We start from the raw sequence: 288,358 nt of genomic DNA, 5'->3' as shown, positions 1-288,358 counted from the left end.
TTTCTTCACTCAAACTGGGTTTTGAAGTTAAATCGAATTAAGCAATTGATTAACAAATAAATAAACTTGAATAATTATCTATATAAATAAACCTGGCAGCTCTGTTATGTTAACCACACTAAGAAAATCGAGATAAATTTTGAATTAATTCTTAAGAATGAAGAATATTTCTAGTCCAATATCCATTTATCTAGCAGATTGCCGTGTTGAAATGCCAAATTTTGGTAAATTTCTTCACTCAAACAGGGTTTTGAAGAAACATTGACACTAGCAATTGATTATCAAATCAATAAACTTGAATAATTATTGATATAAATAAGCCTGGCAGCTTTGTTTTGTTAACCACACTAAGAAAATCGAGATAAATTTTAAATTAATTCTTAAGAATGAAGAATATTTCCAGTTCCAAAATCCATTTATCTGTCAGATTGCCGTGTTGAAATGCCAAATTTTGATAAATTGCGTTAGTCAAACAGGGTTTTGAAGTAAAATCGACACTAGCAATTGATTAACAAAACAATAAACTTAAATAATTATTGATATAAATAAGCCTGGCAGCTATGTTATATTAGTCACACTCCATAATTATCTTAACTTTTTCAGTTTTATAACCAGTTGATCTGCCTAAGAAGACAGATTTTGGCGGATTTCCAAAAGCAAAAAAACTTACGGAATTCATAGAGCAAATTAACATTTTTAGTTAGTCGCCTCGGTCAATTACGGCTTAAAACTAAGAACGACACTAATATTTTGATAACGAAAAAAATTAAACTAAGTGATTAAAGATTTAATTAAACTGGCAACACTTTTATGTTAACTACACTAAGAAAATCGAGATAAATTTTGAATTAATTCTTAAGAATGAAGAATATTTCCAGTTCCAAAATCCATTTATCCGGCAGATTGCCGTGTTGAAATGCCAAATTTTGGTAAATTTCTTCACTCAAACAGGGTTTTGAAGTTAAATCGACACAAGCAATTGATTAACAAATCAATAAACTTGAATAATTATTGTTATAAATAGGCCTGGCAGCTCTGTTATGTTAACCACACTAAGAAAATCGAGATAAATTTTGAATTAATTCTTAAGAATGAATAATATTTCCAGTTCCAAAATCCATTTATCCGGCAGATTGCCGTGTTGAAATGCCAAATTTTGGTAAATTGCTTCTGTCAAACAGGGTTTTGAATAAAAATCGACACTAGCAATTGATTAACAAAACAATAAACTTGAATAATTATGGATATAAATAAGCCTGGCAGCTTTGTTTTGTTAACCACACTAAGAAAATCGATATAAATTTTGAATTAATTCTTAAGAATGAAGAATATTTTCAGTTCCAAAATCCATTTATCCGGCAGATTGCCGTGTTGAAAACCAAATTTTTGTAAATTTCTTCACTCAAACTGGGTTTTGAAGTTAAATCGAATTAAGCAATTGATTAACAAATAAATAAACTTGAATAATTATCTATATAAATAAACCTGGCAGCTCTGTTATGTTAACCACACTAAGAAAATCGAGATAAATTTTGAATTAATTCTTAAGAATGAAGAATATTACTAGTCCAATATCCATTTATCTGGCAGATTGCCGTGTTGAAATGCCAAATTTTGGTAAATTTCTTCACTCAAACAGGGTTTTGAAGTTAAATCGACACAAGCAATTGATTAACAAATCAATAAACTTGAATAATTATTGTTATAAATAGGCCTGGCAGCTCTGTTATGTTAACCACACTAAGAAAATCGAGATAAATTTTGAATTAATTCTTAAGAATGAATAATATTTCCAGTTCCAAAATCCATTTATCTGTCAGATTGCCGTGTTGAAATGCCAAATTTTGATAAATTGCGTTAGTCAAACAGGGTTTTGAAGTAAAATCGACACTAGCAATTGATTAACAAAACAATAAACTTAAATAATTATTGATATAAATAAGCCTGGCAGCTATGTTATATTAGTCACACTCCATAATTATCTTAACCCTTTCAGTTTTATAACCAGTTGATCTGCCTAAGAAGACAGATTTTGGCGGATTTCCAAAAGCAAAAAAACTTACTGAATTCATAGAGCAAATTAACATTTTTAGTTAGTCGCCTCGGTCAATTACGGCTTAAAACTAAGAACGACACTAATATTTTGATAACGCAAAAAATTAAACTAAGTGATTAAAGATTTAATTAAACTGGCAACACTTTTATGTTAACTACACTAAGAAAATCGAGATAAATTTTGAATTAATTCTTAAGAATGAAGAATATTTCCAGTTCCAAAATCCATTTATCCGGCAGATTGCCGTGTTGAAATGCCAAATTTTTGTAAATTTCTTCACTCAAACTGGGTTTTGAAGTTAAATCGAAATAAGCAATTGATTAACAAATAAATAAACTTGAATAATTATCTATATAAATAAACCTGGCAGCTCTGTTATGTTAACCACACTAAGAAAATCGAGATAAATTTTGAATTAATTCTTAAGAATGAAGAATATTTCTAGTCCAATATCCATTTATCCGGCAGATTGCCGTGTTGAAATGCCAAATTTTGGTAAATTTCTTCACTCAAACAGGGTTTTGAAGAAACATTGACACTAGCAATTGATTATCAAATCAATAAACTTGAATAATTATTGATATAAATAAGCCTGGCAGCTTTGTTTTGTTAACCACACTAAGAAAATCGAGATAAATTTTGAATTAATTCTTAAGAATGAAGAATATTTCCAGTTCCAAAATCCATTTATCTGTCAGATTGCCGTGTTGAAATGCCAAATTTTGATAAATTGCGTTAGTCAAACAGGGTTTTGAAGTAAAATCGACACTAGCAATTGATTAACAAAACAATAAACTTAAATAATTATTGATATAAATAAGCCTGGCAGCTATGTTATATTAGTCACACTCCATAATTATCTTAACTTTTTCAGTTTTATAACCAGTTGATCTGCCTAAGAAGACAGATTTTGGCGGATTTCCAAAAGCAAAAAAACTTACGGAATTCATAGAGCAAATTAACATTTTTAGTTAGTCGCCTCGGTCAATTACGGCTTAAAACTAAGAACGACACTAATATTTTGATAACGAAAAAAATTAAACTAAGTGATTAAAGATTTAATTAAACTGGCAACACTTTTATGTTAACTACACTAAGAAAATCGAGATAAATTTTGAATTAATTCTTAAGAATGAAGAATATTTCCAGTTCCAAAATCCATTTATCCGGCAGATTGCCGTGTTGAAATGCCAAATTTTGGTAAATTTCTTCACTCAAACAGGGTTTTGAAGTTAAATCGACACAAGCAATTGATTAACAAAACAATAAACTTGAATAATTATTGTTATAAATAGGCCTGGCAGCTCTGTTATGTTAACCACACTAAGAAAATCGAGATAAATTTTGAATTAATTCTTAAGAATGAATAATATTTTCAGTTCCAAAATCCATTTATCCGGCAGATTGCCGTGTTGAAATGCCAAATTTTATTAAATTTCTTCACTCAAACAGGGTTTTGAAGAAACATTGACACTAGCAATTGATTATCAAATCAATAAACTTGAATAATTATTGATATAAATAAGCCTGGCAGCTTTGTTTTGTTAACCACACTAAGAAAATCGATATAAATTTTGAATTAATTCTTAAGAACGAAGAATATTTCCAGTTCCAAAGACCATTAATCCGGCAGATTGCCGTGTTGAAATGCCAAATTTTGGTAAATTTCTTCACTCAAACAGGGTTTTGAAGAAACATTGACACTAGCAATTGATTATCAAATCAATAAACTTGAATAATTATTGATATAAATAAGCCTGGCAGCTTTGTTTTGTTAACCACACTAAGAAAATCGATATAAATTTTGAATTAATTCTTAAGAATGAAGAATATTTCCAGTTCCAAAATCCATTTATCCGGCAGATTGCCGTGTTGAAATGCCAAATTTTTGTAAATTTCTTCACTCAAACTGGGTTTTGAAGTTAAATCGAATTAAGCAATTGATTAACAAATAAATACACTTGAATAATTATCTATATAAATAAACCTGGCAGCTCTGTTATGTTAACCACACTAAGAAAATCGAGATAAATTTTGATTTAATTCTTAAGAATGAAGAATATTTCTAGTCCAATATCCATTTATCTGGCAGATTGCCGTGTTGAAATGCCAAATTTTGGTAAATTGCGTTAGTCAAACAGGGTTTTGAAGTAAAATCGACACTAGCAATTGATTAACAAAACAATAAACTTGAATAATTATGGATATAAATAAGCCTGGCAGCTTTGTTTTGTTAACCACACTAAGAAAATCGATATAAATTTTGAATTAATTCTTAAGAACGAAGAATATTTCTAGTTCCAAAATCCATTTATCCGGCAGATTGCCGTGTTGAAATGCCAAATTTTGGTAAATTTCTTCACTCAAACAGGGTTTTGAAGAAACATTGACACTAGCAATTGATTATCAAATCAATAAACTTGAATAAGTATTGATATAAATAAGCCTGGCAGCTTTGTTTTGTTAACCACACTAAGAAAATCGATATAAATTTTGAATTAATTCTTAAGAATGAAGAATATTTCCAGTTCCAAAATCCATTTATCTGGCAGATTGCCGTGTTGAAATGCCAAATTTTGGTAAATTTCTTCACTCAAACAGGGTTTTGAAGTTAAATCGACACAAGCAATTGATTAACAAATCAATAAACTTGAATAATTATTGTTATAAATAGGGCTGGCAGCTCTGTTATGTTAACCACATTAAGAAAATCGAGATAAATTTTGAATTAATTCTTAAGAATTAAGAATATTTCCAGTTCCAAAATCCATTTATCTGGCAGATTGCCGTGTTGAAATGCCAAATTTTGATAAATTGCGTTAGATAAACAGGGATTTGAAGTAAAATCGACACTAGCAATTGATAAACAAAACAATAAACTTAAATAATTATTGTTATAAATAGGGCTGGCAGCTCTGTTATGTTAACCACACTAAGAAAATCGAGATAAATTTTGAATTAATTCTTAAGAATTAAGAATATTTCCAGTTCCAAAATCCATTTATCTGTCAGATTGCCGTGTTGAAATGCCAAATTTTGATAAATTGCGTTAGTCAAACAGGGTTTTGAAGTAAAATCGACACTAGCAATTGATTAACAAAACAATAAACTTAAATAATTATTGATATAAATAAGCCTGGCAGCTTTGTTTTGTTAACCACACTAAGAAAATCGAGATAAATTTTGAATTAATTCTTAAGAATGAAGAATATTTCCAGTTCCAAAATCCATTTATCTGTCAGATTGCCGTGTTGAAATGCCAAATTTTGATAAATTGCGTTAGTCAAACAGGGTTTTGAAGTAAAATCGACACTAGCAATTGATTAACAAAACAATAAACTTAAATAATTATTGACATAAATAAGCCTGGCAGCTATGTTATATTAGTCACACTCCATAATTATCTTAACTTTTTCAGTTTTATAACCAGTTGATCTGCCTAAGAAGACAGATTTTGGCGGATTTCCAAAAGCAAAAAAACTTACAGAATTCATAGAGCAAATTAACATTTTTAGTTAGTCGCCTCGGTCAATTACGGCTTAAAACTAAGAACGACACTAATATTTTGATAACGAAAAAAATTAAACTAAGTGATTAAAGATTTAATTAAACTGGCAACACTTTTATGTTAACTACACTAAGAAAATCGAGATAAATTTTGAATTAATTCTTAAGAATGAAGAATATTTCCAGTTCCAAAATCCATTTATCCGGCAGATTGCCGTGTTGAAATGCCAAATTTTGGTAAATTGCTTCTGTCAAACAGGGTTTTGAATAAAAATCGACACTAGCAATTGATTAACAAAACAATAAACTTAAATAATTATTGACATAAATAAGCCTGGCAGCTATGTTATATTAGTCACACTCCATAATTATCTTAACTTTTTCAGTTTTATAACCAGTTGATCTGCCTAAGAAGACAGATTTTGGCGGATTTCCAAAAGCAAAAAAACTTACGGAATTCATAGAGCAAATTAACATTTTTAGTTAGTCGCCTCGGTCAATTACGGCTTATTTATTATGGAGTGTGACTAATATAACAGAGCTGCCAGGCTTATTTATATCAATAATTATTCACGTTTATTGTTTTGTTAATCAATTGCTAGTGTCGATTTTTCTTCAAAACCTTGTTGACTGAAGCAATTTACTAAAATTTGGCATTTGGCATTACGTTTTTTTTTTCTATATCAAAATATTAGTGTCGTTCTTACTTTTAAGACGTAATTGACCGAGGCGACTAACTAAAAAAGTTAATTTCCTCTACGAATTCCGTAAGTTTTTTTTGCTGTTGGAAATCCGCCAAAATCTTCCTTCTTAGGCAGATCATCTGGTTATAAAACTGAAAAAGTTAAGATAATTATGGAGTGTGACTAATATAACAGAGCTGCCAGGCTTATTTATATCAATAATTATTCACGTTTATTGTTTTGTTAATCAATTGCTAGTGTCGATTTTTCTTCAAAACCTTGTTGACTGAAGCAATTTACCAAAATTTGGCATTTCAACACGGCAATCTGCCAGATAATTGGATATTGGAACTGGAAATATTCTTCATTCTTCAGAATTTATTCAAAATTTATATCGATTTTCTTAGTGTGGTTAACATAAAAGTGTTGCCAGTTTAATTAAATCTTTAATAACTTACTAATATTTTGATAACGAAAAAAATTAACGTGTCGTTCTTACTTTTAAGCCGTAATTGACCGAGGCGACTTACTAAAAATGTTAATTTCCTCTATGAATTCCGTAAGTTTTTTTGCTGTTGGAAATCCGCGAAAGTCATCCTTCTTAGGCAGATCAACTGGTTATAAAACAGAAAAAGTTAAGATAATTATGGAGTGTGACTAATAGAACAGAGCTGCCAGGCTTATTTATATCAATAATTATTCAAGTTTATTGATTTGATAATCAATTGGTAGTGTCAATGTTACTTCAAATCCCTGTTTGAGTGAAGCAATTTACCAAAATTTGGCATTTCAACACGGCAATCTGCCAGATAAATGAATTTTTTGGAACTGGAAATATTCTTCATTCTTAAGAATTAATTCAAAATTTATAACGATTTTCTTAGTGTTGTTAACATAACAGAGCTGCCAGGCTTATTTATATCAATAATTATTCAAGTTTATTGTTTTGTTAATCAATTGCTAGTGTCGATTTTTCTTCAAAACCTTGTTGGACTGAAGCAATTTACCAAAATTTGGCATTTCAACGCGGCAATCTGCCAGATAAATGGATTTTGGTACTGAAAATATTCATCATTCTTAAGAATAAATTCAAAATTTATATAGATTTTCTTAGTGGGGTTAACATAACAGAGCTGCCAGGCTTATTTATATCAATAATTATTCATGTTTATTGATTTGATAAACAATTGCTAGTGTCAATGTTTCTTCAAAACCCTGTTTGACTTCAGGAATTTATCAAAATTTGGCATTTCAACACTGCAATCTGCCAGATAAATGGATTTTGGAACTGGAAATATTCTTCATTCTTAAGAATTATTTCAAAATTTATATCGATTTTCTTAGTGTGGTTAACATAACAGAGCTGCCTGGCTTATTCATATAGATATTTATTCAAGTTTATTTATTTGTTAATCAATTGCTTGTGTCGATTTTACCCTCAAAACCCTGTTTGACTGAAGCAATTTATTAAAATTCGGCATTTCAACACGGCAATCTGCGAGATAAATGGATTTTGGAACTGGAAATATTCTTCATTCTTAAGAATTAATTCAAAATTTATATCGATTTTCTTAGTGTAGTTAACATAAAAGTGTTGCCAGTTTAATTAAATCTTTAATCACTTAGGTTAATTTTCTTCGTTATCAAAATATTAGTGTCGTTCTTACTTTTAAGCCGTAATTGACCGAGGCGACTAACTAAAAATGTTAATTTCCTTTATGAATTCCGTAAGTTTTTTTTGCTTTTGGAAATCTGCCAAAATCTGTCTTCTTAGTCAGATCAACTGGTTATAAAACTGAAAAAGTTAAGATAATTATGGAGTGTGACTAATATAACATAGCTGCTAGGCTTATTTATATCAATAATTATTTAAGTTTATTGTTTTGTTAATCAATTGCTAGTGTCGATTTTACTTCAAAAACCCTGTTTATCAAAATTTCGCATTTCAACACGGCAATCTGACAGATAAATGGATTTTGGAACTGGAAATATTCTTCATTCTAAAGAATTATTTCAAAATTTATATCGATTTTCTTAGTGTGGTTAACATAACAGAGCTGCCAGGCTTATTTATATCAATAATTATTCAAGTTTATTGATTTGATAATCAATTGCAAGTGTCGATGTTTCTTCAAAACCATGTTAGAGTTAAGCAATTTACTAAAATTTGGCTTTTCAACACGGCAATCTGCCTGATAAATGAATATTGGACTGGAAATACTCTTCATTCTTAAGAATTAATTCAAAATTTATCTCGATTTTCTTAGTGTGGTTAACATAACAGATCTGCCTGGTTTATTTATATAGATTCAAATTCAAATTCAAATTCAAATTTATTAATTTTTTAGTAATACCTAAGTTGTTGGAGGGCCAAGTCTTCAAGCGACTTATAGCCCTGCCACTTGCTATTAACAAATTTAATTAAGTAAAAATTTTTTTTAACATATCTAATTATCAACCGGAAAAAAAACAACATTAAAAAAAAAACACTATAAAAAAAAACATAATATTCAAACACTATCTCACAGTTTCATACAAAAGTTAGAAGTTATTCATTATTATATTTTTAAACGCATTAAAGACGGCACCCACTGTTTTTATTCCCTCAATACTGATGTGATACATATTATATAATATTACGCCTTGATAAAAAATAGAGTTTAGTTTTTTTGTAGTGCGACATAGTGGCGGTTTTAACAAAATTTTTAACTTAGACGGTTTTTAATATTATAAGTAAATAAAGGGATTGACACGGTAGTAATATTTTTATAGATAAATTTTAAACATGATATTTTATACATTTGCTCATTATTTAAAAGTTTATTTTTAACAAAGAGAGGTTCCGATGGTGCCTGCCAATTTAAATTGTAAATTCCTCGTAAGGCCCTTTTTTGCAAAGTTTTTATTCTGACAAGATAATTATCCGCGGCATTACCCCACAACACAATACCATAATTCACATGGGAATAAAAGAAACTGTAATATAAATTAAAAAGTGCACTTCTTGGGAAAAAATCCCTACATTTTCTAATTATATATGTTGCGGCAGCCAATTTTGTACATAAATAATCGATATGACTGCTCCATGTTAATTTGTCATCTAGCCATAACCCCAGATATTTAAATTTGTGAACTCTTATTATTTCAACTCCTTTAACCATTATTTTGCAGTCCGACTCGTTTACTTTTTTATTAACATTAGCAAAGATCTTATACTCTGTTTTAAGTTTATTTAATTTTAGACCGTTATTTTCTATCCAATTATTTACAATATTTAATAGCTCATTCCCTTTGTTTATTAGTGCTTTTAACTTCGTCCCTACAATCATTAGTACTGTGTCGTCTGCATAAAGTTTTAGATATTCCGAAGATAATAGTTTTGTTATATCGTTGATATACAAGTTAAATAAAATAGGGGATAAAATTGAGCCCTGTGGAACGCCTATTAAGATTTTTTTTGGACTAGATATATATTTATTTACTTTGGTTACACAAACTCTATTCGTAAGGTAGCTCTTTATCCAATCTAATGCTAAACCTCTTACACCCAGACGATATAATTTTTTAATAAGGCGATCATACGGAACGCTATCAAAGGCCTTCTCGAGATCTAAGAAAATGCCCAAAAGATATTTTGATTCGTCTAATGCGTCTAATATTTTTTTATATACTGATGCCAAAGCCTGATCTGTTCCCCCTCCTTTCCTAAATCCAAATTGGTTGTCTGATATTAATTTAAATTTGTCACAGAAATTTGTAAGACGTAGCATGTAGCATTTATCAAATATCTTAGCGAAGATAAACAATACGGAGATTGGCCTATAATTATTTGGACACTTAGGGTCACCCTTTTTAAAAATTGGAGTAATTGTTGCTATTTTTAGACGATCTGGATATGTTCCTTTAGCAAAAGTCATGTTTATAAGGAAGAGTAATGGAGTTATTATTTGATTTAGAATAAATTTGATAGGTCGGGGATTAAATTCGTCACATCCTGGGGAACTATTTGGTGCGAGCCCTTCAACTATAGTTTTAAGTTCTGTTTCGTTAATATCAAATAAAGCAAAGGTTTCGGGGTTCATATTTATATCAATAGGGGAATCAAACTTTCTATTAGCGTCAATAACAGTTGTAAAGTGGGTGTTCATTATATCTGGGGTGAGAGAACTAGGTATCGGTTTGTTAGTTTTAGTTTTGCCAGTAACTTGATTAATTATCTTCCACTTTTCTTTACTAGACTTAGCGTTCTGAATTTTATTGTAAATAAAAGAGCTCCTGGCATTTCTAATTCTGTTATTGCAGTAGTTGCGCCATTTAATATAGTTATCTCTGTTCACAGCCGTCGGACTACGTTTACTAATTTTGTATAATTTACGTTTCTTTTTTATCAGAGCTTTGATACTCTCCGTGATCCATGATTGTTTTGATAATTTTACATTTTTAAATGGAAAACTTTTTGTATAAGCCAACCTCAGATTGTCACTAAAAAAATTAAAAGCTATATTTACATCATCTATTTCGTATAACTTATCCCAGTTAATATCGTTTACGGTACAAGAAAATTTTTTAATATTTTTTAGTGACATATCTCTAATTTTAATACATTGAATTATCTTGCTTTCATAAAAAAACCTAATTGGAGAGTGATCAGATATATCGGCGTTCTGTATAACATCAGCTACACCATCGATATTAGTAAACAGATTGTCTATGCATTTTCCCGATCTGGGTCTTGTACTTTGAAATATAGTTTTTTTTAAGCCGTAGCTAGAATATAAATCACTGATCGCTAAAGGGCATGGAGTATTTGAATTGAAGTCAAAGTTATAGTCACCCATTGTAATTTGTCTAGATGAGATGTTGTTAGAGTTTAGTAGGATTTCCTCACATTTTTCAATAAAGTAATCAAATTTCGCTGAATGCGGTCTATATATGACAGTGATTATCTCACCGGAAGCAGTTAATTTAATACAAAAACTTTCAATATTTTCGTTAAAAAAACAGTTGTCATTTATTACTGAAAATCCTAATCCTTCCTTTATATAAAAACCTATACCACCACCTATTCTTCCGCCTAGACCGACGAAAATATAGTTGGGAAAATAAGTCACAAAATCATTCATAAACCAGGTCTCAGTGATAGCAAATAAATCCATGTTTTCACCCGCACACTGGGCTTCTAATTTAGGCAAATTGCAGTTCGCACTACAAATATTTATATAGGTTATTTTCATTATCAGGGTTAAGGAGAAAATTCGAGATCTTTTGCTTGTTTTAGTTTTAAAATTTTTAATTGAACACCATTATCTTTTTCATTATAATAATAAATTTTAACATCCATCTCCACTGTGTACTGCGAATTGAATTTTGCCCCGTTATTGATATTTTTTCTGACAAATTGTCTCAGATGATATCTCGTGGTTTCTTGCCTTACGGTGTAATCATGAGAGATGAAAATGTCAGAATGTTTTAATTTATATACCTGTTTCATTACTTCCGCTTTAAGAGCGGGATTATCGAGTTTGACAATTATTCTTTTTTTTTCACCTCTCCTAAATACTTGATGCTGGGTCAAATTGCATTCTATGTTTAATAACTCCTTAAGAATTGTTTTTACTTCTTTAGCTAATTGAGATTTATCTTCCCCTGGTTTTTCTGGTAGTCCTGTTATGATAATGTATTTTTAAAAAATTAATAAATTTGAATTTGAATTTGAATTTGACATTGACACTAGCAATGTATTATCAAATCAATAAACTTGAATAATTATTGATATAAATAAGCCTGGCAGCTCTGTTTTGTTAACCACACTAAGAAAATCGATATAAATTTTGAATTAATTCTTAAGAATGAAGAATATTTCCAGTTCCAAAATCCATTTATCCGGCAGATTGCCGTGTTGAAATGCCAAATTTTGGTAAATTTCTTCACTCAAACAGGGTTTTGAAGTTAAATCGACACAAGCAATTGATTAACAAATCAATAAACTTGAATAATTATTGTTATAAATAGGCCTGGCAGCTCATTTAGGTTAACCACACTAAGAAAATCGAGATAAATTTTTAATTAATTCTTAAGAAGAAAGAATATTTCCAGTCCAATATCCACAACAGAGACTAATTATATCATATTTTATAGGTAATTCCATTTAATTTTATTTTTCTTTTACCTTTTGTCTGTCCATAATACAATTTTTCACTGGCGCTCTTTAAAATCGATAAGCCTATTTATAAATATGTCTGAATTACAAACTATAATGAAGGAACTTCAGGCAATGCGATCAGAGAACAAGTCCGAGTTCCTTAAAATTAGAGCGGAAGCCAAAACTGATAATGCATCTATAATTAAGAAATTTGAGACCCTCACTGAGTCATTAAAAAAAACTAACTCTAAAATCGACTCAATGTGCAAAAAAATCAATGATCACGAAACTAGAATTGATGCCCTAGAATCGCAGTCCGATAAAATTAACTCACTTGAATTTGAAACCGATAATTTCTTCAAAACCGCGGAAACGAAATTCGACGAAAAAGATAAGGAAGTATCGTTACTCAAACACCAAATTGAATCTTTAGAAATAGAGAAACGCCGAAATAACGTTGTAATCTCAGGTCTACCAGAAATAGCTGGAGAAGATAGAAACAAACTAGCGAAAGACGCGTACAATATCCTAAAAGAAATTCTAGGCCTTGATATTAGCATATATCCCCACCAAATATTCCGTAGAGGTGAAAACCGTAGGGTTGTCTTAAAATTATCTACCTCCCAAGCCAAGTCCGACATAATGCGTAATGCCTATAAGCTCAAAGGTTCAAAGATATTCATTTCCCACGATTTCACTATCCGTCAAGATAACGCCAGATTTCACCTTAGAAACTTTATTAAAGAGAAAGGCCAAGGCCAGGCTACCTTTAAATCTAATTTCCTAATCCAATTCCAAGATAACACTTACTACTTCAATGACATCACAGGTTCTGTTGAAATAAAAAGCTAAAAAATATATTTATATTACACTTAACTGATTATATCGAGTTGTTTATTTTCACCCTAACATCCATGAAAGTTGTTTACTCGAACATTCAAAGCGCAAATTGCAATCTGTTAAAACTAATATCGCACCCAAACTTAGAAAACGCGGATATATATGCCTTATCAGAAACATGGTTTCAGAATGATTACTCTTTGTATTTACCCAACTACATATTCACTGGCATAGGAAATAGAAAAGGTGGGGGTGTAGGGTTTTACGTCAACTATAAAATTAAATTTATGGTCTTACAAGAATTATGTATATTCAACAGTAACATTGAAAGCTATGTTATAACGCAACTTTTGTAATATTATACAGACCTCATACAGCTATCTTTACCTCTTTCATAAATCACTTAGAATTTATCACAAGTAAATTAGGGAATTGCAATGTTACCAAAATTATAGGGGGAGATTTCAATTATGACTTTAATACATTGACGTCACACCCAGCGGCCATCGAAGACTTATTTTCAACTTTTGGTTTAAATAAAAAAGTACACGCCTCTACACGTGTGACTAGTTCCTCTACTAAGTGCATTGATAATATCTTCTCTAATATTGATCTAAATGTAAACATTCTTGAAACTCATGACGTGTCAGATCACTACCCACTCATGTTAAAATATGAATCTACTCCCTTTAGTGAATATGCTATTGAAATTCGAGACTTTAGTCTTAAAAACCTAGGAACGTTTAAAACATACATTTCGGAAATTAGCTGGGATAATCTATATAAGTTAGACGATGTAAATGTGGCCTATGGATATTTTGAAAAAACGATAACAGACCTGTACAATAGAACTTTTCAGTATAAACTAATACGTAAATCAGCTGACTCGTGGGTTGATAAAAAACTTAAAATCATTATAAAAAATAAACATAATCTTTTGAAAATATCTAAAAAATGGCCTACTGAGGAAAACATAGCAAACTACCACTCATACCGAAACTATTGTAACAACCAAGTTAGAAACGCCAGAAGTGCTTACATTTCTAGAAAATTCTCATTGGCAAAGAACCCAAAAGAAAAATGGAAAGTAATTAATCAGGCAACTGCTAGAAGAGAAAGTCACGACAGCCCTACTACTATCTTGCCTAATGAATTTAATATCCATTTCACTTCTATAATATCACAAGACAAAATTCTAGATTCTCCGGTCGAATGTATAAAAAACGACCATACCTTCGCCCTTTATGATGTAACTCCATCGGAAATTGAAGAGACCATTAAATCTTTACAAGTAAACTCTGCCCCAGGTTCCGATGGGATTCACCCTAAGCCGTTACAGTTTGTCTCTCAATATTTAATATTGCCATTGATATTTCTCATAAACCTATCGTTCTCAACCGGAACATACCCGGATCGTTTGAAAAATGCACATATAACCCCAATTTACAAAAAAGGCGACCCTAATGTACCTAGTAATTATCGCCCAATTTCAGTGCTCTCTATAATCGCGAAAATTTTCGATAAGTGTTTCCTCAAGCGAATTAGCTCTTTTTGCGACAAGCACTCTCTTTTATCTAAACACCAATTTGGCTTTAGAACCGGAATGGGTACCGACTCAGCCATCGCAAAAGTATACAAAAAAATACTTGATGCCCTGGACGGCGGAATTTATTGCATAGGTCTGTTTTTAGACTTAGAAAAGGCCTTTGATAGCGTCCCGCACGATCGTCTGCTAAAAAAACTTGAAACACTTGGTTTCAGAGGCCTAGGGTTAAAATGGATAAAAAACTACCTGTCTAATCGAAAATGTCAAACTAAAATTAACAAAAATATATCTGATTTTAACAATATTACTATTGGGCTTCCACAAGGCTCTATTTTATCACCGCTCCTTTTTAATATTTATATAAATGATTTAACCGATAAAATACGTAAAGGTCTTTACTTATATGCCGATGACGCGATTTTAATTCTCAACCATTTTAACTTAAAAACACTTATTGAAAATACAAATAACACTCTCAGTATTATTAAAACATGGTTAGAAAATAACGGTCTAAAATTAAACGTTTTAAAAACGGAATATATAATTTTTAAAAATGTTAATAAACAAATTGATGATAGCATATGTAAATTAACTATAGGCGAAAAAACTATTAAAAGAGTACTCCAATACAAGTACTTGGGCGTATGGTTCGACTACAAATTATCCTTCGATTGTCAGACTAATGAAGTAGTTAAAAAAATTAAATCAGCCTGTTATAAAATATACCAATGCAAGCTAATATTCCCGAGAAAAACACTTATTGAAATCTATAACGCTTTATTGTACCCCTATCTAATCTATGGTATTCAGGCCTGGGGCAATACGAGCTTAAATAACTTGAATAGAATTCAAGGTATACAAAAGCGTGCAATTCGTAACATATTTAATGTACCATGGTTAACCCCAACAAAGCCTTTGTTTAGTAAATGTTCTTTATTAAACGTAACACAAATAATTGAATATTACTATTTAAAATTTATACATGAAAATATCAATGGCAATAATAAAAACCAATTATTTAAATTAATTAATAAAAATCACTCCAGACGTACTATAAATACAGTAGACGAACCTTTTTGTAGAACCACTAAAAAACTAAATTCGATATTTTATAAGGGTTGTAAGAGTTACAATAAAATTAGTCAACACCTAAATGGTTGCAAAACTAAAATTGCCTTAAAAAAAACACTCAAAGCCCTAATATTAAACTATGATACTTGCCCCTAGATATCTCACAATTTTTTTAATCAGAAAATAATTTAAATTTTAATTATTATATATTTTTTTTTTCTTTTTTTTGTTGTATTATTGTTTTGTATAAACCTCGGCTTTGATTTTTTTTGTGTTTCCTTATGTAATATACTCAAATTGTTGTTTATATCTACTTTGTATACAAATAGTTAAGTAATAATGTACCTGTTTTTATATACAGGGCCAATAAGTCGCAAGATGACTTTGGCCCTTTTCTAAAATGTTGTCTCAACCTGAAAATACTAATAAACTTGATTTAAAAAAAAAAAAATTATCTGGCAGATTGCCGTGTTGAAATGAGAAATTTTTGTAAATTGCTTCCCTCAAACAGGGTTTTGAATAAAAATCGACACTAGCAATTGATTAACAAAACAATAAACTTGAATAATTATGGATATAAATAAGCCTGGCGGCTTTGTTTTGTTAACCACACTAAGAAAATCGATATAAATTTTGAATTAATTCTTAAGAATGAAGAATATTTCCAGTTCCAAAATTCATTTATCTGGCAGATTGAAGTGTTAAAATGCCAAATTTTGATAAATTGCTTCTGTCAAACAGGGTTTTGAATAAAAATCGACACTAGCAATTGATTAACAAAACAATAAACTTGAATCATTATGGATATAAATAAGCCTGGCAGCTTTGTTTTGTTAACCACAATAAGAAAATCGATATAAATTTTGAATTAATTCTTAAGAACGAAGAATATTTCCAGTTCCAAAATCCATTTATCCGGCAGATTGCCGTGTTGAAATGCCAAATTTTGGTAAATTTCTTCACTCAAAAAGGGTTTTGAAGTTAAATCGAATTAAGCAATTGATTAACAAATAAATAAACTTGAATAATTATCTATATAAATAAAACTGGCAGCTCTGTTATGTTAACCACATTAAGAAAATCGAGATAAATTTTGAATTAATTCTTAAGAATTAAGAATATTTCCAGTTCCAAAATCCATTTATCTGGCAGATTGCCGTGTTGAAATGCCAAATTTTGATAAATTGCGTTAGATAAACAGGGATTTGAAGTAAAATCGACACTAGCAATTGATAAACAAAACAATAAACTTAAATAATTATTGATATAAATTAGCCTGGCAGCTATGTTATATTAGTCACACTCCATAATTATCTTAACTTTTTTAGTTTTATAACCAGTTGATCTGCCTAAGAAGGAAGATTTTGGCGGAATTCCAACAACAATAAAACTTACGGAATTCATAGAGGAAATTAACATTTTTAGTTAGTCGCCTCGGACAATTACGGCTTAAAAGTAAGAACGACACTAATATTTTGATAACGAAAAAAATCAACCTAAGAGATTAAAGATTTAATTAAACTGGCAACACTTTTATGTGAACCCCACTAAGAAAATCGAGATAAATTTTGAATTATTTCTTAAGAATAAAGAATATTTCCAGTCCAATATCCATTTATCTGGCAGATTGCCGTGTTGAAATGCCAAATTTTGGTAAATTGCTTCACTCAAACAGGCTTTTGAAGAAACATTGACACTAGCAATTGATTATCAAATCAATAAACTTGAATAATTATTGATATAAATAAGCCTGGCAGCTTTGTTTTGTTAACCACACTAAGAAAATCGATATAAATTTTGAATTAATTCTTAAGAATGAAGAATATTTCCAGTTCCAAAATCCATTTATCTGGCAGATTGCCGTGTTGAAATGCCAAATTTTGATAAATTGCGTTAGATAAACAGGGATTTGAAGTAAAATCGACACTAGCAATAGATAAACAAAACAATAAACTTAAATAATTATTGATATAAATAAGCCTGGCAGCTATGTTATATTAGTCACACTCCATAATTATCTTAACTTTTTCAGTTTTATAACCAGTTGATCTGCCTAAGAAGGAAGATTTTGGCGGATTTCCAACAACAATAAAACTTACGGAATTCATAGAGGAAATTAACATATTTAGTTAGTCGCCTCGGACAATTAAGGCTTAAAAGTAAGAACGACACTAATATTTTGATAACGAAAAAAATCAACCTAAGAGATTAAAGATTTAATTAAACTGGCAACACTTTTATGTTAACCCCACCAAGAAAATCGAGATAAATTTTGAATTATTTCTTAAGAATAAAGAATATTTCCAGTCCAATATCCATTAATCTGGCAGATTGCCGTGTTGAAATGCCAAATTTTGGTAAATTGCTTCACTCAAACAGGCTTTTGAAGAAACATTGACACTAGCAATTGATTATCAAATCAATAAACTTGAATAATTATTGATATAAATAAGCCTGGCAGCTTTGTTATGTTAACCACACTAAGAAAATCGATATAAATTTTGAATTAATTCTTAAGAATGAAGAATATTTCCAGTTCCAAAATCCATTTATCCGGCAGATTGCCGTGTTGAAATGCCAAATTTTTGTAAATTTCTTCACTCTAACAGGGTTTTGAAGTTAAATCGAATTAAGCAATTGATTAACAAATAAATAAACTTGAATAATTATCTATATTAATAAACCTGGCAGCTCTGTTATGTTAACCACACTAAGAAAATCGAGATAAATTTTGAATTAATTCTTAAGAATGAAGAATATTTCCAGTCCAATATCCATTTATCTGGTAGATTGCCGTGTTGAAATGCCAAATTTTGGTAAATTTCTTCACTCAAACAGGGTTTTGAAGTTAAATCGAATTAAGCAATTGATTAACAAATAAATAAACTTGAATAATTATCTATATAAATAAAACTGGCAGCTCTGTTATGTTAACCACACTAAGAAAATCGAGATAAATTTTGAATTAATTCTTAAGAATGAAGAGTATTTCCAGTCCAATATCCATTTATCAGGCAGATTGCCGTGTTGAAAACCCAAATTTTAGTAAATTGCTTCACTCTAACATGGTTTTGAAGAAACATCGACACTTGCAATTGATTATCAAATCAATAAACTTGAATAATTATTGATATAAATAAGCCTGGCAGCTCTGTTATGTTAACCACACTAAGAAAATCGATATAAATTTTGAATTAATTCTTAAGAATGAAGAATATTTCCAGTTCCAAAATCCATTTATCTGGCAGATTGCCGTGTTGAAATGCCAAATTTTGGTAAATTTCTTCACTAAAACAGGGTTTTGAAGTTAAATCGACACAAGCAATTGATTAACAAATCAATAAACTTAAATAATTATTGTTATAAATAAGCCTGGCAGCTCTGTTATGTTAACCACACTAAGAAAATCGAGATAAATTTTGAATTAATTCTCAAGAATTAAGAATATTTCCAGTTCCAAAATCCATTTATCTGGCAGATTGCCGTGTTGAAATGCCAAATTTTGATAAATGCGTTAGTCAAACTGGGATTTGAAGTAAAATCGACACTAGCAATTGATAAACAAAACAATAAACTTAAATAATTATTGATATAAATAAGCCTGGCAGCTATGTTATATTAGTCACACTCCATAATTATCTTAACTTTTTCAGTTTTATAACCAGTTGATCTGCCTAAGAAGGAAGATTTTGGCGGATTTCCAACAACAATAAAACTTACGGAATTCATAGAGGAAATTAACATTTTTAGTTAGTCGCCTCGGACAATTACGGCTTAAAAGTAAGAACGACACTAATATTTTGATAACGAAAAAAATCAACCTAAGAGATTAAAGATTTAATTAAACTGGCAACACTTTTATGTTAACCCCACTAAGAAAATCGAGATAAATTTTGAATTATTTCTTAAGAATAAAGAATATTACCAGTCCAATATCCATTTATCTGGCAGATTGCCGTGTTGAAATGCCAAATTTTGGTAAATTGCTTCACTCAAACAGGCTTTTGAAGAAACATTGACACTAGCAATTGATTATCAAATCAATAAACTTGAATAATTATTGATATAAATAAGCCTGGCAGCTTTGTTTTGTTAACCACACTAAGAAAATCGATATAAATTTTGAATTAATTCTTAAGAACGAAGAATATTTCCAGTTCCAAAATCCATTTATCCAGCAGATTGCCGTGTTGAAATGCCAAATTTTGGTAAATTTCTTCACTCAAACAGGGTTTTGAAGAAACATTGACACTAGCAATTGATTATCAAATCAATAAACTTGAATAATTATTGATATAAATAAGCCTGGCAGCTTTGTTTTGTTAACCACACTAAGAAAATCGATATAAATTTTGAATTAATTCTTAAGAATGAAGAATATTTCCAGTCCAATATCCATTTATCTGGCAGATTGAAGTGTTGAAATGCCAAATTTTGGTAAATTTCTTCACTCAAAAAGGGTTTTGAAGTTAAATCGAATTAAGCAATTGATTAACAAATAAATAAACTTGAATAATTATCTATATAAATAAAACTGGCAGCTCTGTTATGTTAACCACACTAAGAAAATCGAGATAAATTTTGAATTAATTCTTAAGAATGAAGAGTATTTCCAGTCCAATATCCATTTATCAGGCAGATTGCCGTGTTGAAATGCCAAATTTTGATAAATTGCGTTAGTCAAACTGGGATTTGAAGTAAAATCGACACTAGCAATTGATTATCAAATCAATAAACTTAAATAATTATTGATATAAATAAGCCTGGCAGCTTTGTTTTGTTAACCACACTAAGAAAATCGATATAAATTTTGAATTAATTCTTAAGAATGAAGAATATTTCCAGTTCCAAAATCCATTTATCTGGCAGATTGCCGTGTTGAAATGCCAAATTTTTGTAAATTTCTTCACTCTAACAGGGTTTTGAAGTTAAATCGAATTAAGCAATTGATTAACAAATAAATAAACTTGAATAATTATCTATATTAATAAACCTGGCAGCTCTGTTATGTTAACCACACTAAGAAAATCGAGATAAATTTTGAATTAATTCTTAAGAATGAAGAATATTTCCAGTCCAATATCCATTTATCTGGTAGATTGCCGTGTTGAAATGCCAAATTTTGGTAAATTTCTTCACTCAAACAGGGTTTTGAAGTTAAATCGACAGAAGCAATTGATTAACAAATCAATAAACTTGAATAATTATCTATATAAATAAAACTGGCAGCTCTGTTATGTTAACCACACTAAGAAAATCGAGATAAATTTTGAATTAATTCTTAAGAATGAAGAGTAGTTCCAGTCCATTATCCATTTATCAGGCAAATTGCCGTGTTGAAAACCCAAATTTTAGTAAATTGCTTCACTCTAACATGGTTTTGAAGAAACATCGACACTTGCAATTGATTATCAAATCAATAAACTTGAATAATTATTGATATAAATAAGCCTGGCAGCTCTGTTATGTTAACCACACTAAGAAAATCGATATAAATTTGGAATTAATTCTTAAGAATGAAGAATATTTCCAGTTCCAAAATTCATTTATCTGGCAGATTGCCGTGTTGAAATGCCAAATTTTGGTAAATTTCTTCACTAAAACAGGGTTTTGAAGTTAAATCGACACAAGCAATTGATTAACAAATCAATAAACTTGAATAATTATTGTTATAAATAGGGCTGGCAGCTCTGTTATGTTAACCACACTAAGAAAATCGATATAAATTTTGAATTAATTCTTAAGAATGAAGAATATTTCAATTCAATTCAATTATTTTATTAAATATTTCTTTAAGGTTACATGAGTTGTAGGGCTAAGTCATAATTGACTTGTAAGCCCTTGCGTGTTGTTCTCTTATTTTTAGAATTTTAGCAATATTAAAAAACATATATAAAAAATAACAAACAAAAAAAAAATATTACATAAAAAAGTAATGATTATTGAAACTTTCTTAATTTAAATATACTCAATAAAAGTAAAATTAGGGATAAGAAATAACAAATAAGTAACGGGATCAGGGCGATTGGAAGATTTATATTTGATTTGGGGTATATTTAAATGTCATTCAATAGCAAGAGGGACTTTAAGCTACGTTTAAAATGGTGGTATTTTTCAGTAATGTTTAGTTTTTCAATTATGGAGTTAAAGAGTTTAACTCCGCTATAAAATATCGATGTAAATTTTTTTGAAGTCGTACAGAGAGGTAATTTAAACAATTTAGTTGATCTAGTTATTTTTGGGAATGTGTTTGATTGCAATAATTTCCTTTTTCCGTGATAGTCTTTATATAGAAATAATATTGATGAATAGTCTCGTAGCTGGAAGATATTTAATATCGAGTCTTTAATAAATAATTCTTTGGTGTGGGTTAAAAAGGGTTCCAAAATCCATTTATCTGGCAGATTGCCGTGTTGAAATGCCAAATTTTGGTATATTTCTTCACTCAAACAGGCTTTTGAAGAAACATTGACACTAGCAATTGATTATCAAATCAATAAACTTGAATAAGTATTGATATAAATAAGCCTGGCAGCTTTGTTTTGTTAACCACACTAAGAAAATCGATATAAATTTTGAATTAATTCTTAAGAATGAAGAATATTTCCAGTTCCAAAATCCATTTATCTGGCAGATTGCCGTGTTGAAATGCCAAATTTTGATAAATGCGTTAGTCAAACAGGGTTTTGAAGAAACATTGACACTAGCAATTGATTATCAAATCAATAAACTTGAATAATTATTGATATAAATAAGCCTGGCAGCTTTGTTTTGTTAACCACTATAAGAAAATCGATATAAATTTTGAATTAATTCTTAAGAATGAAGAATATTTCCAGTCCAATATCCATTTATCCGGCAGATTGCCGTGTTGAAATGCCAAATTTTGGTATATTTCATCACTCAAACAGGCTTTTGAAGAAACATTGACACTAGCAATTGATTATCAAATCAATAAACTTGAATAAGTATTGATATAAATAAGCCTGGCAGCTTTGTTTTGTTAACCACACTAAGAAAATCGATATAAATTTTGAATTAATTCTTAAGAATGAAGAATATTTCCAGTTCCAAAATCCATTTATCTGGCAGATTGCCGTGTTGAAATGCCAAATTTTGGTAAATTTCTTCACTCAAACAGGGTTTTGAAGTTAAATCGACACAAGCAATTGATTAACAAATCAATAAACTTGAATAATTATTGTTATAAATAGGGCTGGCAGCTCTGTTATGTTAACCACATTAAGAAAATCGAGATAAATTTTGAATTAATTCTTAAGAATTAAGAATATTTCCAGTTCCAAAATCCATTAATCTGGCAGATTGCCGTGTTGAAATGCCAAATTTTGGTAAATTGCTTCACTCAAACAGGCTTTTGAAGAAACATTGACACTAGCAATTGATTATCAAATCAATAAACTTGAATAATTATTGATATAAATAAGCCTGGCAGCTTTGTTTTGTTAACCACACTAAGAAAATCGATATAAATTTTGAATTAATTCTTAAGAATGAAGAATATTTAAAGTTCTAAAATCCATTTATCCGGAAGATTGCTGTGTTAAAATGCCAAATTTTGGTAAATTTCTTCACTCAAACAGGGTTTTGAAGTTAAATCGAATTAAGCAATTGATTAACAAATAAATAAACTTGAATAATTATCTATATAAATAAACCTGGCAGCTCTGTTATGTTAACCACACTAAGAAAATCGATATAAATTTGGAATTAATTCTTAAGAATGAAGAATATTTCCAGTTCCAAAATCCATTTATCCGGCAGATTGCCGTGTTGAAATGCCAAATTTTTGTAAATTTCTTCACTCAAACAGGCTTTTGAAGAAACATTGACACTAGCAATTGATTATCAAATCAATAAACTTGAATAAGTATTGATATAAATAAGCCTGGCAGCTTTGTTTTGTTAACCACACTAAGAAAATCGATATAAATTTTGAATTAATTCTTAAGAATGAAGAATATTTCCAGTTCCAAAATCCATTTATCTGGCAGATTGCCGTGTGGAAATGCCAAATTTTGGTAAATTTCTTCACTCAAACAGGGTTTTGAAGTTAAATCGACACAAGCAATTGATTAACAAATCAATAAACTTGAATAATTATTGTTATAAATAGGGCTGGCAGCTCTGTTATGTTAACCACATTAAGAAAATCGAGATAAATTTTGAATTAATTCTTAAGAATTAAGAATATTTAAAGTTCCAAAATCCATTTATCTGGCAGATTGCCGTGTTGAAATGCCAAATTTTGATAAATTGCGTTAGATAAACAGGGATTTGAAGTAAAATCGACACTAGCAATTGATAAACAAAACAATAAACTTAAATAATTATTGTTATAAATAGGGCTGGCAGCTCTGTTATGTTAACCACACTAAGAAAATCGAGATAAATTTTGAATTAATTCTTAAGAATTAAGAATATTTCCAGTTCCAAAATCCATTTATCTGGCAGATTGCCGTGTTGAAATGCCAAATTTTGATAAATTGCGTTAGATAAACAGGGATTTGAAGTAAAATCGACACTAGCAATTGATAAACAAAACAATAAACTTAAATAATTATTGATATAAATAAGCCTGGCAGCTATGTTATATTAGTCACACTCCATAATTATCTTAACTTTTTCAGTTTTATAACCAGTTGATCTGCCTAAGAAGGAAGATTTTGGCGGATTTCCAACAACAATAAAACTTACGGAATTCATAGAGGAAATTAACATTTTTATTTAGTCGCCTCGGACAATTACGGCTTAAAAGTAAGAACGACACTAATATTTTGATAACGAAAAAAATCAACCTAAGAGATTAAAGATTTAATTAAACTGGCAACACTTTTTTGTTAACCCCACTAAGAAAATCGAGATAAATTTTGAATTATTTCTTAAGAATAAAGAATATTACCAGTCCAATATCCATTTATCTGGCAGATTGCCGTGTTGAAATGCCAAATTTTGGTAAATTGCTTCACTCAAACAGGCTTTTGAAGAAACATTGACACTAGCAATTGATTATCAAATCAATAAACTTGAATAATTATTGATATAAATAACCTGGCAGCTTTGTTTTGTTAACCACACTAAGAAAATCGATATAAATTTTGAATTAATTCTTAAGAATGAAGAATATTTCCAGTTCCAAAATCCATTTATCCGGCAGATTGCCGTGTTGAAATGCCAAATTTTTGTAAATTTCTTCACTCAAACAGGGTTTTGAAGTTAAATCGAATTAAGCAATTGATTAACAAATAAATAAACTTGAATAATTATCTATATAAATAAACCTGGCAGCTCTGTTATGTTAACCACACTAAGAAAATCGAGATAAATTTTGAATTAATTCTTAAGAATGAAGAATATTTCCAGTCCAATATCCATTTATCTGGCAGATTGCCGTGTTGAAATGCCAAATTTTGGTAAATTGCGTTAGTCAAACAGGGTTTTGAAGTAAAATCGACACTAGCAATTGATTAACAAAACAATAAACTTAAATAATTATTGATATAAATAAGCCTGGCAGCTTTGTTATATTAGTCACACTCTATAATTATCTTAACTTTTTAAGTTTTATAACCAGTTGATCTGCCTAAGAAGACAGATTTTGGCTGATTTCCAAAAGCAAAAAAAACTTACGGAATTCATAGAGGAAATTAACATTTTTAGTTAGTCGCCTCTGTCAATTACGGCTTAAAAGTAAGAACGACACTAATATTTTGATAACGAAAAAAATCAACCTAAGAGATTAAAGATTTAATTAAACTGGCAACACTTTTATGTTAACCCCACTAAGAAAATCGAGATAAATTTTGAATTATTTCTTAAGAATAAAGAATATTACCAGTCCAATATCCATTTATCTGGCAGATTGCCGTGTTGAAATGCCAAATTTTGGTAAATTGCTTCACTCAAACAGGCTTTTGAAGAAACATTGACACTAGCAATTGATTATCAAATCAATAAACTTGAATAATTATTGATATAAATAAGCCTGGCAGCTTTGTTTTGTTAACCACACTAAGAAAATCGATATAAATTTTTAATTAATTCTTAAGAACGAAGAATATTTCCAGTTCCAAAATCCATTTATCCGGCAGATTGCCGTGTTGAAATGCCAAATTTTGGTAAATTTCTTCACTCAAACAGGGTTTTGAAGAAACATTGACATTAGCAATTGATTATCAAATCAATAAACTTGAATAATTATTGATATAAATAAGCCTGGCAGCTTTGTTTTGTTAACCACACTAAGAAAATCGATATAAATTTTGAATTAATTCTTAAGAATGAAGAATATTTCCAGTCCAATATCCATTTATCTGGCAGATTGAAGTGTTGAAATGCCAAATTTTGGTAAATTGCTTCACTCAAACAGGGTTTTGAAGTTAAATCGAATTAAGCAATTGATTAACAAATAAATAAACTTGAATAATTATCTATATAAATAAATCTGGCAGCTCTGTTATGTTAACCACACTAAGAAAATCGAGATAAATTTTGAATTAATTCTTAAGAATAAAGAATATTTCCAGTCCAATATCCATTTATCTGGCAGATTGCCGTGTTGAAATGCCAAATTTTGGTAAATTGCTTCACTCAAACAGGCTTTTGAAGAAACATTGACACTAGCAATTGATTATCAAATCAATAAACTTGAATAATTATTGATATAAATAAGCCTGGCAGCTTTGTTTTGTTAACCACACTAAGAAAATCGATATAAATTTTGAATTAATTCTTAAGAACGAAGAATATTTCCAGTTCCAAAATCCATTTATCCGGCAGATTGCCGTGTTGAAATGCCAAATTTTGGTAAATTTCTTCACTCAAACAGGGTTTTGAAGAAACATTGACACTAGCAATTGATTATCAAATCAATAAACTTGAATAATTATTGATATAAATAAGCCTGGCAGCTTTGTTTTGTTAACCACACTAAGAAAATCGATATTAATTTTGAATTAATTCTTAAGAATGAAGAATAATTCCAGTTCCAAAATCCATTTATCGGGCAGATTGCCGTGTTATAATGCCAAATTTTAATAAATTGCTTTACTCAAACAGGGTTTTGAAGTAAAATCGACACAAGCAATTGCTTAACAAATAAATAAACATGAATAAATATCTATATAAATAAGCCTGGCAGCTCTGTTATGTTAACAACACTAAGAAAATCGATATAAATTTTGAATTAATTCTTAAGAATGAAGAATATTTCCAGTCCAATATCCATTTATCTGGCAGATTGAAGTGTTGAAATGCCAAATTTTGGTAAATTGCTTCACTCAAACAGGGTTTTGAAGTTAAATCGACACAAGCAATTGATTAACAAATCAATAAACTTGAATAATTATTGTTATAAATAGGCCTGGCAGCTCTGTTATGTTAACCACACTAAGTAAATCGAGATAAATTTTGAATTAATTCTTAAGAATGAAGAATATTTCCAGTTCCAAAATCCATTTATCCGGAAGATTGCTGTGTTAAAATGCCAAATTTTGGTAAATTTCTTCACTCAAACAGGGTTTTGAAGTTAAATCGAATTAAGCAATTGATTAACAAATAAATAAACTTGAATAATTATCTATATAAATAAACCTGGCAGCTCTGTTATGTTAACCACAATCCATAATTATCTTAACTTTTTAAGTTTTATAACCAGTTGATCTGCCTAAGAAGACAGATTTTGGCTGATTTCCAAAAGCAAAAAAAACTTACGGAATTCATAGAGGAAATTAACATTTTTAGTTAGTCGCCTCTGTCAATTACGGCTTAAAAGTAAGAACGACACTAATATTTTGATAACGAAAAAAATCAACCAAAGAGATTAAAGATTTAATTAAACTGGCAACACTTTTATGTTAACCCCACTAAGAAAATCGAGATAAATTTTGAATTATTTCTAAAGAATGAAGAATATTACCAGTCCAATATCCATTTATCTGGCAGATTGCCGTGTTTAAATGCCAAATTTTGGTAAATTGCTTCACTCAAACAGGCTTTTGAAGAAACATTGACACTAGCAATTGATTATCAAATCAATAAACTTGAATAATTATTGTTATAAATAGGCCTGGCAGCTCTGTTATGTTAACCACACTAAGAAAATCGAGATAAATTTTGAATTAATTCTTAAGAATGAAGAATATTTCCAGTTCCAAAATCCATTTATCCGGCAGATTGCCGTTTGAAATGCCAAATTTTGGTAAATTTCTTCACTCAAACAGGGTTTTGAAGTTAAATCGAATTAAGCAATTGATTAACAAATAAATAAACTTGAATAATTATCTATATAAATAAACCTGGCAGCTCTGTTATGTTAACCACACTAAGAAAATCGACATAAATTTTGAATTAATTCTTAAGAATGAAGAATATTTCCAGTCCAATATCCATTTATCTGGCAGATTGAAGTGTTGAAATGCCAAATTTTGATAAATTGCTTCTGTCAAACAGGGTTTTGAATAAAAATCGACACTAGCAATGGATTAACAAAACAATAAACTTGAATAATTATGGATATAAATAAGCCTGGCAGCTTTGTTTTGTTAACCACACTAAGAAAATCGATATAAATTTTGAATTAATTCTTAAGAACGAAGAATATTTCCAGTTCCAAAATCCATTTATCCGGCAGATTGCCGTGTTGAAATGCCAAATTTTGGTAAATTTCTTCACTCAAACAGGGTTTTGAAGTTAAATCGAATTAAGCAATTGATTAACAAATAAATAAACTTGAATAATTATCTATATAAATAAACCTGGCAGCTCTGTTATGTTAACCACACTAAGAAAATCGATATAAATTTTGAATTAATTCTTAAGAATGAAGAATATTTCCAGTTCCAAAATCCATTTATCTCTCAGATTGCCGTGTTGAAATGCCAAATTTTGGTAAATTTCTTCACTCAAACAGGGTTTTGAAGTTAAATCGACACAAGCAATTGATTAACAAATCAATAAACTTGAATAATTATTGTTATAAATAGGCCTGGCAGCTCTGTTCTGTTAACCACACTAAGTAAATCGAGATAAATTTTGAATTAATTCTTAAGAATGAAGAATATTTCCAGTTCCAAAATCCATTTATCTGTCAGATTGCCGTGTTGAAATGCGAAATTTTGATAAATTGCGTTAGTCAAACAGGGTTTGAAGTAAAATCGACACTAGCAATTGATTAACAAAACAATAAACTTAAATAATTATTGATATAAATAAGCCTGGCAGCTATGTTATATTAGTCACACTCCATAATTATCTTAACTTTTTAAGTTTTATAACCAGTTGATCTGCCTAAGAAGACAGATTTTGGCTGATTTCCAAAAGCAAAAAAAACTTACGGAATTCATAGAGGAAATTAACATTTTTAGTTAGTCGCCTCTGTCAATTACGGCTTAAAAGTAAGAACGACACTAATATTTTGATAACGAAAAAAATCAACCTAAGAGATTAAAGATTTAATTAAACTGGCAACACTTTTATGTTAACCCCACTAAGAAAATCGAGATAAATTTTGAATTATTTCTTAAGAATAAAGAATATTTCCAGTCCAATATCCATTTATCTGGCAGATTGCCGTGTTGAAATGCCAAATTTTGAAAAATTGCTTTACTCAAACAGGCTTTTGAAGAAACATTGACACTAGCAATTGATTATCAAATCAATAAACTTGAATAATTATTGATATAAATAAGCCTGGCAGCTTTGTTTTGTTAACCACACTAAGAAAATCGATATAACTTTTGAATTAATTCTTAAGAATGAAGAATATTTCCAGTTCCAAAATCAATTTATTTGTCAGATTGCCGAATTGATATGCGAAATTTTGATAAATTGCGTTAGTCAAACAGGGTTTTGAATAAAAATCGACACTAGCAATTGATTAACAAAACAATAAACTTGAATGAATATCTATCTGAATAAGCCTGGCAGCACTGTTATGTTAACCACACTAAGAAAATCGATAAAACTTTTGAATTAATTCTTAAGAATGAAGAATATTTCCAGTTCCAATATCCATTTATCTGGCAGATTGAAGTGTTGAAATGCCAAATTTTGATAAATTGCTTCTGTCAAACAGGGTTTTGAATAAAAATCGACACTAGCAATTGATTAACAAAACAATAAACATGAATAATTATGGATATAAATAAGCCTGGCAGCTTTGTTTTGTTAACCACACTAAGAAAATCGATATAAATTTTGAATTAATTCTTAAGAATGAAGAATATTTCCAGTTCCAAAATCCATTTATCTGGCAGATTGAAGTGTTGAAATGCCAAATTTTAATAAATTGCTTCTGTCAAACAGGGTTTTGAATAAAAATCGACACTAGCAATTGATTAACAAAACAATAAACTTGAATAATTATGGATATAAATAAGCCTGGCAGCTTTGTTTTGTTAACCACACTAAGAAAATCGATATAAATTTTGAATTAATTCTTAAGAACGAAGAATATTTCCAGTTCCAAAATCCATTTATCCGGCAGATTGCCGTGTTGAAATGCGAAATTTTTATAAATTGCGTTAGTCAAACAGGGTTTTGAAGTAAAATCGACACTAGCAATTGATTAACAAATCAATAAACTTGAATGAATATCTATCTGAATAAGCCTGGCAGCTCTGTTATGTTAACCACACTAAGAAAATCGATATAAATTTTGAATTAATTCTTAAGAATAAAGAATAATTCCAGTTCCAAAATCCATTTATCTGGCAGATTCCCGTGTTGAAATGCCATATTTTGGTATATTTCTTCACTCAAACAGGGTTTTGAAGTTAAATCGACACAAGCAATTGATTAACAAAACAATAAACTTAAATAATTATTGATATAAATAAGCCTGGCAGCTATGTTATATTAGTCAAACTCCATAATTATCTTAATTTTTCAGTTTTATAACCAGTTGATCTGCCTAAGAAGGAAGATTTTTGCGGTTTTCCAACATCAAAAAAACTTACGGAATTCATAGAGGAAATTAAAATTTTTAGTTAGTCGCCTCGGACAATTACGGCTTAAAAGTAAGAACGACACTAATATTTTGATAACGAAAAAAATCAACCTAAGAGATTAAAGATTTAATTAAACTGGCAACACTTTTATGTTAACCCCACTAAGAAAATCGAGATAAATTTTGAATTATTTCTTAAGAATAAAGAATATTTCCAGTCCAATATCCATTTATCTGGCAGATTGCCGTGTTGAAATGCCAAATTTTGGTAAATTGCTTCACTCAAACAGGCTTTTGAAGAAACATTGACACTAGCAATGTATTATCAAATCAATAAACTTGAATAATTATTGATATAAATAAGCCTGGCAGCTCTGTTTTGTTAACCACACTAAGAAAATCGATATAAATTTTGAATTAATTCTTAAGAACGAAGAATATTTCCAGTTCCAAAATCCATTTATCCGGCAGATTGCCGTGTTGAAATGCCAAATTTTGGTAAATTTCTTCACTCAAACAGGGTTTTGAAGTTAAATCGACACAAGCAATTGATTAACAAATCAATAAACTTGAATAATTATTGTTATAAATAGGCCTGGCAGCTCTGTTATGTTAACCACACTAAGAAAATCGAGATAAATTTTGAATTAATTCTTAAGAATAAAGAATATTTCCAGTTCCAAAATCCATTTATCTGGCAGATTGCCGTGTTGAAATGCCAAATTTTGGTAAATTTCTTCACTCAAACAGGCTTTTGAAGAAACATTGACACTAGCAATTGATTATCAAATCAATAAACTTGAATAATTATCTATATAAATAAACCTGGCAGCTCTGTTATGTTAACCACACTAAGAAAATCGAGATAAATTTTGAATTATTTCTTAAGAATAAAGAATATTTCCAGTCCAATATCCATTTATCTGGCAGATTGCCGTGTTGAAATGCCAAATGTTGGTAAATTGCTTCACTCAAACAGGGTTTTGAAGTTAAATCGACACAAGCAATTGATTAACAAATCAATAAACTTGAATAATTATTGTTATAAATAGGCCTGGCAGCTCTGTTATGTTAACCACACTAAGAAAATCGAGATAAATTTTGAATTAATTCTTAAGAACGAAGAAAATTTCCAGTTCCAAAATACATTTATCTGGCAGATTGCCGTGTTGAAATGCCAAATTTTGATAAATTGCTTCTGTCAAACAGGGTTTTGAATAAAAATCGACACTAGCAATTGATTAACAAAACAATAAACTTGAATAATTATGGATATAAATAAGCCTGGCAGCTTTGTTTTGTTAACCACACTAAGAAAATCGATATAAATTTTGAATTAATTCTTAAGAATGAAGAATATTTCAAGTTCCAAAATCCATTTATTTGTCAGATTGCCGAATTGAAATGCGAAATTTTGATAAATTGCGTTAGTCAAACAGGGTTTTGAATAAAAATCGACACTAGCAATTGATTAACAAAACAATAAACTTGAATGAATATCTATCTGAATAAGCCTGGCAGCTCTGTTATGTTAACCACACTAAGAAAATCGATATAACTTTTGAATTAATTCTTAAGAATGAAGAATATTTCCAGTTCCAATATCCATTTATCTGGCAGATTGAAGTGTTGAAATGCCAAATTTTGATAAATTGCTTCTGTCAAACAGGGTTTTGAATAAAAATCGACACTAGCAATTGATTAACAAAACAATAAACTTGAATAATTATGGATATAAATAAGCCTGGCAGCTTTGTTTTGTTAACCACACTAAGAAAATCGATATAAATTTTGAATTAATTCTTAAGAATGAAGAATATTTCCAGTTCCAAAATCCATTTATCTGGCAGATTGAAGTGTTGAAATGCCAAATTTTAATAAATTGCTTCTGTCAAACAGGGTTTTGAATAAAAATCGACACTAGCAATTGATTAACAAAACAATAAACTTGAATAATTATGGATATAAATAAGCCTGGCAGCTTTGTTTTGTTAACCACACTAAGAAAATCGATATAAATTTTGAATTAATTCTTAAGAACGAAGAATATTTCCAGTTCCAAAATCCATTTATCCGGCAGATTGCCGTGTTGAAATGCGAAATTTTTATAAATTGCGTTAGTCAAACAGGGTTTTGAAGTAAAATCGACACTAGCAATTGATTAACAAATCAATAAACTTGAATGAATATCTATCTGAATAAGCCTGGCAGCTCTGTTATGTTAACCACACTAAGAAAATCGATATAACTTTTGAATTAATTCTTAAGAATGAAGAATATTTCCAGTTCCAAAATCCATTTATCTGGCAGATTGAAGTGTTGAAATGCCAAATTTTGATAAATTGCTTCTGTCAAACAGGGTTTTGAATAAAAATCGACACTAGCAATTGATTAACAAAACAATAAACTTGAATAATTATGGATATAAATAAGCCTGGCAGCTTTGTTTTGTTAACCACACTAAGAAAATCGATATAAATTTTGAATTAATTCTTAAGAATGAAGAATATTTCCATCTCCAAAATCCATTTATCTGGCAGATTGAAGTGTTGAAATGCCAAATTTTGATAAATTGCTTCTGTCAAACAGGGTTTTGAATAAAAATCGACACTAGCAATTGATTAACAAAACAATAAACTTGAATAATTATGGATATAAATAAGCCTGGCAGCTTTGTTTTGTTAACCACACTAAGAAAATCGATATAAATTTTGAATTAATTCTTAAGAATGAAGAATATTTCCAGTTCCAAAATCCATTTATCTGGCAGATTGAAGTGTTGAAATGCCAAATTTTAATATATTGCTTCTGTCAAACAGGGTTTTGAATAAAAATCGACACTAGCAATTGATTAACAAAACAATAAACTTGAATAATTATGGATATAAATAAGCCTGGCAGCTTTGTTTTGTTAACCACACTAAGAAAATCGATATAAATTTTGAATTAATTCTTAAGAATGAAGAATATTTCCAGTTCCAAAATCCATTTATCTGGCAGATTGAAGTGTTGAAATGCCAAATTTTAATAAATTGCTTCTGTCAAACAGGGTTTTGAATAAAAATCGACACTAGCAATTGATTAACAAAACAATAAACTTGAATAATTATGGATATAAATAAGCCTGGCAGCTTTGTTTTGTTAACCACACTAAGAAAATCGATATAAATTTTGAATTAATTCTTAAGAACGAAGAATATTTCCAGTTCCAAAATCCATTTATCCGGCAGATTGCCGTGTTGAAATGCGAAATTTTTATAAATTGCGTTAGTCAAACAGGGTTTTGAAGTAAAATCGACACTAGCAATTGATTAACAAATCAATAAACTTGAATGAATATCTATCTGAATAAGCCTGGCAGCTCTGTTATGTTAACCACACTAAGAAAATCGATATAACTTTTGAATTAATTCTTAAGAATGAAGAATATTTCCAGTTTTAAAATCCATTTATCCGGCAGATTGAAGTGTTGAAATGCCAAATTTTGATAAATTGCTTCTGTCAAACAGGGTTTTGAATAAAAATCGACACTAGCAATTGATTAACAAAACAATAAACTTGAATAATTATGGATATAAATAAGCCTGGCAGCTTTGTTTTGTTAACCACACTAAGAAAATCGATATAAATTTTGAATTAATTCTTAAGAATGAAGAATATTTCCAGTTCCAAAATCCATTTATCTGGCAGATTGCCGTGTTGAAATGCCAAATTTTGATAAATTGCGTTAGTCAAACAGGGATTTGAAGTAAAATCGACACTAGCAATTGATAAACAAAACAATAAACTTAAATAATTATTGATATAAATAAGCCTGGCAGCTATGTTATATTAGTCACACTCCATAATTATCTTAACTTTTTCAGTTTTATAACCAGTTGATCTGCCTAAGAAGGAAGATTTTGGCGGATTTCCAACATCAAAAAACTTACGGAATTCATAGAGGAAATTAACATTTTTAGTTAGTCGCCTCGGACAATTACGGCTTAAAAGTAAGAACGACACTAATATTTTGATAACGAAAAAAATCAACCTAAGAGATTAAAGATTTAATTAAACTGGCAACACTTTTATGTTAACGCCACTAAGAAAATCAATATAAATTTTGAATTAATTCTTAAGAATGAAGAATATTTCCAGTTCCAAAATCCATTTATCCGGCAGATTGCCGTGTTGAAATCACAAATTTTTGTAAATTGCTTCACTCAAACAGTCTTTTGAAGAAACATTGACACTAGCAATGTATTATCAAATCAATAAACTTGAATAATTATTGATATAAATAAGCCTGGCAGCTCTGTTTTGTTAACCACACTAAGAAAATCAATATAAATTTTGAATTAATTCTTAAGAACGAAGAATATTTCCAGTTCCAAAATCCATTTATCCGGCAGATTGCCGTGTTGAAATGCGAAATTTTTATAAATTGCGTTAGTCAAACAGGGTTTTGAAGTAAAATCGACACTAGCAATTGATTAACAAATCAATAAACTTGAATGAATATCTATCTGAATAAGCCTGGCAGCTCTGTTATGTTAACCACACTAAGAAAATCGATATAACTTTTGAATTAATTCTTAAGAATGAAGAATATTTCCAGTTCCAAAATCCATTTATCTGGCAGATTGAAGTGTTGAAATGCCAAATTTTGATAAATTGCTTCTGTCAAACAGGGTTTTGAATAAAAATCGACACTAGCAATTGATTAACAAAACAATAAACTTGAATAATTATGGATATAAATAAGCCTGGCAGCTTTGTTTTGTTAACCACACTAAGAAAATCGATATAAATTTTGAATTAATTCTTAAGAATGAAGAATATTTCCAGTTCCAAAATCCATTTATTTGTCAGATTGCCGAATTGAAATGCGAAATTTTGATAAATTGCGTTAGTCAAACAAGGTTTTGAATAAAAATCGACACTAGCAATTGATTAACAAAACAATAAACTTGAATGAATATCTATCTGAATAAGCCTGGCAGCTCTGTTATGTTAACCACACTAAGAAAATCGATATAACTTTTGAATTAATTCTTAAGAATGAAGAATATTTCCAGTTCCAATATCCATTTATCTGGCAGATTGAAGTGTTGAAATGCCAAATTTTGATAAATTGCTTCTGTCAAACAGGGTTTTGAATAAAAATCGACACTAGCAATTGATTAACAAAACAATAAACTTGAATAATTATGGATATAAATAAGCCTGGCAGCTTTGTTTTGTTAACCACACTAAGAAAATCGATATAAATTTTGAATTAATTCTTAAGAATGAAGAATATTTCCAGTTCCAAAATCCATTTATCTGGCAGATTGAAGTGTTGAAATGCCAAATTTTAATAAATTGCTTCTGTCAAACAGGGTTTTGAATAAAAATCGACACTAGCAATTGATTAACAAAACAATAAACTTGAATAATTATGGATATAAATAAGCCTGGCAGCTTTGTTTTGTTAACCACACTAAGAAAATCGATATAAATTTTGAATTAATTCTTAAGAACGAAGAATATTTCCAGTTCCAAAATCCATTTATCCGGCAGATTGCCGTGTTGAAATGCGAAATTTTTATAAATTGCGTTAGTCAAACAGGGTTTTGAAGTAAAATCGACACTAGCAATTGATTAACAAATCAATAAACTTGAATGAATATCTATCTGAATAAGCCTGGCAGCTCTGTTATGTTAACCACACTAAGAAAATCGATATAACTTTTGAATTAATTCTTAAGAATGAAGAATATTTCCAGTTCCAAAATCCATTTATCTGGCAGATTGAAGTGTTGAAATGCCAAATTTTGATAAATTGCTTCTGTCAAACAGGGTTTTGAATAAAAATCGACACTAGCAATTGATTAACAAAACAATAAACTTGAATAATTATGGATATAAATAAGCCTGGCAGCTTTGTTTTGTTAACCACACTAAGAAAATCGATATAAATTTTGAATTAATTCTTAAGAATGAAGAATATTTCCAGTTCCAAAATCCATTTATCTGGCAGATTGAAGTGTTGAAATGCCAAATTTTAATAAATTGCTTCTGTCAAACAGGGTTTTGAATAAAAATCGACACTAGCAATTGATTAACAAAACAATAAACTTGAATAATTATGGATATAAATAAGCCTGGCAGCTTTGTTTTGTTAACCACACTAAGAAAATCGATATAAATTTTGAATTAATTCTTAAGAATGAAGAATATTTCCAGTTCCAAAATCCATTTATCTGGCAGATTGAAGTGTTGAAATGCCAAATTTTAATATATTGCTTCTGTCAAACAGGGTTTTGAATAAAAATCGACACTAGCAATTGATTAACAAAACAATAAACTTGAATAATTATGGATATAAATAAGCCTGGCAGCTTTGTTTTGTTAACCACACTAAGAAAATCGATATAAATTTTGAATTAATTCTTAAGAATGAAGAATATTTCCAGTTCCAAAATCCATTTATCTGGCAGATTGAAGTGTTGAAATGCCAAATTTTAATAAATTGCTTCTGTCAAACAGGGTTTTGAATAAAAATCGACACTAGCAATTGATTAACAAAACAATAAACTTGAATAATTATGGATATAAATAAGCCTGGCAGCTTTGTTTTGTTAACCACACTAAGAAAATCGATATAAATTTTGAATTAATTCTTAAGAACGAAGAATATTTCCAGTTCCAAAATCCATTTATCAGGCAGATTGCCGTGTTGAAATGCGAAATTTTTATAAATTGCGTTAGTCAAACAGGGTTTTGAAGTAAAATCGACACTAGCAATTGATTAACAAATCAATAAACTTGAATGAATATCTATCTGAATAAGCCTGGCAGCTCTGTTATGTTAACCACACTAAGAAAATCGATATAACTTTTGAATTAATTCTTAAGAATGAAGAATATTTCCAGTTCCAAAATCCATTTATCCGGCAGATTGAAGTGTTGAAATGCCAAATTTTGATAAATTGCTTCTGTCAAACAGGGTTTTGAATAAAAATCGACACTAGCAATTGATTAACAAAACAATAAACTTGAATAATTATGGATATAAATAAGCCTGGCAGCTTTGTTTTGTTAACCACACTAAGAAAATCGATATAAATTTTGAATTAATTCTTAAGAATGAAGAATATTTCCAGTTCCAAAATCCATTTATCTGGCAGATTGCCGTGTTAAAATGCCAAATTTTGATAAATTGCGTTAGTCAAACAGGGATTTGAAGTAAAATCGACACTAGCAATTGATAAACAAAACAATAAACTTAAATAATTATTGATATAAATAAGCCTGGCAGCTATGTTATATTAGTCACACTCCATAATTATCTTAACTTTTTCAGTTTTATAACCAGTTGATCTGCCTAAGAAGGAAGATTTTGGCGGATTTCCAACATCAAAAAAACTTACGGAATTCATAGAGGAAATTAAAATTTTTAGTTAGTCGCCTCGGACAATTACGGCTTAAAAGTAAGAACGACACTAATATTTTGATAACGAATAAAATCAACCTAAGAGATTAAAGATTTAATTAAACTGGCAACACTTTTATGTTAACGCCACTAAGAAAATCAATATAAATTTTGAATTAATTCTTAAGAATGAAGAATATTTCCAGTTCCAAAATCCATTTATCCGGCAGATTGCCGTGTTGAAATGCCAAATTTTTGTAAATTGCTTCACTCAAACAGTCTTTTGAAGAAACATTGACACTAGCAATGTATTATCAAATCAATAAACTTGAATAATTATTGATATAAATAAGCCTGGCAGCTCTGTTTTGTTAACCACACTAAGAAAATCAATATAAATTTTGAATTAATTCTTAAGAACGAAGAATATTTCCAGTTCCAAAATCCATTTATCCGGCAGATTGCCGTGTTGAAATGCGAAATTTTTATAAATTGCGTTAGTCAAACAGGGTTTTGAAGTAAAATCGACACTAGCAATTGATTAACAAATCAATAAACTTGAATGAATATCTATCTGAATAAGCCTGGCAGCTCTGTTATGTTAACCACACTAAGAAAATCGATATAACTTTTGAATTAATTCTTAAGAATGAAGAATATTTCTAGTTCCAAAATCCATTTATCTGGCAGATTGAAGTGTTGAAATGCCAAATTTTGATAAATTGCTTCTGTCAAACAGGGTTTTGAATAAAAATCGACACTAGCAATTGATTAACAAAACAATAAACTTGAATAATTATGGATATAAATAAGCCTGGCAGCTTTGTTTTGTTAACCACACTAAGAAAATCGATATAAATTTTGAATTAATTCTTAAGAATGAAGAATATTTCCAGTTCCAAAATCCATTTATCTGGCAGATTGAAGTGTTGAAATGCCAAATTTTAATAAATTGCTTCTGTCAAACAGGGTTTTGAATAAAAATCGACACTAGCAATTGATTAACAAAACAATAAACTTGAATAATTATGGATATAAATAAGCCTGGCAGCTTTGTTTTGTTAACCACACTAAGAAAATCGATATAAATTTTGAATTAATTCTTAAGAACGAAGAATATTTCCAGTTCCAAAATCCATTTATCCGGCAGATTGCCGTGTTGAAATGCGAAATTTTTATAAATTGCGTTAGTCAAACAGGGTTTTGAAGTAAAATCGACACTAGCAATTGATTAACAAATCAATAAACTTGAATGAATATCTATCTGAATAAGCCTGGCAGCTCTGTTATGTTAACCACACTAAGAAAATCGATATAACTTTTGAATTAATTCTTAAGAATGAAGAATATTTCCAGTTCCAAAATCCATTTATCCGGCAGATTGAAGTGTTGAAATGCCAAATTTTGATAAATTGCTTCTGTCAAACAGGGTTTTGAATAAAAATCGACACTAGCAATTGATAAACAAAACAATAAACTTAAATAATTATTGATATAAATAAGCCTGGCAGCTATGTTATATTAGTCACACTCCATAATTATCTTAACTTTTTCAGTTTTATAACCAGTTGATCTGCCTAAGAAGGAAGATTTTGGCGGATTTCCAACATCAAAAAAACTTACGGAATTCATAGAGGAAATTAACATTTTTAGTTAGTCGCCTCGGACAATTACGGCTTAAAAGTAAGAACGACACTAATATTTTGATAACGAAAAAAATCAACCTAAGAGATTAAAGATTTAATTAAACTGGCAACACTTTTATGTTAACGCCACTAAGAAAATCAATATAAATTTTGAATTAATTCTTAAGAATGAAGAATATTTCCAGTTCCAAAATCCATTTATCCGGCAGATTGCCGTGTTGAAATGCCAAATTTTTGTAAATTGCTTCACTCAAACAGTCTTTTGAAGAAACATTGACACTAGCAATGTATTATCAAATCAATAAACTTGAATAATTATTGATATAAATAAGCCTGGCAGCTCTGTTTTGTTAACCACACTAAGAAAATCAATATAAATTTTGAATTAATTCTTAAGAATGAAGAATATTTCCAGTTCCAAAATCCATTTATCCGGCAGATTGCCGTGTTGAAATGCCAAATTTTGGTAAATTTATTCACTCAAACAGGGTTTTGAAGTTAAATCGAATTAAGCAATTGATTAACAAATAAATAAACTTGAATAATTATGGATATAAATAAGCCTGGCAGCTTTGTTTTGTTAACCACACTAAGAAAATCGAGATAAATTTTGAATTAATTCTTAAGAATGAAGAATATTTCGGGTCCAATATCCATTTATCTGGCAGATTGCCGTGTTGAAATGAGAAATTTTTGTAAATTGCTTCACTCAAACAGGCTATTGAAGAAACATTGACACTAGCAATTGATTATCAAATCAATAAACTTGATATAAATAAGCCTGGCAGCTCTGTTTTGTTAACCACACTAAGAAAATCGATATAAATTTTGAATTAGTTCTTAAGAACGAAGAATATTTCCAGTTCCAAAATCCATTTATCCGGCAGATTGCCGTGTTGAAATGCCAAATTTTGATAAATTGCGTTAGTCAAACAGGGATTTGAAGTAAAATCGACACTAGTAATTGATAAGAAAACAATAAACTTAAATAATTATTGATATAAATAAGCCTGGCAGCTATGTTATATTAGTCACACTCCATAATTATCTTAACTTTTTCAGTTTTATAACCAGTTGATCTGCCTAAGAAGGAAGATTTTGGCAGATTTCCAACAACAAAAAAACTTACGGAATTCATAGAGGAAATTAACATTTTTAGTTAGTCGCCTCGGACAATTACGGCTTAAAAGTAAGAACGACACTAATATTTTGATAACGAAAAAATCAACCTGAGATTAAAGATTTAATTTAACTGGCAACACTTTTATGTTAACCCCAGTAAGAAAATCGAGATAAATTTTGAATTATTTCTTAAGAATAAAGAATATTTCCAGTCCAATATCCATTTATCTGGCAGATTGCCGTGTTGAAATGCCAAATTTTGAAAAATTGCTTTACTCAAACAGGCTTTTGAAGAAACATTGACACTAGCAATTGATTATCAAATCAATAAACTTGAATAATTATTGATATAAATAAGCCTGGCAGCTTTGTTTTGTTAACCACACTAAGAAAATCGATATAAATTTTGAATCAATTCTTAAGAACGAAGATTATTTCCAGTTCCAAAATCCTTTTATCCGGCAGATTGCCGTGTTGAAATGCGAAATTTTTATAAATTGCGTTAGTCAAACAGGGTTTTGAAGTAAAATCGACACTAGCAATTGATTAACAAATCAATAAACTTGAATGAATATCTATCTGAATAAGCCTGGCAGCTCTGTTATGTTAACCACACTAAGAAAATCGATATAAATTTTGAATTAATTCTTAAGAATGAAGAATATTTCCAGTTCCAAAATCCATTTATCCGGCAGATTGCCGTGTTGAAATGCCAAATTTTGGTAAATTTATTCACTCAAACAGGGTTTTGAAGTTAAATCGAATTAAGCAATTGATTAACAAATAAATAAACTTGAATAATTATGGATATAAATAAGCCTGGCAGCTTTGTTTTGTTAACCACACTAAGAAAATCGAGATAAATTTTGAATTAATTCTTAAGAATGAAGAATATTTCCGGTCCAATATCCATTTATCTGGCAGATTGCCGTGTTGAAATGAGAAATTTTTGTAAATTGCTTCACTTAAACAGGCTTTTGAAGAAACATTGATTATCAAATCAATAAACTTGAATAATTATTGATATAAATAAGCCTGGCAGCTCTGTTTTGTTAACCACACTAAGAAAATCGATATAAATTTTGAATTAATTCTTAAGAATGAAGAATATTTCCGGTCCAATATCCATTTATCTGGCAGATTGCCGTGTTGAAATGAGAAATTTTTGTAAATTGCTTCACTCAAACAGGCTATTGAAGAAACATTGACACTAGCAATTGATTATCAAATCAATAAACTTGAATAATTATTGATATAAATAAGCCTGGCAGCTCTGTTTTGTTAACCACACTAAGAAAATCGATATAAATTTTGAATTAGTTCTTAAGAACGAAGAATATTTCCAGTTCCAAAATCCATTTATCCGGCAGATTGCCGTGTTGAAATGCCAAATTTTGATAAATTGCGTTAGTCAAACAGGGATTTGAAGTAAAATCGACACTAGTAATTGATAAGAAAACAATAAACTTAAATAATTATTGATATAAATAAGCCTGGCAGCTATGTTATATTAGTCACACTCCATAATTATCTTAACTTTTTCAGTTTTATAACCAGTTGATCTGCCTTAGAAGGAAGATTTTGGCAGATTTCCAACAACAAAAAAACTTACGGAATTCATAGAGGAAATTAACATTTTTAGTTAGTCGCCTCGGACAATTACGGCTTAAAAGTAAGAACGACACTAATATTTTGATAACGAAAAAATCAACCTGAGATTAAAGATTTAATTTAACTGGCAACACTTTTATGTTAACCCCAGTAAGAAAATCGAGATAAATTTTGAATTATTTCTTAAGAATAAAGAATATTTCCAGTCCAATATCCATTTATCTGGCAGATTGCCGTGTTGAAATGCCAAATTTTGAAAAATTGCTTTACTCAAACAGGCTTTTGAAGAAACATTGACACTAGCAATTGATTATCAAATCAATAAACTTGAATAATTATTGATATAAATAAGCCTGGCAGCTTTGTTTTGTTAACCACACTAAGAAAATCGATATAAATTTTGAATCAATTCTTAAGAACGAAGATTATTTCCAGTTCCAAAATCCTTTTATCCGGCAGATTGCCGTGTTGAAATGCGAAATTTTTATAAATTGCGTTAGTCAAACAGGGTTTTGAAGTAAAATCGACACTAGCAATTGATTAACAAAACAATAAACTTGAATAATTATGGATATAAATAAGCCTGGCAGCTTTGTTTTGTTAACCACACTAAGAAAATCGATATAAATTTTGAATTAATTCTTAAGAATGAAGAATATTTCCAGTTCCAAAATCCATTTATCTGGCAGATTGAAGTGTTGAAATGCCAAATTTTAATATATTGCTTCTGTCAAACAGGGTTTTGAATAAAAATCGACACTAGCAATTGATTAACAAAACAATAAACTTGAATAATTATGGATATAAATAAGCCTGGCAGCTTTGTTTTGTTAACCACACTAAGAAAATCGATATAAATTTTGAATTAATTCTTAAGAATGAAGAATATTTCCAGTTCCAAAATCCATTTATCTGGCAGATTGAAGTGTTGAAATGCCAAATTTTAATAAATTGCTTCTGTCAAACAGGGTTTTGAATAAAAATCGACACTAGCAATTGATTAACAAAACAATAAACTTGAATAATTATGGATATAAATAAGCCTGGCAGCTTTGTTTTGTTAACCACACTAAGAAAATCGATATAAATTTTGAATTAATTCTTAAGAACGAAGAATATTTCCAGTTCCAAAATCCATTTATCCGGCAGATTGCCGTGTTGAAATGCGAAATTTTTATAAATTGCGTTAGTCAAACAGGGTTTTGAAGTAAAATCGACACTAGCAATTGATTAACAAATCAATAAACTTGAATGAATATCTATCTGAATAAGCCTGGCAGCTCTGTTATGTTAACCACACTAAGAAAATCGATATAACTTTTGAATTAATTCTTAAGAATGAAGAATATTTCCAGTTTTAAAATCCATTTATCCGGCAGATTGAAGTGTTGAAATGCCAAATTTTGATAAATTGCTTCTGTCAAACAGGGTTTTGAATAAAAATCGACACTAGCAATTGATTAACAAAACAATAAACTTGAATAATTATGGATATAAATAAGCCTGGCAGCTTTGTTTTGTTAACCACACTAAGAAAATCGATATAAATTTTGAATTAATTCTTAAGAATGAAGAATATTTCCAGTTCCAAAATCCATTTATCTGGCAGATTGCCGTGTTGAAATGCCAAATTTTGATAAATTGCGTTAGTCAAACAGGGATTTGAAGTAAAATCGACACTAGCAATTGATAAACAAAACAATAAACTTAAATAATTATTGATATAAATAAGCCTGGCAGCTATGTTATATTAGTCACACTCCATAATTATCTTAACTTTTTCAGTTTTATAACCAGTTGATCTGCCTAAGAAGGAAGATTTTGGCGGATTTCCAACATCAAAAAACTTACGGAATTCATAGAGGAAATTAACATTTTTAGTTAGTCGCCTCGGACAATTACGGCTTAAAAGTAAGAACGACACTAATATTTTGATAACGAAAAAAATCAACCTAAGAGATTAAAGATTTAATTAAACTGGCAACACTTTTATGTTAACGCCACTAAGAAAATCAATATAAATTTTGAATTAATTCTTAAGAATGAAGAATATTTCCAGTTCCAAAATCCATTTATCCGGCAGATTGCCGTGTTGAAATCACAAATTTTTGTAAATTGCTTCACTCAAACAGTCTTTTGAAGAAACATTGACACTAGCAATGTATTATCAAATCAATAAACTTGAATAATTATTGATATAAATAAGCCTGGCAGCTCTGTTTTGTTAACCACACTAAGAAAATCAATATAAATTTTGAATTAATTCTTAAGAACGAAGAATATTTCCAGTTCCAAAATCCATTTATCCGGCAGATTGCCGTGTTGAAATGCGAAATTTTTATAAATTGCGTTAGTCAAACAGGGTTTTGAAGTAAAATCGACACTAGCAATTGATTAACAAATCAATAAACTTGAATGAATATCTATCTGAATAAGCCTGGCAGCTCTGTTATGTTAACCACACTAAGAAAATCGATATAACTTTTGAATTAATTCTTAAGAATGAAGAATATTTCCAGTTCCAAAATCCATTTATCTGGCAGATTGAAGTGTTGAAATGCCAAATTTTGATAAATTGCTTCTGTCAAACAGGGTTTTGAATAAAAATCGACACTAGCAATTGATTAACAAAACAATAAACTTGAATAATTATGGATATAAATAAGCCTGGCAGCTTTGTTTTGTTAACCACACTAAGAAAATCGATATAAATTTTGAATTAATTCTTAAGAATGAAGAATATTTCCAGTTCCAAAATCCATTTATTTGTCAGATTGCCGAATTGAAATGCGAAATTTTGATAAATTGCGTTAGTCAAACAAGGTTTTGAATAAAAATCGACACTAGCAATTGATTAACAAAACAATAAACTTGAATGAATATCTATCTGAATAAGCCTGGCAGCTCTGTTATGTTAACCACACTAAGAAAATCGATATAACTTTTGAATTAATTCTTAAGAATGAAGAATATTTCCAGTTCCAATATCCATTTATCTGGCAGATTGAAGTGTTGAAATGCCAAATTTTGATAAATTGCTTCTGTCAAACAGGGTTTTGAATAAAAATCGACACTAGCAATTGATTAACAAAACAATAAACTTGAATAATTATGGATATAAATAAGCCTGGCAGCTTTGTTTTGTTAACCACACTAAGAAAATCGATATAAATTTTGAATTAATTCTTAAGAATGAAGAATATTTCCAGTTCCAAAATCCATTTATCTGGCAGATTGAAGTGTTGAAATGCCAAATTTTAATAAATTGCTTCTGTCAAACAGGGTTTTGAATAAAAATCGACACTAGCAATTGATTAACAAAACAATAAACTTGAATAATTATGGATATAAATAAGCCTGGCAGCTTTGTTTTGTTAACCACACTAAGAAAATCGATATAAATTTTGAATTAATTCTTAAGAACGAAGAATATTTCCAGTTCCAAAATCCATTTATCCGGCAGATTGCCGTGTTGAAATGCGAAATTTTTATAAATTGCGTTAGTCAAACAGGGTTTTGAAGTAAAATCGACACTAGCAATTGATTAACAAATCAATAAACTTGAATGAATATCTATCTGAATAAGCCTGGCAGCTCTGTTATGTTAACCACACTAAGAAAATCGATATAACTTTTGAATTAATTCTTAAGAATGAAGAATATTTCCAGTTCCAAAATCCATTTATCTGGCAGATTGAAGTGTTGAAATGCCAAATTTTGATAAATTGCTTCTGTCAAACAGGGTTTTGAATAAAAATCGACACTAGCAATTGATTAACAAAACAATAAACTTGAATAATTATGGATATAAATAAGCCTGGCAGCTTTGTTTTGTTAACCACACTAAGAAAATCGATATAAATTTTGAATTAATTCTTAAGAATGAAGAATATTTCCAGTTCCAAAATCCATTTATCTGGCAGATTGAAGTGTTGAAATGCCAAATTTTAATAAATTGCTTCTGTCAAACAGGGTTTTGAATAAAAATCGACACTAGCAATTGATTAACAAAACAATAAACTTGAATAATTATGGATATAAATAAGCCTGGCAGCTTTGTTTTGTTAACCACACTAAGAAAATCGATATAAATTTTGAATTAATTCTTAAGAATGAAGAATATTTCCAGTTCCAAAATCCATTTATCTGGCAGATTGAAGTGTTGAAATGCCAAATTTTAATATATTGCTTCTGTCAAACAGGGTTTTGAATAAAAATCGACACTAGCAATTGATTAACAAAACAATAAACTTGAATAATTATGGATATAAATAAGCCTGGCAGCTTTGTTTTGTTAACCACACTAAGAAAATCGATATAAATTTTGAATTAATTCTTAAGAATGAAGAATATTTCCAGTTCCAAAATCCATTTATCTGGCAGATTGAAGTGTTGAAATGCCAAATTTTAATAAATTGCTTCTGTCAAACAGGGTTTTGAATAAAAATCGACACTAGCAATTGATTAACAAAACAATAAACTTGAATAATTATGGATATAAATAAGCCTGGCAGCTTTGTTTTGTTAACCACACTAAGAAAATCGATATAAATTTTGAATTAATTCTTAAGAACGAAGAATATTTCCAGTTCCAAAATCCATTTATCAGGCAGATTGCCGTGTTGAAATGCGAAATTTTTATAAATTGCGTTAGTCAAACAGGGTTTTGAAGTAAAATCGACACTAGCAATTGATTAACAAATCAATAAACTTGAATGAATATCTATCTGAATAAGCCTGGCAGCTCTGTTATGTTAACCACACTAAGAAAATCGATATAACTTTTGAATTAATTCTTAAGAATGAAGAATATTTCCAGTTCCAAAATCCATTTATCCGGCAGATTGAAGTGTTGAAATGCCAAATTTTGATAAATTGCTTCTGTCAAACAGGGTTTTGAATAAAAATCGACACTAGCAATTGATTAACAAAACAATAAACTTGAATAATTATGGATATAAATAAGCCTGGCAGCTTTGTTTTGTTAACCACACTAAGAAAATCGATATAAATTTTGAATTAATTCTTAAGAATGAAGAATATTTCCAGTTCCAAAATCCATTTATCTGGCAGATTGCCGTGTTAAAATGCCAAATTTTGATAAATTGCGTTAGTCAAACAGGGATTTGAAGTAAAATCGACACTAGCAATTGATAAACAAAACAATAAACTTAAATAATTATTGATATAAATAAGCCTGGCAGCTATGTTATATTAGTCACACTCCATAATTATCTTAACTTTTTCAGTTTTATAACCAGTTGATCTGCCTAAGAAGGAAGATTTTGGCGGATTTCCAACATCAAAAAAACTTACGGAATTCATAGAGGAAATTAAAATTTTTAGTTAGTCGCCTCGGACAATTACGGCTTAAAAGTAAGAACGACACTAATATTTTGATAACGAATAAAATCAACCTAAGAGATTAAAGATTTAATTAAACTGGCAACACTTTTATGTTAACGCCACTAAGAAAATCAATATAAATTTTGAATTAATTCTTAAGAATGAAGAATATTTCCAGTTCCAAAATCCATTTATCCGGCAGATTGCCGTGTTGAAATGCCAAATTTTTGTAAATTGCTTCACTCAAACAGTCTTTTGAAGAAACATTGACACTAGCAATGTATTATCAAATCAATAAACTTGAATAATTATTGATATAAATAAGCCTGGCAGCTCTGTTTTGTTAACCACACTAAGAAAATCAATATAAATTTTGAATTAATTCTTAAGAACGAAGAATATTTCCAGTTCCAAAATCCATTTATCCGGCAGATTGCCGTGTTGAAATGCGAAATTTTTATAAATTGCGTTAGTCAAACAGGGTTTTGAAGTAAAATCGACACTAGCAATTGATTAACAAATCAATAAACTTGAATGAATATCTATCTGAATAAGCCTGGCAGCTCTGTTATGTTAACCACACTAAGAAAATCGATATAACTTTTGAATTAATTCTTAAGAATGAAGAATATTTCTAGTTCCAAAATCCATTTATCTGGCAGATTGAAGTGTTGAAATGCCAAATTTTGATAAATTGCTTCTGTCAAACAGGGTTTTGAATAAAAATCGACACTAGCAATTGATTAACAAAACAATAAACTTGAATAATTATGGATATAAATAAGCCTGGCAGCTTTGTTTTGTTAACCACACTAAGAAAATCGATATAAATTTTGAATTAATTCTTAAGAATGAAGAATATTTCCAGTTCCAAAATCCATTTATCTGGCAGATTGAAGTGTTGAAATGCCAAATTTTAATAAATTGCTTCTGTCAAACAGGGTTTTGAATAAAAATCGACACTAGCAATTGATTAACAAAACAATAAACTTGAATAATTATGGATATAAATAAGCCTGGCAGCTTTGTTTTGTTAACCACACTAAGAAAATCGATATAAATTTTGAATTAATTCTTAAGAACGAAGAATATTTCCAGTTCCAAAATCCATTTATCCGGCAGATTGCCGTGTTGAAATGCGAAATTTTTATAAATTGCGTTAGTCAAACAGGGTTTTGAAGTAAAATCGACACTAGCAATTGATTAACAAATCAATAAACTTGAATGAATATCTATCTGAATAAGCCTGGCAGCTCTGTTATGTTAACCACACTAAGAAAATCGATATAACTTTTGAATTAATTCTTAAGAATGAAGAATATTTCCAGTTCCAAAATCCATTTATCCGGCAGATTGAAGTGTTGAAATGCCAAATTTTGATAAATTGCTTCTGTCAAACAGGGTTTTGAATAAAAATCGACACTAGCAATTGATAAACAAAACAATAAACTTAAATAATTATTGATATAAATAAGCCTGGCAGCTATGTTATATTAGTCACACTCCATAATTATCTTAACTTTTTCAGTTTTATAACCAGTTGATCTGCCTAAGAAGGAAGATTTTGGCGGATTTCCAACATCAAAAAAACTTACGGAATTCATAGAGGAAATTAACATTTTTAGTTAGTCGCCTCGGACAATTACGGCTTAAAAGTAAGAACGACACTAATATTTTGATAACGAAAAAAATCAACCTAAGAGATTAAAGATTTAATTAAACTGGCAACACTTTTATGTTAACGCCACTAAGAAAATCAATATAAATTTTGAATTAATTCTTAAGAATGAAGAATATTTCCAGTTCCAAAATCCATTTATCCGGCAGATTGCCGTGTTGAAATGCCAAATTTTTGTAAATTGCTTCACTCAAACAGTCTTTTGAAGAAACATTGACACTAGCAATGTATTATCAAATCAATAAACTTGAATAATTATTGATATAAATAAGCCTGGCAGCTCTGTTTTGTTAACCACACTAAGAAAATCAATATAAATTTTGAATTAATTCTTAAGAATGAAGAATATTTCCAGTTCCAAAATCCATTTATCCGGCAGATTGCCGTGTTGAAATGCCAAATTTTGGTAAATTTATTCACTCAAACAGGGTTTTGAAGTTAAATCGAATTAAGCAATTGATTAACAAATAAATAAACTTGAATAATTATGGATATAAATAAGCCTGGCAGCTTTGTTTTGTTAACCACACTAAGAAAATCGAGATAAATTTTGAATTAATTCTTAAGAATGAAGAATATTTCGGGTCCAATATCCATTTATCTGGCAGATTGCCGTGTTGAAATGAGAAATTTTTGTAAATTGCTTCACTCAAACAGGCTATTGAAGAAACATTGACACTAGCAATTGATTATCAAATCAATAAACTTGATATAAATAAGCCTGGCAGCTCTGTTTTGTTAACCACACTAAGAAAATCGATATAAATTTTGAATTAGTTCTTAAGAACGAAGAATATTTCCAGTTCCAAAATCCATTTATCCGGCAGATTGCCGTGTTGAAATGCCAAATTTTGATAAATTGCGTTAGTCAAACAGGGATTTGAAGTAAAATCGACACTAGTAATTGATAAGAAAACAATAAACTTAAATAATTATTGATATAAATAAGCCTGGCAGCTATGTTATATTAGTCACACTCCATAATTATCTTAACTTTTTCAGTTTTATAACCAGTTGATCTGCCTAAGAAGGAAGATTTTGGCAGATTTCCAACAACAAAAAAACTTACGGAATTCATAGAGGAAATTAACATTTTTAGTTAGTCGCCTCGGACAATTACGGCTTAAAAGTAAGAACGACACTAATATTTTGATAACGAAAAAATCAACCTGAGATTAAAGATTTAATTTAACTGGCAACACTTTTATGTTAACCCCAGTAAGAAAATCGAGATAAATTTTGAATTATTTCTTAAGAATAAAGAATATTTCCAGTCCAATATCCATTTATCTGGCAGATTGCCGTGTTGAAATGCCAAATTTTGAAAAATTGCTTTACTCAAACAGGCTTTTGAAGAAACATTGACACTAGCAATTGATTATCAAATCAATAAACTTGAATAATTATTGATATAAATAAGCCTGGCAGCTTTGTTTTGTTAACCACACTAAGAAAATCGATATAAATTTTGAATCAATTCTTAAGAACGAAGATTATTTCCAGTTCCAAAATCCTTTTATCCGGCAGATTGCCGTGTTGAAATGCGAAATTTTTATAAATTGCGTTAGTCAAACAGGGTTTTGAAGTAAAATCGACACTAGCAATTGATTAACAAATCAATAAACTTGAATGAATATCTATCTGAATAAGCCTGGCAGCTCTGTTATGTTAACCACACTAAGAAAATCGATATAAATTTTGAATTAATTCTTAAGAATGAAGAATATTTCCAGTTCCAAAATCCATTTATCCGGCAGATTGCCGTGTTGAAATGCCAAATTTTGGTAAATTTATTCACTCAAACAGGGTTTTGAAGTTAAATCGAATTAAGCAATTGATTAACAAATAAATAAACTTGAATAATTATGGATATAAATAAGCCTGGCAGCTTTGTTTTGTTAACCACACTAAGAAAATCGAGATAAATTTTGAATTAATTCTTAAGAATGAAGAATATTTCCGGTCCAATATCCATTTATCTGGCAGATTGCCGTGTTGAAATGAGAAATTTTTGTAAATTGCTTCACTTAAACAGGCTTTTGAAGAAACATTGATTATCAAATCAATAAACTTGAATAATTATTGATATAAATAAGCCTGGCAGCTCTGTTTTGTTAACCACACTAAGAAAATCGATATAAATTTTGAATTAATTCTTAAGAATGAAGAATATTTCCGGTCCAATATCCATTTATCTGGCAGATTGCCGTGTTGAAATGAGAAATTTTTGTAAATTGCTTCACTCAAACAGGCTATTGAAGAAACATTGACACTAGCAATTGATTATCAAATCAATAAACTTGAATAATTATTGATATAAATAAGCCTGGCAGCTCTGTTTTGTTAACCACACTAAGAAAATCGATATAAATTTTGAATTAGTTCTTAAGAACGAAGAATATTTCCAGTTCCAAAATCCATTTATCCGGCAGATTGCCGTGTTGAAATGCCAAATTTTGATAAATTGCGTTAGTCAAACAGGGATTTGAAGTAAAATCGACACTAGTAATTGATAAGAAAACAATAAACTTAAATAATTATTGATATAAATAAGCCTGGCAGCTATGTTATATTAGTCACACTCCATAATTATCTTAACTTTTTCAGTTTTATAACCAGTTGATCTGCCTTAGAAGGAAGATTTTGGCAGATTTCCAACAACAAAAAAACTTACGGAATTCATAGAGGAAATTAACATTTTTAGTTAGTCGCCTCGGACAATTACGGCTTAAAAGTAAGAACGACACTAATATTTTGATAACGAAAAAATCAACCTGAGATTAAAGATTTAATTTAACTGGCAACACTTTTATGTTAACCCCAGTAAGAAAATCGAGATAAATTTTGAATTATTTCTTAAGAATAAAGAATATTTCCAGTCCAATATCCATTTATCTGGCAGATTGCCGTGTTGAAATGCCAAATTTTGAAAAATTGCTTTACTCAAACAGGCTTTTGAAGAAACATTGACACTAGCAATTGATTATCAAATCAATAAACTTGAATAATTATTGATATAAATAAGCCTGGCAGCTTTGTTTTGTTAACCACACTAAGAAAATCGATATAAATTTTGAATCAATTCTTAAGAACGAAGATTATTTCCAGTTCCAAAATCCTTTTATCCGGCAGATTGCCGTGTTGAAATGCGAAATTTTTATAAATTGCGTTAGTCAAACAGGGTTTTGAAGTAAAATCGACACTAGCAATTGATTAACAAATCAATAAACTTGAATGAATATCTATCTGAATAAGCCTGGCAGCTCTGTTATGTTAACCACACTAAGAAAATCGATATAAATTTTGAATTAATTCTTAAGAACGAAGAATATTTCCAGTTCCAAAACCCATTACCCGGCAGATTGCCGTGTTGAAGTTAAATCGACACTAGCAATGTATTATCAAATCAATAAACTTGAATAATTATTGATATAAATAAGCCTGGCAGCTCTGTTTTGTTAACCACACTAAGAAAATCGATATAAATTTTGAATTAATTCTTAAGAACGAAGAATATTTCCAGTTCCAAAATCCATTTATCCGGCAGATTGCCGTGTTGAAATGCCAAATTTTTGTAAATTTCTTCACTCAAACAGGCTTTTGAAGAAACATTGAAATGCCAAATTTTGATAAATTGCGTTAGTCAAACAGGGATTTGAAGTAAAATCGACACTAGCAATTGATAAGCAAAACAATAAACTTAAATAATTATTGATATAAATAAGCCTGGCAGCTATGTTATATTAGTCACACTCCATAATTATCTTAACTTTTTCAGTTTTATAACCAGTTGATCTGCCTAAGAAGGAAGATTTTGGCGGATTTCCAACATCAAAAAAACTTACGGAATTCATAGCGGAAATTAACATTTTTAGTTAGTCGCCTCGGACAATTACGGCTTAAAAGTAAGAACGACACTAATATTTTGATAACGAAAAAAATCAACCTAAGAGATTAAAGATTTAATTAAACTGGCAACACTTTTATGTTAACGCCACTAAGAAAATCGAGATAAATTTTGAATTATTTCTTAAGTATAAAGAATATTTCCAGTCCAATATCCATTTATCTGGCAGATTGCCGTGTTAAAATGCCAAATTTTGGTAAATTCCTTCACTCAAACAGGCTTTTGAAGAAACATTGACACTAGCAATTGATTATCAAATCAATAAACTTGAATAATTATTGATATAAATAAGCCTGGCAGCTCTGTTATGTTAACCACACTAAGAAAATCGAGATAAATTTTGTATTAATTCTTAAGAATGAAGAATATTTCCGGTCCAATATCCATTTATCTGGCAGATTGCCGTGTTGAAATGAGAAATTTTTGTAAATTGCTTCACTCAAACAGGCTTTTGAAGAAACATTGACACTAGCAATTGATTATCAAATCAATAAACTTGAATAATTATTGATATAAATAAGCCTGGCAGCTCTGTTTTGTTAACCACACTAAGAAAATCGATATAAATTTTGAATTAGTTCTTAAGAACGAAGAATATTTCCAGTTCCAAAATCCATTTATCTGGCAGATTGAAGTGTTGAAATGCCAAATTTTAATAAATTGCTTCTGTCAAACAGGGTTTTGAATAAAAATCGACACTAGCAATTGATTAACAAAACAATAAACTTGAATAATTATGGATATAAATAAGCCTGGCAGCTTTGTTTTGTTAACCACACTAAGAAAATCGATATAAATTTTGAATTAATTCTTAAGAACGAAGAATATTTCCAGTTCCAAAATCCATTTATCTGGCAGATTGAAGTGTTGAAATGCCAAATTTTGATAAATTGCGTTAGTCAAACAGGGTTTTGAAGTAAAATCGACACTAGCAATTGATTAACAAAACAATAAACTTGAATGAATATCTATCTGAATAAGCCTGGCAGCTCTGTTATGTTAACCACACAAAGAAAATCGATATAACTTTTGAATTAATTCTTAAGAATGAAGAATATTTCCAGTTCCAAAATCCATTTATCTGGCAGATTGAAGTGTTGAAATGCCAAATTTTAATAAATTGCTTCTGTCAAACAGGGTTTTGAATAAAAATCGACACTAGCAATTGATTAACAAAACAATAAACTTGAATAATTATGGATATAAATAAGCCTGGCAGCTTTGTTTTTTTAACCACACTAAGAAAATCGATATAAATTTTGAATTAATTCTTAAGAATGAAGAATATTTCCAGTTCCAAAATCCATTTATCTGGCAGATTGAAGTGTTGAAATGCCAAATTTTAATAAATTGCTTCTGTCAAACAGGGTTTTGAATAAAAATCGACACTAGCAATTGATTGACAAAACAACAAACTTGAATAATTATGGATATAAATCAGCCTGGCAGCTTTGTTTTGTTAACCACACTAAGAAAATCGATATAAATTTTGAATTAATTCTTAAGAACGAAGAATATTTCCAGTTCCAAAATCCATTTATCCGGCAGATTGCCGTGTTGAAATGCGAAATTTTTATAAATTGCGTTAGTCAAACAGGGTTTTGAAGTAAAATCGACACTAGCAATTGATTAACAAATCAATAAACTTGAATGAATATCGATCTGAATAAGCCTGGCAGCTCTGTTATGTTAACCACACTCCATAATTATCTTAACTTTTTCAGTTTTATAACCAGTTGATCTGCCTAAGAAGGAAGATTTTGGCGGATTTCCAACATCAAAAAAACTTACGGAATTCATAGAGGAAATTAACATTTTTAGTTAGTCGCCTCGGACAATTACGGCTTAAAAGTAAGAACGACACTAATATTTTGATAACGAAAAAAATCAACCTAAGAGATTAAAGATTTAATGAAACTGGCAACACTTTTATGTTAACGCCACTAAGAAAATCGAGATAAATTTTGAATTATTTCTTAAGAATGATGAATATTTCCAGTACAATATCAATTTAACTGGCAGATTGCCGTGTTGAAATGCCAAATTTTGGTAAATTGCTTCACTCAAACAGGGATTTGAAGTAACATTGACACTACCAATTGATTATCAAATCAATAAACTTGAATAATTATTGATATAAATAAGCCTGGCAGCTCTGATATATTAGTCACACTCCATAATTATCTTAACTTTAAGAAGGAAGATTTTGGCGGATTTCCAACAGCAAAAAAAACTTACGGAATTCATAGAGGAAATTAACATTTTTAGTTAGTCGCCTCGGTCAATTACGGCTTAAAAGTAAGAACGACACTAATATTTTGATAACGAAAAAAAATTAACATAAGTGATTAAAGATTTAATTAAACTGGCAACACTTTTATGTTAACCACACTAAGAAAATCGAGATAAATTTTGAATTGATTCTTAAGAATGAAGAATATTTCCAGTCCAAAATCCATTTATCTGCCAGATTGCCGTGTTGAAATGCCAAATTTTGGTAAATTGCTTCACTCAAACAGGGATTTGAAGTAACATTGACACTAGCAATTGATTATCAAATCAATAAACTTGAATTATTATTGATATAAATAAGCTTGGCAGCTCTGTTATGTTAACCACACTAAGAAAATCGATATAAATTTTGAATTAATTCTTAAGAATGAAGAATATTTCCAGTACAAAAATCCATTTATCTGGCAGATTGCCGTGTTGAAATGCCAAATTTTGGTAAATAGCTTAAGTCAAACAGAGTTTTGTCGAAAAATCGACACAAGCAATTGATTAACAAATCAATGAACTTGAATAATTATTGATATATATGCCTGGCAGCTTTGTTATATTAGTCACACTCCATAATTATCTTAACTTTTTCAGTTTTATAACCAGTTGATCTGCCTAAGAAGGAAGATTTTGGCGGATTTCCAACAGCAAAAAAACTTACGGAATTCATATAGGAAATTAACATTTTTAGTTAGTCGCCTCGGTCAATTACGGCTGAAAAGTAAGAACGACACTAATATTTTGATAACGAAAAAAATTAACATAAGTGATTAAAGATTTAATTAAACTGGCACAACTTTTATGTTAACCACACTATAAAAATCGAGATAAATTGTGATTTAAATCTTAAGAATGATGAATATTTCCAGTCCAATATCCATTTATCTGGCAGATTGCAGTGTTGAAATGCCAAATTTTGGTAAATAGCTTCAGTCAAACAGGGTTTTGAAGAAACATTGACTCTAGCAATTGATTAACAAAACAATAAACGTGAATAATTATTGATATAAATAAGCCTGGCAGCTCTGTTATATTAGTCACACTCCATAATTATCTTAACTTTTTCAGTTTTATAACCAGATGATCTGCCTAAGAAGGAAGATTTTGGCGGATTTCCAACAGCAAAAAAAACTTACGGAATTCGTAGAGGAAATTAACTTTTTTAGTTAGTCGCCTCGGTCAATTACGGCTTAAAAGTAAGAACGACACTAATATTTTGATAACGAAAAAAAATTAACGTAAGTGATTAAAGATTTAATTAAACTGGCAACACTTTTATGTTAACCACACTAAGAAAATCGAGATAAATTTTGAATTGATTCTTAAGAATGAAGAATATTTCCAGTCCAAAATCCATTTATCTGGCAGATTGCCGTGTTGAAATGCCAAATTTTGGTAAATTGCTACAGTCAAACAGGGTTTTGAAGAAACATTGACTCTAGCAATTGATTAACAAATCAATAAACTTGAATAATTATTGATATAAATAAGCCTGGCAGCTCTCTTTTGTTAACTAGATTAAGAAAATAAATATAAATTTTGAATTAATTCCCAAGAATGATGAATATTTCCAGTACAAAAATCCATTTATCTGGCAGATTGCCGTGTTGAAATGCCAAATTTTGGTAAATTGCTTCAGTCAAACAGGGTTTTGAAGAAAAATCGACACTAGCAATTGATAAACAAAACAATAAACGTGAATAATTATTGATATAAATAAGCCTGGCAGCTCTGTTATATTATTCACACTCCATAATTATCTTAGCTTTTTCAGTTTTATAACCAGTTGATCTGCCTAAGAAGGAAGATTTTGGCGGATTTCCAACAGCAAAATAACTTACGGAATTCATAGAGGAAATTAACATTTTTAGTTAGTCACCTCAATCAATTACGGCTTAAAAGTAAGAACGACACTAATATTTTGATAACGAAAAAAATTAACCTAAGTGATTAAAGATTTAATTAAACTGGCAACACTTTTATGTTAACCACACTAAGAAAATCGAGATAAATTTGATTTAAATCTTAAGAATGATGAATATTTCCAGTCCAATATCCATTTATCTGGCTGATTGCCGTGTTGAAATGCCAAATTTTGGTAAATAGCTTCAGTCAAACAGGGTTTTGAAGAAACATTGACTCTAGCAATTGATTAACAAATCAATAAACTTGAATAATTATTGATATAAATAAGCTTGGCAGCTCTGTTATGTTAACCACACTAAGAAAATCGATATAAATTTTGAATTAATTCTTAAGAATGAAGAATATTTCCAGTTCCAATATCCATTTATCTTGCAGTTTGTCGTGTTGAAATGCCAAATTTTGGTAAATTGCTTCAGTCAAACAGGGTTTTGAAGAAAAATCGACACTAGCAATTGATAAACAAAACAATAAACGTGAATAATTATTGATATAAATAAGCCTGGCAGCTCTGTTATATTAGTCACATTCCATAATTATCTTAACTTTTTCAGTTTTATAACCAGATGATCTGCCTAAGAAGGAAGATTTTGGCGGATTTCCAACAGCAAAAAAAACTTACGGAATTCGTAGAGGAAATTAACATTTTTAGATAGTCGCCTCGGTCAATTACGGCTTAAAAATAAGAACGACACTAATATTTTGATAAAGAAAAAAAATTAACGTAAGTGATTAAAGATTTAATTAAACTGGCAACAATTTTATGTTAACCACACTAAGAAAATCGAGATAAATTGTGATTTAAATCTTAAGAATGATGAATATTTCCAGTCCAATATCCATTTATCTGGCAGATTGCAGTGTTGAAATGCCAAATTTTGGTAAATAGCTTCAGTCAAACAGGGTTTTGAAGAAACATTGACTCTAGCAATTGATTAACAAATCAATAAACTTGAATAATTATTGATATAAATAAGCCTGGCAGCTCTCTTTTGTTAACTAGATTAAGAAAATAAATATAAATTTTGAATTAATTCTTAAGAATGATGAATATTTCCAGTACAAAAATCCTATTATCTGGCAGATTGCCGTGTTGAAATGCCAAATTTTGGTAAATAGCTTAAGTCAAACAGGGTTTTGTCGAAAAATCGACACAAGCAATTGATTAACAAATCAATGAACTTGAATAATTATTGATATATATATGCCTGGCAGCTTTGTTATATTAGTCACACTCCATAATTATCTTAACTTTTTCAGTTTTATAACCATTTGATCTGCTAAGAAAGAAGATTTTGGCGGATTTCCAACAGCAAAAAAAACTTACGCAATTCATAGAGGAAATTAACATTTTTAGTTAGTCGCCTCGGTCAATTACGGCTTAAAAGTAAGAACGACACTAATATTTTGATAACGAAAAAAATTAACGTAAGTGATTAAAGATTTAATTAAACTGGCAACACTTTTATGTTAACCACACTAAGAAAATCGAGATAAATTTTGAATTGATTCTTAAGAATGAAGAATATTTTCAGTCCAATATCCATTTATCTGGCAGATTGCCGTGTTGAAATGCCAAATTTTGGTAAATAGCTTAAGTCAAAAAGGGTTTTGAAGAAAAATCGACACAAGCAATTGATTAACAAATCAATGAACTTGAATAATTATTGATATAAATAAGCCTGTCAGCTATGTTATATTAGTCACACTCCATAATTATCTTAACTTTTTCAGTTTTATAACCATTTGATCTGCTAAGAAAGAAGATTTTGGCGGATTTCCAACAGCAAAAAAAACTTATGGAATTCAAAGAGGAAATTAACATTTTTAGATAGTCGCCTCGGTCAATTACGGCTTAAAAGTAAGAACGACACTAATATTTTGATAACGAAAAAAATTAACCTAAATGATTAAAGATTTAATTAAACTGGCAACACTTTTAAGTTAACCACACTAAGAAAATCGAGATAAATTTTGAATTAAATCTTAAGAATGAAGAATATTTCCAGTCCAATATCCATTTATCTGGCAGATTGCCGTGTTGAAATGCCAAATTTTGGTAAATTCATTCACTCAAACAGGGATTAGAAGTATAATTGACACTAGCAATTGATTATCAAATCAATAAACTTGAATAATTATTGATATAAATAAGCTTGGCAGCTCTGTTATGTTAACCACACTAAGAAAATCGATATAAATTTTGAATTAATTCTTAAGAATTAAGAATATTTCCAGTTCCAATATCCATTTATCTTGCAGATTGCCGTGTTGAAATGCCAAATTTTGGTAATTGCTTCAGTCAAACAGGGTTTTGAAGAAAAATCGACACTAGCAATTGATTAACAAAACAATAAACGTGAATAATTATTGATATAAATAAGCCTGGCAGCTCTGTTATATTAGTCACACTCCATAATTATCTTAGCTTTTTCAGTTTTATAACCAGTTGATCTGCCTAAGAAGGAAGATTTTGGCGGATTTCCAACAGCAAAAAACTTAAGGAATTCATAGAGGAAATTAACATTTTTAGTTAGTCGCCTCGGTCAATTACGGCTTAAAAGTAAGAACGACACTAATATTTTGATAACGAAAAAAATTAACCTAAGTGATTAAAGATTTAATTAAACTGGCAACACTTTTATGTTAACGACACTAAGAAAATCGAGATAAATTTTGAGTTAATTCTTAAGAATGATGAATATTTCCAGTCCATTATCAATTTATCTGGCAAATTGCCGTGTTGAAATGACAAATTTTGGTAAATTGCTTCAGTCAAACAGGGTTTTGAAGAAAAATCGACACTAGCAATTGATTAACAAAACAATAAACGTGAATAATTATTGATATAAATAAGCCTGGCAGCTCTGTTATATTAGTCACACTCCATAATTATCTTAACTTTATCAGTTTTATAACCAGATGATCTGCCTAAGAAGGAAGATTTTGGCGGATTTCCAACAGCAAAAAAACTTACGGAATTCATAGAGGAAATTAACATTTTTAGTTAGTCGCCTGGGTCAATTACGGCTTAAAAGTAAGAACGACACTAACATTTTGATATTGAAAAAATTAACTTAAGTGATTAAAGATTTAATTAAACTGGCAGCTCTGTTATGTTAACCACCATAAGAAAATCGAGATAAATTTTGAATTAAATCTTAAGAATGAAGAATATCCAGTCCAATATCCATTTATCTGGCAGATTGCAGTTTTGAAATGCCAAATTTTGGTAAATTGCTTCAGTCAAACAGGGTTTTGCAGAAACATTGACTCTAGCAATTGATTAACAAATCAATAAACTTGAATAATTATTGATATAAATAAGCCTGGCAGCTATCTTTTGTTAACTACACTAAGAAAATAAATATAAATTTTGAGTTAATTCTTAAGAATGAAGAATATTTCCAGTCCAATATCAATTTATCTGGCAGATTGCCGTGTTGAAATTCCAAGTTTTGGTAAATTGCTTTAGTCAAACAGGGTTTTGAATAAAAATCGTCACAAGCAATTGTTTAACAAATCAAAAAACTTGAATAATTATTGATATAAATATGCCTGGCAGATCTGTTTTGTTAACCACACTAGGAAAATAAATATAAATTTTGAGTTAATTCTTAAGAATGAAGAATATGTCCCGTCCAATATTTATTTATCTGGCAGATTGCCGTGTTGAAATGCCAAATTTTGGTAAATAGCTTCAGTCAAAAAGGTTTTTGAAGAAAAATCGAAACAAGCAATTGATTATCAAATCAATAAACTTGAATAATTATTGATATAAATATGCCTGGCAGCTCTGTTTTGTTAAGCACACTAGGAAAATAAATATACATTTTGAATTATTTCTTAAGAATGATGAATATTTCCAGTTCCAAAATCCATTTATCTGGCAGATTGCCGTGTTGAAATACCAAATTTTGGTAAATAGCTTCAGTCAAAAAGGGTTTTGAAGAAAAATCGACAAAAGCTATTGATTATCAAATCAATAAACTTGAATAATTATTGATATAAATAAGCCTGGCAGTTCTGTTATGTTAACCACACTAAGAAAATCGAGATAAATTTTGAATTAATTCTTAAGAATGAAGAATATTTCCAGTCCAATATCCATTTATCCGGCAGATTGCCGTGTTGAAATGCCAAATTTTGGTAAATTTCTTCTATCAAAAAGGGTTTTGAAGAAAAATCGTCACAAGCAATTGATTATCAAATCAATAAACTTGAATAATTATTGATATAAATAAGGCTGGCAGCAGTGTTATGTTAACCACACTAAGAAAATCGATATAAATTTTGAATTAATTGTAAAGAATGAAGAATATTTCCAGTTCCAAAATCCATTTATCTGGCAGATTGCCGTGTTATAATGCTAAATTTTGATAAATTGCTTTACTCAAACAGGGTTTTGAAGTAAAATCGACACAAGCAGTTGCTTAACAAATAAATAAACATGAATTAATATCTATATGAATAAGCCTGGCAGCTCTGTTATGTTAACAACGCTAAGAAAATCGATATAAATTTTGAATTAATTCTTAAGAATGAAGAATATTTCCAGTTGCAATGTCCATTTATCTTGCAGATTGCCGTGTTGAAATACCAAATTTTGGTAAATAGCTTCAGTCAAAAGGGGTTTTGAAGAAAAATCGACAAAAGCTATTGATTATCAAATCAATAAACTTGAATAATTATTGATATAAATAAGCCTGGCAGTTCTGTTATGTTAACCACACTAAGCAAATCGAGATAAATTTTGAATGAATTCTTAAGAATGAAGAATATTTCCAGTCCAATATCCATTTATCTGGCAGATTGCCGTGTTGAAATACCAAATTTTGGTAAATAGCTTCTGTCAAAAAGGGTTTTGAAGAAAAATCGTCCCAAGCAATTGATTATCAAATCAATAAACTTGAATAATTATTGATATAAATAAGCCTGGCAGCTCTTTTATGTTAACCACACTAAGATAATCAATATAAATTTTAAATTTATTCTTATGAATGAAGAATATTTCCAGTTTTATATCCATTTATGTGGAAGATTGCCGCGTTGAAATACCAAATTTCCGTAAATTGCTTTAGTCAAACAGGGTTTTGAAGTTAAATCGACACAAGCAATTGATTAACAAATCAATGAACTTGAATAATTATTGATATAAATATGCCTGGCAGCTCTGTTTTGTTAACCACACTAGGAAAATCGATATAAATTTTGAATTAATTCTTAAGAATGAAGAATAATTCCAGTTCCAAAATCCATTTATCGGGCAGATTGCCGTGTTGAAATGCCAAATTTTGGTAAATAGCTTCAGTCAAAAAGAGTTTTGAAGAAAAATCGACACAAGCAATTGATTATCAAATCAATAAACTTGAATAATTATTGATATAAATAAGCCTGGCAGCTCTGTTATGTTAACCACACTAAGAAAATCGATATAAATTTTGAATTAATTCTTAAGAATGAAGAATAATTCCAGTTCCAAAATCCATTTATCGGGCAGATTGCCGTGTTATAATGCCAAATTTTAATAAATTGCTTTACTCAAACAGGGTTTTGAAGTAAAATCGACACAAGCAATTGCTTAACAAATAAATAAACATGAATAAATATCTATATAAATAAGCCTGGCAGCTCTGTTATGTTAACAACACTAAGAAAATCGATATAAATTTTGAATTAATTCTTAAGAATGAAGAATATTTCCAGTTCCAATGTCCATTTATCTTGCAGATTGCCGTGTTGAAATGCCAAATTTTGATAAATTGCTTCAGTCAAACTGGGTTTTGAAGAAAAATCGACACTAGCAATTGATTAACAAAACAATAAACATGAATAATTATTGATATAAATAAGCCTGGCAGCTCTTTTATGTTAACCACACTAAGATAATCAATATAAATTTTAAATTTATTCTTATGAATGAAGAATATTTCCAGTTTTATATCCATTTATGTGGAAGATTGCCGCGTTGAAATACCAAATTTCCGTAAATTGCTTTAGTCAAACAGGGTTTTGAAGTTAAATCGACACAAGCAATTGATTAACAAATCAATGAACTTGAATAATTATTGATATAAATATGCCTGGCAGCTCTGTTTTGTTAACCACACTAGGGAAATAAATATTAATTTTGAATTAATTCTTAAGAATGAAGAATATTTCCAGTCCAATATTTATTTATCTGGCAGATTGCCGTGTTGAAATACCAAATTTTGGTAAATAGCTTCAGTCAAAAAGGGTTTTGAAGAAAAATCGTCACAAGCAATTGATTATCAAATCAATAATGTTGAATAATTATTGATATAAATAAGCCTGGCAGCTCTGTTATGTTAACCACACTAAGAAAATCGATATAAATTTTGAATTAATTGTAAAGAATGAAGAATATTTCCAGTTCCAAAATCAATTTATCTGACAGATTGCCGTGTTATAATGCTAAATTTTGATAAATTGCTTTACTCAAACAGGGTTTTGAAGTAAAATCGACACAAGCAATTGCTTAACAAATAAATAAACATGAATTAATATCTATATGAATAAGCCTGGCAGCTCTGTTATGTTAACAACGCTAAGAAAATCGATATAAATTTTGAATTAATTCTTAAGAATGAAGAATATTTCCAGTTGCCATGTCCATTTATCTTGCAGATTGCCGTGTTGAAATGCCAAATTTTGATAAATTCCTTCAGTAAACAGGGTTTTTTGAAGAAAAATCGACACTAGCAATTGATTAACAAATTAATAAACGTGAATAATTATTGATATAAATAAGCCTGGCAGCTCTTTTATGTTAACCACACTAAGATAATCAATATAAATTTTAAATTTATTCTTATGAATGAAGAATATTTCCAGTTTTATATCCATTTATGTGGAAGATTGCCGCGTTGAAATACCAAATTTCCGTAAATTGCTTTAGTCAAACAGGGTTTTGAAGTTAAATCGACACAAGCAATTGATTAACAAATCAATGAACTTGAATAATTATTGATATAAATATGCCTGGCAGCTCTGTTTTGTTAACCACACTAGGAAAATCGATATAAATTTTGAATTAATTCTTAAGAATGAAGAATAATTCCAGTTCCAAAATCCATTTATCGGGCAGATTGCCGTGTTGAAATGCCAAATTTTGGTAAATAGCTTCAGTCAAAAAGAGTTTTGAAGAAAAATCGACACAAGCAATTGATTATCAAATCAATAAACTTGAATAATTATTGATATAAATAAGCCTGGCAGCTCTGTTATGTTAACCACACTAAGAAAATCGATATAAATTTTGAATTAATTCTTAAGAATGAAGAATAATTCCAGTTCCAAAATCCATTTATCGGGCAGATTGCCGTGTTATAATGCCAAATTTTAATAAATTGCTTTACTCAAACAGGGTTTTGAAGTAAAATCGACACAAGCAATTGCTTAACAAATAAATAAACATGAATAAATATCTATATAAATAAGCCTGGCAGCTCTGTTATGTTAACAACACTAAGAAAATCGATATAAATTTTGAATTAATTCTTAAGAATGAAGAATATTTCCAGTTCCAATGTCCATTTATCTTGCAGATTGCCGTGTTGAAATGCCAAATTTTGATAAATTGCTTCAGTCAAACTGGGTTTTGAAGAAAAATCGACACTAGCAATTGATTAACAAAACAATAAACATGAATAATTATTGATATAAATAAGCCTGGCAGCTCTTTTATGTTAACCACACTAAGATAATCAATATAAATTTTAAATTTATTCTTATGAATGAAGAATATTTCCAGTTTTATATCCATTTATGTGGAAGATTGCCGCGTTGAAATACCAAATTTCCGTAAATTGCTTTAGTCAAACAGGGTTTTGAAGTTAAATCGACACAAGCAATTGATTAACAAATCAATGAACTTGAATAATTATTGATATAAATATGCCTGGCAGCTCTGTTTTGTTAACCACACTAGGGAAATAAATATTAATTTTGAATTAATTCTTAAGAATGAAGAATATTTCCAGTCCAATATTTATTTATCTGGCAGATTGCCGTGTTGAAATACCAAATTTTGGTAAATAGCTTCAGTCAAAAAGGGTTTTGAAGAAAAATCGTCACAAGCAATTGATTATCAAATCAATAATGTTGAATAATTATTGATATAAATAAGCCTGGCAGCTCTGTTATGTTAACCACACTAAGAAAATCGATATAAATTTTGAATTAATTGTAAAGAATGAAGAATATTTCCAGTTCCAAAATCAATTTATCTGACAGATTGCCGTGTTATAATGCTAAATTTTGATAAATTGCTTTACTCAAACAGGGTTTTGAAGTAAAATCGACACAAGCAATTGCTTAACAAATAAATAAACATGAATTAATATCTATATGAATAAGCCTGGCAGCTCTGTTATGTTAACAACGCTAAGAAAATCGATATAAATTTTGAATTAATTCTTAAGAATGAAGAATATTTCCAGTTGCCATGTCCATTTATCTTGCAGATTGCCGTGTTGAAATGCCAAATTTTGATAAATTCCTTCAGTAAACAGGGTTTTTTGAAGAAAAATCGACACTAGCAATTGATTAACAAATTAATAAACGTGAATAATTATTGATATAAATAAGCCTAGCAGCTCTGTTATATTAGTCACACTCCATAATTATCTTAACTTTTTCAGTTTTATAACCAGTTGATCTGCCTAAGAAAGAAGATTTTGGCGGATTTCCAACAGCAAAAAAAACTTACGGAATTCATAGAGGAAATTAACATTTTTAATTAGTCGCCTCGGTCAATTACGGCTTAAAAGTAAGAACGACACTAACATTTTGATAGTGAAAAAAATTAACTTAAGTGATTAAAGATTTAATTAAACTGGCAACACTTTTATGTTAACCACACTAAGAAAATCGAGATAAATTTTGAATTGATTCTCTAGAATGAAGAATATTTCCAGGCCAATATCAAATTATCTGGCAGATTGCCGTGTTGAAATTCCAAATTTGGTAAATTGCTTTAGTCAAACAGGGTTTTGAAGAAAAATCATCACAAGCAATTGTTTAACAAATCAATAATCTTGAATAATTATTGATATAAATATGCCTGGCAGCTCTGTTTTGTTAACCACACTAGGAAAATAAATATTAATTTTGAATTAATTCTTAAGAATGAAGAATATTTCCAGTCCAATATTTATTTATCTGGCAGATTGCCGTGTTGAAATGCCAAATTTTGGTAAATAGCTTCAGTCAAAAAGAGTTTTGAAGAAAAATCGACACAAGCAATTGATTATCAAATCAATAAACTTGAATAATTATTGATATAAATAAGCCTGGCAGCTGTGTTATGTTAACCACACTAAGAAAATCGATATAAATTTTGAATTAATTCTTAAGAATGAAGAATAATTCCAGTTCCAAAATCCATTTATCGGGCAGATTGCCGTGTTATAATGCCAAATTTTAATAAATTGCTTTACTCAAACAGGGTTTTGAAGTAAAATCGACACAAGCAATTGCTTAACAAATAAATAAACATGAATAAATATCTATATAAATAAGCCTGGCAGCTCTGTTATGTTAACAACACTAAGAAAATCGATATAAATTTTGAATTAATTCTTAAGAATGAAGAATATTTCCAGTTCCAATGTCCATTTATCTTGCAGATTGCCGTGTTGAAATGCCAAATTTTGATAAATTGCTTCAGTCAAACTGGGTTTTGAAGAAAAATCGACACTAGCAATTGATTAACAAAACAATAAACATGAATAATTATTGATATAAATAAGCCTGGCAGCTCTTTTATGTTAACCACACTAAGATAATCAATATAAATTTTAAATTTATTCTTATGAATGAAGAATAATTCCAGTTCCAAAATCCATTTATCGGGCAGATTGCCGTGTTATAATGCCAAATTTTAATAAATTGCTTTACTCAAACAGGGTTTTTTGAAGAAAAATCGACACTAGCAATTGATTAACAAATTAATAAACGTGAATAATTATTGATATAAATAAGCCTAGCAGCTCTGTTATATTAGTCACACTCCATAATTATCTTAACTTTTTCAGTTTTATAACCAGTTGATCTGCCTAAGAAAGAAGATTTTGGCGGATTTCCAACAGCAAAAAAAACTTACGGAATTCATAGAGGAAATTAACATTTTTAATTAGTCGCCTCGGTCAATTACGGCTTAAAAGTAAGAACGACACTAACATTTTGATAGTGAAAAAAATTAACTTAAGTGATTAAAGATTTAATTAAACTGGCAACACTTTTATGTTAACCACACTAAGAAAATCGAGATAAATTTTGTAATAATTCTTAAGAATGAAGAATATCCAGTCCAATATCCATTTATCTGGCAGATTGCAGTTTTGGAATGCCAAATTTTGGTAAATTCCTTCAGTAAACAGGGTTTTTTGAAGAAACATTGACTCTAGCAATTGATTATCAAATCAATAAACTTGAATAATTATTGATATAAATAAGCCTGGCAGCTCTGTTATGTTAACCACACTAAGAAAATCGAGATAAATTTTGAATTAATTCTTAAGAATGAAAAATATCCAGTCCAATATCCATTTATCTGGCAGATTGCAGTTTTGAAATGCCAAATTTTGATAAATTCCTTCATTAAACAGGGTTTTTTGAAGAAAAATCGACACTAGCAATTGATTAACAAAACAATAAACGTGAATAATTATTGATATAAATAAGCCTAGCAGCTCTGTTATATTAGTCACACTCCATAATTATCTTAACTTTTTCAGTTTTATAACCAGTTGATCTTCCCAAGAAAGAAGATTTTGGCGGATTTCCAACAGCAAAAAAAACTTACGGAATTCATAGAGGAAATTAACATTTTTAGTTAGTCGCCTCGGTCAATTACGGCTTAAAAGTAAGAACGACACTAATATTTTGATAACGAAAAAAATTTATTCTAAGTGATTAAATATTTAATTAAACTGGCAACACTTTTATGTTAACCACACTAAGAAAATCGAGATAAATTTTGAATTGATTCTTTAGAATGAAGAATATTTCCAGGCCAATATCAAATTATCTGGCAGATTGCCGTGTTGAAATTCCAAATTTGGTAAATTGCTTTAGTCAAACAGGGTTTTGAAGAAAAATCATCACAAGCAATTGTTTAACAAATCAATAATCTTGAATAATTATTGATATAAATATGCCTGGCAGCTCTGTTTTGTTAACCACACTAGGAAAATAAATATTAATTTTGAATTAATTCTTAAGAATGATGAATATTTCCAGTTCCAAAATCCATTTATCTGGCAGATTGCCGTGTTGAAATACCAAATTTTGGTAAATAGCTTCAGTCAAAAAGGGTTTTGAAGAAAAATCGACAAAAGCTATTGATTATCAAATCAATAAACTTGAATAATTATTGATATAAATAAGCCTGGCAGTTCTGTTATGTTAACCACACTAAGAAAATCGAGATAAATTTTGAATTAATTCTTAAGAATGAAGAATATTTCCAGTCCAATATCCATTTATCCGGCAGATTGCCGTGTTGAAATGCCAAATTTTGGTAAATTTCTTCTATCAAAAAGGGTTTTGAAGAAAAATCGTCACAAGCAATTGATTATCAAATCAATAAACTTGAATAATTATTGATATAAATAAGGCTGGCAGCAGTGTTATGTTAACCACACTAAGAAAATCGATATAAATTTTGAATTAATTGTAAAGAATGAAGAATATTTCCAGTTCCAAAATCCATTTATCTGGCAGATTGCCGTGTTATAATGCTAAATTTTGATAAATTGCTTTACTCAAACAGGGTTTTGAAGTAAAATCGACACAAGCAGTTGCTTAACAAATAAATAAACATGAATTAATATCTATATGAATAAGCCTGGCAGCTCTGTTATGTTAACAACGCTAAGAAAATCGATATAAATTTTGAATTAATTCTTAAGAATGAAGAATATTTCCAGTTGCAATGTCCATTTATCTTGCAGATTGCCGTGTTGAAATACCAAATTTTGGTAAATAGCTTCAGTCAAAAGGGGTTTTGAAGAAAAATCGACAAAAGCTATTGATTATCAAATCAATAAACTTGAATAATTATTGATATAAATAAGCCTGGCAGTTCTGTTATGTTAACCACACTAAGCAAATCGAGATAAATTTTGAATGAATTCTTAAGAATGAAGAATATTTCCAGTCCAATATCCATTTATCTGGCAGATTGCCGTGTTGAAATACCAAATTTTGGTAAATAGCTTCTGTCAAAAAGGGTTTTGAAGAAAAATCGTCCCAAGCAATTGATTATCAAATCAATAAACTTGAATAATTATTGATATAAATAAGCCTGGCAGCTCTTTTATGTTAACCACACTAAGATAATCAATATAAATTTTAAATTTATTCTTATGAATGAAGAATATTTCCAGTTTTATATCCATTTATGTGGAAGATTGCCGCGTTGAAATACCAAATTTCCGTAAATTGCTTTAGTCAAACAGGGTTTTGAAGTTAAATCGACACAAGCAATTGATTAACAAATCAATGAACTTGAATAATTATTGATATAAATATGCCTGGCAGCTCTGTTTTGTTAACCACACTAGGAAAATCGATATAAATTTTGAATTAATTCTTAAGAATGAAGAATAATTCCAGTTCCAAAATCCATTTATCGGGCAGATTGCCGTGTTGAAATGCCAAATTTTGGTAAATAGCTTCAGTCAAAAAGAGTTTTGAAGAAAAATCGACACAAGCAATTGATTATCAAATCAATAAACTTGAATAATTATTGATATAAATAAGCCTGGCAGCTCTGTTATGTTAACCACACTAAGAAAATCGATATAAATTTTGAATTAATTCTTAAGAATGAAGAATAATTCCAGTTCCAAAATCCATTTATCGGGCAGATTGCCGTGTTATAATGCCAAATTTTAATAAATTGCTTTACTCAAACAGGGTTTTGAAGTAAAATCGACACAAGCAATTGCTTAACAAATAAATAAACATGAATAAATATCTATATAAATAAGCCTGGCAGCTCTGTTATGTTAACAACACTAAGAAAATCGATATAAATTTTGAATTAATTCTTAAGAATGAAGAATATTTCCAGTTCCAATGTCCATTTATCTTGCAGATTGCCGTGTTGAAATGCCAAATTTTGATAAATTGCTTCAGTCAAACTGGGTTTTGAAGAAAAATCGACACTAGCAATTGATTAACAAAACAATAAACATGAATAATTATTGATATAAATAAGCCTGGCAGCTCTTTTATGTTAACCACACTAAGATAATCAATATAAATTTTAAATTTATTCTTATGAATGAAGAATATTTCCAGTTTTATATCCATTTATGTGGAAGATTGCCGCGTTGAAATACCAAATTTCCGTAAATTGCTTTAGTCAAACAGGGTTTTGAAGTTAAATCGACACAAGCAATTGATTAACAAATCAATGAACTTGAATAATTATTGATATAAATATGCCTGGCAGCTCTGTTTTGTTAACCACACTAGGGAAATAAATATTAATTTTGAATTAATTCTTAAGAATGAAGAATATTTCCAGTCCAATATTTATTTATCTGGCAGATTGCCGTGTTGAAATACCAAATTTTGGTAAATAGCTTCAGTCAAAAAGGGTTTTGAAGAAAAATCGTCACAAGCAATTGATTATCAAATCAATAATGTTGAATAATTATTGATATAAATAAGCCTGGCAGCTCTGTTATGTTAACCACACTAAGAAAATCGATATAAATTTTGAATTAATTGTAAAGAATGAAGAATATTTCCAGTTCCAAAATCAATTTATCTGACAGATTGCCGTGTTATAATGCTAAATTTTGATAAATTGCTTTACTCAAACAGGGTTTTGAAGTAAAATCGACACAAGCAATTGCTTAACAAATAAATAAACATGAATTAATATCTATATGAATAAGCCTGGCAGCTCTGTTATGTTAACAACGCTAAGAAAATCGATATAAATTTTGAATTAATTCTTAAGAATGAAGAATATTTCCAGTTGCCATGTCCATTTATCTTGCAGATTGCCGTGTTGAAATGCCAAATTTTGATAAATTCCTTCAGTAAACAGGGTTTTTTGAAGAAAAATCGACACTAGCAATTGATTAACAAATTAATAAACGTGAATAATTATTGATATAAATAAGCCTGGCAGCTCTTTTATGTTAACCACACTAAGATAATCAATATAAATTTTAAATTTATTCTTATGAATGAAGAATATTTCCAGTTTTATATCCATTTATGTGGAAGATTGCCGCGTTGAAATACCAAATTTCCGTAAATTGCTTTAGTCAAACAGGGTTTTGAAGTTAAATCGACACAAGCAATTGATTAACAAATCAATGAACTTGAATAATTATTGATATAAATATGCCTGGCAGCTCTGTTTTGTTAACCACACTAGGAAAATCGATATAAATTTTGAATTAATTCTTAAGAATGAAGAATAATTCCAGTTCCAAAATCCATTTATCGGGCAGATTGCCGTGTTGAAATGCCAAATTTTGGTAAATAGCTTCAGTCAAAAAGAGTTTTGAAGAAAAATCGACACAAGCAATTGATTATCAAATCAATAAACTTGAATAATTATTGATATAAATAAGCCTGGCAGCTCTGTTATGTTAACCACACTAAGAAAATCGATATAAATTTTGAATTAATTCTTAAGAATGAAGAATAATTCCAGTTCCAAAATCCATTTATCGGGCAGATTGCCGTGTTATAATGCCAAATTTTAATAAATTGCTTTACTCAAACAGGGTTTTGAAGTAAAATCGACACAAGCAATTGCTTAACAAATAAATAAACATGAATAAATATCTATATAAATAAGCCTGGCAGCTCTGTTATGTTAACAACACTAAGAAAATCGATATAAATTTTGAATTAATTCTTAAGAATGAAGAATATTTCCAGTTCCAATGTCCATTTATCTTGCAGATTGCCGTGTTGAAATGCCAAATTTTGATAAATTGCTTCAGTCAAACTGGGTTTTGAAGAAAAATCGACACTAGCAATTGATTAACAAAACAATAAACATGAATAATTATTGATATAAATAAGCCTGGCAGCTCTTTTATGTTAACCACACTAAGATAATCAATATAAATTTTAAATTTATTCTTATGAATGAAGAATATTTCCAGTTTTATATCCATTTATGTGGAAGATTGCCGCGTTGAAATACCAAATTTCCGTAAATTGCTTTAGTCAAACAGGGTTTTGAAGTTAAATCGACACAAGCAATTGATTAACAAATCAATGAACTTGAATAATTATTGATATAAATATGCCTGGCAGCTCTGTTTTGTTAACCACACTAGGGAAATAAATATTAATTTTGAATTAATTCTTAAGAATGAAGAATATTTCCAGTCCAATATTTATTTATCTGGCAGATTGCCGTGTTGAAATACCAAATTTTGGTAAATAGCTTCAGTCAAAAAGGGTTTTGAAGAAAAATCGTCACAAGCAATTGATTATCAAATCAATAATGTTGAATAATTATTGATATAAATAAGCCTGGCAGCTCTGTTATGTTAACCACACTAAGAAAATCGATATAAATTTTGAATTAATTGTAAAGAATGAAGAATATTTCCAGTTCCAAAATCAATTTATCTGACAGATTGCCGTGTTATAATGCTAAATTTTGATAAATTGCTTTACTCAAACAGGGTTTTGAAGTAAAATCGACACAAGCAATTGCTTAACAAATAAATAAACATGAATTAATATCTATATGAATAAGCCTGGCAGCTCTGTTATGTTAACAACGCTAAGAAAATCGATATAAATTTTGAATTAATTCTTAAGAATGAAGAATATTTCCAGTTGCCATGTCCATTTATCTTGCAGATTGCCGTGTTGAAATGCCAAATTTTGATAAATTCCTTCAGTAAACAGGGTTTTTTGAAGAAAAATCGACACTAGCAATTGATTAACAAATTAATAAACGTGAATAATTATTGATATAAATAAGCCTAGCAGCTCTGTTATATTAGTCACACTCCATAATTATCTTAACTTTTTCAGTTTTATAACCAGTTGATCTGCCTAAGAAAGAAGATTTTGGCGGATTTCCAACAGCAAAAAAAACTTACGGAATTCATAGAGGAAATTAACATTTTTAATTAGTCGCCTCGGTCAATTACGGCTTAAAAGTAAGAACGACACTAACATTTTGATAGTGAAAAAAATTAACTTAAGTGATTAAAGATTTAATTAAACTGGCAACACTTTTATGTTAACCACACTAAGAAAATCGAGATAAATTTTGAATTGATTCTCTAGAATGAAGAATATTTCCAGGCCAATATCAAATTATCTGGCAGATTGCCGTGTTGAAATTCCAAATTTGGTAAATTGCTTTAGTCAAACAGGGTTTTGAAGAAAAATCATCACAAGCAATTGTTTAACAAATCAATAATCTTGAATAATTATTGATATAAATATGCCTGGCAGCTCTGTTTTGTTAACCACACTAGGAAAATAAATATTAATTTTGAATTAATTCTTAAGAATGAAGAATATTTCCAGTCCAATATTTATTTATCTGGCAGATTGCCGTGTTGAAATGCCAAATTTTGGTAAATAGCTTCAGTCAAAAAGAGTTTTGAAGAAAAATCGACACAAGCAATTGATTATCAAATCAATAAACTTGAATAATTATTGATATAAATAAGCCTGGCAGCTGTGTTATGTTAACCACACTAAGAAAATCGATATAAATTTTGAATTAATTCTTAAGAATGAAGAATAATTCCAGTTCCAAAATCCATTTATCGGGCAGATTGCCGTGTTATAATGCCAAATTTTAATAAATTGCTTTACTCAAACAGGGTTTTGAAGTAAAATCGACACAAGCAATTGCTTAACAAATAAATAAACATGAATAAATATCTATATAAATAAGCCTGGCAGCTCTGTTATGTTAACAACACTAAGAAAATCGATATAAATTTTGAATTAATTCTTAAGAATGAAGAATATTTCCAGTTCCAATGTCCATTTATCTTGCAGATTGCCGTGTTGAAATGCCAAATTTTGATAAATTGCTTCAGTCAAACTGGGTTTTGAAGAAAAATCGACACTAGCAATTGATTAACAAAACAATAAACATGAATAATTATTGATATAAATAAGCCTGGCAGCTCTTTTATGTTAACCACACTAAGATAATCAATATAAATTTTAAATTTATTCTTATGAATGAAGAATAATTCCAGTTCCAAAATCCATTTATCGGGCAGATTGCCGTGTTATAATGCCAAATTTTAATAAATTGCTTTACTCAAACAGGGTTTTTTGAAGAAAAATCGACACTAGCAATTGATTAACAAATTAATAAACGTGAATAATTATTGATATAAATAAGCCTAGCAGCTCTGTTATATTAGTCACACTCCATAATTATCTTAACTTTTTCAGTTTTATAACCAGTTGATCTGCCTAAGAAAGAAGATTTTGGCGGATTTCCAACAGCAAAAAAAACTTACGGAATTCATAGAGGAAATTAACATTTTTAATTAGTCGCCTCGGTCAATTACGGCTTAAAAGTAAGAACGACACTAACATTTTGATAGTGAAAAAAATTAACTTAAGTGATTAAAGATTTAATTAAACTGGCAACACTTTTATGTTAACCACACTAAGAAAATCGAGATAAATTTTGTAATAATTCTTAAGAATGAAGAATATCCAGTCCAATATCCATTTATCTGGCAGATTGCAGTTTTGGAATGCCAAATTTTGGTAAATTCCTTCAGTAAACAGGGTTTTTTGAAGAAACATTGACTCTAGCAATTGATTATCAAATCAATAAACTTGAATAATTATTGATATAAATAAGCCTGGCAGCTCTGTTATGTTAACCACACTAAGAAAATCGAGATAAATTTTGAATTAATTCTTAAGAATGAAAAATATCCAGTCCAATATCCATTTATCTGGCAGATTGCAGTTTTGAAATGCCAAATTTTGATAAATTCCTTCATTAAACAGGGTTTTTTGAAGAAAAATCGACACTAGCAATTGATTAACAAAACAATAAACGTGAATAATTATTGATATAAATAAGCCTAGCAGCTCTGTTATATTAGTCACACTCCATAATTATCTTAACTTTTTCAGTTTTATAACCAGTTGATCTTCCCAAGAAAGAAGATTTTGGCGGATTTCCAACAGCAAAAAAAACTTACGGAATTCATAGAGGAAATTAACATTTTTAGTTAGTCGCCTCGGTCAATTACGGCTTAAAAGTAAGAACGACACTAATATTTTGATAACGAAAAAAATTTATTCTAAGTGATTAAATATTTAATTAAACTGGCAACACTTTTATGTTAACCACACTAAGAAAATCGAGATAAATTTTGAATTGATTCTTTAGAATGAAGAATATTTCCAGGCCAATATAAAATTATCTGGCAGATTGCCGTGTTGAAATTCCAAATTTGGTAAATTGCTTTAGTCAAACAGGGTTTTGAAGAAAAATCATCACAAGCAATTGTTTAACAAATCAATAATCTTGAATAATTATTGATATAAATATGCCTGGCAGCTCTGTTTTGTTAACCACACTAGGAAAATAAATATTAATTTTGAATTAATTCTTAAGAATGAAGAATATTTCCAGTCCAATATTTATTTATCTGGCAGATTGCCGTGTTGAAATGCCAAATTTTGGTAAATAGCTTCAGTCAAAAAGAGTTTTGAAGAAAAATCGACACAAGCAATTGATTATCAAATCAATAAACTTGAATAATTATTGATATAAATAAGCCTGGCAGCTCTGTTATGTTAACCACACTAAGAAAATCGATATAAATTTTGAATTAATTCTTAAGAATGAAGAATAATTCCAGTTCCAAAATCCATTTATCGGGCAGATTGCCGTGTTATAATGCCAAATTTTAATCAATTGCTTTACTCAAACAGGGTTTTGAAGTAAAATCGACACAAGCAATTGCTTAACAAATAAATAAACATGAATAAATATCTATATAAATAAGCCTGGCAGCTCTGTTATGTTAACAACACTAAGAAAATCGATATAAATTTTGAATTAATTCTTAAGAATGAAGAATATTTCCAGTTCCAATGTCCATTTATCTTGCAGATTGCCGTGTTGAAATGCCAAATTTTGATAAATTGCTTCAGTCAAACTGGGTTTTGAAGAAAAATCGACACTAGCAATTGATTAACAAAACAATAAACATGAATAATTATTGATATAAATAAGCCTGGCAGCTCTTTTATGTTAACCACACTAAGATAATCAATATAAATTTTAAATTTATTCTTATGAATGAAGAATATTTCCAGTTTTATATCCATTTATGTGGAAGATTGCCGCGTTGAAATACCAAATTTCCGTAAATTGCTTTAGTCAAACAGGGTTTTGAAGTTAAATCGACACAAGCAATTGATTAACAAATCAATGAACTTGAATAATTATTGATATAAATATGCCTGGCAGCTCTGTTTTGTTAACCCTACTAGGAAAATAAATATTAATTTTGAATTAATTCTTAAGAATGAAGAATATTTCCAGTCCAATATTTATTTATCTGGCAGATTGCCGTGTTGAAATACCAAATTTTGGTAAATAGCTTCAGTCAAAAAGGGTTTTGAAGAAAAATCGTCACAAGCAATTGATTATCAAATCAATAATGTTGAATAATTATTGATATAAATAAGCCTGGCAGCTCTGTTATGTTAACCACACTAAGAAAATCGATATAAATTTTGAATTAATTGTAAAGAATGAAGAATATTTCCAGTTCCAAAATCAATTTATCTGGCAGATTGCCGTGTTATAATGCTAAATTTTGATAAATTGCTTTACTCAAACAGGGTTTTGAAGTAAAATCGACACAAGCAATTGCTTAACAAATAAATAAACATGAATTAATATCTATATGAATAAGCCTGGCAGCTCTGTTATGTTAACAACGCTAAGAAAATCGATATAAATTTTGAATTAATTCTTAAGAATGAAGAATATTTCCAGTTGCAATGTCCATTTATCTTGCAGATTGCCGTGTTGAAATGCCAAATTTTGATAAATTCCTTCAGTAAACAGGGTTTTTTGAAGAAAAATCGACACTAGCAATTGATTAACAAATTAATAAACGTGAATAATTATTGATATAAATAAGCCTAGCAGCTCTGTTATATTAGTCACACTCCATAATTATCTTAACTTTTTCAGTTTTATAACCAGTTGATCTGCCTAAGAAAGAAGATTTTGGCGGATTTCCAACAGCAAAAAAAACTTACGGAATTCATAGAGGAAATTAACATTTTTAATTAGTCGCCTCGGTCAATTACGGCTTAAAAGTAAGAACGACACTAACATTTTGATAGTGAAAAAAATTAACTTAAGTGATTAAAGATTTAATTAAACTGGCAACACTTTTATGTTAACCACACTAAGAAAATCGAGATAAATTTTGTAATAATTCTTAAGAATGAAGAATATCCAGTCCAATATCCATTTATCTGGCAGATTGCAGTTTTGGAATGCCAAATTTTGGTAAATTCCTTCAGTAAACAGGGTTTTTTGAAGAAACATTGACTCTAGCAATTGATTATCAAATCAATAAACTTGAATAATTATTGATATAAATAAGCCTGGCAGCTCTGTTATGTTAACCACACTAAGAAAATCGAGATAAATTTTGAATTAATTCTTAAGAATGAAAAATATCCAGTCCAATATCCATTTATCTGGCAGATTGCAGTTTTGAAATGCCAAATTTTGATAAATTCCTTCATTAAACAGGGTTTTTTGAAGAAAAATCGACACTAGCAATTGATTAACAAAACAATAAACGTGAATAATTATTGATATAAATAAGCCTAGCAGCTCTGTTATATTAGTCACACTCCATAATTATCTTAACTTTTTCAGTTTTATAACCAGTTGATCTTCCCAAGAAAGAAGATTTTGGCGGATTTCCAACAGCAAAAAAAACTTACGGAATTCATAGAGGAAATTAACATTTTTAGTTAGTCGCCTCGGTCAATTACGGCTTAAAAGTAAGAACGACACTAATATTTTGATAACGAAAAAAATTTATTCTAAGTGATTAAATATTTAATTAAACTGGCAACACTTTTATGTTAACCACACTAAGAAAATCGAGATAAATTTTGAATTGATTCTTTAGAATGAAGAATATTTCCAGGCCAATATCAAATTATCTGGCAGATTGCCGTGTTGAAATTCCAAATTTGGTAAATTGCTTTAGTCAAACAGGGTTTTGAAGAAAAATCATCACAAGCAATTGTTTAACAAATCAATAATGTTGAATAATTATTGATATAAATAAGCCTGGCAGCTCTGTTTTGTTAACCACACTAGGAAAATAAATATTAATTTTGAATTAATTCTTAAGAATGAAGAATATTTCCAGTCCAATATTTATTTATCTGGCAGATTGCCGTGTTGAAATGCCAAATTTTGGTAAATAGCTTCAGTCAAAAAGAGTTTTGAAGAAAAATCGACACAAGCAATTGATTATCAAATCAATAAACTTGAATAATTATTGATATAAATAAGCCTGGCAGCTCTGTTATGTTAACCACACTAAGAAAATCGATATAAATTTTGAATTAATTCTTAAGAATGAAGAATAATTCCAGTTCCAAAATCCATTTATCGGGCAGATTGCCGTGTTATAATGCCAAATTTTAATAAATTGCTTTACTCAAACAGGGTTTTGAGTTAAAATCGACACAAGCAATTGCTTAACAAATAAATAAACATGAATAAATATCTATATAAATAAGCCTGGCAGCTCTGTTATGTTAACAACACTAAGAAAATCGATATAAATTTTGAATTAATTCTTAAGAATGAAGAATATTTCCAGTTCCAATGTCCATTTATCTTGCAGATTGCCGTGTTGAAATGCCAAATTTTGATAAATTGCTTCAGTCAAACTGGGTTTTGAAGAAAAATCGACACTAGCAATTGATTAACAAAACAATAAACATGAATAATTATTGATATAAATAAGCCTGGCAGCTCTTTTATGTTAACCACACTAAGATAATCAATATAAATTTTAAATTTATTCTTATGAATGAAGAATATTTCCAGTTTTATATCCATTTATGTGGAAGATTGCCGCGTTGAAATACCAAATTTCCGTAAATTGCTTTAGTCAAACAGGGTTTTGAAGTTAAATCGACACAAGCAATTGATTAACAAATCAATGAACTTGAATAATTATTGATATAAATATGCCTGGCAGCTCTGTTTTGTTAACCACACTAGGAAAATAAATATTAATTTTGAATTAATTCTTAAGAATGAAGAATATTTCCAGTCCAATATTTATTTATCTGGCAGATTGCCGTGTTGAAATACCAAATTTTGGTAAATAGCTTCAGTCAAAAAGGGTTTTGAAGAAAAATCGTCACAAGCAATTGATTATCAAATCAATAATGTTGAATAATTATTGATATAAATAAGCCTGGCAGCTCTGTTATGTTAACCACACTAAGAAAATCGATATAAATTTTGAATTAATTGTAAAGAATGAAGAATATTTCCAGTTCCAAAATCAATTTATCTGGCAGATTGCCGTGTTATAATTATAAATTTTGATAAATTGCTTTACTCAAACAGGGTTTTGAAGTAAAATCGACACAAGCAATTGCTTAACAAATAAATAAACATGAATTAATATCTATATGAAAAAGCCTGGCAGCTCTGTTATGTTAACAACGCTAAGAAAATCGATATAAATTTTGAATTAATTCTTAAGAATGAAGAATATTTCCAGTTGCAATGTCCATTTATCTTGCAGATTGCCGTGTTGAAATGCCAAATTTTGATAAATTCCTTCAGTAAACAGGGTTTTTTGAAGAAAAATCGACACTAGCAATTGATTAACAAATTAATAAACGTGAATAATTATTGATATAAATAAGCCTAGCAGCTCTGTTATATTAGTCACACTCCATAATTATCTTAACTTTTTCAGTTTTATAACCAGTTGATCTGCCTAAGAAAGAAGATTTTGGCGGATTTCCAACAGCAAAAAAAACTTACGGAATTCATAGAGGAAATTAACATTTTTAGTTAGTCGCCTCGGTCAATTACGGCTTAAAAGTAAGAACGACACTAACATTTTGATAGTGAAAAAAATTAACTTAAGCGATTAAAGATTTAATTAAACTGGCAACACTTTTATGTTAACCACACTAAGAAAATCGAGATAAATTTTGTATTAATTCTTAAGAATGAAGAATATCCAGTCCAATATCCATTTATCTGGCAGATTGCAGTTTTGGAATGCCAAATTTTGGTAAATTCCTTCAGTAAACAGGGTTTTTTGAAGAAACATTGACTCTAGCAATTGATTATCAAATCAATAAACTTGAATAATTATTGATATAAATAAGTCTGGCAGCTCTGTTATGTTAACCACACTAAGAAAATCGAGATAAATTTTGAATTAATTCTTAAGAATGAAGAATATGCAGTCCAATATCCATTTATCTGGCAGATTGCAGTTTTGAAATGCCAAATTTTGATAAATTCCTTCAGTAAACAGGGTTTTTTGAAGAAAAATCGACACTAGCAATTGATTAACAAAACAATAAACGTGAATAATTATTGATATAAATAAGCCTAGCAGCTCTGTTATATTAGTCACACTCCATAATTATCTTAACTTTTTCAGTTTTATAACCAGTTGATCTTCCTAAGAAAGAAGATTTTGGCGGATTTCCAACAGCAAAAAAAACTTACGGAATTCATAGAAGAAATTAACATTTTTAGTTAGTCGCCTCGGTCAATTACGGCTTAAAAGTAAGAACGACACTAATATTTTGATAACGAAAAAAATTTAACCTAAGTGATTAAATATTTAATTAAACTGGCAACACTTTTATGTTAACCACACTAAGAAAATCGAGATAAATTTTGAATTGATTCTTAAGAATGAAGAATATTTCCAGTCCAATATCAATTTATCTGGCAGATTGCAGTTTTGAAATGCCAAATTTTGGTAAATTGCTTCAGTCAAACAGGGTTTTGCAGAAACATTGACTCTAGCAATTGATTAACAAATCAATAAACTTGAATAATTATTGAAATAAATAAGCCTGGCAGCTATCTTTTGTTAACTACGCTAAGAAAATAAATATAAATTTTGAGTTAATTCTTAAGAATGAAGAATATTTCCAGTCCAATATCAATTTATCTGGCAGATTGCCGTGTTGAAATTCCAAGTTTTGGTAAATTGCTTTAGTCAAACAGGGTTTTGAAGAAAAATCGTCACAAGCAATTGTTTAACAAATCAATAAACTTGAATAATTATTGATATAAATAAGCCTGGCAGCTCTGCTATGTTAACCACACTAAGAAAATCGAGATAAATTTTGAATTAATTCTTAAGAATGAAGAATATCCAGTCCAATATCCATTTATCTTGCAGATTGCCGTGTTGAAATGCCAAATTTTGATAAATTCCTTCAGTAAACAGGGTTTTTTGAAGAAAAATCGACACTAGCAATTGATTAACAAAACAATAAACGTGAATAATTATTGATATAAATAAGCCTAGCAGCTCGGTTATATTAGTCACACTCCATAATTATCTTAAGTTTTTCAGTTTTATAACCAGTTGATCTGCCTAAGAAAGAAGATTTTGGCGGATTTCCAACAGCAAAAAAAACTTACGGAATTCATAGAGGAAATTAACATTTTTAGTTAGTCGCCTCGGTCAATTACGGCTTAAAAGTAAGAACGACACTAACATTTTGATATTGAAAAAAATTAACTTAAGTGATTAAAGATTTAATTAAACTGGCAACACTTTTATGTTAACCACACTAAGAAAATCGAGATATATTTTTAATTAATTCTTAAGAATGAAGATTTCCAGTCCAATATCCATTTATCTGGCAGATTGCAGTTTTGAAATGCCAAATTTTGGTAAATTGCTTCAGTCAAACAGGGTTTTGCAGAAACATTGACTCTAGCAATTGATTAACAAATCAATAAACTTGAATAATTATTGATATAAATAAGCCTGGCAGCTCTGTTTTGTTAACCACACTAAGAAAATAAATATAAATTTTGAATTAATTCAAGAATAATTTTAGTTCCAAAATCCATTTATCTGGCAGATTGCCGTTTTGAAATACCAAATTTTGGTAAATTGCTTTAGTTTAACAGGGTTTTGAAAAAAAATCGACACAAGCAATTCATTAACAAATCTATAAACTTGAATAATTATTAATATAAATAAGCCTGGCAGCTCTTTTATGCTAACTACACTTAGAAAATCGATATAAATTTTAAATTAATTCTTAAGAATGAAGAACAATTTCAGTTCCAAAATCCATTTATCTGGCAGATTGCAGTGTTGAATTGCCAAATTTTGGTAAATTTCTTCAGTCCATCAGGGTATTGAAGAAACATTGACACTAGCAATTGATTAACAAATCAATAAACTTGAATAATTATTGATATAAATAAGCCTGGCAGCTCTGTTATGCTAACCACACTAAGAAAATCGATATAAATTTTGAATTAATTCAAGAATAATTTCAATTCCAAAATCCATTTATCTGGCAGATTGCCGTTTTGAAATCCCAAATTTTGGTGCATTGCTTTAGTTTAACAGGGTTTTGAACGAAAATCGACACAAGCAATTCATTAACAAATCTATAAACTTGAATAATTATTGATATAAATAAGCCTGGCAGCTCTGTTATGCTAACCACACTAAGAAAATCGATTAAATTTTGAATTAATTCTTAAGAATGAAGAATAATTTCCGTTCCAAAATCCATTTATCTGGCAGATTGCCGTTTTGAAATACAAAATTTTTGTGCATTGCTTTAGTTTAACAGGGTTTTGAACGAAAATCGTCACAAGCAATTCATTAACAAATCTATAAACTTGAATAATTATTGATATAAATAAGCCTGGCAGCTCTGTTTTGTTAACCACACTAAGAAAATAAATATAAATTTTGAATTATTTCTTAAGAATTATGAATATTTCAAGCTCCAAAATCCATTTATCTGGCAGATTGCCGTGTTGAAATGCCAAATTTTGGTAAGTTTCTTCAGTCAAACAGGTTTTTGAAGCAAAATCGACAGAAGCAATTCATTAACAAATCTATAAACTTGAATAATTATTGATATAAATAAGCCTGGCAGCTCTGTTTTGTTAACCACACTAAGAAAATAAATATAAATTTTGAATTAATTCAAGAATAATTTCAGTTCCAAAATCCATTTATCTGGCAGATTGCCGTTTTGAAATACCAAATTTTGGTAAATTGCTTTAGTTTAACAGGGTTTTGAAAAAAAATCGACACAAGCAATTCATTAACAAATCTATAAACTTGAATAATTATTAATATAACAAAGCCTGCTAGCTCTTTTATGCTAACCACACTAAGAAAATCGATATAAATTTTAAATTAATTCTTAAGAATGAAGAATAATTTCAGTTCCAAAACCCATTTATCTGGCAGATTGCAGTGTTGAATTGCCAAATTTTGGTAAATTTCTTCAGTCAAACAGGGTATTGAAGAAACATTGACACTAGCAATTGATTAAAAAATCAATAAACTTGAATAATTATTGATATAAATAAGCCTGACAGCTCTGTTATGCTAACCACACTAAGAAAATCGATATAAATTTTGAATTAATTCAAGAATAATTTCAATTCCAAAATCCATTTATCTGGCAGATTGCCGTTTTGAAATCCCAAATTTTGGTGCATTGCTTTAGTTTAACAGGGTTTTGAACGAAAATCGACACAAGCAATTCATTAACAAATCTATAAACTTGAATAATTATTAATATAAATAAGCCTGGCAGCTCTTTTATGCTAACCACACTAAGAAAATCGATATAAATTTTAAATTAATTCTTAAGAATGAAGAATAATTTCAGTTCCAAAATCCATTTATCTGGCAGATTGCCGTGTTGAAATGCCAAATTTTGGTAAATTTCTTCAGTCAAACAGGTTTTTGAAGAAACATTGACACTAGCAATTGTTTAACAAATCAATAAACTTCAATAATTATTGATATAAATAAGCCTGGCAGCTCTGTTTTGTTAACCACACTAAGAAAATAAATATAAATTTTAAATTAATTCAAGAATAATTTCAGTTCCAAAATCCATTTATCTGGCAGATTGCCGTTTTAAAATACCAAATTTTGGTAAATTGCTTTAGTTTAACAGGGTTTTGAAGAAAAATCGACACAAGCAATTCATTAACAAATCTGTAAACTTGAATAATTATTAATATAAATAAGCCTGGCAGCTCTTTTATGCTAACCACACTAAGAAAATCGATATAAATTTTAAATTAATTCTTAAGAATGAAGAATAATTTCATTTCCAAAACCCATTTATCTGGCAGATTGCAGTGTTGAATTGCCAAATTTTGGTAAATTTCTTCAGTCAAACAGGGTATTGAAGAAACATTGACACTAGCAATTGATTAACAAATCAATAAACTTGAATAATTATTGATATAAATAAGCCTGGCAGCTCTGTTATGCTAACCACACTAAGAAAATCATTATAAATTTTAAATTAATTCTTAAGAATGAAGAGCAATTTCAGTTCCAAAATCCATTTATCTGGCAGATTGCAGTGTTGAATTGCCAAATTTTGGTAAATTTCTGCAGTCAAACACGGTATTGAAGAAACATTGACACTAGCAATTGATTAACAAATCAATAAACTTGAATAATTATTGATTAAATCTGCCTAGCAGCTCTGTTTTGTAAACAACACTAAGAAAATAAATATAGATTATGAATTAATTCTTAGGAATGAAGAATAATTTCAGTTCCAATATCCATTTATCTGGCAGATTGCCGTTTTGAAATACCAAATTTCGGTAAATTGCTTTAGTTTAACAGGGTTTTGAAGAAAAATCGACACAAGCAATTGATTATCAAATCAATAAACTTGAATAATTATTGATATAAATAAGCCTGGCAGCTCTGTTATGTTAACCACACTAAGAAAATCGATATAAATTTTGAATTAATTCTTAAGAATGAAGAATAATTCCAGTTCCAAAATCCATTTATCGGGCAGATTGCCGTGTTATAATGCCAAATTTTAATAAATTGCTTTACTCAAACAGGGTTTTGAGTTAAAATCGACACAAGCAATTGCTTAACAAATAAATAAACATGAATAAATATCTATATAAATAAGCCTGGCAGCTCTGTTATGTTAACAACACTAAGAAAATCGATATAAATTTTGAATTAATTCTTAAGAATGAAGAATATTTCCAGTTCCAATGTCCATTTATCTTGCAGATTGCCGTGTTGAAATGCCAAATTTTGATAAATTGCTTCAGTCAAACTGGGTTTTGAAGAAAAATCGACACTAGCAATTCATTAACAAATCTATAAACTTGAATAATTATTGATATAAATAAGCCTGGCAGCTCTGTTTTGTTAACCACACTAAGAAAATAAATATAAATTTTGAATTAATTCAAGAATAATTTCAGTTTTAAAATCCATTTATCTGGCAGATTGCCGTTTTGAAATACCAAATTTTGGTAAATTGCTTTAGTTTAACAGGGTTTTGAAAACAAATCGACACAAGCAATTCATTAACAAATCTATAAACTTGAATAATTATTAATATAAACAAGCCTGGCAGCTCTTTTATGCTAACCACACTAAGAAAATCGATATAAATTTTAAATTAATTCTTAAGAATGAAGAATAATTTCAGTTCCAAAACCCATTTATCTGGCAGATTGCAGTGTTGAATTGCCAAATTTTGGTAAATTTCTTCAGTCAAACAAGGTATTGAAGAAACATTGACACTAGCAATTGATTAACAAATCAATAAACTTGAATAATTATTGATATAAATAAGCCTGGTAGCTCTGTTATGCTAACCACACTAAGAAAATCGATATAAATTTTGAATTAATTCAAGAATAATTTCAATTCCAAAATCCATTTATCTGGCAGATTGCCGTTTTGAAATCCCAAATTTTGGTGAATTGCTTTAGTTTAACAGGGTTTTGAACGAAAATCGACACAAGCAATTCATTAACAAATCTATAAACTTAAATAATTATTGATATAAATAAGCCTGGCAGCTCTGTTATGCTAACCACACTAAGAAAATCGATATAAATTTTGAATTAATTCTTAAGAATGAAGAATAATTTCAGTTCCAAAATCCATTTATCTGGCAGATTGCCGTGTTGAAATACCAAATTTCGGGAAATTGCTTTAGTCAAAAAGAGTTTTGAAGTAAAATCGACATAAGCAATTGATTATCAAATCAATAAACTTGAATAATTATTGATATAAATAAGCCTGGCAGCTCTGTTATGTAAACCACACTAAGAAAATCGATATAAATTTTGAATTAATTCTAAAGAATGAAGAATATTTCCAGTTCCAAAATCCATTTATCTGGCAGATTGCCGTGTTATAATGCTAAATTTTGATAAATTGCTTTACTCAAACAGGGTTTTGAAGTAAAATCGACACAAGCAATTGCTTAACAAATAAATAAACATGAATTAATATCTATATGAATAAGCCTGGCAGCTCTGTTATGTTAACAACGCTAAGAAAATCGATATAAATTTTGAATTAATTTTTAAGATTGAAGAATATTTCCAGTTGCAATGTCCATTTATCTTGCAGATTTGCCGTGTTGAAATGCCAAATTTTGATAAATTCCTTCAGTAAACAGGGTTTTTTGAAGAAAAATCGACACTAGCAATTGATTAACAAAACAATAAACGTGAATAATTATTGATATAAATAAGCCTGGCAGTTCTGTTATATTAGTCACACTCCATAATTGTCTTAATTTTTTCACATTTATAACCAGTTGATTACCCTAAGAAGGAAGATTTTAGCGGATTTCCAACAACAAAAAAAACTTACGGAATTCATAGAGGAAATTAACGTTTTTAGTTAGTCGCCTCAGTCAATTACGGCTTAAAAGTAAGAACGACACTAATATTTTGATAACGAAAAAAATTTAACCTAAGTGATTAAAGATTTAATTAAACTGGCAACTCTTTTATGTTAACCACACTAAGAAAATCGAGATAAATTTTGAATTAATTCTTAAGAATGAAGAATATTTCCAGTCCAATATCTATTTATCTGGCAGATTGCCGTGTTGAAATACCCAATTTTGGTAAATAGCTTCAGTCAAAAAGGGTTTTGAAGAAAAATCGACACAAGCAATTGATTATCAAATCAATAAACTTGAATAATTATTGATATAAATAAGCCTGGCAGCTCTGTTATGTTAACCACACTAAGAAAATCGATATAAATTTTGAATTAATTCTAAAGAATGAAGAATAATTCCAGTTCCAAAATCCATTTATCTGGCAGATTGCCGTGTTATAATGCTAAATTTTGATAAATTGCTTTACTCAAACAGGGTTTTGAAGAAAAATCGACACAAGCAATTGATTATCAAATCAATAAACTTGAATAATTATTGATATAAATAAGCCTGGCAGCTCTGTTATGTTATTCACACTAAGAAAATCGAGATAAATTTTGAATTAATTCTTAAGAATGAAGAATATCCAGTCCAATATCCATTATCTTGCAGGATGCCGTGTTGAAATGCCAAATTTTGATAAATTCCTTCAGTAAACAGGGTTTTTTGAAGAAAAACCGACACTAGCAATTGATTAACAAAACAATAAACGTGAATAATTATTGATATAAATAAGCCTAGCAGCTCGGTTATATTAGTCACACTCCATAATTATCTTAACTTTTTCAGTTTTATAACCAGTTGATCTGCCTAAGAAAGAAGATTTTGGCGGATTTCCAACAGCAAAAAAAACTTACGGAATTCATAGAGGAAATTAACATTTTTAGTTAGTCGCCTCGGTCAATTACGGCTTAAAAGTAAGAACAACACTAACATTTTGATATTGAAAAAAATTAACTTAAGTGATTAAAGATTTAATTAAACTGGCAACACTTTTATGTTAACCACACTAAGAAAATCGAGATAAATTTTGAATTAATTCTTAAGAATGAAGATTTCCAGTCCAATATCCATTTATCTGGCAGATTGCAGTTTTGAAATGCCAAATTTTGGTAAATTGCTTCAGTCAAACAGGGTTTTGCAGAAACATTGACTCTAGCAATTGATTAACAAATCAATAAACTTGAATAATTATTGATATAAATAAGCCTGGCAGCTCTGTTTTGTTAACCACACTAAGAAAATAAATATAAATTTTGAATTAATTCAAGAATAATTTTAGTTCCAAAATCCATTTATCTGGCAGATTGCCGTTTTGAAATACCAAATTTTGGTAAATTGCTTTAGTTTAACAGGGTTTTGAAAAAAAATCGACACAAGCAATTCATTAACAAATCTATAAACTTGAATAATTATTAATATAAATAAGCCTGGCAGCTCTTTTATGCTAACTACACTTAGAAAATCGATATAAATTTTAAATTAATTCTTAAGAATGAAGAACAATTTCAGTTCCAAAATCCATTTATCTGGCAGATTGCAGTGTTGAATTGCCAAATTTTGGTAAATTTCTTCAGTCCATCAGGGTATTGAAGAAACATTGACACTAGCAATTGATTAACAAATCAATAAACTTGAATAATTATTGATATAAATAAGCCTGGCAGCTCTGTTATGCTAACCACACTAAGAAAATCGATATAAATTTTGAATTAATTCAAGAATAATTTCAATTCCAAAATCCATTTATCTGGCAGATTGCCGTTTTGAAATCCCAAATTTTGGTGCATTGCTTTAGTTTAACAGGGTTTTGAACGAAAATCGACACAAGCAATTCATTAACAAATCTATAAACTTGAATAATTATTGATATAAATAAGCCTGGCAGCTCTGTTATGCTAACCACACTAAGAAAATCGATATAAATTTTAAATTAATTCTTAAGAATGAAGAACAATTTAAGTTCCAAAATCCATTTATCTGGCAGATTGCAGTGTTAAATTGCCAAATTTTGGTAAATTTCTTCAGTCAAACAGGGTATTGAAGAAACATTGACACTAGCAATTGATTAAAAAATCAATAAACTTGAATAATTATTGATATAAATAAGCCTGGCAGCTCTGTTATGCTAACCACACTAAGAAAATCGATATAAATTTTGAATTAATTTAAGAATAATTTCAATTCCAAAATCCATTTATCTGGCAGATTGCCGTTTTGAAATCCCAAATTTTGGTGCATTGCTTTAGTTTAACAGGGTTTTGAACGAAAATCGACACAAGCAATTCATTAACAAATCTATAAACTTGAATAATTATTGATATAAATAAGCCTGGCAGCTCTGTTATGCTAACCACACTAAGAAAATCGATTAAATTTTGAATTAATTCTTAAAAATGAAGAATAATTTCAGTTCCAAAATCCATTTATCTGGCAGATTGCCGTTTTTAAATACCAAATTTTTGTGCATTGCTTTAGTTTAACAGGGTTTTGAACGAAAATCGACACAAGCAATTCATTAACAAATCTATAAACTTGAATAATTATTGATATAAATAAGCCTGGCAGCTCTGTTTTGTTAACCACACTAAGAAAATAAATATAAATTTTGAATTAATTCTTAAGAATTATGAATATTTCAAGCTCCAAAATCCATTTATCTGGCAGATTGCCGTGTTGAAATGCCAAATTTTGGTAAATTTCTTCAGTCAAACAGGTTTTTGAAGAAAAATCGACACAAGCAATTCATTAACAAATCTATAAACTTGAATAATTATTGATATAAATAAGCCTGGCAGCTCTGTTTTGTTAACCACACTAAGAAAATAAATAAAAATTTTGAATTAATTCAAGAATAATTTCAGTTCCAAAATCCATTTATCTGGCAGATTGCCTTTTTGAAATACCAAATTTTGGTAAATTGCTTTAGTTTAACAGGGTTTTGAAAAAAAATCGACACAAGCAATTCATTAACAAATCTATAAACTTGAATAATTATTAATATAAATAAGCCTGCCAGCTCTTTTATGCTAACCACACTAAGAAAATCGATATAAATTTTAAATTAATTCTTAAGAATGAAGAATAATTTCAGTTCCAAAACCCATTTATCTGGCAGATTGCAGTGTTGAATTGCCAAATTTTGGTAAAGTTCTTCAGTCAAACAGGGTATTGAAGAAACATTGACACAAGCAATTCATTAACAAATCTATAAACTTGAATAATTATTAATATAAATAAGCCTGGCAGCTCTTTTATGCTAACCACACTAAGAAAATCGATATAAATTTTAAATTAATTCTTAAGAATGAAGAACAATTTCAGTTCCAAAATCCATTTATCTGGCAGATTGCAGTGTTGAAATGCCAATTTTTGGTAAATTTCTTCAGTCAAACAGGGTTTTGAAGAAACATTGACACTAGCAATTCATTAACAAATCTATAAACTTGAAAAATTATTGATATAAATAAGCCTGGCAGCTCTGTTATGCTAACCACACTAAGAAAATCGATATAAATTTTGAATTAATTCTTAAGAATGAAGAATAATTTCAGTTCCAAAATCCATTTATCTGGAAGATTGCCGTTTTGAAATACCAAATTTTGGTGCATTGCTTTAGTTTAACAGGGTTTTGAACGAAAATCGACACAAGCAATTCATTAACAAATCTATAAACTTGAATAATTATTGATATAAATAAACTTGGCAGCTCTGTTTTGTTAACCACACTAAGAAAATAAAGATAAAATTTGAATTAATTCTTAAGAATTATGAATATTTCGAGCTCCAAAATCCATTTATCTGGCAGATTGCCGTGTTGAAATGCCAAATTTTGGTAAATTTCTTCAGTCAAACAGGTTTTTGAAGAAACATTGACACTAGCAATTGTTTAACAAATCAATAAACTTGAATAATTATTGATATAAATAAGCCTGGCAATTCTGTTATGCTAACCACACTAAAAAAATCGATATAAATTTTGAATTAATGCAAGAATAATTTCAATTCCAAAATCCATTTATCTGGCAAATTGCCGTTTTGAAATCCCAAATTTTTGTGCATTGCTTTAGTTTAACAGGGTTTTGAAGAAAAATCGACACAAGCAATTCATTAACAAATCTATAAACTTGAATAATTATTGATATAAATAAGCCGAGCAGCTCAGTTATGCTAACCACACTAAGAAAATCGATATAAATTTTAAATTAATTCTTAAGAATCAAGAACAATTTCAGTTCCAAAATCCATTTATCTGGCAGATTGCCGTGTTGAAATGCCAAATTTTGGTAAATTTCTTCAGTCAAACAGGTTTTTGAAGAAAAATCGACACAAGCAATTCATTAACAAATCTATAAACTTGAATAATTATTGATATAAATAAGCCTGGCAGCTCTGTTTTGTTAACCACACTAAGAAAATAAATATAAATTTTGAATTAATTCAAGAATAATTTCAGTTCCAAAATCCATTTATCTGGCAGATTGCCGTTTTGAAATACCAAATTTTGGTAAATTGCTTTTGTTTAACAGGGTTTTGAAGAAAAATCGACACAAGCAATTCATTAACAAATCTATAAACTTGAATAATTATTAATATAAATAAGCCTGGCAGCTCTTTTATGCTAACCACACTAAGAAAATCGATATAAATTTTAAATTAATTCTTAAGAAGAAGAATAATTTCAGTTCCAAAACCTATTTATCTGGCAGATTGCAGTGTTGAATTGCAATATTTTGGTAAATTTCTTCAGTCAAACAGGGTATTGAAGAAACATTGACACTAGCAATTGATTAACAAATCAATAAACTTGAATAATTATTGATATAAATCTGCCTAGCAGCTCTGTTTAGAAAACCACACTAAGAAAATAAATATAAATTATGAATTAATTCTTAGGAATGAAGAATAATTTCAGTTCCAAAATCCATTTATCTGGCAGATTGCCGTTTTGAAATACCAAATTTTGGTAAATTGCTTTAGTCTCACAGGGTTTTGAAGAAAAATCGACACAATCAATTCATTAACAAATCTATAAACTTGAATAATTATTGATATAAATAAGCCTGGCAGCTCTGTTATGCTAACCACACTAAGAAAATAGATATAAATTTTAAATTAATTCTTAAGAAAAAGAATAATTTCAGTTCCAAAATCCATTTATCTGGCAGATTGCCGTGTTGAAATGCCAAATTTTGGTAAATTTCTTCAGTCAAACAGGTTTTTGAAGAAAAATCGACACAAGCAATTCATTAAAAAATCTATAAACTTGAATAATTATTGATATAAATAAGCCTGGCAGCTCTGTTATGCTAACCACACTAAGAAAATCGATATAAATTTTGAATTAATTGTAAAGAATGAAGAATATTTCCAGTTCCAAAATCCATTTATCTGGCAGATTGCCGTGTTATAATGCTAAATTTTGATAAATTGCTTTACTCAAACAGGGTTTTGAAGTAAAATCGACACAAGCAATTGCTTAACAAATAAATAAACATGAATTAATAATTGATATAAATAAGCCTGGCAGCTCTGTTATGCTAACCACACTAAGAAAATCGATATAAATTTGGAATTAATTCAAGAATAATTTCAATTCCAAAATCCATTTATCTGGCAGATTGCCGTTTTGAAATCCCAAATTTTGGTGCATTGCTTTAGTTTAACAGGGTGTTGAACGAAAATCGACACAAGCAATTCATTAACAAATCTATAAACTTGAATAATTATTAATATAAATAAGCCTGCCAGCTCTTTTATGCTAACCACACTAAGAAAATCGATATAAATTTTAAATTAATTCTTAAGAATGAAGAATAATTTCAGTTCTAAAAACCCATTTATCTGGCAGATTGCAGTGTTGAATTGCCAAATTTTGGTAAAGTTCTTCAGTCAAACAGGGTATTGAAGAAACATTGACACTAGCAATTGATTAACAAATCAATAAACTTGAATAATTATTGATATAAATAAGACGAGCAGCTCTGTTATGCTAACCACACTAAGAAAATAAATATAAATTATGAATTAATTCTTAGGAATGAAGAATAATTTCAGTTCCAAAATCCATTTATATGGCAGATTGCCGTTTTGAAATACCAAATTTTGGTAAATTGCTTTAGTTTAACAGGGTTTTGAAGAAAAATCGACACAAGCAATTCATTAACAAATCTATAAACTTGAATAATTATTGATATAAATAAGCCTGGCAGTTCTGTTATGCTAACCACACTAAGAAAATCGATATAAATTTTAAATTAATTCTTAAGAATGAAGAACAATTTCAGTTCCAAAATCCATTTATCTGGCAGATTGCTGTGTTGAAATGCCAAATTTTGGTAAATTTCTTCAGTCAAACACGGTTTTGAAGAAACATTGACACTAGCAATTGATTAACAAATTAATAAACTTGAATAATTATTTATATAAATCTGCCTAGCAGCTCTGTTATGCTAACCACACTAAGAAAATCGATATAAATTTTGAATTAATTCTTAAGAATTATGAATATTTCGTGCTCCAAAATCCATTTATCTGGCAGATTGCCGTGTTGAAATGCCAAATTTTGGTAAATTTCTTCAGTCAAACAGGTTTTTGAAGAAACATTGACACTAGCAATTGTTTAACAAATCAATAAACTTCAATAATTATTGATATAAATAAGCCTGGCAGCTCTGTTTTGTTAACCACACTAAGAAAATAAATATAAATTTTGAATTAATTCAAGAATATTTCCAGTTCCAATATCCATTTATCTTACAGATTGCCGTGTTGAAATGCCAAATTTTGGTATATTGCTTCAGTCAAACAGGGTTTTGAAGAAAAATCGACACAAGCAATTCATTAACAAATCTATAAACTTGAATAATTATTAATATAAATAAGCCTGGCAGCTCTTTTATGCTAACCACACTAAGAAAATCGATATAAATTTTAAATTAATTCTTAAGAATGAAGAACAATTTCAGTTCCAAAATCCATTTATCTGGCAGATTGCAGTGTTGAAATGCCAATTTTTGGTAAATTTCTTCAGTCAAACAGGGTTTTGAAGAAACATTGACACTAGCAATTGATTAACAAATCAATAAACTTGAATAATTATTGATATAAATAAGCCTGGCAGCTCTGTTATGCTAACCACACTAAGATAATCGATATAAATTTTGAATTAATTCAAGAATAATTTCAATTCCAAAATCCATTTATCTGGCAGATTGCCGTGTTGAAATGCCAAATTTTTGTAAATTTCTTCAGTCAAACAGGTTTTTGAAGAAACATTGACACTAGCAATTGTTTAACAAATCAATAAACTTCAATAATTATTGATATAAATAAGCCTGGCAGCTCTGTTTTGTTAACCACACTAAGAAAATCGATATAAATTTTGAATTAATTCTTAAGAATGAAGAATAATTTCAGTTCCAAAAATCCATTTATTTGGCAGATTGCCGATTTGAAATACCAAATTTTGGTAAATTGCTTTAGTTTAACAGGGTTTTGAAGAAAAATCGACACAAGCAATTCATTAACAAATCTATAAACTTGAAAAATTATTGATATAAATAAGCCTGGCAGCTCTGTTATGCTAACCACACTAAGAAAATCGATATAAATTTTGAATTAATTCTTAAGAATGATGAATAATTTCAGTTCCAAAATCCATTTATCTGGCAGATTGCCGTGTTGAAATGCCAAATTTTGGTAAATTTCTTCAGTCAAACAGGTTTTTGAAGAAACATTGACACTAGCAATTGTTTAACAAATCAATAAACTTGAATAATTATTGATATAAATAAGCCTGGCAGTTCTGTTTTGCTAACCACACTAAGAAAATCGATATAAATTTTGAATTAATGCAAGAATAATTTCAATTCCAAAATCCATTTATCTGGCAAATTGCCGTTTTGAAATCCCAAATTTTTGTGCATTGCTTTAGTTTAACAGGGTTTTGAAGAAAAATCGACACAAGCAATTCATTAACAAATCTATAAACTTGAATAATTATTGATATAAATAAGCCGAGCAGCTCAGTTATGCTAACCACACTAAGAAAATCGATATAAATTTTAAATTAATTCTTAAGAATCAAGAACAATTTCAGTTCCAAAATCCATTTTTCTGGCAGATTGCCGTGTTGAAATGCCAAATTTTGGTAAATTTCTTCAGTCAAACAGGTTTTTGAAGAAAAATCGACACAAGCAATTCATTAACAAATCTATAAACTTGAATAATTATTGATATAAATAAGCCTGGCAGCTCTGTTTTGTTAACCCCACTAAGAAAATAAATATAAATTTTGAATTAATTCAAGAATAATTTCAGTTCCAAAATCCATTTATCTGGCAGATTGCCGTTTTGAAATACCAAATTTTGGTAAATTTCTTCAGTCAAACAGGTTTTTGAAGAAACATTGACACTAGCAATTGTTTAACAAATCAATAAACTTCAATAATTATTGATATAAATAAGCCTGGCAGCTCTGTTTTGTTAACCACACTAAGAAAATAAATATAAATTTTGAATTAATTCAAGAATAATTTCAGTTCCAAAATCCATTTATCTGGCAGATTGCCGTTTTGAAATACCAAATTTTGGTAAATTGCTTTAGTTTAACAGGGTTTTGAAGAAAAATCGACACAAGCAATTCATTAACAAATCTATAAACTTGAATAAAAATTGATATTAATAAGCCTGGCAGCTCTGTTTTGTTAACCACACTAAGAAAATAAATATAAATTTTTAATAATTCTTAAGAATGAAGAATAATTTCAGTTCCAAAATCCATTTATCTGGCAGATTGCCGTTTTGAAATACCAAATTTTGGTAAATTGCTTTAGTTTAACAGGGTTTTGAAGAAAAATCGACACAAGCAATTCATTAACAAATCTATAAACTTGAATAATTATTGATATAAATAAGCCTGGCAGCTCTGTTATGCTAACCACACTAAGAAAATCTATATAAATTTTGAATTAATTCTTAAGAATGAAGAATAATTTCAGTTCCAAAATCCATTTATCTGGCAGATTGCCGTTTTGAAATACCAAATTTTGGTGCATTGCTTTAGTTTAACAGGGTTTTGAACGAAAATCGACACAAGCAATTCATTAACAAATCTATAAACTTGAATAATTATTGATATAAATAAGCCTGGCAGCTCTGTTTTGTTAACCACACTAACAAAATAAATATAAATTTTGAATTAATTCAAGAATAATTTTAGTTCCAAAATCCATTTATCTGGCAGATTGCCGTTTTGAAATACCAAATTTTGGTAAATTGCTTTAGTTTAACACGGTTTTGAAGAAAAATCGACACAAGCAATTCATTAACAAATCTATAAACTTGAATAATTATTGATATAAATAAGCCTGGCAGCTCTGTTTTGTTAACCACACTAACAAAATAAATATAAATTTTGAATTAATTCAAGAATAATTTCAGTTCCAAAATCCATTTATCTGGCAGATTGCCGTTTTGAAATACCAAATTTTGGTAAATTGCTTTAGTTTAACAGGGTTTTGAAGAAAAATCGACACAAGCAATTCATTAACAAATCTATAAACTTGAATAATTATTGATATAAATAAGCCTGGCAGCTCTGTTATGCTAACCACACTAAGAAAATCGATATAAATTTTGAATTAATTCTTAAGAATGAAGAATAATTTCAGTTCCAAAATCCATTTATCTGGCAGATTGCCGTTTTGAAATACCAAATTTTGGTGCTTTGCTTTAGTTTAACAGGGTTTTGAACGAAAATCGACACAAGCAATTCATTAACAAATCTATAAACTTGAATAATTATTGATATAAATAAGCCTGGCAGCTCTGTTTTGTTAACCACACTAAGAAAATCGATATAAATTTTGAATTAATTCTTAAGAATGAAGAATAATTTCAGTTCCAAAATCCATTTATCTGGCAGATTGCCGTTTTGAAATACCAAATTTTGGTGCATTGCTTTAGTTTAACAGGGTTTTGAACGAAAATCGACACAAGCAATTCATTAACAAATCTATAAACTTGAATAATTATTGATATAAATAAGCCTGGCAGCTCTGTTTTGTTAACCACACTAAGAAAATAAATATAAATTTTGAATTAATTCAAGAATAATTTCAGTTCCAAAATCCATTTATCTGGCAGATTGCCGTTTTGAAATACCAAATTTTGGTAAATTGCTTTTGTTTAACAGGGTTTTGAAGAAAAATCGACACAAGCAATTCATTAACAAATCTATAAACTTGAATAATTATTAATATAAATAAGCCTGGCAGCTCTTTTATGCTAACCACACTAAGAAAATCGATATAAATTTTAAATTAATTCTTAAGAAGAAGAATAATTTCAGTTCCAAAACCCATTTATCTGGCAGATTGCAGTGTTGAATTGCAATATTTTGGTAAATTTCTTCAGTCAAACAGGGTATTGAAGAAACATTGACACTAGCAATTGATTAACAAATCAATAAACTTGAATAATTATTGATATAAATCTGCCTAGCAGCTCTGTTTAGAAAACCACACTAAGAAAATAAATATAAATTATGAATTAATTCTTAGGAATGAAGAATAATTTCAGTTCCAAAATCCATTTATCTGGCAGATTGCCGTTTTGAAATACCAAATTTTGGTAAATTGCTTTAGTTTAACAGGGTTTTGAAGAAAAATCGACACAAGCAATTCATTAACAAATCTATAAACTTGAATAATTATTGATATAAATAAGCCTGGCAGCTCTGTTATGCTAACCACACTAAGAAAATCTATATAAATATTGAATTAATTATTAAGAATGAAGAATAATTTCAGTTCCAAAATCCATTTATCTGGCAGATTGCCGTTTTGAAATACCAAATTTTGGTGCATTGCTTTAGTTTAACAGGGTTTTGAACGAAAATCGACACAAGCAATTCATTAACAAATCTATAAACTTGAATAATTATTGATATAAATAAGCCTGGCAGCTCTGTTTTGTTAACCACACTAACAAAATAAATATAAATTTTGAATTAATTCAAGAATAATTTTAGTTCCAAAATCCATTTATCTGGCAGATTGCCGTTTTGAAATACCAAATTTTGGTAAATTGCTTTAGTTTAACACGGTTTTGAAGAAAAATCGACACAAGCAATTCATTAACAAATCTATAAACTTGAATAATTATTGATATAAATAAGCCTGGCAGCTCTGTTTTGTTAACCACACTAACAAAATAAATATAAATTTTGAATTAATTCAAGAATAATTTCAGTTCCAAAATCCATTTATCTGGCAGATTGCCGTTTTGAAATACCAAATTTTGGTAAATTGCTTTAGTTTAACAGGGTTTTGAAGAAAAATCGACACAAGCAATTCATTAACAAATCTATAAACTTGAATAATTATTGATATAAATCTGCCTAGCAGCTCTGTTTAGAAAACCACACTAAGAAAATAAATATAAATTACGAATTAATTCTTAGGAATGAAGAATAATTTCAGTTCCAAAATCCATTTATCTGGCAGATTGCCGTTTTGAAATACCAAATTTTGGTAAATTGCTTTAGTCTAACAGGGTTTTGAAGAAAAATCGACACAATCAATTCATTAACAAATCTATAAACTTGAATAATTATTGATATAAATAAGCCTGGCAGCTCTGTTTTGTTAACCACACTAAGAAAATAAATATAAATTTTGAATTAATTCAAGAATAATTTCAGTTCCAAAATCCATTTATCTGGCATATTGCCGTTTTGAAATACCAAATTTTGGTAAATTGCTTTAGTTTAACAGGGTTTTGAAGAAAAATCGACACAAGCAATTCATTAACAAATCTATAAACTTGAATAAAAATTGATATTAATAAGCCTGGCAGCTCTGTTTTGTTAACCACACTAAGAAAATAAATATAATTTTTTAATAATTCTTAAGAATGAAGAATAATCTCAGTTCCAAAATCCATTTATCTGGCAGATTGCCGTTTTGAAATACCAAATTTTGGTAAATTGCTTTAGTTTAACAGGGTTTTGAAGAAAAATCGACACAAGCAATTCATTAACAAATCTATAAACTTGAATAATTATTGATATAAATAAGCCTGGCAGCTCTGTTATGCTAACCACACTAAGAAAATCGATATAAATTTTGAATTAATTCTTAAGAATGAAGAATAATTTCAGTTCCAAAATCCATTTATCTGGCAGATTGCCGTTTTGAAATACCAAATTTTGGTGCATTGCTTTAGTTTAACAGGGTTTTGAACGAAAATCGACACAAGCAATTCATTAACAAATCTATAAACTTGAATAATTATTGATATAAATAAGCCTGGCAGCTCTGTTTTGTTAACCACACTAACAAAATAAATATAAATTTTGAATTAATTCAAGAATAATTTCAGTTCCAAAATCCATTTATCTGGCAGATTGCCGTTTTGAAATACCAAATTTTGGTAAATTGCTTTAGTTTAACAGGGTTTTGAAGAAAAATCGACACAAGCAATTCATTAACAAATCTATAAACTTGAATAATTATTGATATAAATAAGCCTGGCAGCTCTGTTTTGTTAACCACACTAACAAAATAAATATAAATTTTGAATTAATTCAAGAATAATTTCAGTTCCAAAATCCATTTATCTGGCAGATTGCCGTTTTGAAATACCAAATTTTGGTAAATTGCTTTAGTTTAACAGGGTTTTGAAGAAAAATCGACACAAGCAATTCATTAACAAATCTATAAACTTGAATAATTATTGATATAAATAAGCCTGGCAGCTCTGTTATGCTAACCACACTAAGAAAATCGATATAAATTTTGAATTAATTCTTAAGAATGAAGAATAATTTCAGTTCCAAAATCCATTTATCTGGCAGATTGCCGTTTTGAAATACCAAATTTTGGTGCATTGCTTTAGTTTAACAGGGTTTTGAACGAAAATCGACACAAGCAATTCATTAACAAATCTATAAACTTGAATAATTATTGATATAAATAAGCCTGGCAGCTCTGTTTTGTTAACCACACTAACAAAATAAATATAAATTTTGAATTAATTCAAGAATAATTTCAGTTCCAAAATCCATTTATCTGGCAGATTGCCGTTTTGAAATACCAAATTTTGGTGCATTGCTTTAGTTTAACAGGGTTTTGAACGAAAATCGACACAAGCAATTCATTAACAAATCTATAAAATTGAATAATTATTGATATAAATAAGCCTGGCAGCTCTGTTATGCTAACCACACTAAGAAAATCGATATAAATTTTGAATTAATTCAAGAATAATTTCAATTCCAAAATCCATTTATCTGGCAGATTGCCGTTTTGAAATACCAAATTTTGGTGAATTGCTTTAGTTTAACAGGGTTTTGAAGAAAAATCGACAAAAGCAATTCATTAACAAATCTATAAACTTGAATAATTATTGATATAAATAAGCCTGGCAGCTCTGTTATGCTAACCACACTAAGAAAATCGATATAAATTTTGAATTAATTCTTAAGAATGATGAATATTTCCAGTTCCAAAATCCATTTATCTGGCAGATTGCCGATTTGAAATACCAAATTTTGGTGCATTGCTTTAGTTTAACAGGGTTTTGAACGAAAATCGACAAAAGCAATTCATTAACAAATCTATAAACTTAAATAATTATTGATATAAATAAGCCTGGCAGCTCTGTTTTGTTAACCACACTAAGAAAATAAATATAAATTTTGAATTAATTCTTAAGAATTATGAATATTTCGAGCTCCAAAATCCATTTATCTGGCAGATTGCCGTGTTGAAATGCCAAATTTTGGTAAATTTCTTCAGTCAAACAGGTTTTTGAAGAAACATTGACACTAGCAATTGTTTAACAAATCAATAAACTTGAATAATTATTGATATAAATAAGCCTGGCAAATCTGTTATGCTAACCACACTAAGAAAATCGATATAAATTTTGAATTAATGCAAGAATAATTTCAATTCCAAAATCCATTTATCTGGCAAATTGCCGTTTTGAAATCCCAAATTTTGGTGCCTTGCTTTAGTTTGACAGGGTTTTGAACGAAAATCGACACAAGCAATTCATTAACAAATCTATAAACTTGAATAATTATTGATATAAATATGCCGAGCAGCTCTGTTATGCTAACCACACTAAGAAAATCGATATAAATTTTGAATCAATTCTTAAGAATGAAGAACAATTTCAGTTCCAAAATCCATTTATCTGGCAGATTGCAGTGTTGAATTGCCAAATTTTGGTAAATTTCTTCAGTCAAACAGGGTATTGAAGAAACATTGACACTAGCAATTGAATAACAAATCAATAAACTTGAATAATTATTGATATAAATAAGCCTGGCAGCTCTGTTATGCTAACCACACTAAGAAAATCGATATAAATTTTGAATTAATTCAAGAATAATTTCAATTCCAAAATCCATTTATCTGGCAAATTGCCGTTTTGAAATCCCAAATTTTGGTGCATTGCTTTAGTTTAACAGGGTTTTGAACGAAAATCGACACAAGCAATTCATTAACAAATCTATAAACTTGAATAATTATTGATATAAATAAGCCGAGCAGCTCTGTTATGCTAACCACACTAAGAAAATCGATATAAATTTTGAATTAATGCAAGAATAATTTCAGTTCCAAAATCCATTTATCTGGCAGATTGCCGTTTTGAAATCCCAAATTTTGGTGCATAGCTTTAGTTTGACAGGGTTTTGAACGAAAATCGACACAAGCAATTCATTAAAGAATCTATAAACTTGAATCATTATTGATATAAAAAAGCATGGCAGCTCTGTTTTGTTAAGCACACTAAGAAAATAAATATAAATTTTGAATTAATTCTTAAGAATTAGGAATATTTCCAGCTCCAAAATCCATTTATCTGGCAGATTGCCGTGTTGAAATGCCAAATTTTTGTAAATTTCTTCAGTCAAACACTGTTTTGAAGAAACATTGACACTAGCAATTGATTAACAAATCAATAAACTTCAATAATTATTGTTATAAATAAGCCTGGCAGCTCTGTTATGCTAACCACACTAAGAAAATCGATATAAATTTAAAATTAATTCAAGAATAATTTCAGTTCCAAAATCCATTTATCTGGCAGATTGCCGTTTTGAAATACCAAATTTTGGTAAATTGCTTTAGTTTAACAGAGTTTTGAAGAAAAATCTATAAACTTGAATAATTATTGATATAAATAAGCCTGGCAGCTCTGTTATGCTAACCACACTAAGAAAATCGATATAAATTTTCAATTAATTCTTTAGAATGAAGAATAATTTCAGTTCCAAAACCCATTTATCTGGCAGATTGCAGTGTTGAATTGCCAAATTTTGGTAAATTTCTTCAGTCAAACCGGGCTTTGAAGAAACATAGACACTAGCCATTGATTAACAAATCAATAAACTTGAATAATTATTGATATAAATAAGCCTGGCAGCTCTGTTATGCTAACCACACTAAGAAAATCGATATAAATTTTAAATTAATTCTTAAGAATGAAGAACAATTTCAGTTCCAAAATCCATTTATCTGGCAGATTGCAGTGTTGAATTGCCAATTTTTGGTAAATTTCTTCAGTCAAACAGGGTTTTGAAGAAACATTGACACTAGCAATTGATTAACAAATCAATAAACTTGAATAATTATTGATATAAATAAGCCTGGCAGCTCTGTTATGCTAACCACACTAAGATAATCGATATAAATTTTGAATTAATTCAAGACAAATTTCAATTCCAAAATCCATTTATCTGGCAGATTGCCGTGTTGAAATGCCAAATTTTGGTAAATTGCTTTAGTTTACCAGGGTTTTGAAGAAAAATCGACCTAAGCAATTCATTAACAAATCTATAAACTTGAATAATTATTGATATAAATAAGCCTGGCAGCTCTGTTATGCTAACCACACTAAGAAAATCGATATAAATTTAAAATTAATTCAAGAATAATTTCAGTTCCAAAATCCATTTATCTGGCAGATTGCCGTTTTGAAATACCAAATTTTGGTAAATTGCTTTAGTTTAACAGAGTTTTGAAGAAAAATTGACACAAGCAATTCATTAACAAATCTATAAACTTGAATAATTATTGATATAAATAAGCCTGGCAGCTCTGTTATGCTAACCACACTAAGAAAATCGATATAAAGTTTAAATTAATTCTTTAGAATTAAGAATAATTTCAGTTCCAAAACCCATTTATCTGGCAGATTGCAGTGTTGAATTGCCAAATTTTGGTAAATTTCTTCAGTCAAACCGGGTTTTGAAGAAACATAGACACTAGCAATTGATTAACAAATCAATAAACTTGAATAATTATTGATATAAATAAGCCTGGCAGCTCTGTTATGCTAACCTCACTATGAAAATCGATATAAATTTTAAATTAATTCTTAAGAATGAAGAACAATTTCAGTTCCAAAATCCATTTATCTGGCAGATTGCAGTGTTGAATTGCCAATTTTTGGTAAATTTCTTCAGTCAAACAGGGTTTTGAAGAAACATTGACACTAGCAATTCATTAACAAATCTATAAACTTGAATAATTATTGATATAAATAAGCCTGGCAGCTCTGTTATGCTAACCACACTAAGATAATCGATATAAATTTTGAATTAATTCAAGACAAATTTCAATTCCAAAATCCATTTATCTGGCAGATTGCCGTTTTGAAATACCAAATTTTGGTAAATTGCTTTAGTTTAACAGGGTTTTGAAGAAAAATCGACACAAGCAATTCATTAACACATCTATAAACTTGAATAATTATTGATATAAATAAGCCTGGCAGCTCTGTTATGCTAACCACACTAAGAAAATCGATATAAATTTAAAATTAATTCAAGAATAATTTCAGTTCCAAAATCCATTTATCTGGCAGATTGCCGTTTTGAAATACCAAATTTTGGTAAATTGCTTTAGTTTAACAGAGTTTTGAAGAAAAATTGACACAAGCAATTCATTAAAAAATCTATAAACTTGAATAATTATTGATATAAATAAGCCTGGCAGCTCTGTTATGCTAACCACACTAAGAAAATCGATATAAATTTTAAATTAATTCTTTAGAATGAAGAATAATTTCAGTTCCAAAACCCATTTATCTGGCAGATTGCAGTGTTGAATTGCCAAATTTTGGTAAATTTCTTCAGTCAAACCGGGTTTTGAAGAAACATAGACACTAGCAATTGATTAACAAATCAATAAACTTGAATAATTATTGATATAAATAAGCCTGGCAGCACTGTTATGCTAACCACACTAAGAAAATCGATATAAATTTTAAATTAATTCTTAAGAATGAAGAACAATTTCAGTTCCAAAATCCATTTATCTGGCAGATTGCAGTGTTGAATTGCCAATTTTTTGTAAATTTCTTCAGTCAAACAGGGTTTTGAAGAAACATTGACACTAGCAATTGATTAAAAAATCAATAAACTTGAATAATTATTGATATAAATAAGCCTGGCAGCTCTGTTATGCTAACCACACTAAGATAATCGAAATAAATTTTGAATTAATTTAAGACAAATTTCAATTCCAAAATCCATTTATCTGGCAGATTGCCGTGTTGAAATGCCAAATTTTGGTAAATTTCTTCAGTCAAACAGGTTTTTGAAGAAACATTGACACTAGCAATTGTTTAACAAATCAATAAACTTCAATAATTATTGATATAAATAAGCCTGGCAGCTCTGTTTTGTTAACCACACTAAGAAAATCGATATAAATTTTAAATTAATTCTTAAGAATGAAGAACAATTTCAGTTCCAAAATCCATTTATCTGGCAGATTGCAGTGTTGAATTGCCAAATTTTTATAAATTTCTTCAGTCGATCAGGGTTTTGAAGAAACATTGAATCTAGCAATTGACTAACAAATCAATAAACTTCAATAATTATTGATATAAATAAGCCTGGCAGCTCTGTTTTGTTAACCACACTAAGAAAATCGATATAAATTTTAAATTAATTCTTAAGAATTATGAATATTTCCAGCTCCAAAATCCATTTATCTGGCAGATTGCCGTGTTGAAATGCCAAATTTTGGTATATTTCTTCAGTCAAACACTGTTTTGAAGAAACATTGACACAAGCAATTGATTAACAAATCTATAAACTTGAATAATTATTGATATAAATAAGCCTGGCAGCTCTGTTATGCTAACCACACTAAGGAAATCGATATAAATTTTGAATTAATTCAAGAATAATCTCAGTTCCAAAATCCATTTATCTGGCAGATTGCCGTTTTGAAATACCAAATTTTGGTGCATTGCTTTAGTTTAACAGGGTTTTGAACGAAATTTGTCACAAGCAATTCATTAACAAATCTATAAACTTGAATAATTATTGATATAAAAAAGCCTGGCAGCTCTGTTTTGTTAAGCACACTAAGAAAATAAATATAAATTTTGAATTAATTCTTAAGAATTAGGAATATTTCCAGCTCCAAAATCCATTTATCTGGCAGATTGCCGTGTTGAAATGCCAAATTTTTGTAAATTTCTTCAGTCAAACACTGTTTTGAAGAAACATTGACACTAGCAATTGATTAACAAATCAATAAACTTCAATAATTATTGTTATAAATAAGCCTGGCAGCTCTGTTATGCTAACCACACAAAGAAAATCGATATAAATTTAAAATTAATTCAAGAATAATTTCAGTTCCAAAATCCATTTATCTGGCAGATTGCCGTTTTGAAATACCAAATTTTGGTAAATTGCTTTAGTTTAACAGAGTTTTGAAGAAAAATCTATAAACTTGAATAATTATTGATATAAATAAGCCTGGCAGCTCTGTTATGCTAACCACACTAAGAAAATCGATATAAATTTTCAATTAATTCTTTAGAATGAAGAATAATTTCAGTTCCAAAACCCATTTATCTGGCAGATTGCAGTGTTGAATTGCCAAATTTTGGTAAATTTCTTCAGTCAAACCGGGTTTTGAAGAAACATAGACACTAGCAATTGATTAACAAATCAATAAACTTGAATAATTATTGATATAAATAAGCCTGGCAGCTCTGTTATGCTAACCACACTAAGAAAATCGATATAAATTTTAAATTAATTCTTAAGAATGAAGAACAATTTCAGTTCCAAAATCCATTTATCTGGCAGATTGCAGTGTTGAATTGCCAATTTTTGGTAAATTTCTTCAGTCAAACAGGGTTTTGAAGAAACATTGACACTAGCAATTGATTAACAAATCAATAAACTTGAATAATTATTGATATAAATAAGCCTGGCAGCTCTGTTATGCTAACCACACTAAGATAATCGATATAAATTTTGAATTAATTCAAGACAAATTTTAATTCCAAAATCCATTTATCTGGCAGATTGCCGTGTTGAAATGCCAAATTTTGGTAAATTTCTTCAGTCAAACAGGTTTTTGAAGAAACATTGACACTAGCAATTGTTTAACAAATCAATAAACTTCAATAATTATTGATATAAATAAGCCTGGCAGCTCTGTTTTGTTAACCACACTAAGAAAATAAATATAAATTTTTAATTAATTCTTAAGAATGAAGAATAATTTCAGTTCCAAAATCCATTTATCTGGCAGATTGCCGTTTTGAAATACCAAATTTTGGTAAATTGCTTTAGTTTAACAGGGTTTTGAAGAAAAATCGACACAAGCAATTCATTAACACATCTATAAACTTGAATAATTATTGATATAAATAAGCCTGGCAGCTCTGTTATGCTAACCACACTTAGAAAATCGATATAAATTTAAAATTAATTCAAGAATAATTTCAGTTCCAAAATCCATTTATCTGGCAGATTGCCGTTTTGAAATACCAAATTTTGGTAAATTGCTTTAGTTTAACAGAGTTTTGAAGAAAAATTGACACAAGCAATTCATTAACAAATCTATAAACTTGAATAATTATTGATATAAATAAGCCTGGCAGCTCTGTTATGCTAACCACACTAAGAAAATCGATATAAATTTTAAATTAATTCTTTAGAATGAAGAATAATTTCAGTTCCAAAACCCATTTATCTGGCAGATTGCAGTGTTGAATTGCCAAATTTTGGTAAATTTCTTCAGTCAAACCGGGTTTTGAAGAAACATAGACACTAGCAATTGATTAACAAATCAATAAACTTGAATAATTTTTGATATAAATAAGCCTGGCAGCACTGTTATGCTAACCACACTAAGAAAATCGATATAAATTTTAAATTAATTCTTAAGAATGAAGAACAATTTCAGTTCCAAAATCCATTTATCTGGCAGATTGCAGTGTTGAATTGCCAATTTTTGGTAAATTTCTTCAGTCAAACAGGGTTTTGAAGAAACATTGACACTAGCAATTGATTAAAAAATCAATAAACTTGAATAATTATTGATATAAATAAGCCTGGCAGCTCTGTTATGCTAACCACACTAAGATAAACGAAATAAATTTTGAATTAATTTAAGACAAATTTCAATTCCAAAATCCATTTATCTGGCAGATTGCCGTGTTGAAATGCCAAATTTTGGTAAATTTCTTCAGTCAAACAGGTTTTTGAAGAAACATTGACACTAGCAATTGTTTAACAAATCAATAAACTTCAATAATTATTGATATAAATAAGCCTGGCAGCTCTGTTTTGTTAACCACACTAAGAAAATCGATATAAATTTTAAATTAATTCTTAAGAATGAAGAACAATTTCAGTTCCAAAATCCATTTATCTGGCAGATTGCAGTGTTGAATTGCCAAATTTTGGTAAATTTCTTCAGTCGATCAGGGTTTTGAAGAAACATTGAATCTAGCAATTGACTAACAAATCAATAAACTTCAATAATTATTGATATAAATAAGCCTGGCAGCTCTGTTATGCTAACAACACTAAGAAAATCGATATAAATTTTGAATTAATTCTTAAGAATGAAGAATAATTTCAGTTCCAAAAATCCATTTATCTGGCAGATTGCCGTTTTGAAATACCAAATTTTGGTAAATTGCTCAAGTTTAACAGGGTTTTGAAGAAAAATCGACAAAAGCAATTCATTAACAAATCTATAAACTTGAATAAATATTGATATTAATAAGCCTGGCAGCTCTGTTTTGTTAACCACACTAAGAAAAAAAATATAAATTTTTAATTAATTCTTAAGAATGAAGAATAATTTCAGTTCCAAAATCCATTTATCTGGCAGATTGCCGTTTTTAAATACCAAATTTTGGTAAATTGCTTTAGTTTAACAGAGTTTTGAAGAAAAATCTATAAACTTGAATAATTATTGATATAAATAAGCCTGGCAGCTCTGTTATGCTAACCACACTAAGAAAATCGATATAAATTTTCAATTAATTCTTTAGAATGAAGAATAATTTCAGTTCCAAAACCCATTTATCTGGCAGATTGCAGTGTTGAATTGCCAAATTTTGGTAAATTTCTTCAGTCAAACCGGGTTTTGAAGAAACATAGACACTAGCAATTGATTAACAAATCAATAAACTTGAATAATTATTGATATAAATAAGCCTGGCAGCTCTGTTATGCTAACCACACTAAGAAAATCGATATAAATTTTAAATTAATTCTTAAGAATGAAGAACAATTTCAGTTCCAAAATCCATTTATCTGGCAGATTGCAGTGTTGAATTGCCAATTTTTGGTAAATTTCTTCAGTCAAACAGGGTTTTGAAGAAACATTGACACTAGCAATTGATTAACAAATCAATAAACTTGAATAATTATTGATATAAATAAGCCTGGCAGCTCTGTTATGCTAACCACACTAAGATAATCGATATAAATTTTGAATTAATTCAAGAATAATCTCAGTTCCAAAATCCATTTATCTGGCAGATTGCCGTTTTGAAATACCAAATTTTGGTGCATTGCTTTAGTTTAACAGGGTTTTGAACGAAATTTGTCACAAGCAATTCATTAACAAATCTATAAACTTGAATAATTATTGATATAAAAAAGCCTGGCAGCTCTGTTTTGTTAAGCACACTAAGAAAATAAATATAAATTTTGAATTAATTCTTAAGAATTAGGAATATTTCCAGCTCCAAAATCCATTTATCTGGCAGATTGCCGTGTTGAAATGCCAAATTTTTGTAAATTTCTTCAGTCAAACACTGTTTTGAAGAAAAATTGACACTAGCAATTGATTAACAAATCAATAAACTTCAATAATTATTGTTATAAATAAGCCTGGCAGCTCTGTTATGCTAACCACACTAAGAAAATCGATATTAATTTAAAATTAATTCAAGAATAATTTCAGTTCCAAAATCCATTTATCTGGCAGATTGCCGTTTTGAAATACCAAATTTTGGTAAATTGCTTTAGTTTAACAGAGTTTTGAAGAAAAATTGACACAAGCAATTCATTAAAAAATCTATAAACTTGAATAATTATTGATATAAATAAGCCTGGCAGCTCTGTTATGCTAACCACACTAAGAAAATCGATATAAATTTTAAATTAATTCTTTAGAATGAAGAATAATTTCAGTTCCAAAACCCATTTATCTGGCAGATTGCAGTGTTGAATTGCCAAATTTTGGTAAATTTCTTCAGTCAAACCGGGTTTTGAAGAAACATAGACACTAGCAATTGATTAACAAATCAATAAACTTGAATAATTATTGATATAAATAAGCCTGGCAGCACTGTTATGCTAACCACACTAAGAAAATCGATATAAATTTTAAATTAATTCTTAAGAATGAAGAACAATTTCAGTTCCAAAATCCATTTATCTGGCAGATTGCAGTGTTGAATTGCCAATTTTTTGTAAATTTCTTCAGTCAAACAGGGTTTTGAAGAAACATTGACACTAGCAATTGATTAAAAAATCAATAAACTTGAATAATTATTGATATAAATAAGCCTGGCAGCTCTGTTATGCTAACCACACTAAGATAATCGAAATAAATTTTGAATTAATTTAAGACAAATTTCAATTCCAAAATCCATTTATCTGGCAGATTGCCGTGTTGAAATGCCAAATTTTGGTAAATTTCTTCAGTCAAACAGGTTTTTGAAGAAACATTGACACTAGCAATTGTTTAACAAATCAATAAACTTCAATAATTATTGATATAAATAAGCCTGGCAGCTCTGTTTTGTTAACCACACTAAGAAAATCGATATAAATTTTAAATTAATTCTTAAGAATGAAGAACAATTTCAGTTCCAAAATCCATTTATCTGGCAGATTGCAGTGTTGAATTGCCAAATTTTTATAAATTTCTTCAGTCGATCAGGGTTTTGAAGAAACATTGAATCTAGCAATTGACTAACAAATCAATAAACTTCAATAATTATTGATATAAATAAGCCTGGCAGCTCTGTTTTGTTAACCACACTAAGAAAATCGATATAAATTTTAAATTAATTCTTAAGAATTATGAATATTTCCAGCTCCAAAATCCATTTATCTGGCAGATTGCCGTGTTGAAATGCCAAATTTTGGTATATTTCTTCAGTCAAACACTGTTTTGAAGAAACATTGACACAAGCAATTGATTAACAAATCTATAAACTTGAATAATTATTGATATAAATAAGCCTGGCAGCTCTGTTATGCTAACCACACTAAGGAAATCGATATAAATTTTGAATTAATTCAAGAATAATCTCAGTTCCAAAATCCATTTATCTGGCAGATTGCCGTTTTGAAATACCAAATTTTGGTGCATTGCTTTAGTTTAACAGGGTTTTGAACGAAATTTGTCACAAGCAATTCATTAACAAATCTATAAACTTGAATAATTATTGATATAAAAAAGCCTGGCAGCTCTGTTTTGTTAAGCACACTAAGAAAATAAATATAAATTTTGAATTAATTCTTAAGAATTAGGAATATTTCCAGCTCCAAAATCCATTTATCTGGCAGATTGCCGTGTTGAAATGCCAAATTTTTGTAAATTTCTTCAGTCAAACACTGTTTTGAAGAAACATTGACACTAGCAATTGATTAACAAATCAATAAACTTCAATAATTATTGTTATAAATAAGCCTGGCAGCTCTGTTATGCTAACCACACAAAGAAAATCGATATAAATTTAAAATTAATTCAAGAATAATTTCAGTTCCAAAATCCATTTATCTGGCAGATTGCCGTTTTGAAATACCAAATTTTGGTAAATTGCTTTAGTTTAACAGAGTTTTGAAGAAAAATCTATAAACTTGAATAATTATTGATATAAATAAGCCTGGCAGCTCTGTTATGCTAACCACACTAAGAAAATCGATATAAATTTTCAATTAATTCTTTAGAATGAAGAATAATTTCAGTTCCAAAACCCATTTATCTGGCAGATTGCAGTGTTGAATTGCCAAATTTTGGTAAATTTCTTCAGTCAAACCGGGTTTTGAAGAAACATAGACACTAGCAATTGATTAACAAATCAATAAACTTGAATAATTATTGATATAAATAAGCCTGGCAGCTCTGTTATGCTAACCACACTAAGAAAATCGATATAAATTTTAAATTAATTCTTAAGAATGAAGAACAATTTCAGTTCCAAAATCCATTTATCTGGCAGATTGCAGTGTTGAATTGCCAATTTTTGGTAAATTTCTTCAGTCAAACAGGGTTTTGAAGAAACATTGACACTAGCAATTGATTAACAAATCAATAAACTTGAATAATTATTGATATAAATAAGCCTGGCAGCTCTGTTATGCTAACCACACTAAGATAATCGATATAAATTTTGAATTAATTCAAGACAAATTTTAATTCCAAAATCCATTTATCTGGCAGATTGCCGTGTTGAAATGCCAAATTTTGGTAAATTTCTTCAGTCAAACAGGTTTTTGAAGAAACATTGACACTAGCAATTGTTTAACAAATCAATAAACTTCAATAATTATTGATATAAATAAGCCTGGCAGCTCTGTTTTGTTAACCACACTAAGAAAATAAATATAAATTTTTAATTAATTCTTAAGAATGAAGAATAATTTCAGTTCCAAAATCCATTTATCTGGCAGATTGCCGTTTTGAAATACCAAATTTTGGTAAATTGCTTTAGTTTAACAGGGTTTTGAAGAAAAATCGACACAAGCAATTCATTAACACATCTATAAACTTGAATAATTATTGATATAAATAAGCCTGGCAGCTCTGTTATGCTAACCACACTTAGAAAATCGATATAAATTTAAAATTAATTCAAGAATAATTTCAGTTCCAAAATCCATTTATCTGGCAGATTGCCGTTTTGAAATACCAAATTTTGGTAAATTGCTTTAGTTTAACAGAGTTTTGAAGAAAAATTGACACAAGCAATTCATTAACAAATCTATAAACTTGAATAATTATTGATATAAATAAGCCTGGCAGCTCTGTTATGCTAACCACACTAAGAAAATCGATATAAATTTTAAATTAATTCTTTAGAATGAAGAATAATTTCAGTTCCAAAACCCATTTATCTGGCAGATTGCAGTGTTGAATTGCCAAATTTTGGTAAATTTCTTCAGTCAAACCGGGTTTTGAAGAAACATAGACACTAGCAATTGATTAACAAATCAATAAACTTGAATAATTTTTGATATAAATAAGCCTGGCAGCACTGTTATGCTAACCACACTAAGAAAATCGATATAAATTTTAAATTAATTCTTAAGAATGAAGAACAATTTCAGTTCCAAAATCCATTTATCTGGCAGATTGCAGTGTTGAATTGCCAATTTTTGGTAAATTTCTTCAGTCAAACAGGGTTTTGAAGAAACATTGACACTAGCAATTGATTAAAAAATCAATAAACTTGAATAATTATTGATATAAATAAGCCTGGCAGCTCTGTTATGCTAACCACACTAAGATAAACGAAATAAATTTTGAATTAATTTAAGACAAATTTCAATTCCAAAATCCATTTATCTGGCAGATTGCCGTGTTGAAATGCCAAATTTTGGTAAATTTCTTCAGTCAAACAGGTTTTTGAAGAAACATTGACACTAGCAATTGTTTAACAAATCAATAAACTTCAATAATTATTGATATAAATAAGCCTGGCAGCTCTGTTTTGTTAACCACACTAAGAAAATCGATATAAATTTTAAATTAATTCTTAAGAATGAAGAACAATTTCAGTTCCAAAATCCATTTATCTGGCAGATTGCAGTGTTGAATTGCCAAATTTTGGTAAATTTCTTCAGTCGATCAGGGTTTTGAAGAAACATTGAATCTAGCAATTGACTAACAAATCAATAAACTTCAATAATTATTGATATAAATAAGCCTGGCAGCTCTGTTATGCTAACAACACTAAGAAAATCGATATAAATTTTGAATTAATTCTTAAGAATGAAGAATAATTTCAGTTCCAAAAATCCATTTATCTGGCAGATTGCCGTTTTGAAATACCAAATTTTGGTAAATTGCTCAAGTTTAACAGGGTTTTGAAGAAAAATCGACAAAAGCAATTCATTAACAAATCTATAAACTTGAATAAATATTGATATTAATAAGCCTGGCAGCTCTGTTTTGTTAACCACACTAAGAAAAAAAATATAAATTTTTAATTAATTCTTAAGAATGAAGAATAATTTCAGTTCCAAAATCCATTTATCTGGCAGATTGCCGTTTTTAAATACCAAATTTTGGTAAATTGCTTTAGTTTAACAGAGTTTTGAAGAAAAATCTATAAACTTGAATAATTATTGATATAAATAAGCCTGGCAGCTCTGTTATGCTAACCACACTAAGAAAATCGATATAAATTTTCAATTAATTCTTTAGAATGAAGAATAATTTCAGTTCCAAAACCCATTTATCTGGCAGATTGCAGTGTTGAATTGCCAAATTTTGGTAAATTTCTTCAGTCAAACCGGGTTTTGAAGAAACATAGACACTAGCAATTGATTAACAAATCAATAAACTTGAATAATTATTGATATAAATAAGCCTGGCAGCTCTGTTATGCTAACCACACTAAGAAAATCGATATAAATTTTAAATTAATTCTTAAGAATGAAGAACAATTTCAGTTCCAAAATCCATTTATCTGGCAGATTGCAGTGTTGAATTGCCAATTTTTGGTAAATTTCTTCAGTCAAACAGGGTTTTGAAGAAACATTGACACTAGCAATTGATTAACAAATCAATAAACTTGAATAATTATTGATATAAATAAGCCTGGCAGCTCTGTTATGCTAACCACACTAAGATAATCGATATAAATTTTGAATTAATTCAAGAATAATCTCAGTTCCAAAATCCATTTATCTGGCAGATTGCCGTTTTGAAATACCAAATTTTGGTGCATTGCTTTAGTTTAACAGGGTTTTGAACGAAATTTGTCACAAGCAATTCATTAACAAATCTATAAACTTGAATAATTATTGATATAAAAAAGCCTGGCAGCTCTGTTTTGTTAAGCACACTAAGAAAATAAATATAAATTTTGAATTAATTCTTAAGAATTAGGAATATTTCCAGCTCCAAAATCCATTTATCTGGCAGATTGCCGTGTTGAAATGCCAAATTTTTGTAAATTTCTTCAGTCAAACACTGTTTTGAAGAAAAATTGACACTAGCAATTGATTAACAAATCAATAAACTTCAATAATTATTGTTATAAATAAGCCTGGCAGCTCTGTTATGCTAACCACACTAAGAAAATCGATATAAATTTAAAATTAATTCAAGAATAATTTCAGTTCCAAAATCCATTTATCTGGCAGATTGCCGTTTTGAAATACCAAATTTTGGTAAATTGCTTTAGTTTAACAGAGTTTTGAAGAAAAATTGACACAAGCAATTCATTAAAAAATCTATAAACTTGAATAATTATTGATATAAATAAGCCTGGCAGCTCTGTTATGCTAACCACACTAAGAAAATCGATATAAATTTTAAATTAATTCTTTAGAATGAAGAATAATTTCAGTTCCAAAACCCATTTATCTGGCAGATTGCAGTGTTGAATTGCCAAATTTTGGTAAATTTCTTCAGTCAAACCGGGTTTTGAAGAAACATAGACACTAGCAATTGATTAACAAATCAATAAACTTGAATAATTATTGATATAAATAAGCCTGGCAGCACTGTTATGCTAACCACACTAAGAAAATCGATATAAATTTTAAATTAATTCTTAAGAATGAAGAACAATTTCAGTTCCAAAATCCATTTATCTGGCAGATTGCAGTGTTGAATTGCCAATTTTTTGTAAATTTCTTCAGTCAAACAGGGTTTTGAAGAAACATTGACACTAGCAATTGATTAAAAAATCAATAAACTTGAATAATTATTGATATAAATAAGCCTGGCAGCTCTGTTATGCTAACCACACTAAGATAATCGAAATAAATTTTGAATTAATTTAAGACAAATTTCAATTCCAAAATCCATTTATCTGGCAGATTGCCGTGTTGAAATGCCAAATTTTGGTAAATTTCTTCAGTCAAACAGGTTTTTGAAGAAACATTGACACTAGCAATTGTTTAACAAATCAATAAACTTCAATAATTATTGATATAAATAAGCCTGGCAGCTCTGTTTTGTTAACCACACTAAGAAAATCGATATAAATTTTAAATTAATTCTTAAGAATGAAGAACAATTTCAGTTCCAAAATCCATTTATCTGGCAGATTGCAGTGTTGAATTGCCAAATTTTTATAAATTTCTTCAGTCGATCAGGGTTTTGAAGAAACATTGAATCTAGCAATTGACTAACAAATCAATAAACTTCAATAATTATTGATATAAATAAGCCTGGCAGCTCTGTTTTGTTAACCACACTAAGAAAATCGATATAAATTTTAAATTAATTCTTAAGAATTATGAATATTTCCAGCTCCAAAATCCATTTATCTGGCAGATTGCCGTGTTGAAATGCCAAATTTTGGTATATTTCTTCAGTCAAACACTGTTTTGAAGAAACATTGACACAAGCAATTGATTAACAAATCTATAAACTTGAATAATTATTGATATAAATAAGCCTGGCAGCTCTGTTATGCTAACCACACTAAGGAAATCGATATAAATTTTGAATTAATTCAAGAATAATCTCAGTTCCAAAATCCATTTATCTGGCAGATTGCCGTTTTGAAATACCAAATTTTGGTAAATTGCTTTAGTTTAACAGAGTTTTGAAGAAAAATCTATAAACTTGAATAATTATTGATATAAATAAGCCTGGCAGCTCTGTTATGCTAACCACACTAAGAAAATCGATATAAATTTTCAATTAATTCTTTAGAATGAAGAATAATTTCAGTTCCAAAACCCATTTATCTGGCAGATTGCAGTGTTGAATTGCCAAATTTTGGTAAATTTCTTCAGTCAAACCGGGTTTTGAAGAAACATAGACACTAGCAATTGATTAACAAATCAATAAACTTGAATAATTATTGATATAAATAAGCCTGGCAGCTCTGTTATGCTAACCACACTAAGAAAATCGATATAAATTTTAAATTAATTCTTAAGAATGAAGAACAATTTCAGTTCCAAAATCCATTTATCTGGCAGATTGCAGTGTTGAATTGCCAATTTTTGGTAAATTTCTTCAGTCAAACAGGGTTTTGAAGAAACATTGACACTAGCAATTGATTAACAAATCAATAAACTTGAATAATTATTGATATAAATAAGCCTGGCAGCTCTGTTATGCTAACCACACTAAGATAATCGATATAAATTTTGAATTAATTCAAGACAAATTTTAATTCCAAAATCCATTTATCTGGCAGATTGCCGTGTTGAAATGCCAAATTTTGGTAAATTTCTTCAGTCAAACAGGTTTTTGAAGAAACATTGACACTAGCAATTGTTTAACAAATCAATAAACTTCAATAATTATTGATATAAATAAGCCTGGCAGCTCTGTTTTGTTAACCACACTAAGAAAATAAATATAAATTTTTAATTAATTCTTAAGAATGAAGAATAATTTCAGTTCCAAAATCCATTTATCTGGCAGATTGCCGTTTTGAAATACCAAATTTTGGTAAATTGCTTTAGTTTAACAGGGTTTTGAAGAAAAATCGACACAAGCAATTCATTAACACATCTATAAACTTGAATAATTATTGATATAAATAAGCCTGGCAGCTCTGTTATGCTAACCACACTTAGAAAATCGATATAAATTTAAAATTAATTCAAGAATAATTTCAGTTCCAAAATCCATTTATCTGGCAGATTGCCGTTTTGAAATACCAAATTTTGGTAAATTGCTTTAGTTTAACAGAGTTTTGAAGAAAAATTGACACAAGCAATTCATTAACAAATCTATAAACTTGAATAATTATTGATATAAATAAGCCTGGCAGCTCTGTTATGCTAACCACACTAAGAAAATCGATATAAATTTTAAATTAATTCTTTAGAATGAAGAATAATTTCAGTTCCAAAACCCATTTATCTGGCAGATTGCAGTGTTGAATTGCCAAATTTTGGTAAATTTCTTCAGTCAAACCGGGTTTTGAAGAAACATAGACACTAGCAATTGATTAACAAATCAATAATATTGAATAATTTTTGATATAAATAAGCCTGGCAGCTCTGTTATGCTAACCACACTAAGAAAATCGATATAAATTTTCAATTAATTCTTTAGAATGAAGAATAATTTCAGTTCCAAAACCCATTTATCTGGCAGATTGCAGTGTTGAATTGCCAAATTTTGGTAAATTTCTTCAGTCAAACCGGGTTTTGAAGAAACATAGACACTAGCAATTGATTAACAAATCAATAAACTTGAATAATTATTGATATAAATAAGCCTGGCAGCTCTGTTATGCTAACCACACTAAGAAAATCGATATAAATTTTAAATTAATTCTTAAGAATGAAGAACAATTTCAGTTCCAAAATCCATTTATCTGGCAGATTGCAGTGTTGAATTGCCAATTTTTGGTAAATTTCTTCAGTCAAACAGGGTTTTGAAGAAACATTGACACTAGCAATTGATTAACAAATCAATAAACTTGAATAATTATTGATATAAATAAGCCTGGCAGCTCTGTTATGCTAACCACACTAAGATAATCGATATAAATTTTGAATTAATTCAAGACAAATTTCAATTCCAAAATCCATTTATCTGGCAGATTGCCGTGTTGAAATGCCAAATTTTGGTAAATTTCTTCAGTCAAACAGGTTTTTGAAGAAACATTGACCTTAGCAATTGTTTAACAAATCAATAAACTTCAATAATTATTGATATAAATAAGCCTGGCAGCTCTGTTTTGTTAACCACACTAAGAAAATAAATATAAATTTTTAATTAATTCTTAAGAATGAAGAATAATTTCAGTTCCAAAATCCATTTATCTGGCAGATTGCCGTTTTGAAATACCAAATTTTGGTAAATTGCTTTAGTTTAACAGGGTTTTGAAGAAAAATCGACACAAGCAATTCATTAACACATCTATAAACCTGAATAATTATTGATATAAATAAGCCTGGCAGCTCTGTTATGCTAACCACACTTAGAAAATCGATATAAATTTAAAATTAATTCAAGAATAATTTCAGTTCCAAAATCCATTTATCTGGCAGATTGCCGTTTTGAAATACCAAATTTTGGTAAATTGCTTTAGTTTAACAGAGTTTTGAAGAAAAATTGACACAAGCAATTCATTAACAAATCTATAAACTTGAATAATTATTGATATAAATAAGCCTGGCAGCTCTGTTATGCTAACCACACTAAGAAAATCGATATAAATTTTAAATTAATTCTTTAGAATGAAGAATAATTTCAGTTCCAAAACCCATTTATCTGGCAGATTGCAGTGTTGAATTGCCAAATTTTGGTAAATTTCTTCAGTCAAACCGGGTTTTGAAGAAACATAGACACTAGCAATTGATTAACAAATCAATAAACTTGAATAATTTTTGATATAAATAAGCCTGGCAGCACTGTTATGCTAACCACACTAAGAAAATCGATATAAATTTTAAATTAATTCTTAAGAATGAAGAACAATTTCAGTTCCAAAATCCATTTATCTGGCAGATTGCAGTGTTGAATTGCCAATTTTTGGTAAATTTCTTCAGTCAAACAGGGTTTTGAAGAAACATTGACACTAGCAATTGATTAAAAAATCAATAAACTTGAATAATTATTGATATAAATAAGCCTGGCAGCTCTGTTATGCTAACCACACTAAGATAAACGAAATAAATTTTGAATTAATTTAAGACAAATTTCAATTCCAAAATCCATTTATCTGGCAGATTGCCGTGTTGAAATGCCAAATTTTGGTAAATTTCTTCAGTCAAACAGGTTTTTGAAGAAACATTGACACTAGCAATTGTTTAACAAATCAATAAACTTCAATAATTATTGATATAAATAAGCCTGGCAGCTCTGTTTTGTTAACCACACTAAGAAAATCGATATAAATTTTAAATTAATTCTTAAGAATGAAGAACAATTTCAGTTCCAAAATCCATTTATCTGGCAGATTGCAGTGTTGAATTGCCAAATTTTGGTAAATTTCTTCAGTCGATCAGGGTTTTGAAGAAACATTGAATCTAGCAATTGACTAACAAATCAATAAACTTCAATAATTATTGATATAAATAAGCCTGGCAGCTCTGTTATGCTAACAACACTAAGAAAATCGATATAAATTTTGAATTAATTCTTAAGAATGAAGAATAATTTCAGTTCCAAAAATCCATTTATCTGGCAGATTGCCGTTTTGAAATACCAAATTTTGGTAAATTGCTTAAGTTTAACAGGGTTTTGAAGAAAAATCGACAAAAGCAATTCATTAACAAATCTATAAACTTGAATAAATATTGATATTAATAAGCCTGGCAGCTCTGTTTTTTTAACCACACTAAGAAAAAAAATATAAATTTTTAATTAATTCTTAAGAATGAAGAATAATTTCAGTTCCAAAATCCATTTATCTAGCAGATTGCCGTTTTTAAATACCAAATTTTGGTAAATTGCTTTAGTTTAACAGAGTTTTGAAGAAAAATCTATAAACTTGAATAATTATTGATATAAATAAGCCTGGCAGCTCTGTTATGCTAACCACACTAAGAAAATCGATATAAATTTTCAATTAATTCTTTAGAATGAAGAATAATTTCAGTTCCAAAACCCATTTATCTGGCAGATTGCAGTGTTGAATTGCCAAATTTTGGTAAATTTCTTCAGTCAAACCGGGTTTTGAAGAAACATAGACACTAGCAATTGATTAACAAATCAATAAACTTGAATAATTATTGATATAAATAAGCCTGGCAGCTCTGTTATGCTAACCACACTAAGAAAATCGATATAAATTTTAAATTAATTCTTAAGAATGAAGAACAATTTCAGTTCCAAAATCCATTTATCTGGCAGATTGCAGTGTTGAATTGCCAATTTTTGGTAAATTTCTTCAGTCAAACAGGGTTTTGAAGAAACATTGACACTAGCAATTGATTAACAAATCAATAAACTTGAATAATTATTGATATAAATAAGCCTGGCAGCTCTGTTATGCTAACCACACTAAGATAATCGATATAAATTTTGAATTAATTCAAGAATAATCTCAGTTCCAAAATCCATTTATCTGGCAGATTGCCGTTTTGAAATACCAAATTTTGGTGCATTGCTTTAGTTTAACAGGGTTTTGAACGAAATTTGTCACAAGCAATTCATTAACAAATCTATAAACTTGAATAATTATTGATATAAAAAAGCCTGGCAGCTCTGTTTTGTTAAGCACACTAAGAAAATAAATATAAATTTTGAATTAATTCTTAAGAATTAGGAATATTTCCAGCTCCAAAATCCATTTATCTGGCAGATTGCCGTGTTGAAATGCCAAATTTTTGTAAATTTCTTCAGTCAAACACTGTTTTGAAGAAACATTGACACTAGCAATTGATTAACAAATCAATAAACTTCAATAATTATTGTTATAAATAAGCCTGGCAGCTCTGTTATGCTAACCACACTAAGAAAATCGATATAAATTTAAAATTAATTCAAGAATAATTTCAGTTCCAAAATCCATTTATCTGGCAGATTGCCGTTTTGAAATACCAAATTTTGGTAAATTGCTTTAGTTTAACAGAGTTTTGAAGAAAAATCTATAAACTTGAATAATTATTGATATAAATAAGCCTGGCAGCTCTGTTATGCTAACCACACTAAGAAAATCGATATAAATTTTCAATTAATTCTTTAGAATGAAGAATAATTTCAGTTCCAAAACCCATTTATCTGGCAGATTGCAGTGTTGAATTGCCAAATTTTGGTAAATTTCTTCAGTCAAACCGGGTTTTGAAGAAACATAGACACTAGCAATTGATTAACAAATCAATAAACTTGAATAATTATTGATATAAATAAGCCTGGCAGCTCTGTTATGCTAACCACACTAAGAAAATCGATATAAATTTTAAATTAATTCTTAAGAATGAAGAACAATTTCAGTTCCAAAATCCATTTATCTGGCAGATTGCAGTGTTGAATTGCCAATTTTTGGTAAATTTCTTCAGTCAAACAGGGTTTTGAAGAAACATTGACAGTAGCAATTGATTAACAAATCAATAAACTTGAATAATTATTGTTATAAATAAGCCTGGCAGCTCTGTTATGCTAACCACACTAAGATAATCGATATAAATTTTGAATTAATTCAAGACAAATTTCAATTCCAAAATCCATTTATCTGGCAGATTGCCGTGTTGAAATGCCAAATTTTGGTAAATTTCTTCAGTCAAACAGGTTTTTGAAGAAACATTGACACTAGCAATTGTTTAACAAATCAATAAACTTCAATAATTATTGATATAAATAAGCCTGGCAGCTCTGTTTTGTTAACCACACTAAGAAAATAAATATAAATTTTTAATTAATTCTTAAGAATGAAGAATAATTTCAGTTCCAAAATCCATTTATCTGGCAGATTGCCGTTTTGAAATACCAAATTTTGGTAAATTGCTTTAGTTTAACAGGGTTTTGAAGAAAAATCGACACAAGCAATTCATTAACACATCTATAAACTTGAATAATTATTGATATAAATAAGCCTGGCAGCTCTGTTATGCTAACCACACTAAGAAAATGGATATAAATTTAAAATTAATTCAAGAATAATTTCAGTTCCAAAATCCATTTATCTGGCAGATTGCCGTTTTGAAATACCAAATTTTGGTAAATTGCTTTAGTTTAACAGAGTTTTGAAGAAAAATTGACACAAGCAATTCATTAACAAATCAATAAACTTGAATAATTATTGATATAAATAAGCCTGGCAGCACTGTTATGCTAACCACACTAAGAAAATCGATATAAATTTTAAATTAATTCTTAAGAATGAAGAACAATTTCAGTTCCAAAATCCATTTATCTGGCAGATTGCAGTGTTGAATTGCCAATTTTTGGTAAATTTCTTCAGTCAAACAGGGTTTTGAAGAAACATTGACACTAGCAATTGATTAAAAAATCAATAAACTTGAATAATTATTGATATAAATAAGCCTGGCAGCTCTGTTATGCTAACCACACTAAGATAATCGAAATAAATTTTGAATTAATTTAAGACAAATTTCAATTCCAAAATCCATTTATCTGGCAGATTGCCGTGTTGAATGCCAAATTTTGGTAAATTTCTTCAGTCAAACAGGTTTTTGAAGAAACATTGACACTAGCAATTGTTTAACAAATCAATAAACTTCAATAATTATTGATATAAATAAGCCTGGCAGCTCTGTTTTGTTAACCACACTAAGAAAATCGATATAAATTTTAAATTAATTCTTAAGAATGAAGAATAATTTCAGTTCCAAAAATCCATTTATCTGGCAGATTGCCGTTTTGAAATACCAAATTTTGGTAAATTGCTTTAGTTTAACAGGGTTTTGAAGAAAAATCGACAAAAGCAATTCATTAGCAAATCTATAAACTTGAATAAATATTGATATAAATAAGCCTGGCAGCTCTGTTATGCTAACCACACTTAGAAAAAAAATATAAATTTTTATTAATTCTTAAGAATGAAGAATAATTTCAGTTCCAAAATCCATTTATCTGGCAGATTGCCGTTTTGAAATACCAAATTTTGGTAAATTGCTTTAGTTTAACAGGGTTTTGAAGAAAAATCGACACAAGCAATTCATTAACACATCTATAAACTTGAATAATTATTGATATAAATAAGCCTGGCAGCTCTGTTATGCTAACCACACTTAGAAAATCGATATAAATTTAAAATTAATTCAAGAATAATTTCAGTTCCAAAATCCATTTATCTGGCAGATTGCCGTTTTGAAATACCAAATTTTGGTAAATTGCTTTAGTTTAACAGAGTTTTGAAGAAAAATTGACACAAGCAATTCATTAACAAATCTATAAACTTGAATAATTATTGATATAAATAAGCCTGGCAGCTCTGTTATGCTAACCACACTAAGAAAATCGATATAAATTTTAAATTAATTCTTTAGAATGAAGTATAATTTCAGTTCCAAAACCCATTTATCTGGCAGATTGCAGTGTTGAATTGCCAAATTTTGGTAAATTTCTTCAGTCAAACCGGGTTTTGAAGAAACATAGACACTAGCAATTGATTAACAAATCAATAAACTTGAATAATTTTTGATATAAATAAGCCTGGCAGCTCTGTTATGCTAAGCACACTAAGAAAATCGATATAAATTTTCAATTAATTCTTTAGAATGAAGAATAATTTCAGTTCCAAAACCCATTTATCTGGCAGATTGCAGTGTTGAATTGCCAAATTTTGGTAAATTTCTTCAGTCAAACCGGGTTTTGAAGAAACATAGACACTAGCAATTGATTAACAAATCAATAAACTTGAATAATTATTGATATAAATAAGCCTGGCAGCTCTGTTATGCTAACCACACTAAGAAAATCGATATAAATTTTAAATTAATTCTTAAGAATGAAGAACAATTTCAGTTCCAAAATCCATTTATCTGGCAGATTGCAGTGTTGAATTGCCAATTTTTGGTAAATTTCTTCAGTCAAACAGGGTTTTGAAGAAACATTGACACTAGCAATTGATTAACAAATCAATAAACTTGAATAATTATTGATATAAATAAGCCTGGCAGCTCTGTTATGCTAACCACACTAAGATAATCGATATAAATTTTGAATTAATTCAAGACAAATTTCAATTCCAAAATCCATTTATCTGGCAGATTGCCGTGTTGAAATGCCAAATTTTGGTAAATTTCTTCAGTCAAACAGGTTTTTGAAGAAACATTGACACTAGCAATTGTTTAACAAATCAATAAACTTCAATAATTATTGATATAAATAAGCCTGGCAGCTCTGTTTTGTTAACCACACTAAGAAAATAAATATAAATTTTTAATTAATTCTTAAGAATGAAGAATAATTTCAGTTCCAAAATCCATTTATCTGGCAGATTGCCGTTTTGAAATACCAAATTTTGGTAAATTGCTTTAGTTTAACAGGGTTTTGAAGAAAAATCGACACAAGCAATTCATTAACACATCTATAAACTTGAATAATTATTGATATAAATAAGCCTGGCAGCTCTGTTATGCTAACCACACTTAGAAAATCGATATAAATTTAAAATTAATTCAAGAATAATTTCAGTTCCAAAATCCATTTATCTGGCAGATTGCCGTTTTGAAATACCAAATTTTGGTAAATTGCTTTAGTTTAACAGAGTTTTGAAGAAAAATTGACACAAGCAATTCATTAACAAATCTATAAACTTGAATAATTATTGATATAAATAAGCCTGGCAGCTCTGTTATGCTAACCACACTAAGAAAATCGATATAAATTTTAAATTAATTCTTTAGAATGAAGAATAATTTCAGTTCCAAAACCCATTTATCTGGCAGATTGCAGTGTTGAATTGCCAAATTTTGGTAAATTTCTTCAGTCAAACCGGGTTTTGAAGAAACATAGACACTAGCAATTGATTAACAAATCAATAAACTTGAATAATTTTTGATATAAATAAGCCTGGCAGCACTGTTATGCTAACCACACTAAGAAAATCGATATAAATTTTAAATTAATTCTTAAGAATGAAGAACAATTTCAGTTCCAAAATCCATTTATCTGGCAGATTGCAGTGTTGAATTGCCAATTTTTGGTAAATTTCTTCAGTCAAACAGGGTTTTGAAGAAACATTGACACTAGCAATTGATTAAAAAATCAATAAACTTGAATAATTATTGATATAAATAAGCCTGGCAGCTCTGTTATGCTAACCACACTAAGATAAACGAAATAAATTTTGAATTAATTTAAGACAAATTTCAATTCCAAAATCCATTTATCTGGCAGATTGCCGTGTTGAAATGCCAAATTTTGGTAAATTTCTTCAGTCAAACAGGTTTTTGAAGAAACATTGACACTAGCAATTGTTTAACAAATCAATAAACTTCAATAATTATTGATATAAATAAGCCTGGCAGCTCTGTTTTGTTAACCACACTAAGAAAATCGATATAAATTTTAAATTAATTCTTAAGAATGAAGAACAATTTCAGTTCCAAAATCCATTTATCTGGCAGATTGCAGTGTTGAATTGCCAAATTTTGGTAAATTTCTTCAGTCGATCAGGGTTTTGAAGAAACATTGAATCTAGCAATTGACTAACAAATCAATAAACTTCAATAATTATTGATATAAATAAGCCTGGCAGCTCTGTTATGCTAACAACACTAAGAAAATCGATATAAATTTTGAATTAATTCTTAAGAATGAAGAATAATTTCAGTTCCAAAAATCCATTTATCTGGCAGATTGCCGTTTTGAAATACCAAATTTTGGTAAATTGCTCAAGTTTAACAGGGTTTTGAAGAAAAATCGACAAAAGCAATTCATTAACAAATCTATAAACTTGAATAAATATTGATATTAATAAGCCTGGCAGCTCTGTTTTGTTAACCACACTAAGAAAAAAAATATAAATTTTTAATTAATTCTTAAGAATGAAGAATAATTTCAGTTCCAAAATCCATTTATCTGGCAGATTGCCGTTTTTAAATACCAAATTTTGGTAAATTGCTTTAGTTTAACAGAGTTTTGAAGAAAAATCTATAAACTTGAATAATTATTGATATAAATAAGCCTGGCAGCTCTGTTATGCTAACCACACTAAGAAAATCGATATAAATTTTCAATTAATTCTTTAGAATGAAGAATAATTTCAGTTCCAAAACCCATTTATCTGGCAGATTGCAGTGTTGAATTGCCAAATTTTGGTAAATTTCTTCAGTCAAACCGGGTTTTGAAGAAACATAGACACTAGCAATTGATTAACAAATCAATAAACTTGAATAATTATTGATATAAATAAGCCTGGCAGCTCTGTTATGCTAACCACACTAAGAAAATCGATATAAATTTTAAATTAATTCTTAAGAATGAAGAACAATTTCAGTTCCAAAATCCATTTATCTGGCAGATTGCAGTGTTGAATTGCCAATTTTTGGTAAATTTCTTCAGTCAAACAGGGTTTTGAAGAAACATTGACACTAGCAATTGATTAACAAATCAATAAACTTGAATAATTATTGATATAAATAAGCCTGGCAGCTCTGTTATGCTAACCACACTAAGATAATCGATATAAATTTTGAATTAATTCAAGAATAATCTCAGTTCCAAAATCCATTTATCTGGCAGATTGCCGTTTTGAAATACCAAATTTTGGTGCATTGCTTTAGTTTAACAGGGTTTTGAACGAAATTTGTCACAAGCAATTCATTAACAAATCTATAAACTTGAATAATTATTGATATAAAAAAGCCTGGCAGCTCTGTTTTGTTAAGCACACTAAGAAAATAAATATAAATTTTGAATTAATTCTTAAGAATTAGGAATATTTCCAGCTCCAAAATCCATTTATCTGGCAGATTGCCGTGTTGAAATGCCAAATTTTTGTAAATTTCTTCAGTCAAACACTGTTTTGAAGAAAAATTGACACTAGCAATTGATTAACAAATCAATAAACTTCAATAATTATTGTTATAAATAAGCCTGGCAGCTCTGTTATGCTAACCACACTAAGAAAATCGATATAAATTTAAAATTAATTCAAGAATAATTTCAGTTCCAAAATCCATTTATCTGGCAGATTGCCGTTTTGAAATACCAAATTTTGGTAAATTGCTTTAGTTTAACAGAGTTTTGAAGAAAAATCTATAAACTTGAATAATTATTGATATAAATAAGCCTGGCAGCTCTGTTATGCTAACCACACTAAGAAAATCGATATAAATTTTCAATTAATTCTTTAGAATGAAGAATAATTTCAGTTCCAAAACCCATTTATCTGGCAGATTGCAGTGTTGAATTGCCAAATTTTGGTAAATTTCTTCAGTCAAACCGGGTTTTGAAGAAACATAGACACTAGCAATTGATTAACAAATCAATAAACTTGAATAATTATTGATATAAATAAGCCTGGCAGCACTGTTATGCTAACCACACTAAGAAAATCGATATAAATTTTAAATTAATTCTTAAGAATGAAGAACAATTTCAGTTCCAAAATCCATTTATCTGGCAGATTGCAGTGTTGAATTGCCAATTTTTTGTAAATTTCTTCAGTCAAACAGGGTTTTGAAGAAACATTGACACTAGCAATTGATTAAAAAATCAATAAACTTGAATAATTATTGATATAAATAAGCCTGGCAGCTCTGTTATGCTAACCACACTAAGATAATCGAAATAAATTTTGAATTAATTTAAGACAAATTTCAATTCCAAAATCCATTTATCTGGCAGATTGCCGTGTTGAAATGCCAAATTTTGGTAAATTTCTTCAGTCAAACAGGTTTTTGAAGAAACATTGACACTAGCAATTGTTTAACAAATCAATAAACTTCAATAATTATTGATATAAATAAGCCTGGCAGCTCTGTTTTGTTAACCACACTAAGAAAATCGATATAAATTTTAAATTAATTCTTAAGAATGAAGAACAATTTCAGTTCCAAAATCCATTTATCTGGCAGATTGCAGTGTTGAATTGCCAAATTTTTATAAATTTCTTCAGTCGATCAGGGTTTTGAAGAAACATTGAATCTAGCAATTGACTAACAAATCAATAAACTTCAATAATTATTGATATAAATAAGCCTGGCAGCTCTGTTTTGTTAACCACACTAAGAAAATCGATATAAATTTTAAATTAATTCTTAAGAATTATGAATATTTCCAGCTCCAAAATCCATTTATCTGGCAGATTGCCGTGTTGAAATGCCAAATTTTGGTATATTTCTTCAGTCAAACACTGTTTTGAAGAAACATTGACACAAGCAATTGATTAACAAATCTATAAACTTGAATAATTATTGATATAAATAAGCCTGGCAGCTCTGTTATGCTAACCACACTAAGGAAATCGATATAAATTTTGAATTAATTCAAGAATAATCTCAGTTCCAAAATCCATTTATCTGGCAGATTGCCGTTTTGAAATACCAAATTTTGGTGCATTGCTTTAGTTTAACAGGGTTTTGAACGAAATTTGTCACAAGCAATTCATTAACAAATCTATAAACTTGAATAATTATTGATATAAAAAAGCCTGGCAGCTCTGTTTTGTTAAGCACACTAAGAAAATAAATATAAATTTTGAATTAATTCTTAAGAATTAGGAATATTTCCAGCTCCAAAATCCATTTATCTGGCAGATTGCCGTGTTGAAATGCCAAATTTTTGTAAATTTCTTCAGTCAAACACTGTTTTGAAGAAACATTGACACTAGCAATTGATTAACAAATCAATAAACTTCAATAATTATTGTTATAAATAAGCCTGGCAGCTCTGTTATGCTAACCACACAAAGAAAATCGATATAAATTTAAAATTAATTCAAGAATAATTTCAGTTCCAAAATCCATTTATCTGGCAGATTGCCGTTTTGAAATACCAAATTTTGGTAAATTGCTTTAGTTTAACAGAGTTTTGAAGAAAAATCTATAAACTTGAATAATTATTGATATAAATAAGCCTGGCAGCTCTGTTATGCTAACCACACTAAGAAAATCGATATAAATTTTCAATTAATTCTTTAGAATGAAGAATAATTTCAGTTCCAAAACCCATTTATCTGGCAGATTGCAGTGTTGAATTGCCAAATTTTGGTAAATTTCTTCAGTCAAACCGGGTTTTGAAGAAACATAGACACTAGCAATTGATTAACAAATCAATAAACTTGAATAATTATTGATATAAATAAGCCTGGCAGCTCTGTTATGCTAACCACACTAAGAAAATCGATATAAATTTTAAATTAATTCTTAAGAATGAAGAACAATTTCAGTTCCAAAATCCATTTATCTGGCAGATTGCAGTGTTGAATTGCCAATTTTTGGTAAATTTCTTCAGTCAAACAGGGTTTTGAAGAAACATTGACACTAGCAATTGATTAACAAATCAATAAACTTGAATAATTATTGATATAAATAAGCCTGGCAGCTCTGTTATGCTAACCACACTAAGATAATCGATATAAATTTTGAATTAATTCAAGACAAATTTCAATTCCAAAATCCATTTATCTGGCAGATTGCCGTGTTGAAATGCCAAATTTTGGTAAATTTCTTCAGTCAAACAGGTTTTTGAAGAAACATTGACACTAGCAATTGTTTAACAAATCAATAAACTTCAATAATTATTGATATAAATAAGCCTGGCAGCTCTGTTTTGTTAACCACACTAAGAAAATAAATATAAATTTTTAATTAATTCTTAAGAATGAAGAATAATTTCAATTCCAAAATCCATTTATCTGGCAGATTGCCGTTTTGAAATACCAAATTTTGGTAAATTGCTTTAGTTTAACAGGGTTTTGAAGAAAAATCGACACAAGCAATTCATTAACACATCTATAAACTTGAATAATTATTGATATAAATAAGCCTGGCAGCTCTGTTATGCTAACCACACTTAGAAAATCGATATAAATTTAAAATTAATTCAAGAATAATTTCAGTTCCAAAATCCATTTATCTGGCAGATTGCCGTTTTGAAATACCAAATTTTGGTAAATTGCTTTAGTTTAACAGAGTTTTGAAGAAAAATTGACACAAGCAATTCATTAACAAATCTATAAACTTGAATAATTATTGATATAAATAAGCCTGGCAGCTCTGTTATGCTAACCACACTAAGAAAATCGATATAAATTTTAAATTAATTCTTTAGAATGAAGAATAATTTCAGTTCCAAAACCCATTTATCTGGCAGATTGCAGTGTTGAATTGCCAAATTTTGGTAAATTTCTTCAGTCAAACCGGGTTTTGAAGAAACATAGACACTAGCAATTGATTAACAAATCAATAATATTGAATAATTTTTGATATAAATAAGCCTGGCAGCTCTGTTATGCTAACCACACTAAGAAAATCGATATAAATTTTCAATTAATTCTTTAGAATGAAGAATAATTTCAGTTCCAAAACCCATTTATCTGGCAGATTGCAGTGTTGAATTGCCAAATTTTGGTAAATTTCTTCAGTCAAACCGGGTTTTGAAGAAACATAGACACTAGCAATTGATTAACAAATCAATAAACTTGAATAATTATTGATATAAATAAGCCTGGCAGCTCTGTTATGCTAACCACACTAAGAAAATCGATATAAATTTTAAATTAATTCTTAAGAATGAAGAACAATTTCAGTTCCAAAATCCATTTATCTGGCAGATTGCAGTGTTGAATTGCCAATTTTTGGTAAATTTCTTCAGTCAAACAGGGTTTTGAAGAAACATTGACACTAGCAATTGATTAACAAATCAATAAACTTGAATAATTATTGATATAAATAAGCCTGGCAGCTCTGTTATGCTAACCACACTAAGATAATCGATATAAATTTTGAATTAATTCAAGACAAATTTCAATTCCAAAATCCATTTATCTGGCAGATTGCCGTGTTGAAATGCCAAATTTTGGTAAATTTCTTCAGTCAAACAGGTTTTTGAAGAAACATTGACACTAGCAATTGTTTAACAAATCAATAAACTTCAATAATTATTGATATAAATAAGCCTGGCAGCTCTGTTTTGTTAACCACACTAAGAAAATAAATATAAATTTTTAATTAATTCTTAAGAATGAAGAATAATTTCAGTTCCAAAATCCATTTATCTGGCAGATTGCCGTTTTGAAATACCAAATTTTGGTAAATTGCTTTAGTTTAACAGGGTTTTGAAGAAAAATCGACACAAGCAATTCATTAACACATCTATAAACCTGAATAATTATTGATATAAATAAGCCTGGCAGCTCTGTTATGCTAACCACACTTAGAAAATCGATATAAATTTAAAATTAATTCAAGAATAATTTCAGTTCCAAAATCCATTTATCTGGCAGATTGCCGTTTTGAAATACCAAATTTTGGTAAATTGCTTTAGTTTAACAGAGTTTTGAAGAAAAATTGACACAAGCAATTCATTAACAAATCTATAAACTTGAATAATTATTGATATAAATAAGCCTGGCAGCTCTGTTATGCTAACCACACTAAGAAAATCGATATAAATTTTAAATTAATTCTTTAGAATGAAGAATAATTTCAGTTCCAAAACCCATTTATCTGGCAGATTGCAGTGTTGAATTGCCAAATTTTGGTAAATTTCTTCAGTCAAACCGGGTTTTGAAGAAACATAGACACTAGCAATTGATTAACAAATCAATAAACTTGAATAATTTTTGATATAAATAAGCCTGGCAGCACTGTTATGCTAACCACACTAAGAAAATCGATATAAATTTTAAATTAATTCTTAAGAATGAAGAACAATTTCAGTTCCAAAATCCATTTATCTGGCAGATTGCAGTGTTGAATTGCCAATTTTTGGTAAATTTCTTCAGTCAAACAGGGTTTTGAAGAAACATTGACACTAGCAATTGATTAAAAAATCAATAAACTTGAATAATTATTGATATAAATAAGCCTGGCAGCTCTGTTATGCTAACCACACTAAGATAAACGAAATAAATTTTGAATTAATTTAAGACAAATTTCAATTCCAAAATCCATTTATCTGGCAGATTGCCGTGTTGAAATGCCAAATTTTGGTAAATTTCTTCAGTCAAACAGGTTTTTGAAGAAACATTGACACTAGCAATTGTTTAACAAATCAATAAACTTCAATAATTATTGATATAAATAAGCCTGGCAGCTCTGTTTTGTTAACCACACTAAGAAAATCGATATAAATTTTAAATTAATTCTTAAGAATGAAGAACAATTTCAGTTCCAAAATCCATTTATCTGGCAGATTGCAGTGTTGAATTGCCAAATTTTGGTAAATTTCTTCAGTCGATCAGGGTTTTGAAGAAACATTGAATCTAGCAATTGACTAACAAATCAATAAACTTCAATAATTATTGATATAAATAAGCCTGGCAGCTCTGTTATGCTAACAACACTAAGAAAATCGATATAAATTTTGAATTAATTCTTAAGAATGAAGAATAATTTCAGTTCCAAAAATCCATTTATCTGGCAGATTGCCGTTTTGAAATACCAAATTTTGGTAAATTGCTTAAGTTTAACAGGGTTTTGAAGAAAAATCGACAAAAGCAATTCATTAACAAATCTATAAACTTGAATAAATATTGATATTAATAAGCCTGGCAGCTCTGTTTTTTTAACCACACTAAGAAAAAAAATATAAATTTTTAATTAATTCTTAAGAATGAAGAATAATTTCAGTTCCAAAATCCATTTATCTAGCAGATTGCCGTTTTTAAATACCAAATTTTGGTAAATTGCTTTAGTTTAACAGAGTTTTGAAGAAAAATCTATAAACTTGAATAATTATTGATATAAATAAGCCTGGCAGCTCTGTTATGCTAACCACACTAAGAAAATCGATATAAATTTTCAATTAATTCTTTAGAATGAAGAATAATTTCAGTTCCAAAACCCATTTATCTGGCAGATTGCAGTGTTGAATTGCCAAATTTTGGTAAATTTCTTCAGTCAAACCGGGTTTTGAAGAAACATAGACACTAGCAATTGATTAACAAATCAATAAACTTGAATAATTATTGATATAAATAAGCCTGGCAGCTCTGTTATGCTAACCACACTAAGAAAATCGATATAAATTTTAAATTAATTCTTAAGAATGAAGAACAATTTCAGTTCCAAAATCCATTTATCTGGCAGATTGCAGTGTTGAATTGCCAATTTTTGGTAAATTTCTTCAGTCAAACAGGGTTTTGAAGAAACATTGACACTAGCAATTGATTAACAAATCAATCAACTTGAATAATTATTGATATAAATAAGCCTGGCAGCTCTGTTATGCTAACCACACTAAGATAATCGATATAAATTTTGAATTAATTCAAGAATAATCTCAGTTCGAAAATCCATTTATCTGGCAGATTGCCGTTTTGAAATACCAAATTTTGGTGCATTGCTTTAGTTTAACAGGGTTTTGAACGAAATTTGTCACAAGCAATTCATTAACAAATCTATAAACTTGAATAATTATTGATATAAAAAAGCCTGGCAGCTCTGTTTTGTTAAGCACACTAAGAAAATAAATATAAATTTTGAATTAATTCTTAAGAATTAGGAATATTTCCAGCTCCAAAATCCATTTATCTGGCAGATTGCCGTGTTGAAATGCCAAATTTTTGTAAATTTCTTCAGTCAAACACTGTTTTGAAGAAACATTGACACTAGCAATTGATTAACAAATCAATAAACTTCAATAATTATTGTTATAAATAAGCCTGGCAGCTCTGTTATGCTAACCACACTAAGAAAATCGATATAAATTTAAAATTAATTCAAGAATAATTTCAGTTCCAAAATCCATTTATCTGGCAGATTGCCGTTTTGAAATACCAAATTTTGGTAAATTGCTTTAGTTTAACAGAGTTTTGAAGAAAAATCTATAAACTTGAATAATTATTGATATAAATAAGCCTGGCAGCTCTGTTATGCTAACCACACTAAGAAAATCGATATAAATTTTCAATTAATTCTTTAGAATGAAGAATAATTTCAGTTCCAAAACCCATTTATCTGGCAGATTGCAGTGTTGAATTGCCAAATTTTGGTAAATTTCTTCAGTCAAACCGGGTTTTGAAGAAACATAGACACTAGCAATTGATTAACAAATCAATAAACTTGAATAATTATTGATATAAATAAGCCTGGCAGCTCTGTTATGCTAACAACACTAAGAAAATCGATATAAATTTTAAATTAATTCTTAAGAATGAAGAACAATTTCAGTTCCAAAATCCATTTATCTGGCAGATTGCAGTGTTGAATTGCCAATTTTTGGTAAATTTCTTCAGTCAAACAGGGTTTTGAAGAAACATTGACAGTAGCAATTGATTAACAAATCAATAAACTTGAATAATTATTGTTATAAATAAGCCTGGCAGCTCTGTTATGCTAACCACACTAAGATAATCGATATAAATTTTGAATTAATTCAAGACAAATTTCAATTCCAAAATCCATTTATCTGGCAGATTGCCGTGTTGAAATGCCAAATTTTGGTAAATTTCTTCAGTCAAACAGGTTTTTGAAGAAACATTGACACTAGCAATTGTTTAACAAATCAACAAACTTCAATAATTATTGATATAAATAAGCCTGGCAGCTCTGTTTTGTTAACCACACTAAGAAAATAAATATAAATTTTTAATTAATTCTTAAGAATGAAGAATAATTTCAGTTCCAAAATCCATTTATCTGGCAGATTGCCGTTTTGAAATACCAAATTTTGGTAAATTGCTTTAGTTTAACAGGGTTTTGAAGAAAAATCGACACAAGCAATTCATTAACACATCTATAAACTTGAATAATTATTGATATAAATAAGCCTGGCAGCTCTGTTATGCTAACCACACTAAGAAAATGGATATAAATTTAAAATTAATTCAAGAATAATTTCAGTTCCAAAATCCATTTATCTGGCAGATTGCCGTTTTGAAATACCAAATTTTGGTAAATTGCTTTAGTTTAACAGAGTTTTGAAGAAAAATTGACACAAGCAATTCATTAACAAATCAATAAACTTGAATAATTATTGATATAAATAAGCCTGGCAGCTCTGTTATGCTAACCACACTAAGATAATCGAAATAAATTTTGAATTAATTTAAGACAAATTTCAATTCCAAAATCCATTTATCTGGCAGATTGCCGTGTTGAATGCCAAATTTTGGTAAATTTCTTCAGTCAAACAGGTTTTTGAAGAAACATTGACACTAGCAATTGTTTAACAAATCAATAAACTTCAATAATTATTGATATAAATAAGCCTGGCAGCTCTGTTTTGTTAACCACACTAAGAAAATCGATATAAATTTTAAATTAATTCTTAAGAATGAAGAATAATTTCAGTTCCAAAAATCCATTTATCTGGCAGATTGCCGTTTTGAAATACCAAATTTTGGTAAATTGCTTTAGTTTAACAGGGTTTTGAAGAAAAATCGACAAAAGCAATTCATTAGCAAATCTATAAACTTGAATAAATATTGATATAAATAAGCCTGGCAGCTCTGTTATGCTAACCACACTTAGAAAAAAAATATAAATTTTTATTAATTCTTAAGAATGAAGAATAATTTCAGTTCCAAAATCCATTTATCTGGCAGATTGCCGTTTTGAAATACCAAATTTTGGTAAATTGCTTTAGTTTAACAGGGTTTTGAAGAAAAATCGACACAAGCAATTCATTAACACATCTATAAACTTGAATAATTATTGATATAAATAAGCCTGGCAGCTCTGTTATGCTAACCACACTTAGAAAATCGATATAAATTTAAAATTAATTCAAGAATAATTTCAGTTCCAAAATCCATTTATCTGGCAGATTGCCGTTTTGAAATACCAAATTTTGGTAAATTGCTTTAGTTTAACAGAGTTTTGAAGAAAAATTGACACAAGCAATTCATTAACAAATCTATAAACTTGAATAATTATTGATATAAATAAGCCTGGCAGCTCTGTTATGCTAACCACACTAAGAAAATCGATATAAATTTTAAATTAATTCTTTAGAATGAAGTATAATTTCAGTTCCAAAACCCATTTATCTGGCAGATTGCAGTGTTGAATTGCCAAATTTTGGTAAATTTCTTCAGTCAAACCGGGTTTTGAAGAAACATAGACACTAGCAATTGATTAACAAATCAATAAACTTGAATAATTTTTGATATAAATAAGCCTGGCAGCTCTGTTATGCTAACCACACTAAGAAAATCGATATAAATTTTCAATTAATTCTTTAGAATGAAGAATAATTTCAGTTCCAAAACCCATTTATCTGGCAGATTGCAGTGTTGAATTGCCAAATTTTGGTAAATTTCTTCAGTCAAACCGGGTTTTGAAGAAACATAGACACTAGCAATTGATTAACAAATCAATAAACTTGAATAATTATTGATATAAATAAGCCTGGCAGCTCTGTTATGCTAACCACACTAAGAAAATCGATATAAATTTTAAATTAATTCTTAAGAATGAAGAACAATTTCAGTTCCAAAATCCATTTATCTGGCAGATTGCAGTGTTGAATTGCCAATTTTTGGTAAATTTCTTCAGTCAAACAGGGTTTTGAAGAAACATTGACACTAGCAATTGATTAACAAATCAATAAACTTGAATAATTATTGATATAAATAAGCCTGGCAGCTCTGTTATGCTAACCACACTAAGATAATCGATATAAATTTTGAATTAATTCAAGACAAATTTCAATTCCAAAATCCATTTATCTGGCAGATTGCCGTGTTGAAATGCCAAATTTTGGTAAATTTCTTCAGTCAAACAGGTTTTTGAAGAAACATTGACACTAGCAATTGTTTAACAAATCAATAAACTTCAATAATTATTGATATAAATAAGCCTGGCAGCTCTGTTTTGTTAACCACACTAAGAAAATAAATATAAATTTTTAATTAATTCTTAAGAATGAAGAATAATTTCAGTTCCAAAATCCATTTATCTGGCAGATTCCCGTTTTGAAATACCAAATTTTGGTAAATTGCTTTAGTTTAACAGGGTTTTGAAGAAAAATCGACACAAGCAATTCATTAACACATCTATAAACTTGAATAATTATTGATATAAATAAGCCTGGCAGCTCTGTTATGCTAACCACACTTAGAAAATCGATATAAATTTAAAATTAATTCAAGAATAATTTCAGTTCCAAAATCCATTTATCTGGCAGATTGCCGTTTTGAAATACCAAATTTTGGTAAATTGCTTTAGTTTAACAGAGTTTTGAAGAAAAATTGACACAAGCAATTCATTAACAAATCTATAAACTTGAATAATTATTGATATAAATAAGCCTGGCAGCTCTGTTATGCTAACCACACTAAGAAAATCGATATAAATTTTAAATTAATTCTTTAGAATGAAGAATAATTTCAGTTCCAAAACCCATTTATCTGGCAGATTGCAGTGTTGAATTGCCAAATTTTGGTAAATTTCTTCAGTCAAACCGGGTTTTGAAGAAACATAGACACTAGCAATTGATTAACAAATCAATAAACTTGAATAATTTTTGATATAAATAAGCCTGGCAGCACTGTTATGCTAACCACACTAAGAAAATCGATATAAATTTTAAATTAATTCTTAAGAATGAAGAACAATTTCAGTTCCAAAATCCATTTATCTGGCAGATTGCAGTGTTGAATTGCCAATTTTTGGTAAATTTCTTCAGTCAAACAGGGTTTTGAAGAAACATTGACACTAGCAATTGATTAAAAAATCAATAAACTTGAATAATTATTGATATAAATAAGCCTGGCAGCTCTGTTATGCTAACCACACTAAGATAAACGAAATAAATTTTGAATTAATTTAAGACAAATTTCAATTCCAAAATCCATTTATCTGGCAGATTGCCGTGTTGAAATGCCAAATTTTGGTAAATTTCTTCAGTCAAACAGGTTTTTGAAGAAACATTGACACTAGCAATTGTTTAACAAATCAATAAACTTCAATAATTATTGATATAAATAAGCCTGGCAGCTCTGTTTTGTTAACCACACTAAGAAAATCGATATAAATTTTAAATTAATTCTTAAGAATGAAGAACAATTTCAGTTCCAAAATCCATTTATCTGGCAGATTGCAGTGTTGAATTGCCAATTTTTGGTAAATTTCTTCAGTCAAACAGGGTTTTGAAGAAACATTGACACTAGCAATTGATTAACAAATCAATCAACTTGAATAATTATTGATATAAATAAGCCTGGCAGCTCTGTTATGCTAACCACACTAAGATAATCGATATAAATTTTGAATTAATTCAAGAATAATCTCAGTTCGAAAATCCATTTATCTGGCAGATTGCCGTTTTGAAATACCAAATTTTGGTGCATTGCTTTAGTTTAACAGGGTTTTGAACGAAATTTGTCACAAGCAATTCATTAACAAATCTATAAACTTGAATAATTATTGATATAAAAAAGCCTGGCAGCTCTGTTTTGTTAAGCACACTAAGAAAATAAATATAAATTTTGAATTAATTCTTAAGAATTAGGAATATTTCCAGCTCCAAAATCCATTTATCTGGCAGATTGCCGTGTTGAAATGCCAAATTTTTGTAAATTTCTTCAGTCAAACACTGTTTTGAAGAAACATTGACACTAGCAATTGATTAACAAATCAATAAACTTCAATAATTATTGTTATAAATAAGCCTGGCAGCTCTGTTATGCTAACCACACTAAGAAAATCGATATAAATTTAAAATTAATTCAAGAATAATTTCAGTTCCAAAATCCATTTATCTGGCAGATTGCCGTTTTGAAATACCAAATTTTGGTAAATTGCTTTAGTTTAACAGAGTTTTGAAGAAAAATCTATAAACTTGAATAATTATTGATATAAATAAGCCTGGCAGCTCTGTTATGCTAACCACACTAAGAAAATCGATATAAATTTTCAATTAATTCTTTAGAATGAAGAATAATTTCAGTTCCAAAACCCATTTATCTGGCAGATTGCAGTGTTGAATTGCCAAATTTTGGTAAATTTCTTCAGTCAAACCGGGTTTTGAAGAAACATAGACACTAGCAATTGATTAACAAATCAATAAACTTGAATAATTATTGATATAAATAAGCCTGGCAGCTCTGTTATGCTAACAACACTAAGAAAATCGATATAAATTTTAAATTAATTCTTAAGAATGAAGAACAATTTCAGTTCCAAAATCCATTTATCTGGCAGATTGCAGTGTTGAATTGCCAATTTTTGGTAAATTTCTTCAGTCAAACAGGGTTTTGAAGAAACATTGACAGTAGCAATTGATTAACAAATCAATAAACTTGAATAATTATTGTTATAAATAAGCCTGGCAGCTCTGTTATGCTAACCACACTAAGATAATCGATATAAATTTTGAATTAATTTAAGACAAATTTCAATTCCAAAATCCATTTATCTGGCAGATTGCCGTGTTGAATGCCAAATTTTGGTAAATTTCTTCAGTCAAACAGGTTTTTGAAGAAACATTGACACTAGCAATTGTTTAACAAATCAATAAACTTCAATAATTATTGATATAAATAAGCCTGGCAGCTCTGTTTTGTTAACCACACTAAGAAAATCGATATAAATTTTAAATTAATTCTTAAGAATGAAGAATAATTTCAGTTCCAAAAATCCATTTATCTGGCAGATTGCCGTTTTGAAATACCAAATTTTGGTAAATTGCTTTAGTTTAACAGGGTTTTGAAGAAAAATCGACAAAAGCAATTCATTAGCAAATCTATAAACTTGAATAAATATTGATATAAATAAGCCTGGCAGCTCTGTTATGCTAACCACACTTAGAAAAAAAATATAAATTTTTATTAATTCTTAAGAATGAAGAATAATTTCAGTTCCAAAATCCATTTATCTGGCAGATTGCCGTTTTGAAATACCAAATTTTGGTAAATTGCTTTAGTTTAACAGGGTTTTGAAGAAAAATCGACACAAGCAATTCATTAACACATCTATAAACTTGAATAATTATTGATATAAATAAGCCTGGCAGCTCTGTTATGCTAACCACACTTAGAAAATCGATATAAATTTAAAATTAATTCAAGAATAATTTCAGTTCCAAAATCCATTTATCTGGCAGATTGCCGTTTTGAAATACCAAATTTTGGTAAATTGCTTTAGTTTAACAGAGTTTTGAAGAAAAATTGACACAAGCAATTCATTAACAAATCTATAAACTTGAATAATTATTGATATAAATAAGCCTGGCAGCTCTGTTATGCTAACCACACTAAGAAAATCGATATAAATTTTAAATTAATTCTTTAGAATGAAGTATAATTTCAGTTCCAAAACCCATTTATCTGGCAGATTGCAGTGTTGAATTGCCAAATTTTGGTAAATTTCTTCAGTCAAACCGGGTTTTGAAGAAACATAGACACTAGCAATTGATTAACAAATCAATAAACTTGAATAATTTTTGATATAAATAAGCCTGGCAGCTCTGTTATGCTAACCACACTAAGAAAATCGATATAAATTTTCAATTAATTCTTTAGAATGAAGAATAATTTCAGTTCCAAAACCCATTTATCTGGCAGATTGCAGTGTTGAATTGCCAAATTTTGGTAAATTTCTTCAGTCAAACCGGGTTTTGAAGAAACATAGACACTAGCAATTGATTAACAAATCAATAAACTTGAATAATTATTGATATAAATAAGCCTGGCAGCTCTGTTATGCTAACCACACTAAGAAAATCGATATAAATTTTAAATTAATTCTTAAGAATGAAGAACAATTTCAGTTCCAAAATCCATTTATCTGGCAGATTGCAGTGTTGAATTGCCAATTTTTGGTAAATTTCTTCAGTCAAACAGGGTTTTGAAGAAACATTGACACTAGCAATTGATTAACAAATCAATAAACTTGAATTATTATTGATATAAATAAGCCTGGCAGCTCTGTTATGCTAACCACACTAAGATAATCGATATAAATTTTGAATTAATTCAAGACAAATTTCAATTCCAAAATCCATTTATCTGGCAGATTGCCGTGTTGAAATGCCAAATTTTGGTAAATTTCTTCAGTCAAACAGGTTTTTGAAGAAACATTGACACTAGCAATTGTTTAACAAATCAATAAACTTCAATAATTATTGATATAAATAAGCCTGGCAGCTCTGTTTTGTTAACCACACTAAGAAAATAAATATAAATTTTTAATTAATTCTTAAGAATGAAGAATAATTTCAGTTCCAAAATCCATTTATCTGGCAGATTCCCGTTTTGAAATACCAAATTTTGGTAAATTGCTTTAGTTTAACAGGGTTTTGAAGAAAAATCGACACAAGCAATTCATTAACACATCTATAAACTTGAATAATTATTGATATAAATAAGCCTGGCAGCTCTGTTATGCTAACCACACTTAGAAAATCGATATAAATTTAAAATTAATTCAAGAATAATTTCAGTTCCAAAATCCATTTATCTGGCAGATTGCCGTTTTGAAATACCAAATTTTGGTAAATTGCTTTAGTTTAACAGAGTTTTGAAGAAAAATTGACACAAGCAATTCATTAACAAATCTATAAACTTGAATAATTATTGATATAAATAAGCCTGGCAGCTCTGTTATGCTAACCACACTAAGAAAATCGATATAAATTTTAAATTAATTCTTTAGAATGAAGAATAATTTCAGTTCCAAAACCCATTTATCTGGCAGATTGCAGTGTTGAATTGCCAAATTTTGGTAAATTTCTTCAGTCAAACCGGGTTTTGAAGAAACATAGACACTAGCAATTGATTAACAAATCAATAAACTTGAATAATTTTTGATATAAATAAGCCTGGCAGCACTGTTATGCTAACCACACTAAGAAAATCGATATAAATTTTAAATTAATTCTTAAGAATGAAGAACAATTTCAGTTCCAAAATCCATTTATCTGGCAGATTGCAGTGTTGAATTGCCAATTTTTGGTAAATTTCTTCAGTCAAACAGGGTTTTGAAGAAACATTGACACTAGCAATTGATTAAAAAATCAATAAACTTGAATAATTATTGATATAAATAAGCCTGGCAGCTCTGTTATGCTAACCACACTAAGATAAACGAAATAAATTTTGAATTAATTTAAGACAAATTTCAATTCCAAAATCCATTTATCTGGCAGATTGCCGTGTTGAAATGCCAAATTTTGGTAAATTTCTTCAGTCAAACAGGTTTTTGAAGAAACATTGACACTAGCAATTGTTTAACAAATCAATAAACTTCAATAATTATTGATATAAATAAGCCTGGCAGCTCTGTTTTGTTAACCACACTAAGAAAATCGATATAAATTTTAAATTAATTCTTAAGAATGAAGAACAATTTCAGTTCCAAAATCCATTTATCTGGCAGATTGCAGTGTTGAATTGCCAAATTTTGGTAAATTTCTTCAGTCGATCAGGGTTTTGAAGAAACATTGAATCTAGCAATTGACTAACAAATCAATAAACTTCAATAATTATTGATATAAATAAGCCTGGCAGCTCTGTTATGCTAACAACACTAAGAAAATCGATATAAATTTTGAATTAATTCTTAAGAATGAAGAATAATTTCAGTTCCAAAAATCCATTTATCTGGCAGATTGCCGTTTTGAAATACCAAATTTTGGTAAATTGCTCAAGTTTAACAGGGTTTTGAAGAAAAATCGACAAAAGCAATTCATTAACAAATCTATAAACTTGAATAAATATTGATATTAATAAGCCTGGCAGCTCTGTTTTGTTAACCACACTAAGAAAAAAAATATAAATTTTTAATTAATTCTTAAGAATGAAGAATAATTTCAGTTCCAAAATCCATTTATCTGGCAGATTGCCGTTTTTAAATACCAAATTTTGGTAAATTGCTTTAGTTTAACAGAGTTTTGAAGAAAAATCTATAAACTTGAATAATTATTGATATAAATAAGACTGGCAGCTCTGTTATGCTAACCACACTAAGAAAATCGATATAAATTTTCAATTAATTCTTTAGAATGAAGAATAATTTCAGTTCCAAAACCCATTTATCTGGCAAATTGCAGTGTTGAATTGCCAAATTTTGGTAAATTTCTTCAGTCAAACCGGGTTTTGAAGAAACATAGACACTAGCAATTGATTAACAAATCAATAAACTTGAATAATTATTGATATAAATAAGCCTGGCAGCTCTGTTATGCTAACCACACTAAGAAAATCGATATAAATTTTAAATTAATTCTTAAGAATGAAGAACAATTTCAGTTCCAAAATCCATTTATCTGGCAGATTGCAGTGTTGAATTGCCAATTTTTGGTAAATTTCTTCAGTCAAACAGGGTTTTGAAGAAACATTGACACTAGCAATTGATTAACAAATCAATAAACTTGAATAATTATTGATATAAATAAGCCTGGCAGCTCTGTTATGCTAACCACACTAAGATAATCGATATAAATTTTGAATTAATTCAAGAATAATCTCAGTTCCAAAATCCATTTATCTGGCAGATTGCCGTTTTGAAATACCAAATTTTGGTGCATTGCTTTAGTTTAACAGGGTTTTGAACGAAATTTGTCACAAGCAATTCATTAACAAATCTATAAACTTGAATAATTATTGATATAAAAAAGCCTGGCAGCTCTGTTTTGTTAAGCACACTAAGAAAATAAATATAAATTTTGAATTAATTCTTAAGAATTAGGAATATTTCCAGCTCCAAAATCCATTTATCTGGCAGATTGCCGTGTTGAAATGCCAAATTTTTGTAAATTTCTTCAGTCAAACACTGTTTTGAAGAAAAATTGACACTAGCAATTGATTAACAAATCAATAAACTTCAATAATTATTGTTATAAATAAGCCTGGCAGCTCTGTTATGCTAACCACACTAAGAAAATCGATATAAATTTAAAATTAATTCAAGAATAATTTCAGTTCCAAAATCCATTTATCTGGCAGATTGCCGTTTTGAAATACCAAATTTTGGTAAATTGCTTTAGTTTAACAGAGTTTTGAAGAAAAATCTATAAACTTGAATAATTATTGATATAAATAAGCCTGGCAGCTCTGTTATGCTAACCACACTAAGAAAATCGATATAAATTTTCAATTAATTCTTTAGAATGAAGAACAATTTCAGTTCCAAAATCCATTTATCTGGCAGATTGCAGTGTTGAATTGCCAATTTTTGGTAAATTTCTTCAGTCAAACAGGGTTTTGAAGAAACATTGACACTAGCAATTGATTAACAAATCAATAAACTTGAATAATTATTGTTATAAATAAGCCTGGCAGCTCTGTTATGCTAACCACACTAAGATAATCGATATAAATTTTGAATTAATTCAAGACAAATTTCAATTCCAAAATCCATTTATCTGGCAGATTGCCGTGTTGAAATGCCAAATTTTGGTAAATTTCTTCAGTCAAACAGGTTTTTGAAGAAACATTGACACTAGCAATTGTTTAACAAATCAATAAACTTCAATAATTATTGATATAAATAAGCCTGGCAGCTCTGTTTTGTTAACCACACTAAGAAAATAAATATAAATTTTTAATTAATTCTTAAGAATGAAGAATAATTTCAGTTCCAAAATCCATTTATCTGGCAGATTGCCGTTTTGAAATACCAAATTTTGGTAAATTGCTTTAGTTTAACAGGGTTTTGAAGAAAAATCGACACAAGCAATTCATTAACACATCTATAAACTTGAATAATTATTGATATAAATAAGCCTGGCAGCTCTGTTATGCTAACCACACTAAGAAAATGGATATAAATTTAAAATTAATTCAAGAATAATTTCAGTTCCAAAATCCATTTATCTGGCAGATTGCCGTTTTGAAATACCAAATTTTGGTAAATTGCTTTAGTTTAACAGAGTTTTGAAGAAAAATCTATAAACTTGAATAATTATTGATATAACTAAGCCTGGCAGCTCTGTTATGCTAACCACACTAAGAAAATCGATATAAATTTTCAATTAATTCTTTAGAATGAAGAATAATTTCAGTTCGAAAACCCATTTATCTGGCAGATTGCAGTGTTGAATTGCCAAATTTTGGTAAATTTCTTCAGTCAAACCGGGTTTTGAAGAAACATAGACACTAGCAATTGATTAACAAATCAATAAACTTGAATAATTATTGATATAAATAAGCCTGGCAGCTCTGTTTTGTTAAGCACACTAAGAAAATAAATATAAATTTTGAATCAATTCTTAAGAATTATGAATATTTCCAGCTCCAAAATCCATTTATCTGGCAGATTGCCGTGTTGAATGCCAAATTTTGGTAAATTTCTTCAGTCAAACAGGTTTTTGAAGAAACATTGACACTAGCAATTGTTTAACAAATCAATAAACTTCAATAATTATTGATATAAATAAGCCTGGCAGCTCTGTTTTGTTAAGCACACTAAGAAAATAAATATAAATTTTGAATCAATTCTTAAGAATTATGAATATTTCCAGCTCCAAAATCCATTTATCTGGCAGATTGCCGTGTTGAAATGCCAAATTTTTGTAAATTTCTTTAGTCAAACACTGTTTTGAAGAAACATTGACACTAGCAATTGATTAACAAATCAATAAATTTCAATAATTATTGTTATAAATAAGCTTGGCAGCTCTGTTATGCTAACCACACTAAGAAAATCGATACGAATTTAAAATTAATTCAAGAATAATTTCAGTTCCAAAATCCATTTATCTGCCAGATTGACGTGTTGAAATGCCAATTTTTGTAAATTTCTTCAGTCAAACACTGTTTTGAAGAAACATTGACACTAGCAATTGATTAACAAATCAATAAACTTCAATAATTATTGTTATAAATAAGCTTGGCAGCTCTGTTATGCTAACCACACTAAGAAAATCTATATAAATTTAAAATTAATTCAAGAATAATTTCAGTTCCAAAACCCATTTATCTGGCAGATTGCCGTTTTCAAATACCAAATTTTGGTAAATTTCTTCAGTCAAACAGGGTTTTGAAGAAACATTGACACTAGCAATTGATTAACAAATCAATAAACTTGAATAATTATTGATATAAATAAGCCTGGCAGCTCTGTTATGCTAACCACACTAAGATAATCGATATAAATTTTGAATTAATTCAAGAATAATTTCAATTCCAAAATCCATTTATCTGGCAGATTGCCGTGTTGAAATGCCAAATTTTGGTAAATTTCTTCAGGCAAACAGGTTTTTGAAGAAACATTGACACTAGCAATTGTTTAACAAATCAATAAACTTGAATAATTATTGATATAAATAAGCCTGGCAGCACTGTTATGCTAACCACACTAAGAAAATCGATATAAATTTTAAATTAATTCTTAAGAATGAAGAACAATTTCAGTTCCAAAATCCATTTATCTGGCAGATTGCAGTGTTGAATTGCCAATTTTTGGTAAATTTCTTCAGTCAAACAGGGTTTTGAAGAAACATTGACACTAGCAATTGATTAAAAAATCAATAAACTTGAATAATTATTGATATAAATAAGCCTGGCAGCTCTGTTATGCTAACCACACTAAGATAATCGAAATAAATTTTGAATTAATTTAAGACAAATTTCAATTCCAAAATCCATTTATCTGGCAGATTGCCGTGTTGAATGCCAAATTTTGGTAAATTTCTTCAGTCAAACAGGTTTTTGAAGAAACATTGACACTAGCAATTGTTTAACAAATCAATAAACTTCAATAATTATTGATATAAATAAGCCTGGCAGCTCTGTTTTGTTAACCACACTAAGAAAATCGATATAAATTTTAAATTAATTCTTAAGAATGAAGAATAATTTCAGTTCCAAAAATCCATTTATCTGGCAGATTGCCGTTTTGAAATACCAAATTTTGGTAAATTGCTTTAGTTTAACAGGGTTTTGAAGAAAAATCGACAAAAGCAATTCATTAACAAATCTATAAACTTGAATAAATATTGATATAAATAAGCCTGGCAGCTCTGTTTTGTTAACCACACTAAGAAAAAAAATATAAATTTTTATTAATTCTTAAGAATGAAGAATAATTTCAGTTCCAAAATCCATTTATCTGGCAGATTGCCGTTTTGAAATACCAAATTTTGGTAAATTGCTTTAGTTTAACAGAGTTTTGAAGAAAAATCTATAAACTTGAATAATTATTGATATAACTAAGCCTGGCAGCTCTGTTATGCTAACCACACTAAGAAAATCGATATAAATTTTCAATTAATTCTTTAGAATGAAGAATAATTTCAGTTCCAAAACCCATTTATCTGGCAGATTGCAGTGTTGAATTGCCAAATTTTGGTAAATTTCTTCAGTCAAACCGGGTTTTGAAGAAACATAGACACTAGCAATTGATTAACAAATCAATAAACTTGAATAATTATTGATATAAATAAGCCTGGCAGCTCTGTTATGCTAACCACACTAAGAAAATCGATATAAATTTTAAATTAATTCTTAAGAATGAAGAACAATTTCAGTTCCAAAATCCATTTATCTGGCAGATTGCAGTGTTGAATTGCCAATTTTTGGTAAATTTCTTCAGTCAAACAGGGTTTTGAAGAAACATTGATACTAGCAATTGATTAACAAATCAATAAACTTGAATAATTATTGATATAAATAAGCCTGGCAGCTCTGTTATGCTAACCACACTAAGATAAACGAAATAAATATTGAATTAATTTAAGACAAATTTCAATTCCAAAATCCATTTATCTGGCAGATTGCCGTGTTGAAATGCCAAATTTTGGTAAATTTCTTCAGTCAAACAGGTTTTTGAAGAAACATTGACACTAGCAATTGTTTAACAAATCAATAAACTTCAATAATTATTGATATAAATAAGCCTGGCAGCTCTGTTTTGTTAACCACACTAAGAAAATCGATATAAATTTTAAATTAATTCTTAAGAATGAAGAACAATTTCAGTTCCAAAATCCATTTATCTGGCAGATTGCAGTGTTGAATTGCCAAATTTTGGTAAATTTCTTCAGTCGATCAGGGTTTTGAAGAAACATTGAATCTAGCAATTGACTAACAAATCAATAAACTTCAATAATTATTGATATAAATAAGCCTGGCAGCTCTGTTATGCTAACAACACTAAGAAAATCGATATAAATTTTGAATTAATTCTTAAGAATGAAGAATAATTTCAGTTCCAAAAATCCATTTATCTGGCAGATTGCCGTTTTGAAATACCAAATTTTGGTAAATTGCTTTAGTTTAACAGGGTTTTGAAGAAAAATCGACAAAAGCAATTCATTAACAAATCTATAAACTTGAATAAATATTGATATAAATAAGCCTGGCAGCTCTGTTTTGTTAACCACACTAAGAAAAAAAATATAAATTTTTAATTAATTCTTAAGAATGAAGAATAATTTCAGTTCCAAAATCCATTTATCTGGCAGATTGCCGTTTTTAAATACCAAATTTTGGTAAATTGCTTTAGTTTAACAGGGTTTTGAAGAAAAATCGACAAAAGCAATTCATTAACAAATCTATAAACTTGAATAAATATTGATATAAATAAGCCTGGCAGCTCTGTTTTGTTAACCACACTAAGAAAATAAATATAAATTTTTAATTCATTCTTAAGAATGAAGAATAATTTCAGTTCCAAAATCCATTTATCTGGCAGATTGCCGTTTTTAAATACCAAATTTTGGTAAATTGCTTTAGTTTAACAGAGTTTTGAAGAAAAATCTATAAACTTGAATAATTATTGATATAACTAAGCCTGGCAGCTCTGTTATGCTAACCACACTAAGAAAATCGATATAAATTTTCAATTAATTCTTTAGAATGAAGAATAATTTCAGTTCCAAAACCCATTTATCTGGCAGATTGCAGTGTTGAATTGCCAAATTTTGGTAAATTTCTTCAGTCAAACCGGGTTTTGAAGAAACATAGACACTAGCAATTGATTAACAAATCAATAAACTTGAATAATTATTGATATAAATAAGCCTGGCAGCTCTGTTATGCTAACCACACTAAGAAAATCGATATAAATTTTAAATTAATTCTTAAGAATGAAGAACAATTTCAGTTCCAAAATCCATTTATCTGGCAGATTGCCGTGTTGAATGCCAAATTTTGGTAAATTTCTTCAGTCAAACAGGTTTTTGAAGAAACATTGACACTAGCAATTGTTTAACAAATCAATAAACTTCAATAATTATTGATATAAATAAGCCTGGCAGCTCTGTTTTGTTAAGCACACTAAGAAAATAAATATAAATTTTGAATCAATTCTTAAGAATTATGAATATTTCCAGCTCCAAAATCCATTTATCTGGCAGATTGCCGTGTTGAAATGCCAAATTTTTGTAAATTTCTTTAGTCAAACACTGTTTTGAAGAAACATTGACACTAGCAATTGATTAACAAATCAATAAATTTCAATAATTATTGTTATAAATAAGCTTGGCAGCTCTGTTATGCTAACCACACTAAGAAAATCGATACGAATTTAAAATTAATTCAAGAATAATTTCAGTTCCAAAATCCATTTATCTGCCAGATTGACGTGTTGAAATGCCAATTTTTGTAAATTTCTTCAGTCAAACACTGTTTTGAAGAAACATTGACACTAGCAATTGATTAACAAATCAATAAACTTCAATAATTATTGTTATAAATAAGCTTGGCAGCTCTGTTATGCTAACCACACTAAGAAAATCTATATAAATTTAAAATTAATTCAAGAATAATTTCAGTTCCAAAACCCATTTATCTGGCAGATTGCCGTTTTGAAATACCAAATTTTGGTAAATTTCTTCAGTCAAACAGGGTTTTGAAGAAACATTGACACTAGCAATTGATTAACAAATCAATAAACTTGAATAATTATTGATATAAATAAGCCTGGCAGCTCTGTTATGCTAACCACACTAAGATAATCGATATAAATTTTGAATTAATTCAAGAATAATTTCAATTCCAAAATCCATTTATCTGGCAGATTGCCGTGTTGAAATGCCAAATTTTGGTAAATTTCTTCAGGCAAACAGGTTTTTGAAGAAACATTGACACTAGCAATTGTTTAACAAATCAATAAACTTGAATAATTATTGATATAAATAAGCCTGGCAGCACTGTTATGCTAACCACACTAAGAAAATCGATATAAATTTTAAATTAATTCTTAAGAATGAAGAACAATTTCAGTTCCAAAACCCATTTATCTGGCAGATTGCCGTTTTGAAATACCAAATTTTGGTAAATTTCTTCAGTCAAACAGGGTTTTGAAGAAACATTGACACTAGCAATTGATTAACAAATCAATAAACTTGAATAATTATTGATATAAATAAGCCTGGCAGCTCTGTTATGCTAACCACACTAAGATAATCGATATAAATTTTGAATTAATTCAAGAATAATTTCAATTCCAAAATCCATTTATCTGGCAGATTGCCGTGTTGAAATGCCAAATTTTGGTAAATTTCTTCAGGCAAACAGGTTTTTGAAGAAACATTGACACTAGCAATTGTTTAACAAATCAATAAACTTGAATAATTATTGATATAAATAAGCCTGGCAGCACTGTTATGCTAACCACACTAAGAAAATCGATATAAATTTTAAATTAATTCTTAAGAATGAAGAACAATTTCAGTTCCAAAATCCATTTATCTGGCAGATTGCAGTGTTGAATTGCCAATTTTTGGTAAATTTCTTCAGTCAAACAGGGTTTTGAAGAAACATTGACACTAGCAATTGATTAAAAAATCAATAAACTTGAATAATTATTGATATAAATAAGCCTGGCAGCTCTGTTATGCTAACCACACTAAGATAATCGAAATAAATTTTGAATTAATTTAAGACAAATTTCAATTCCAAAATCCATTTATCTGGCAGATTGCCGTGTTGAATGCCAAATTTTGGTAAATTTCTTCAGTCAAACAGGTTTTTGAAGAAACATTGACACTAGCAATTGTTTAACAAATCAATAAACTTCAATAATTATTGATATAAATAAGCCTGGCAGCTCTGTTTTGTTAACCACACTAAGAAAATCGATATAAATTTTAAATTAATTCTTAAGAATGAAGAATAATTTCAGTTCCAAAAATCCATTTATCTGGCAGATTGCCGTTTTGAAATACCAAATTTTGGTAAATTGCTTTAGTTTAACAGGGTTTTGAAGAAAAATCGACAAAAGCAATTCATTAACAAATCTATAAACTTGAATAAATATTGATATAAATAAGCCTGGCAGCTCTGTTTTGTTAACCACACTAAGAAAAAAAATATAAATTTTTATTAATTCTTAAGAATGAAGAATAATTTCAGTTCCAAAATCCATTTATCTGGCAGATTGCCGTTTTGAAATACCAAATTTTGGTAAATTGCTTTAGTTTAACAGAGTTTTGAAGAAAAATCTATAAACTTGAATAATTATTGATATAACTAAGCCTGGCAGCTCTGTTATGCTAACCACACTAAGAAAATCGATATAAATTTTCAATTAATTCTTTAGAATGAAGAATAATTTCAGTTCCAAAACCCATTTATCTGGCAGATTGCAGTGTTGAATTGCCAAATTTTGGTAAATTTCTTCAGTCAAACAGGGTTTTGAAGAAACATTGACACTAGCAATTGATTAACAAATCAATAAACTTGAATAATTATTGATATAAATAAGCCTGGCAGCTCTGTTATGCTAACCACACTAAGATAAACGAAATAAATATTGAATTAATTTAAGACAAATTTCAATTCCAAAATCCATTTATCTGGCAGATTGCCGTGTTGAAATGCCAAATTTTGGTAAATTTCTTCAGTCAAACAGGTTTTTGAAGAAACATTGACACTAGCAATTGTTTAACAAATCAATAAACTTCAATAATTATTGATATAAATAAGCCTGGCAGCTCTGTTTTGTTAACCACACTAAGAAAATCGATATAAATTTTAAATTAATTCTTAAGAATGAAGAACAATTTCAGTTCCAAAATCCATTTATCTGGCAGATTGCAGTGTTGAATTGCCAAATTTTGGTAAATTTCTTCAGTCGATCAGGGTTTTGAAGAAACATTGAATCTAGCAATTGACTAACAAATCAATAAACTTCAATAATTATTGATATAAATAAGCCTGGCAGCTCTGTTATGCTAACAACACTAAGAAAATCGATATAAATTTTGAATTAATTCTTAAGAATGAAGAATAATTTCAGTTCCAAAAATCCATTTATCTGGCAGATTGCCGTTTTGAAATACCAAATTTTGGTAAATTGCTTTAGTTTAACAGGGTTTTGAAGAAAAATCGACAAAAGCAATTCATTAACAAATCTATAAACTTGAATAAATATTGATATAAATAAGCCTGGCAGCTCTGTTTTGTTAACCACACTAAGAAAAAAAATATAAATTTTTAATTAATTCTTAAGAATGAAGAATAATTTCAGTTCCAAAATCCATTTATCTGGCAGATTGCCGTTTTTAAATACCAAATTTTGGTAAATTGCTTTAGTTTAACAGGGTTTTGAAGAAAAATCGACAAAAGCAATTCATTAACAAATCTATAAACTTGAATAAATATTGATATAAATAAGCCTGGCAGCTCTGTTTTGTTAACCACACTAAGAAAATAAATATAAATTTTTAATTCATTCTTAAGAATGAAGAATAATTTCAGTTCCAAAATCCATTTATCTGGCAGATTGCCGTTTTTAAATACCAAATTTTGGTAAATTGCTTTAGTTTAACAGAGTTTTGAAGAAAAATCTATAAACTTGAATAATTATTGATATAACTAAGCCTGGCAGCTCTGTTATGCTAACCACACTAAGAAAATCGATATAAATTTTCAATTAATTCTTTAGAATGAAGAATAATTTCAGTTCCAAAACCCATTTATCTGGCAGATTGCAGTGTTGAATTGCCAAATTTTGGTAAATTTCTTCAGTCAAACCGGGTTTTGAAGAAACATAGACACTAGCAATTGATTAACAAATCAATAAACTTGAATAATTATTGATATAAATAAGCCTGGCAGCTCTGTTATGCTAACCACACTAAGAAAATCGATATAAATTTTAAATTAATTCTTAAGAATGAAGAACAATTTCAGTTCCAAAATCCATTTATCTGGCAGATTGCCGTGTTGAATGCCAAATTTTGGTAAATTTCTTCAGTCAAACAGGTTTTTGAAGAAACATTGACACTAGCAATTGTTTAACAAATCAATAAACTTCAATAATTATTGATATAAATAAGCCTGGCAGCTCTGTTTTGTTAAGCACACTAAGAAAATAAATATAAATTTTGAATCAATTCTTAAGAATTATGAATATTTCCAGCTCCAAAATCCATTTATCTGGCAGATTGCCGTGTTGAAATGCCAAATTTTTGTAAATTTCTTTAGTCAAACACTGTTTTGAAGAAACATTGACACTAGCAATTGATTAACAAATCAATAAATTTCAATAATTATTGTTATAAATAAGCTTGGCAGCTCTGTTATGCTAACCACACTAAGAAAATCGATACGAATTTAAAATTAATTCAAGAATAATTTCAGTTCCAAAATCCATTTATCTGCCAGATTGACGTGTTGAAATGCCAATTTTTGTAAATTTCTTCAGTCAAACACTGTTTTGAAGAAACATTGACACTAGCAATTGATTAACAAATCAATAAACTTCAATAATTATTGTTATAAATAAGCTTGGCAGCTCTGTTATGCTAACCACACTAAGAAAATCTATATAAATTTAAAATTAATTCAAGAATAATTTCAGTTCCAAAACCCATTTATCTGGCAGATTGCCGTTTTGAAATACCAAATTTTGGTAAATTTCTTCAGTCAAACAGGGTTTTGAAGAAACATTGACACTAGCAATTGATTAACAAATCAATAAACTTGAATAATTATTGATATAAATAAGCCTGGCAGCTCTGTTATGCTAACCACACTAAGAAAATCGATATAAATTTTAAATTAATTCTTAAGAATGAAGAACAATTTCAGTTCCAAAATCCATTTATCTGGCAGATTGCAGTGTTGAATTGCCAATTTTTGGTAAATTTCTTCAGTCAAACAGGGTTTTGAAGAAACATTGACACTAGCAATTGATTAAAAAATCAATAAACTTGAATAATTATTGATATAAATAAGCCTGGCAGCTCTGTTATGCTAACCACACTAAGATAATCGAAATAAATTTTGAATTAATTTAAGACAAATTTCAATTCCAAAATCCATTTATCTGGCAGATTGCCGTGTTGAATGCCAAATTTTGGTAAATTTCTTCAGTCAAACAGGTTTTTGAAGAAACATTGACACTAGCAATTGTTTAACAAATCAATAAACTTCAATAATTATTGATATAAATAAGCCTGGCAGCTCTGTTTTGTTAACCACACTAAGAAAATCGATATAAATTTTAAATTAATTCTTAAGAATGAAGAATAATTTCAGTTCCAAAAATCCATTTATCTGGCAGATTGCCGTTTTGAAATACCAAATTTTGGTAAATTGCTTTAGTTTAACAGGGTTTTGAAGAAAAATCGACAAAAGCAATTCATTAACAAATCTATAAACTTGAATAAATATTGATATAAATAAGCCTGGCAGCTCTGTTTTGTTAACCACACTAAGAAAAAAAATATAAATTTTTATTAATTCTTAAGAATGAAGAATAATTTCAGTTCCAAAATCCATTTATCTGGCAGATTGCCGTTTTGAAATACCAAATTTTGGTAAATTGCTTTAGTTTAACAGAGTTTTGAAGAAAAATCTATAAACTTGAATAATTATTGATATAACTAAGCCTGGCAGCTCTGTTATGCTAACCACACTAAGAAAATCGATATAAATTTTCAATTAATTCTTTAGAATGAAGAATAATTTCAGTTCCAAAACCCATTTATCTGGCAGATTGCAGTGTTGAATTGCCAAATTTTGGTAAATTTCTTCAGTCAAACCGGGTTTTGAAGAAACATAGACACTAGCAATTGATTAACAAATCAATAAACTTGAATAATTATTGATATAAATAAGCCTGGCAGCTCTGTTATGCTAACCACACTAAGAAAATCGATATAAATTTTAAATTAATTCTTAAGAATGAAGAACAATTTCAGTTCCAAAATCCATTTATCTGGCAGATTGCAGTGTTGAATTGCCAATTTTTGGTAAATTTCTTCAGTCAAACAGGGTTTTGAAGAAACATTGACACTAGCAATTGATTAACAAATCAATAAACTTTAATAATTATTGATATAAATAAGCCTGGCAGCTCTGTTATGCTAACCACACTAAGATAAACGAAATAAATATTGAATTAATTTAAGACAAATTTCAATTCCAAAATCCATTTATCTGGCAGATTGCCGTGTTGAAATGCCAAATTTTGGTAAATTTCTTCAGTCAAACAGGTTTTTGAAGAAACATTGACACTAGCAATTGTTTAACAAATCAATAAACTTCAATAATTATTGATATAAATAAGCCTGGCAGCTCTGTTTTGTTAACCACACTAAGAAAATCGATATAAATTTTAAATTAATTCTTAAGAATGAAGAACAATTTCAGTTCCAAAATCCATTTATCTGGCAGATTGCAGTGTTGAATTGCCAAATTTTGGTAAATTTCTTCAGTCGATCAGGGTTTTGAAGAAACATTGAATCTAGCAATTGACTAACAAATCAATAAACTTCAATAATTATTGATATAAATAAGCCTGGCAGCTCTGTTATGCTAACAACACTAAGAAAATCGATATAAATTTTGAATTAATTCTTAAGAATGAAGAATAATTTCAGTTCCAAAAATCCATTTATCTGGCAGATTGCCGTTTTGAAATACCAAATTTTGGTAAATTGCTTTAGTTTAACAGGGTTTTGAAGAAAAATCGACAAAAGCAATTCATTAACAAATCTATAAACTTGAATAAATATTGATATAAATAAGCCTGGCAGCTCTGTTTTGTTAACCACACTAAGAAAAAAAATATAAATTTTTAATTCATTCTTAAGAATGAAGAATAATTTCAGTTCCAAAATCCATTTATCTGGCAGATTGCCGTTTTTAAATACCAAATTTTGGTAAATTGCTTTAGTTTAACAGGGTTTTGAAGAAAAATCGACACAAGCAATTCATTAACACATCTATAAACTTGAATAATTATTGATATAAATAAGCCTGGCAGCTCTGTTATGCTAACCACACTAAGAAAATGGATATAAATTTAAAATTAATTCAAGAATAATTTCATTTCCAAAATCCATTTATCTGGCAGATTGCCGTTTTGAAATACCAAATTTTGGTAAATTGCTTTAGTTTAACAGAGTTTTGAAGAAAAATTGACACAAGCAATTCATTAACAAATCAATAAACTTGAATAATTATTGATATAAATAATCCTGGCAGCACTGTTATGCTAACCACACTAAGAAAATCGATATAAATTTTAAATTAATTCTTAAGAATGAAGAACAATTTCAGTTCCAAAATCCATTTATCTGGCAGATTGCAGTGTTGAATTGCCAATTTTTGGTAAATTTCTTCAGTCAAACAGGGTTTTGAAGAAACATTGACACTAGCAATTGATTAAAAAATCAATAAACTTAAATAATTATTGATATAAATAAGCCTGGCAGCTCTGTTATGCTAACCACACTAAGATAATCGAAATAAATTTTGAATTAATTTAAGACAAATTTCAATTCCAAAATCCATTTATCTGGCAGATTGACGTTTTGAATGCCAAATTTTGGTAAATTTCTTCAGTCAAACAGGTTTTTGAAGAAACATTGACACTAGCAATTGTTTAACAAATCAATAAACTTCAATAATTATTGATATAAATAAGCCTGGCAGCTCTGTTTTGTTAACCACACTAAGAAAATCGATATAAATTTTAAATTAATTCTTAAGAATGAAGAATAATTTCAGTTCCGAAAATCCATTTATCTGGCAGATTGCCGTTTTGAAATACCAAATTTTGGTAAATTGCTTTAGTTTAACAGGGTTTTGAAGAAAAATCGACAAAAGCAATTCATTAACAAATCTATAAACTTGAATAAATATTGATATAAATAAGCCTGGCAGCTCTGTTTTGTTAACCACACTAAGAAAAAAAATATAAATTTTTATTAATTCTTAAGAATGAAGAATAATTTCAGTTCCAAAATCCATTTATCTGGCAGATTGCCGTTTTGAAATACCAAATTTTGGTAAATTGCTTTAGTTTAACAGAGTTTTGAAGAAAAATCTATAAACTTGAATAATTATTGATATAAATAAGCCTGGCAGCTCTGTTATGCTAACCACACTAAGAAAATCGATATAAATTTTCAATTAATTCTTTAGAATGAAGAATAATTTCAGTTCCAAAACCCATTTATCTGGCAGATTGCAGTGTTGAATTGCCAAATTTTGGTAAATTTCTTCAGTCAAACCGGGTTTTGAAGAAACATAGACACTAGCAATTGATTAACAAATCAATAAACTTGAATAATTATTGATATAAATAAGCCTGGCAGCTCTGTTATGCTAACCACACTAAGAAAATCGATATAAATTTTCAATTAATTCTTTAGAATGAAGAATAATTTCAGTTCCAAAACCCATTTATCTGGCAGATTGCAGTGTTGAATTGCCAAATTTTGGTAAATTTCTTCAGTCAAACCGGGTTTTGAAGAAACATAGACACTAGCAATTGATTAAAAAATCAATAAACTTAAATAATTATTGATATAAATAAGCCTGGCAGCTCTGTTATGCTAACCACACTAAGAAAATAAATATAAATTTTGAATCAATTCTTAAGAATTATGAATATTTCCAGCTCCAAAATCCATTTATCTGGCAGATTGCCGTGTTGAAATGCCAAATTTTTGTAAATTTCTTTAGTCAAACACTGTTTTGAAGAAACATTGACACTAGCAATTGATTAACAAATCAATAAATTTCAATAATTATTGTTATAAATAAGCTTGGCAGCTCTGTTATGCTAACCACACTAAGAAAATCGATACGAATTTAAAATTAATTCAAGAATAATTTCAGTTCCAAAATCCATTTATCTGCCAGATTGACGTGTTGAAATGCCAATTTTTGTAAATTTCTTCAGTCAAACACTGTTTTGAAGAAACATTGACACTAGCAATTGATTAACAAATCAATAAACTTCAATAATTATTGTTATAAATAAGCTTGGCAGCTCTGTTATGCTAACCACACTAAGAAAATCTATATAAATTTAAAATTAATTCAAGAATAATTTCAGTTCCAAAACCCATTTATCTGGCAGATTGCCGTTTTGAAATACCAAATTTTGGTAAATTTCTTCAGTCAAACAGGGTTTTGAAGAAACATTGACACTAGCAATTGATTAACAAATCAATAAACTTGAATAATTATTGATATAAATAAGCCTGGCAGCTCTGTTATGCTAACCACACTAAGATAATCGATATAAATTTTGAATTAATTCAAGAATAATTTCAATTCCAAAATCCATTTATCTGGCAGATTGCCGTGTTGAAATGCCAAATTTTGGTAAATTTCTTCAGGCAAACAGGTTTTTGAAGAAACATTGACACTAGCAATTGTTTAACAAATCAATAAACTTGAATAATTATTGATATAAATAAGCCTGGCAGCACTGTTATGCTAACCACACTAAGAAAATCGATATAAATTTTAAATTAATTCTTAAGAATGAAGAACAATTTCAGTTCCAAAACCCATTTATCTGGCAGATTGCCGTTTTGAAATACCAAATTTTGGTAAATTTCTTCAGTCAAACAGGGTTTTGAAGAAACATTGACACTAGCAATTGATTAACAAATCAATAAACTTGAATAATTATTGATATAAATAAGCCTGGCAGCTCTGTTATGCTAACCACACTAAGATAATCGATATAAATTTTGAATTAATTCAAGAATAATTTCAATTCCAAAATCCATTTATCTGGCAGATTGCCGTGTTGAAATGCCAAATTTTGGTAAATTTCTTCAGGCAAACAGGTTTTTGAAGAAACATTGACACTAGCAATTGTTTAACAAATCAATAAACTTGAATAATTATTGATATAAATAAGCCTGGCAGCACTGTTATGCTAACCACACTAAGAAAATCGATATAAATTTTAAATTAATTCTTAAGAATGAAGAACAATTTCAGTTCCAAAATCCATTTATCTGGCAGATTGCAGTGTTGAATTGCCAATTTTTGGTAAATTTCTTCAGTCAAACAGGGTTTTGAAGAAACATTGACACTAGCAATTGATTAAAAAATCAATAAACTTGAATAATTATTGATATAAATAAGCCTGGCAGCTCTGTTATGCTAACCACACTAAGATAATCGAAATAAATTTTGAATTAATTTAAGACAAATTTCAATTCCAAAATCCATTTATCTGGCAGATTGCCGTGTTGAATGCCAAATTTTGGTAAATTTCTTCAGTCAAACAGGTTTTTGAAGAAACATTGACACTAGCAATTGTTTAACAAATCAATAAACTTCAATAATTATTGATATAAATAAGCCTGGCAGCTCTGTTTTGTTAACCACACTAAGAAAATCGATATAAATTTTAAATTAATTCTTAAGAATGAAGAATAATTTCAGTTCCAAAAATCCATTTATCTGGCAGATTGCCGTTTTGAAATACCAAATTTTGGTAAATTGCTTTAGTTTAACAGGGTTTTGAAGAAAAATCGACAAAAGCAATTCATTAACAAATCTATAAACTTGAATAAATATTGATATAAATAAGCCTGGCAGCTCTGTTTTGTTAACCACACTAAGAAAAAAAATATAAATTTTTATTAATTCTTAAGAATGAAGAATAATTTCAGTTCCAAAATCCATTTATCTGGCAGATTGCCGTTTTGAAATACCAAATTTTGGTAAATTGCTTTAGTTTAACAGAGTTTTGAAGAAAAATCTATAAACTTGAATAATTATTGATATAACTAAGCCTGGCAGCTCTGTTATGCTAACCACACTAAGAAAATCGATATAAATTTTCAATTAATTCTTTAGAATGAAGAATAATTTCAGTTCCAAAACCCATTTATCTGGCAGATTGCAGTGTTGAATTGCCAAATTTTGGTAAATTTCTTCAGTCAAACAGGGTTTTGAAGAAACATTGACACTAGCAATTGATTAACAAATCAATAAACTTGAATAATTATTGATATAAATAAGCCTGGCAGCTCTGTTATGCTAACCACACTAAGATAAACGAAATAAATATTGAATTAATTTAAGACAAATTTCAATTCCAAAATCCATTTATCTGGCAGATTGCCGTGTTGAAATGCCAAATTTTGGTAAATTTCTTCAGTCAAACAGGTTTTTGAAGAAACATTGACACTAGCAATTGTTTAACAAATCAATAAACTTCAATAATTATTGATATAAATAAGCCTGGCAGCTCTGTTTTGTTAACCACACTAAGAAAATCGATATAAATTTTAAATTAATTCTTAAGAATGAAGAACAATTTCAGTTCCAAAATCCATTTATCTGGCAGATTGCAGTGTTGAATTGCCAAATTTTGGTAAATTTCTTCAGTCGATCAGGGTTTTGAAGAAACATTGAATCTAGCAATTGACTAACAAATCAATAAACTTCAATAATTATTGATATAAATAAGCCTGGCAGCTCTGTTATGCTAACAACACTAAGAAAATCGATATAAATTTTGAATTAATTCTTAAGAATGAAGAATAATTTCAGTTCCAAAAATCCATTTATCTGGCAGATTGCCGTTTTGAAATACCAAATTTTGGTAAATTGCTTTAGTTTAACAGGGTTTTGAAGAAAAATCGACAAAAGCAATTCATTAACAAATCTATAAACTTGAATAAATATTGATATAAATAAGCCTGGCAGCTCTGTTTTGTTAACCACACTAAGAAAAAAAATATAAATTTTTAATTAATTCTTAAGAATGAAGAATAATTTCAGTTCCAAAATCCATTTATCTGGCAGATTGCCGTTTTTAAATACCAAATTTTGGTAAATTGCTTTAGTTTAACAGGGTTTTGAAGAAAAATCGACAAAAGCAATTCATTAACAAATCTATAAACTTGAATAAATATTGATATAAATAAGCCTGGCAGCTCTGTTTTGTTAACCACACTAAGAAAATAAATATAAATTTTTAATTCATTCTTAAGAATGAAGAATAATTTCAGTTCCAAAATCCATTTATCTGGCAGATTGCCGTTTTTAAATACCAAATTTTGGTAAATTGCTTTAGTTTAACAGAGTTTTGAAGAAAAATCTATAAACTTGAATAATTATTGATATAACTAAGCCTGGCAGCTCTGTTATGCTAACCACACTAAGAAAATCGATATAAATTTTCAATTAATTCTTTAGAATGAAGAATAATTTCAGTTCCAAAACCCATTTATCTGGCAGATTGCAGTGTTGAATTGCCAAATTTTGGTAAATTTCTTCAGTCAAACCGGGTTTTGAAGAAACATAGACACTAGCAATTGATTAACAAATCAATAAACTTGAATAATTATTGATATAAATAAGCCTGGCAGCTCTGTTATGCTAACCACACTAAGAAAATCGATATAAATTTTAAATTAATTCTTAAGAATGAAGAACAATTTCAGTTCCAAAATCCATTTATCTGGCAGATTGCCGTGTTGAATGCCAAATTTTGGTAAATTTCTTCAGTCAAACAGGTTTTTGAAGAAACATTGACACTAGCAATTGTTTAACAAATCAATAAACTTCAATAATTATTGATATAAATAAGCCTGGCAGCTCTGTTTTGTTAAGCACACTAAGAAAATAAATATAAATTTTGAATCAATTCTTAAGAATTATGAATATTTCCAGCTCCAAAATCCATTTATCTGGCAGATTGCCGTGTTGAAATGCCAAATTTTTGTAAATTTCTTTAGTCAAACACTGTTTTGAAGAAACATTGACACTAGCAATTGATTAACAAATCAATAAATTTCAATAATTATTGTTATAAATAAGCTTGGCAGCTCTGTTATGCTAACCACACTAAGAAAATCGATACGAATTTAAAATTAATTCAAGAATAATTTCAGTTCCAAAATCCATTTATCTGCCAGATTGACGTGTTGAAATGCCAATTTTTGTAAATTTCTTCAGTCAAACACTGTTTTGAAGAAACATTGACACTAGCAATTGATTAACAAATCAATAAACTTCAATAATTATTGTTATAAATAAGCTTGGCAGCTCTGTTATGCTAACCACACTAAGAAAATCTATATAAATTTAAAATTAATTCAAGAATAATTTCAGTTCCAAAACCCATTTATCTGGCAGATTGCCGTTTTGAAATACCAAATTTTGGTAAATTTCTTCAGTCAAACAGGGTTTTGAAGAAACATTGACACTAGCAATTGATTAACAAATCAATAAACTTGAATAATTATTGATATAAATAAGCCTGGCAGCTCTGTTATGCTAACCACACTAAGAAAATCGATATAAATTTTAAATTAATTCTTAAGAATGAAGAACAATTTCAGTTCCAAAATCCATTTATCTGGCAGATTGCAGTGTTGAATTGCCAATTTTTGGTAAATTTCTTCAGTCAAACAGGGTTTTGAAGAAACATTGACACTAGCAATTGATTAAAAAATCAATAAACTTGAATAATTATTGATATAAATAAGCCTGGCAGCTCTGTTATGCTAACCACACTAAGATAATCGAAATAAATTTTGAATTAATTTAAGACAAATTTCAATTCCAAAATCCATTTATCTGGCAGATTGCCGTGTTGAATGCCAAATTTTGGTAAATTTCTTCAGTCAAACAGGTTTTTGAAGAAACATTGACACTAGCAATTGTTTAACAAATCAATAAACTTCAATAATTATTGATATAAATAAGCCTGGCAGCTCTGTTTTGTTAACCACACTAAGAAAATCGATATAAATTTTAAATTAATTCTTAAGAATGAAGAATAATTTCAGTTCCAAAAATCCATTTATCTGGCAGATTGCCGTTTTGAAATACCAAATTTTGGTAAATTGCTTTAGTTTAACAGGGTTTTGAAGAAAAATCGACAAAAGCAATTCATTAACAAATCTATAAACTTGAATAAATATTGATATAAATAAGCCTGGCAGCTCTGTTTTGTTAACCACACTAAGAAAAAAAATATAAATTTTTATTAATTCTTAAGAATGAAGAATAATTTCAGTTCCAAAATCCATTTATCTGGCAGATTGCCGTTTTGAAATACCAAATTTTGGTAAATTGCTTTAGTTTAACAGAGTTTTGAAGAAAAATCTATAAACTTGAATAATTATTGATATAACTAAGCCTGGCAGCTCTGTTATGCTAACCACACTAAGAAAATCGATATAAATTTTCAATTAATTCTTTAGAATGAAGAATAATTTCAGTTCCAAAACCCATTTATCTGGCAGATTGCAGTGTTGAATTGCCAAATTTTGGTAAATTTCTTCAGTCAAACCGGGTTTTGAAGAAACATAGACACTAGCAATTGATTAACAAATCAATAAACTTGAATAATTATTGATATAAATAAGCCTGGCAGCTCTGTTATGCTAACCACACTAAGAAAATCGATATAAATTTTAAATTAATTCTTAAGAATGAAGAACAATTTCAGTTCCAAAATCCATTTATCTGGCAGATTGCAGTGTTGAATTGCCAATTTTTGGTAAATTTCTTCAGTCAAACAGGGTTTTGAAGAAACATTGACACTAGCAATTGATTAACAAATCAATAAACTTGAATAATTATTGATATAAATAAGCCTGGCAGCTCTGTTATGCTAACCACACTAAGATAAACGAAATAAATATTGAATTAATTTAAGACAAATTTCAATTCCAAAATCCATTTATCTGGCAGATTGCCGTGTTGAAATGCCAAATTTTGGTAAATTTCTTCAGTCAAACAGGTTTTTGAAGAAACATTGACACTAGCAATTGTTTAACAAATCAATAAACTTCAATAATTATTGATATAAATAAGCCTGGCAGCTCTGTTTTGTTAACCACACTAAGAAAATCGATATAAATTTTAAATTAATTCTTAAGAATGAAGAACAATTTCAGTTCCAAAATCCATTTATCTGGCAGATTGCAGTGTTGAATTGCCAAATTTTGGTAAATTTCTTCAGTCGATCAGGGTTTTGAAGAAACATTGAATCTAGCAATTGACTAACAAATCAATAAACTTCAATAATTATTGATATAAATAAGCCTGGCAGCTCTGTTATGCTAACAACACTAAGAAAATCGATATAAATTTTGAATTAATTCTTAAGAATGAAGAATAATTTCAGTTCCAAAAATCCATTTATCTGGCAGATTGCCGTTTTGAAATACCAAATTTTGGTAAATTGCTTTAGTTTAACAGGGTTTTGAAGAAAAATCGACAAAAGCAATTCATTAACAAATCTATAAACTTGAATAAATATTGATATAAATAAGCCTGGCAGCTCTGTTTTGTTAACCACACTAAGAAAAAAAATATAAATTTTTAATTCATTCTTAAGAATGAAGAATAATTTCAGTTCCAAAATCCATTTATCTGGCAGATTGCCGTTTTTAAATACCAAATTTTGGTAAATTGCTTTAGTTTAACAGGGTTTTGAAGAAAAATCGACACAAGCAATTCATTAACACATCTATAAACTTGAATAATTATTGATATAAATAAGCCTGGCAGCTCTGTTATGCTAACCACACTAAGAAAATGGATATAAATTTAAAATTAATTCAAGAATAATTTCATTTCCAAAATCCATTTATCTGGCAGATTGCCGTTTTGAAATACCAAATTTTGGTAAATTGCTTTAGTTTAACAGAGTTTTGAAGAAAAATTGACACAAGCAATTCATTAACAAATCAATAAACTTGAATAATTATTGATATAAATAATCCTGGCAGCACTGTTATGCTAACCACACTAAGAAAATCGATATAAATTTTAAATTAATTCTTAAGAATGAAGAACAATTTCAGTTCCAAAATCCATTTATCTGGCAGATTGCAGTGTTGAATTGCCAATTTTTGGTAAATTTCTTCAGTCAAACAGGGTTTTGAAGAAACATTGACACTAGCAATTGATTAAAAAATCAATAAACTTAAATAATTATTGATATAAATAAGCCTGGCAGCTCTGTTATGCTAACCACACTAAGATAATCGAAATAAATTTTGAATTAATTTAAGACAAATTTCAATTCCAAAATCCATTTATCTGGCAGATTGACGTTTTGAATGCCAAATTTTGGTAAATTTCTTCAGTCAAACAGGTTTTTGAAGAAACATTGACACTAGCAATTGTTTAACAAATCAATAAACTTCAATAATTATTGATATAAATAAGCCTGGCAGCTCTGTTTTGTTAACCACACTAAGAAAATCGATATAAATTTTAAATTAATTCTTAAGAATGAAGAATAATTTCAGTTCCGAAAATCCATTTATCTGGCAGATTGCCGTTTTGAAATACCAAATTTTGGTAAATTGCTTTAGTTTAACAGGGTTTTGAAGAAAAATCGACAAAAGCAATTCATTAACAAATCTATAAACTTGAATAAATATTGATATAAATAAGCCTGGCAGCTCTGTTTTGTTAACCACACTAAGAAAAAAAATATAAATTTTTATTAATTCTTAAGAATGAAGAATAATTTCAGTTCCAAAATCCATTTATCTGGCAGATTGCCGTTTTGAAATACCAAATTTTGGTAAATTGCTTTAGTTTAACAGAGTTTTGAAGAAAAATCTATAAACTTGAATAATTATTGATATAAATAAGCCTGGCAGCTCTGTTATGCTAACCACACTAAGAAAATCGATATAAATTTTCAATTAATTCTTTAGAATGAAGAATAATTTCAGTTCCAAAACCCATTTATCTGGCAGATTGCAGTGTTGAATTGCCAAATTTTGGTAAATTTCTTCAGTCAAACCGGGTTTTGAAGAAACATAGACACTAGCAATTGATTAACAAATCAATAAACTTGAATAATTATTGATATAAATAAGCCTGGCAGCTCTGTTATGCTAACCACACTAAGAAAATCGATATAAATTTTAAATTAATTCTTAAGAATGAAGAACAATTTCAGTTCCAAAATCCATTTATCTGGCAGATTGCAGTGTTGAATTGCCAATTTTTGGTAAATTTCTTCAGTCAAACAGGGTTTTGAAGAAACATTGACACTAGCAATTGTTTAACAAATCAATAAACTTCAATAATTATTGATATAAATAAGCCTGGCAGCTCTGTTTTGTTAACCACACTAAGAAAATCGATATAAATTTTAAATTAATTCTTAAGAATGAAGAACAATTTCAGTTCCAAAATCCATTTATCTGGCAGATTGCAGTGTTGAATTGCCAAATTTTGGTAAATTTCTTCAGTCGATCAGGGTTTTGAAGAAACATTGAATCTAGCAATTGACTAACAAATCAATAAACTTCAATAATTATTGATATAAATAAGCCTCGCAGCTCTGTTATGCTAACAACACTAAGAAAATCGATATAAATTTTGTATTAATTCTTAAGAATGAAGAATAATTTCAGTTCCAAAAATCCACTTATCTGGCAGATTGCCGTTTTGAAATACCAAATTTTGGTAAATTGCTTTAGTTTAACAGGGTTTTGAAGAAAAATCGACAAAAGCAATTCATTAACAAATCTATAAACTTGAATAAATATTGATATAAATAAGCCTGGCAGCTCTGTTTTGTTAACCACACTAAGAAAAAAAATATAAATTTTTAATTAATTCTTAAGAATGAAGAATAATTTCAGTTCCAAAATCCATTTATCTGGCAGATTGCCGTTTTTAAATACCAAATTTTGGTAAATTGCTTTAGTTTAACAGAGTTTTGAAGAAAAATCTATAAACTTGTATAATTATTGATATAAATAAGCCTGGCAGCTCTGTTATGCTAACCACACTAAGAAAATCGATATAAATTTTCAATTAATTCTTTAGAATGAAGAATAATTTCAGTTCCAAAACCCATTTATCTGGCAGATTGCAGTGTTGAATTGCCAAATTTTGGTAAATTTCTTCAGTCAAACCGGGTTTTGAAGAAACATAGACACTAGCAATTGATTAACAAATCAATAAACTTGAATAATTATTGATATAAATAAGCCTGGCAGCTCTGTTATGCTAACCACACTAAGAAAATCGATATAAATTTTCAATTAATTCTTTAGAATGAAGAATAATTTCAGTTCCAAAACCCATTTATCTGGCAGATTGCAGTGTTGAATTGCCAAATTTTGGTAAATTTCTTCAGTCAAACCGGGTTTTGAAGAAACATAGACACTAGCAATTGATTAACAAATCAATAAACTTGAATAATTATTGATATAAATAAGCCTGGCAGCTCTGTTATGCTAACCACACTAAGAAAATCGATATAAATTTTAAATTAATTCTTAAGAATGAAGAACAATTTCAGTTCCAAAATCCATTTATCTGGCAGATTGCAGTGTTGAATTGCCAATTTTTGGTAAATTTCTTCAGTCAAACAGGGTTTTGAAGAAACATTGACACTAGCAATTGATTAACAAATCAATAAACTTGAATAATTATTGTTATAAATAAGCCTGGCAGCTCTGTTATGCTAACCACACTAAGATAATCGATATAAATTTTGAATTAATTCAAGACAAATTTCAATTCCAAAATCCATTTATCTGGCAGATTGCCGTGTTGAAATGCCAAATTTTGGTAAATTTCTTCAGTCAAACAGGTTTTTGAAGAAACATTGACACTAGCAATTGTTTAACAAATCAATAAACTTCAATAATTATTGATATAAATAAGCCTGGCAGCTCTGTTTTGTTAACCACACTAAGAAAATAAATATAAATTTTTAATTAATTCTTAAGAATGAAGAATAATTTCAGTTCCAAAATCCATTTATCTGGCAGATTGCCGTTTTGAAATACCAAATTTTGGTAAATTGCTTTAGTTTAACAGGGTTTTGAAGAAAAATCGACACAAGCAATTCATTAACACATCTATAAACTTGAATAATTATTGATATAAATAAGCCTGGCAGCTCTGTTATGCTAACCACACTAAGAAAATGGATATAAATTTAAAATTAATTCAAGAATAATTTCAGTTCCAAAATCCATTTATCTGGCAGATTGCCGTTTTGAAATACCAAATTTTGGTAAATTGCTTTAGTTTAACAGAGTTTTGAAGAAAAATTGACACAAGCAATTCATTAACAAATCAATAAACTTGAATAATTATTGATATAAATAAGCCTGGCAGCACTGTTATGCTAACCACACTAAGAAAATCGATATAAATTTTAAATTAATTCTTAAGAATGAAGAACAATTTCAGTTCCAAAATCCATTTATCTGGCAGATTGCAGTGTTGAATTGCCAATTTTTGGTAAATTTCTTCAGTCAAACAGGGTTTTGAAGAAACATTGACACTAGCAATTGATTAAAAAATCAATAAACTTGAATAATTATTGATATAAATAAGCCTGGCAGCTCTGTTATGCTAACCACACTAAGATAATCGGAATAAATTTTGAATTAATTTAAGACAAATTTCAATTCCAAAATCCATTTATCTGGCAGATTGCCGTGTTGAATGCCAAATTTTGGTAAATTTCTTCAGTCAAACAGGTTTTTGAAGAAACATTGACACTAGCAATTGTTTAACAAATCAATAAACTTCAATAATTATTGATATAAATAAGCCTGGCAGCTCTGTTTTGTTAACCACACTAAGAAAATCGATATAAATTTTAAATTAATTCTTAAGAATGAAGAATAATTTCAGTTCCAAAAATCCATTTATCTGGCAGATTGCCGTTTTGAAATACCAAATTTTGGTAAATTGCTTTAGTTTAACAGGGTTTTGAAGAAAAATCGACAAAAGCAATTCATTAACAAATCTATAAACTTGAATAAATATTGATATAAATAAGCCTGGCAGCTCTGTTTTGTTAACCACACTAAGAAAAAAAATATAAATTTTTATTAATTCTTAAGAATGAAGAATAATTTCAGTTCCAAAATCCATTTATCTGGCAGATTGCCGTTTTGAAATACCAAATTTTGGTAAATTGCTTTATTTTAACAGAGTTTTGAAGAAAAATCTATAAACTTGAATAATTATTGATATAAATAAGCCTGGCAGCTCTGTTATGCTAACCACACTAAGAAAATCGATATAAATTTTAAATTAATTCTTAAGAATGAAGAACAATTTCAGTTCCAAAATCCATTTATCTGGCAGATTGCAGTGTTGAATTGACAATTTTTGGTAAATTTCTTCAGTCAAACAGGGTTTTGAAGAAACATTGACACTAGCAATTGATTAACAAATCAATAAACTTGAATAATTATTGATATAAATAAGCCTAGCAGCTCTGTTATGCTAACCACACTAAGATAATCGATATAAATTTTGAATTAATTCAAGACAAATTTCAATTCCAAAATCCATTTATCTGGCAGATTGCCGTGTTGAAATGCCAAATTTTGGTAAATTTCTTCAGTCAAACAGGTTTTTGAAGAAACATTGACACTAGCAATTGTTTAACAAATCAATAAACTTCAATAATTATTGATATAGATAAGCCTGGCAGCTCTGTTTTGTTAACCACACTAAGAAAATAAATATAAATTTTTAATTAATTCTTAAGAATGAAGAATAATTTCAGTTCCAAAATCCATTTATCTGGCAGATTGCCGTGTTGAAATGCCAAATTTTGGTAAATTTCTTCAGTCAAACAGGTTTTTGAAGAAACATTGACACTAACAATTGTTTAACAAATCAATAAACTTCAATAATTATTGATATAAATAAGCCTGGCAGCTCTGTTTTGTTAACCACACTAAGAAAATCGATATAAATTTTAAATTAATTCTTAAGAATGAAGAATAATTTCAGTTCTAAAAATCCATTTATCTGGCAGATTGCCGTTTTGAAATACCAAATTTTGGTAAATTGCTTTAGTTTAACAGAGTTTTGAAGAAAAATCTATAAACTTGAATAATTATTGATATAAATAAGCCTGGCAGCTCTGTTATGCTAACCACACTAAGAAAATCGATATAAATTTTCAATTAATTCTTTAGAATGAAGAATAATTTCAGTTCCAAAACCCATTTATCTGGCAGATTGCAGTGTTGAATTGCCAAATTTTGGTAAATTTCTTCAGTCAAACCGGGTTTTGAAGAAACATAGACACTAGCAATTGATTAACAAATCAATAAACTTGAATAATTATTGATATAAATAAGCCTGGCAGCTCTGTTATGCTAACCACACTAAGAAAATCGATATAAATTTTGAATTAATTCAAGACAAATTTCAATTCCAAAATCCATTTATCTGGCAGATTGCCGTGTTGAAATGCCAAATTTTGGTAAATTTCTTAAGTCAAACAGGTTTTTGAAGAAACATTGACACTAGCAATTGTTTAACAAATCAATAAACTTCAATAATTATTGATATAAATAAGCCTGGCAGCTCTGTTTTGTTAACCACACTAAGAAAATAAATATAAATTTTTAATTAATTCTTAAGAATGAAGAATAATTTCAGTTCCAAAATCCATTTATCTGGCAGATTGCCGTTTTGAAATACCAAATTTTGGTAAATTGCTTTAGTTTAACAGGGTTTTGAAGAAAAATCGACACAAGCAATTCATTAACACATCTATAAACTTGAATAATTATTGATATAAATAAGCCTGGCAGCTCTGTTATGCTAACCACACTAAGAAAATGGATATAAATTTAAAATTAATTCAAGAATAATTTCAGTTCCAAAATCCATTTATCTGGCAGATTGCCGTTTTGAAATACCAAATTTTGGTAAATTGCTTTAGTTTAACAGAGTTTTGAAGAAAAATTGACACAAGCAATTCATTAACAAATCAATAAACTTGAATAATTATTGATATAAATAAGCCTGGCAGCACTGTTATGCTAACCACACTAAGAAAATCGATATAAATTTTAAATTAATTCTTAAGAATGAAGAACAATTTCAGTTCCAAAATCCATTTATCTGGCAGATTGCAGTGTTGAATTGCCAATTTTTGGTAAATTTCTTCAGTCAAACAGGGTTTTGAAGAAACATTGACACTAGCAATTGATTAAAAAATCAATAAACTTGAATAATTATTGATATAAATAAGCCTGGCAGCTCTGTTATGCTAACCACACTAAGATAATCGAAATAAATTTTGAATTAATTTAAGACAAATTTCAATTCCAAAATCCATTTATCTGGCAGATTGCCGTGTTGAAATGCCAAATTTTGGTAAATTTCTTCAGTCAAACAGGTTTTTGAAGAAACATTGACACTAGCAATTGTTTAACAAATCAATAAACTTCAATAATTATTGATATAAATAAGCCTGGCAGCTCTGTTTTGTTAACCACACTAAGAAAATCGATATAAATTTTAAATTAATTCTTAAGAATGAAGAACAATTTCAGTTCCAAAATCCATTTATCTGGCAGATTGCAGTGTTGAATTGCCAAATTTTGGTAAATTTCTTCAGTCGATCAGGGTTTTGAAGAAACATTGAATCTAGCAATTGACTAACAAATCAATAAACTTGAATAATTATTGATATAAATAAGCCTGGCAGCTCTGTTATGCTAACCACACTAAGAAAATCGATATAAATTTTGAATTAATTCATAAGAATGAAGAATAATTTCAGTTCCAAAAATCCATTTATCTGGCAGATTGCCGTTTTGAAATACCAAATTTTGGTAAATTGCTTTAGTTTAACAGGGTTTTGAAGAAAAATCGACACAAGCAATTCATTAACAAATCTATAAACTTGAATAATTATTGATATAAATAAGCCTGGCAGCTCTGTTTTGTTAAGCACACTAAGAAAATAAATATAAATTTTGAATTAATTCTTAAGAATTATGAATATTTCCAGCTCCAAAATCCATTTATCTGGCAGATTGCCGTGTTGAAATGCCAAATTTTCGTAAATTTCTTCAGTCAAACACTGTTTTGAAGAAACATTGACACAAGCAATTCATTAACAAATCTATAAACTTGAATAAATATTGATATAAATAAGCCTGGCAGTCTGTTTTGTTAAGCACACTAAGAAAATAAATATAAATTTTTAATTAATTCTTAAGAATGAAGAATAATTTCAGTTCCAAAATCCATTTATCTGGCAGATTGCCGTTTTGAAATACCAAATTTTGGTAAATTGCTTTAGTTTAACAGGGTTTTGAAGAAAAATCGACACAAGCAATTCATTAACAAATCTATAAACTTGAATAATTATTGATAAAAATAAGCCAAGCAGCTCTGTTATGCTAACCACACTAAGAAAATCGATATAAATTTTGAATTAATTCAAGAATAATTTCAGTTCCAAAATCCATTTATCTGGCAGATTGCCGTTTTGAAATACCAAATTTTGGTGCATTGCTTTAGTTTAACAGGGTTTTGAACGAAAATCGACACAAGCAATTCATTAACAAATCTATAAACTTGAATAATTATTGATAAAAATAAGCCAAGCAGCTCTGTTATGCTAACCACACTAAGAAAATCGATATAAATTTTAAATTAATTCTTAAGAATGAAGAATAATTTCAGTTCCAAAACCCATTTATCTGGCAGATTGCAGTGTTGAATTGCCAAATTTTGGTAAATTTCTTCAGTCAAACCGGGTTTTGAAGAAACATAGACACTAGCAATTGATTAACAAATCAATAAACTTGAATAATTATTGATATAAATAAGCCTGGCAGCTCTGTTATGCTAACCACTATAAGAAAATCGATATAAATTTTAAATTAATTCTTAAGAATGAAGAACAATTTCAGTTCCAAAATCCATTTATCTGGCAGATTGCCGTTTTGAAATACCAAATTTTGGTAAATTGCTTTAGTTTAACAGAGTTTTGAAGAAAAATCGACACAAGCAATTCATTAACAAATCTATAAACTTGAATAATTATTGATATTAATAAGCCTGGCAGCTCTGTTTTGTTAAGCACACTAAGAAAATAAATATAAATTTTGAATTAATTCTTAAGAATTATGAATATTTCCAGCTCCAAAATCCATTTATCTGGCAGATTGCCGTGTTGAAATGCCAAATTTTGGTAAATTTCTTCAGTCAAACACTGTTTTGAAGAAACATTGACACAAGCAATTCATTAACAAATCTATAAACTTGAATAATTATTGATATAAATAAGCCTGGCAGCTCTGTTATGCTAACCACACTAAGAAAATCGATATAAATTTTGAATTAATTCAAGAATAATTTCAGTTCCAAAATCCATTTATCTGGCAGATTGCCGTTTTGAAATACCAAATTTTGGTGCATTGCTTTAGTTTAACAGGGTTTTGAACGAAAATCGACACAAGCAATTCATTAACAAATCTATAAACTTGAATAATTATTGATAAAAATAAGCCAAGCAGCTCTGTTATGCTAACCACACTAAGAAAATCGATATAATTTTTAAATTAATTCTTAAGAATGAAGAATAATTTCAGTTCCAAAACCCATTTATCTGGCAGATTGCAGTGTTGAATTGCCAAATTTTGGTAAATTTCTTCAGTCAAACCGGGTTTTGAAGAAACATAGACACTAGCAATTGATTAACAAATCAATAAACTTGAATAATTATTGATATAAATAAGCCTGGCAGCTCTGTTATGCTAACCACACTAAGATAATCGATATAAATTTTGAATTAATTCAAGAATAATTTCAATTCCAAAATCCATTTATCTGGCAGATTGCCGTGTTGAAATGCCAAATTTTGGTAAATTTCTTCAGGCAAACAGGTTTTTGAAGAAACATTGACACTAGCAATTGTTTAACAAATCAATAAACTTCAATAATTATTGATATAAATAAGCCTGGCAGCTCTGTTTTGTTAACCACACTAAGAAAATCGATATAAATTTTGAATTAATTCTTAAGAATTATGAATATTTCGAGCTCCAAAATCCATTTATCTGGCAGATTGCCGTTTTGAAATACCAAATTTTGGTAAATTGCTTTAGTTTAACAGGGTTTTGAAGAAAAATCGACACAAGCAATTCATTAACAAATCTATAAACTTGAATACTTATTGATATAAATAAGCCTGGCAGCTCTGTTTTGTTAAGCACACTAAGAAAATAAATATAAATTTTGAATCAATTCTTAAGAATTATGAATATTTCCAGCTCCAAAATCCATTTATCTGGCAGATTGCCGTGTTGAAATGCCAAATTTTTGTAAATTTCTTCAGTCAAACACTGTTTTGAAGAAACATTGACACTAGCAATTGATTAACAAATCAATAAACTTCAATAATTATTGTTATAAATAAGCTTGGCAGCTCTGTTATGCTAACCACACTAAGAAAATCGATATAAATTTTGAATTAATTCTTAAGAATGAAGAATAATTTCAGTTCCAAAAATCCATTTATCTGGCAGATTGCCGTTTTGAAATACCAAATTTTGGTAAATTGCTTTAGTTTAACAGGGTTTTGAAGAAAAATCGACAAAAGCAATTCATTAACAAATCTATAAACTTGAATAAATATTGATATAAATAAGCCTGGCAGCTCTGTTTTGTTAACCACACTAAGAAAAAAAATATAAATTTTTAATTAATTCTTAAGAATGAAGAATAATTTCAGTTCCAAAATCCATTTATCTGGCAGATTGCCGTTTTGAAATACCAAATTTTGGTAAATTGCTTTAGTTTAAAAGGGTTTTGAAGAAAAATCGACACAAGCAATTCATTAACAAATCTATAAACTTGAATAATTATTGATATAAATAAGCCTGGCAGCTCTGTTTTGTTAAGCACACTAAGAAAATAAATATAAATTTTGAATTAATTCTTAAGAATTATGAATATTTCCAGCTCCAAAATCCATTTATCTGGCAGATTGCCGTGTTGAAATGCCAAATTTTGGTAAATTTCTTCAGTCAAACACTGTTTTGAAGAAACATTGACACAAGCAATTCATTAACAAATCTATAAACTTGAATAATTATTGATATAAATAAGCCTGGCAGCTCTGTTATGCTAACCACACTAAGAAAATCGATATAAATTTTGAATTAATTCAAGAATAATTTCAGTTCCAAAATCCATTTATCTGGCAGATTGCCGTTTTGAAATACCAAATTTTGGTGCATTGCTTTAGTTTAACAGGGTTTTGAACGAAAATCGACACAAGCAATTCATTAACAAATCTATAAACTTGAATAATTATTGATAAAAATAAGCCAAGCAGCTCTGTTATGCTAACCACACTAAGAAAATCGATATAATTTTTAAATTAATTCTTAAGAATGAAGAATAATTTCAGTTCCAAAACCCATTTATCTGGCAGATTGCAGTGTTGAATTGCCAAATTTTGGTAAATTTCTTCAGTCAAACCGGGTTTTGAAGAAACATAGACACTAGCAATTGATTAACAAATCAATAAACTTGAATAATTATTGATATAAATAAGCCTGGCAGCTCTGTTATGCTAACCACACTAAGATAATCGATATAAATTTTGAATTAATTCAAGAATAATTTCAATTCCAAAATCCATTTATCTGGCAGATTGCCGTGTTGAAATGCCAAATTTTGGTAAATTTCTTCAGGCAAACAGGTTTTTGAAGAAACATTGACACTAGCAATTGTTTAACAAATCAATAAACTTCAATAATTATTGATATAAATAAGCCTGGCAGCTCTGTTTTGTTAACCACACTAAGAAAATCGATATAAATTTTGAATTAATTCTTAAGAATTATGAATATTTCGAGCTCCAAAATCCATTTATCTGGCAGATTGCCGTTTTGAAATACCAAATTTTGGTAAATTGCTTAAGTTTAACAGGGTTTTGAAGAAAAATCGACACAAGCAATTCATTAACAAATCTATAAACTTGAATACTTATTGATATAAATAAGCCTGGCAGCTCTGTTTTGTTAAGCACACTAAGAAAATAAATATAAATTTTGAATCAATTCTTAAGAATTATGAATATTTCCAGCTCCAAAATCCATTTATCTGGCAGATTGCCGTGTTGAAATGCCAAATTTTTGTAAATTTCTTCAGTCAAACACTGTTTTGAAGAAACATTGACACTAGCAATTGATTAACAAATCAATAAACTTCAATAATTATTGTTATAAATAAGCTTGGCAGCTCTGTTATGCTAACCACACTAAGAAAATCGATATAAATTTTGAATTAATTCTTAAGAATGAAGAATAATTTCAGTTCCAAAAATCCATTTATCTGGCAGATTGCCGTTTTGAAATACCAAATTTTGGTAAATTGCTTTAGTTTAACAGGGTTTTGAAGAAAAATCGACAAAAGCAATTCATTAACAAATCTATAAACTTGAATAAATATTGATATAAATAAGCCTGGCAGCTCTGTTTTGTTAACCACACTAAGAAAAAAAATATAAATTTTTAATTAATTCTTAAGAATGAAGAATAATTTCAGTTCCAAAATCCATTTATCTGGCAGATTGCCGTTTTGAAATACCAAATTTTGGTAAATTGCTTTAGTTTAAAAGGGTTTTGAAGAAAAATCGACACAAGCAATTCATTAACAAATCTATAAACTTGAATAATTATTGATATAAATAAGCCTGGCAGCTCTGTTTTGTTAAGCACACTAAGAAAATAAATATAAATTTTGAATTAATTCTTAAGAATTATGAATATTTCCAGCTCCAAAATCCATTTATCTGGCAGATTGCCGTGTTGAAATGCCAAATTTTGGTAAATTTCTTCAGTCAAACACTGTTTTGAAGAAACATTGACACAAGCAATTCATTAACAAATCTATAAACTTGAATAATTATTGATATAAATAAGCCTGGCAGCTCTGTTATGCTAACCACACTAAGAAAATCGATATAAATTTTGAATTAATTCAAGAATAATTTCAGTTCCAAAATCCATTTATCTGGCAGATTGCCGTTTTGAAATACCAAATTTTGGTGCATTGCTTTAGTTTAACAGGGTTTTGAACGAAAATCGACACAAGCAATTCATTAACAAATCTATAAACTTGAATAATTATTGATAAAAATAAGCCAAGCAGCTCTGTTATGCTAACCACACTAAGAAAATCGATATAAATTTTAAATTAATTCTTAAGAATGAAGAATAATTTCAGTTCCAAAACCCATTTATCTGGCAGATTGCAGTGTTGAATTGCCAAATTTTGGTAAATTTCTTCAGTCAAACCGGGTTTTGAAGAAAAATCGACACAAGCAATTCATTAACAAATCTATAAACTTGAATAATTATTGATATAAATAAGCCTGGCAGCTCTGTTTTGTTAAGCACACTAAGAAAATAAATATAAATTTTGAATTAATTCTTAAGAATTATGAATATTTCCAGCTCCAAAATCCATTTATCTGGCAGATTGCCGTGTTGAAATGCCAAATTTTGGTAAATTTCTTCAGTCAAACACTGTTTTGAAGAAACATTGACACAAGCAATTCATTAACAAATCTATAAACTTGAATAATTATTGATATAAATAAGCCTGGCAGCTCTGTTATGCTAACCACACTAAGAAAATCGATATAAATTTTGAATTAATTCAAGAATAATTTCAGTTCCAAAATCCATTTATCTGGCAGATTGCCGTTTTGAAATACCAAATTTTGGTGCATTGCTTTAGTTTAACAGGGTTTTGAACGAAAATCGACACAAGCAATTCATTAACAAATCTATAAACTTGAATAATTATTGATAAAAATAAGCCAAGCAGCTCTGTTATGCTAACCACACTAAGAAAATCGATATAAATTTTAAATTAATTCTTAAGAATGAAGAATAATTTCAGTTCCAAAACCCATTTATCTGGCAGATTGCAGTGTTGAATTGCCAAATTTTGGTAAATTTCTTCAGTCAAACCGGGTTTTGAAGAAACATAGACACTAGCAATTGATTAACAAATCAATAAACTTGAATAATTATTGATATAAATAAGCCTGGCAGCTCTGTTATGCTAACCACTATAAGAAAATCGATATAAATTTTAAATTAATTCTTAAGAATGAAGAACAATTTCAGTTCCAAAATCCATTTATCTGGCAGATTGCAGTGTTGAATTGCCAATTTTTGGTAAATTTCTTCAGTCAAACAGGGTTTTGAAGAAACATTGACACTAGCAATTGATTAACAAATCAATAAACTTGAATAATTATTGATATAAATAAGCCTGGCAGCTCTGTTATGCTAACCACACTAAGATAATCGATATAAATTTTGAATTAATTCAAGAATAATTTCAATTCCAAAATCCATTTATCTGGCAGATTGCCGTGTTGAAATGCCAAATTTTGGTAAATTTCTTCAGCCAAACAGGGTTTTGATGAAACATTGACACTAGCAATTGTTTAACAAATCAATAAACTTCAATAACTATTGATATAAATAAGCCTGGCAGCTCTGTTTTGTTAACCACACTAAGAAAATCGATATAAATTTTGAATTAATTCTTAAGAATTATGAATATTTCGAGCTCCAAAATCCATTTATCTGGCAGATTGCCGTTTTGAAATACCAAATTTTGGTAAATTGCTTTAGTTTAACAGGGTTTTGAAGAAAAATCGACACAAGCAATTCATTAACAAATCTATATACTCGAATAAATATTGATATAAATAAGCCTGGCAGTCTGTTTTGTTAACCACACTAAGAAAATAAATATAAATTTTTAATTAATTCTTAAGAATGAAGAATAATTTCAGTTCCAAAATCCATTTATCTGGCAGATTGCCGTTTTCAAATACCAATTTTTTTTAAATTGCTTTAGTTTAACAGGGTTTTGAAGAAAAATCGACACAAGCAATTCATTAACAAATCTATAAACTTGAATAATTATTGATATAAATAAGCCTGGCAGCTCTGTTTTGTTAAGCACACTAAGAAAATAAAAATAAATTTTGAATCAATTCTTAAGAATTATGAATATTTCCAGCTCCAAAATCCATTTATCTGGCAGATTGCCGTGTTGAAATGCCAAATTTTTGTAAATTTCTTCAGTCAAACACTGTTTTGAAGAAACATTGACACTAGCAATTGATTAACAAATCAATAAATTTCAATAATTATTGTTATAAATAAGCTTGGCAGCTCTGTTATGCTAACCACACTAAGAAAATCGATATAAATTTAAAATTAATTCAAGAATAATTTCAGTTCCAAAACCCATTTATCTGGCAGATTGCCGTTTTGAAATACCAAATTTTGGTAAATTTCTTCAGTCAAACAGGGTTTTGAAGAAACATTGACACTAGCAATTGATTAACAAATCAATAAACTTGAATAATTATTGATATAAATAAGCCTGGCAGCTCTGTTATGCTAACCACATTAAGATAATCGATATAAATTTTGAATTAATTCAAGAATAATTTCAATTCCAAAATCCATTTATCTGGCAGATTGCCGTGTTGAAATGCCAAATTTTGGTAAATTTCTTCAGGCAAACAGGTTTTTGAAGAAACATTGACACTAGCAATTGTTTAACAAATCAATAAACTTCAATAATTATTGATATAAATAAGCCTGGCAGCTCTGTTTTGTTAACCACACTAAGAAAATCGATATAAATTTTAAATTAATTCTTAAGAATGAAGAATAATTTCAGTTTCAAAAATCCATTTATCTGGCAGATTGCCGTTTTGAAATACCAAATTTTGGTAAATTGCTTTAGTTTAACAGGGTTTTGAAGAAAAATCGACACAAGCAATTCATTAACAAATCTATAAACTTGAATAAATATTGATATAAATAAGCCTGGCAGTCTGTTTTGTTAACCACACTAAGAAAATAAATATAAATTTTTAATTAATTCTTAAGAATGAAGAATAATTTCAGTTCCAAAATCCATTTATCTGGCAGATTGCCGTTTTGAAATACCAAATTTTTTTAAATTGCTTTAGTTTAACAGTGTTTTGAAGAAAAATCGACACAAGCAATTCATTAACAAATCTATAAACTTGAATAATTATTGATATAAATAAGCCTGGCAGCTCTGTTTTGTTAAGCACACTAAGAAAATAAATATAAATTTTGAATCAATTCTTAAGAATTATGAATATTTCCAGCTCCAAAATCCATTTATCTGGCAGATTGCCGTGTTGAAATGCCAAATTTTTGTAAATTTCTTCAGTCAAACACTGTTTTGAAGAAACATTGACACTAGCAATTGATTAACAAATCAATAAATTTCAATAATTATTGTTATAAATAAGCTTGGCAGCTCTGTTATGCTAACCACACTAAGAAAATCGATATAAATTTAAAATTAATTCAAGAATAATTTCAGTTCCAAAATCCATTTATCTGCCAGATTGCCGTGTTGAAATGCCAAATTTTTGTAAATTTCTTCAGTCAAACACTGTTTTGAAGAAACATTGACACTAGCAATTGATTAACAAATCAATAAACTTCAATAATTATTGTTATAAATAAGCTTGGCAGCTCTGTTATGCTAACCACACTAAGAAAATCGATATAAATTTAAAATTAATTCAAGAATAATTTCAGTTCCAAAATCCATTTATCTGGCAGATTGCCGTTTTGAAATACCAAATTTTGGTAAATTGCTTTAGTTTAACAGGGTTTTGAAGAAAAATCGACACTAGCAATTGATAAACAAATCAATAAACTTGAATAATTATTGATATAAATAAGCCTGGCTGCTCTGTTATGCTAACCACACTAAGATAATCGATATAAATTTTGAATTAATTCAAGACAAATTTCAATTCCAAAATCCATTTATCTGGCAGATTGCCGTTTTGAAATACCAAATTTTGGTAAATTTCTTCAGTCAAACAGGGTTTTGAAGAAACATTGACACTAGCAATTGTTTAACAAATCAATAAACTTCAATAATTATTGATATAAATAAGCCTGGCAGCTCTGTTATGCTAACCACACTAAGAAAATCGATATAAATTTTGAATTAATTCTTTAGAATGAAGAATAATTTCAGTTCCAAAAATCCATTTATCTGGCAGATTGCCGTTTTGAAATACCAATTTTTGGTAAATTGCTTTAGTTTAACAGGGTTTTGAAGAAAAATCGACAAAAGCAATTCATTAACAAATCTATAAACTTGAATAAATATTGATATAAATAAGCCTGGCAGCTCTGTTTTGTTAACCACACTAAGAAAATAAATATAAATTTTTAATTAATTCTTAAGAATGAAGAATAATTTCAGTTCCAAAATCCATTTATCTGGCAGATTGCCATTTGAAATACCAAATTTTGGTAAATTGCTTTAGTTTAACAGGGTTTTGAAGAATAATCGACACAAGCAATTCATTAACAAATCTATAAACTTGAATAATTATTGATATAAATAAGCCTGGCAGCTCTGTTATGCTAACCACACTAAGAAAATCGATATAAATTATAAATTAATTCTTTAGAATGAAGAATAATTTCAGTTCCTAAACCCATTTATCTGGCAGATTGCAGTGTTGAATTGCCAAATTTTGGTAAATTTCTTCAGTCAAACCGGGTTTTGAAGAAACATAGACACTAGCAATTGATTAACAAATCAATAAACTTGAATAATTATTGATATAAATAAGCCTGGCAGCTCTGTTATGCTAACCACACTAAGAAAATCGATATAAATTTTAAAGTAATTCTTAAGAATGAAGAACAATTTCAGTTCCCAAATCCATTTATCTGGCAGATTGCAGTGTTGAATTGCCAATTTTTGGTAAATTTCTTCAGTCAAACAGGGTTTTGAAGAAACATTGACACTAGCAATTGATTAACAAATCAATAAACTTGAACAATTATTGAAATAAATAAGCCTGGCAGCTCTGTTATGCTAACCACACTAAGATAATCGATATAAATTTTGAATTAATTCAAGAATAATTTCAATTCCAAAATCCATTTATCTGGCCGATTGCCGTGTTGAAATGCCAAATTTTGGTAAATTTCTTCAGTCAAACAGGTTTTTGAAGAAACATTGACACTAGCAATTGTTTAACAAATCAATAAACTTCAATAATTATTGATATAAATAAGCCTGGCAGCTCTGTTTTGTTAACCACACTAAGAAAAAAAATATAAATTTTTTATTAATTCTAAAGAATGAAGAATAATTTCAGTTCCAAAATCCATTTATCTGGCAGATTGCCGTTTTGAAATACCAAATTTTGGTAAATTGCTTTAGTTTAACAGGGTTTTGAAGAAAAATCGACACAAGCAATTCATTAACAAATCTATAAACTTGAATAATTATTGATATAAATAAGCCTGGCAGCTCTGTTTTGTTTAGCACACTAAGAAAATAAATATAAATTTTGAATTAATTCTTAAGAATTATGAATATTTCCAGCTCCAAAATCCATTTATCTGGCAGATTGCCGTGTTGAAATACCAAATTTTGGTAAATTTCTTCAGTCAAACACTGTTTTGAAGAAACATTGACACAAGCAATTCATTAACACATCTATAAACTTGAATAATTATTGATATAAATAAGCCTGGCAGCTCTGTTATGCTAACCACACTAAGAAAATCGATATAAATTTTGAATTAATTCAAGAATAATTTCAGTTCCAAAATCCATTTATCTGGCAGATTGCCGTTTTGAAATACCAAATTTTGGTGCATTGCTTTAGTTTAACAGGGTTTTGAACGAAAATCGACACAAGCAATTCATTAACAAATCTATAAACTTGAATAATTATTGATAAAAATAAGCCAAGCAGCTCTGTTATGCTAACCACACTAAGAAAATCGATATAAATTTTAAATTAATTCTTAAGAATGAAGAATAATTTCAGTTCCAAAACCCATTTATCTGGCAGATTGCAGTGTTGAATTGCCAAATTTTGGTAAATTTCTTCAGTCAAACCGGGTTTTGAAGAAACATAGACACTAGCAATTGATTAACAAATCAATAAACTTGAATAATTATTGATATAAATAAGCCTGGCAGCTCTGTTATGCTAACCACTATAAGAAAATCGATATAAAATTTAAATTAATTCTTAAGAATGAAGAACAATTTCAGTTCCAAAATCCATTTATCTGGCAGATTGCAGTGTTGAATTGCCAATTTTTGGTAAATTTCTTCAGTCAAACAGGGTTTTGAAGAAACATTGACACTAGCAATTGATTAACAAATCAATAAACTTGAATAATTATTGATATAAATAAGCCTGGCAGCTCTGTTAAGCTAACCACACTAAGATAATCGATATAAATTTTGAATTAATTCAAGAATAATTTCAATTCCAAATTCCATTTATCTGGCAGATTGCCGTGTTGAAATGCCAAATTTTGGTAAATTTCTTCAGCCAAACAGGTTTTTGAAGAAACATTGACACTAGCAATTGTTTAACAAATCAATAAACTTCAATAATTATTGATATAAATAAGCCTGGCAGCTCTGTTTTGTTAACCACACTAAGAAAATCGATATAAATTTTGAATTAATTCTTAAGAATTATGAATATTTCCAGCTCCAAAATCCATTTATCTGGCAGATTGCCGTGTTGAAATGCCAAATTTTTGTAAATTTCTTCAGTCAAACACTGTTTTGAAGAAACATTGACACTAGCAATTGATTAACAAATCAATAAACTTCAATAATTCTTGTTATAAATAAGCTTGGCAGCTCTGTTATGCTAACCACACTAAGAAAATCGATATAAATTTAAAATTAATTCAAGAATAATTTCAGTTCCAAAATCCATTTATCTGCCAGATTGCCGTGTTGAAATGCCAAATTTTTGTAAATTTCTTCAGTCAAACACTGTTTTGAAGAAACATTGACACTAGCAATTGATTAACAAATCAATAAACTTCAATAATTTATGTTATAAATAAGCTTGGCAGCTCTGTTATGCTAACCACACTAAGAAAATCGATATAAATTTAAAACTAATTCAAGAATAATTTCAGTTCCAAAATCCATTTATCTGGCAGATTGCCGTTTTGAAATACCAAATTTTGGTAAATTGCTTTAGTTTAACAGGGTTTTGAAGAAAAATCGACACTAGCAATTGATTAACAAATCAATAAACTTGAATAATTATTGATATAAATAAGCCTGGCTGCTCTGTTATGCTAACCACACTAAGATAATCGATATAAATTTTGAATTAATTCAAGACAAATTTCAATTCCAAAATCCATTTATCTGGCAGATTGCCGTGTTGAAATGCCAAATTTTGGTAAATTTCTTCAGTCAAACAGGTTTTTGAAGAAACATTGACACTAGCAATTGTTTAACAAATCAATAAACTTCAATAATTATTGATATAAATAAGCCTGGCAGCTCTGTTATGCTAACCACACTAAGAAAATCGATATAAATTTTGAATTAATTCTTTAGAATGAAGAATAATTTCAGTTCCAAAAATCCATTTATCTGGCAGATTGCCGTTTTGAAATACCAAATTTTGGTAAATTGCTTTAGTTTAACAGGGTTTTGAAGAAAAATCGACAAAAGCAATTCATTAACAAATCTATAAACTTGAATAAATATTGATATAAATAAGCCTGGCAGCTCTGTTTTGTTAACCACACTAAGAAAATAAATATAAATTTTTAATTAATTCTTAAGAATGAAGAATAATTTCAGTTCCAAAATCCATTTATCTGGCAGATTGCCGTTTTGAAATACCAAATTTTGGTAAATTGCTTTAGTTTAACAGGGTTTTGAAGAATAATCGACACAAGCAATTCATTAACAAATCTATAAACTTGAATAATTATTGATATAAATAAGCCTGGCAGCTCTGTTATGCTAACCACACTAAGAAAATCGATATAAATTATAAATTAATTCTTTAGAATGAAGAATAATTTCAGTTCCAAAACCCATTTATCTGGCAGATTGCAGTGTTGAATTGCCAAATTTTGGTAAATTTCTTCAGTCAAACCGGGTTTTGAAGAAACATAGACACTAGCAATTGATTAACAAATCAATAAACTTGAATAATTATTGAAATAAATAAGCCTGGCAGCTCTGTTATGCTAACCACACTAAGATAATCGATATAAATTTTGAATTAATTCAAGAATAATTTCAATTCCAAAATCCATTTATCTGGCCGATTGCCGTGTTGAAATGCCAAATTTTGGTAAATTTCTTCAGTCAAACAAGTTTTTGAAGAAACATTGACACTAGCAATTGTTTAACAAATCAATAAACTTCAATAATTATTGATATAAATAAGCCTGGCAGCTCTGTTTTGTTAACCACACTAAGAAAGTCGATATAAATTTTAAATTAATTCTTAAGAATGAAGAACAATTTCAGTTCCAAAATCCATTTATCTGGCAGATTGCCGTGTTGAAATGCCAAATTTTGGTAAATTTCTTCAGTCAAACAGGGTTTTGAAGAAACATTGACACTAGCAATTGATTAACAAATCAATAAACTTGAATAATTATTGATATAAATAAGCCTGGCAGCTCTGTTATGCTAACCACACTAAGATAATCGATATAAATTTTGAATTAATTCAAGAATAATTTCAATTCCAAAATCCATTTATCTGGCAGATTGCCGTGTTGAAATGCCAAATTTTGGTAAATTTCTTCAGGCAAACAGGTTTTTGAAGAAACATTGACACTAGCAATTGTTTAACAAATCAATAAACTTCAATAATTATTGATATAAATAAGCCTGGCAGCTCTGTTTTGTTAACCACACTAAGAAAATCGATATAAATTTTAAATTAATTCTTAAGAATGAAGAATAATTTCAGTTTCAAAAATCCATTTATCTGGCAGATTGCCGTTTTGAAATACCAAATTTTGGTAAATTGCTTTAGTTTAACAGGGTTTTGAAGAAAAATCGACACAAGCAATTCATTAACAAATCTATAAACTCGAATAAATATTGATATAAATAAGCCTGGCAGTCTGTTTTGTTAACCACACTAAGAAAATAAATATAAATTTTTAATTAATTCTTAAGAATGAAGAATAATTTCAGTTCCAAAATCCATTTATCTGGCAGATTGTAGTTTTGAAATACCAATTTTTTTTAAATTGCTTTAGTTTAACAGGGTTTTGAAGAAAAATCGACACAAGCAATTCATTAACAAATCTATAAACTTGAATAATTATTGATATAAATAAGCCTGGCAGCTCTGTTTTGTTAAGCACACTAAGAAAATAAATATAAATTTTGAATCAATTCTTAAGAATTATGAATATTTCCAGCTCCAAAATCCATTTATCTGGCAGATTGCCGTGTTGAAATGCCAAATTTTTGTAAATTTCTTTAGTCAAACACTGTTTTGAAGAAACATTGACACTAGCAATTGATTAACAAATCAATAAATTTCAATAATTATTGTTATAAATAAGCTTGGCAGCTCTGTTATGCTAACCACACTAAGAAAATCGATACGAATTTAAAATTAATTCAAGAATAATTTCAGTTCCAAAATCCATTTATCTGCCAGATTGACGTGTTGAAATGCCAATTTTTGTAAATTTCTTCAGTCAAACACTGTTTTGAAGAAACATTGACACTAGCAATTGATTAACAAATCAATAAACTTCAATAATTATTGTTATAAATAAGCTTGGCAGCTCTGTTATGCTAACCACACTAAGAAAATCTATATAAATTTAAAATTAATTCAAGAATAATTTCAGTTCCAAAACCCATTTATCTGGCAGATTGCCGTTTTGAAATACCAAATTTTGGTAAATTTCTTCAGTCAAACAGGGTTTTGAAGAAACATTGACACTAGCAATTGATTAACAAATCAATAAACTTGAATAATTATTGATATAAATAAGCCTGGCAGCTCTGTTATGCTAACCACACTAAGATAATCGATATAAATTTTGAATTAATTCAAGAATAATTTCAATTCCAAAATCCATTTATCTGGCAGATTGCCGTGTTGAAATGCCAAATTTTGGTAAATTTCTTCAGGCAAACAGGTTTTTGAAGAAACATTGACACTAGCAATTGTTTAACAAATCAATAAACTTCAATAATTATTGATATAAATAAGCCTGGCAGCTCTGTTTTGTTAACCACACTAAGAAAATCGATATAAATTTTAAATTAATTCTTAAGAATGAAGAATAATTTCAGTTTCAAAAATCCATTTATCTGGCAGATTGCCGTTTTGAAATACCAAATTTTGGTAAATTGCTTTAGTTTAACAGGGTTTTGAAGAAAAATCGACACAAGCAATTCATTAACAAATCTATAAACTTGAATAATTATTGATATAAATAAGCCTGGCAGCTCTGTTATGCTAACCACACTAAGAAAATCGATATAAATTATAAATTAATTCTTTAGAATGAAGAATAATTTCAGTTCCTAAACCCATTTATCTGGCAGATTGCAGTGTTGAATTGCCAAATTTTGGTAAATTTCTTCAGTCAAACCGGGTTTTGAAGAAACATAGACACCAGCAATTGATTAACAAATCAATAAACTTGAATAATTATTGATATAAATAAGCCTGGCAGCTCTGTTATGCTAACCACACTAAGAAAATCGATATAAATTTTAAATTAATTCTTAAGAATGAAGAACAATTTCAGTTCCCAAATCCATTTATCTGGCAGATTGCAGTGTTGAATTGCCAATTTTTGGTAAATTTCTTCAGTCAAACAGGGTTTTGAAGAAACATTGACACTAGCAATTGATTAACAAATCAATAAACTTGAACAATTATTGAAATAAATAAGCCTGGCAGCTCTGTTATGCTAACCACACTAAGATAATCGATATAAATTTTGAATTAATTCAAGAATAATTTCAATTCCAAAATCCATTTATCTGGCCGATTGCCGTGTTGAAATGCCAAATTTTGGTAAATTTCTTCAGGCAAAAAGGTTTTTGAAGAAACATTGACACTAGCATTTGTTTAACAAATCAATAAACTTCAATAATTTTTGATATAAATAAGCCTGGCAGCTCTGTTTTGTTAACCACACTAAGAAAATCGATATAAATTTTAAATTAATTCTTAAGAATGAAGAATAATTTCAGTTTCAAAAATCCATTTATCTGGCAGATTGCCGTTTTGAAATACCAAATTTTGGTAAATTGCTTTAGTTTAACAGGGTTTTGAAGAAAAATCGACACAAGCAATTCATTAACAAATCTATAAACTTGAATAAATATTGATATAAATAAGCCTGGCAGTCTGTTTTGTTAACCACACTAAGAAAATAAATATAAATTTTTAATTAATTCTTAAGAATGAAGAATAATTTCAGTTCCAAAATCCATTTATCTGGCAGATTGCCGTTTTGAAATACCAAATTTTGGTAAATTGCTTTAGTTTAACAGGGTTTTGAAGAATAATCGACACAAGCAATTCATTAACAAATCTATAAACTTGAATAATTATTGATATAAATAAGCCTGGCAGCTCTGTTATGCTAACCACACTAAGAAAATCGATATAAATTATAAATTAATTCTTTAGAATGAAGAATAATTTCAGTTCCAAAACCCATTTATCTGGCAGATTGCAGTGTTGAATTGCCAAATTTTGGTAAATTTCTTCAGTCAAACCGGGTTTTGAAGAAACATAGACACTAGCAATTGATTAACAAATCAATAAACTTGAATAATTATTGAAATAAATAAGCCTGGCAGCTCTGTTATGCTAACCACACTAAGATAATCGATATAAATTTTGAATTAATTCAAGAATAATTTCAATTCCAAAATCCATTTATCTGGCCGATTGCCGTGTTGAAATGCCAAATTTTGGTAAATTTCTTCAGTCAAACAAGTTTTTGAAGAAACATTGACACTAGCAATTGTTTAACAAATCAATAAACTTCAATAATTATTGATATAAATAAGCCTGGCAGCTCTGTTTTGTTAACCACACTAAGAAAGTCGATATAAATTTTAAATTAATTCTTAAGAATGAAGAACAATTTCAGTTCCAAAATCCATTTATCTGGCAGATTGCCGTGTTGAAATGCCAAATTTTGGTAAATTTCTTCAGTCAAACAGGGTTTTGAAGAAACATTGACACTAGCAATTGATTAACAAATCAATAAACTTGAATAATTATTGATATAAATAAGCCTGGCAGCTCTGTTATGCTAACCACACTAAGATAATCGATATAAATTTTGAATTAATTCAAGAATAATTTCAATTCCAAAATCCATTTATCTGGCAGATTGCCGTGTTGAAATGCCAAATTTTGGTAAATTTCTTCAGGCAAACAGGTTTTTGAAGAAACATTGACACTAGCAATTGTTTAACAAATCAATAAACTTCAATAATTATTGATATAAATAAGCCTGGCAGCTCTGTTTTGTTAACCACACTAAGAAAATCGATATAAATTTTAAATTAATTCTTAAGAATGAAGAATAATTTCAGTTTCAAAAATCCATTTATCTGGCAGATTGCCGTTTTGAAATACCAAATTTTGGTAAATTGCTTTAGTTTAACAGGGTTTTGAAGAAAAATCGACACAAGCAATTCATTAACAAATCTATAAACTCGAATAAATATTGATATAAATAAGCCTGGCAGTCTGTTTTGTTAACCACACTAAGAAAATAAATATAAATTTTTAATTAATTCTTAAGAATGAAGAATAATTTCAGTTCCAAAATCCATTTATCTGGCAGATTGTAGTTTTGAAATACCAATTTTTTTTAAATTGCTTTAGTTTAACAGGGTTTTGAAGAAAAATCGACACAAGCAATTCATTAACAAATCTATAAACTTGAATAATTATTGATATAAATAAGCCTGGCAGCTCTGTTTTGTTAAGCACACTAAGAAAATAAATATAAATTTTGAATCAATTCTTAAGAATTATGAATATTTCCAGCTCCAAAATCCATTTATCTGGCAGATTGCCGTGTTGAAATGCCAAATTTTTGTAAATTTCTTTAGTCAAACACTGTTTTGAAGAAACATTGACACTAGCAATTGATTAACAAATCAATAAATTTCAATAATTATTGTTATAAATAAGCTTGGCAGCTCTGTTATGCTAACCACACTAAGAAAATCGATACGAATTTAAAATTAATTCAAGAATAATTTCAGTTCCAAAATCCATTTATCTGCCAGATTGACGTGTTGAAATGCCAATTTTTGTAAATTTCTTCAGTCAAACACTGTTTTGAAGAAACATTGACACTAGCAATTGATTAACAAATCAATAAACTTCAATAATTATTGTTATAAATAAGCTTGGCAGCTCTGTTATGCTAACCACACTAAGAAAATCTATATAAATTTAAAATTAATTCAAGAATAATTTCAGTTCCAAAACCCATTTATCTGGCAGATTGCCGTTTTGAAATACCAAATTTTGGTAAATTTCTTCAGTCAAACAGGGTTTTGAAGAAACATTGACACTAGCAATTGATTAACAAATCAATAAACTTGAATAATTATTGATATAAATAAGCCTGGCAGCTCTGTTATGCTAACCACACTAAGATAATCGATATAAATTTTGAATTAATTCAAGAATAATTTCAATTCCAAAATCCATTTATCTGGCAGATTGCCGTGTTGAAATGCCAAATTTTGGTAAATTTCTTCAGGCAAACAGGTTTTTGAAGAAACATTGACACTAGCAATTGTTTAACAAATCAATAAACTTCAATAATTATTGATATAAATAAGCCTGGCAGCTCTGTTTTGTTAACCACACTAAGAAAATCGATATAAATTTTAAATTAATTCTTAAGAATGAAGAATAATTTCAGTTTCAAAAATCCATTTATCTGGCAGATTGCCGTTTTGAAATACCAAATTTTGGTAAATTGCTTTAGTTTAACAGGGTTTTGAAGAAAAATCGACACAAGCAATTCATTAACAAATCTATAAACTTGAATAATTATTGATATAAATAAGCCTGGCAGCTCTGTTATGCTAACCACACTAAGAAAATCGATATAAATTATAAATTAATTCTTTAGAATGAAGAATAATTTCAGTTCCTAAACCCATTTATCTGGCAGATTGCAGTGTTGAATTGCCAAATTTTGGTAAATTTCTTCAGTCAAACCGGGTTTTGAAGAAACATAGACACTAGCAATTGATTAACAAATCAATAAACTTGAATAATTATTGATATAAATAAGCCTGGCAGCTCTGTTATGCTAACCACACTAAGAAAATCGATATAAATTTTAAATTAATTCTTAAGAATGAAGAACAATTTCAGTTCCCAAATCCATTTATCTGGCAGATTGCAGTGTGGAATTGCCAATTTTTGGTAAATTTCTTCAGTCAAACAGGGTTTTGAAGAAACATTGACACTAGCAATTGATTAACAAATCAATAAACTTGAACAATTATTGAAATAAATAAGCCTGGCAGCTCTGTTATGCTAACCACACTAAGATAATCGATATAAATTTTGAATTAATTCAAGAATAATTTCAATTCCAAAATCCATTTATCTGGCCGATTGCCGTGTTGAAATGCCAAATTTTGGTAAATTTCTTCAGGCAAAAAGGTTTTTGAAGAAACATTGACACTAGCATTTGTTTAACAAATCAATAAACTTCAATAATTTTTGATATAAATAAGCCTGGCAGCTCTGTTTTGTTAACCACACTAAGAAAATCAATATAAATTTTAAATTAATTCTTAAGAATGAAGAATAATTTCAGTTTCAAAAATCCATTTATCTGGCAGATTGCCGTTTTGAAATACCAAATTTTGGTAAATTGCTTTAGTTTAACAGGGTTTTGAAGAAAAATCGACACAAGCAATTCATTAACAAATCTATAAACTTGAATAAATATTGATATAAATAAGCCTGGCAGTCTGTTTTGTTAACCACACTAAGAAAATAAATATAAATTTTTAATTAATTCTTAAGAATGAAGAAAAATTTCAGTTCCAAAATCCATTTATCTGGCAGATTGCCGTTTTGAAATACCAAATTTTTTTAAATTGCTTTAGTTTAACAGGGTTTTGAAGAAAAATCGACACAAGCAATTCATTAACAAATCTATAAACTTGAATAATTATTGATATAAATAAGCCTGGCAGCTCTGTTTTGTTAAGCACACTAAGAAAATAAATATAAATTTTGAATCAATTCTTAAGAATTATGAATATTTCCAGCTCCAAAATCCATTTATCTGGCAGATTGCCGTGTTGAAATGCCAAATTTTTGTAAATTTCTTCAGTCAAACACTGTTTTGAAGAAACATTGACACTAGCAATTGATTAACAAATCAATAAACTTCAATAATTATTGTTATAAATAAGCTTGGCAGCTCTGTTATGCTAACCACACTAAGAAAATCGATATAAATTTAAAATTAATTCAAGAATAATTTCAGTTCCAAAATCCATTTATCTGGCAGATAGCCGTTTTGAAATACCAAATTTTGGTAAATTGCTTTAGTTTAACAGAGTTTTGAAGAAAAATCGACACAAGCAATTCATTAACAAATCTATAAACTTGATAATTATTGATATAAATAAGCCTGGCAGCTCTGTTATGCTAACCACACTAAGAAAATCGATATAAATTTTAAATTAATTCTTTAGAATGAAGAATAATTTCAGTTCCAAAACCCATTTATCTGGCAGATTGCAGTGTTGAATTGCCAAATTTTGGTAAATTTCTTCAGTCAAACCGGGTTTTGAAGAAACATAGACACTAGCAATTGATTAACAAATCAATAAACTTGAATAATTATTGATATAAATAAGCCTGGCAGCTCTGTTATGCTAACCACACTAAGAAAATCGATATAAATTTTAAATTAATTCTTAAGAATGAAGAACAATTTCAGTTCCCAAATCCATTTATCTGGCAGATTGCAGTGTTGAATTGCCAATTTTTGGTAAATTTCTTCAGTCAAACAGGGTTTTGAAGAAACATTGACACTAGCAATTGATTAACAAATCAATAAATTTCAATAATTATTGTTATAAATAAGCTTGGCAGCTCTGTTATGCTAACCACACTAAGATAATCGATATAAATTTTGAATTAATTCAAGAATAATTTCAATTCCAAAATCCATTTATCTGGCCGATTGCCGTGTTGAAATGCCAAATTTTGGTAAATTTCTTCAGTCAAACAGGTTTTTGAAGAAACATTGACACTAGCAATTGTTTAACAAATCAATAAACTTCAATAATTATTGATATAAATAAGCCTGGCAGCTCTGTTTTGTTAACCACACTAAGAAAATCGATATAAATTTTAAATTAATTCTTAAGAATGAAGAACAATTTCAGTTCCAAAATCCATTTATCTGGCAGATTGCCGTGTTGAAATGCCAAATTTTGGTAAATTTCTTCAGTCAAACAGGGTTTTGAAGAAACATTGACACTAGCAATTGATTAACAAATCAATAAACTTGAATAATTATTGATATAAATAAGCCTGGCAGCTCTGTTATGCTAACCACACTAAGATAATCGATATAAATTTTGAATTAATTCAAGAATAATTTCAATTCTAAAATCCATTTATCTGGCAGATTGCCGTGTTGAAATGCCAAATTTTGGTAAATTTCTTCAGTCAAACAGGTTTTTGAAGAAACATTGACACTAGCAATTGTTTAACAAATCAATAAACTTCAATAATTATTGATATAAATAAGCCTGGCAGCTCTGTTTTGTTAACCACACTAAGAAAATCGATATAAATTTTAAATTAATTCTTAAGAATGAAGAATAATTTCAGTTTCAAAAATCCATTTATCTGGCAGATTGCCGTTTTGAAATACCAAATTTTGGTAAATTGCTTTAGTTTAACAGGGTTTTGAAGAAAAATCGACACAAGCAATTCATTAACAAATCTATAAACTTGAATAAATATTGATATAAATAAGCCTGGCAGTCTGTTTTGTTAACCACACTAAGAAAATAAATATAAATTTTTAATTAATTCTTAAGAATGAAGAATAATTTCAGTTCCAAAATCCATTTATCTGGCAGATTGCCGTTTTGAAATACCAAATTTTTTTAAATTGCTTTAGTTTAACAGGGTTTTGAAGAAAAATCGACACAAGCAATTCATTAACAAATCTATAAACTTGAATAATTATTGATATAAATAAGCCTGGCAGCTCTGTTTTGTTAAGCACACTAAGAAAATAAATATAAATTTTGAATCAATTCTTAAGAATTATGAATATTTCCAGCTCCAAAATCCATTTATCTGGCAGATTGCCGTGTTGAAATGCCAAATTTTTGTAAATTTCTTCAGTCAAACACTGTTTTGAAGAAACATTGACACTAGCAATTGATTAACAAATCAATAAACTTCAATAATTATTGTTATAAATAAGCTTGGCAGCTCTGTTATGCTAACCACACTAAGAAAATCGATATAAATTTAAAATTAATTCAAGAATAATTTCAGTTCCAAAATCCATTTATCTGGCAGATTGCCGTTTTGAAATACCAAATTTTGGTAAATTGCTTTAGTTTAACAGAGTTTTGAAGAAAAATCGACACAAGCAATTGTTTAACAAATCAATAAACTTCAATTATTATTGATATAAATAAGCCTGGCAGCTCTGTTTTGTTAACCACACTAAGAAAATCGATATAAATTTTAAATTAATTCTTAAGAATGAAGAACAATTTCAGTTCCAAAATCCATTTATCTGGCAGATTGCCGTGTTGAAATGCCAAATTTTGGTAAATTTCTTCAGTCAAACAGGGTTTTGAAGAAACATTGACACTAGCAATTGATTAACAAATCAATAAACTTGAATAATTATTGATATAAATAAGCCTGGCAGCTCTGTTATGCTAACCACACTAAGATAATCGATATAAATTTTGAATTAATTCAAGAATAATTTCAATTCCAAAATCCATTTATCTGGCAGATTGCCGTGTTGAAATGCCAAATTTTGGTAAATTTCTTCAGGCAAACAGGTTTTTGAAGAAACATTGACACTAGCATTTGTTTAACAAATCAATAAACTTCAATAATTATTGATATAAATAAGCCTGGCAGCTCTGTTTTGTTAACCACACTAAGAAAATCGATATAAATTTTAAATTAATTCTTAAGAATGAAGAATAATTTCAGTTTCAAAAATCCATTTATCTGGCAGATTGCCGTTTTGAAATACCAAATTTTGGTAAATTGCTTTAGTTTAACAGGGTTTTGAAGAAAAATCGACACAAGCAATTCATTAACAAATCTATAAACTTGAATAAATATTGATATAAATAAGCCTGGCAGTCTGTTTTGTTAACCACACTAAGAAAATAAATATAAATTTTTAATTAATTCTTAAGAATGAAGAATAATTTCAGTTCCAAAATCAATTTATCTGGCAGATTGCCGTTTTGAAATACCAAATTTTTTTAAATTGCTTTAGTTTAACAGGGTTTTGAAGAAAAATCGACACAAGCAATTCATTAACAAATCTATAAACTTGAATAATTATTGATATAAATAAGCCTGGCAGCTCTGTTTTGTTAAGCACACTAAGAAAATAAATATAAATTTTGAATCAATTCTTAAGAATTATGAATATTTCCAGCTCCAAAATCCATTTATCTGGCAGATTGCCGTGTTGAAATGCCAAATTTTTGTAAATTTCTTCAGTCAAACACTGTTTTGAAGAAACATTGACACTAGCAATTGATTAACAAATCAATAAACTTCAATAATTATTGTTATAAATAAGCTTGGCAGCTCTGTTATGCTAACCACACTAAGAAAATCGATATAAATTTAAAATTAATTCAAGAATAATTTCAGTTCCAAAATCCATTTATCTGGCAGATTGCCGTTTTGAAATACCAAATTTTGGTAAATTGCTTTAGTTTAACAGAGTTTTGAAGAAAAATCGACACAAGCAATTCATTAACAAATCTATAAACTTGATAATTATTGTTATAAATAAGCCTGGCAGCTCTGTTATGCTAACCACACTAAGAAAATCGATATAAATTTTAAATTAATTCTTTAGAATGAAGAATAATTTCAGTTCCAAAACCCATTTATCTGGCAGATTGCAGTGTTGAATTGCCAAATTTTGGTAAATTTCTTCAGTCAAACCGGGTTTTGAAGAAACATAGACACTAGCAATTGTTTAACAAATCAATAAACTTCAATAATTATTGATATAAATAAGCCTGGCAGCTCTGTTTTGTTAACCACACTAAGAAAATCGATATAAATTTTAAATTAATTCTTAAGAATGAAGAACAATTTCAGTTCCAAAATCCATTTATCTGGCAGATTGCCGTGTTGAAATGCCAAATTTTGGTAAATTTCTTCAGTCAAACAGGGTTTTGAAGAAACATTGACACTAGCAATTGATTAACAAATCAATAAACTTGAAAAATTATTGATATAAATAAGCCTGGCAGCTCTGTTATTCTAACCACACTAAGATAATCGATATAAATTTTGAATTAATTCAAGAATAATTTCAATTCCAAAATCCATTTATCTGACAGATTGCCGTGTTGAAATGCCAAATTTTGGTAAATTTCTTCAGTCAAACAGGTTTTTGAAGAAACATTGACACTAGCAATTGTTTAACAAATCAATAAACTTCAATAATTATTTATATAAATAAGCCTGGCAGCTCTGTTTTGTTAACCACACTAAGAAAATCGATATAAATTTTAAATTAATTCTTAAGAATGAAGAACAATTTCAGTTCCAAAATCCATTTATCTGGCAGATTGCCGTGTTGAAATGCCAAATTTTGGTAAATTTCTTCAGTCAAACAGGGTTTTGAAGAAACATTGACACTAGCAATTGATTAACAAATCAATAAACTTGAATTATTATTGATATAAATAAGCCTGGCAGCTCTGTTATGCTAACCACACTAAGATAATCGATATAAATTTTGAATTAATTCAAGAATAATTTCAATTCCAAAATCCATTTATCTGGCCGATTGCCGTGTTGAAATGCCAAATTTTGGTAAATTTCTTCAGTCAAACAGGTTTTTGAAGAAACATTGACACTAGCAATTGTTTAACAAATCAATAACCTTCAATAATTATTGATATAAATAAGCCTGGCAGCTCTGTTATGCTAACCACACTAAGAAAATCGATATAAATTTTGAATTAATTCTTAAGAATGAAGAATAATTTCAGTTCCAAAAAACCATTTATCTGGCAGATTGCCGTTTTGAAATACCAAATTTTGGTAAATTGCTTTAGTTTAACAGGGTTTTGAAGAAAAATCGACACAAGCAATTCATTATTAAATCTATAAACTTGAATAATTATTGATATAAATTAGCCTGACAGCTCTGTTTTGTTAACCACACTAAGAAAATAAATATAAGTTTTTAATTAATTCTTAAGAATGAAGAATAATTTCAGTTCCAAAATCCATTTATCTGGCAGATTGCCGTTTTGAAATACCAAATTTTGGTAAATTTCTTCAGTCAAACCGGGTTTTGAAGAAACATAGACACTAGCAATTGATTAACAAATCAATAAACTTGAATAATTATTGATATAAATAAGCCTGGCAGCTCTGTTTTGTTAACCACACTAAGAAAATCGATATAAATTTTGAATTAATTCTTAAGAACGAAGAATATTTCCAGTTCCAAAATCCATTTATCCGGCAGATTGCCGTGTTGAAATGCCAAATTTTGGTAAATTTCTTCACTCAAACAGGGTTTTGAAGTTAAATCGACACAAGCAATTGATTAACAAATCAATAAACTTGAATAATTATTGTTATAAATAGGCCTGGCAGCTCTGTTATGTTAACCACACTAAGAAAATCGATATAAATTTTAAATTAATTCTTAAGAATGAAGAACAATTTCAGTTCCAAAATCCATTTATCTGGCAGATTGCCGTGTTGAAATGCCAAATTTTGGTAAATTTCTTCAGTCAAACAGGGTTTTGAAGAAACATTGACACTAGCAATTGATTAACAAATCAATAAACTTGAAAAATTATTGATATAAATAAGCCTGGCAGCTCTGTTATTCTAACCACACTAAGATAATCGATATAAATTTTGAATTAATTCAAGAATAATTTCAATTCCAAAATCCATTTATCTGACAGATTGCCGTGTTGAAATGCCAAATTTTGGTAAATTTCTTCAGTCAAACAGGTTTTTGAAGAAACATTGACACTAGCAATTGTTTAACAAATCAATAAACTTCAATAATTATTTATATAAATAAGCCTGGCAGCTCTGTTTTGTTAACCACACTAAGAAAATCGATATAAATTTTAAATTAATTCTTAAGAATGAAGAACAATTTCAGTTCCAAAATCCATTTATCTGGCAGATTGCCGTGTTGAAATGCCAAATTTTGGTAAATTTCTTCAGTCAAACAGGGTTTTGAAGAAACATTGACACTAGCAATTGATTAACAAATCAATAAACTTGAATTATTATTGATATAAATAAGCCTGGCAGCTCTGTTATGCTAACCACACTAAGATAATCGATATAAATTTTGAATTAATTCAAGAATAATTTCAATTCCAAAATCCATTTATCTGGCCGATTGCCGTGTTGAAATGCCAAATTTTGGTAAATTTCTTCAGTCAAACAGGTTTTTGAAGAAACATTGACACTAGCAATTGTTTAACAAATCAATAACCTTCAATAATTATTGATATAAATAAGCCTGGCAGCTCTGTTATGCTAACCACACTAAGAAAATCGATATAAATTTTGAATTAATTCTTAAGAATGAAGAATAATTTCAGTTCCAAAAAACCATTTATCTGGCAGATTGCCGTTTTGAAATACCAAATTTTGGTAAATTGCTTTAGTTTAACAGGGTTTTGAAGAAAAATCGACACAAGCAATTCATTATTAAATCTATAAACTTGAATAATTATTGATATAAATTAGCCTGACAGCTCTGTTTTGTTAACCACACTAAGAAAATAAATATAAGTTTTTAATTAATTCTTAAGAATGAAGAATAATTTCAGTTCCAAAATCCATTTATCTGGCAGATTGCCGTTTTGAAATACCAAATTTTGGTAAATTTCTTCAGTCAAACCGGGTTTTGAAGAAACATAGACACTAGCAATTGATTAACAAATCAATAAACTTGAATAATTATTGATATAAATAAGCCTGGCAGCTCTGTTATGCTAACCACACTAAGAAAATCGATATAAATTTTGAATTAGTTCTTAAGAATGAAGAATAATTTCAGTTCCAAAATCCATTTATCTGGCAGATTGCCGTGTCGAAATGCCATATTTTGGTAAATTTCTTCAGACAAACACGGTTTTCAAGAAACATTGACACTAGCAATTGATTAACAAATCAATAAACTTGAATAATTATTGATATAAATAAGCCTGACAGCTCTGTTTTGTTAACCACACTAAGAAAATAAATATAAATTTTGAATTAATTCTTAGGAAGTAAGATTAATTTCAGTTCCAAAATCCATTTATCTGGCAGATTGCCGTTTTGAAATACCAAAGTTTGGTAAATTGCTTTAGTTTAACAGGGTTTTGAAGAAAAATCGACACACGCAATTCATTAACAAATCTATAATCTTGAATAATTATTGATATAAATAAGCCTGGCAGCTCTGTTTTGTTAACCACACTAAGAAAATAAATATAAATTTTGAATTAATTCTTAAGAATTATTAATATTTCCAGCTCCAAAATCCATTTATCTGGCAGATTGCCGTGTTGAAATGCCAAATTTTAGTAAATTTCTTCAGTCAAACACGGTTTTGAAGAAACATTGACACTAGCAATTGATTAACGAATTAATAAACTTGAATAATTATTGATATAAATAAGCCTGGCAGCTCAGTTATGCTAACCACACTAAAAAATCGATATAAATTTTGAATTAATTCTTAAGAATGAAGATTAATTTCAGTTCCAAAATCCATTTATCTGGCAGATTGCCATTTTGAAATACCAAATTTTGGTAAATTGCTTTAGTTTAACAGGGTATTGAAGAAAAATCGACACAAGCAGTTCATTAACAAATCTATAAACTTGAATAATTTTTGATATAAATAAGCCTGACAGCTCTGTTTTGTTAACCACACTAAGAAAATAAATATAAATTTTGAATTAATTCTTAAGAATTATGAATATTTCCAGCTCCAAAATCCTATTATCTGGCAGATTGCCTTGTTGAAATGCCAAATTTTGGTAAATTTCTTCAGTCAAACACGGTTTTGAAGAAACATTGACACTTGCAATTGATTAACAAATCAATAAACTTCAATAATTATTGATATAAATAAGCCTGGCAGCTCTGTTATGCTAACCACACTAAGAAAATCGATATAAAATTTGAATTAATTCAAGAATAATTTCAGTTCCAAAATCCATTTATCTTGCAGATTGCCGTTTTGAAATACCAAATTTTGGTAAATTGCTATAGTTTAACAGGGTTTTGAAGAAAAATAGACACAAGCAGTTCATTAACAAATCTATAAACTTGAATAATTATTGATATAAATAAGCCTGGCAGCTCTGTTTTGTTAACCACACTAAGAAAATAAATATAAATTTTGAATTAATTCTTAAGAATGAAGAACAATTTCAGTTCCAAAATCCATTTATCTGGCAGATTGCCGTGTTGAAATACCAAATTTTGGTAAATTTCTTCAGTCAAACACGGTTTTGAAGAAACATTGACACTCGCAATTGATTAACAAATCAATAAACTTGAATAATTATTGATTTAATAAGCCTGGCAGCTCTGTTATGCTAACCACTTTAAGAAAATCTATATAAATTTTGAATTAATTCAAGAATAATTTCAGTTCCAAAATCCATTTATCTTGCAGATTGCCGTTTTGAAATACCAAATTTTGGTAAATTGCTTTAGTTTAACAGGGTTTTGAAGAAAAATCGACACAAGCAGTTCATTAACAAATCTATAAACTTGAATAATTATTGATATAAATAAGCCTGACAGCTCTGTTTTGTTAACCACACTAAGAAAATAAATATAAATTTTGAATTAATTCTTAAGAATTATGAATATTTCCAGCTCCAAAATCCTATTATCTGGCAGATTGCCTTGTTGAAATGCCAAATTTTGGCATATTTCTTCAGTCAAACACGGTTTTGAAGAAACATTGACACACGCAATTGATTAACAAATCAATAAACTTGAATAATTATTGATTTAATAAGCCTGGCAGCTCTGTTATGCTAACCACACTAAGAAAATCGATATAAATTTTAAATTAATTCTTAAGAATGAAAAATAATTTCAGTTCCAAAATCCATTTATCTGGCAGATTGCCGTTTTGAAATACCAAATTTTGGTAAATTGCTTTAGTTTAACAGGGTTTTGAAGAAAAATCGACACAAGCAATTCATAACCAAATCTATAAGATTGAATAATTATTGATATAAATAAGCCTGACAGCTGTTTTGTTAACCACACTAAGAAAATAAATATAAGTTTTGAATTAATTCTTAAGAATTATGAATATTTCCAGCTCCAAAATCCATTTAACTGGCAGATTGCCGTTTTGAAATACCAAATTTTGGTAAATTGCTTTAGTTTAACAGGGTTTTGAAGAAAAATCGACACAAGCAATTCATTATTAAATCTATAAACTTGAATAATTATTGATATAAATTAGCCTGACAGATCTGTTTTGTTAACCACACTAAGAAAATAAATATAAGTTTTTAATTAATTCTTAAGAATGAAGAATAATTTCAGTTCCAAAATCCATTTATCTGGCAGATTGCCGTTTTGAAATACCAAATTTTGGTAAATTTCTTCAGTCAAACCGGGTTTTGAAGAAACATAGACACTAGCAATTGATTATCAAATCAATAAACTTGAATAATTATTGATATAAATAAGCCTGGCAGCTCTGTTATGCTAACCACACTAAGAAAATCGATATAAATTTTGAATTAGTTCTTAAGAATGAAGAATAATTTCAGTTCCAAAATCCATTTATCTGGCAGATTGCCGTGTTGAAATGCCATATTTTGGTAAATTTCTTCAGACAAACACGGTTTTCAAGAAACATTGACACTAGCAATTGATTAACAAATCAATAAACTTGAATAATTATTGATATAAATAAGCCTGACAGCTCTGTTTTGTTAACCACACTAAGAAAATAAATATAAATTTTGAATTAATTCTTAGGAAGTAAGATTAATTTCAGTTCCAAAATCCATTTATCTGGCAGATTGCCGTTTTGAAATACCAAAGTTTGGTAAATTGCTTTAGTTTAACAGGGTTTTGAAGAAAAATCGACACACGCAATTCATTAACAAATCTATAATCTTGAATAATTATTGATATAAATAAGCCTGGCAGCTCTGTTTTGTTAACCACACTAAGAAAATAAATATAAATTTTGAATTAATTCTTAAGAATTATTAATATTTCCAGCTCCAAAATCCATTTATCTGGCAGATTGCCGTGTTGAAATGCCAAATTTTAGTAAATTTCTTCAGTCAAACACGGTTTTGAAGAAACATTGACACTAGCAATTGATTAACGAATTAATAAACTTGAATAATTATTGATATAAATAAGCCTGGCAGCTCAGTTATGCTAACCACACTAAAAAATCGATATAAATTTTGAATTAATTCTTAAGAATGAAGATTAATTTCAGTTCCAAAATCCATTTATCTGGCAGATTGCCGTTTTGAAATACCAAATTTTGGTAAATTGCTTTAGTTTAACAGGGTATTGAAGAAAAATCGACACAAGCAGTTCATTAACAAATCTATAAACTTGAATAATTTTTGATATAAATTAGCCTGACAGCTCTGTTTTGTTAACCACACTAAGAAAATAAATATAAATTTTGAATTAATTCTTAAGAATTATGAATATTTCCAGCTCCAAAATCCTATTATCTGGCAGATTGCCTTGTTGAAATGCCAAATTTTGGTAAATTTCTTCAGTCAAACACGGTTTTGAAGAAACATTGACACTTGCAATTGATTAACAAATCAATAAACTTCAATAATTATTGATATAAATAAGCCTGGCAGCTCTGTTATGCTAACCACTTTAAGAAAATCTATATAAATTTTGAATTAATTCAAGAATAATTTCAGTTCCAAAATCCATTTATCTTGCAGATTGCCGTTTTGAAATACCAAATTATGGTAAATTGCTTTAGTTTAACAGGGTTTTGAAGAAAAATCGACACAAGCAGTTCATTAACAAATCTATAAACTTGAATAATTATTGATATAAATAAGCCTGACAGCTCTGTTTTGTTAACCACACTAAGAAAATAAATATACATTTTGAATTAATTCTTACGAATTATGAATATTTCCAGCTCCAAAATCCTATTATCTGGCAGATTGCCTTGTTGAAATGCCAAATTTTGGCATATTTCTTCAGTCAAACACGGTTTTGAAGAAACATTGACACACGCAATTGATTAACAAATCAATAAACTTGAATAATTATTGATTTAATAAGCCTGGCAGCTCTGTTATGCTAACCACACTAAGAAAATCGATATAAATTTTAAATTAATTCTTAAGAATGAAAAATAATTTCAGTTCCAAAATCCATTTATCTGGCATATTGCCGTTTTGAAATACCAAATTTTGGTAAATTGCTTTAGTTTAACATTGTTTTGAAGAAAAATCGACACAAGCAATTCATTACCAAATCTATAAGATTGAATAATTATTGATATAAATAAGCCTGACAGCTGTTTTGTTAACCACACTAAGAAAATAAATATAAGTTTTGAATTAATTCTTAAGAATTATGAATATTTCCAGCTCCAAAATCCTATTATCTGGCAGATTGCCTTGTTGAAATGCCAAATTTTGGTAAATTTCTTCAGTCAAACACGGTTTTGAAGAAACATTGACACTTGCAATTGATTAACAAATCAATAAACTTCAATAATTATTGATATAAATAAGCCTGGCAGCTCTGTTATGCTAACCACACTAAGAAAATCGATATAAAATTTGAATTAATTCAAGAATAATTTCAGTTCCAAAATCCATTTATCTTGCAGATTGCCGTGTTGAAATACCAAATTTTGGTAAATTTCTTCAGTCAAACACGGTTTTGAAGAAACATTGACACTCGCAATTGATTAACAAATCAATAAACTTGAATAATTATTGATTTAATAAGCCTGGCAGCTCTGTTATGCTAACCACTTTAAGAAAATCTATATAAATTTTGAATTAATTCAAGAATAATTTCAGTTCCAAAATCCATTTATCTGGCAGATTGCCGTTTTGAAATACCAAATTTTGGTGCATTGCTTTAGTTTACAAGGGTTTTGAACGAAAATCGACACAAGCAATTCATTACCAAATCTATAAGATTGAATAATTGTTGATATAAATAAGCCTGACAGCTGTTATGCTAACCACACTAAGAAAATCGATATAAATTTTGAATTAATTATTAAGAATTATGTATATTTCCAGCTCCAAAATCCTATTATCTGGCAGATTGCCTTGTTGAAATGCCAAATTTTGGTAAATTTCTTCAGTCAAACACGGTTTTAAAGAAACATTGACACACGCAATTAATTAACAAATCAATAAACTTGAATAATTATTGATTTAATAAGCCTGGCAGCTCTGTTATGCTAACCACACTAAGAAAATCGATATAAATTTTAAATTAATTCTTAAGAATGAAAATAGATTTCAGTTCCAAAATCCATTTATCTGGCAGATTGCCGTTTTGAAATACCAAATTTTGGTAAATTGCTTTAGTTTAACAGGGTTTTGAAGAAAAATCGACACAAGCAATTCATTACCAAATCTATAAGATTGAATAATTGTTGATATAAATAAGCCTGACAGCTGTTATGCTAACCACACTAAGAAAATCGATATAAATTTTAAATTAATTCTTAAGAATAAAGAATAATTTTAGTTCCAAAACCCATTTATCTGGCAGATTGCAGTGTTGAATTGCCAAATTTTGGTAAATTTTTTCAGTCAAACAGGGTTTTGAAGAAACATTGACACTAGCAATTGATTAACAAATCAATAAACTTGAATAATTATTGATATAAATAAGATTGGCAGCTCTGCTATGCTAACCACACTAAGAAAATCGATATAAATTTTGAATTAATTCAAGAATAATTTCAGTTCCAAAATCCATTTATCTGGCAGATTGCCGTTTTGAAATACCAAATTTTGGTGCATTGCTTTAGTTTACAAGGGTTTTGAACGAAAATCGACACAAGCAAATCATTAACAAATCTAAAAACTTGAATAATTATTGATATAAATAAGCCTGTCAGCTCTGTTATGCTAACCACACTAAGAAAATCGATATAAATTTTGAATTAATTCTTAAGGTTGAAGAATAATTTCAGTTCCAAAATCCATTTATCTGGCAGATTGCCGTTTTGAAATACCAAATTTTGGTGAATTGCTTTAGTTTAACAGCGTTTTGAAGAAAAATAGTCACAAGCAATTCATTAACAAATCTATAAACTTGAATAATTATTGATATAAATAAGCCGGGCAGCTCTGTTTTGTAAACCACACTAAGAAAATAAATATAAATTTTGAATTAATTCTTAGAATGAAGATTAATTTCAGTTCCAAAATCCATTTATCTGGCAGATTGCCGTTTTGAAATACCAAAGTTTGGTAAATTGCTTTAGTTTAACAGGGTTTTGAAGAAAAATAGACACAAGCAATTCATTACCAAATCTATAAACTTGAATAATTATTGATATAAATAAGCCTGGCAGCTCTGTTTTGTTAACCACACTAAGAAAATAAATATAAATTTTGAATTAAATCTTAAGAATTATGAATATTTCCAGCTCCAAAATCCATTTCTCTGGCAGATTGCAGTGTTGAAATGCCAAATTTTGGTAAATTTCTTCAGTCAAACAGGGATTTGAAGAAACATTGACACTTGCAATTGATTAACAAATCAATAAACTTGAATAATTATTGATATAAATAAGCCTGGCAGCTCTGTTATGCTAACCATACTAAGAAAATCGATTTAATTTTGAATCAATTCTTAAGAATTATAAATATTTCCAGCTCCAAAATCCATTTATCTTGGAGATTGCCGTTTTGAAATACCAAATTTTGGTAAATTGCTTTAGTTTAACAGGGTTTTAAAGAAAAATCGACACAAGCAATTCATTAACAAATCTATAAACTTGAATAATTATTGATATTAATAAGCCTGACAGCTCTGTTATGCTAACCACACTAAGAAAATCGATATAAATTTTAAATTAATTCTTAAGAATGAAGAAAAATTTCAGTTCCAAAATCCATTTATCTGGCAGATTGCCGTGTTGAAACACCAAATTTTGGTAAATTTCTTCAGTCAAACAGGGTTTTGAAGAAAAACCGACACAAGCAATTCATTAACAAATCTAAAAACTTGAATAATTATTGATATAAATAAGCCTGGCAGCTCTGTTATGCTAACCACACTAAGAAAATCGATATAAATTTTGAATTAATTCAAGAATAATTTCAGTTCCAAAAACCATTTATCTGGCAGATTGCCGTTTTGAAATACCAAATTTTGGTGCATTCCCTTAGTTTAACAGGGTTTTGAACGAAAACCGACAAAAACAAATCATTAACATATCTAAAAACTTGAATAATTATTGATATAAATAAGCCTGGCAGCTCTGTTATGCTAACCACACTAAGAAAATCGCTATAAATTTTAAATTAATTCTTAAGAATTATGAATATTTCCAGCTCCAAAATCCATTCATCTGGCAGATTGCCGTTTTGAAATACCAAATTTTGGTAAATTGCTTTAGTTTAACAGGGTTTTGAAGAAAAATCGACACAAGCAATTCTTAACAAATCTATAAACTTGAATAATTATTGATATAAATAAGCCTGGCAGCTCTGTTATGCTAACCACACTAAGAAAATCGATATAAATTTTAAATTAATTCTTAAGAATAAAGAATAATTTCAGTTCCAAAACCCATTTATCTGGCAGATTGCAGTGTTGAAATGCCAAATTTTGGTAAATTTCTTCAGTCAAACACGGTTTTGAAGAAAAATCGACACAAGCAATTCATTTGCAAATCTATAAACTTGAATAATAATTGATATAAATAAGCCTGGCAGCTCTGTTATGCTAATCACACTAAGAAAATCGATATAAATTTTAAATTAATTCTTAAGAATGAAGAATAATTTCAGTTCCAAAACCCATTTATCTGGCAGATTGCAGTGTTGAATTGCCAAATTTTGGTAAATTTCTTCAGTCAAACAGGGTTTTGAAGAAACATTGACACTAGCAATTGATTAACAAATCAATAAACTTGAATAATTATTGATATAAATAAGCCTGGCAGCTCTGTTTTGTTAACCACACTAAGAAAATAAATATAAATTTTGAATTAAATCTTAAGAATTATGAATATTTCCAGCTCCAAAATCCATTTCTCTGGCAGATTGCCGTTTTGAAATACCAAATTTTGGTAAATTGCTTTAGTTTAACAGGGTTTTGAAGAATAATCGACACAAGCAATTCATTAACAAATCTATAAACTTGAATAATTATTGATATAAATAAGCCTGGCAGCTCTGTTATGCTAACCACACTAAGAAAATCGATATAAATTTTAAATTAATTCTTAAGAATGAAGAATAATTTCAGTTCCAAAACCCATTTATCTGGCAGATTGCAGTGTTGAATTGCCAAATTTTGGTAAATTTCTTCAGTCAAACAGGGTTTTGAAGAAACATTGACACTAGCAATTGATTAACAAATCAATAAACTTGAATAATTATTGATATAAATAAGCCTGGCAGCTCTGTTTTGTTAACCACACTAAGAAAATAAATATAAATTTTGAATTAAATCTTAAGAATTATGAATATTTCCAGCTCCAAAATCCATTTCTCTGGCAGATTGCAGTGTTGAAATGCCAAATTTTGGTAAATTTCTTCAGTCAAACAGGGATTTGAAGAAACATTGACACTTGCAATTGATTAACAAATCAATAAACTTGAATAATTATTGATATAAATAAGCCTGTCAGCTCTGTTATGCTAACCATACTAAGAAAATCGATTTAATTTTGAATTAGTTCTTAAGAATTATAAATATTTCCAGCTCCAAAATCCATTTATCTGGCAGATTGCCGTTTTGAAATACCAAATTTTGGTGCATTGCTTTAGTTTAACAGGGTTTTGAACGAAAACCGACACAAGCAATTCATTAACAAATCTAAAAACTTGAATAATTATTGATATAAATAAGCCTGGCAGCTCTGTTATGCTAACCACACTAAGAAAATCGATATAAATTTTGAATTAATTCAAGAATAATTTCAGTTCCAAAAACCATTTATCTGGCAGATTGCCGTTTTGAAATACCAAATTTTGGTGCATTCCCTTAGTTTAACAGGGTTTTGAACGAACACCGACACAAGCAAATCATTAACATATCTAAAAACTTGAATAATTATTGATATAAATAAGCCTGGCAGCTCTGTTATGCTAACCACACTAAGAAAATCGCTATAAATTTTAAATTAATTCTTAAGAATTATGAATATTTCCAGCTCCAAAATCCATTCATCTGGCAGATTGCCGTTTTGAAATACCAAATTTTGGTAAATTGCTTTAGTTTAACAGGGTTTTGAAGAAAAATCGACACAAGCAATTCTTAACAAATCTATAAACTTGAATAATTATTGATATAAATAAGCCTGGCAGCTCTGTTATGCTAACCACACTAAGAAAATCGATATAAATTTTAAATTAATTCTTAAGAATAAAGAATAATTTCAGTTCCAAAACCCATTTATCTGGCAGATTGCAGTGTTGAAATGCCAAATTTTGGTAAATTTCTTCAGTCAAACACGGTTTTGAAGAAAATTCGACACAAGCAATTCATTAACAAATCTATAAACTTGAATAATAATTGATATAAATAAGCCTGGCAGCTCTGTTATGCTAATCACACTAAGAAAATCGATATAAATTTTAAATTAATTCTTAAGAATGAAGAATAATTTCAGTTCCAAAACCCATTTATCTGGCAGATTGCAGTGTTGAATTGCCAAATTTTGGTAAATTTCTTCAGTCAAACAGGGTTTTGAAGAAACATTGACACTAGCAATTGATTAACAAATCAATAAACTTGAATAATTATTGATATAAATAAGATTGGCAGCTCTGCTATGCTAACCACACTAAGAAAATCGATATAAATTTTGAATTAATTCAAGAATAATTTCAGTTCCAAAATCCATTTATCTGGCAGATTGCCGATTTGAAATACCAAATTTTGGTGCATTGCTTTAGTTTACAAGGGTTTTGAACGAAAATCGACACAAGCAATTCATTAACAAATCTAAAAACTTGAATAATTATTGATATAAATAAGCTTGGCAGCTCTGTTATGCTAACCACACTAAGAAAATCAATATAAATTTTAAAATAATTCAAGAATAATTTCAGTTCCAAAATCCATTTATCTGGCAGATTGCCGTTTTGAAATACCAAATTTTGGTAAATTGCTTTAGTTTAACAGGGTTTTGAAGAAAAATAGACACATGTAATTCATTAACAAATCTATAAACTTGAATAATTATTGATATAAATAAGCCTGGCAGCTCTGTTTTGTTAACCACACTAAGAAAATCGATATAAATTTTGAATTAATTCTTAAGAATTATGAATATTTCCAGCTCCAAAATCCATTTCTCTGGCAGATTGCAGTGTTGAAATGTCAAATTTTGGTAAATTTCTTCAGTTAAACAGGGATTTGAAGAAACATTGACACTCGCAATTGATTAACAAATCAATAAACTTGAATAATTATTGATTTAATAAGCCTGGCAGCTCTGTTATGCTAACCACACTAAGAAAATCGCTATAAATTTTAAATTAATTCTTAAGAATTATGAATATTTCCAGCTCCAAAATCCATTCATCTGGCAGATTGCCGTTTTGAAATACCAAATTTTGGTAAATTGCTTTAGTTTAACAGGGTTTTGAAGAAAAATCGACACAAGCAATTCTTAACAAATCTATAAACTTGAATAATTATTGATAAAAATAAGCCTGGCAGCTCTGTTATGCTAACCACACTAAGAAAATCGATATAAATTTTAAATTAATTCTTAAGAATAAAGAATAATTTCAGTTCCAAAACCCATTTATCTGGCAGATTGCAGTGTTGAAATGCCAAATTTTGGTAAATTTCTTCAGTCAAACACGGTTTTGAAGAAAAATCGACACAAGCAATTCATTTGCAAATCTATAAACTTGAATAATAATTGATATAAATAAGCCTGGCAGCTCTGTTATGCTAATCACACTAAGAAAATCGATATAAATTTTAAATTAATTCTTAAGAATGAAGAATAATTTCAGTTCCAAAACCCATTTATCTGGCAGATTGCAGTGTTGAATTGCCAAATTTTGGTAAATTTCTTCAGTCAAACAGGGTTTTGAAGAAACATTGACACTAGCAATTGATTAACAAATCAATAAACTTGAATAATTATTGATATTAATAAGCCTGGCAGCTCTGTTTTGTTAACCACACTAAGAAAATAAATATAAATTTTGAATTAAATCTTAAGAATTATGAATATTTCCAGCTCCAAAATCCATTTCTCTGGCAGATTGCAGTGTTGAAATGCCAAATTTTGGTAAATTTCTTCAGTCAAACAGGGATTTGAAGAAACATTGACACTTGCAATTGATTAACAAATCAATAAACTTGAATAATTATTGATATAAATAAGCCTGTCAGCTCTGTTATGCTAACCATACTAAGAAAATCGATTTAATTTTGAATTAATTCTTAAGAATTATAAATATTTCCAGCTCCAAAATCCATTTATCTGGCAGATTGCCGTTTTGAAATACCAAATTTTGGTGCTTTGCTTTAGTTTAACAGGGTTTTGAACGAAAACCGACACAAGCAATTCATTAACAAATCTAAAAACTTGAATAATTATTGATATAAATAAGCCTGGCAGCTCTGTTATGCTAACCACACTAAGAAAATCGATATAAATTTTGAATTAATTCAAGAATAATTTCAGTTCCAAAAACCATTTATCTGGCAGATTGCCGTTTTGAAATACCAAATTTTGGTGCTTTGCTTTAGTTTAACAGGGTTTTGAACGAACACCGACACAAGCAAATCATTAACATATCTAAAAACTTGAATAATTATTGATATAAATAAGCCTGGCAGCTCTGTTATGCTAACCACACTAAGAAAATCGCTATAAATTTTAAATTAATTCTTAAGAATTATGAATATTTCCAGCTCCAAAATCCATTCATCTGGCAGATTGCCGTTTTGAAATACCAAATTTTGGTAAATTGCTTTAGTTTAACAGGGTTTTGAAGAAAAATCGACACAAGCAATTCTTAACAAATCTATAAACTTGAATAATTATTGATATAAATAAGCCTGGCAGCTCTGTTATGCTAACGACACTAAGAAAATCGATATAAATTTTAAATTAATTCTTAAGAATAAAGAATAATTTCAGTTCCAAAACCCATTTATCTGGCAGATTGCAGTGTTGAAATGCCAAATTTTGGTAAATTTCTTCAGTCAAACACGGTTTTGAAGAAAAATCGACACAAGCAATTCATTAACAAATCTATAAACTTGAATAATAATTGATATAAATAAGCCTGGCAGCTCTGTTATGCTAATCACACTAAGAAAATCGATATAAATTTTAAATTAATTCTTAAGAATGAAGAATAATTTCAGTTCCAAAACCCATTTATCTGGCAGATTGCAGTGTTGAATTGCCAAATTTTGGTAAATTTCTTCAGTCAAACAGGGTTTTGAAGAAACATTGACACTAGCAATTGATTAACAAATCAATAAACTTGAATAATTATTGATAACAATAAGCTGGGCAGCTCTGTTTTGTAAACCACACTAAGAAAATAAATATAAATTTTGAATTAATTCTTAGGAATGAAGATAAATTTCAGTTCCAAAATCCATTTATCTGGCAGATTGCCGTTTTGAAATACCAAATTTTGGTAAATTGCTTTAGTTTAACAGGGTTTTGAAGAAAAATAGACACATGCAATTCATTAACAAATCTATAAACTTGAATAATTATTGATATAAATAAGCCTGGCAGCTCTGTTATGCTAACCACACTAAGAAAATCGATATAAATTTTGAATTAATTCAAGAATAATTTCAGTTCCAAAAACCATTTATCTGGCAGATTGCCGTTTTGAATTGCCAAATTTTGGTAAATTTCTTCAGTCAAACACGGTTTTGAAGAAAAATCGATACAAGCAATTCATTAACAAATCTATAAACTTGAATAATAATTGATATAAATAAACCTGGCAGCTCTGTTATGCTAACCACACTAAGAAAATCGATATAAATTTTAAATTAATTCTTAAGAATGAAGAACAATTTCAGTTCCAAAATCCATTTATCTGGCAGATTGCCGTGTTGAAATGCCAAATTTTGGTAAATTTCTTCAGTCAAACAGGGTTTTGAAGAAACATTGACACTAGCAATTGATTAACAAATCAATAAACTTCAATAATTATTGATATAAATAAGCCTGGCAGCTCTGTTATGCTAACCACACTTAGAAAATCGATATAAATTTTGAATTAATTCAAGAATAATTTCAGTTCCAATCTCTCTTTATCTGGTAGATTGCCGTTTTGAAATACCAAATTTTGGTAAATTGCTTTAGTTTAACAGGGTTTTGAAGAAAAATCGACACAATCAATTCATTAACAAATCTATAAACTTGAATAATTATTGATATAAATAAGCCTGACAGCTCATTTTTGTTAACCACACTAAGAAAATAAATATAAATTTTGAATTAATTCTTAAGAATTATGAATATTTCCAGCTCCAAAATTCATTTATCTGGCAGATTGCCTTGTTGAAATGCCAAATTTTGGTAAATTTCTTCAGTCAAACACGGTTTTGAAGAAACATTGTTACTTGCAATTGATTAACAAATCAATAAACTTGAATAATTATTGATTTAATAAGCCTGGCAGCTCTGTTATGCTAACTACACTAAGGAAATCGATATAAATTTTGAATTAATTCAAGAATAATTTCAGTTCCAAAATCCATTTATCTGGCAGATTGCCGTTTTGAAATACCAAATTTTGGTGCATTACTTTATTTTAACAGGGTTTTGAACGAAAACCGACACAAGCAATTCATTAATAAGTCTAAAAACTTGAATAATTATTGATATAAATAAGCCTGGCAGCTCTGTTTTGTTAACCACACTAAGAAAATAAATATAAATTTTGAATTAAATCAAGAATAATTTCAGTTCCAAAATCCATTTATCTGGCAGATTGCCGTTTTGAAATACCAAATTTTGGTGCATTGCTTTAGTTTAACAGGGTTTTGAACGAAAACCGACACAAGCAATTCATTATCAAGTCTAAAAACTTGAATAATTATTGATATAAATAAGCCTGGCAGCTCTGTTATGCTAACCACACTTAGGAAATCGATATAAATTTTGAATTAATTCAAGAATAATTTCAGTTCCAAAATCCATTTATCTGGCAGATTGCCGTTTTGAAATACCAAATTTTGGTGCATTGCTTTAGTTTAACCGGGTTTTGAACGAAAACCGACACAAGCAATTCATTAACAAATCTATAAACTTGAATAATTATTGATATAAATAAGCCTGGCAGCTCTGTTTTGTTAACCACACTAAGAAAATAAATATAAATTTTGAATTAAATCAAGAATAATTTCAGTTCCAAAATCCATTAATCTGGTAGATTGCCGTTTTGAAATACCAAATTTTGGTAAATTGCTTTAGTTTAACAGGGTTTTAAAGAAAAATCGACACAAGCAATTCATTAACAAATCTATAAACTTGAATAATTATTGATATTAATAAGCCTGACAGCTCTGTTATGCTAACCACACTAAGAAAATCGATATAAATTTTAAATTAATTCTTAAGAATGAAGAATAATTTCAGTTCCAAAATCCATTTATCTGGCAGATTGCCGTGTTGAAACACCAAATTTTGGTAAATTTCTTCAGTCAAACAGGGTTTTGAAGAAAAATCGACACAAGCAATTGATTAACAAATCAATAAACTTCAATAATTATTGATATAAATAAGCCTGTCAGCTCTGTTATGCTAACCACACTAAGGAAATCGATATAAATTTTGAATTAATTCAAGAATAATTTCAGTTCCAAAATCCATTTATCTGGCAGATTGCCGTTTTGAAATACCGAATTTTGGTGCATTGCTTTAGTTTAACAGGGTTTTGAACGAAAATCGACACAAGGAATTCATTAACAAATCTATAAATTTGAATTATTATTGATATAAATAAGCCTGGCAGCTCTGTTTTACTAACCACACTAAGAAAATCGATATAAATTTTGAATTAATTCAAGAATAATTTCAGTTCCATAATCCATTTATCTGGCAGATTGCCGTTTTGAAATACGAAATATTGGTGCACTCCTTTAGTTTAACAGGTTTTTGAACGAAAATCGACACAAGCAATTCATTAACAAATCTAAAAACTTGAATAATTATTGATATAAATAAGCCTGGCAGCTCTGTTATGCTAAACACACTAAGAAAATCGATATAAATTTTAAATTAATTCAAGAATAATTTCAGTTCCAAACTCTATTTATCTGGTAGATTGCCGTTTTGAAATACCAAATTTTGGTAAATTGCTTTAGTTTAACAGGGTTTTGAAGAAAAATCGACACAAGCAATTCATTAACAAATCTATAAACTTGAATAATTATTGATATAAATAAGCCTGACAGCTCTGTTTTGTTAACCACACTAAGAAAATAAATATAAATTTTGAATTAATTCTTAAGAATTATGAATATTTCCAGCTCCAAAATTCATTTATCTGGCAGATTGCCTTGTTGAAATGCCAAATTTTGGTAAATTTCTTCAGTCAAACACGGTTTTGAAGAAATATTTACACTTGCAATTGATTAACAAATCAATAAACTTGAATAATTATTGATATAAATAAGCCTGGCAGCTCTGTTATGCTAACCACACTAAGAAAATCGATATAAATTTTGAATTAATTATTTAGAATTATGAATATTTCCAGCTCCAAAATCCATTTATCTGGCAGATTGCCGTTTTGAAATACCAAATTTTGGTGCATTGCTTTAGTTTAACAGGGTTTTGAACGAAAACCGACACAAGCAAATCATTAACATATCTAAAAACTTGAATAATTATTGATATAAATAAGCCTGGCAGCTCTGTTATGCTAACCACTTTAAGAAAATCGATATAAATTTTAAATTAATTCTTAAGAATTATGAATATTTCCAGCTCCAAAATCCATTTATCTGGCAGATTATAGTGTTGAAATGCCAAATTTTGGTAAATTTCTTCAGCCAAACAGGGTTTTGAAGAAACATTGACACTTGCAATTGATTAATAAATCAATAAACTTGAATAATTATTGATTTAATAAGCCTGGCAGCTCTGTTATACTAACCACACTAAGAAAATCGATATACATTTTGAATTAATTCTTAAGAGTTATGAATATTTCCAGCTCCAAAATCTATTTATCTGGCAAATTGCCGTTTTGAAATACCAAATTTTGGTGCATTGCTTTAGTTTAACAGGGTTTTGAACGAAAACCGACACAAGCAATTCATTAACAAATCTAAAAACTTGAATAATTATTGATATAAATAAGCCTGGCAGCTCTGTTATGCTAACCACACTAAGAAAATCTATATAAATTTTGAATTAATACTTAAGAATTATGAATATTTCCAGCTCCAAAATCCATTTATCTGGCAGAAGCCCGTTTTGAAATACCAAATTTTGGTAAACTGCTTTAGTTTAACAGGGTTTTGAAGAAAAATCGACACAAGCAATTCATTAACAAATCTATAAACTTGAATAATTATTGATATAAATAAGCCTAGCAGCTCTGTTATGCTAACCACACTAAGAAAATCGATATAAATTTTGAATTAATTCCAGAATAATTTCAGTTCCAAAATCCAATTATCTGGCAGATTGCCGTTTTGAAATACCGAATTTTGGTGCATTGCTTTAGTTTAACAGGGTTTTGAACGAAAACCGACATAAGCAATTCATTTACAAATCTTAAAACTTGAATAATTATTGATATAAATAAGCCTGGCAGCTCTGTTATGCTAACCACACTAAGAAAATCGATAAAAATTTTGAATTAATTCTTAAGAATTATGAATATTTCCAGCTCCAAAATCCATTTATCTGGCAGATTGCCGTTTTGAAATACCAAATTTTGGTGCATTGCTTTAGTTTAACAGGGTTTTGAACGAAAACCGACACAAGCAAATCATTAACATATCTAAAAACTTGAATAATTATTGATATAAATAAGCCTGGCAGCTCTGTTATGCTAACCACACTAAGAAAATCGATATAAATTTTAAATTAATTCTTAAGAATTATGAATATTTCCAGCTCCAAAATCCATTTATCTGGCAGATTGCAGTGTTGAAATGCCAAATTTTGGTAAATTTCTTCAGCCAAACAGGGTTTTGAAGAAACATTGACACTTGCAATTGATTAATAAATCAATAAACTTGAATAATTATTGATTTAAAAAGCCTGGCAGCTCTGTTTTGCTAACCACACTAAGAAAATCGATATAAATTTTGAATTAATTCTTAAGAGTTATGAATATTTCCAGCTCCAAAATCTATTTATCTGGCAAATTGCCGTTTTGAAATACCAAATTTTGGTGCATTGCTTTAGTTTAACAGGGTTTTGAACGAAAACCGACACAAGCAATTCATTAACAAATCTAAAAACTTGAATAATTATTGATATAAATAAGCCTGGCAGCTCTGTTATGCTAACCACACTAAGAAAATCGATATAAATTTTGAATTAATTCAAGAATAATTTCACTCCAAAATCCATTTATCTGGCAGATTGCTGTTTTGAAATACCGAATTTTGGTGCATTGCTTTAGTTTAACAGGGTTTTGAACGAAAATCGACACAAGAAATTCAATAACAAATCTATAAACTTGAATAATTATTGATATAAAAAAGCCTGGCAGCCTTGTTATGCTAACCACACTAAGAAAATCGATATAAATTTTAAATTAATTCTTAAGAATGAAGAATAATTTCAGTTCCAAAATCCATTTATCTTCCAGATTGCCGTGTTGAAATGCCAAATTTTGGTAAATTTCTTCAGTCAAACAGGGTTTTGAAGAAACATTGACACTAGCAATTGATTAACAAATCAATAAACTTGAATAATTATTGATATAAATAAGCCTGGCAGCTCTGTTATGCTAACCATACTAAGAAAATCGATATAAATTTTGAATTAATTCTTAAGAATTATGAATATTTCCAGCTCCAAAATCCATTTATCTGGCAGAAGCCCGTTTTGAAATACCAAATTTTGGTAAACTGTTTTAGTTTAACAGGGTTTTGAAGAAAAATCGACACAAGCAATTCATTAACAAATCTATAAACTTGAATAATTATTGATATAAATAAGCCTGACAGCTCTGTTTTGTTAACCACACTAAGAAAATAAATATAAATTTTGAATTAATTCTTAAGAATTATGAATATTTCCAGCTCCAAAATTCATTTATCTGGCAGATTGCCTTGTTGAAATGCCAAATTTTGGTAAATTTCTTCAGTCAAACACGGTTTTGAAGAAACATTGACACTTGCAATTGATTAACAAATCAATAAACTTGAATAATTATTGATATAAATAAGCCTGGCAGCTCTGTTATGCTAACCACACTAAGAAAATCGATATAAATTTTGAATTAATTATTTAGAATTATGAATATTTCCAGCTCCAAAATCCATTTATCTGGCAGATTGCCGTTTTGAAATACCAAATTTTGGTGCATTGCTTTAGTTTAACAGGGTTTTGAACGAAAACCGACACAAGCAAATCATTAACATATCTAAAAACTTGAATAATTATTGATATAAATAAGCCTGGCAGCTCTGTTATGCTAACCACACTAAGAAAATCGATATAAATTTTGAATTAATACAAGAATAATTTCAGTTCCAAAATCCAATTATCTGGCAGATTGCCGTTTTGAAATACCGAATTTTGGTGCATTGCTTTAGTTTAACAGGGTTTTGAACGAAAACCGACATAAGCAATTCATTATCAAATCTTAAAACTTGAATAATTATTGATATTAATAAGCCTGGCAGCTCTGTTATGCTAACCACACTAAGAAAATCGATCAAAATTTGAATTAATTCTTAAGAATTATGAATATTTCGAGTTCCAAAATCCATTTATCTGGCAGATTGCCGTGTTGAAATGCCAAATTTTGGTAAATTTCTTCATTCAAACAGGGTTTTGAAGAAACATTGACACTAGCAATTGATTAACAAATCAATAAACTTGAATAATTATTGATATAAATAAGCCTGGCAGCTCTGTTATGCTAACCACCCTAAGAAAATCGATATAAATTTTGAATTAATTCTTAAGAATTATGAATATTTCTAGCTCCAAAATCCAATTATCTGGCAGATTGCCGTTTTGAAATACCAAATTTTGGTGCATTGCTTTAGTTTAAAAGGATTTTGAACGAAAACCGACACACGCAAATCATTAACATATCTAAAAACTTGAATAATTATTGATATAAATAAGCCTGACAGCTCTGTTATGCTAACCACACTAAGAAAATCGATATAAATTTTGAATTAATTCAAGAATAATTTAATTTCCAAAATCCATTTATCTGGCAGATTGCCGTTTTGAAATACCAAATTTTGGTGCATTGCTTTAGTTTAAAAGGATTTTGAACGAAAACCGACACACGCAATTCATTATCAAATCTTAAAACTTGAATAATTATTGATATTAATAAGCCTGGCAGCTCTGTTATGCTAACCACACTAAGAAAATCGATAAAAATTTGAATTAATTCTTAAGAATTATGAATATTTCGAGTTCCAAAATCCATTTATCTGGCAGATTGCCGTGTTGAAATGCCAAATTTTGGTAAATTTCTTCATTCAAACAGGGTTTTGAAGAAACATTGACACTAGCAATTGATTAACAAATCAATAAACTTGAATAATTATTGATATAAATAAGCCTGGCAGCTCTGTTATGCTAACCACACTAAGAAAATCTATATAAATTTTGAATTAATACTTAAGAATTATGAATATTTCCAGCTCCAAAATCCATTTATCTGGCAGATTGCCGTTTTGAAATACCAAATTTTGGTGCATTGCTTTAGTTTAAAAGGATTTTGAACGAAAACCGACACACGCAAATCATTAACATATCTAAAAACTTGAATAATTATTGATATAAATAAGCCTGGCAGCTCTGTTATGCTAACCACCCTAAGAAAATCGATATAAATTTTAAATTAATTCTTAAGAATGAAGAATAATTTCAGTTCCAAAACCCATTTATCTGGCAGATTGCCGTTTTGAAATACCAAATTTTGGTGCATTGCTTTAGTTTAACACGGTTTTCAACGAAAATCGGCACAAGCAATTCATTAACAAATCTATAAACTTGAATAATTATTGATATAAATAAGCCTAGCAGCTCTGTTATGCTAACCACCCTAAGAAAATCGATATAAATTTTAAATTAATTCTTAAGAATGAAGAATAATTTCAGTTCCAAAACCCATTTATCTGGCAGATTGCCGTTTTGAAATACCAAATTTTGGTGCATTGCTTTAGTTTAACAGGGTTTTCAACGAAAATCGGCACAAGCAATTCATTAACAAATCTATAAACTTGAATAATTATTGATATAAATAAGCCTTGCAGCTCTGTTTTGTTAACCACACTAAGAAAATAAATATATATTTTGAATTAATTCTTAAGAATTATGAATATTTCCAGCTCCAAAATCCATTTATCTGGCAGATTGCCGTGTTGAAATGCCAAATTTTGGTAAATTTATTCAGTCAAACAGGGTTTTGATGAAATATCGACACTAGCAATTGATTAACAAATAAATAAAACCTAAATAATTATTGATATAAATAAGCCTGGCCGCTCTGTTAAGTTAGTCACACTCCATAATTATCTAAATTTTTTCATTTTTATAACCAGCTTGATCTGCCTAAGGAAGATTTTTGCAAATTTCCAAAAGCAAAGCCACTTACGGAATTCATACAATAAATATTCATTTATTTTTAATCGTCTCGGGCAATCACGGCTTAAAAGTCTGAACGACACTAACATTTTGATAACGAAAAAAATTAAAATAAGTGATTAAAGATTTAATTAAACTGGCAACACTTGAATGTTAGACACACTTAGAAAATCGATATAAATTTTGTATTAATTCTTAAGAATTAAGAATTTTCTAAGGTTCCAAAATACATTTATATTGCAGATTGGAGTGTTGAAATACCAAATTTTGGTAAATTGCTTCAGTTAAACAGGGTTTTGATAAAATATCGACACTAGCAATTGATTAACAAATAAATAAAACCCAAATAATTATTGATATGAAGAAGCCTGGCAGCTCTGTTAAGTTAGTCACACTCCATAATTATCTAAATTTTTTCATTTTTATAACCAGCTTGATATGCCTAAGGAAGATTTTTGCAAATTTCCAAAAGCAAAGCCACTTACGGAATTCATACAAGAAATATTCATTTATTTTTAATCGTCTCGGGCAATCACGGCTTAAAAGTCTGAACGACACTAACATTTTGATAACGAAAAAAATTAACCTTAGTGATTAAAGATTTAATAAAACTGGCAACACTTGAATGTTAGACATACTTAGAAAATCGATATAAATGTTGTATAAATTCTTAAGAATTAAGAATTTTCCCAGTTTCCAAAATCCATTTATCTGGCAGATTGCCGTGTTGAAATACCAAATTTGGGTAAATTGCTACAGTTTAACAGGGTTTTGATGAAATATCGACACTAGCAATCGATTAACAAATAAATAAAACCTAAATAATTAATGATATTAAATATTTATTTAAACTGTCAACACTTTAATGTTAGACACACTAGGAAAATCGATATAAATTTTGTATTAATTCTTAAGAATGAAGAATTTTCCCAGATTCCAAAATCTATTTATCTGGCAGATTGCCGTGTTGAAATACCAAATTTGGGTAAATTGCTTCAGTTTAACAGGGTTTTGATGAAATATCGACACTAGCAATTGATTAACAAATAAATAAAACCTTAATAATTAATAATATTTATAAACCTGGCAGCTCAGATAAGTTAGTCACACTCCATAATTATCTAAATTTTTTCATTTTTATAACCAGCTTGATCTGCCTAAGGAAGATTTTTGCAAATTTCCAAAAGCAAAGCCACTTACGGAATTCATACAAGAAATATTCATTTATTTTTAATCGTCTCGGTCAATCACGGTTTAAAAGTCTGAACGACACTTACATTTTGATAACGAAAAAAATTAAAATAAACAGTAGAGTTTTTTGATCTTTGTAATGTAAACAAGACGGTCAAGCCCGTAATACTACCTCTCCTCGGAGGGGAGGTAGTTCATTCCCCACGCATCGTTTCACAGTACTGTAACTACGCGTAATCAAAACTGTTATAACAGCGATACATTTTTTAAAACAAAGTAAGAAAACGGGCCGAAAACTTAAAAATTTATTATGTTTTATATATTTCACTAATATATTCCAAAATTTACGAGATTTTAATCCCGTTGCTGCTACATCGAAAATGGTTTTGGTACTAGGTTGTTAATTCTGTTGGTAAGGGAAAAAAAAAGAAAACACAACACAAAGTAGTTTATTGTTCTTTAGACCAGGTTTTCACAACGGCTTAAATTTTATCAAATACTTACTTAAACAATTATTACCTAATTCTAAAGGTTTTACCACTTTGGTAATTAAGGTGAACGAGAATAGGTTTGGTCTGGATCAATGCAAATAAAACATCGTACACAAATTTTCGCGCACATTATCAACACTTTCGGTACAGTATAAACGTGCGAAAAACCACTTTAAGGGGAAAAAGCCAACAAATAGTATTAAAGGTCCTTAAAAATGAGATATATACGAAAATAAATGTTAATCGAAAATTTAAATTATAAGTGGAAGCTCTTAACAAAAGTACGTCGATTCACCACGACAACCCAACGAAGCATATACAAGCCAATCCAAATACGAAAATTTTATTTATTATTAACTATCAATACTTTCGATAAAATTAAACAACAAAAATATCCAATAAAAAAATATAAAAGAAAATTGAACCAAGAAACAAGTTAATACAAATACTTTGAAATCAGGAAGAAAAAAAACCCAATTACCGAAAGTTGAAAAAACTATGTGAAAGAAAAAACGAAAAACACCTTACCGTCAAGGATTTTTTCGCTCTTATTAAAAACATGAATAACTGAAATTTTGGCCCATTTTCTACCGTAAAATTTATATCTAAGGAGAATGAATATGTGGAGACGATCGTCCGGCTACCGGCACCTTGAACGATTTTTCCCCTGTCTTGCGCGGAGGAGGAGTGAATACTCGAAAGTTTTAGTTTTAGTTTTGTAACTTTTGTTTTAGGTTCTTTTCGTGGGAACCGTCGAAAAGCGAAACGTGATGGGGCGGGGCTGCTTGGAGGGACGAAATATCTACAATATTTGATATTAAGACTTTTATTTGGAAGCTTTGACCATTTAACCGTCGTCCAAGTGTATATATAGCCAACAATATTTCTAACATTAGATCGAGTCCTTTACGCTATGGGAGAAAATTAAAATTTTTGGGGCGAGAATTTGGAGAGTAAAGAACTCTGTGACGTCACTTAACGTTAAATTATTTAGCCAGGGCTAGAGGAAAAACGGTTGGTCCGTTAAGGTTCAAATTTTAAACCAACGTTCTTTATTGAATTGTCTAAGGACATTTTTAATTTTATTAATTTTAAATGAATTTAAGATATTTTAAATTAATTTTAAAGAAAATTATTGTGTATTATTAGAACCAGATGGCGATAGCGCTACTATGTCCTAAAAAGTTATCATTATTGAACCGACCTCTTATTATACGGTGTCTTTGCGCAAACGCGAAAAATAAAATGGCCGTTATTGATGCACAAGCTCGTATTCAGTTAAGCCTTGGACAAATGTTAGTTATGGTAAAAGAAATAATCACCGCTAGTAACTTAGATAAGCTAGCGCGGCCGAGGGGTTACGATCGTTGTATGAGAAAGTAACAACCTATGTATGTTCGAGCCTCGCCATTTTAAGAAAAATATATAAGTAAGTAATAAACAATATAAAAATAATACAGTGTAATTTATAACATTCAATTGTAAGTATTGTTGAAATTAAAACTAACAGTTGTAATCTTAAATTAAATAACTATAATATAATCAATATATTAATAATAATATATTTTCAGTTTCTATTCCAAATTTTTTAAATTTAAATAAAAATTATTTTTTCTTCTGAAATTTCTAAATTTAAATAAAAATTATTTTTCTTCTGAAATATCTAAATTTAAATAAAAATTATTTTTTCTACTGAAATTTCTAAATTTAAATAAATATTATTTTTTCTTATTAATTTTAAGTTACAATATTATTATAGCAAGTGGTGTAGCGAAGCGCGTCGTCGTTTGGTATATACTTTAAGTTACAACATTGTTTTACAAAACGACGTAGGGCAAAACAGGGCCGGACTGGCTAGTAGTTGGCCCCACCGGCTACGCAGTTGTGTTGGCCCCATTTCCCATTAACTTCAAGTTTTTCCTATTTGGCCAAGTCCGGGCCTGGGGCAAAATGGTAATTAGGGAACTCATTTTTACCATTACAATCACCGTGTCAGTCGGGGTGTGTGTGTCTGTCTATTTGGGCTGCAAACGCGTTGGCATTTACGCGGTAAAGTGTAATCGTTGCGTACGCAGTTACTTAGAATTAGGGAAAAGGTTTTTCCAAAAGCGCCCTCTTTTTGTCATGGGATGTTTTATAATTTTTTTTAATTTTCGTTAGTATTATCGGGCGGGAATCGAGCCCGAGCCCTCCTGCACGACAGGAAAACGTTAATCCAACACTCCCCCCCCCCCCAAAAAAAATAAACCCAATCCCGTAGTATAACAAACTAACCCGCAGTGGCGTAGCTGAGAACTCAGAGGCCTCCCCGAAAAACTCTCAATGGGGGCCCTTTTTAAAGATTTTTTAGGGTGAGCGGGTGCCCCTGAAGCTCGGGTCCTGCCGCACCATGGCCCATGGGCCCTGCGGACTATCAGCTACGCCACTGCTAACCCGCTACCCCTTTGACGATGTCCCTTTCTTTCACAGTAGCCCGTTACCCCTTTTACGACGTATTTATTATTTATTATTTTCTATAATTATTAATATTTAATATTTATTATTTACTAGTATTATATAATATTTATTATTTACTAGTATTATATAATATTTATTATTTACTAGTAATATATAATATTTATCATTTACTTGTATTATATAATATTTATTATTTACTAGTATTATATAATATTTATTATTTTTGGCGGTTAAATAAATTAGGTCTTGCTAAACTCGAATCGAACTGAAAAATAGGGATTTAGTAGTGATTAGAATATACAAATAGGTTTTATTGTTTCTACTGCATCGTATGACAGCGAAATCAAAGGTCTGTCCAGCAGCATTGACCATATGTTACGTATGAGTGGGAACAAGAATCTTTCCGTAGATATTTTGGTTAATTAAATGGAAAGTTATAACCGTAATCGGAGAATAAACAGTTTCTCAACCGTTGAGTTGCGATTGGTAACGTGACGTAGTATGCTACTGAACGGCTCCAGGCAAATTGATTTAATTTTTTCTGCATCTTAAAAGCTCAAATAAGTTATTTTGACCGAGGCTTATGCTAATTTAAGTATTTTGAATAAATTTGGTAACTTAATAGCTGAAAAAATAATGAAACACCACTTTCCAATTAGTATTCTGTCATAATCAACCGATGGCACTGCTATGCTATAAATATTTCCTTCATTATCGGACAAATCAATTTGTTTAAAACTACTAGGCAGATTAGAAGTCGCCATGCTTGCAATTTTACGATTGCGTTTATCAGCAAAATAAGCGGCTCTTCCAGCCGCTTATTTCGATTGCTATTCGATTGGAAACGTGACGTCAATCCCGGAAGTGAAAAACGTCGTACAGTAGCGAATGCGCATTCAACGGTTAAACCGTTTGCTGTTACTGAACGCGGCCAAAGAATTAGAAGCTAATTTGTCAGCGTACATGCAAAATGTGCGGGGAACCCAAGAATATTGGTATGAGCGTTGTGGTGAAGTTAAATGAATGTGTTTTTATTATGGTCCCCCTAAGTAGTTTATTACTCTTAACCCGGCAGTATATGATTGGCAAGAATTGCTCGATCATTTAAAATCATTTTACCCAGAATTAGCTTAAAAAATTAGGGTTGGTGAACTGTGCAATAATAATCCGGTGGCCGTTACAAGACATTTTCATAACCAATTTAAAGCTGTCTGGCAAAATCTTATTATGGATTAAAAAAAATGATTTTGGGAGAAGTGGCTAATTTTGTTTTGGAGAGTGGAATATCAGAGCCGTGGTGCACCTCATATCCATTTTATTTTGGGGATAAAAGATGAACCGGAAATTGGCGATGTTTTAATCTTTATACAAAATCATATCACGTGTGCGTTGCCTGACCAGAATAAAAATCCTACTTTGTACGATTTAGTATCGAAGTACCAGGGTTCGATCCATGACGGTAAGGTGTTTTTCTTTTTTTCTTTCACTTAGTTTTATCAACTTTCGGTAATTGGGTTTTTTTATTCCTGATTTCAAAGTATTTGTATTAACTTGTTTCTTGGTTCGATTTTCTTTTATATTTTTTATTGGTTATTTTTGTTGTTTAATTTTATCGAAAGTATTGATAGTTTATAATAAATAAAATTTTCGTATTTGGATTGGCTTGTACATGCTTCGTTGGGTTGTCGTGGTGAATCGACGTACTTTTGTTAAGAGCTTCCACTTATAATTTAAATTTTCGCTTAACATTTATTTTCGTATATATCTCATTTTTAAGGACCTTTAACACTATTTGTTGGCTTTTTCCCCTTAAAGTGGTTTTTCGCACGTTTATACTGTACCGAAAGTGTTGATAATGTGAGCGAAAATTTGTGTACGATGTTTTATTTGCATTGATCCAGACCAAACCTATTCTCGTTCACTTTAATTACCAAAGTGGCAAAACCTTTAGAATTTGGTTGTGTTGTGTTTTCTTTTTTTTTACCCTTACCAACAGAATTAACAACCTAGTACCAAATACCTTTTCGATGTAGCAGCAACGGGATTAAAATCTCGTAAATTTTGGAATATATTAGTGAAATATATAAAACATATTCAATTTTTAAATTTTTGACCCGTTTTCTTATTTTCTTTTAAAAAATGTATCGCTGTTATAACAGTTTTGATTAAGCGTAGTTATAGTACTGTGAGACGATGCGTGGGGAATGAACTACCTCCCCTCCGAGGAGAGGTAGTATTACGGGCTTGACCGTCTTGTTTACATTACAAAGATCAAAAAACTCTAATGAAGTATATTGTTTCTTTGTATGTTGTTTTCGTAGTTGATAAAAGCGTTTCAATAGTACTAGCCACCGTTTCACTCAAAACCTGAGCTGCAAGGTTAACTTTCATTTTTGAGAAACTATTCAAAAACACGTGTGAGTATGTTAATTTATTCAAATGTTTAAATTGTCCTCGCGCCCTTAGTCGAAGATAGTTTAGCCTAACTATAATTTTCCAAGTTATATCTTCTCCATTTTTCCATAGTTTACAAAATGTTGATCTTTTCACGTAACTTACAGAAAAGTCTCTTTGGCCACAAGCATTCACCCAGCGTAAACTTTTTTCAGTTTGAGTTATTTTTGATGGGAATTGAATTAAAAATATACCTGGGGGCTCCAGGGACCAGATTTAGTTTTTGCATTTTCTCTTGATGCACACGACACGAACCATAAACGCACCTCTTTGGTGAATAAACCATATTCTAAGACAAAATAAAGTCATTATACTCTATAATTATATTCTAAGACAATTGAAAAATGGACCCAGAAAAGGACCCCGCACACGGCTATGGAAAAAAACTTTCGGCCAATTTTGTTGAAATTTAAAAATGATGTACTACCGACCACGGTGAACTAATATACGTTTGGATCATTGAACAAAAATTATTTGTTTTGCCGCTAGGTACCTTCGAAAAAAGCGATTTTGCCATTGAAAAACATACTGTTAAGTTTCTACGATTAGTCTCATCTAGTTTAAACAAATCCTATCTTCACGAGTCCGACGTTATAATATATTGATTAAAACGTTACACAGCCTATGATATTAACTATTTTTCAAACCACTTTTGAATAACACATCCAAAATGAATTGTAAGGCTAAAGCTGGATACGTGACAATTGTGTAAATGAATAGACGTTAGTAAACAGCCTAACTGTAGTATTTCTTCTCGTTTTTATATTAAATGATTTATAGCTATAGAAATATTTAGGATTTTACCTTTGAAAAAAGGGGTCCGCAAACTACATTACATTGGCGGAGCATAAATTAAAATTATCTAAGCGATAGCTATGACCATGGTTTATCTACACAACTTAGAATCCAAAATCGATATATGGGGACCGTTACGAACTGCAAGCCCGCGATCCAAGATAATTATGGCGCTCGATGCGCTATCTATCTATGAATTGTTGAATTTTTTTCTTAAAAATTCGCTGTATTTGCGCCTTGGCAATAGAGCCTATTAGTAGCGCCATCTGCATTCTAATTTTAAGTATTGATAATTAATATATAATTTTTAAAGTACGAAAATATTTTATAACAGCTTTAGTGATGTTTAATTATATTTACATTTAAAATAACAATAATAATAATTATTAATTAGTTATTTCAAGACTTTGTAACAACATTTAATTGAAACAAACACGCGACGATGAAACTCGGATTAAACTAGAGCGAAGCCAGAAATCTTTCAGGAGGCAAACTGAACTTAAGCCAATTATTAGGGGGAAGAAAAGGGGGATGGCAGCTTCTATTAAGTAAATGACTAAATCTAAATAGGAAAATAATAATTAAAAGAAATACTACAATTAAACTCTTTACTAACGTTTAATCACTTAAACAATTGTCACGTACCTAGCTTTAGCCTTAAAATTCATTTTGGATGTGTTATTCAAAAATGTTCTGAAAAATAGTCAATATCATAGACTGTGTAACGTTTTAATCATAATATTGTAACGTCGGACTCACGAAGAACGATTGTTTTTAATTGGATGATACTAACCGTGGACAACTTAACAGTATATTTTCAATGGCAAAATCGGTTTTTTCGAAGGTACCTAGCGGAAAAAAAAAATTTTGTTCAATAATCCAAACGTATATTAGTTCACCGTGGTGAGTAGTACATAATTTGTAAATTTCAACAAAATTGGCTGAAAGTTTTTTTTCCATAGGCCGTGTGCGGTGTCCTTTACTTACTAATTTCAAACCAAAAAAATCCAATCAAATAAAATGAATCTGTGATACTCTTTTAGCTTAGGACTTGAAATAAGCATACCGTTTCACTTCCTAACAAAAATAAATTATTAGCCAATCATCGATACTATTCACCACCACACTCCCCCCTTTTCGGCTTTCCGTTGCTATGCAACGCGTTTTGAAATTTTTAATGTTTAGGCTTAGTTTCTCTTTTCGATATAACAGTCACCAGCCAGATTTCCCGCACGGTACTGATGAGTTCCAAATAGAACGAAACCGGTCTACCGTTGGAATTTCTGGCTATTTTATTTAGTTTTTATGTAGTTTATTACTCGAAGATCTATTTGATCCGAGATTCGCTCGAAGACCTATCGGTACGAGTTATTAGTAAGTTTTTTAATTTCTTCAAATTTGTTTAGGATTTAGATATATTATCCCTTTTAAATATGGACTAATCTACTTTTTCGCGTATTTTATCATCCTTCTCACAGTCCATAGGTGGTCTTTTCTAACTTTACTTATCGTATATACTATTACCCACCACACTCCCCCCTTTTCGGCTTTCCGTTGCTATGCAACGCGTTTTGAAATTTTTAATGTTTAGGCTCAGTTTCTCTTTTCGATATAACAGTCACCAGCCAGATTTCCCGCACGGTACTGATGAGTTCCAAATAGAACGAAACCGGTCTACCGTTGGAATTTCTGGCTATTTTATTTAGTTTTTATGTAATTTATTACTCGAAGATCTATTTGATCCGAGATTCGCTCGAAGACCTATCGGTACGAGTTATTAGTAAGTTTTTTAATTTCTTCAAATTTGTTTAGGATTTAGATATATTATCCCTTTTAATTATGGACTAATCTTTTTTTTCGCGTATTTTATCATCCTTCTCACAGTCCATAGGTGGTCTCTTCTAACTTAACTAATCGTATATACTATTCACCATCACACTCCCCCCTTTTCGGCTTTCCGTTGCTATGCAACGCGTTTTGAAATTTTTAATGTTTAGGCTTAGTTTCTCTTTTCGATATAACAGTCACCAGCCAGATTTCCCGCACGGTACTGATGAGTTCCAAATAGAACGAAATCGGTCTACCGTTGGAATTTCTGGCTATTTTATTTAGTTTTTATGTAGTTTATTACTCGAAGATCTATTTGATCCGAGATTCGCTCGAAGACCTATCGGTACGAGTTATTAGTAAGTTTTTTAATTTCTTCAAATTTGTTTAGGATTTAGATATATTATCCCTTTTAATTATGGACTAATCTACTTTTTCGCGTATTTTATCATCCTTCTCACAGTCCATAGGTGGTCTCTTCTAACTTAACTTATCGTATATACTATTCACCACCCCACTCCCCCCTTTTCGGCTTTCCGTTGCTATGCAACGCGTTTTGAAATTTTTAATGTTTAGGCTTAGTTTCTCTTTTCGATATAACAGTCACCAGCCAGATTTCCCGCACGGTACTGATGAGTTCCAAATAGAACGAAACCGGTCTACCGTTGGAATTTCTGGCTATTTTATTTAGTTTTTATGTAGTTTATTACTCGAAGATCTATTTGATCCGAGATTCGCTCGAAGACCTATCGGTACGAGTTATTAGTAAGTTTTTTAATTTCTTCAAATTTGTTTAGGATTTAGATATATTATCCCTTTTAATTATGGACTAATCTACTTTTTCGCGTATTTTATCATCCTTCTCACAGTCCATAGGTGGTCTCTTCTAACTTAACTTATCGTATATACTATTCACCACCCCACTCCCCCCTTTTCGGCTTTCCGTTGCTATGCAACGCGTTTTGAAATTTTTAATGTTTAGGCTTAGTTTCTCTTTTCGATATAACAGTCACCAGCCAGATTTCCCGCACGGTACTGATGAGTTCCAAATAGAACGAAACCGGTCTACCGTTGGAATTTCTGGCTATTTTATTTAGTTTTTATGTAGTTTATTACTCGAAGATCTATTTGATCCGAGATTCGCTCGAAGACCTATCGGTACGAGAGTTATTAGTAAGTTTTTTAATTTCTTCAAATTTGTTTAGGATTTAAATATATTATCCCTTTTAATTATGGACTAATCTACTTTTTCGCGTATTTTATCATCCTTCTCACAGTCCATAGGTGGTCTCTTCTAACTTAACTTATCGTATATACTATTCACCACCACACTCCCCCCTTTTCGGCTTTCCGTTGCTATGCAACGCGTTTTGAAATTTTTAATGTTTAGGCTTAGTTTCTCTTTTCGATATAACAGTCACCAGCCAGATTTCCCGCACGGTACTGATGAGTTCCAAATAGAACGAAATCGGTCTACCGTTGGAATTTCTGGCTATTTTATTTAGTTTTTATGTAGTTTATTACTCGAAGATCTATTTGATCCGAGATTCGCTCGAAGACCTATCGGTACGAGTTATTAGTAAGTTTTTTAATTTCTTCAAATTTGTTTAGGATTTAGATATATTATCCCTTTTAATTATGGACTAATCTACTTTTTCGCGTATTTTATCATCCTTCTCACAGTCCATAGGTGGTCTCTTCTAACTTAACTTATCGTATATACTATTCACCACCCCACTCCCCCCTTTTCGGCTTTCCGTTGCTATGCAACGCGTTTTGAAATTTTTAATGTTTAGGCTTAGTTTCTCTTTTCGATATAACAGTCACCAGCCAGATTTCCCGCACGGTACTGATGAGTTCCAAATAGAACGAAACCGGTCTACCGTTGGAATTTCTGGCTATTTTATTTAGTTTTTATGTAGTTTATTACTCGAAGATCTATTTGATCCGAGATTCGCTCGAAGACCTATCGGTACGAGAGTTATTAGTAAGTTTTTTAATTTCTTCAAATTTGTTTAGGATTTAAATATATTATCCCTTTTAATTATGGACTAATCTACTTTTTCGCGTATTTTATCATCCTTCTCACAGTCCATAGGTGGTCTCTTCTAACTTAACTTATCGTATATACTATTCACCACCACACTCCCCCCTTTTCGGCTTTCCGTTGCTATGCAACGCGTTTTGAAATTTTTAATGTTTAGGCTCAGTTTCTCTTTTCGATATAACAGTCACCAGCCAGATTTCCCGCACGGTACTGATGAGTTCCAAATAGAACGAAACCGGTCTACCGTTGGAATTTCTGGCTATTTTATTTAGTTTTTATGTAATTTATTACTCGAAGATCTATTTGATCCGAGATTCGCTCGAAGACCTATCGGTACGAGTTATTAGTAAGTTTTTTAATTTCTTCAAATTTGTTTAGGATTTAGATATATTATCCCTTTTAATTATGGACTAATCTTTTTTTTCGCGTATTTTATCATCCTTCTCACAGTCCATAAGTGGTCTCTTCTAACTTAACTAATCGTATATACTATTCACCATCACACTCCCCCCTTTTCGGCTTTCCGTTGCTATGCAACGCGTTTTGAAATTTTTAATGTTTAGGCTTAGTTTCTCTTTTCGATATAACAGTCACCAGCCAGATTTCCCGCACGGTACTGATGAGTTCCAAATAGAACGAAACCGGTCTACCGTTGGAATTTCTGGCTATTTTATTTAGTTTTTATGTAGTTTATTACTCGAAGATCTATTTGATCCGAGATTCGCTCGAAGACCTATCGGTACGAGAGTTATTAGTAAGTTTTTTAATTTCTTCAAATTTGTTTAGGATTTAAATATATTATCCCTTTTAATTATGGACTAATCTACTTTTTCGCGTATTTTATCATCCTTCTCACAGTCCATAGGTGGTCTCTTCTAACTTAACTTATCGTATATACTATTCACCACCACACTCCCCCCTTTTCGGCTTTCCGTTGCTATGCAACGCGTTTTGAAATTTTTAATGTTTAGGCTCAGTTTCTCTTTTCGATATAACAGTCACCAGCCAGATTTCCCGCACGGTACTGATGAGTTCCAAATAGAACGAAACCGGTCTACCGTTGGAATTTCTGGCTATTTTATTTAGTTTTTATGTAATTTATTACTCGAAGATCTATTTGATCCGAGATTCGCTCGAAGACCTATCGGTACGAGTTATTAGTAAGTTTTTTAATTTCTTCAAATTTGTTTAGGATTTAGATATATTATCCCTTTTAATTATGGACTAATCTTTTTTTTCGCGTATTTTATCATCCTTCTCACAGTCCATAGGTGGTCTCTTCTAACTTAACTAATCGTATATACTATTCACCATCACACTCCCCCCTTTTCGGCTTTCCGTTGCTATGCAACGCGTTTTGAAATTTTTAATGTTTAGGCTTAGTTTCTCTTTTCGATATAACAGTCACCAGCCAGATTTCCCGCACGGTACTGATGAGTTCCAAATAGAACGAAACCGGTCTACCGTTGGAATTTCTGGCTATTTTATTTAGTTTTTATGTAGTTTATTACTCGAAGATCTATTTGATCCGAGATTCGCTCGAAGACCTATCGGTACGAGTTATTAGTAAGTTTTTTAATTTCTTCAAATTTGTTTAGGATTTAGATATATTATCCCTTTTAATTATGGACTAATCTACTTTTTCTCGTATTTTATCATCCTTCTCACAGTCCATAGGTGGTCTCTTCTAACTTAACTTATCGTATATACTATTCACCACCACACTCCCCCCTTTTCGGCTTTCCGTTGCTATGCAACGCGTTTTGAAATTTTTAATGTTTAGGCTTAGTTTCTCTTTTCGATATAACAGTCACCAGCCAGATTTCCCGCACGGTACTGATGAATTCCAAATCGAACGAAACCGGTCTACCGTTGGAATTTCTGACTATTTTATTTAGTTTTTATGTAGTTTATTACTCGAAGATCTATTTGATCCGAGATTCGCTCGAAGACCTATCGGTACGAGTTATTAGTAAGTTTTTTAATTTCTTCAAATTTGTTTAGGATTTAGATATATTATCCCTTTTAATTATGGACTAATCTACTTTTTCGCGTATTTTATCATCCTTCTCACAGTCCATAGGTGGTCTCTTCTAACTTAACTTATCGTATATACTATTCACCACCCCACTCCCCCCTTTTCGGCTTTCCGTTGCTATGCAACGCGTTTTGAAATTTTTAATGTTTAGGCTTAGTTTCTCTTTTCGATATAACAGTCACCAGCCAGATTTCCCGCACGGTACTGATGAGTTCCAAATAGAACGAAACCGGTCTACCGTTGGAATTTCTGGCTATTTTATTTAGTTTTTATGTAGTTTATTACTCGAAGATCTATTTGATCCGAGATTCGCTCGAAGACCTATCGGTACGAGTTATTAGTAAGTTTTTTAATTTCTTCAAATTTGTTTAGGATTTAGATATATTATCCCTTTTAATTATGGACTAATCTACTTTTTCGCGTATTTTATCATCCTTCTCACAGTCCATAGGTGGTCTCTTCTAACTTAACTTATCGTATATACTATTCACCACCCCACTCCCCCCTTTTCGGCTTTCCGTTGCTATGCAACGCGTTTTGAAATTTTTAATGTTTAGGCTTAGTTTCTCTTTTCGATATAACAGTCACCAGCCAGATTTCCCGCACGGTACTGATGAGTTCCAAATAGAACGAAACCGGTCTACCGTTGGAATTTCTGGCTATTTTATTTAGTTTTTATGTAGTTTATTACTCGAAGATCTATTTGATCCGAGATTCGCTCGAAGACCTATCGGTACGAGAGTTATTAGTAAGTTTTTTAATTTCTTCAAATTTGTTTAGGATTTAAATATATTATCCCTTTTAATTATGGACTAATCTTTTTTTTCGCGTATTTTATCATCCTTCTCACAGTCCATAGGTGGTCTCTTCTAACTTAACTTATCGTATATACTATTCACCACCACACTCCCCCCTTTTCGGCTTTCCGTTGCTATGCAACGCGTTTTGAAATTTTTAATGTTTAGGCTTAGTTTCTCTTTTCGATATAACAGTCACCAGCCAGATTTCCCGCACGGTACTGATGAGTTCCAAATAGAACGAAATCGGTCTACCGTTGGAATTTCTGGCTATTTTATTTAGTTTTTATGTAGTTTATTACTCGAAGATCTATTTGATCCGAGATTCGCTCGAAGACCTATCGGTACGAGTTATTAGTAAGTTTTTTAATTTCTTCAAATTTGTTTAGGATTTAGATATATTATCCCTTTTAATTATGGACTAATCTACTTTTTCGCGTATTTTATCATCCTTCTCACAGTCCATAGGTGGTCTCTTCTAACTTAACTTATCGTATATACTATTCACCACCCCACTCCCCCCTTTTCGGCTTTCCGTTCCTATGCAACGCGTTTTGAAATTTTTAATGTTTAGGCTTAGTTTCTCTTTTCGATATAACAGTCACCAGCCAGATTTCCCGCACGGTACTGATGAGTTCCAAATAGAACGAAACCGGTCTACCGTTGGAATTTCTGGCTATTTTATTTAGTTTTTATGTAGTTTATTACTCGAAGATCTATTTGATCCGAGATTCGCTCGAAGACCTATCGGTACGAGAGTTATTAGTAAGTTTTTTAATTTCTTCAAATTTGTTTAGGATTTAAATATATTATCCCTTTTAATTATGGACTAATCTACTTTTTCGCGTATTTTATCATCCTTCTCACAGTCCATAGGTGGTCTCTTCTAACTTAACTTATCGTATATACTATTCACCACCACACTCCCCCCTTTTCGGCTTTCCGTTGCTATGCAACGCGTTTTGAAATTTTTAATGTTTAGGCTCAGTTTCTCTTTTCGATATAACAGTCACCAGCCAGATTTCCCGCACGGTACTGATGAGTTCCAAATAGAACGAAACCGGTCTACCGTTGGAATTTCTGGCTATTTTATTTAGTTTTTATGTAATTTATTACTCGAAGATCTATTTGATCCGAGATTCGCTCGAAGACCTATCGGTACGAGTTATTAGTAAGTTTTTTAATTTCTTCAAATTTGTTTAGGATTTAGATATATTATCCCTTTTAATTATGGACTAATCTTTTTTTTCGCGTATTTTATCATCCTTCTCACAGTCCATAGGTGGTCTCTTCTAACTTAACTAATCGTATATACTATTCACCATCACACTCCCCCCTTTTCGGCTTTCCGTTGCTATGCAACGCGTTTTGAAATTTTTAATGTTTAGGCTTAGTTTCTCTTTTCGATATAACAGTCACCAGCCAGATTTCCCGCACGGTACTGATGAGTTCCAAATAGAACGAAACCGGTCTACCGTTGGAATTTCTGGCTATTTTATTTAGTTTTTATGTAGTTTATTACTCGAAGATCTATTTGATCCGAGATTCGCTCGAAGACCTATCGGTACGAGTTATTAGTAAGTTTTTTAATTTCTTCAAATTTGTTTAGGATTTAGATATATTATCCCTTTTAATTATGGACTAATCTACTTTTTCTCGTATTTTATCATCCTTCTCACAGTCCATAGGTGGTCTCTTCTAACTTAACTTATCGTATATACTATTCACCACCACACTCCCCCCTTTTCGGCTTTCCGTTGCTATGCAACGCGTTTTGAAATTTTTAATGTTTAGGCTTAGTTTCTCTTTTCGATATAACAGTCACCAGCCAGATTTCCCGCACGGTACTGATGAATTCCAAATCGAACGAAACCGGTCTACCGTTGGAATTTCTGACTATTTTATTTAGTTTTTATGTAGTTTATTACTCGAAGATCTATTTGATCCGAGATTCGCTCGAAGACCTATCGGTACGAGTTATTAGTAAGTTTTTTAATTTCTTCAAATTTGTTTAGGATTTAGATATATTATCCCTTTTAATTATGGACTAATCTACTTTTTCGCGTATTTTATCATCCTTCTCACAGTCCATAGGTGGTCTCTTCTAACTTAACTTATAGTATATACTATTCACCACCCCACTCCCCCCTTTTCGGCTTTCCGTTGCTATGCAACGCGTTTTGAAATTTTTAATGTTTAGGCTTAGTTTCTCTTTTCGATATAACAGTCACCAGCCAGATTTCCCGCACGGTACTGATGAGTTCCAAATAGAACGAAACCGGTCTACCGTTGGAATTTCTGGCTATTTTATTTAGTTTTTATGTAGTTTATTACTCGAAGATCTATTTGATCCGAGATTCGCTCGAAGACCTATCGGTACGAGAGTTATTAGTAAGTTTTTTAATTTCTTCAAATTTGTTTAGGATTTAAATATATTATCCCTTTTAATTATGGACTAATCTACTTTTTCGCGTATTTTATCATCCTTCTCACAGTCCATAGGTGGTCTCTTCTAACTTAACTTATCGTATATACTATTCACCACCACACTCCCCCCTTTTCGGCTTTCCGTTGCTATGCAACGCGTTTTGAAATTTTTAATGTTTAGGCTTAGTTTCTCTTTTCGATATAACAGTCACCAGCCAGATTTCCCGCACGGTACTGATGAGTTCCAAATAGAACGAAATCGGTCTACCGTTGGAATTTCTGGCTATTTTATTTAGTTTTTATGTAGTTTATTACTCGAAGATCTATTTGATCCGAGATTCGCTCGAAGACCTATCGGTACGAGTTATTAGTAAGTTTTTTAATTTCTTCAAATTTGTTTAGGATTTAGATATATTATCCCTTTTAATTATGGACTAATCTACTTTTTCGCGTATTTTATCATCCTTCTCACAGTCCATAGGTGGTCTCTTCTAACTTAACTTATCGTATATACTATTCACCACCCCACTCCCCCCTTTTCGGCTTTCCGTTGCTATGCAACGCGTTTTGAAATTTTTAATGTTTAGGCTTAGTTTCTCTTTTCGATATAACAGTCACCAGCCAGATTTCCCGCACGGTACTGATGAGTTCCAAATAGAACGAAACCGGTCTACCGTTGGAATTTCTGGCTATTTTATTTAGTTTTTATGTAGTTTATTACTCGAAGATCTATTTGATCCGAGATTCGCTCGAAGACCTATCGGTACGAGAGTTATTAGTAAGTTTTTTAATTTCTTCAAATTTGTTTAGGATTTAAATATATTATCCCTTTTAATTATGGACTAATCTACTTTTTCGCGTATTTTATCATCCTTCTCACAGTCCATAGGTGGTCTCTTCTAACTTAACTTATCGTATATACTATTCACCACCACACTCCCCCCTTTTCGGCTTTCCATTGCTATGCAACACGTTTTGAAATTTTTAATGTTTAGGCTTAGTTTCTCTTTTCGATATAACAGTCACCAGCCAGATTTCCCGCACGGTACTGATGAGTTCCAAATAGAACGAAACCGGTCTACCGTTGGAATTTCTGGCTATTTTATTTAGTTTTTATGTAGTTTATTACTCGAAGATCTATTTGATCCGAGATTCGCTCGAAGACCTATCGGTACGAGAGTTATTAGTAAGTTTTTTAATTTCTTCAAATTTGTTTAGGATTTAAATATATTATCCCTTTTAATTATGGACTAATCTACTTTTTCGCGTATTTTATCATCCTTCTCACAGTCCATAGGTGGTCTCTTCTAACTTAACTTATCGTATATACTATTCACCACCACACTCCCCCCTTTTCGGCTTTCCGTTGCTATGCAACGCGTTTTGAAATTTTTAATGTTTAGGCTTAGTTTCTCTTTTCGATATAACAGTCACCAGCCAGATTTCCCGCACGGTACTGATGAGTTCCAAATAGAACGAAATCGGTCTACCGTTGGAATTTCTGGCTATTTTATTTAGTTTTTATGTAGTTTATTACTCGAAGATCTATTTGATCCGAGATTCGCTCGAAGACCTATCGGTACGAGTTATTAGTAAGTTTTTTAATTTCTTCAAATTTGTTTAGGAATTAGATATATTATCCCTTTTAATTATGGACTAATCTACTTTTTCGCGTATTTTATCATCCTTCTCACAGTCCATAGGTGGTCTCTTCTAACTTAACTTATCGTATATACTATTCACCACCCCACTCCCCCCTTTTCGGCTTTCCGTTGCTATGCAACGCGTTTTGAAATTTTTAATGTTTAGGCTTAGTTTCTCTTTTCGATATAACAGTCACCAGCCAGATTTCCCGCACGGTACTGATGAGTTCCAAATAGAACGAAACCGGTCTACCGTTGGAATTTCTGGCTATTTTATTTAGTTTTTATGTAGTTTATTACTCGAAGATCTATTTGATCCGAGATTCGCTCGAAGACCTATCGGTACGAGAGTTATTAGTAAGTTTTTTAATTTCTTCAAATTTGTTTAGGATTTAAATATATTATCCCTTTTAATTATGGACTAATCTACTTTTTCGCGTATTTTATCATCCTTCTCACAGTCCATAGGTGGTCTCTTCTAACTTAACTTATCGTATATACTATTCACCACCACACTCCCCCCTTTTCGGCTTTCCATTGCTATGCAACACGTTTTGAAATTTTTAATGTTTAGGCTTAGTTTCTCTTTTCGATATAACAGTCACCAGCCAGATTTCCCGCACGGTACTGATGAGTTCCAAATAGAACGAAACCGGTCTACCGTTGGAATTTCTGGCTATTTTATTTAGTTTTTATGTAGTTTATTACTCGAAGATCTATTTGATCCGAGATTCGCTCGAAGACCTATCGGTACGAGAGTTATTAGTAAGTTTTTTAATTTCTTCAAATTTGTTTAGGATTTAAATATATTATCCCTTTTAATTATGGACTAATCTACTTTTTCGCGTATTTTATCATCCTTCTCACAGTCCATAGGTGGTCTCTTCTAACTTAACTTATCGTATATACTATTCACCACCACACTCCCCCCTTTTCGGCTTTCCGTTGCTATGCAACGCGTTTTGAAATTTTTAATGTTTATGCTTAGTTTCTCTTTTCGATATAACAGTCACCAGCCAGATTTCCCGCACGGTACTGATGAGTTCCTAATAGAACGAAACCGGTCTACCGTTGGAATTTCTGACTATTTTATTTAGTTTTTATGTAGTTTATTACTCGAAGATCTATTTGATCCGAGATTCGCTCGAAGACCTATCGGTACGAGTTATTAGTAAGTTTTTTAATTTCTTCAAATTTGTTTAGGATTTAGATATATTATCCCTTTTAATTATGGACTAATCTACTTTTTCGCGTATTTTATCATCCTTCTCACAGTCCATAGGTGGTCTCTTCTAACTTAACTTATCGTATATACTATTCACCACCCCACTCCCCCCTTTTCGGCTTTCCGTTGCTATGCAACGCGTTTTGAAATTTTTAATGTTTAGGCTTAGTTTCTCTTTTCGATATAACAGTCACCAGCCAGATTTCCCGCACGGTACTGATGAGTTCCAAATGGAACGAAACCGGTCTACCGTTGGAATTTCTGGCTATTTTATTTAGTTTTTATGTAGTTTATTACTCGAAGATCTATTTGATCCGAGATTCGCTCGAAGACCTATCGGTACGAGAGTTATTAGTAAGTTTTTTAATTTCTTCAAATTTGTTTAGGATTTAAATATATTATCCCTTTTAATTATGGACTAATCTACTTTTTCGCGTATTTTATCATCCTTCTCACAGTCCATAGGTGGTCTCTTCTAACTTAACTTATCGTATATACTATTCACCACCACACTCCCCCCTTTTCGGCTTTCCGTTGCTATGCAACGCGTTTTGAAATTTTTAATGTTTAGGCTTAGTTTCTCTTTTCGATATAACAGTCACCAGCCAGATTTCCCGCACGGTACTGATGAGTTCCAAATAGAACGAAATCGGTCTACCGTTGGAATTTCTGGCTATTTTATTTAGTTTTTATGTAGTTTATTACTCGAAGATCTATTTGATCCGACATTCGCTCGAAGACCTATCGGTACGAGTTATTAGTAAGTTTTTTAATTTCTTCAAATTTGTTTAGGATTTAGATATATTATCCCTTTTAATTATGGACTAATCTACTTTTTCGCGTATTTTATCATCCTTCTCACAGTCCATAGGTGGTCTCTTCTAACTTAACTTATCGTATATACTATTCACCACCCCACTCCCCCCTTTTCGGCTTTCCGTTGCTATGCAACGCGTTTTGAAATTTTTAATGTTTAGGCTTAGTTTCTCTTTTCGATATAACAGTCACCAGCCAGATTTCCCGCACGGTACTGATGAGTTCCAAATAGAACGAAACCGGTCTACCGTTGGAATTTCTGGCTATTTTATTTAGTTTTTATGTAGTTTATTACTCGAAGATCTATTTGATCCGAGATTCGCTCGAAGACCTATCGGTACGAGAGTTATTAGTAAGTTTTTTAATTTCTTCAAATTTGTTTAGGATTTAAATATATTATCCCTTTTAATTATGGACTAATCTACTTTTTCGCGTATTTTATCATCCTTCTCACAGTCCATAGGTGGTCTCTTCTAACGTAACTTATCGTTTATACTATTCACCACCACACTCCCCCCTTTTCGGCTTTCCGTTGCTATGCAACGCGTTTTGAAATTTTTAATGTTTAGGCTTAGTTTCTCTTTTCGATATAACAGTCACCAGCCAGATTTCCCGCACGGTACTGATGAGTTCCAAATAGAACGAAATCGGTCTACCGTTGGAATTTCTGGCTATTTTATTTAGTTTTTATGTAGTTTATTACTCGAAGATCTATTTGATCCGACATTCGCTCGAAGACCTATCGGTACGAGTTATTAGTAAGTTTTTTAATTTCTTCAAATTTGTTTAGGATTTAGATATATTATCCCTTTTAATTATGGACTAATCTACTTTTTCGCGTATTTTATCATCCTTCTCACAGTCCATAGGTGGTCTCTTCTAACTTAACTTATCGTATATACTATTCACCACCCCACTCCCCCCTTTTCGGCTTTCCGTTGCTATGCAACGCGTTTTGAAATTTTTAATGTTTAGGCTTAGTTTCTCTTTTCGATATAACAGTCACCAGCCAGATTTCCCGCACGGTACTGATGAGTTCCAAATAGAACGAAACCGGTCTACCGTTGGAATTTCTGGCTATTTTATTTAGTTTTTATGTAGTTTATTACTCGAAGATCTATTTGATCCGAGATTCGCTCGAAGACCTATCGGTACGAGAGTTATTAGTAAGTTTTTTAATTTCTTCAAATTTGTTTAGGATTTAAATATATTATCCCTTTTAATTATGGACTAATCTACTTTTTCGCGTATTTTATCATCCTTCTCACAGTCCATAGGTGGTCTCTTCTAACTTAACTTATCGTATATACTATTCACCACCACACTCCCCCCTTTTCGGCTTTCCGTTGCTATGCAACGCGTTTTGAAATTTTTAATGTTTAGGCTCAGTTTCTCTTTTCGATATAACAGTCACCAGCCAGATTTCCCGCACGGTACTGATGAGTTCCAAATAGAACGAAACCGGTCTACCGTTGGAATTTCTGGCTATTTTATTTAGTTTTTATGTAATTTATTACTCGAAGATCTATTTGATCCGAGATTCGCTCGAAGACCTATCGGTACGAGTTATTAGTAAGTTTTTTAATTTCTTCAAATTTGTTTAGGATTTAGATATATTATCCCTTTTAATTATGGACTAATCTTTTTTTTCGCGTATTTTATCATCCTTCTCACAGTCCATAGGTGGTCTCTTGTAACTTAACTAATCGTATATACTATTCACCATCACACTCCCCCCTTTTCGGCTTTCCGTTGCTATGCAACGCGTTTTGAAATTTTTAATGTTTAGGCTTAGTTTCTCTTTTCGATATAACAGTCACCAGCCAGATTTCCCGCACGGTACTGATGAGTTCCAAATAGAACGAAATCGGTCTACCGTTGGAATTTCTGGCTATTTTATTTAGTTTTTATGTAGTTTATTACTCGAAGATCTATTTGATCCGAGATTCGCTCGAAGACCTATCGGTACGAGTTATTAGTAAGTTTTTTAATTTCTTCAAATTTGTTTAGGATTTAGATATATTATCCCTTTTAATTATGGACTAATCTACTTTTTCGCGTATTTTATCATCCTTCTCACAGTCCATAGGTGGTCTCTTCTAACTTAACTTATCGTATATACTATTCACCACCCCACTCCCCCCTTTTCGGCTTTCCGTTGCTATGCAACGCGTTTTGAAATTTTTAATGTTTAGGCTTAGTTTCTCTTTTCGATATAACAGTCACCAGCCAGATTTCCCGCACGGTACTGATGAGTTCCAAATAGAACGAAACCGGTCTACCGTTGGAATTTCTGGCTATTTTATTTAGTTTTTATGTAGTTTATTACTCGAAGATCTATTTGATCCGAGATTCGCTCGAAGACCTATCGGTACGAGTTATTAGTAAGTTTTTTAATTTCTTCAAATTTGTTTAGGATTTAGATATATTATCCCTTTTAATTATGGACTAATCTACTTTTTCTCGTATTTTATCATCCTTCTCACAGTCCATAGGTGGTCTCTTCTAACTTAACTTATCGTATATACTATTCACCACCACACTCCCCCCTTTTCGGCTTTCCGTTGCTATGCAACGCGTTTTGAAATTTTTAATGTTTAGGCTTAGTTTCTCTTTTCGATATAACAGTCACCAGCCAGATTTCCCGCACGGTACTGATGAGTTCCTAATAGAACGAAACCGGTCTACCGTTGGAATTTCTGACTATTTTATTTAGTTTTTATGTAGTTTATTACTCGAAGATCTATTTGATCCGAGATTCGCTCGAAGACCTATCGGTACGAGTTATTAGTAAGTTTTTTAATTTCTTCAAATTTGTTTAGGATTTAGATATATTATCCCTTTTAATTATGGACTAATCTACTTTTTCGCGTATTTTATCATCCTTCTCACAGTCCATAGGTGGTCTCTTCTAACTTAACTTATCGTATATACTATTCACCACCCCACTCCCCCCTTTTCGGCTTTCCGTTGCTATGCAACGCGTTTTGAAATTTTTAATGTTTAGGCTTAGTTTCTCTTTTCGATATAACAGTCACCAGCCAGATTTCCCGCACGGTACTGATGAGTTCCAAATAGAACGAAACCGGTCTACCGTTGGAATTTCTGGCTATTTTATTTAGTTTTTATGTAGTTTATTACTCGAAGATCTATTTGATCCGAGATTCGCTCGAAGACCTATCGGTACGAGTTATTAGTAAGTTTTTTAATTTCTTCAAATTTGTTTAGGATTTAGATATATTATCCCTTTTAATTATGGACTAATCTACTTTTTCTCGTATTTTATCATCCTTCTCACAGTCCATAGGTGGTCTCTTCTAACTTAACTTATCGTATATACTATTCACCACCACACTCCCCCCTTTTCGGCTTTCCGTTGCTATGCAACGCGTTTTGAAATTTTTAATGTTTAGGCTTAGTTTCTCCATGGACGCTAAATCTAACCGGACAGGAAAAGCTAGCCAAAAATGTACCCCCCCACGGTCTCTTTGCGGCCTACTTCGCGTTATCCGAAATAGTTGGCTGTACCCTAATTGCGGGGCCGTCAAGGTCGTTTGGAAAGCGGCTGGTTCAAAATGGCTCGTGCGACGAGATCTACTGAAAACTGTGGCGAAATTTATAAAACAAAGAAGAATGGTGTTCTAGAAGATCATTGCTATTTAGGGAAGTATGTATTTTATAAATTTAAACTAGATATGAAATATTATTACAATTTACAAATTATTTATTTTGTTTGAACGTAATTTTATGCTAAGCCTTGGCTCAGCACTAATTGGTTTGTACTCTTTATACAGAAAAACATTGAAGAAATCGCTGGAGGAAAATGATGATAACTTTAATGGAATTAAAGAGGAAAGGGATGAAAATGTCACGTTAATCGTGGAAGAATTTATCGAAAATGATTTGTCAAACATCATAGAAAATTGCGAAGATGACTCTATATTAACTCCTATTAAGTTTGGCATTGTGTCTAAAACCAATTTGGTAGCTGTTGTTACCTCAAAAAAAGGATAAAGATCCAACCAGTTGGAAGTTTATTTAGTACGTTGATCAAAATTAAATTTTGATCGATTTATAGATTTTACTGTAATTATTAAATTTCAATCTTACAGATTTGACTGATACCGATTTTCAACTAATCATAAACTCAAGTTTGGAACAATTTCAAACTTTAGGAACACCACATTCAGCTGATGATTGCCTAGTGGCAGTTGTTCAAGAATTAATAGAAGTGGGAATCAATAAAAAAGCAACAATGTGGAATTCTGGTCTGCGTTCATTGTGTTTGAAACTAGCGAACCTGAAAACCTCCAAGTCATTTTGGGAAATAGGGCAAACAATTCATTCGAATCAAGAGTTTTTAAAGGAAGCCATTGACTATATAGCTTCGATAGCTCCACCAGTAAGGATTGTTTTTTTTTTTCAAATAACAAACTAACACTAATTTTGACAAAACAATTTACCTTGCAGATTTTTAGTTGCCTGTCTTTTTTTGGTCAACAATCAATCGCTGCTAGATTTGTAAAAAAAGTTTTATGTTTAGTGCAATGTGATATTGTTAAAAATGATACGAGTTTAAGAAATAAATTGCCACAGCCACTAGTTGGTGAAAATAAAGTATCCAACATGGCTGCTTCCAAGACGGATGAACTGAAGGTCAAACAGATACTTTTTTATGTTGCTGGTGCAACGATAAAATCAATATCGAAGAGTCTTCCGTATCAATGGGATTTATTGAATTCATTTGCAATAAAAGGATCTTTCAACGAGGTCAAGCAATATTTAGACTGAGTTACCTGATATTAACATCTCTGCCTGGGTCACAAAAAACAACAGAGGTGGTTTGCTTTATGTAAATAAAAGTACTTTTAAACTATTTCAATTGATGGACAGCATTGTCTCTGAGTTTTATAATGGTAAAAAACTGACAATGGTCCTACAAAATAATGCTCAAAGGAGGAGTATAGCATTCCAAAAGATGGAAGAAAATTGTGATATTTTGTCAACCTTTCAACTCTTGATTTCAAAGGCAACCGTTCCAAGTCATATCAACGCTACGAAGAGAATCTTGTCAAAAATATTTTCAACTTTTCTTAAATTGAGAGGAAAGGGCCTGCAACTTTATCTGAGAGGGAAACATTTCTCAAAAGAAAAGAAGAGAGAGAAATCTACACCAGCTTTAAGAAAAGGATTAAAAGAAATCTCGAACGGATTATCAAGCATTTAGGGAGTTGTCATATTTGAAAATTTTGTGATAAAAAGTTCCTATTTTAAGATGAATTGAAAAAATAAATGCAAATTTTTGATTTTAAATACTATATTTTACGGTCACAAATTATTTTGTGGAAAAATTAAAGTATTTCCTTGATCTGGGGCCATAATTTCTTTTTCTAAACAGATAAACCTATCAACATTTTGGCCAAAATGAAGGATGTCAGGATTTGTATTTCCCCCACATGATGCTCTGTGTTTCCCAAATTCTTGCTCGAGGCAATCTTGATTTAAGTGGACTGTTAAAACAAATTCTGCATCTTTCGACAACAAGAATCTCACAACGGCTGGGACGGATTGAGCTAAAGGAAAATATTTAATTAATGCTAACTCAAAAACTTCATTAAACAATCTTAATTAATTACCTGTCATAATTAAACCTTCCACTGTCTCATAACTAAGAATCATTCTTTTTCGTTCCGCTGCTGTTGAATTAGTGGCTTTCGTAGCTACCTCAGTTTGCCATTCATTGAAATAATTAATGAATGTTTTTTCCAGCCACTATAAAAAGAAATTATGTAATCAGTTTATTATTAAAAGAATTAATAGGTGTTAAATGTAACTTACTTCTAATCTTGGATCCAAAGGGTCCTTAAAACAATCCAAATTAGGATTGCGCTTGAGTTTTCCCTCGTTCAGGTTTCGCACATTCATAAGGTCGAAGAATTTATCCATAAACCTAATAAAATTGGCAGTTTCTCGGACTTCTTCGCCAAATTCAAACTAAAGGCAGTAGTGGTACTGAGGACTTGAGCGGCCAATCTCACACGCATTCTGGAAAAACTGTCCAAGAACACATGATCTTTCGTTAATTTAGGTACTAATTTAAGCAGCCGCGAAGAATCCATCTCAAAGAGCCTAATGATATGGGTCCATAAAACTTCTTGACCATTTTTCACAAGCCGTTTTGTCATCGTATGAAAATTGCTATTCGAAAAAGCATTCCTAGCAGTTTTCATCAGGTGTGGGGGGTCACAAATGAAGTAAACAAAACGCTCATCATCACTTGCATAGATGTTTTTCCACTTATATCCCTCTTTAACAAAATTCTTAAACGCCCTTCTGTTTGTGCTAGCTCCATCTGCAATAACAGTTACAATTTTAATACCATAATATTCCAAACGTGAAATTGCATCCGATATTATGGTTGTAAGATTGTCGCTATCCATGTTTTTGCACGGAAAATATGACAATGGAAATTTGAAATTTCCTGTTATACTCCTAATCATCAACTGAAGCACATGTGTTGCAACTTCGGGCATTTCATCATTACCAGCTTGTCTGAATTTTAGAATTTCATTCCCAACATCATCGAGGTTAGTAAAACCAACTAATTCTCCTGTATCTGATTTGTAAAGAATGTCTTCTTTTATTTTCATTTCGTCTAGAACTAAACTGACATATCTCTGATGTTCTTGAGGGCACGCTTTATAGAGGTGATCTTTAGCTAATTGGAAAGAAGTGTTATTGAAGCCAGATGCTAGTCCAATGTGGGATGAGTGATTATATAACGTTCTCTTCGATGGTAGCTGCAAGATTCCACTTGACTCAATTAGTTTGTATGATGCTGGAGACTTTCTATAAAAATGGATGCACCATTGTAGGACCTTGGGATGCCACCTTCGCATACGCTTATTTTTGGCTTTCAGCGCTGAAAGTTGTTGCTCAATAAACAGCCTCTTGAATGTATTCTTGGGTAAAACCAACTTCTGTTGCTCTAATAGGTTTGAAAAAAATATAGTATCTTCAGGATCCAAAATTTGGCCATCTTTTCTAAGCTGTCTCGTCATTCTGGTTTTAATTTTCTTCATCTTTCTTCTCAGATATGAATTTACGTCAGCTTGTTGTTTCAGTTTTTTTTCGAGGTCACCCCTTGACATATAACTGTTCCTAGATTCCCCATTATTTTTGTGGCTTCTAATTAAACCCTTTAATAACGATCTCCTGTATTTCAAACAGTTTTCGCATAATTCCTGGGTATCAGAGCTCTTCCCATTATATTTGGATACTTTTTGGGGGACAATTTGGCAATCAATTGCATGAACAGCATTCGAAAATCTATTTTTAATACCTTTCATTTTAACTTTGGTGTCAAAAGCTCAACAATTTTGGGGTTGAAAATTCCACGGCACACATTTAACGCGTCGATAATCTCTAAGACTGTAAACAATGATGTTACGCTAGATACGTTCGGTATTGATTCGCTTATGAAAGGGATTTGTGAAACATCTTTTCCGAAGATTTTAAGGCACCCTTTTTCAGATTGGTTTTCAATTGTAAAAGATTTGATAGTAAAACCATTTTCTAGGTCAAATTTTGAGAACACAACGTTGTTGTTGAAAGTACAAGCTACCCAGCCACTGGGTATGGGATTTCCCGCAAAAGATTGCCTTAAATATTCCGTGTAAATTTTTCCATACCCAGAATCATTAGATTCGCTTTCAATAGGTGGATGTTTTATGAAAACAGAATCTGAATGTAACTTTGAATCATTCTTATCATTTTGAAGCTGTAAATCTTTTGATTTTGATAGTATGCTATGTAAAATGGTTCCATTATTTTCATCTGAAGGGCTGGTCAAGTTTACTTCCATTTCGTTTTCTACAACATTAGAAGTAGTTACATCGCACATCTCAAAATATTTACATAACTCCACTCTTTCTGATACTGGTAGATTAGACTTGGGATATTTTGATGACTTGGGAGTACTGGTCGCAACAACACTCTTAAATATTAAGGTACAATTAGTTAACCCAAAAATAAAATTTACCATAAATTTTGTTATTAATTACTCACTGTAAATACTATCTCCTTGGTTCCAATAGGTATCTTTAGCATTTCAGGTGTGTCTTCTGTTAAAGAGTATATTAATTCCTGGCCATCTATCGGTGTTTTGAATTGTGTTTCCTGAGTCTCTGTCACTTCTGAAATGGCCATACCTTTCGTATGTACATCAACATTTTGATACTACAAAATTTAATTTAACAATTAAGGATTGCCTAAAAAGAAATCTAAGAATTAGTTTCTCTTTTCGATATAACAGTCACCAGCCAGATTTCCCGCACAGTACTGATGAGTTCCAAATAGAACGAAACCGGTCTACCGTTGGAATTTCTGGCTATTTTATTTAGTTTTTATGTAGTTTATTACTCTTAGATCTATTTGATCCGAGATTCGCTCGAAGACCTATCGGTACGAGTTATAAGTAAGTTTTTTAATTTCTTCAAATTTGTTTAGGATTTAGATATATTATCCCTTTTAATTATGGACTAATCTACTTTTTCGCGTATTGTATCATCCTTCTCACAGTCCATAGGTGGTCTCTTCTAACTTAACTTATCGTATATACTATTCACCACCACACTCCCCCCTTTTCGGATTTCCGTTGCTATGCAACGCGTTTTGAAATTTTTAATGTTTAGACTTAGTTTCTCTTTTCGATATAACAGTCACCAGCCAGATTTCCCGCACGGTACTGATGAGTTCCAAATAGAACGAAACCGGTCTACCGTTGGAATTTCTGGCTATTTTATTTAGTTTTTATGTAGTTTATTACTCGAAGATCTATTTGATCCGAGATTCGCTCGAAGACCTATCGGTACGAGTTATTAGTAAGTTTTTTAATTTCTTCAAATTTGTTTAGGATTTAGATATATTATCCCTTTTAATTATGGACTAATCTACTTTTTCGCGTATTTTATCATCCTTCTCACAGTCCATAGGTGGTCTCTTCTAACTTAACTTATCGTATATACTATTCACCACCACACTCCCCCCTTTTCGGCTTTCCGTTGCTATGCAACGCGTTTTGAAAATTTTAATGTTTAGGCTTAGTTTCTCTTTTCGATAAAACAGTCACCAGCCAGATTTCCCGCACGGTACTGATGAGTTCCAAATAGAACGAAACCGGTCTACCGTTGGAATTTCTGGCTATTTTATTTAGTTTTTATGTAATTTATTACTCGAAGATCCATTTGATCCGAGATTCGCTCGTAGACCTATCGGTACGAGTTATTAGTAAGTTTTTTATTTTCTTCAAATTTGTTTAGGATTTAGATATATTATCCCTTTTAATTATGGACTAATCTACTTTTTCGCGTATTTTATCATCCTTCTCACAGTCCATAGGTGGTCTCTTCTAACTTAACTTATCGTATATACTATTCACCACCACACTCCCCCCTTTTCGGCTTTCCGTTGCTATGCAACGCGTTTTGAAAATTTTAATGTTTAGGCTTAGTTTCTCTTTTCGATAAAACAGTCACCAGCCAGATTTCCCGCACGGTACTGATGAGTTCCAAATAGAACGAAACCGGTCTACCGTTGGAATTTCTGGCTATTTTATTTAGTTTTTATGTAATTTATTACTCGAAGATCAATTTGATCCGAGATTCGCTCGTAGACCTATCGGTACGAGTTATTAGTAAGTTTTTTATTTTCTTCAAATTTGTTTAGGACTTAGATATATTATCCCTTTTAATTATGGACTAATCTACTTTTTCGCGTATTTTATCATCCTTCTCACAGTCCATAGGTGGTCTCTTCTAACTTAACTTATCGTATATACTATTCACCACCACACTCCCCCCTTTTCGGCTTTCCGTTGCTATGCAACGCGTTTTGAAATTTTTAATGTTTAGGCTTAGTTTCTCTTTTCGATATAACAGTCACCAGCCAGATTTCCCGCACGGTACTGATGAGTTAGAAATAGAACGAAACAGGTCTACCGTTAAAATTTCTTGCTATTTTATTTAGTTTTTATGTAATTTATTGCTCGAAGATCTATTTGATCCGAGATTCGCTCGTAGACCTATCGGTACGAGTTATTAGTAAGTTTTTTAATTTCTTCAAATTTGTTTAGGATTTAGATATATTATCCCTTTTAATTATGGACTAATCTACCTTTTCGCGTATTTTATCATCCTTCTCACAGTCCATAGGTGGTCTCTTCTAACTTAACTTATCGTATATACTATTCACCACCACACTCCCCCCTTTTCGGCTTTCCGTTGCTATGCAACACGTTTTGAAATTTTTAATGTTTAGGCTTAGTTTCTCTTTTCGATATAACAGTCACCAGCCAGATTTCCCGCACGGTACTGATGAGTTCCAAATAGAACGAAACCGGTCTACCGTTGGAATTTCTGGCTATTTTATTTAGTTTTTATGTAGTTTATTTCTCGAAGATCTATTTGATCCGAGATTCGCTCGAAGACCTATCGGTACGAGTTATTAGTAAGTTTTTTAATTTCTTCAAATTTGTTTAGGATTTAGATGTATTATCCCTTTTAATTATGGACTATTCTACTTTTTCGCGTATTTTATCATCCTTCTCACAGTCCATAGGTGGTCTCTTCTAACTTAACTTATCGTATATACTATTCACCACCACACTCCCCCCTTTTCGGCTTTCCGTTGCTATGCAACGCGTTTTGAAATTTTTAATGTTTAGGCTTAGTTTCTCTTTTCGATATAACAGTCACCAGCCAGATTTCCCGCACGGTACTGATGAGTTAGAAATAGAACGAAACAGGTCTACCGTTAAAATTTCTTGCTATTTTATTTAGTTTTTATGTAATTTATTGCTCGAAGATCTATTTGATCCGAGATTCGCTCGTAGACCTATCGGTACGAGTTATTAGTAAGTTTTTTAATTTCTTCAAATTTGTTTAGGATTTAGATATATTATCCCTTTTAATTATGGACTAATCTACCTTTTCGCGTATTTTATCATCCTTCTCACAGTCCATAGGTGGTCTCTTCTAACTTAACTTATCGTATATACTATTCACCACCACACTCCCCCCTTTTCGGCTTTCCGTTGCTATGAAACGCGTTTTGAAATTTTTAATGTTTAGGCTTAGTTTCTCTTTTCGATATAACAGTCACTAGCCAGATTTCCCGCACGGTACTGATGAGTTCCAAATAGAACGAAACCGGTCTACCGTTGGAATTTCTGGCTATTTTATTTAGTTTTTATGTAGTTTATTACTCGAAGATCTATTTGATCCGAGATTCGCGCGTAGACCTATCGGTACGAGTTATTAGTAAGTTTTTTAATTTCTACTTTTTCGCGTCTTTTATCATCCTTGTCACAGTCCATAGGTGGTCTCTTCTAACTTAACTTATCGTATATACTATTCACCACCACACTCCCCCCTTTTCGGCTTTCCGTTGCTATGCAACGCGTTTTGAAATTTTTAATGTTTAGGCTTAGTTTCTCTTTTCGATATAACAGTCACCAGCCAGATTTCCCGCACGGTACTGATGAGTTCCAAATCGAACGAAACCGGTCTACCGTTGGAATTTCTGGCTATTTTATTTAGTTTTTATGTAATTTATTACTCGAAGATCTATTTGATCCGAGATTCGCTCGTAGACCTATCGGTACGAGTTATTAGTAAGTTTTTTAATTTCTTCAAATTTGTTTAGGATTTAGATATATTATCCCTTTTAATTATAGACTAATCTACTTTTTCTCGTATTTTATCATCCTTCTCACAGTCCATAGGTGGTCTCTTCTAACTTAACTTATCGTATATACTATTCACCACCACACTCCCCCCTTTTCGGCGCTATGCAACGCGTTTTGAAATTTTTAATGTTTAGGCTTAGTTTCTCTTTTCGATATAACAGTCACCAGCCAGATTTCCCGCACGGTACTGATGAGTTCCAAATAGAACGAAACCGGTCTACCGTTGGAATTTCTGGCTATTTTATTTAGTTTTAATGTAGTTTATTTCTCGAAGATCTATTTGATCCCAGATTCGCTCGAAGACCTATCGGTACGAGTTATTAGTAAGTTTTTTAATTTCTTCAAATTTGTTTAGGATTTAGATATATTATCCCTTTTAATTATGGACTAATCTACTTTTTCGCGTATTTTATCATCCTTTTCACAGTCCATAGGTGGTCTCTTCTAACTTAACTTATCGTATATACTATTCACCACCACACTCCCCCCTTTTCGGCTTTCCGTTGCTATGCAACGCGTTTTGAAATTTTTAATGTTTAGGCTTAGTTTCTCTTTTCGATATAACAGTCACCAGCCAGATTTCCCGCACGGTACTGATGAGTTCCAAATAGAACGAAACCGGTCTACCGTTGGAATTTCTGGCTATTTTATTTAGTTTTTATGTAGTTTATTTCTCGAAGATCTATTTGATCCGAGATTCGCTCGAAGACCTATCGGTACGAGTTATTAGTAAGTTTTTTAATTTCTTCAAATTTGTTTAGGATTTAGATGTATTATCCCTTTTAATTATGGACTATTCTACTTTTTCGCGTATTTTATCATCCTTCTCACAGTCCATAGGTGGTCTCTTCTAACTTAACTTATCGTATATACTATTCACCACCACACTCCCCCCTTTTCGGCTTTCCGTTGCTATGCAACGCGTTTTGAAATTTTTAATGTTTAGGCTTAGTTTCTCTTTTCGATATAACAGTCACCAGCCAGATTTCCCGCACGGTACTGATGAGTTAGAAATAGAACGAAACAGGTCTACCGTTAAAATTTCTTGCTATTTTATTTAGTTTTTATGTAATTTATTGCTCGAAGATCTATTTGATCCGAGATTCGCTCGTAGACCTATCGGTACGAGTTATTAGTAAGTTTTTTAATTTCTTCAAATTTGTTTAGGATTTAGATATATTATCCCTTTTAATTATGGACTAATCTACCTTTTCGCGTATTTTATCATCCTTCTCACAGTCCATAGGTGGTCTCTTCTAACTTAACTTATCGTATATACTATTCACCACCACACTCCCCCCTTTTCGGCTTTCCGTTGCTATGAAACGCGTTTTGAAATTTTTAATGTTTAGGCTTAGTTTCTCTTTTCGATATAACAGTCACTAGCCAGATTTCCCGCACGGTACTGATGAGTTCCAAATAGAACGAAACCGGTCTACCGTTGGAATTTCTGGCTATTTTATTTAGTTTTTATGTAGTTTATTACTCGAAGATCTATTTGATCCGAGATTCGCGCGTAGACCTATCGGTACGAGTTATTAGTAAGTTTTTTAATTTCTACTTTTTCGCGTCTTTTATCATCCTTGTCACAGTCCATAGGTGGTCTCTTCTAACTTAACTTATCGTATATACTATTCACCACCACACTCCCCCCTTTTCGGCTTTCCGTTGCTATGCAACGCGTTTTGAAATTTTTAATGTTTAGGCTTAGTTTCTCTTTTCGATATAACAGTCACCAGCCAGATTTCCCGCACGGTACTGATGAGTTCCAAATCGAACGAAACCGGTCTACCGTTGGAATTTCTGGCTATTTTATTTAGTTTTTATGTAATTTATTACTCGAAGATCTATTTGATCCGAGATTCGCTCGTAGACCTATCGGTACGAGTTATTAGTAAGTTTTTTAATTTCTTCAAATTTGTTTAGGATTTAGATATATTATCCCTTTTAATTATAGACTAATCTACTTTTTCTCGTATTTTATCATCCTTCTCACAGTCCATAGGTGGTCTCTTCTAACTTAACTTATCGTATATACTATTCACCACCACACTCCCCCCTTTTCGGCGCTATGCAACGCGTTTTGAAATTTTTAATGTTTAGGCTTAGTTTCTCTTTTCGATATAACAGTCACCAGCCAGATTTCCCGCACGGTACTGATGAGTTCCAAATAGAACGAAACCGGTCTACCGTTGGAATTTCTGGCTATTTTATTTAGTTTTAATGTAGTTTATTTCTCGAAGATCTATTTGATCCCAGATTCGCTCGAAGACCTATCGGTACGAGTTATTAGTAAGTTTTTTAATTTCTTCAAATTTGTTTAGGATTTAGATATATTATCCCTTTTAATTATGGACTAATCTACTTTTTCGCGTATTTTATCATCCTTTTCACAGTCCATAGGTGGTCTCTTCTAACTTAACTTATCGTATATACTATTCACCACCACACTCCCCCCTTTTCGGCTTTCCGTTGCTATGCAACGCGTTTTGAAATTTTTAATGTTTAGGCTTAGTTTCTCTTTTCGATATAACAGTCACTAGCCAGATTTCCCGCACGGTACTGATGAGATCCAAATAGAACGAAACCGGTCTACCGTGGGAATTTCTGGCTATTTTATTTAGTTTTTATGTAGTTTATTACTCGAAGATCTATTTGATCCGAGATTCGCTCAAAGACCTATTGGTACGAGTTATTAGTAAGTTTTTTAATTTCTTCAAATTTGTTTAGAATTTAGATATATTATCCCTTTTAATTATAGACTAATCTACTTTTTCGCGTATTTTATCATCCTTCTCACAGTCCATAGGTGGTCTCTTCTAACTTAACTTATCGTATATACTATTCACCACCACACTCCCCCCTTTTCGGCGCTATGCAACGCGTTTTGAAATTTTTAATGTTTAGGCTTAGTTTCTCTTTTCGATATAACAGTCACTAGCCAGATTTCCCGCACGGTACTGATGAGATCCAAATAGAACGAAACCGGTCTACCGTGGGAATTTCTGGCTATTTTATTTAGTTTTTATGTAGTTTATTACTCGAAGATCTATTTGATCCGAGATTCGCTCGAAGACCTATCGGTACGAGTTATTAGTAAGTTTTTTAATTTCTTCAAATTTGTTTAGGATTTAGATATATTATCCCTTTTAAATATGGACTAATCTACTTTTTCGCGTATTTTATCATCCTTTTCACAGTCCATAGGTGGTCTCTTCTAACTTAACTTATCGTATATACTATTCACCACCACACTCCCCCCTTTTCGGCTTTCCGTTGCTATGCAACGCGTTTTGAAATTTTTAATGTTTAGGCTTAGTTTCTCTTTTCAATATAACAGTCACCAGCCAGATTTCCCGCACGGTACTGATGAGTTCCAAATAGAACGAAACCGGTCTACCGTTGGGGTTTTTGGCTATTTTATTTAGTTTTTATGTAGTTTATTACTCGAAGATCTATTTGATCCGACATTCTCTCGAAGACCTATCGGTACGAGTTATTAGTAAGTTTTTTAATTTCTTCAAATTTGTTTAGGATTTAGATATATTATCCCTTTTAATTATGGACTAATCTACTTTTTCGCGTATTTTATCATCCTTCTCACAGTCCATAGGTGGTCTCTTCTAACTTAACTTATCGTATATACTATTCACCACCACACTCCCCCCTTTTCGGCTTTCCGTTGCTATGCAACGCGTTTTGAAATTTTTAATGTTTAGGCTTAGTTTCTCTTTTCGATATAACAGTCACCAGCCAGATTTCCCGCACGGTAGTGATGAGTTCCAAATAGAACGAAACCGGTCTTCCGTTGGAATTTCGGGCTATTTTATTTAGTTTTTATGTAGTTTATTACTCGAAGATCTATTTGATCCGAGATTCGCCCGAAGACCTATCGGTATGAGTTATTAGTAGGTTTTTTAATTTCTTCAAATTTGTTTAGGATTTAGATATATTATCCCTTTTAATTATGGATTAATCTACTTTTAAGAGTATTTTATCATCCTTCTCACAGTCCATAGGTGGTCTCTTCTAACTTAACTTATCGTATATACTATTCACCACCACACTCCCCCCTTTTCGGCTTTCCGTTGCTATGCAACGCGTTTTGAAATTTTTAATGTTTAGGCTTAGTTTCTCTTTTCGATATAACAGTCACCAGCCAGATTTCCCGCACGGTACTGATGAGTTCCAAATAGAACGAAACCGGTCTACCATTGGAATTTCTGGCTATTTTATGTAGTTTTTATGTAATTTATTACTCGAAGATCTATTTGATCTGAGATTCGCTCGTAGACCTATCGGTACGAGTTAGTAGTAAGTTTTTTAATTTCATCAAATTTGTTTAGGATTTAGATATATTATCCCTTTTAATTATGGACTAATCTACGTTTTCGCGTATTTTATCATCCTTCTCACAGTCCATAGGTGGTCTCTTCTAACTTAACTTATCGTATATACTATTCACCACCACACTCCCCCCTTTTCGGCTTTCCGTTGCTATGCAACGCGTTTTGAAATTTTTAATGTTTAGACTTAGTTTCTCTTTTCGATATAACAGTCACCAGCCAGATTTCCCGCACGGTACTGATGAGTTCCAAATAGAACGAAACCGGTCTACCGTTGGAATTTCTGGCTATTTTATTTAGTTTTTATGTAGTTTATTACTCGAAGATCTATTTGATCCGAGATTCGCTCGAAGACCTATCGGTACGAGTTATTAGTAAGTTTTTTAATTTCTTCAAATTTGTTTAGGATTTAGATATATTATCCCTTTTAATTATGGACTAATCTACTTTTTCGCGTATTTTATCATCCTTCTCACAGTCCATAGGTGGTCTCTTCTAACTTAACTTACCGTATATAGTATTCACCACCACATTCCCCCCTTTCCGGCTTTCCGTTGCTATGCAACGCGTTTTGAAATTTTTAATGTTTAGGCTTAGTTTCTCTTTTCGATATAACAGTCACCAGCCAGATTTCCCGCACGTTACTGATGAGTTCCAAATAGAACGAAACCGGTCTACCGTTGGAATTTCTGGCTATTTTATTTCGTTTTTATGTAATTTATTACTCGAAGATCTATTTGATCCAAGATTCGCTCGTAGACCTATCGGTACGAGTTATAAGTAAGTTTTTTAATTTCTTCAATTTGTTTAGGATTTAGATATATTATCCCTTTTAATTATGGACTAATCTACTTTTTCGCGTATTTTATCATCCTTCTCACAGTCCATAGGTGGTCTCTTCTAACTTAACTTATCGTATATACTATTCACCACCACACTCCCCCCTTTTCGGCTTTCCGTTGCTATGAAACGCGTTTTGAAAATTTTAATGTTTAGGCTTAGTTTCTCTTTTCGATATAACAGTCACCAGCCAGATTTCCCGCACGGTACTGATGAGTTCCAAATAGAACGAAACCGGTCTACCGTTGGAATTTCTGGCTATTTTATTTAGTTTTTATGTAGTTTATTTCTCGAAGATCTATCGGTACGAGTTATTAGTAAGTTTTTTAATTTCTTCAAATTTGTTTAGGATTTAGATATATTATCCCTTTTAATTATGGACTAATCTACTTTTTCGCGTATTTTATCATCCTTCTCACAGTCCTTAGGTGGTCTCTTCTAACTTAACTTATCGTATATACTATTCACCACCACACTCCCCCCTTTTCGGCGCTATGCAACGCGTTTTGAAATTTTTAATGTTTAGGCTTAGTTTCTCTTTTCGATATAACAGTCACCAGCCAGATTTCCCGCACGGTACTGATGAGTTCCAAATAGAACGAAACCGGTCTACCGTTGGAACTTCTGGCTATTTTATTAAGTTTTTATGTAGTTTATTACTCGAAGATCTATTTGATCCGAGATTCGCTCGAAGACCTATCGGTACGAGTTATTAGTAAGTTTTTTAATTTCTTCAAATTTGTTTAGGATTTAGATATATTATCCCTTTTAATTATGGACTAATCTACTTTTTCGCGTATTTTACCATCCTTCTCACAGTCCATAGGTGGTCTCTTCTAACTTAACTTATCGTATATACTATTCACCACCACACTCCCCCCTTTTCGGCTTTCCGTTGCTATGCAACGCGTTTTGAAATTTTTAATGTTTAGACTTATATTCTCTTTTCGATATTACAGTCACCAGCCAGATTTCCCGCACGGTACTGATGAGTTCCAAATAGAACGAAACCGGTCTACCGTTGGAATATCTGGCTATTTTATTTATTTTTTGGTGTAGTTTATTACTCGAAGATCTATTTGATCCGAGATTCGCTCGAAGACCTATCGGTACGAGTTATTAGTAATTTCTTCAAATTTGTTTAGGATTTAGATATATTATCCCTTTTAATTATGGACTAATCTACTTTTTCGCGTATTTTATCATCCTTCTCACAGTTTATAGGTGGTCTCTTCTAACTTAACTTATCGTATATACTATTCACCACCACACTCCCCCCTTTTCGGCTTTCCGTTGCTATGCAACGCGTTTGGAAATTTTTAATGTTTAGGCTTAGTTTCTCTTTTCGATATAACAGTCACCAGCCAGATTTCCCGCACGGTACTAATGATTTCCAAATAGAACGAAACCGGTCTACCGTAGGAATTTCTGGCTATTTTATTTAGTTTTTATGTAGTTTATTACTCGAAGATCTATTTGATCCGAGATTCGCTCAAAGACCTATCGGTACGAGTTATTAGTAAGTTTTTTAATTTCTTCAAATTTGTTTAATATTTAGATATATTATCCCTTTTAATTATGGGCTAATCTACTTTTTCGCGTATTTTATCATCCTTCTCACAGTCCATAGGTGGTCTCTTCTAACTTAACTTATCGTATATACTATTCACCACCACACTCCCCCCTTTTCGGCTTTCCGTTGCTATGAAACGCGTTTTGAAATTTTTAATGTTTAGGCTTAGTTTCTCTTTTCGATATAACAGTCACCAGCCAGATTTCCCGCACGGTACTGATGAGTTCCAAATAGAACGAAACCGGTCTACCGTTGGAATTTCTGGCTATTTTATTTAGTTTTTATGTAGTTTATTACTCGAAGATCTATTTGATCCGAGATTCGCTCGTAGACCTATCAGTACGAGTTATTAGTAAGTTTTTTAATTTCTTCAAATTTGTTTAGGATTTAGCTATATTATCCCTTTTAATTATGGACTAATCTACTTTTTCGCGTCTTTTATCATACTTGTCACAGTCCATAGGTGGTCTCTTCTAACTTAACTTATCGTATATACTATTCACCACCACACTCCCCCCTTTTCGGCTTTCCGTTGCTATGCAACGCGTTTTGAAATTTTTAATGTTTAGGCTTAGTTTCTCTTTTCGATATAACAGTCACCAGCCAGATTTCCCGCACGGTACTGATGAATTCCAAATCGAACGAAACCGGTCTACCGTTGGAATTTCTGGCTATTTTATTTAGTTTTTATGTAGATTATTACTCGAAGATCTATTTGATCCGAGATTTGCTCGAAGACCTATCGGTACGAGTTATTAGTAAGTTTTTTAATTTCTTAAAATTTGTTTAGGCTTTAGATAAATTATCCCTTTTAATTATGGACTAATCTACTTTTTCGCGTATTTTATCATCCTTCTCACAGTCCATAGGTGGTCTCTTCTAACTTGACTTATCGTATATACTATTCACCACCACACTCTCCCCTTTTCGGCTTTCCGTTGCTATGCAACGCGTTTTGAAATTTTTAATGTTTAGGCTTAGTTTCTCTTTTCGATATAACAGTCACTAGCCAGATTTCCCGCACGGTACTGATGAGTTCCAAATAGAACGAAACCGGTCTACCGTTGGAATTTCTGGCTATTTTATTTAGTTTTTATGTAGTTTATTACTCGAAGATCTATTTGATCCGAGATTCGCTCGTAGACCTATCGGTACGAGTTATTAGTAAGTTTTTTAATTTCTTCAAATTTGTTTAGGATTTAGCTATATTATCCCTTTTAATTATGGACTAATCTACTTTTTCGCGTCTTTTATCATCCTTGTCACAGTCTATAGGTGGTCTCTTCTAACTTAACTTATCGTATATACTATTCACCACCACACTCCCCCCTTTTCGGCTTTCCGTTGCTATGCAACGCGTTTTGAAATTTTTAATGTTTAGGCTTAGTTTCTCTTTTCGATATAACAGTCACCAGCCAGATTTCCCGCACGGTACTGATGAGTTCCAAATCGAACGAAACCGGTCTACCGTTGGAATTTCTGGCTATTTTATTTAGTTTTTATGTAATTTATTACTCGAAGATCTATTTGATCCGAGATTCGCTCGTAGACCTATCGGTACGAGTTATTAGTAAGTTTTTTAATTTCTTCAAATTTGTTTAGGATTTAGATATATTATCCCTTTTAATTATGGACTAATCTACTTTTTCGCGTATTTTATAATCCTTCTCACAGTCCATAGGTGGTCTCTTCTAACTTAACTTATCGTATATACTATTCACCACCACACTCCCCCCTTTTCGGCGCTATGCAACGCGTTTTGAAATTTTTAATGTTTAGGCTTAGTTTCTCTTTTCGATATAACAGTCACCAGCCAGATTTCCCGCACGGTACTGATGAGTTCCAAATAGAACGAAACCGGTCTACCGTTGGAACTTCTGGCTATTTTATTAAGTTTTTATGTAGTTTATTACTCGAAGATCTATTTGATCCGAGATTCGCTCGAAGACCTATCGGTACGAGTTATTAGTAAGTTTTTTAATTTCTTCAAATTTGTTTAGGATTTAGATATATTATCCCTTTTAATTATGGACTAATATACTTTTTCGCGTATTTTATCATCCTTCTCACAGTCCATAGGTGGTCTCTTCTAACTTAACTTATCGTATATACTATTCACCACCACACTCCCCCCTTTTCGGCTTTCCGTTGCTATGCAACGCGTTTTGAAATTTTTAATGTTTTGGCTTATATTCTCTTTTCGATATTACAGTCACCAGCCAGATTTCCCGCACGGTACTGATGAGTTCCAAATAGAACAAAACCGGTCTACCGTTGGAATATCTGGCTATTTTATTTATTTTTTGGTGTAGTTTATTACTCGAAGATCTATTTGATCCGAGATTCGCTCGAAGACCTATCGGTACGAGTTATTAGTAATTTCTTCAAATTTGTTTAGGATTTAGATATATTATCCCTTTTAATTATGGACTAATCTACTTTTTCGCGTATTTTATCATCCTTCTCACAGTTTATAGGTGGTCTCTTCTAACTTAACTTATCGTATATACTATTCACCACCACACTCCCCCCTTTTCGGCTTTCCGTTGCTATGCAACGCGTTTTGAAATTTTTAATGTTTAGGCTTAGTTTCTCTTTTCGATATAACAGTCACCAGCCAGATTTCCCGCACGGTACTGATGATTTCCAAATAGAACGAAACCGGTCTACCGTTGGAATTTCTGGCTATTTTATTTAGTTTTTATGTAGTTTATTACTCGAAGATCTATTTGATCCGAGATTCGCTCAAAGACCTATCGGTACGAGTTATTAGTAAGTTTTTTAATTTCTTCAAATTTGTTTAATATTTAGATATATTATCCCTTTTAATTATGGGCTAATCTACTTTTTCGCGTATTTTATCATCCTTCTCACAGTCCATAGGTGGTCTCTTCTAACTTAACTTATCGTATATACTATTCACCACCACACTCCCCCCTTTTCGGCTTTCCGTTGCTATGCAACGCGTTTTGAAATTTTTAATGTTAAGGCTTAGTTTCTCTTTTCGATATAACAGTCACCAGCCAGATTTCCCGCACGGTACTGATGAGTTCCAAATCGAACGAAACCGGTCTACCGTTGGAATTTCTGGCTATTTTATTTAGTTTTTATGTAATTTATTACTCGAAGATCTATTTGATCCGAGATTCGCTCGTAGACCTATCGGTACGAGTTATTAGTAAGTTTTTTAATTTCTTCAAATTTGTTTAGGATTTAGATATATTATCCCTTTTAATTATGGACTAATCTACTTTTTCGCGTATTTTATCATCCTTCTCACAGTCCATAGGTGGTCTCTTCTAACTTAACTTATCGTATATACTATTCACCACCACACTCCCCCCTTTTCGGCTTTCCGTTGCTATGCAACGCGTTTTGAAATTTTTAATGTTTAGGCTTAGTTTCTCTTTTCGATATAACAGTCACCAGCCAGATTTCCCGCACGGTACTGATGAGTTCCAAATAGAACGAAACCGGTCTACCGTTGGAATTTCTGGCTATTTTATTTAGTTTTTATGTAATTTATTACTCGAAGATCTATTTGATCCGAGATTCGCTCGTAGACCTATCGGTACGAGTTATTAGTAAGTTTTTTTAATTTCTTCAAATTTGTTTAGGATTTAGATATATTATCCCTTTTAATTATGGACTAATCTACTTTTTCGCGTATTTTATCTTCCTTCTCACAGTCCATAGGTGGTCTCTTCTAACTTAACTTATCGTATATACTATTCACCACCACACTCCCCCCTTTTCGGCGCTATGCAACGCGTTTTGAAATTTTTAATGTTTAGGCTTAGTTTTTCTTTTCGATATAACAGTCACCAGCCAGATTTCCCGCACGGTACTGATGAGTTCCAAATAGAACGAAACCGGTCTACCGTTGGAACTTCTGGCTATTTTATTAAGTTTTTATGTAGTTTATTACTCGAAGATCTATTTGATCCGAGATTCGCTCGAAGACCTATCGGTACGAGTTATTAGTAAGTTTTTTAATTTCTTCAAATTTGTTTAGGATTTAGATATATTATCCCTTTTAATTATGCACTAATCTACTTTTTCGCGTATTTTATCATCCTTCTCACAGTCCATAGGTGGTCTCTTCTAACTTAACTTATCGTATATACTATTCACTACCACACTCCCCCCTTTTCGGCTTTCCGTTGCTATGCAACGCGTTTTGAAATTTTTAATGTTTAGGCTTATATTCTCTTTTCGATATTACAGTCACCAGCCAGATTTCCCGCACGGTACTGATGAGTTCCAAATAGAACGAAACCGGTCTACCGTTGGAATATCTGGCTATTTTATTTATTTTTTGATGTAGTTTATTACTCGAAGATCTATTTGATCCGAGATTCGCTCGAAGACCTATCGGTACGAGTTATTAGTAAGTTTTTTAATTTCTTCAAATTTGTTTAGGATTTAGAAATATTATCCCTTTTAATTATGGACTAATCTACTTTTTCGCGTATTTTATCATCCTTCTCGCAGTCCATAGGTGGTCTCTTCTAACTTAACTTATCGTATATACTATTCAACACCACTCTCCCCCCTTTTCAGCTTTCCGTTGCTATGTAACGCGTTTTGAAATTTTTAATGTTTAGGCTTAGTTTCTCTTTTCGATATAACAGTCACCAGCCAGATTTCCCGCACGGTACTGATGAGTTCCAAATAGAACAAAACCGGTCTACCGTTGGAATTTCTGGCTATTTTATTTAGTTTTTATGTAGTTTATTACTCGAAGATCTATTTGATCCGAGATTCGCTCGAAGACCTATCCGTACGAGTTATTAGTAAGTTTTTTAATTTCTTCAAATCTACTTTTTCGCGTATTTTATCATCCTTGTCACAGTCCATAGGTGGTCTCTTCTAACTTAACTTATCGTATATACTATTCACCACCACACTCCCCCCTTTTCGGATTTCCGTTGCTATCCAACGCGTTTTGAAATTTTTAATGTTTAGGCTTAGTTTCTCTTTTCGATATAACAGTCACCAGCCAGATTTCCCGCACGGTACTGATGAGTTCCAAATAGAACGAAACCGGTCTACCGTTGGAATTTCTGGCTATTTTATTTAGTTTTTATGTAGTTTATTAGTCGAAGATCTATTTGATCCGAGATTCGCTCGAAGACCTATCGGTACGAGTTATTAGTAAGTTTTTTAATTTCTTCAAATTTGTTTAGGATTTAGATATATTATCCCTTTTAATTATGGACTAATCTACTTTTTCGCGTATTTTATCATCCTTCTCACAGTCCATAGGTGGTCTCTTCTAACTTAACTTATCGTATATACTATTCACCACCACTCTCCCCCCTTTTCGGCTTTCCGTTGCTATGTAACGCGTTTTGAAATGTTTAGGCTTAGTTTCTCTTTTCGATATAACAGTCACCAGCCAGATTTCCCGCACGGTACTGATGAGTTCCAAATAGAACGAAACCGGTCTACCGTTGGAATTTCTGGCTATTTTATTTAGTTTTTATGTAGTTTATTACTCGAAGATCTATTTGATCCGAGATTCGCTCGAAGACCTATCCGTACGAGTTATTAGTAAGTTTTTTAATTTCTTCAAATCTACTTTTTCGCGTATTTTATCATCCTTCTCACAGTCCATAGGTGGTATCTTCTAACTTAACTTATCGTATATACTATTCACCACCACACTCCCCCCTTTTCGGATTTCCGTTGCTATGCAACGCGTTTTGAAATTTTTAATGTTTAGGCTTAGTTTCTCTTTTCGATATAACAGTCACCAGCCAGATTTCCCGCACGGTACTGACGAGTTCCAAATAGAACGAAACCGGTCTACCGTTGGAATTTCTGGCTATTTTATTTAGTTTTTATGTAGTTTATTACTCGAAGATCTATTTGATCCGAGATTCGCTCGAAGACCTATCGGTACGAGTTATTAGTAAGTTTTTTAATTTCTTCAAATTTGTTTAGGATTTAGATATATTATTTCTTTAAATTATGGACTAATCTACTTTTTCGCGTATTTTATCATCCTTGTCACAGTCCATAGGTGGTCTCTTCTAACTTAACTTATCGTATATACTATTCACCACCACACTCCCCCCTTTTCGGCTTTCCGTTGCTATGCAACGCGTTTTGAAATTTTTAATGTTTAGGCTTAGTTTCTCTTTTCGATATAACAGTCACCAGCCAGATTTCCCGCACGGTACTGATGAGTTCCAAATAGAACGAAACCGGTCTACCGTTGGAATTTCTGGCTATTTTATTTAGTTTTTATGTAGTTTATTACTCGAAGATCTATTTGATCCGAGATTCTTTCGAAGACCTATCGGTACGAGTTATTAGTAAGTTTTTTAATTTCTTCAAATTTGTTTAGGATTTAGATATATTGTCCCTTTTAATTATGGACTAATCTACTTTTTCGCTTATTTTATCATCCTTCTCACAGTCCATAGGTGGTCTCTTCTAACTTAACATATCGTATATACTATTCACCACCACACTCCCCCCTTTTCGGATTTCCGTTGCTATGCAACGCGTTTTGAAATTTTTAATGTTTAGGCTTAGTTTCTCTTTTCGATATAACAGTCACCAGCCAGATTTCCCGCACGGTACTGATGAGTTCCAAATAGAACGAAACCGGTCTACCGTTGGAACTTCTGGCTATTTTATTTAGTTTTTATGTAGTTTATTACTCGAAGATCTATTTGATCCGAGATTCGCTCGAAGACCTATCGGTACGAGTTATTAGTAAGTTTTTTAATTTCTTCAAATTTGTTTAGGATTTAGATATATTATCCCTTTTAATTATGGACTAATCTACTTTTTCGCGTATTTTATCATCCTTCTCACAGTCCATAGGTGGTCTCTTCTAACTTAACTTATCGTATATACTATTAACCACCACACTCCCCCCTTTTTGGATTTCCGTTGCTATGCAACGCGTTTTGAAATTTTTAATGTTTAGGCTTAGTTTCTCTTTTCAATATAACAGTCACCAGCCAGATTTCCCGCACGGTACTGATGAGTTCCAAATAGAACGAAACCGGACTACCGTATGAATTTCTGGCTATTTTATTTAGTTTTTATGTAGTTTATTACTCGAAGATCTATTTTATCCGAGATTCGCTCGAAGACCTATCGGTACGAGTTATTGGTAAGTTTTTTAATTTCTTCAAATTTGTTAAGGATTTAGATATATTATCCCTTTTCATTATGGACTAATCTACTTTTTCGCGTATTTTATCATCCTTTTCACAGTCCATAGGTGGTCTCTTCTAACTTAACTTATCGTATATACTATTCACCACCACACTCCCCCCTTTTCGGATTTCCGTTGCTATGCAACGCGTTTTGAAATTTTTAATGTTTAGGCTTAGTTTCTCTTTTCGATATAACAGTCACCAGCCAGATTTCCCGCACGGTACTGATGAGTTCCAAATAGAACGAAACCGGTCTACCGTATGAATTTCTGGCTATTTTATTTAGTTTTTATGTAGTTTATTACTCGAAGATCTATTTGATCCGAGATTCGCTCGAAGACCTATCGGTACGAGTTATTAGTAAGTTTTTTAATTTCTTCAAATTTGTTTAGGATTTAGATATATTATCCCTTTTAATTATGCACTAATCTACTTTTTCGCGTATTTTATCATCCTTCTCACAGTCCATAGGTGGTCTCTTCTAACTTAACTTATCGTATATACTATTCACTACCACACTCCCCCCTTTTCGGCTTTCCGTTGCTATGCAACGCGTTTTGAAATTTTTAATGTTTAGGCTTATATTCTCTTTTCGATATTACAGTCACCAGCCAGATTTCCCGCACGGTACTGATGAGTTCCAAATAGAACGAAACCGGTCTACCGTTGGAATATCTGGCTATTTTATTTATTTTTTGATGTAGTTTATTACTCGAAGATCTATTTGATCCGAGATTCGCTCGAAGACCTATCGGTACGAGTTATTAGTAAGTTTTTTAATTTCTTCAAATTTGTTTAGGATTTAGAAATATTATCCCTTTTAATTATGGACTAATCTACTTTTTCGCGTATTTTATCATCCTTCTCACAGTCCATAGGTGGTCTCTTATAACTTAACTTATCGTATATACTATTCACCACCACACTCCCCCCTTTTCGGCTTTCCGTTGCTATGCAACGCGTTTTGAAATTTTTAATGTTTAGGCTTGGTTTCTCTTTTCGATATAACAGTCACCAGCCAGATTTCCCGCACGGTACTGATGAGTTCCAAATAGAACGAAACCGGTCTACCGTTGGAATTTCTGGCTATTTTATTTAGTTTTTATGTAGTTTATTAGTCGAAGATCTATTTGATCCGAGATTCGCTCGAAGACCTATCGGTACGAGTTATTAGTAAGTTTTTCAATTTCTTCAAATTTGTTTAGGATTTAGATATATTATCCCTTTTAATTATGGACTAATCTACTTTTTCGCGTATTTTATCATCCTTCTCGCAGTCCATAGGTGGTCTCTTCTAACTTAACTTATCGTATATACTATTCAACACCACTCTCCCCCCTTTTCAGCTTTCCGTTGCTATGTAACGCGTTTTGAAATTTTTAATGTTTAGGCTTAGTTTCTCTTTTCGATATAACAGTCACCAGCCAGATTTCCCGCACGGTACTGATGAGTTCCAAATAGAACGAAACCGGTCTACCGTTGGAATTTCTGGCTATTTTATTTAGTTTTTATGTAGTTTATTACTCGAAGATCTATTTGATCCGAGATTCGCTCGAAGACCTATCCGTACGAGTTATTAGTAAGTTTTTTAATTTCTTCAAATCTACTTTTTCGCGTATTTTATCATCCTTGTCACAGTCCATAGGTGGTCTCTTCTAACTTAACTTATCGTATATACTATTCACCACCACACTCCCCCCTTTTCGGATTTCCGTTGCTATGCAACGCGTTTTGAAATTTTTAATGTTTAGGCTTAGTTTCTCTTTTCGATATAACAGTCACCAGCCAGATTTCCCGCACGGTACTGATGAGTTCCAAATAGAACGAAACCGGTCTACCGTTGGAATTTCTGGCTATTTTATTTAGTTTTTATGTAGTTTATTAGTCGAAGATCTATTTGATCCGAGATTCGCTCGAAGACCTATCGGTACGAGTTATTAGTAAGTTTTTTAATTTCTTCAAATTTGTTTAGGATTTAGATATATTATCCCTTTTAATTATGGACTAATCTACTTTTTCGCGTATTTTATCATCCTTCTCACAGTCCATAGGTGGTCTCTTCTAACTTAACTTATCGTATATACTATTCACCACCACTCTCCCCCCTTTTCGGCTTTCCGTTGCTATGTAACGCGTTTTGAAATGTTTAGGCTTAGTTTCTCTTTTCGATATAACAGTCACCAGCCAGATTTCCCGCACGGTACTGATGAGTTCCAAATAGAACGAAACCGGTCTACCGTTGGAATTTCTGGCTATTTTATTTAGTTTTTATGTAGTTTATTACTCGAAGATCTATTTGATCCGAGATTCGCTCGAAGACCTATCCGTACGAGTTATTAGTAAGTTTTTTAATTTCTTCAAATCTACTTTTTCGCGTATTTTATCATCCTTCTCACAGTCCATAGGTGGTATCTTCTAACTTAACTTATCGTATATACTATTCACCACCACACTCCCCCCTTTTCGGATTTCCGTTGCTATGCAACGCGTTTTGAAATTTTTAATGTTTAGGCTTAGTTTCTCTTTTCGATATAACAGTCACCAGCCAGATTTCCCGCACGGTACTGACGAGTTCCAAATAGAACGAAACCGGTCTACCGTTGGAATTTCTGGCTATTTTATTTAGTTTTTATGTAGTTTATTACTCGAAGATCTATTTGATCCGAGATTCGCTCGAAGACCTATCGGTACGAGTTATTAGTAAGTTTTTTAATTTCTTCAAATTTGTTTAGGATTTAGATATATTATTTCTTTAAATTATGGACTAATCTACTTTTTCGCGTATTTTATCATCCTTGTCACAGTCCATAGGTGGTCTCTTCTAACGTAACTTATCGTTTATACTATTCACCACCACACTCCCCCCTTTTCAACTTTCCGTTGCTATGCAACGCGTTTTGAAATTTTTAATGTTTAGGCTTAGTTTCTCTTTTCGATACAACAGTCACCAGCCAGATTTCCCGCACGGTACTGATGATTTCCAAATAGAACGAAACCGGTCTACCGTTGGAATTTCTGGCTATTTTATTTAGTTTTTATGTAGTTTATTACTCGAAGATCTATTTGATCCGAGATTCTTTCGAAGACCTATCGGTACGAGTTATTAGTAAGTTTTTTAATTTCTTCAAATTTGTTTAGGATTTAGATATATTATCCCTTTTAATTATGGACTAATCTACTTTTTCGCTTATTTTATCATCCTTCTCACAGTCCATAGGTGGTCTCTTCTAACTTAACATATCGTATATACTATTCACCACCACACTCCCCCCTTTTCGGATTTCCGTTGCTATGCAACGCGTTTTGAAATTTTTAATGTTTAGGCTTAGTTTCTCTTTTCGATATAACAGTCACCAGCCAGATTTCCCGCACGGTACTGATGAGTTCCAAATAGAACGAAACCGGTCTACCGTTGGAACTTCTGGCTATTTTATTTAGTTTTTATGTAGTTTATTACTCGAAGATCTATTTGATCCGAGATTCGCTCGAAGACCTATCGGTACGAGTTATTAGTAAGTTTTTTAATTTCTTCAAATTTGTTTAGGATTTAGATATATTATCCCTTTTAATTATGGACTAATCTACTTTTTCGCGTATTTTATCATCCTTCTCACAGTCCATAGGTGGTCTCTTCTAACTTAACTTATCGTATATACTATTAACCACCACACTCCCCCCTTTTCGGATTTCCGTTGCTATGCAACGCGTTTTGAAATTTTTAATGTTTAGGCTTAGTTTCTCTTTTCAATATAACAGTCACCAGCCAGATTTCCCGCACGGTACTGATGAGTTCCAAATAGAACGAAACCGGACTACCGTATGAATTTCTGGCTATTTTATTTAGTTTTTATGTAGTTTATTACTCGAAGATCTATTTTATCCGAGATTCGCTCGAAGACCTATCGGTACGAGTTATTGGTAAGTTTTTTAATTTCTTCAAATTTGTTTAGGATTTAGATATATTATCCCTTTTCATTATGGACTAATCTACTTTTTCGCGTATTTTATCATCCTTTTCACAGTCCATAGGTGGTCTCTTCTAACTTAACTTATCGTATATACTATTCACCACCACACTCCCCCCTTTTCGGATTTCCGTTGCTATGCAACGCGTTTTGAAATTTTTAATGTTTAGGCTTAGTTTCTCTTTTCGATATAACAGTCACCAGCCAGATTTCCCGCACGGTACTGATGAGTTCCAAATAGAACGAAACCGGTCTACCGTATGAATTTCTGGCTATTTTATTTAGTTTTTATGTAGTTTATTACTCGAAGATCTATTTGATCCTAGATTCGCTCGAAGACCTATCGGTACGAGTTATTAGTAAGTTTTTTTAATTTCTTCAAATTTGTTTAGGATTTAGATATATTATCCCTTTTAATTATGGACTAATCTACTTTTTCGCGTATTTTATCATCCTTTTCACAGTCCATAGGTGGTCTCTTCTAACTTAACTTATCGTATATACTATTCACCACCACACTCCCCCCTTTTCGGATTTCCGTTGCTATGCAACGCGTTTTGAAATTTTTAATGTTTAGGCTTAGTTTCTCTTTTCGATATAACAGTCACCAGCCAGATTTCCCGCACGGTACTGATGAGTTCCAAATAGAACGAAACCGGTCTACCGTATGAATTTCTGGCTATTTTATTTAGTTTTTATGTAGTTTATTACTCGAAGATCTATTTGATCCTAGATTCGCTCGAAGACCTATCGGTACGAGTTATTAGTAAGTTTTTTTAATTTCTTCAAATTTGTTTAGGATTTAGATATATTATCCCTTTTAATTATGGACTAATCTACTTTTTCGCGTATTTTATCATCCTTCTCACAGTCCATAGGTGGTCTCTTATAACTTAACTTATCGTACATACTATTCACCACCACTCTCCCCCCTTTTCGGCCTTCCGTTGCTATGCAACGCGTTTTGAAATTTTTAATGTTTAGGCTTAGTTTCTCTTTCCGATATAACAGTCACCAGCCAGATTTCCCGCACGGTACTGATGAGTTCCAAATAGAACGAAACCGGTCTACCGTATGAATTTCTGGCTATTTTATTTAGTTTTTATGTAGTTTATTACTCGTAGATCTATTTTATCCGAGATTCAATCGAAGACCTATCGGTACGAGTTATTAGTAAGTTTTTTAATTTCTTCAAATTTGTTTAGGATTTAGATATATTATCCCTTTTAATTATGGACTAATCTACTTTTTCGCTTATTTTATCATCCTTCTCACAGTCCATAGGTGGTCTCTTCTAACTTAACTTATCGTATATACTATTCACCACCACACTCCCCCCTTTTCGGATTTCCGTTGCTATGCAACGCGTTTTGAAATTTTTAATGTTTAGGCTTAGTTTCTCTTTTCGATATAACAGTCACCAGCCAGATTTCCCGCACGGTACTGATGAGTTCCAAATAGAACGAAACCGGTCTACTGTTGGAATTTCTGGCTATTTTATTTAGTTTTTATGTAGTTTATTACTCGAAGATCTATTTGATCCGAGATTCGCTCGAAGACCTATCGGTACGAGTTATTAGTAAGTTTTTTAATTTCTTCAAATTTGTTTAGGATTTAGAAATATTATCCCTTTTAATTATGGACTAATCTACTTTTTCGCGTATTTTATCATCCTTCTCACAGTCCATAGGTGGTCTCTTATAACTTAACTTATCGTATATACTATTCACCACCACACTCCCCCCTTTTCGGCTTTCCGTTGCTATGCAACGCGTTTTGAAATTTTTAATGTCTAGGCTTAGTTTCTCTTTTCGATATAACAGTCACCAGCCAGATTTCCCGCACGGTACTGATGAGTTCCAAATAGAACGAAACCGGTCTACCGTTGGAATTTCTGGCTATTTTATTTAGTTTTTATGTAGTTTATTAGTCGAAGATCTATTTGATCCGAGATTCGCTCGAAGACCTATCGGTACGAGTTATTAATAAGTTTTTCAATTTCTTCAAATTTGTTTAGGATTTAGATATATTATCCCTTTTAATTATGGACTAATCTACTTTTTCGCGTATTTTATCATCCTTCTCGCAGTCCATAGGTGGTCTCTTCTAACTTAACTTATCGTATATACTATTCACCACCACTCTCCCCCCTTTTCAGCTTTCCGTTGCTATGTAACGCGTTTTGAAATTTTTAATGTTTAGGCTTAGTTTCTCTTTTCGATATAACAGTCACCAGCCAGATTTCCCGCACGGTACTGATGAGTTCCAAATAGAACGAAACCGGTCTACCGTTGGAATTTCTGGCTATTTTATTAAGTTTTTATGTAGTTTATTACTCGAAGATCTATTTGATCCGAGATTCGCTCGAAGACCTATCCGTACGAGTTATTAGTAAGTTTTTTAATTTCTTCAAATTTGTTTAGGATTTAGATATATTATCCCTTTTAATTATGGACTAATCTACTTTTTCGCGTATTTTATCATCCTTCTCACAGTCCATAGGTGGTCTCTTCTAACTTAACTTATCGTACATACTATTCACCACAACTCTCCCCCCTTTTCGGCCTTCCGTTGCTATGCAACGCGTTTTGAAATTTTTAATGTTTAGGCTTAGTTTCTCTTTCCGATATAACAGTCACCAGCCAGATTTCCCGCACGGTACTGATGAGTTCCAAATAGAACGAAACCGGTCTACCGTTGGAATTTCTGGCTATTTTATTTAGTTTTTATGTAGTTTATTACTCGAAGATCTATTTGATCCGAGATTCGCTCGAAGACCTATCGGTACGAGTTATTAGTAAGTTTTTTAATTTCTTCAAATTTGTTTAGGATTTAGATATATTATCCCTTTTAATTATGGACTAATCTACTTTTTCGCTTATTTTATCATCCTTCTCACAGTCCATAGGTGGTCTCTTCTAACTTAACTTATCGTATATACTATTCACCACCACACTCCCCCCTTTTCGGATTTCCGTTGCTATGCAACGCGTTTTGAAATTTTTAATGTTTAGGCTTAGTTTCTCTTTTCGATATAACAGTCACCAGCCAGATTTCCCGCACGGTACTGATGAGTTCCAAATAGAACGAAACCGGTCTACTGTTGGAATTTCTGGCTATTATATTTAGTTTTTATGTAGTTTATTACTCGAAGATCTATTTGATCCGAGATTCGCTCGAAGACCTATCGGTACGAGTTATTAGTAAGTTTTTTAATTTCTTCAAATTTGTTTAGGATTTAGAAATATTATCCCTTTTAATTATGGACTAATCTACTTTTTCGCGTATTTTATCATCCTTCTCACAGTCCATAGGTGGTCTCTTATAACTTAACTTATCGTATATACTATTCACCACCACACTCCCCCCTTTTCGGCTTTCCGTTGCTATGCAACGCGTTTTGAAATTTTTAATGTTTAGGCTTAGTTTCTCTTTTCGATATAACAGTCACCAGCCAGATTTCCCGCACGGTACTGATGAGTTCCAAATAGAACGAAACCGGTCTACCGTATGAATTTCTGGCTATTTTATTTAGTTTTTATGTAGTTTATTACTCGAAGATCTATTTTATCCGAGATTCGCTCGAAGACCTATCGGTACGAGTTATTGGTAAGTTTTTTAATTTCTTCAAATTTGTTTAGGATTTAGATATATTATCCCTTTTCATTATGGACTAATCTACTTTTTCGCGTATTTTATCATCCTTTTCACAGTCCATAGGTGGTCTCTTCTAACTTAACTTATCGTATATACTATTCACCACCACACTCCCCCCTTTTCGGATTTCCGTTGCTATGCAACGCGTTTTGAAATTTTTAATGTTTAGGCTTAGTTTCTCTTTTCGATATAACAGTCACCAGCCAGATTTCCCGCACGGTACTGATGAGTTCCAAATAGAACGAAACCGGTCTACCGTATGAATTTCTGGCTATTTTATTTAGTTTTTATGTAGTTTATTACTCGTAGATCTATTTTATCCGAGATTCAATCGAAGACCTATCGGTACGAGTTATTAGTAAGTTTTTTAATTTCTTCAAATTTGTTTAGGATTTAGATATATTATCCCTTTTAATTATGGACTAATCTACTTTTTCGCTTATTTTATCATCCTTATCACAGTCCATAGGTGGTCTCTTCTAACTTAACTTATCGTATATACTATTCACCACCACACTCCCCCCTTTTCGGATTTCCGTTGCTATGCAACGCGTTTTGAAATTTTTAATGTTTAGGCTTAGTTTCTCTTTTCGATATAACAGTCACCAGCCAGATTTCCCGCACGGTACTGATGAGTTCCAAATAGAACGAAACCGGTCTACTGTTGGAATTTCTGGCTATTTTATTTAGTTTTTATGTAGTTTATTACTCGAAGATCTATTTGATCCGAGATTCGCTCGAAGACCTATCGGTACGAGTTATTAGTAAGTTTTTTAATTTCTTCAAATTTGTTTAGGATTTAGAAATATTATCCCTTTTAATTATGGACTAATCTACTTTTTCGCGTATTTTATCATCCTTCTCACAGTCCATAGGTGGTCTCTTATAACTTAACTTATCGTATATACTATTCACCACCACACTCCCCCCTTTTCGGCTTTCCGTTGCTATGCAACGCGTTTTGAAATTTTTAATGTCTAGGCTTAGTTTCTCTTTTCGATATAACAGTCACCAGCCAGATTTCCCGCACGGTACTGATGAGTTCCAAATAGAACGAAACCGGTCTACCGTTGGAATTTCTGGCTATTTTATTTAGTTTTTATGTAGTTTATTAGTCGAAGATCTATTTGATCCGAGATTCGCTCGAAGACCTATCGGTACGAGTTATTAATAAGTTTTTCAATTTCTTCAAATTTGTTTAGGATTTAGATATATTATCCCTTTTAATTATGGACTAATCTACTTTTTCGCGTATTTTATCATCCTTCTCGCAGTCCATAGGTGGTCTCTTCTAACTTAACTTATCGTATATACTATTCACCACCACTCTCCCCCCTTTTCAGCTTTCCGTTGCTATGTAACGCGTTTTGAAATTTTTAATGTTTAGGCTTAGTTTCTCTTTTCGATATAACAGTCACCAGCCAGATTTCCCGCACGGTACTGATGAGTTCCAAATAGAACGAAACCGGTCTACCGTTGGAATTTCTGGCTATTTTATTAAGTTTTTATGTAGTTTATTACTCGAAGATCTATTTGATCCGAGATTCGCTCGAAGACCTATCCGTACGAGTTATTAGTAAGTTTTTTAATTTCTTCAAATTTGTTTAGGATTTAGATATATTATCCCTTTTAATTATGGACTAATCTACTTTTTCGCGTATTTTATCATCCTTCTCACAGTCCATAGGTGGTCTCTTCTAACTTAACTTATCGTACATACTATTCACCACCACTCTCCCCCCTTTTCGGCCTTCCGTTGCTATGCAACGCGTTTTGAAATTTTTAATGTTTAGGCTTAGTTTCTCTTTCCGATATAACAGTCACCAGCCAGATTTCCCGCACGGTACTGATGAGTTCCAAATAGAACGAAACCGGTCTACCGTTGGAATTTCTGGCTATTTTATTTAGTTTTTATGTAGTTTATTACTCGAAGATCTATTTGATCCGAGATTCGCTCGAAGACCTATCGGTACGAGTTATTAGTAAGTTTTTTAATTTCTTCAAATTTGTTTAGGATTTAGATATATTATCCCTTTTAATTATGGACTAATCTACTTTTTCGCTTATTTTATCATCCTTCTCACAGTCCATAGGTGGTCTCTTCTAACTTAACTTATCGTATATACTATTCACCACCACACTCCCCCCTTTTCGGATTTCCGTTGCTATGCAACGCGTTTTGAAATTTTTAATGTTTAGGCTTAGTTTCTCTTTTCGATATAACAGTCACCAGCCAGATTTCCCGCACGGTACTGATGAGTTCCAAATAGAACGAAACCGGTCTACTGTTGGAATTTCTGGCTATTATATTTAGTTTTTATGTAGTTTATTACTCGAAGATCTATTTGATCCGAGATTCGCTCGAAGACCTATCGGTACGAGTTATTAGTAAGTTTTTTAATTTCTTCAAATTTGTTTAGGATTTAGAAATATTATCCCTTTTAATTATGGACTAATCTACTTTTTCGCGTATTTTATCATCCTTCTCACAGTCCATAGGTGGTCTCTTATAACTTAACTTATCGTATATACTATTCACCACCACACTCCCCCCTTTTCGGCTTTCCGTTGCTATGCAACGCGTTTTGAAATTTTTAATGTTTAGGCTTAGTTTCTCTTTTCGATATAACAGTCACCAGCCAGATTTCCCGCACGGTACTGATGAGTTCCAAATAGAACGAAACCGGTCTACCGTATGAATTTCTGGCTATTTTATTTAGTTTTTATGTAGTTTATTACTCGAAGATCTATTTTATCCGAGATTCGCTCGAAGACCTATCGGTACGAGTTATTGGTAAGTTTTTTAATTTCTTCAAATTTGTTTAGGATTTAGATATATTATCCCTTTTCATTATGGACTAATCTACTTTTTCGCGTATTTTATCATCCTTTTCACAGTCCATAGGTGGTCTCTTCTAACTTAACTTATCGTATATACTATTCACCACCACACTCCCCCCTTTTCGGATTTCCGTTGCTATGCAACGCGTTTTGAAATTTTTAATGTTTAGGCTTAGTTTCTCTTTTCGATATAACAGTCACCAGCCAGATTTCCCGCACGGTACTGATGAGTTCCAAATAGAACGAAACCGGTCTACCGTATGAATTTCTGGCTATTTTATTTAGTTTTTATGTAGTTTATTACTCGTAGATCTATTTTATCCGAGATTCAATCGAAGACCTATCGGTACGAGTTATTAGTAAGTTTTTTAATTTCTTCAAATTTGTTTAGGATTTAGATATATTATCCCATTTAATTATGGACTAATCTACTTTTTCGCTTATTTTATCATCCTTCTCACAGTCCATAGGTGGTCTCTTCTAACTTTACTTATCGTATATACTATTCACCACCACACTCCCCCCTTTTCGGATTTCCGTTGCTATGCAACGCGTTTTGAAATTTTTAATGTTTAGGCTTAGTTTCTCTTTTCGATATAACAGTCACCAGCCAGATTTCCCGCACGGTACTGATGAGTTCCAAATAGAACGAAACCGGTCTACTGTTGGAATTTCTGGCTATTTTATTTAGTTTTTATGTAGTTTATTACTCGAAGATCTATTTGATCCGAGATTCGCTCGAAGACCTATCGGTACGAGTTATTAGTAAGTTTTTTAATTTCTTCAAATTTGTTTAGGATTTAGAAATATTATCCCTTTTAATTATGGACTAATCTACTTTTTCGCGTATTTTATCATCCTTCTCACAGTCCATAGGTGGTCTCTTATAACTTAACTTATCGTATATACTATTCACCACCACACTCCCCCCTTTTCGGCTTTCCGTTGCTATGCAACGCGTTTTGAAATTTTTAATGTCTAGGCTTAGTTTCTCTTTTCGATATAACAGTCACCAGCCAGATTTCCCGCACGGTACTGATGAGTTCCAAATAGAACGAAACCGGTCTACCGTTGGAATTTCTGGCTATTTTATTTAGTTTTTATGTAGTTTATTAGTCGAAGATCTATTTGATCCGAGATTCGCTCGAAGACCTATCGGTACGAGTTATTAATAAGTTTTTCAATTTCTTCAAATTTGTTTAGGATTTAGATATATTATCCCTTTTAATTATGGACTAATCTACTTTTTCGCGTATTTTATCATCCTTCTCGCAGTCCATAGGTGGTCTCTTCTAACTTAACTTATCGTATATACTATTCACCACCACTCTCCCCCCTTTTCAGCTTTCCGTTGCTATGTAACGCGTTTTGAAATTTTTAATGTTTAGGCTTAGTTTCTCTTTTCGATATAACAGTCACCAGCCAGATTTCCCGCACGGTACTGATGAGTTCCAAATAGAACGAAACCGGTCTACCGTTGGAATTTCTGGCTATTTTATTAAGTTTTTATGTAGTTTATTACTCGAAGATCTATTTGATCCGAGATTCGCTCGAAGACCTATCCGTACGAGTTATTAGTAAGTTTTTTAATTTCTTCAAATTTGTTTAGGATTTAGATATATTATCCCTTTTAATTATGGACTAATCTACTTTTTCGCGTATTTTATCATCCTTCTCACAGTCCATAGGTGGTCTCTTCTAACTTAACTTATCGTACATACTATTCACCACCACTCTCCCCCCTTTTCGGCCTTCCGTTGCTATGCAACGCGTTTTGAAATTTTTAATGTTTAGGCTTAGTTTCTCTTTCCGATATAACAGTCACCAGCCAGATTTCCCGCACGGTACTGATGAGTTCCAAATAGAACGAAACCGGTCTACCGTTGGAATTTCTGGCTATTTTATTTAGTTTTTATGTAGTTTATTACTCGTAGATCTATTTTATCCGAGATTCAATCGAAGACCTATCGGTACGAGTTATTAGTAAGTTTTTTAATTTCTTCAAATTTGTTTAGGATTTAGATATATTATCCCTTTTAATTATGGACTAATCTACTTTTTCGCTTATTTTATCATCCTTCTCACAGTCCATAGGTGGTCTCTTCTAACTTAACTTATCGTATATACTATTCACCACCACACTCCCCCCTTTTCGGATTTCCGTTGCTATGCAACGCGTTTTGAAATTTTTAATGTTTAGGCTTAGTTTCTCTTTTCGATATAACAGTCACCAGCCAGATTTCCCGCACGGTACTGATGAGTTCCAAATAGAACGAAACCGGTCTACTGTTGGAATTTCTGGCTATTATTTTTAGTTTTTATGTAGTTTATTACTCGAAGATCTATTTGATCCGAGATTCGCTCGAAGACCTATCGGTACGAGTTATTAGTAAGTTTTTTAATTTCTTCAAATTTGTTTAGGATTTAGAAATATTATCCCTTTTAATTATGGACTAATCTACTTTTTCGCGTATTTTATCATCCTTCTCACAGTCCATAGGTGGTCTCTTATAACTTAACTTATCGTATATACTATTCACCACCACACTCCCCCCTTTTCGGCTTTCCGTTGCTATGCAACGCGTTTTGAAATTTTTAATGTTTAGGCTTAGTTTCTCTTTTCGATATAACAGTCACCAGCCAGATTTCCCGCACGGTACTGATGAGTTCCAAATAGAACGAAACCGGTCTACCGTATGAATTTCTGGCTATTTTATTTAGTTTTTATGTAGTTTATTACTCGAAGATCTATTTTATCCGAGATTCGCTCGAAGACCTATCGGTACGAGTTATTGGTAAGTTTTTTAATTTCTTCAAATTTGTTTAGGATTTAGATATATTATCCCTTTTCATTATGGACTAATCTACTTTTTCGCGTATTTTATCATCCTTTTCACAGTCCATAGGTGGTCTCTTCTAACTTAACTTATCGTATATACTATTCACCACCACACTCCCCCCTTTTCGGATTTCCGTTGCTATGCAACGCGTTTTGAAATTTTTAATGTTTAGGCTTAGTTTCTCTTTTCGATATAACAGTCACCAGCCAGATTTCCCGCACGGTACTGATGAGTTCCAAATAGAACGAAACCGGTCTACCGTATGAATTTCTGGCTATTTTATTTAGTTTTTATGTAGTTTATTACTCGTAGATCTATTTTATCCGAGATTCAATCGAAGACCTATCGGTACGAGTTATTAGTAAGTTTTTTAATTTCTTCAAATTTGTTTAGGATTTAGATATATTATCCCTTTTAATTATGGACTAATCTACTTTTTCGCTTATTTTATCATCCTTCTCACAGTCCATAGGTGGTCTCTTCTAACTTAACTTATCGTATATACTATTCACCACCACACTCCCCCCTTTTCGGATTTCCGTTGCTATGCAACGCGTTTTGAAATTTTTAATGTTTAGGCTTAGTTTCTCTTTTCGATATAACAGTCACCAGCCAGATTTCCCGCACGGTACTGATGAGTTCCAAATAGAACGAAACCGGTCTACTGTTGGAATTTCTGGCTATTTTATTTAGTTTTTATGTAGTTTATTACTCGAAGATCTATTTGATCCGAGATTCGCTCGAAGACCTATCGGTACGAGTTATTAGTAAGTTTTTTAATTTCTTCAAATTTGTTTAGGATTTAGAAATATTATCCCTTTTAATTATGGACTAATCTACTTTTTCGCGTATTTTATCATCCTTCTCACAGTCCATAGGTGGTCTCTTATAACTTAACTTATCGTATATACTATTCACCACCACACTCCCCCCTTTTCGGCTTTCCGTTGCTATGCAACGCGTTTTGAAATTTTTAATGTCTAGGCTTAGTTTCTCTTTTCGATATAACAGTCACCAGCCAGATTTCCCGCACGGTACTGATGAGTTCCAAATAGAACGAAACCGGTCTACCGTTGGAATTTCTGGCTATTTTATTTAGTTTTTATGTAGTTTATTAGTCGAAGATCTATTTGATCCGAGATTCGCTCGAAGACCTATCGGTACGAGTTATTAATAAGTTTTTCAATTTCTTCAAATTTGTTTAGGATTTAGATATATTATCCCTTTTAATTATGGACTAATCTACTTTTTCGCGTATTTTATCATCCTTCTCGCAGTCCATAGGTGGTCTCTTCTAACTTAACTTATCGTATATACTATTCACCACCACTCTCCCCCCTTTTCAGCTTTCCGTTGCTATGTAACGCGTTTTGAAATTTTTAATGTTTAGGCTTAGTTTCTCTTTTCGATATAACAGTCACCAGCCAGATTTCCCGCACGGTACTGATGAGTTCCAAATAGAACGAAACCGGTCTACCGTTGGAATTTCTGGCTATTTTATGAAGTTTTTATGTAGTTTATTACTCGAAGATCTATTTGATCCGAGATTCGCTCGAAGACCTATCCGTACGAGTTATTAGTAAGTTTTTTAATTTCTTCAAATTTGTTTAGGATTTAGATATATTATCCCTTTTAATTATGGACTAATCTACTTTTTCGCGTATTTTATCATCCTTCTCACAGTCCATAGGTGGTCTCTTCTAACTTAACTTATCGTACATACTATTCACCACCACTCTCCCCCCTTTTCGGCCTTCCGTTGCTATGCAACGCGTTTTGAAATTTTTAATGTTTAGGCTTAGTTTCTCTTTCCGATATAACAGTCACCAGCCAGATTTCCCGCACGGTACTGATGAGTTCCAAATAGAACGAAACCGGTCTACCGTTGGAATTTCTGGCTATTTTATTTAGTTTTTATGTAGTTTATTACTCGAAGATCTATTTGATCCGAGATTCGCTCGAAGACCTATCGGTACGAGTTATTAGTAAGTTTTTTAATTTCTTCAAATTTGTTTAGGATTTAGATATATTATCCCTTTTAATTATGGACTAATCTACTTTTTCGCTTATTTTATCATCCTTCTCACAGTCCATAGGTGGTCTCTTCTAACTTAACTTATCGTATATACTATTCACCACCACACTCCCCCCTTTTCGGATTTCCGTTGCTATGCAACGCGTTTTGAAATTTTTAATGTTTAGGCTTAGTTTCTCTTTTCGATATAACAGTCACCAGCCAGATTTCCCGCACGGTACTGATGAGTTCCAAATAGAACGAAACCGGTCTACCGTTGGAATTTCTGGCTATTTTATTTAGTTTTTATGTAGTTTATTAGTCGAAGATCTATTTGATCCGAGATTCGCTCGAAGACCTATCGGTACGAGTTATTAATAAGTTTTTCAATTTCTTCAAATTTGTTTAGGATTTAGATATATTATCCCTTTTAATTATGGACTAATCTACTTTTTCGCGTATTTTATCATCCTTCTCGCAGTCCATAGGTGGTCTCTTCTAACTTAACTTATCGTATATACTATTCACCACCACTCTCCCCCCTTTTCAGCTTTCCGTTGCTATGTAACGCGTTTTGAAATTTTTAATGTTTAGGCTTAGTTTCTCTTTTCGATATAACAGTCACCAGCCAGATTTCCCGCACGGTACTGATGAGTTCCAAATAGAACGAAACCGGTCTACCGTTGGAATTTCTGGCTATTTTATTAAGTTTTTATGTAGTTTATTACTCGAAGATCTATTTGATCCGAGATTCGCTCGAAGACCTATCCGTACGAGTTATTAGTAAGTTTTTTAATTTCTTCAAATTTGTTTAGGATTTAGATATATTATCCCTTTTAATTATGGACTAATCTACTTTTTCGCGTATTTTATCATCCTTCTCACAGTCCATAGGTGGTCTCTTCTAACTTAACTTATCGTACATACTATTCACCACCACTCTCCCCCCTTTTCGGCCTTCCGTTGCTATGCAACGCGTTTTGAAATTTTTAATGTTTAGGCTTAGTTTCTCTTTCCGATATAACAGTCACCAGCCAGATTTCCCGCACGGTACTGATGAGTTCCAAATAGAACGAAACCGGTCTACCGTTGGAATTTCTGGCTATTTTATTTAGTTTTTATGTAGTTTATTACTCGAAGATCTATTTGATCCGAGATTCGCTCGAAGACCTATCGGTACGAGTTATTAGTAAGTTTTTTAATTTCTTCAAATTTGTTTAGGATTTAGATATATTATCCCTTTTAATTATGGACTAATCTACTTTTTCGCTTATTTTATCATCCTTCTCACAGTCCATAGGTGGTCTCTTCTAACTTAACTTATCGTATATACTATTCACCACCACACTCCCCCCTTTTCGGATTTCCGTTGCTATGCAACGCGTTTTGAAATTTTTAATGTTTAGGCTTAGTTTCTCTTTTCGATATAACAGTCACCAGCCAGATTTCCCGCACGGTACTGATGAGTTCCAAATAGAACGAAACCGGTCTACTGTTGGAATTTCTGGCTATTATATTTAGTTTTTATGTAGTTTATTACTCGAAGATCTATTTGATCCGAGATTCGCTCGAAGACCTATCGGTACGAGTTATTAGTAAGTTTTTTAATTTCTTCAAATTTGTTTAGGATTTAGAAATATTATCCCTTTTAATTATGGACTAATCTACTTTTTCGCGTATTTTATCATCCTTCTCACAGTCCATAGGTGGTCTCTTATAACTTAACTTATCGTATATACTATTCACCACCACACTCCCCCCTTTTCGGCTTTCCGTTGCTATGCAACGCGTTTTGAAATTTTTAATGTTTAGGCTTAGTTTCTCTTTTCGATATAACAGTCACCAGCCAGATTTCCCGCACGGTACTGATGAGTTCCAAATAGAACGAAACCGGTCTACCGTATGAATTTCTGGCTATTTTATTTAGTTTTTATGTAGTTTATTACTCGAAGATCTATTTTATCCGAGATTCGCTCGAAGACCTATCGGTACGAGTTATTGGTAAGTTTTTTAATTTCTTCAAATTTGTTTAGGATTTAGATATATTATCCCTTTTCATTATGGACTAATCTACTTTTTCGCGTATTTTATCATCCTTTTCACAGTCCATAGGTGGTCTCTTCTAACTTAACTTATCGTATATACTATTCACCACCACACTCCCCCCTTTTCGGATTTCCGTTACTATGCAACGCGTTTTGAAATTTTTAATGTTTAGGCTTAGTTTCTCTTTTCGATATAACAGTCACCAGCCAGATTTCCCGCACGGTACTGATGAGTTCCAAATAGAACGAAACCGGTCTACCGTATGAATTTCTGGCTATTTTATTTAGTTTTTATGTAGTTTATTACTCGTAGATCTATTTTATCCGAGATTCAATCGAAGACCTATCGGTACGAGTTATTAGTAAGTTTTTTAATTTCTTCAAATTTGTTTAGGATTTAGATATATTATCCCTTTTAATTATGGACTAATCTACTTTTTCGCTTATTTTATCATCCTTCTCACAGTCCATAGGTGGTCTCTTCTAACTTAACTTATCGTATATACTATTCACCACCACACTCCCCCCTTTTCGGATTTCCGTTGCTATGCAACGCGTTTTGAAATTTTTAATGTTTAGGCTTAGTTTCTCTTTTCGATATAACAGTCACCAGCCAGATTTCCCGCACGGTACTGATGAGTTCCAAATAGAACGAAACCGGTCTACTGTTGGAATTTCTGGCTATTTTATTTAGTTTTTATGTAGTTTATTACTCGAAGATCTATTTGATCCGAGATTCGCTCGAAGACCTATCGGTACGAGTTATTAGTAAGTTTTTTAATTTCTTCAAATTTGTTTAGGATTTAGAAATATTATCCCTTTTAATTATGGACTAATCTACTTTTTCGCGTATTTTATCATCCTTCTCACAGTCCATAGGTGGTCTCTTATAACTTAACTTATCGTATATACTATTCACCACCACACTCCCCCCTTTTCGGCTTTCCGTTGCTATGCAACGCGTTTTGAAATTTTTAATGTCTAGGCTTAGTTTCTCTTTTCGATATAACAGTCACCAGCCAGATTTCCCGCACGGTACTGATGAGTTCCAAATAGAACGAAACCGGTCTACCGTTGGAATTTCTGGCTATTTTATTTAGTTTTTATGTAGTTTATTAGTCGAAGATCTATTTGATCCGAGATTCGCTCGAAGACCTATCGGTACGAGTTATTAATAAGTTTTTCAATTTCTTCAAATTTGTTTAGGATTTAGATATATTATCCCTTTTAATTATGGACTAATCTACTTTTTCGCGTATTTTATCATCCTTCTCGCAGTCCATAGGTGGTCTCTTCTAACTTAACTTATCGTATATACTATTCACCACCACTCTCCCCCCTTTTCAGCTTTCCGTTGCTATGTAACGCGTTTTGAAATTTTTAATGTTTAGGCTTAGTTTCTCTTTTCGATATAACAGTCACCAGCCAGATTTCCCGCACGGTACTGATGAGTTCCAAATAGAACGAAACCGGTCTACCGTTGGAATTTCTGGCTATTTTATTAAGTTTTTATGTAGTTTATTACTCGAAGATCTATTTGATCCGAGATTCGCTCGAAGACCTATCCGTACGAGTTATTAGTAAGTTTTTTAATTTCTTCAAATTTGTTTAGGATTTAGATATATTATCCCTTTTAATTATGGACTAATCTACTTTTTCGCGTATTTTATCATCCTTCTCACAGTCCATAGGTGGTCTCTTCTAACTTAACTTATCGTACATACTATTCACCACCACTCTCCCCCCTTTTCGGCCTTCCGTTGCTATGCAACGCGTTTTGAAATTTTTAATGTTTAGGCTTAGTTTCTCTTTCCGATATAACAGTCACCAGCCAGATTTCCCGCACGGTACTGATGAGTTCCAAATAGAACGAAACCGGTCTACCGTTGGAATTTCTGGCTATTTTATTTAGTTTTTATGTAGTTTATTACTCGAAGATCTATTTGATCCGAGATTCGCTCGAAGACCTATCGGTACGAGTTATTAGTAAGTTTTTTAATTTCTTCAAATTTGTTTAGGATTTAGATATATTATCCCTTTTAATTATGGACTAATCTACTTTTTCGCTTATTTTATCATCCTTCTCACAGTCCATAGGTGGTCTCTTCTCACTTAACTTATCGTATATACTATTCACCACCACACTCCCCCCTTTTCGGATTTCCGTTGCTATGCAACGCGTTTTGAAATTTTTAATGTTTAGGCTTAGTTTCTCTTTTCGATATAACAGTCACCAGCCAGATTTCCCGCACGGTACTGATGAGTTCCAAATAGAACGAAACCGGTCTACTGTTGGAATTTCTGGCTATTATTTTTAGTTTTTATGTAGTTTATTACTCGAAGATCTATTTGATCCGAGATTCGCTCGAACACCTATCGGTACGAGTTATTAGTAAGTTTTTTAATTTCTTCAAATTTGTTTAGGATTTAGAAATATTATCCCTTTTAATTATGGACTAATCTACTTTTTCGCGTATTTTATCATCCTTCTCACAGTCCATAGGTGGTCTCTTATAACTTAACTTATCGTATATACTATTCACCACCACACTCCCCCCTTTTCGGCTTTCCGTTGCTATGCAACGCGTTTTGAAATTTTTAATGTTTAGGCTTAGTTTCTCTTTTCGATATAACAGTCACCAGCCAGATTTCCCGCACGGTACTGATGAGTTCCAAATAGAACGAAACCGGTCTACCGTATGAATTTCTGGCTATTTTATTTAGTTTTTATGTAGTTTATTACTCGAAGATCTATTTTATCCGAGATTCGCTCGAAGACCTATCGGTACGAGTTATTGGTAAGTTTTTTAATTTCTTCAAATTTGTTTAGGATTTAGATATATTATCCCTTTTCATTATGGACTAATCTACTTTTTCGCGTATTTTATCATCCTTTTCACAGTCCATAGGTGGTCTCTTCTAACTTAACTTATCGTATATACTATTCACCACCACACTCCCCCCTTTTCGGATTTCCGTTGCTATGCAACGCGTTTTGAAATTTTTAATGTTTAGGCTTAGTTTCTCTTTTCGATATAACAGTCACCAGCCAGATTTCCCGCACGGTACTGATGAGTTCCAAATAGAACGAAACCGGTCTACCGTATGAATTTCTGGCTATTTTATTTAGTTTTTATGTAGTTTATTACTCGTAGATCTATTTTATCCGAGATTCAATCGAAGACCTATCGGTACGAGTTATTAGTAAGTTTTTTAATTTCTTCAAATTTGTTTAGGATTTAGATATATTATCCCTTTTAATTATGGACTAATCTACTTTTTCGCTTATTTTATCATCCTTCTCACAGTCCATAGGTGGTCTCTTCTAACTTAACTTATCGTATATACTATTCACCACCACACTCCCCCCTTTTCGGATTTCCGTTGCTATGCAACGCGTTTTGAAATTTTTAATGTTTAGGCTTAGTTTCTCTTTTCGATATAACAGTCACCAGCCAGATTTCCCGCACGGTACTGATGAGCTCCAAATAGAACGAAACCGGTCTACTGTTGGAATTTCTGGCTATTTTATTTAGTTTTTATGTAGTTTATTACTCGAAGATCTATTTGATCCGAGATTCGCTCGAAGACCTATCGGTACGAGTTATTAGTAAGTTTTTTAATTTCTTCAAATTTGTTTAGGATTTAGAAATATTATCCCTTTTAATTATGGACTAATCTACTTTTTCGCGTATTTTATCATCCTTCTCACAGTCCATAGGTGGTCTCTTATAACTTAACTTATCGTATATACTATTCACCACCACACTCCCCCCTTTTCGGCTTTCCGTTGCTATGCAACGCGTTTTGAAATTTTTAATGTCTAGGCTTAGTTTCTCTTTTCGATATAACAGTCACCAGCCAGATTTCCCGCACGGTACTGATGAGTTCCAAATAGAACGAAACCGGTCTACCGTTGGAATTTCTGGCTATTTTATTTAGTTTTTATGTAGTTTATTAGTCGAAGATCTATTTGATCCGAGATTCGCTCGAAGACCTATCGGTACGAGTTATTAATAAGTTTTTCAATTTCTTCAAATTTGTTTAGGATTTAGATATATTATCCCTTTTAATTATGGACTAATCTACTTTTTCGCGTATTTTATCATCCTTCTCGCAGTCCATAGGTGGTCTCTTCTAACTTAACTTATCGTATATACTATTCACCACCACTCTCCCCCCTTTTCAGCTTTCCGTTGCTATGTAACGCGTTTTGAAATTTTTAA

This window comes from Leiobunum rupestre, chromosome 8 (assembly GCF_980474605.1).
Source record: "Leiobunum rupestre chromosome 8, qqLeiRupe1.1.hap1, whole genome shotgun sequence".
In the NCBI taxonomy this organism is placed as follows: domain Eukaryota; kingdom Metazoa; phylum Arthropoda; class Arachnida; order Opiliones; family Sclerosomatidae; genus Leiobunum; species Leiobunum rupestre.
Note: the sequence above shows the minus strand (reverse complement) of the source record.